At 48.1% G+C, this 216,883-nt stretch overlaps 2 protein-coding genes and 1 long non-coding RNA gene across 10 annotated transcripts; 2 read left to right on the top strand and 1 right to left on the bottom strand.

Moving 5' to 3' along the window:
* Nucleotides 1-7,782: 7,782 nt before the first annotated feature.
* On the top strand, nucleotides 7,783-65,090 carry Gxylt2 (glucoside xylosyltransferase 2). Of its 4 annotated transcripts, none has more exons than XM_078033586.1 (8): nucleotides 7,783-8,363; nucleotides 25,399-25,591; nucleotides 31,056-31,187; nucleotides 47,981-48,232; nucleotides 49,398-49,521; nucleotides 57,512-57,684; nucleotides 61,151-63,622; nucleotides 64,755-65,090. In XM_078033586.1, exons 1-7 carry the CDS (start codon nucleotides 7,798-7,800, stop codon nucleotides 61,331-61,333), a joined length of 1,623 nt encoding a protein of 540 aa, XP_077889712.1. In that variant the 5' UTR covers nucleotides 7,783-7,797; the 3' UTR covers nucleotides 61,334-63,622; nucleotides 64,755-65,090. The 4 variants fall into 4 exon arrangements, with proteins under 4 accessions (XP_077889712.1, XP_077889711.1, XP_077889709.1 ...); XM_078033585.1 differs by having other exon boundaries at nucleotides 64,556-65,090; XM_078033583.1 differs by having other exon boundaries at nucleotides 63,700-65,090.
* Nucleotides 65,091-77,816: 12,726 nt separating this feature from the next.
* On the top strand, nucleotides 77,817-126,681 carry Ppp4r2 (protein phosphatase 4 regulatory subunit 2). 2 transcript variants are annotated; one of them, XM_078033582.1, is made up of 9 exons: nucleotides 77,817-77,942; nucleotides 79,207-79,288; nucleotides 109,096-109,266; nucleotides 118,230-118,323; nucleotides 120,020-120,057; nucleotides 120,744-120,818; nucleotides 121,033-121,176; nucleotides 122,226-122,515; nucleotides 122,734-126,681. In XM_078033582.1, coding segments are annotated over exons 2-9 (1,134 nt in total). In that variant the 5' UTR covers nucleotides 77,817-77,942; nucleotides 79,207-79,286; the 3' UTR covers nucleotides 123,054-126,681. The 2 variants fall into 2 exon arrangements, with proteins under 2 accessions (XP_077889708.1, XP_077889707.1); XM_078033581.1 differs by lacking the exon at nucleotides 77,817-77,942 and adding an exon at nucleotides 78,413-78,682.
* Nucleotides 126,682-189,020: 62,339 nt separating this feature from the next.
* LOC144371186 (uncharacterized) lies at nucleotides 189,021-201,498 on the bottom strand. Of its 4 annotated transcripts, none has more exons than XR_013431347.1 (4): nucleotides 200,971-201,478; nucleotides 193,589-193,673; nucleotides 191,013-191,552; nucleotides 189,021-190,444 (listed from the first exon to the last, which is right to left on the bottom strand). It is a non-coding gene; the product is annotated as an uncharacterized LOC144371186 (long non-coding RNA). The 4 variants fall into 4 exon arrangements; XR_013431349.1 differs by having other exon boundaries at nucleotides 189,021-191,234; nucleotides 191,335-191,552; nucleotides 200,971-201,464; XR_013431346.1 differs by having other exon boundaries at nucleotides 189,021-191,552; nucleotides 200,971-201,467.
* Between the last annotated feature and the right edge of the window lie 15,385 nt (nucleotides 201,499-216,883).

Below are 216,883 nucleotides of genomic sequence, written 5' to 3'. Positions count from 1 at the left end.
GGTCTTGTGCATGTGAGGCAAGCACTCTACCCACTGAGCCACGTCCCCAGCCTGCATTTCTATCACTTTTTGCATCAGGTATTCTTACGTTGTTTTCTTGGACATGTACACATACAGATGGTTATGCCGTCTCATACTGTAGACCTCTTTATCGTTATTTAATGCCTCTTGATGTCTCTGAATTTTCTTCCTCTGAAATCTTCTGTTTGAAATTAACGTAACTACTCTTTCTTTTTGTTAGTAATAGCATGGCTTATCTTTATCCATCTCTATTCCTTACTTTAAATCTACATATATATCTTTGCATTTAACATGGGTTTCTTATTGAAAACGTATAGTTGGGTTTTGTTTTTAGATCCATGGTGACAATCTCTGTCTTGTAATTGATATGTTTAGATCATTGATGTATAAAGTGATTATTGGTATAGTTGGATTAATATCCACTTGATTGGTTACTGTTTTCAATTTGTTTCCCTTGTCTTTTGTATGCATTTTTATTTTCTGCTATTTTCTTGTTCTTTGAGGTTAAATATTTTAAATGATTTTCTGTCTTTTCTTATCATGTCAATTATATTGCCTAGAATTGACAATATACATTTACAACGAATTCAAGTACTTTTTCAAATAACACAATACCACTTCACAGGTATGTGTGTATGTGTTTTGTGTGGGAGGTAGTGGTGATCAAACCCAGGATCCTACTCATGTGCAAGTCCTTTTTTTTTTTTTTTTTTTTGGTACTGGGGATTGAACCCAGGGGGACTTGACTACTGAGCCACACCCCCAGCCCTATTTTGTATTTTATGTAGAGACAGGGTCTCACTGAGCTGCTTAGTGCCTGGCCATTGCTGAGGCTGGCTTTGAAGTCCTGGTCCTCTTGTCTCAGGTTCCTGAGCTGCTGGGATTTCAGGAGTACACCACTGTGCCTGGCTATGTGCAAGTATCTTTTTTTTTTTTTTCAAAATCTTTGTTTGAATATGGATTTTAAAAGTTTTGAGAATAATTGGTTTAGCCAGGCAGAGCGGCACATGCCTGTCATTCCAGCAGTTCAGGAGGCTGAGGCAGGAGGATCGCAGGTTGGAGGCCGGCCTCAGCCACTTAGCAAGACCCTGTCTCAACATAAAAAGTAAAAAGGCCTGGGGATGTGGCTGGCCTATGTGGGCAAGTCCCCGCATTTATTTATTTTTTTAATATATATACCAGGGACTGAACCTAGGGTTGCTTAACCCTTGAGCCCTATACCCAGTTCTTTTTATATTTTATTTAGAGACAGGGTCTCACTGAGTTGCTTAGGGCCTCCCTAAGTTGTAGAGGCTGGCCTCCAACTTGCGATCCTCTTGCCTCAGCCTCCCGAGCTCCAGTTATTCAAAGTGGGCGACTCGAGAACAGAGAGCCACGTGGAAAATGACCAGCCCCCTCCCCCTGAATTGAGCGCTTCCCATCGCCCCCAACCCCCTAAATCACACCACCATCTGGTTCTTACTCAGAGCCTCATTTTTCAACAACAAGCTGAGCTATATTTAGCCCAGAAGAAAAGACAATGAGGACAGGGATTCGGGTCCCTGGAATATTGTCCCTGTTGAAAAACTGGCTTCACAAAGAAGGCGGCAGCAGGAAAATTTCAGAAGCAAAAGCTTAAAAGCAAGTCCTGGGCAGTGTGGGTTATTTTCTGTCTCTGTGGAGATCATCTGGTGTCCGAGGCCTGGGGACAGAGGTGAATTCCCCGGCTGTCCATCCAGGAGACGTCACTCACAGTCCTGACCTGTGCTCGCCCAGGACGTCGGTGGGTAACAAGCAGCAGGTCACAGGGGCCCCCGACCCTCCCTGGGCAGAACCCAGGGCTGAGAGTCAGCGGCCAAGGAGAATCATGTCAACCACTGTCCCTGCCTGTGGTCTCTGAGGTCCTGGGGCAGCCAGTGTCGCAAGATGTCCCCGTCCCCAGCCCGGCCTGGCTGCCTGGATAAGTGAGGACAAGGACGGTGTCCCTCCTCGGGGCCTGGCCCCTGCACTTGGTCTCACTTCTTCCACGGCACCGCCTGGAAGGGGAGGAAGTGACACTCAGGGGAAGGCCGGGAAGTGAGGCCACCTTCATGTTCAAGTTCAGGGTGTGACAGCTCAGTTGGCCCCCAACAGGACCCATGCTCAGTCCGCCTCCAAGGGCCACGTCCCCTCTGAGGGTCACGCCCTGCCCTTCATAGGCATCAGGACCCTGGATTTACCGGGGCACGTCCATGTTTAGGCCCCCAGGTTCAGGAAGTTCCTCAGGCGCACATCCATGTTTAGGCCCAGAATCAGGAAGTTCTTCAAGCTCACGTCCATGTTTAGGCCCCGGATCTGGAAGTGCCTCAAGCTCACGTCCATGTTTAGGCCCCAGGATCCGGAAGTGCCTCAGGCTCACATCCACGTTTAGGCCCCCGGATCCGGAAGTGCCTCGGGTGCACGTCCATGTTTAGGCCCAGGATCTGGAAGTTCCTCAGGTGCACGTCCATGTTTAGGCCCAGTATCAGGAAGTTCCTCAGGCTCACGTCCATGTTTAGGCCCAGAATTAGGAAGTTCTTCAAGCTCACGTCCATGTTTAGGCCCCGGATCCGGAAGTTCCTCAGGCTCACATCCACGTTTAGGCCCCCAGAACCGGAAGTGCCTCAAGCTCACGTCCATGTTTAGGCCCCGGATCCGGAAGTGCCTCGGGTGCACGTCCATGTTTAGGCCCCGGATCCGGAAGTGCCTCAAGCTCACGTCCATGTTTAGGCCCCGGATCCGGAAGTGCCTCAGGTGCACGTCCATGTTTAGGCCCAGGATCTGGAAGTTCCTCAGGTGCACGTCCATGTTTAGGCCCCCGGATCCGGAAGTTCCTCAGGCGCACATCCATGTTTAGGCCCAGTATCAGGAAGTTCCTCAGGCTCACGTCCATGTTTAGGCCCCCGGATCCGGAAGTTCCTCAGGTGCACGTCCATGTTTAGGCCCACTATCAGGAAGTTCCTCAGGCACCTGTCCATGTTTAGGCCCAGGATCTGGAAGTTCCTCAGGTGCACGTCCATGTTTAGGCCCAGTATCAGGAAGTTCCTCAGGCTCACGTCCATGTTTAGGCCCCCGGATCCGGAAGTTCCTCAGGTGCACGTCCATGTTTAGGCCCCCGGATCCAGAAGTTCCTCAGGCTCACGTCCATGTTTAGGCCCTGGATCCGGAAGTTCCTCAGGTGCACATCCATGTTTAGGCCCCGGATCTGGAAGTTCCTCGGGTGCACGTCCATGTTTAGGCCCTGGATCCGGAAGTTCCTCGGGTGCACGTCCATGTTTAGGCCGCCGGGTCGCAAGTATCTTTTGATAGCAAAATATTCTTGCTAACTTTCCTCCTTCCCTTTGTACTATTGCTGTTATTTCACTTGAGCTTTAATCACCAAATACATTGTTACCATCAATACCATTTTGAATTATTTCTGTCAGATCAAGAATAAGAAGAACAAAAATGTTTATCTCACCTTCATTTATCCACTTCCCTTCTTTAAGGTTCTGAATTATATCACTTTCCTTCTCCCTGAAGCATTTTAAAAATTTTTCTTGTGAGGCGAATCTAGAAGCAACAAATAACCTCACTTTTTATTTAAGAAAGTCTTTATTCCTCCACTAGTAGAGGACCAGTTAGTGGGATACAGAGTTCTAGGCAGGTGTTTTGTCCTCTCTCCTCACACTGCCACCTGGAGAGGAACCAGGCTGCAGTATGAGCAGAGGAAACATTTATTTGAGAACAGAAATCGTACTTTGGGCACCCGGCCAAGGGTGGACCCAAGGCACGTTCCCCTGGGGATCCAGGGAGAGGATCTGCAAGGATCCAGTGGACAGGAGCCTGACCTTCCTCTGCTTGCTCTGAACCCTTTGGATTGGCTGATGGGGCTGAGGGAGGGGGTGCAGGGCAGTTTGGGTGCGGTGGCAGACGGCCTCACGGGCTGCCGACTGCACAGTCACCGTCACTCGCTGGTTCACCGTTCAAAAGGACAGAGACAAGGCAGAGCCTGCTGTTGGCTTTAGGCAAGCTCCGCATTTTCAATGTTCCCCGTCCTCTTCTCGCCGGCATCATTTCTGAGGAGCCAGATCCAGTGCTCATCTCTGCTCTTCCTCATAGCTGAGGTGTCCTTTCCCTCTGTCTTCCTGCAAGACTTCTTCCTGCCCTTGACTTCCACTCACAGGTGACATGCCTAGTGTGACTTTGTTGCTTCTGCTTTCACATTTACCTGCGGGGTGTCCTCTGAGCTCCTGGGTTCTGTGGTTTAGTGTCTGACATTAACTTGGGGAAAACTCTTAGTCATTGCCTCAACTATTTCTTGTATGTATTTCTCTTTTTCTGATATCGCCGTTATACATGTTAGACTTTGCAGTTGTCCCTTGGGTATTCTGTTCTTGGATCTTCTGTTCCACCTGTTTTTCTCTCTTCAACTTTTTGTTTTAGAAGATTCTATTCGTCTATCCTCCAGCTCACAGTCTTTCGAGGGGGACGTTCGTCTGTTAACAAGCACATTAAAGAGGTATTTTTGACCTCTAGCGTCTCTTTCTAATCCTGGCTCTAGTTTCCGCCTCTTGGCTTACCTGAGCATCTCTGCTTGCTGGTTTTTTCTTTAGAGCCTAGTAATCACAGCTGTTTTCAATTCCCCATGTCAGTGGCATGTCAGTCTGGATCTAGTGCACACGCTGACTTTTCAAACTCTGTTTTCTGCTTCTAGTACACCTTGTAACTTGTCCTTGAATACCCAACATGCCGTCCCAGGAAGGGGATTTAAGAAAACCCAACATGCCATCCCAGGAGGGATAAGCTGTGGGGAGAGGAAGCCTTCCCCAGTCCTGTGATAGGTCTCAGTGTTCCAGTGGTCTGTGCCCATAAGACGACTAGAAAGGCCTGAAATCGGGCATTTTTCTTCCCCGGGTGGTTGGGCTATGATAAACCCCAATAAATTAGTTTCTTGTTTTTTTTTTTTTTTTTTTTTTTTAAGATCTAATAAAAGCTTCTTGTGAAGGGGCCTTGTTAGGAAGGCCTGATGTGTTCCCAAATGGTTCCTTTGAGCACCCGGCCAAAGGTAGACTCCAACAGTGTGTGAACCTGGGAGAGCCCCTGGAGGCAACCTCACAAAGTGTGGCACCCCTTAAGACCAGGGCCCCTGGGCATTCTAATTCTCAAAGACACCCACATGGAGCCTCCAGCGATTTGTCAGTTCAGTTTAGGTTTTCCTACCTTGCTACCGATTTCTGTGAACGTCTCTGCACAGGTGGCAGCTACGTTTTAGAGGTAGATGTGACAGAACTTGGACTTTTGCTGGATATGGGAGGTGAGCAGTACCTTCTAGAATGGCTTCCAGTGACCCGACATCTGGTCCTTGAGCCCCGTGGGATTCCCTCCCTGAGCATGGTCTGGTTCTAACCAGCGGCAAAGCCATGGTCTGCCACTCGTGAGGTGAAGCTGAGAAAGACCACTACTTCCATCTCTCCAGCTCTGTCGCTCTGGCTCTTCCTGTGTGCTTGTCTTGCAAGGGAGGGCCCCTGGCAAGGAACGGAAGGTGGCCTCTGGCCAGCAGCCAGCAAAGCACTGAGGCCCTCATGCCAATGGCCTGAGAGAACCTGGGTCTTCCAGCAGCCATAGGAATGAGTCTGGAAACCAGTGGTTCCACACTGAGCTTTCAGAGGAGACCACAGACCTGGCCCATACCTTGAGGGCAGCTTGTGGGGGCTGGGGGAGCAGAGGACCCAGCCAAGGTGGAATCCTGATCCCAGGAACCATGCGCTTATATGTGTGTTATCTTTAGCCACTAGGCTTTGGAGTAGTATGTTGATTTTGTGTCCCTAACACCTGGCTGAGACACTGGGTGGGCCATGGCTCTGGGAGTCTGGACTGCTTTTCCATGACACTAGAGATTGAGGTTTTCTCCCAGAGTAGTGATTCCAAAACATGGGTTGGCCTTGGGGGCTGGAGGTAAATCAGGCCTTTCTTTTTACTTTCAGTGGGATTTAAGAAAACCCAGTCCTCTGTTTGGTTCAGTCTGACTGTCTTGGATCCTACTCAGGTTTGAAGCCCTGGCTACCATCAAGTGTTAGATTTACTTGCTGGGCTTTCATATGGCCTTGAAGAAGGAAGAGGTGGCAAGGCACATTTACGGGATTCCTGTTCACTGGGCCGTATATCAAAACAATGTGGCATTTGTAAATTGAAAGGTCTGAACAGCAGGTCTTGTCCTGGCCCAGCCTCTCTCAACAGGGTCTCCATATTGGCCCTTGACCCATGGCAAATTTTTGTTTGTGCTGCTGTGTGCTGGAAACCGCAGTAGGGTTAGCAATGTGCTACAGAACCTGCGGCTATCATGTCCATCCAAGACATCCTCCCTCTTATTCCATATGCTCTGCGGTGGGTGCCACCTCCCCTCTCCCGGCTCCATTGAGAACCAGTGCATCATTTATGTTTGCTCACCAGCAACATCTGCCACCCATATTTTGAGCTTGCTCCTGCCATTTCCTAGATGCCTGCTTGAGGGTTCAGTTTATTAAATGTTCTTACTCCTAGGCATGTGAATGCAATGGGTTCCCAAAGAATTAAGATAAGAAGCTATTATGAGAAAAATTCAGAATATAATTGAATTTGAGATGATTAACAAGGCAACTTAGAACCTTGTGGACACTTAGGAACATTGTTATAACGAGTGTTCTTTCTTCTGTGACTGTGCTGCAAGGAGAGTCAATAGACAGCTGCTGTCAGTTCTTGCAGAATAATGGGAGGATGTGTGCAGATGTTTCCAATCTGTAACTCAGGAGGCCCTGGAAGAATAGGTAGGAAATCCTGACCTTGACCTGGTGATTGTGGCTGTTAAAGTCTCCAAAGAATGAATATATTCTATAGATAGGTAGATAAGGGAGGGAAATGGGGATGGATTTAACCAGGGATGCTTTACCTCTTAGCATCTGTGGAATCCTTTGTTATGCAACAGAACATCACTACTCTGGGAGGTAATGGAAGAGAAGGGTTCCCACCTAATTTCTGGCCTGAGTAACTGGATAGCTACAGGTGTCCAGATTGCAGAGGGAGAAATATTCCCATCCCTTTTTGCTTTTATTATTCTGAGACAGAGTCTCACTAAGTTGCTAGGGCCTAAGTTCCTGAGGCTGGCTTTGAACTTGCCATCCTCCTTCCTCAGCCTCTGGAGTGGCTGGGATTACAGGGTGCGCTACTATGCCTGGCACACTGAGTCGTGGAGTTGTTCATCTCAAAGCTATGAAAGAATATAAAATTCGCCCTTACGTCTATAAGATAAACTATGTTTTCTTGTACTAATGATCACGGGGAACTGTTAGTGGGCACTTACTGTGAGCCAGACACTGTGCTAGTTCCTTTGAATGTATTATTTGGTTTGGTATCTATCCACAGAATGCCTCTGTAGTGAGCAGCATATCATTCTCATTCTGCATTCAAGGAAATTAAGGCTTAAGAGAGTTCTGCAGATGGCTCAGGATCACCAAGCCAGTAGTGACAGTGTCCGATTTTAAATCTAGACATTGAAATTCATTCTATCCTTTCTGTATGCGGATCTAGAGTGCTTTTGCCCAACATACGTATTGGGCAGCACCGTGTGCAGAGCCGTGTGCCGGGCAGACCGGACAGGGTTGTTCCCCCCCCCCCCCCAGCAGATGCGCGGCTGGGTGGGAAATGCATGGGATAAATGAATCAACGGGGGAATCATCGTGGCGACAGCGAATCAGATGGAAGAGTGGCGGGAACGGGAGGTAAGTGAATAAGCGAGTGGATGGCAGATGACCAAGTGGGTGGATGAATGGGGTGATGTGTAGCCGGCACTACCTGAAGTTCCAGCGCCCGGCGGCTGGGGTGGGCGGACCGCGGGCGGCTACTCCACACAGTACGGTAGGCGAGGGCCGCTCCTCCTGGAGCCCTCGCGCCTCCTCCTCGCCGCTCTCCTCCTCCGGCGCCCCCGGCACCCGCCGCCCTACTAGACCCCAGTCCCTGGCCGGCGGGCACTGGAGGCGGCCGCGGCGGCGCAGCGCTCGTCCCCCGCCGCTGCCGCGGGGCACGCCGCGATGCGCAGAGGGGCCGCACCGCACCATGAAGCTCCGCAGCAAGGCGGCGGCGCTGCTCCTGCTCGCGCTGGCCGCGCTGCTGCTGGCGCTGCTGTCCCTGCGCGCCGGCCGCTCCGAGCCCCCCGCACCGCCCCGGCACCCCGCGTCCGCCCCGCAGCGCCACCCTGCGCCGCTTCCCGCGCGCCCGCCGGGGTCCCGCGCCCTCCCGGGGGCCCGCCCGCGCGCTCCGAGGCGCAGGCCCCCGCGTCCGCGTCCCGGAGCCGGCCGCCGGGGCGCCGGCAGCCTGGACAAGTTGGCGAGGTGAGTCGTGGCAGCCCCAGAATCCCATCTGGGGACCGGTGTCTCGCCGCCTCCACCCGCGCCAAGTCTAAGGGAGGCTCTGGTCTAGAGGATCAGACTCCAAGTTCCCCCGCGCGCTGCCTGTCCCTCTCGGTCCCTCTCTGCCAATGAAGGAGCAGCTCCGGGCTGGCAGTGACGTACCTTTTACAAGAAGTGTTAGGGAAAGTGGTTTGTGTATTGCATTTTTAAACGGTCAGGGCAAAGCGGGGGTTTGTCTTCTTTTTCTTTCTTTCTTTTTTTTCATTCTTGCAAATATACGCCCTTTGTTTAATTTTCAAAAAGTCATCTAGAGGCAAAAACGCCTGATCTCGTTCTCACGTTTCGCTGGAGCATTTATCCCGAACTCAGGTCTGCTGGTGTGGAGAAGCGAGCTGTTCTCCAGCGCCGGCCCCTTCCTCGGGCCGCGAGAGCCGGTGCTCAGAACCGAGAGGCGCTCCGAGCGCCGGGGGGTGCGAAGTCTGCTCCCGCGGGCAGGAGTGCGTGGCGCCGGGAGCCAGGCGGGGCTCCAGAACGTCCAGGGGCCCGGCCAGGAAAGCATCTTAACCAGGGGCTTTATCGATGTCCTCTTTCCAGACATCGATTCCAAGTCAAAAACGCCGGCTTTTCGTGGAGCCTTTTCGTGGAGCCTTGGTCTCTGCGTTAGGGCTGCCGGAAGCCCGCAGGTCGGGGGTTGGGTCGTTCCCTTTGTTGTGGGGAGCTGTGGAACGATCCCGCCTGTGCGGCTGTGTCCTCTGCTGTTCCAGCTGCCCTTGCAACGTCCGCATTTGCTGGGCTCCTTAATTACTTGAAACGAGTTGAAGAATTCTTCTTGACCATAATGACTAAGTCTGTTTGGCGCTTTTACTGTAACTCCGAAGATACGAAACCTCAAAAAGTAGCTGTGTCAGCTTTTGTTTCGCTTCTGCCTCCCAAGTGTACAGATGGGCGCCCGACTGGGAAGCCCTTGATCCTGGAATCACTTTTAAAGTATCTACACTTCGCAAGTTCGGAACCTCCCAGTTCTTTAAAATAAGGGTATTTCTATTAGGAACTGGATAGGATTTTCTCGATTGCATTTGGGTCTGAGTTTGAGACACCTTGTAAGACAATAAAAACTGACACCACTTCGAACAGCTATGTGCAGTATCAAAATGACATGTGTAACTGTGTAGTCTGTGCATAGCCCACTGAGAGTGGATCAAGCCTTTTGGGGAGGTGCTGGGAATTCAACCCAGGGCCCCCGAGTACTAGGCCAGCGGTCTACCTCCACACCCCAACCTCTCTCAAACTTGGAGACCAAGGACATCAGTGTCATCTGAAGACATGTTAAAACGCAGATTCTCAGGCTCCAGCCCAGCCCTTACAGAGTCAGAAGCAAAGGGAGTGGAGCCAATAGTGTGTGCTTTCACATGCTTTCTTTTTGAAACACATCAAAGTGGAAGAACCTGCTCTATGATGTGAGCATTAGTTTTATCCCCATTTTAAAGGTAGGGAAGTGTCACATCACACTTTGTCCAGGGCTCCTGGGTAACAGGAGGTAGGTGGGATAAGGATCCAGGCAACCTGGGTGCAAGGCGAGCTCTTGCCTGCTGTAGTGATGTCATACAACAGTCTGCCCTGCGACTCATGGTTTTATTGAGATTTTTCTGAAGAAACGCCATAGCTTTTTGAACTGTCTCATTCTTCAAGGTGTTGGGAACATTGGGGCAGCATCTTCTTGTCTCTCTCTGAACAAATTGGCTCTGACTAGGAGGAGATCATGAACGGAATCCAAATGGATGCTGTGGGGAAGGAGCATTTCCCTGAGCAGCTGCACCCTTGAAGCCATTTTTCTTGTGAACATATCTCTTAGATGATCATGGAAATCAGGCCCAACACCACAGGAATAAAGAACGGAATTTACGAACTTGGGAAAGACTAAAAAACAAAAAGCCACAGGAAGTCTCAGGCTCAAAGGCATAAACAGCTGCCATTTTCCAGGACTTATTTATTGTTCTTTTTGTTTCTGTTTTTTTGCTACCTCAACAGAAACTATCACAGAAGATTCTGAAGCAGGAGGAGCAGGAGGACAAACATCTGTATGGACTCCTTTATTGCTTTCCTAATTTTGCCTGGGTTAAATTTTTGTGGTTTAGGAGGAATTTCATTTAGGGAGGGAAGAGAAAGCCTCATGGTTTCAGAAAACGAGTGCTTTAATCTCCTTCTGTGGCCAGAATCCAGAAGAGAGGGAGGCTACGTGATCTCATTTCTCTGGCCCGGGAGGTCAGGCTTGTGGCTGCAGAAGCAGAAGGCCTGGAGCTGGGAGCGACCCAGCCCACCACCTGCCGACCATGCGTGCCGGGACTGCCTGGCCTCTCCAGGTCCCTCGCTGGTGAAGTTCTGCCACGTCAGCACAGGAAACAGCCCTCTCCTACCACATCTTGTTTTCATTTCGAAGTTTCCAAGGACTTGCCTAGTTAGCAAGCCGACCCTACAATTTTATAACCGTTCATTTGTGTGCATCTATCCTGCGGTGGCCTCCTTCTCTATAAATACGAAAGTGGGAGGCAGGGTCAGGGTCAAGGGCGGTATCTGAAAATGGACACCACACTGAATGTAGCAGTCCTGGTGCCCAAGAGAAACAGAACCTTCCTTCTGTTTTGGTTATTGGTGATTTATACCTGGCTGACTTCCAAAAAAGGATTTGAGACAATATATAGTAAAAGACACACAGACAATAAGACTATTGGAAAAAAATTTAAAGAAAAAAATCATTAAAAAGAGGGTAAGTGCTGTTTGTAAAAACTGAGATCACTATAATTAGGAGGATTAAGTGTTAAATTTAGCTTTAAGCTTCCTGGCAGCCATGTCAAAAAAGGAACCATTGTAGGGGCCTCATTTTCAATGAAGGAGAAGAGGAAATGTTTATTAAGAGGTTTTTTTTTTCTTTCTTTCTTTTTGATGGAACTGAATTCTAAAATGAGAATTTTACTTAGGAATAGATTTTAGACTTTCGAAGACTAATCTTTGCACCTGACTTCTGAAAACTCCTCTCTGAGCCTGTATATGAAAAAAGAAGTTTAATTTAACTGGTAATCAGCATAGTATAAAAAAGAATATGACCAGGCACCGTGGTGCGTGCCTGTCATCCAAGTGGCTTGGCAGGCTAAGGCAGGAGGATCTTGAGTTCAAAGGCAGCCTCAGCAAAAGCAAGGCGCTAAGCAACTCAGTGAGAACCTGTCCCTAAATAAAATACAAAATAGGGCTGGGGAGGTGGCTCAGTGGTCGAGTGCCCCTGAGTTCAACCCCCGGTACAAGAAAAAGAAAGAATATGACAAATGGAACCCAGCAAATTGGGTCCTGGTCGGAAGCCATCACACCTTATTTCCTTCCTCTGTCAAATGAGCAAATGCTTCCAAAAGTTTCCTCAGATCCCTTCCAGCTCTCACATTTGTGGTCCTGGGATGAGGTCATCAAGCTGAGCAGCAAAATCCCACCTCTGCCAGTTGCGTGGCCCTTTGTGCTAGCTCTTGCAAAATCAGTTTCTTATTTATTGGCTCCCGCCCAGAGCTCTCACTGATTGCTCAACTCCAACCCGCTCCTGAAATTTATTCTTGTTCCTCTGCATTGGTTTGGACATTGCTGCTCTCACTTGAAGAATAGATTCCCAGGGAAGCTCCCGCCACCTCTAGGCCCCGCGGTGTCCCCTCTGTCCATGTGTTCCATAGTGGCTCAGCAAATATGTCCATTTGCCAGGCATCACTGTACAATGGTGAGTGGTATTGCTATCCCTCCAGGGTTTGGGGCAAGAGCAGACAACCCAGAAACACGTTAGGTACCAGTTGGCGGCTGCGCCAGCTGGCCCATGGGAGGAAGTGGGCACCCTTGCTCATCAAGAGGCACAGTTTCCTGCAGTGCCCTTTGGTCTCTGAGCTAAATCTTCTCAGGGAGTTCAAGCCTGAAAAAAGGTCTCAGCAGATACGGGCGATGTTTCCGTGAAGAGCCCCCGTTTTTGTCGACTGGTCCATGATTGGTCCTCTCGTCCCCTCGCCCCCCCAGTCAGGAAGTCTTCCTTAGGTGCATGCTCCAGCCCAGCACTTCTGCCCCTTCAGGGTGGCTAGCCAGTGTCCTCTCCTACTTGGCCACTGTTGCCACCTACTCTGGTTTGCGTGGCTCTGTTCTCATGCCCCCAGTGCGACATTTCCATACAGCTGCAGAGGTGATCTTAAATGAGTGGCCAGAGCAAGGCCCTTCACTGGCTGAAGCCCTGCGATGACCAGCTTCTATCATGCGGGGAATGTGATTGAGTTTTTCAGTGCTGTTTGAGCCCTGCCTGACCTCAGCCCTGCTGAGCTCTCTGGCCTCATCCCCACCACTCCCCACTCGCCCACTCTCCGTGACCCCCACATCCTGGCGTGGTCAGGTCCACGTGCAAATGATTCCTCCTCAATGCGTCCTCCCAGGTGCCCAAGGAATCTCAGCCCTTTCCTGCGTTCTCTGCTCCCTCACCCTGGCCGGGGTTTTGTCGTTGACCACACTCTGCGTTATCTGGATATTGTATGGTATTTTCTCCTCCCGCTCCACGTGCACTTCCTGTCTCACTCATCGCTGCTTCACTGGCACCCAGGAAGACATGACCTCAGAGGAGGTGCTCAGCAAATGCTTGTGCAGTGAACTAATGGACCCGCGCAGCACCCAGCTGCCCTGCGCCCACCTGCCCAGAGCTGTGCTCAGACTATTTAATTTCACACAATTTAAAATTCAAAATAGTCTTTTAGAAGAGCAGTGAGGATCTTCATGACAACATTAAGAGAAGGGTTTTTGGGCTGGGGATGTGGCTCAAGCGGTAGCGCGCTCGCCTGGCATGCGTGCGGCCCGGGTTCGATCCTCAGCACCACATACCAACAAAGATGTTGTGTCCGCCGAGAACTAAAAAATAAATATTAAAAAAATTCTCTCTCTCTCTCTCCTCTCTCACTCTCTCTTTAAAAAAAAAAAGAGAAGGGTTTTGTTCTTTTTAACAGATTTTTTGGATGATTTTACATTTATAGCACAGTTGATAAAATGCAGAGAATGTCCATCTCCTTTGCACTCAGTTTCCTCCGTTGTTGACGTCTAGTTCCTGCAGGATACACTGGCCACGGCCAATGAACTCATGTCAACATGTTGTCCACGTTCATTCAGATGTCCTTAGTTCTACCTGATGTCCTTCCGGCTGCGGGATTCTATTCAGGAGACCATATTATACTTAGCTGTCACTATCTCATAGCCTGAGTTGGCTATGACAGTTTCCAGATTTATCTGTTTCTAACGACCTTGATATCTTTTGTTCTGGCTTGGTTTTGGTTTTTTATTGTGTACATTAAGAATCTTGCTCTGGTACTTTTCCCTCTTATTCTTCTCAGTATGGGGTTGAACCCCGGGAGCTCTACCACTGAGCTACATCCCAATCCTTTTTTATTTGGAGACAGGGCTGGTAAGTTGCTGCAGCTGGCCTAAACTTGTGATCCTCCTGCCTCGGCCTCTCCGTCACTGGAATGACTGGGGGTACCACCATAGCCAGAGGCCCTGGCACTTTAAGAGCACTCTTCAGTCACTCCAGGGGATGTCTCACCACGGGAAGGTGCCTGATGCTTCACCTGTGACAATCCTGGGTTCTGGACCCTTAGGAGGGAACCCGGAGGGGTAGGGTGTCCAGGACTCAGCCATCGATCCTTTCATTTCTCCACAGAAGTTCTTGGTGCACAGGTGTCACATGACCTGGGCTGGCCGTCGGCCTAAGGGAAAGGACTTAGTCCACTGACAAGAGGCTCCCTCTCATGTGCTAGATAGGACCTAGGAAACAGCCCCAGCCAGTACCAGGATCGGAGAGAACCATTCTGGGATGACGACTTGACTCTGGGCAGTGGAGGGAGAAAGAGATGGTGGGTCCTTGCAGACACCACAGAGGCCCAGGGTCAGCAGGTCTGAGGTCTGCCCTGTCTGGGATCCTCTGTTACTGGGTTGGAGTTGAGGTTTCAGTTACTAGTATTCAGAGTCATCTTGCTGAACCAGAGGTTTCGTTTACATGAAGATCTGGGGGCTGTTGACAGAGACCCTAGAAGGAAGTGGTTTCAGGGCTGTGCAGGAAATGAGCACCACCACGCCCTGGGTGGCCACTGGCACCCTAGCCTCTATGCTACTGGGCCCAAGTAGAGCCCGTGGCGAGCTTTCAGACCTCAGGGAAAGCAACAGCCGACAGTTTGTAAAGACTGAAGTGAGACGGTGGGAAGCCCAGGAACTGCAGCTGCGTTTCTGCCTGCGGAGAAAGCTGGTCAGCACTGAGAGGACGTGGAGGAGTCACGCAGGGCCCCTCTGACCACCCGGGCGGCTGGTGCCAACGCCTTTCCAGATTCCAGGATCGAGTGACTTCCCATGTTTTCTTAATCCAGCGTGACATGGATTCTGTCAGATGGCACCCAAGAATCCTGGCTAACTTTGATTTGCACCATCTGCTTTAGTACCTCTTCTAAGTTCAGCGAAGAGTGGCCGTGGTGGCTTTCACCAGCCACACTCACTGGTGAGATTCCTTGGAAGAAAATTGACCTCACACTATAAGGCACTGCCAGAAAAGAAGAGGTAGAAGTTTATAGCGTATACACATTGTCACGCCCTCAGAAGTCACAGCAGCAACCACCAGCACCACGCATGAGGACTGTCTTGAAGGTCAGCGTCAGTTTGTGTCCCTCCTGAACACTCTCCAGCATGTGATTCAGTGCAGACTGTGAGGCTCTGGAAACTGCTCCTACAAACAGAAGTTTCTGGTCTTGACACCTTTATTGGGACCCTTGATTCTGTGCCAGCAGAAAGTGAGTTTGATGTGTTTAAAGGTGGCCGTCTCTTTTAGCAACATAAGGGACTGTAAACTACTAGTGGAAATTCACGTTGCACAGTTCAGAATCCATGCACTACCTGAGTAAAAGCCCCCGGAGGACACTAATCCAAAATATGACCCTTTTTTGAGTTGCAAAATTGAGGTCCAAAGAGGAAAAATAAAAATGTACACTAAAAGGGCCGGCGTTGTGGCTCAGAGGTAGAACATGCGCCTAGCATGTTTGAGGTGCTGGGTTCAATCCTTAGCACCACATAAAGTAAAATAAAGATTGGGTCCACCTCTAACTAAAAAAAAATAAATAAATAAGTATTAAAAAAAAAAGACTTACTTAAAAATGTACACTAAGCAGCAGGGGTGGCTTGGGAGCGTCACCCAGAGGCTTCTCTGCTCTGAGTGCTGTCCCTGTCGTCCACTGGACTACAGCTGGACCCGTGACCTATATGAGATGTGGAAGCTCGGCTCTCTCCTGAGCTCCTGATGCAACCCCATGATGCAGGTGGAAGGCTGGTGCAGGATGAGTGTGTACCAGGCGGGGTGCAGATCCAGACAGCTCTCCCAGAGGGATGGCTGGGCCTTCAGGAGCTGGCTTGGCTTCCCGAGTGGAGGGGGAGAGCCAGTCCATCGCCTGCTACTTGTTAGAAGCGGACAGAGTGCAGAGTGGGGCTCTCACTTGGCTGGTTGCAGACCCACGGTCCTGGACAACTGGACAAACCTAGAGAAACGTGAAAGCTTCTGGTGGATTTCAGCTCGAGGTGTACCAACTGATAACGATGACAACTATTACCAGGTATAATGGCAACGGTGACCCATGCTTCACGGTGGTGAGAGTGTGGGGCTTGTGTTAAGCTGGCACCACACGACTCCATCTGCTCTCCAGAGCCACCGGCCAGGGAGGCACTGCCACAGAGAGATGGGATTTTTCAGTTGTGAGTATGGAATCCCTGGTGATCAGTTTGTGTCACCTCCTCATGAGGGGATTCACCAGCCCTAAAACTGGAGTGAGGAGGGAGACAGAGGTGCAGTCCGGTGTGTCCAGTATGTCTGAGCAGCTGGGCTCCATCTTGGGCCTCCTCTGGGTGGGCGGGGCTGTCAGGTAGGTAGGTCCTGGCCACAGAGAAGTAGCCACAGGCCTGAGCCTGGTTCTCCTCCCCCAGTTGCCCTCAGGGGGAATCTCACCGGCAGGGACCCAGGGCTGCCTCTGACGGCCTGTGTTGTGTCACATGCATGTGCCCTCACTGATGGTCACAGCTGGGAGTGATGGACAGATGACTGTGCATCTCTGAACCTCATGACTGAGAATAGAACCACAGCTTCCCCAAAAGAAAATTGAGATGCTCTTGTCAGAAAGTTCTGGATGCCCGTGAGACCCACTGAGACCAGAAGCAGACAGCCATACAATCAATGTGCGGTCTCACAGATGGGAAAGTCGAGGGCTAGAGATGGTTAAAGCCTTGCCCAAGATGGACAGCAAATGGTCGACGAAGACGTTGAAACCAAGTCCGGGTGCTTGGAAGAACAACAGTGCTGATGGCCATGCTGTTCTCGGCTACAGATCCAAAGTCTGGACCATCTGAACCATACTCCTAGAAACCTTTGGAGAAGAGCTCTGATAAAAAATATTTTTTTTTGTTTGTAATTGAACATTATTTATACTTGTAAGGGACATAAACAGGTTATAAAAATCATCCCATTTCACCTTTTTTAAACTTGCGTATGTTTACACACACACACACACACACACACACATTTATCTGGGATTTCTGGAAGGTGGTATGCCAAAATGTCAACAGAGGTTATACAATTGGAATCATGGGTGTCTGCTCCTCTGCTTATCTATATTTTAGATTTTTTCTATGATAAAAATATATTACTTGTCTAATGTACAAAATAACCAGAAGCACATAGATTATCATAAAGTCAGAAAGTCTTTTTGGATAGAGGACGGAGATGAGTTGGGGAGAGCCTTTTTCCTCTTTCTTCCCTCTAAGTTGGTCTCTCCTTCAAGCCCATCTTTAGGAAATGAGAAACTCCCATGTGCAGAACTGAAATCCTCACCTAATTCTTCTCCCTCACATGTCAACAACTGGCCCTGCTGGTTCATGCTTGGAAATCTCAATAATATCTTCATTTAAAAGGAAGAGGGAGATAGGGAAGCAGCATCTCCCCTGTGTAGGCGCAATCATAAAGAACCATGAAGTGGCAATCATTCCAGGCACACCACAGAGTGTCAGAGGGGGACAAGTAAACCCGGGTGAGAATGAGCTCAGCTGACGGTGAAGGGTTGGGGGAGGTATCTCCTGGGAAGGGCCCTGGAGAGGGGGACGCAGGGAGGCCAGGAGCGGGGGTGGGGGTGGGGGGTGGGGCTTCGACTCCCCAGTGAGGCCTCTCTCTGCTCACTTGCGTGTGACTCCACAAACAGCATAACGTGAAATCAGGGCTTCGGCCCCAGGGCAGCCTCAGAGTGTGATCTGGTCTAGAAAAGACTCAGCAGAGGCAGTTAGTTAGGGGTCTCTGGGTGAAAGCCCCCTAGAGGTAGGGTGACCCTGAATGTAATGACCAGTGTCCTCATGAGAAGAGGAGAGGACGGAGAGACACATGGAGGAGAAGGCCCTGTGGAGGAGGAGATGGGGCGTTGCAGCAGGGAGCCAGGGGGCCGTAGCAGTGGCTAGGGACGCAGGTGAGGGGGAGGAGAGGAGGGATTCTTCTCCAGAGCCTGCAGGGGCAGCGTGGCCGCTGATGCCTGGCCTCCAGAACTGCGAGAGAGGAATTTCTGTTGTGTTATTTAAAAAACAAAACAAAACCTCTGAAGTCCAATGTCCAACGCCCTAGATTTGAATCCTTACTGCGACACTTACTAGTCTTAAGCCATACGTATGTGTCATATCTAAAAGCGCGTGCGTGCACACACACACACACACACACAGACACACACAGTTACCAACTTCAGACACCAGCACCTACTGTGAATTAGACCTAGACTTTGTTTAGGAGCACAGCCACGTTTCAGACATCATGAAACAAGTTAAATATGTTCTATTAATAATTAAAAGCATTTATCAAATACTTTTATTAAGTGCCCCATGGCAGGTTTTTGGCACGCTGCTGACATTCATATTATACCGTGACTTCAAGCAAACGTTAGCTTTTGTGTCTGTCTGAAAAGATTAATGACACTTGATTTAACTCCAAACCCCAGGTCATTAAAAGTGATTTAACTGCGAGCGGAGTCCTTGGTGTCATGTCTGGGTTCCCAGTGAGGGGTCAAATCGCAGCTTCGGAGGGGAAACTTTCTGTCAGTTGACTCATGCCTTCCAAAAGCCGCGGTGTGCAGGGAACTTTACTCCTGCTGCCAACCCTTGAGGTGGCTTTAGCCGCTGTCCCCTGGCTCTCCTTCCAGAGCTGTCTTGAGGTGCTCCCTCTCCACAGCAGCCGCTCTGGCCTCATGTGCCGACCTCCACGTGAAAATCGCTAGCTGGTCTCATCTTGCAAAAGACTCCAGGAAACAGGAAGGCTCTGCTCATTCATTCTGCCCTGAGCAAGCACATTCCACTCCTTTCGTTTCTCTTCTACCATTTCCCTGATGCTTATGCATTTCCTAGGAAGAAGCGGCCAACAGTCCAGTTGGGGCTGTGCTTTAAAGAAGTGTGGCTTTCCACCAGCGTCCTCTGCTAGCCCGGATCCCCCAGCAGCAGGCTCACTGACCCGGGGAGCTTGTCAGTTCCCTGGAAGCACCGGGAAGAGATTGCGGGAGGCGCCAGAGAAGAGGGTCTGAGAAGAACCAATTACTCGCTTTAATAATTCAGTGTGTTTTGCGTTAATAGGCTACAAAGTAAATAGCACTACACATAAATGCCGTATTTCATTATTTATACACTCCAGAAATTGAAGTTCAATTAAGTCACATGCCGGAGATTGTTGAGCGCTTAAAGAGCGGCTCATCTCAGGGGAAGCCTGGAAGCCGCTTCTCTCTGAGCCACCTCTGGGATGGTGAGGATGGTGGTCATCGAAGCATGGGCAGGGCGTGTCCTGCAGTCCCTGTCATCCCCCAAGGCTCCGCCATCCTTACAACGCTGCGCACTGCCATTGCCTACTTCAATTTTTTTTTTTTTTTAAATCTATATATGTCATGAACCTGAGGGCATTTCTTTACTTATTTAATGATAACAATGTTACAATTTAATCCCAACACTCTTTAAAAGCATATAGTTCCATGATTTCTTCAATCTCATCACCACTGGCTATTTTTACATGTTTATCACCCTGCCAAGGAACCCTGTCACCATTAGGCAGTCACTTCCCGTGTGCCCCCAATCCTGATAACGACTAATGTGCTCTTGTACATGGGGCTTTTTCCTCTTCTGGACTTTTTACGTATGTGGATAAGTGTCCGTCTTCCAGGTTTGTACACAAGTCAGTATTTCATTCCTTTTCATCGTTAAGTGATATTGCACTGCGGGACACACACCGCATGATGTATCTCCATTAACTGATGGACATTTAGTTGGGCTTCTTGATGACTAAATTATGCTGATATGAGTAGTTGTGGGCAAAATTTTGTGTGGATGTAGGTTTTCAATCCTCGTGTGTACCGGTCTTAAAGTTGCTTTCTCCATTTAAGGCTTTCAGGAGCTGCTAAAGTGTTTTCCCCGAGTGGATGTGCCCGTTCACAATTGTGACAGCTGTGTTCAAGGATCCTAGTCTCTCCACATCCTGAGCACATTTACATTTTTTTTTTTTTTTAGGAAATTTGATGTCAGTGCCAGAAATTGCCAGTAATGATATAAATAGAAGGTAACTGTTGGGCCAAACTCTGAGACAAAGAAGCAGTGTTGTTCGTTTCTAGCTTGGAGCTCTCACCTGCTGAGGTTCTGCGCTGGAGCTCCCTGTCCACTAAAGGGAGATGGGGCCATATCAGAAAGGTGTTCTCTCCTAGTGGCACTCCACTGAGACTTTCTCATGGACGTGGCCGAAAGATAACTGAACCTGGCACAACCCTCTCACTGTGACTCTGGATCGTCTGGTGCAGCAGGTGACTGCCGGCACCCCTGTGGAATAGCGGGACTCCGGGCGTGACTTGCGGAAGCCATTTCCTCTCCTCTTGGGTCAGGTCTGTGAGCACGCTGTCAAGTAGCTCAGGCACCTGGGTGGTCTTCTTTGCCTTTTATTTGTTCCCCGTGGCCCAGTAAACTCCTAGAAAGCTTTGGAGAAAATGTCAGAAGCCGTTGAAGTTGCTTAATCAGATAATAGATATTACCCCAGCAATTCTACTTCTAGGAATGCAATCTAAGAAAATAATGCCAAAAGAGGAAAAATCCATTAGCCCACAGTTTAGGAAAAGACTTTTAAAATAATAGAATAATTGGAAACAATGAACAAAAAAGGAAATGATAAGTCATGCTGATCTGGTTGAATGGAATTGTGGTAGTGAACAGAATGCTAGCTTTCAGGCCTTGGGGCTGCAGCTGGGCTCAGTGGCAGAGCGCTTGCCTTCCACCATGAGGCCCTCCACACCACATAAAAACTAATAAACAAAATAAAAGTCCATCCACAACTTTAAAAAAAAGTAACAAAAGAATCAAGTCAACAAAGTAGGATGCAAATTTTCCACCTAGTGCCTCTATAAAAACAGGAATCCAATTGAACAAAGACCAGAAGGCAGCTTGCTGAAAAACAGTTTAGGGAGCAAGAATTTTTCTTCGTTTACCAACTTTGATACTTAAGTATATCATGTTTTGTGTTTTTATTTGAAATGTTCATTGTACATGCTATTCTGATCTTTTTTCTAAAGATGAAAAGTTTTGTTTATATTGTTTCCTGCATTGAACACAATGTGTGTTTGACACGAGCTACAATGAAACAATACGCTCTCAGCTGATGTGGAAGGAAATCCACAAGAACCATGGTGGAAAAGAAAATCAAGTCCGCTTTTGTGAAAAGTGAATAATACATCAGGAAAGTGGTCAAGGAAGCCCCGTGTCTTCCTGAAGATCTTCCACGGACAAGGACAGGGAGTCATGCAAAGACCGCAAAGAACATTCCAGGCTTTGCTGTCTGGGCCCTGCTTTCCACTTACACTAGTCATCACCGAGGCCAATGCGGTTATCATCAGCTCCATTCTCAGCAGGGTCTTGAAAAGCCCTGGCCAGCAAGCGTCCACTCCAGTCCCCTTCACAGAGTGTAAGTGAGAGGGTTGTCACGCCAAGCTCAGGGAGTCGAGGGTTAAGAAGGCCCAGGGTCCCAGATGAACTCCAGCCGGCCCCAGGCAGCTCAGGTGACACCCGAGTGTGCCAGCGTGCCTTGGTGGAGCTGTGAAAGGCGCCCGCGGGCCCCTGAACCTCATCACTCAGGACCCCTGGCCCCAGCGCGCACCGCCTGGAGCCTGAGATTGTTGATGTAATGTGAGAGGGAGGAGTGGGGCCAGCAAGGTCCCTTAAATCCCAGTCACTGACACTTGAACTGGCCCCAGGAGGGGCCTTTCTTTTTTCTCTTTTAATACCTGTCACCAGACACCAAGAGGGACACATTGCCTGGAGCCTGAAAAAAGAACAGACGGGTGGCTTGCTTGGCAGCAGGGGAGTGCAGGCTTTGGTGTGTGTGAGTGTGTGAGTGTGTGTGTGAGTGTGTGTGCGAGTGTGTGAGTGTGTGTGTGAGTGTGAGTGTGTGCGTGTGTGTGTGTGAGTGTGTGTGAATGTGTGAGTGTGTGTGTGAGTGTGTGTGCGTGTGTGTGAGTGTGTGTGCGTGTGTGTGCTGTGTGAGTGTGTGCGTGTGTGCGTGTGAGTGCGTGTGTGAGTGCGTGTGTGTGTGCATGCGTGTGTGTGTGTGCATGTGTGTGTGTGCATGCGTGCACGCTCATACGCTGGGGTAGAAGAGCTGGGGCCTCCCTCAAGCTAGGCAAGCCTTCTGCCCCTGAGCTGCACCCAGCCTGCAGGCTTTTTTGAGTGGGGAGAACAGTATTCTTCCAGAAGTTTGGGTGACACAAAATATGGAGATGATAACAAATAGAATTTCTTTGTGTCCAGAACTCAGCTTAAGTAAAATATCAAGTCCCCAGAAATAACTTAGCACTCTCCATTTGATGGTTTTCATTCTCGTGCTTATCTTACTTTGTGTATCATCTGCCAAGAAAATGCTGTGCTCTTTGGCTAGTTTTTTTTTTTAACATTTTTTTTTAAGTTGAAGACAATACCTTTACTTATTTATTTTTATGTGGTGCTGAGGTTCGAACCCAGGGCCTTGCACATGCCTGGTGAGCGCTCTACCGCTGAGTCTTTGCCTAGTTTTTAAGCTTCATGGCAATACTGTCCCCCTCACACCACTCTTTTCCTCTCTGCTGTATGTTGTACGTGTCCTTCAGGCGTGTTCCTTTTGCTGCTGTAGAGTACTCCACCTTTCAGACATGTCAGGCGGACTCGGGATTCTCCTCTCAGTGGATGGCAAGTCTGTTCCAATTTTCCACTTTCCTAAGCAGGGCTGCCGTGAATGTTCTTGCATGAGACTCGTGTCCATGTGCACACTTCCTCAGTTCCTGTGGGTAGGTGTGAATCTGGAGGGGTGGAAGGCGGGTGCCCATCTTCGTGCCTGCAGACAGTTGCCAATGGCTCTCCAGGTGTCGGCCAACTTCCCTCGCCCACCCCACATCCAACTGCGTCTCGATGCAGTCAGACTTTTCTGTGTCATTTTTGCCAGTCTGGAAGTCAAACTCGTTGTTGGAGTTAGTGTTTCCGTCACTGCCAGGTGAAGGCGAGTCATTCCGCAGCATCTCAGACTGTAGGGTAAGCAGACACCCGGGGGTGGGGAAGTTGTTCATATCTAAGACGCCGAGGTGATGGGATTTGTTGGTAGCACCTTAGCTTCTGTTTTTGGGGTGCTGGGGTTGGAGCCCAGACACGATCGGCAGGTGCTCTCCCACTGAACCACACTCCCAGCCCCCAAGTCTGTGCCTCTGAGTCAGCCTTGGGTTGCTAGGCAGTGGGCGAGACTCAGAGCCGATGTCCACGTCGCAGATGTCTCTCTGGCATGTTTCGGCTCATGTCTCGATGGCACTTTCTCTAAACTGACTGTCGTGTGAGTTTAACACAGCCTGCCCTCTCCTTCATGTCAGTAAGTGGGGAGCTGGCTTTGATAGCGGTCATAAAAGCCCCCATGCAGCCTCCTGAGAAGGACAGGCAGGTGAGGCTGCAGGGGGGCCCTTGGGTTTGCGGCTCTGCTCTGGCTGTCCCTCCGCCTGGGCTCCTCTCCCAGCCATGAGGCTCGGGGCTCACGTCCTGGCCGCCCCCGTACCCCTGGCAGACCTGCCTTGTCGGGAGGCCCCTGCTGACTCTGAGCTGTCTCAGGTTGCACCAGCACGCCCAGGCCTCCCTGGCCCCCACCGCGCTCCCGCCCTCTGGATAAGTTACTAGTTACCACCCCTTGGACTGTCACTTAGCTCTGTCTTTCCCTAATCCTCTGCAGAAAGTAACTTTGTTTTGTTCCTTGTCTTTCTACAAGGATGCCTGGCCCGTAGTTGGTTGTTAGTAAAGATGGGTGGATTAATAAGTGGGTTGCAGCTCATAAGACAGAGGGAGAAGATGGGACTGCCTGTGTGAGTCTGGCACCACAGCGTAGGCTGGGAAGGAAAGAGTCCAGGACACAAGTGCGACTGTGCCCTCGACCGTCCAGATGGGTGGGGGCGGTTGGGGCAGAGGCAAGAGATGTGCGCAGAAGCCATCATCAGCCGTTGGGTTTGACCTTGAAGCCGGTGAGCGCTTGCATGACTTTAATCAAAGAAGAAATATACTCTGTGTTTTAGAAGCCCACCACTCTGCCCCAGTTAGGAGAACTTATGGGGGGTGAGGGTAAAGGTAAGACTGGAGGCTGGTGGGCCACCAAAAGGACTATCAGAGTGACCGAGGTGACAGAAGACATTACTGTATCAGGTAATGGCAGGAGGATGACAAGAAGTGGATAACTTCCAGAGACGCCAGCTTTCCCCGCGATCCCCAAAGTGAATAGGGTCCAAGAACTCGCCACATCTGGCCTTGGCAGGGCTCAAGGCCGGGCTCAAGGCCGGCCTTCGACTAAGCATGCTCTGAAGTAATCCGATCGGAGCGCTTTCCAAAGTGCTCCACCCACATCTCCACTCCCCTCCTGGTGAAAGAAATCTGGAGCACGGCTGCCATTATTCTACAGAGCGGCGAATAATGGAGCAGTGTGTGGATTGAACTCGAAGTTTTTGGAAGGAAGGCAGCATTTGACATCCAAGTTCCCCTGGTCTCCAAATCTTTTGTGCAAGTAAATTAGTTTCATTTGTCTCAGGGCACCTATTCCGGGCCAACTTCTTCCAACTTGCCTGCAAATGTTTCTCCGTGGTGTGTTTGAGGCTTGGCTTCGTCCCCTTGTCTGGAACAAATCTTTTATTACTAGGAAATAGCTGGATGATGATTGTGGACTCTTGGACCCTGTCCCCCCTCCCAGCTGTTGACTCAGTATCTGATACCTTGCTCATTTGCAGGGATAACGTGCCCCTCTTGTGCCTGTTTCTCATTACTGTGGATTCCGTACTGTAAGCCGCAGGCCGTACTCACCACCTCCCGTCTCTGGCGAGACAGTTAGGGTTAACACCTGTTTCTTCAAGACTCTCCTGAGATGTGACAGGGAGGGGTGCCCCGCGCTGCCTCTTTGCTTACCTCCCTGCCGCGCACATGTCCCGTGGTGCAGTGGTCATGCATTCCAGCTCCACCTAAAAACATCCAGATGATGGGAAGATCGCGTTGCTTCTTTCACATGGGAAAGCCACAACTCACTCTCCTCTTGTTCAAGTTGCATTCAAATCTGATTTCCATGGCCCGTGCAAGTGGGGGCCCCCCAGCCCCGTGTCAGCTGTTGAAGTTTAGCAATACTATTTCCAAACATGGGCCAGTCAGCAGCCAGCAGGCACCAGACAGCTGAGTGCTGGCAGAAAGCGTCCCCGACACCTAGAGCTGTCCAAACTGTGACTCATCCTGCTATTGCCAGGATAAATATGGGGATAAATGGCATTTTTTTCTAAGCAGGAAGAATTGTCAAAATGCTTATCACTTTATAAAATATAACAGATTGTGCCTGTTCTGTTTGAAGTGTTCCAACCATTCACTGCATTTTTTTTAAAGTTTGGTTCCAGCTTTCACTTGTTTTTCTTCCCTCTAGGAGGCCCGGACAGCTGAGGAGCGTCCATGCTGTCCTGCCGCCTGAGCTCTGGATCCACCTGGCCGTGGTGGCCTGCGGCAATCGGCTGGAGGAGACGCTGGTCATGCTCAAATCGGCCGTGCTTTTCAGCTACAGGAAGATCCAGTTTCACATCTTCACTGAAGACTCTCTGAAGCCTGAGTTTGATAAGCAGGTGAATTTGCGCAAATAGTGGCGTACTGTTTCCCAAGGGCACAGACTGCACGGCAGGGACTGCTTATACTGCTCTTTTTAAAATCAATTTTCTTATTCTAATTAGTTATACGTGACAGCAGAAGGCACTTCCATGTAGTCGTACATGTACCTAGGGTGATGATGTCCGTCTCATTCTACCGTCTTTCTCACCCCATTGTCCGGTTCTTCAATGTTGAGTGTGGATGTTGTTGAACATGGGTGCCCTGTGTTGCTTCATGCTCCCTTGCGTGACCTTGAACGCTTGACCCTGACCTACTGTCCTCCGGTATAACATGGGGATAATTACCCCCACCTCCGACAGACACGGTGAGGACTGAATGAGATGAGGCACGTAAAGCGCTTGGCACAAGCTCAATCCTTCTTGTAGTGTGATCATCCTCATTCTCAACTGGAGGTCAGAGAGCCTGTGTTCATGTATCTATGTGTATATTTTAAACAGCGAGCAACACGTGTTCATTGACATCAAACCAAGTAATAGAGATGATAAAGTAAAAGACAGAAGTCCTCACTGCCTTCTTTCTCATGCAGGAAACAGAGAGAGTTAGCAGTCGTGTTTTTATCATCTGTAGGTGTGTGTGTGTGTGTGTGTGCGTGTGTGCGTGTTTCCATAGGTAGACACGCGTGTCTGATTATACTCACATTTACACACACATATCTATATCTCCAATTTACACGTGTTTCTTTTATGCAATCATGATCATACTCTGGGTATCATAGAAATAATTTGTTTGTGTGTGTATTTTGGGGTTTTTTTTTTTGCACTGGGGATTAAACCCAGGTGCACTGAGCCATTGAGCCACATCCCCAGCCCTTTTTATTTTTTCCTCTGACACAGAATCTCACTGAGTTGCTTAGGACCTCACTAAGTTGCTGAGGCTGGCCTTGGACTTGCCATTCTCCTGCCTCAGCCTCCCGAGTCACTGGGATGACAGGCGTGCGCCACTGCGCCTGTCTGCAAAGCGCTTCTCTTTTCCACACTTAAGTCCTCGCGGGCAGTGTGGTCCCCAGTGAGCACTCAGCACCCTGGCCTCGGCCCTCTGGTGGTGACATAGCATTTTGAGGTGTCACTGGGTCACCGTGCTTGGGCTCTTCTCATTCTGAGTTTTTAGCAGTGCATAAGAAGAGCTCTGGAGAAGCCTCCTCCCAGCGGAGGTGTGTGTGTGGCCTTGGAAGCCAAGCCTTGCTGTCCTTGAGGATTTCCACGGGGTGAGCTCTTGAGTGCTGGCAGAGAGAGCCTGCTGTGTTTTGTTTCTATGGACTTGAATCAACAGTGCTGTGTCCTGTCACCAGGCTGGCCTCGCTAACAAGAAACATCCAAAACTGCATGCTTGGCAGAGAAGAGCTGACAACAGAGAGAAAGAGCTAGAAAACATGTTACATTTTCTAAAGAAAAAGATCGCCATGAGTCTTGTCCAGGAGAAGTCAGGGAAGCAGCAGTCCTCGGACTTTGGGCGTGGTGGGAGGATTGACTTGGAAAAGCCCAAGTCAGAGAAGGGGAGTGAGGATGGCGCCAGCGCTCCCAGTTAACGGCTGTAGAGCTTCAACATGAGGGAAACAATAGTGAAGACAGAGAACAAATGCCAAGAGCTTCTGCCTTAGGACATCATCTCATATAACCGTCCCCACGCCCTCCAGAAGGTACCCATCATGTCCCCTATCTAAGTAAGTTTTTCATCACTGTAGCGAAATACCTGAGGCTGGGTAATTTTAAAGATAAAAGAAGTGTATTTAGCTCTCACAGTTCTGGAGGTGCAAGAGTTGGTACCAACACCGATCTAGCTCTGGTGAGGACTTTGTGGCAGATGCCACCATCATGATAGGCATGTGAGGAAGGAAGAGGTCACATCACCAGACAGGAAGCCACAGAGAAGCTGGGTGTGGTCAGGCTTGCTCTTTAATAACAAATCTATTATAAGAGCTAACTTAGGAGTCCCAAGAGAATCCTTGATCCCTTCCATAGGCATGTCCCCAGTGACCTAAGGACCTCACACAAGGGGCCACATTAAACATCACCACACCCAGGACCAAGCTCCTAACACATGAACTCTTTGGGCAAGGACTCGAGCCATGTCCAAGTGATAACATCCCCATTTTACGGGCTAAGGAGCCCGAGGCGCAGTTTCAATGATCTGCAGCACAGAAGTCAGGTCCAGTTCACTGGCTCGAAGCTCCATGGGATTCGGCACTGTGTCCTACTTCCTCTGAACCAGCAGACAGAAGTCGCAAATCCAGGGCTCAGCCCCACTGTCCACTTGCCGTGTGGTCATGGCAGGTCTCTGGGCCTCCCCGAGGCTCGGTCTCCCCATCTCCCACTAGGGGTCAGTTGGGTTGGCGAAAGGTAATTGCCCTGTGGTCAGGAGAGGTCGGGTCAGGTTGTAGTGACAACCACAAAGTTCAGGACTGTCTGTGTGCCTGCCGTTTGTCTCCCACAGGGTCAGGCCCTGCCACTTAGGTCTGGGATGGACGTGGACAGTGGCTGTGCCTGCATACAGCTGGGCCTGCCAGAGCATGTGGCGTCCAGGGTTCCTCGGATGCCCTTGCAGGAGAGAGCCTTTCACTCCCTAGTGTGACAGTGACAGGTGTCTTCCACACACTGTGTGTGTGGGGGGGGGGTACCAGGGACTGAACCCAGGGGTGCTCTACCCCTGAGCCACACCCCCAGCCCTTTTTATTTTTTATTTGGAGACAGGATCTCAATAAGTTACTGAGGATGGCCTCAAACTTATGATCCTCCTGCCTCAGCCTCCCAAGTCCCAGGGATGAGAGGCATGGCCACGATACCTGGCCCTTCCACATACTTCTAACTGGCCAGACACAGCCGTAGGCTCATCCAACCGTGGGGACTGAGGATCACTTCTGTGTGTGACTGACCATGGACAAGCACAGGCTCGTCCTGCACAATACCCACCCAGTAACGACTTGTCGGTACCTGCTGAGGCTCGGAGCTGGGGTGTGGGGTGGAGTGGAAGGAAACGCAGACTTGGACTTGAATAGGATGAGGGAACGAAAACGGGGATGGCCTCACCTGAGTGGCCTTTCCGAGGAAGCCCCCGGACTCCAGGCTCATGACCCATACCTTGTGTCCTTCCCTGCTATCCTACACTTGGCCTGTGTGCAGTTGCATAGGGCAGAAGTGACGGTGTGTCACCTCTGAAGTGACAAAAGGCACTTCACGTTTTCACTTGCGCTGGGTAAGCCAGCATGGGGGCCCCTGGAGGAGCGAGGGCCTCTGGCCAGCACTCGTGAGGGCACCGTCAAGGCGACCGATGGCCGCAGCCCCTGACTTCATGAGAGGCCGTGAGCTACGACTACACTCCCACAGATTCCTGGACCTAAGAAACCACTGGAGATGATGCATGTGTGTGGTTGGAAGCCTTAGCTTGGGGCAATTTGTTGTAAGGCCACAGCAATCCTTCTACACACGTGTGCACACAAACATACACACACATGCACAGTCAGACCCATGTTAGATACGACAGAGCATGCCAGACGATGCTTGTGACAGCCGAGGCTCCTTCAGGAGAGGACACAGCTTCTGCCTGGCTCCTTGATGGGAGGTCTGTCCTGGAACCCAGCCTCCATGCTGGAGGAACCCGAAGAGCCCCTAGGGAGAGACCGTCTGGGAAGGCCACGAGGAGCGGAGCTGAGCCCTGGCCCATAGCCAGCCTCCCCACCAGACGTGTGAGTGGGAACCTAGACACTTCCAGCCCTGCCCCAGATGTGCGTGGAGTCCCGGTCTCAATCCCAGTATCAACAGGGAAAGTGTGAGAAGATGCACAGGTGACACATGAGCACATGGAGGACACTCAACAGGTTATGAAGCAGTCCAGCCCAAGGCCACAGTGAGATCAGCACACACTAGTGGAGTGGCTAAAAACTGGAGCAGACACTGCGAGTGCTGGTGAGGGTGTGGACACAGGCACTCCCGTCCCGCAGAGCCCCACGGGAAGACAGTTAGGCAGTTTCTAGAAAGTCAGAAGGAGGTTTACCACGGAGGCAACAAATGCAATCCAAATACTGACCAAGGAGTTGGGAACTTGTGTTCCCAGAAACCTGCACACAGATGCTCACGAGCCTCAGTCACGATTCTCCCCACCTGGAAGCAACCAAAATGTCCTCCAGTCGATGACTGCAGGAATAAGCTGTGGCACGTGCATACAGTGGAGTATAAGTAGTGAAGACCAAGCGAGCTGTCAGGCTACAGAAAGCCCCCTAGAACCTCAGTGCACATTTCTAAGTAAGAGAAGGTAGGAGGAGAAAGCGCCACCCTGTGCCACCCTACTCACGTGACGTTCTGGAAAGGTGAATCTGGGAGCTAACAAAAGGTCAGTGACTGCTGAGAGTTCAGGGGGAGGGAGGGAAGGAAGGTCGGGTAGGGAGGACAGGAGGTTTAGGGCAGCCACGCTGTTCTGGGTGCTACTGTCATGGGGGCTGTGACATGATGCTTTGCCCAAGCCGTGGAGTCACCACACAAAACAGGGACCGTCCATAAAGTGCCAGTGTACATTACGACTTAGCAGTGAGTACAACTGATGATGATGACGTGATTAGCTAAGAGTGATTATAGCAGCAGTGACAGTCACAGCACACCAGAGCAAGATGGCAGCAGTACTAGAGACCACGGACAGGGGCCGCGAGCAGCTGACGGGAACTCTGTGCTTCCTGCTCTGCCTCTCAGGAAGCATAAAACTGCTATGAAAACAAAATTTGTGTTGTAAAATCAATATACTTAAGGAAAGCATTACATTTCATCTACACGGAACATTTGAAAGAACCCAGGACTATGAACGTAGAGACTGAGACTCCACCACTACCTCTAGAGGTGTGAATGTTGGGGTGTGCCTCTGTCCTCTGTCCAGATTGACCTCCACATGAGAAACACACGTGCGCGTGTCTCTCTGACAGGTAGAGCCATGGCGCAAGCACTTCTGCACTTGGCGTCCCCAGATGGTGTTTCCGCGTCAGCACACACGGGACCTCCTAGTTCTAGTTTCGAGTTATCCTATCATATGACTGTGTCATACTCCGTCTCCCAGTTCCTTGCAACTGGACAGTTAGACTGTCCCTACACTGCAACTACCGCTCAGGTCGTGGTGAAAGCCGCTGCCCCTGCGTGCATCGGGACTGTTGTCACCGTGTCCAGATTGCCCTTTGACAGCTTGTGCAGGTGTGCCCTCCGCTTGGCAGGGTCCTGGTGCCAGTTTCCCAGCCCCCCCCCCCACGACTGTGACTGCCATGTCAAATCCTCGCGGTGCCCATGGGACAACCTGCTCTCTCCTTTGGTGAGCGCCAGCCATGGCGCCGAGCCTAGCCTCTCTAGGTAAATCCTGGGCAGTTTCCGCTCGGCCTTCCAGAAACCTCCCAGGTATTTTCCGTATTTCGTGGCGTCTAACCGTCCTCCCTGTGCCTTCCGTGTCTTCCAGTTACGACAGTGGCCTGACTCATACACAAAGAAGTTTGAGCACAGGATCTACCCCATCACCTTTTCTGTTGGAAACCCTCAGGAATGGAAGAAGTTGTTCAAACCCTGCGCTGCCCAGAGACTCTTTCTTCCGGTAGGAACACCTGTTTTTAATAAGTCGCAGCTTGGGCAAACTTGCTCTTGGAAAGTTGGAGAAATCAGCTGTGATGTGTTCAGAAACGTTGAACTTCCAGCTAAAAGTGTGTCTCCCTTGGATTCTGTCCTTGATGCTCTGTAGGCTGCTGAGTGTGGAGGGAGGGTCCCTGTGTTCCAGGGGTGTCTTGCCCTGAGTCTGAGGGTCTGAGAGCACCCAAAGCACGTCCAGGGTCTTCGTGACTAAGGCTCCTCTGTGGACGAGCGTGTCAACCTGAGGCAAGGCCTGGGTTTTCTGAGCCTCGCTGTCCTCCATGGGCTCGGCACACAGTCAACACTCAGCATCACCTTCTGTCATTGTTCTCTCTACGACTGTCACTGGCGTGAGACGTAGCCACACAGTTGTAGCTCACAATGGCCCTAGAGCTCTGGTGCAGGCTTTCCCTTCTGAAGTTTTAAATGGTTTGTTTTCTAAAAATCCTAAATAGAGAAGCCAGTTAAGTTTCATCCAAACAGGGCAGCTTTGAATTGTGCGTGGCAGCCTTCATATCTACGGAGCCCCTGCCTTCCTTAAACCTGTGATCATCACCCGTTAGTGCCAGGCCAGGTGACCACAGTGACAAGTGTCAGGGACACCAGGAGACAGCCAGGGCCCTACTGCCTCAGCGTGCTTCTGGCAGGGCACTGAACAGGCTATCGGGGGAGTGACTGGCTGAGGTGGGTGTCGGTAACATGGGGGTGGGGAAGAGGTCACAGAGCAGCGGTGCATATACTGAGACCTGAGCCAGGTTCCTGGTGTCGGGGACTAGAGAAACAAGAGAGAGGAAGGTCTAGGAAGCAGAAGAGCGTGCAGAGGCCCTGAGCTGGGAAGAGTTCTGGGAAGTAGCCTGTGAGATGGGACTGCAGAGGTCCCGAGGCCCGTCAGCCCTGCGAGTGGGTTCGCTCTTTGTCCTCAGGGTAGGAAGCTCTGGGGTGACTTCTAGCGTGGAGGTGGGACGGCCTGCCTGGGCTTTAAGAGGGCGCGCTGGGCACTGCAGTGTGCACAGCTGGGCTGGGCTGTGGAGGGTGCTAGGGGCATCCAGGACCTGCCCGAGAAACAGGACTGATCAGGCCTCGCGATGGGCTCCTCTAGAGCTGAAGGAGAATGAAAGGGACAAGATGTCACCCTGGATTCCCCCTGGGCAGCTACTTAATATTGGAATTGCCAATATCGAACCATTTATGACACGCAAAAAGGCGATTTTTAATATTGTCCAGCCTAAGAAATGCGTGCCGACCTCATTTAGAGGTGGCAAAGACTGCAGGCGAGCACCTTAGGTAAGGGGGAGGTGGGTTTGGTGGGTCCCCTTTGGTTTGGAGGCTGGGGACAGCCATGCAGGGGAGTCTTCCACGTGCTGGTCTGGAAACCCTGGGTGGCGAGTGGCCCTGTTCATGGTTCTGACTCAGGGACCAGTGAGCGGGAAGGACAAAGCCTGGCGAGTGTGCGGTCGGTGCTGCCTGCAGCCCATGCTCACCCACGCCCACCCACGCCCCACGGCCTGGCTCACGTGCTGCAGACCCTTCTCCACGCTGTGCGGAGGGGTTAATGGCACAAAATGGGGGTGAGAAGTGGCCACCTCAAAATGGGACTGCGAGCTCTAGGTGGATGATGGATAGACTAATTGCCATTGGAGAAGACAGAGGACATGTTAGGTTTCTGCTTCTTATGTCTATTTTAGGCAAGAAGAAACATTAGAATGTCAAAACTGATGTTGGGAAATTGTTTCCCTGCGGGATCCAAAGATTAGCACCCCAAAGGGACCTCATTTCAATCTTCTGTGACCTTGAGTCGTGATTTTGTTACCACTATTCTAAAAACTCACCAGGAGACGGTTTTCATTCATTCCCAGTTAAGTGAGTGTTCCCTTTTGAATGACAAATGGGTGCTGGCTTTCCTTATCTGCTTATGATAGTGGGAACTAGCCCTGCTTAGAAATAATAAAGAGAGATTGCACTTGACAGGACGTTCACCTTCCCGCGGTCCTACCCACAGCCAGACCTGAACGTGGCATCTCAGAGCATTACCCAGCTGCATGGATCCTCATGATAACTTGAAATAAACTCTAGCTCATGTTTCCCCTGAAATTTGCCACCATAAAACCGAACAGGGAGTGCCTCTCAGGTGGCACAGGGGACGTGGAGATCCTAAGATGCAGACACGTGAGCAGTGGCCAGTGGGCCGGGGGCCGTGGTTGAGCCCATTTTCTCAGGTGCTGCTGTCTGCCCTAAGCCTGCAGGAGACACCCGTCTGTCTCAACCAAGATTTTGCCATCAGAATAACATCAGAGCACAAGTCTTCTGGTCCCAAGCTTGTCACATTCTCAAGTGTCAATGGGCTTTGGATTCCACCACTGCAAGACCATGGAGTCGGGAAACGCCTACTCTGAGCCCGAAAGTAGGACCATCCTTAGTGAAAGTCCACTGCAGGTGGCTTGAGCTCTCCAAGACGCACAATCCTTTCAGGAAGTTCAAGGCTTGAAGTATTTAAAACAACATGCCAATTACAAATAAGCCACACTTGTTCCTGAACATGGGTCCTGGAAGCCCTCACCCTCAGGAAGGCCAGGAGCCCTTTATTTCTATCAGGATAGTTGAGTTTCTCAAATCCAATCACCTTTCCCTCGTTTAATGAGAAATGGTGAGATTTTACAATAGGTCTACACATTTTACTACACGTTGTGGCCATTGGATCACACAGGTTTCTCTCCTGAATAACTGAGGTCCTCTGGGGTCCTGGAGATTTTCACTGTGTAATAGAGATGGCTGGGTGGCAGGATCTTCAGAGACTTTATTGGCACATGGCACCCCACGTGGTCATGTCGTGGGGTGAACTGCTACTCACGCTTGACCAGGGACAAAGATTTTTCCAAGCCAGGTTTAATAAGCTCTGAGATTATACTAATGGGTGACATCATTCCTGCTGCTATTGCTGGACACGAGTGTCCACATTCAAGGAAAGAGTTAGGGAGGAATATTACCCAGAGACACAAGATAAAATTGCTCCTAGCCTTACTGGAAAATTTATTGTGAGAGTTCTGACCCAGTATTTCCAAGAAACTCGTCTCATTCTTTAATATTTTAAAGTAAACACAAATCTCATGTTACCTGTATTTCGTGTATCACATTCAAGGCCACAACACGGAATCTCCCCTTTTTTGTTAAAAGGGCCTGTGCCTGGTTTCAGTGTTGGGAAAGCTGTGCACTTGCCAGGGGGGCTCTCATAGGTCAGCTGTGGGCTGATGGAAAAGGGAGGCTTGTGGAGTTGTCAGACCTCTGTATCATTACCATGTCTTACCTCCCATTAGCAATTAACGTTGTAGCATCTCTGGAACCAACACTTTAGATAGCAACAAAAATCGACAGATGTATAAAAATATATTAAAAATCATTTGTAAGAGGAATACTATGTAGTTTTTTTTGTTTTGTTTTGGTACCAGGGGTTGAACTCGGGTACTCAACCACTGAGCACTTCCCCAGCCCTATTTTATAATTTATTTAGAGACAGGATCTCACTGAGTTGTTTAGCATCTCACTATTGCTGAGGCTGGCTTTGAACTTGCAATCCTCCTGCCTCAGCCTCCCGAGCCACCGGGATTACAGGCATGCGCCACTGTGCCCGGCAGCTAGAGGAATACCATGCAGAGTCATCCTGAATGATGTATATGTTTTCATCAAGCACCAAGAGGCCATAAATTATTGGGATGAGATTAACTACCAAAATGATCATGTGAAATGAGCCTAGATACCAATTTTGTTGAACAAGCTTTCTACAATGTAATCATTTACTTACACACTATTGTTTTAGTCAGCTTTTTTGTTGCTGTGACTAAAGGATCTGACCTGATAAATTGTGGAGGAGGAATAGTTTATTTGGGGGCTCACGGTTTCATAGTTCTCAATTCATGGACAGCTGGCTCCATTCCCCGGGGGGATTGAGGTGAGGCAGAACATCATGGCGGAAGAGTGTGGCAGAGGGAAGCAGCTCACATGGTGATCAGGGAGCAGAGAGACTCCACTCTCCAGAAACAAATATATCCCCCAAAGACAGGCCTCCAATGACCAGCCTCCTGCAGCCGCACCCCACCTGCCTCAGTTCCCACCCAGTTACTCTCATCAGGGGATTAAATCACTGATTGGGTTAAAACTCTCACAACCCAATACTTTCTCTCTGAACCTTCTTGCATTGTCTCACAGGTGAGGTTTTGGGGGACACTAAATCATAACACTAGTAAAGGAAGGACATTCAGAGTATTAATTAACTCTTGATTACACATAAGAAAAACTCAAGGCCAGCTAACTAAGCAAAGAAGGAAACTCATTTTTTGGCTTACCTCAGCGCACGCAGGACTCAAGGTCCTCATGTACCCAAACGCAGTGGGGCCACCTCTTGTGAGTGTGAAGCACAAGATAAAAGCCTGGGGAAAGATTGCCCCTGGAGCCCCCTGCAGAGCAGTGCTCCACCAGAAGAGGGCAGCAGGGGGGTCATGTGGCACCACTCACCTCCACCTTAGGGACAGGCACACTCCTGAGCACGCCCAGCTCAGGGTCAGTGTCAGTTCTCAGCTGGAGGTCACAGAGCACACCAGCAGGCCAAAGTGGTGAGCACACACACTCTGGGGAGCTCAATCCCATGTTATACAACTGTAAGGAGCCAATGGACACCCAGAGGAATCGTTGGGGTGGCTCCGTGATCTTGGACGTGACAGCTGGATCTTTGTGTGTTTCTCCGAAGAGCTCCAGCTGCCGCAAAGCAAGGGACACATGAAAGGTGCCTGAAGGTAGCACTTTCCAGGAAAGGTGACTGCCCACCCAGCGGCTGACAGCCAGGGCGCTATCTCTCAGTCCCTTGCAGGGCTTATTCCAGGAACATAATAATTGTGCGAGGCAGCCTGAAGCCCACACTCCAGAAGCTTAGCAACGGCAGCAGGAAACAGCGTGGCAGGAGCATGTCCTCCAAAATGGTGGCGCGAGGCACTCTGTGAAACACGCATACTGGTGGAAGTTATTTTTTAACCAGCTGTCTAATAAATTCTTTGGAAATTTCCCTAAAGACCTAAGCAAATAAATGCACATTTATTCAAAAAAGCCTACTAAAGCTTGGCGAGAAGAGTAACTGTATGTGACATTGGAAGCATGATCCACTTTCCCCTCCACTCCCAGCTCACAGGGATGGAAGCTCAATTCCAGGCAGTTTACCCAAGCACACGGGGACCCCTCGCTCCATGCCCCCGACGGAGGGACACAGTACTCCTCAGGAGGGCCGGCCATCAGCCCTTCTCCCTTCTACCAGCATTGTGTCGCAGTGTGGCCAGCTCGTCAAGGACTTTCTTAAGGAAGGCCCGTGTGTTCATCAGAACAACAGCAAAACCAAGGCCAGTTGCTCCACAAGGAGAACCGGGGAGAAAGAAAGGTAGCAGTGACTTCCCGGATTGGACCTCAAAACTGCCACTGACTTTGCCTGGATCAGACCCTGGAGCAGTTTGTATTCCACAGAAGAAATAATTCGAAAAAAATAATGAAAATCATTGTATTAAAATACTATATTACAAAATGTTCACTTAATACAAAAGAAAGCAGTAAGCAAGGAAAGAAGGGGGAAAATACTTGAAACATATTGAAAATTAAGTGGAGGTAGAAATCACACTATATAAATGATAACATTAAAGGTGAATTTTAAAAATGTACAAGCAAAAAGCAGAGAATGTCAGAGGTCACTGATAAAGCATATGGTCCAACTGTGTGCTGTCTGTAAGAAGCACACTTCAGGTCAAGGAACCAAGGAGTGAGCAGGAAAAGGGTAGAGAGGCTAGACCATGGAACACAGCCACAGGAAAGCACTCGTATCAAACTCCGCAGGACTTTAAAAAAGAAAAGAAGCATTACCAGAGATAAGCAGGGACATGCTATAATGACAGAATGATCAATTTATTAATAAAGTATGACACTTAGGGGCTGGGATGTAGCTCAGTGGTAGAGCACTTGCCTAGCATGCATGAGATTCTAGTTTTGATCCCCAGAACTGCCCCCCCACACACAAAAGTATGACAGAGCTACAAAATATATGAAGCAAACAATGACAAAAATAGGAACAATAGATAACCCATTAGTAGTTGAGACCTCCGTACCTCACTTTCAATAAGGGACTGAACAGCTAGGCAGAGCGTTGGCCAGAAAACAGATGTGAACAACACTCTCACCCAATGACCATCCACCTAAGAGACGCTCCCTGACACCAGCACTTCTTTTATTCCCATATTTTTATTGGTGCGTTACAATTATACATAACGGTGGGGTTCATTCTTAGATATTTATATATCTGTGCAATATAACAATATAATTTGGCCAATACCATTCCCCAATATTTCTCCCTTTCTTCCTTCTCTGCCCTCCTCCGGTCCTTTACCTCTATTCCACTGAGCTCCTCTACTTTTTCCTTTTTCCTCTCTAACTTCCACATATAAGAGAAAACACATGATGTTGTCTTTCTGAGTCAGGCTTATTTTGCTTAACCTACATGTTCTCAAGTTCCACCCATTTTCCTGAAAAGGAAATAATAAAAAGGACATCTTCTTTATGGTAGAATAAAACTCCACTGTGCATATTTACCACGTTTTCTTTATCCATTCATAGGATTCCACAGTTTTGCTGTTGTGAACTGTGCTGCTATAAACATGGGTATGCATGTGTCACTGTAGCAGGGTGACTTTAATTCTTTAGGATAAACACTGAGGAGTGCTCGAGCTGGGTCATGTGGGGTCATATGGTGGCTGCATTCCTAGTCCTTTGAGGAGCCTCCAAACTGACTTCCATAGTGACTGCACTAATTTTCAGTCCTACCCAAAGTGTGACTGTGCTCCTTTTTCTCCACTTTCTCTCCAGCATTTTTTATTGTGTATTCTTGATGGCCGCCATTCTAACTGGAGTGAGGTAAAATCTCAGTGTAGTTTTGATTTGCATTTCCCTAATTACTAATGGTATTGAATTTTTTTTTCATGTATCTATTGACCATGTATGTTTCTTCCCTTAGAAGTGTCTATTTAGTTCATTTGCCCATTATTAATTGGGTTATGGATGGGGGTGTTGGTGGGTTTTTGTTTGTTTGTTTGTTTGTTTATTACTTTTTAATATATTCTGGATATCATCCTCTGTCAAGAGCGTAGCTAGCAGAGATTTTCTCCCATTCTGCTGCGTTTCCTCTTCGTAGTCCCAATTGTCTGCTGGGCAGAAGCTTTTCAGTTTGATGCCATCCCATTTGTACTTTCTGGCAATGTCTTCTGAGCGCTAGGGGTCCCATGAGAGAGTTGTTGCCCGTGCCTCTGTGTTGGAGGGGTGACTGTACATTGTCTTCTAGGAGATGCATAGTTTCTGGAGTAGTTTTGAGGTCTTTGATTCTGAGTTGACTTTCGTGCGGGGTGAGATAACAATCCAGCCTGAGTCTCTGTGTGTGGACAGCCAGTCTTCCCAGAATACTCTGTCAAAACGCTCTCTTTTCTCCAGTGTGTGTTTTTGGCACTGTTGTCAAGGATCAGTTGACTGTAGATGTGGCTTTGTCTCTGTGTCTTCTATTCTGTGCCATTTATTTTTATGTCGGGACCATGCAGTTTTTGTGACTGAGGCTCTGTAGTATAATATGAAACCAGTATTGTGATGTTTCCAGCAGTGCGTTTTCATTTGAGAATTCCTTTGGCGATTCTGGTCTTTCATTCTTCCAAACAAATTTTAGGACTATTTTTTCTAGTTCTGTGAAGAATGTTAGTGGTGTTTTTATTGAGATTGCATTAAACCTGTATTCATTGCTTTTGGTAATATGGCCATCTTAACAATATTAATTCTGCCTGTCCCCAAGCATGGGTGGTCTTTCCATCTTCTTTGTCTTCTTCAGGTTTTTTTCTTCAGTGTTCTGTAGTTTTCATTGTAGAGGTCTTTCATCTCCTTGGTTAGATTTATTCCCAGGTACTTTTTTTAAGGTCATTTCAAATGCGATTGTTTTTCTGATTTCCTTCTCAGAGATCATTATTGATGTGTAGGAAAGCTATTGGGTTGTTGTATGTTGATTTTGTAACCTGCTCCTTTGCTGGCTTTGTTAGCTACCACAGTGGAGCTTTTTAGATCTCCTAAGTGTGGGATCATATCATCTGCAAAGTTACAATTTGTCTTCTTTTCTTATTTTTACTCTTTTTTCCTTTTATATTTCCTAATTTCTCTAGCTAGAATTTCTCCTACTATGTTGAATAGGAGTGTGAGAGTGGAAATCCTTGTCTTTTCCCAGATTTTAAAGGACATGCTTTACACGGGGATCCACAACAATGTTAGCTAGGGTTTCTCCTATTTAGTCATTATGAGTGTTGGGTAGGTTCCTTCTACCTCTAGTTTCTTCAGTGTTTTATTATGAATGGGTGCTCAATTTTGTCCAAGTCTTTCTCTTCATCTACTGAGATGTCTAGGTGATGTTTGTCCTTAATTCTATCTATGTAGTGAATTCCATGTTATTGATTTGCATATGTTAAACCATCCTTGCATTCCTGGGATAAAACCAATTTGATCATGATGTACATACAATCTTCTTAATATATTGTTGAATACAATTTGCTAATATTTCATTAAATATGTTTGCATCTAAGTTCATCAGGGATATTGGGTATCTTTCCTTGATGTGTCCTTATCTAATTTCGGTATGACTTTTTTACTGGCTTTGTGGAATGAGTTTGGAATTGTTCCATCCCTTTCTGTTTCATGGAATAATTTGAGGAGCATTGGCATTAGTTCTTCTTGAAAGGTCTGGTAGAAATCAGCTGAGAGTCCATCTGCTCCTGGCCTTTTTTGTTATAGGTTCTGTTGGAAAGCATTTTATTAATGCTTCTATTTCATTGCCAATTATTGGTCTGTTTAGGTTTTCTGTGTCCTCTTGGTTCAATTTTGGCAAATCATACTGTCTATAAATGGATTATTTCATCTAGGTTTTCTAACTTATTGTAGTATGAGTTTTCAAAATAGTCCTTAATGATCCTCTGGATTTCTGTGATGTCTGTGGTGATCACTCCTTTTTCATCTCTAATTTTATTAAACTGAGTTTTTCTCTTTTTCTTTTGATTAGTTTGGCTAAAAGTTTATCAATGTTGTTTATCTTTTCAACAAACTAACTCTTCATTGATTCCTTGCATTTTTTTATTCTTTATTTGTTGATTTTGGCTCTGATCTTAATTATTTTATTCCTTCTACTGGTTTTGGAATTGGTTTGTTCTTGTTTTTCAAAGACTTGAGATATATCATTAGGTTGTTTATTTGGTATCTTTCTGATTTTAGCACTCATAACTATAAACTTTATTCTTAAAACTGCCTTTACAGTCACCCATAGGTGCTGATATGTTGTATCACTATTCTCATTTGATCTAAGAATTTTAAATTTCTCCTCTGATTTTCCTTTCTTCTATTTATCATTCAAAAATGTATTTTTCTGGGGGAGGGGAGGTTGAGTTGTAATTTTACTCCATAACCATCAGATAAGGTGCAATGAATTGTATCCGCTTTTTATATTTGTTTACGGTTGCTTTGTGGCCTAAAATATGGTCTCTTTTGGAGAAGGTTCCATGAGCCAATGATAAAAAAGTGAATCTGGGTGTTGGATGAAACATTATATAGGTATCTGTTAACTCCATTTAACTTATAATATTTTTTAGGTCTGAAGAGTCTTTACTGAACTTATGTCTGGATGACCTATCTATTGGTGAGAGACCCTGTCTGACGTAGAAAGGGCTGGGGGTGTAGCTCAGGGACAGAGAACTTGCCCAGCGTGTGTGAGGCCCTGGGCTTAAAATGCAAATTTAAGAAATTGTAAACAAGGGAATATATTTAATATGATTTAAGTATTACACAACATATATGTCTTGAAATATTACATTACTCCATTGATATAAAATTGATAAAAATAAATTTAATTTAAAAATTGGAAGGGTGGTTTCTGTGAGAATGGGCAGTACGGTGGGGTTCACAGAGGAGGAGTTCTTGCTCCGTTTCTGTGTGTCTCTCTGTCTCTCTGTGTGTTTCCTTTACCACTTGTTATTGGCTGTTTGTCTTTACAGAATTAGTTTCTCAAATCATGAGAAAGAGCCATCAGTGACTCTTCAAAATAGTTTTGTGGATTATTATCAGCTTTTAAACAATGAAATGAAATGGAATAGAACGTGATGGACACAGAATCCATGTGGCGAGGACAGAGATTTTTGGCATTTGGTTTGTCTTAGGCAGTCCTGTGGCAGGTACTAGAGTCGTGACAGACATGCTGTCTTGCCGTCAGGCGCAGGTAGAATCGGAAGACGCTGCTGTAAGGGCAGCTTGGCGGTAGAGCACTGAAAGAGGAGAGGGTCGAGGGCCGGGCACGGTGGCAGCGGGCTGGGGTCCTTGGGCTGGGGTCCTTGGGCCTGCGACTTTCTTCACTTGTCTTGGGAAGGCACTCACTGGTGTCCCCTACAGATGAGGACACTGAGGTTTAGGGACACTGTGTCATTCGTTTTCCTGGAGTGACCCTCGCCGCCTTGGCTGGGGCCCAGGTCCTTCCACGGTCTGGCCATTCCATTCTGTGGGCAGCATTTCCTGGACCTGAGGAACCTCCCTGAGGTGCTCAGAGTTCCTCCTGGGGAGACCCCTCCTCCCCACTTCACCTGTGGGTGTGTATGAAGACAAGACACCTCCGCCAGGCTCACGGGGTGAGCGACGCGGTGTGCTTCCAGTTCCTTCCTCACGGCTTGATTCCCATCCTGCTGTCACTGAAGTCAGAATCAACGTGGCTTACTTATGTTTTATCTTTTGGCTTCTCTCATAAGTAGGCCCTATAGCTCTTTGCTGTCCAGCTGCTAGAGTAACCCTGAAATGTGTAAACAACAGGCGCTCCCTAAGATCAGATGGAGGGTGGGTGGAGGGGTAGACAGCCAGACAGGTGGACAGATGCTTTATAACAAGGGCACCAACAACACCTTCGGATTGTAGTACCAAGGATTTAAAAATATAGCATTTAAAGAAATGGTCAGCCCTGAACCCAGGGTCCATTCAGTCAGTGTCACTTGGATTTGATTCTCAAATGTAGGGAAAGGAAAACCTTCTTTGAAAAGTAGTCCCAATTCAGGTGAGAACTGGGGACCCGGTGAATTTGTTTACATGTCTCTGTAGCAGAGAGGACTCTGGGGAGGCACAGAGACACCACGCTGTGCTCTCTGGGCCCTGCACACTCTGCCACACAGACTGCTTTCAATGGCAGCCACCATGGCCGATGGGGCATCTGCAGCCAGCAAGGAAAGAGTAGGCGCTGGCTGGCTGGGATGGCGACACCTGATAGGGGGGAGGCGAGCCAGAAGCGAGCCATGGAAGCAGATGGAAGAGCTGAGAAAGCCATCATCTCAGAACACGCCAGAGAAACCAGACTCCTCACTACACAGGCCTGGGGAACACGTCCTGCCTGCAGTCCAACAGTTGGCCACGCAGGCGGGATGATGGAATCAAAGGCCAAACACATGTTTAATGAGCCAGAATGTTAAGGGAACCATCTTGAGTGAAGCCTTCATAGATTTGCCCAACTCGGAGGCAATCCGAGTCTTGTTTGCAAAGATCAACTTGTAAGAAGAGTGTGCGTCAGTGACGGGAGCATGCACTGACAGCCCTGACATTGGTACACCCTGCTCTTTGTTAAAATGTCACCAAAATGAATATGCAAATCACACTTGATTCCACAAGGGGGCACAATAGAAGCAAAAATAAAAGCTGATATGTTTTATTTTTCTCCTGGGCCACCCTATTTTAAGCTATGGGTTTAATGAAATGAATAACCTTAAAATCTAAAAACATTAAAATTGTGGTATACTATTTAATTAATAATGCATATCCATTCTTGTGCAGATTTCCAATATGTGTCTTTAAAAAGAAAACAGAGGAATAATACTTACCAAAGTTCCATTATTCCCTCTGCTTACATTATTTTCACAATATTAAAAAGGATTTTTGAGCATGTATTGCACTGAACAGAACACCCTTTGTTCTTTGCACATACAGAATGAGGAGGACCTACCCCGAGGTAGACAATGGGAAGGAATGGACAGTATGATTCCATTGGTATTTTAAAATATCCATAAGTGTCTGTGTTCTGTGATTGTATTGTACACATAAGTGCATATACACACACACACACAGTTACATGCACACACTGTTGCTGGAGCGATGTCACATGCCCATAATCCCAGTAACTCTGGAGGCTGAGCAAGAAGATAGTGAGCTTGAGGCCAGGCTGGACAACTTAGGGAGGCCCTGTCTCAACATAAAGGGCTTGGGAGGTAGCTGGGTGATACAGTGCCCTTGGATTCAATCTCAGTACAAAACAAGCAAAACATCCATACAACTGTCCTTTCAGCAATATTTACTGAACTTCGACTATGTCTGTGGCCCTAGAAATAGGACCGAACAATGCATCTCAATTTCCTCCTGTCATTCACATCAGGAGAGAGTGACCCAACGATGTAAGTAAATCGTAAGTTAATTTTGAGTAGAGATGAGAACTATGAAAACAACGGAGGAGTCCGGAGTGGGCTGCAAGTGAATGTCCCCAGAGGGTCGCGTCTGGGTTGAGCCTCGGCTTCCTGGCCATGCAGCTTATCGCCAAGTGCTTGGAAACAGCAGGGTCCCGTGCACTCCACAGTTGGTTGGTTAGTGTGAGGTAGGAGGGGGTGGCGAGGGCTTGGATGGTGCTGTGCAGGGCCAGGGGCTGGTAAAGATCCATGGCGCGACTTGCTCTGTCAACCGGAATTTGCGCATCACGGAATTCAGGTGGTTTTTCTTTCCGTAATGTATCAAGCTCTGTTCACAGTTGCAAGGACATCCAGATGCCCCAGAATTACTGAGCCTTGAAGGTACGGGCCTTTTCCGGACCTGATGTTCTGGGTCTGGATATACTTCGACTAACAGAAAAGTAAACGTGGCGGTGATAACAGAGAAAAGGTTACGGTACTGACCTGTTTGCTCATCTCCCTGACACCTGGGTCCCTTTTCTCCAGAGGGCTACTCCTGGAGTTTGGGCTTTGTTTTGTTTCTGAACTGGAGATTGAATCTAGGAGTACTTCACAACTGAGCTACATTCTAACCCACCCCCTTTGTTTTTTGTTTGAGACAGGGTCCTCTAAGTTCTTAGGGCCTCACTGAGCTGCTGAGGCTGGCCTCAAACTTGCAATCCTCCTGCCTAAGCCTCCCAAATCGCTGGGATTACAGGCGTGCATTACTGAGCCCAGAGAGTTTTGAGTTTTGAATGCCATGTTCAGCAGGTGGATTCAGGCTGAGTCTCCCTAGAGCCCCTGTTCCCTGGTAGAATCCAGTCCCAACCTCTCAGCTTGGTGTCCAGGGCCCTTTGCATCTGACCAGGCTCACCTGGGAATGTACAGCATTCTTCCAAATCACGCATTCCCTGTGCCTGCTGGACCGTGTGGCCACTGTCTCCCTGTGAGGTGTGCATTACCCTCCTCTGTGATGTCCCTGGAGATGACACCGGGCCACTGCACCTCACTTGGTAAAATCACACCTCTTTCTTCAAAATGCAGGCCAGCTGGTAACCTAAGCTCCAGATTGTCTCCAACAATGACTTCTCAAACGTACAGAGGTTTCTGACATCAGTACCAATGTGAACTTGTGTTTTTAAGAATACGTGTGCAGAAAGAGAAATAGAACTGATCCACAGTGTCCCTGTGCACACGTGTCTGTCCCAGCCACTCCCCAGAGAGGCTGGAAGTGTGACACCCCAGCAGCTGGAAGCACACAGCCGGTCCTGAGTTTGGTCTCTGACCTCCACCCTCCACCCTCCCAGCAAAGGAGCAGGACCCTTGGAGAAGCGGGTGATTGCAGGTCCCTGTCACTGGGCTGGAGGATGGGGCACTTCAGGCCTTCACGGACCTCCTCAGCCCCTGTCCTCTCCTGGGTGCCAGCCTGGAAGCATGCTGGGCGCTGGGAGGTCCTGAGCCAGTCACCAGCTCAATCTGTAGTGCGTGCTCCTGCTTATTGGATGTCAGGTCCAGGGACCTAAGAAGCTGACCTGACAGAGCAGGTCCCCGTCCCTTAGAGCTTCCCTTGTAATAGAGGGAGACAACAGTAAGAGGCCCCTGGCTGCAAGGGGTGGCAGAGGGAGGAAGTGACGTGGTGTGATGAAGGGTGTGTGGCCGGCAAGAGCCCCTCGCAGTGCCTTCTGGGAAGGGGTGAGTCAGACCCCACCCACACTGAGGAGCCCTGGCCACTGCAGCGCCCTCACCACCCACTGGGACAGCTGCAGAGAAGCACGGAGCTCTCCAGCCTTCCCTCCAGACCAAGGAGAAGGAGAAGAGTGGAAGCCACAGTGACCCCCACGTCCTGTCTGGTGTCACCAGAGGACTCGCAGTTGCTGTAGGTGCTCCCTTTTCCTTGTGCCCAGAGACAGAGCCCCCTGGAGCGCAGGTGGTTAGAATAGTCAACAGACAGAATCCAGGGAGAGGGGAGAAGGTCCTGATCAGGCCTCACCCAGTGACCAAGGGACAGCCAGAGAAGTCCCTGGACACTCCCAACAGTAGCTGCAGGATAAACATTTGCCTGAAAGGTACAGGCAGCACGCCCAGGTAGACCATGTGCTGGCCATAAGATAAGTCTCAGGACACTTGAGGCCATCGGAATCCACAGGGTACCTCCCCGACTGCCAGGGTCGGGTGGAAGTAAGAGACACCTGGGAAAGCCCAGGACTTGGAAATGCCCGAGAGTGGAAGAAATCCCAGAGACTAAGAAGCCCTCGGGCTCCATGCACCGAGCACACCCAGCAGAACCAGCACCGAGGCCTCTGGGAGAGGAAGTGGGAGGGGAGACAGGAGGGCCCGGGGGCTTGCAGCAGACCGTGTGGGTGGATGGTGCAGGGACAGCCTTGCCGTTTCCAGCCCCAGTGGCTGGACTTGCCGCTGTAGCCGTCAAGATCAAGTCCAGACTTGTCGGCAGGCTCTAGACCTGTGCGCCTTGACCACGACTCTCTCCCTCGTGCCCCGCACCCCCTTTCTTGCCCGATGACCTTCCTCCCTTACTTGGACCTTGCTGTGCCCAAGCCGCCCTGTCTCCCTGCACCTCCCTTTGCTGGGCCCCTGCTCTTCTTCCCCAAGCCCTGAGAATAAGCAAAGTGTCTTGTTCTTTGCCTACTACTACTCCAGCCAGGTACCGACTCCCCGGGCTGGAGTCAAGGAGCCTAGTCCTCAGGAGAGTGGGATGGTGAAAATGACTGTAGCATTTATTGACTCCCTGCTGTGTGCACCAGCTCTTCACCATGGCGGTGCCATGCAGCCATCTCAGCAGCATGTGGCACGGGTTATCAATCGCATTCACCAGATGCTGAGCCTGAGGCTTCAAAGCCTTAAGCAGCTTGTCCAAGGTCACCCAGGCAGTGGTGGAAATGGCATTTTACCACAGGTAGTCAGACTTCAAACCCAAAACTTTCAACCACCAAAGTACCCAGCGTTGCTGAGGGGGCTCCCTGGAGGTGCTTGCCCACGATGTGGCAGCAGAGGAAGAGACGCAGGAAGAGCCCGTGGGTACAGACAGCCATTGTGCACGCCCCCACGTCCACGGAAGACACAAGGGCCTCCTTTCTAGGACGGACTGATTTCCATAAGGCATTAGAACGGCTACATTTATGTCCTTTTGGTAATATTCCTCTTCCCACTATAGTGCAGCCCACAATGGTCCTCTTCAAGTTAATACAGCAGTAACTGCTGCAGAATCGGCCCCCAGAGGTGCAGTGCTGTAGACAGAGTAGAAGAGCAGCCAGGCCTGTGCATGGTTCCAGTGAAGGTGGTGAGTGAGCCTGGTGTGAGAAGGCGAAGAAGCTTGTCTCCCCTCTGCTCCACCCGGCTGCTGGACAGGCTCTCGTGGTGACGCGTGTTGGAATGCCGTGGGCGCCGAAGGGAATGGCAGCGGATTGCACGTGACATTTTCAGAGGGAAAACAGAGACGTTTTACTTGCAACCCTGCTACTCACTGAGTATTCACTTACGCAGCCACTGCTGAGTGCCTTGTGTGTGCGTGTCCTTGTGACACTGTTACCGCTGTTGACCGGTGACGAGTCCTTGCTTCCCCGATGTTGAAGAATAACACCAGAGAAGCACGCCGAGGCAAGGTCAGAGTGGAAAATAGAAGTTTATTAAAGGACAGCAGAAAAGACTTCTCCCTTCCCGAGGAAGAAGGGGACCCAAGAGGTGGAATCCGTGGAAGTGCGGTGGTCTCTCCATTTTATAGTTTTCAGTGATGGAATGTAGGTGGGAAGGCCCAGGGGTGGGACACAGGTGGGCCCAAGAAGTAGTCTGGGCAGGAAGGACTTCTCAGGCAGCATCTTCAAGTTTGCTGTTCATGAACACTTCTTTGGGATGCGCTCTCTTCAAATCTGCTGGGGGCTGTTTCCTGGACTTCATTAACAAGAAGTTTTTCGGGAATTCATTCTCATGGCCTCCATTTTAGATTTCACTCGATATTAGACCCCATTTACCTAATGGCCAAATGTCGCAGATATGATCTGAGGTCCTAGAATTGGGCCAATCTAGATCAAGAATCACCTTAAGCCTCCTCCTTGATTGACACCTATCCCTCTTGTCAAAAGAGAAGGGAGGACAGGAGCTGAGCTTGGTGCCTTTTCTCAAATTCAGCACTTTGCAGTGAACATTGGTGACACTCTTCTTATCAGGCCACTTCCTTTATGATGGTTTTGTTTTGTCCCCCTTCCACCCAAAGGTGATTTTAAAGGACGTGGACTCGCTTCTCTACGTGGACACTGACGTCCTCTTCCTGAGACCTGTCGATGACATCTGGAAGCTTCTGCGGCAGTTCAACTCCACCCAGCTCGCAGCCATGGCCCCAGAGCACGAAATCCCCAAGATCGGCTGGTATAGCCGCTTTGCTCGCCACCCTTTCTACGGCTCTGCAGGAGTTAATTCAGGGGTCATGCTGATGAATTTAACTCGGATAAGAAGTACCCAGTTCAAGGTAAGAGTGAGTGCTCTGGAATTTCTTTTACAGATGGGAAGTTGTCCATCGTGACATCCTGGGTCATCCATTCGCTGATTCAGGGAATGTGGCAGGTGGCCTGCAGGTACGGATGGACGTCCCTAGAGGAAAGGGTTTAATCTGGAAAGTTATAGGGTATTTGTTTATTTGGGGAAAGCCCACATGGCTATGGAATGTGTCGCTTTTACAGTTCTCGCCCAGGGATATCCTGTGGCATTTCTGAACTCTGTGCATAACCAAGGCTTCCAAAGCCATGCAAAAAAACTTGGGGATCACTCTAGCCACATGTTGATATGAGTATGCAGAGACAGTGATACAGGGGTGTTTGTGGTTTCATATTTTATCCTAGGAAAGAGCTGGAAAGCACCTAAATAACATCAGAAAAAAGAACCAGTAAAAACAATTATCCTCATATTAAAAAGAAAGTTAATTATGGCTGGCGTAGAGCTCAGCGGTGGTGGTGGGGCCCTGGCCTAGACTGCACAAGGCTCTGTGACTGGTCCCCGGCCCTGAAAAACATTTAAAAAGGATAGGTTAGGGGTATAAGTGAGACTAATAAGATCTCTAAAAAGAACCAAGTGAGAAAAACCTACATGTAGCAAGCATATCATGGCACTGTAGTGTGCTCATGTTGATGGCTTAGAAGTTTCCAGAACACCTAGACAGTTAACTGTTCATTGTGGATGCTTCTGGGGAAACTGGGAATGAGCTTTGGAGGAGGATAGTGAAAGAAATATTCTCACTTTTTGAATTTTTACCTCTATGTACTAATTGAATATTTAATGTGTTACATTTAAGAGTCAATAATTGTTTAAGTTAAGATACCACAATTTTGCTATCTGTGCTTTGCTTCTGTACTTCAGAGGCAAGAAATAAGCTTAAGAAATAGGTTCAGTGTCAGGCATGGGTTTCAGAATAGAAGCGGCAGGTCCGCCGTCCAGCTCCAGGTCAGTCGACATCCGTGTGTCCACCAGGAAGCCTACACCCTGCGGCCCTGATTTTGCTTTGTCCCGGGCCCGAGGCTAGCAGCAGCCCTCTTTGCTTTGTCCTGGGAGGGAAAGAAAAGCAGTCCCCTCCCCTGCTTCTCAGTGGACACGGTCCCCTGGCTCCGCCTCAGCTGCTCTGATGGTGTCCTCTCTTCCAGAACAGCATGACTCCGACGGGCCTGGCTTGGGAGGACATGCTGTACCCGCTGTACCAGGCGTACAGGAACGCCATCACGTGGGGGGACCAGGACTTGTTAAATATCATCTTTTACTTCAACCCAGGTAGGTCCTCGTTCACAAAGGTCGTGTGGGGGGAGGATGCCCACCTGGCTCCACAGAGACACCCCGGGTCTGGCTGCTGTTGACTGGGCCCGAGTGGGGCAGAGGGGCTGTGTCCCCTGCTCCTGCCCTTCCATCTGCCCCCTGGGTGTCCGGTGGAAGGGGAACCTCAGCTCTAGCACAACATCATCATGGGCACAGATGTTGAGGTCTCCAGCATGGGCCTCCGTTTTGAGGGACTGTCTTTGCGACTGCGTCACCACTCTTCCAAGAAGTCAGTCAGATACGATGCACAGGTTGAAATGGCAATGGGGTGAATGCCCATGTGTGGCTACAAGTACGTGACATAAACTCACTGCCCGTCTTCCTCTACTGAGGCATCCAAAGGTCCTCGCGGTTGCCTTCCCAGAAACCCTCATAGCCTATTGCAGACTATTTGAGGACGAGATTGGTGAGTAAATGCTCTTCAAAGGCCATCGTAAGGAACTTCGCAATTAGACAGGAGTCCCCTGTCTTTAATGGTCGCGGAACCAGCTGAGTTTAATGGCTTCCCTACTCGTACCTAGATCCCCTGCGTAAAAATATCATAAAGTGATTTTGAAGCTGGTTCCGAATCCTGGTTCCAGGCAGGTGAAGTAAGTCACCAAGTTTTAGATCCCCACTGCCTGTTCCTCATTGGCCGACTTTGATCTTGTTTCACACTCCACCCCGGAGCCTCTAACCGGAATCCAGCAATGTCCCTCCCACTGTCCGTTTCCCTCCAATTACATGGTCTGTGAGCACCGAGTATGACCCACACCAACGACATTTGAAAACAAGACGTGTCACCTTTACCCCTAGGCAGGAGAGAGGGAGGCAGCTGGGCTGTGACTCTGGAAATGCACATTCATGTGATGGCCGCTTGGGTTGCTGTGGATGAAGCAGCCGCATAAACCCATGGTCCACCTGGAGTGCCTTTGTTACTAGCGTCTCCTCTAGCCAGTAACACTGCATTTTAAAATGTGTTTGAAACTCATGAGGTAAAAGTGTTTTAGAACTCTTGCTATAATTAGATAGTAAAAGGCTGTGGGGATGTAATTGCAATGATGGGTCATAAACTGGCTCAAGAGGAATCGGCCGAAGCCCTTGGGGCCCTGCAGGTGGCTCCTCCCACAGGACCCCTGGGGCGGGCAGCTCCTTCCAGGGAGGAAGTCTGAGCTCACATCCTGACAGGGGTGTTTGAGTCAGACCAGAGTTCCGTGGAGTCTGAAAATCAGACATGAGCCCAAAGAGAACGCTCTAGAAAGAGATACGGAGCCGAGTGCACGGAGGCAGGCCAAGCGAGGGGGAGACTCAGTAAGTCCGGGGGCTCTCACGACAGGTGGGTCAGGCCACACGGGCTCCATGGGGATGGCTGCAGGAAGGCCTGGTGGGCTCTGCGTCTTGGCCTCTCCCCCTGCCTGTCTGGCTGCTTGCTGTCTCCCGACACCTTGGTTTGCCCAAGGCCCATTTTGGTGGCCAGGTCAGCATGATCATAGGAGTCCACTGGCTAAAATGATGGCTTTCTTATGTTTCCAACTCAAGACAGACAGACAGACACTGACCTCGCCTGGCTATGAAGACCAGCCATGCAGCCATGTGACATTTCCCTCTCCACGTGACCACTTAGATCTGCTTCTTCTTCCGGGGCCATTTCTAGAAAAGTGGGCTGTGGGCAGGGAAGAAAATGACCCCAACCAGGTACAGATGAACCAGGCGGAGCACCCAGCCAGAGGGGCAGCAGGAGAGCTCTGCCAAAGGGGGCAGAAGGGCGGGCACCCTGTGACCGTCACAGGCTGACGTGAGCTGAGTGCACGGCCCGAGGGAGGCAGGAGGGGCCATTGTCACGGGCACAGCTCTCCCCAGTGGCCTGATTTAGGCCTGGCTCTCCTCCTGCCAGGATCGATGTGCAGTCCCCAGAAGCAGCCAGCATCGGGTGGCAGTGAGGGCCGCACTCTGGGGCTGACACAGCCGAGGGCTTCACAGCAGGACCCTTCAGGGAAACCCAGCGTGGGGCGTCTGGGAAGTTCCCGAGCCCTGAGACAGAGCGCGAGAGAAGAGTGGGAGGTGTAGGTGTGTGACAAGGGGTGGTGTCCACTTTGTGTTCTTCCTGGTGAGAGGCTCAGCACCTTCAGGGAAGTTGGTCTTCAGAGTTGGGGTTGAATCAATGGAAGTGAGAGAAAGGAGGGGAGAGGCAGGGCCAATGGAGGGAAAGAGGCCGCAGTCAGGAACAGGAGAGAAGCAGGAGGAAGGACAGCCATCGTGTGGCGCAAGAGGCACAAGCTCCACCTCATTCATTCATCCAGGGTTATTTTTTGAGAACCTACTGGGTGCCCGCACAGGGTAGGTGCTGGGATGTAGCATCAGAGAGCAGAAGCGCAGGTCCTGCTGTCATGGAACTTGCCTGTTACTGGGAGAAGAAGACTCCCAAAGAGTCCCCTGTCCTTTGGAACCACTGACGTCTGATGGTGACATGAGGGAACAAATGAGGCCCTAAGGACAGGCCGCTGGGCTGGAAGGGGGAGGGCCCCCTGGATTGCATAATAAGAAACGTCTTCTTGGAAGAATGAGCGGCCCTTTTCTGGAACAAGGTGTGTTCTAGAAGAAAAGAGGAGACTGGGAGAGCCGAGTTCCAGGAAAGGGCTTCACAAAAATGAATGCCGGGACAGGGCAACCAGCAGCCTGGCCTGTTGGCATGGTGGCTCTCAGTGACCACGTTGCCATGAGGTAGAGGGAGGGGGTCCGCTGTGAACAGAAAGGAACCAAATGTGAGGAGCAGCCCACCCACAAGGCTTTGCCCTGGCTGACCCTGGAGCCAGTGTGGGCCTGGGAGCCCCAGGGTCTCACGCGCACAGAAGTTCACGAGCTTCTTCACATAAAACTGAGAGAGAGATACAAGACCAAGGGCTCAAGATAGGTTGGCTTTGAAAGGACTCTGGTATGTGACAGAGGTTGGAGCTTTTGGGGATCTGGGATTTTAAAGTCATGTGTGGTCTTATTCCTTCGGCAGTGAGTAAGTCCACCTGAGCTGTCTGTTTTAAACATCAGACTGTGACAGCCCTGAGAACCAGGCCTGCAACACACCCATTTCAGAGCAGGTTATTGATCATGTGCTCAGTAACTACCCTAGTGCGCTCCGGGGTTGGCTAGTGGATCTGCAGGGGGTTCCTGCCCTCAGCCCTCTCCATGACACTGCCTTAGCCCCCTCTGTCTTTCCATCCCCGACAAAATGGGGATCTCACAGTGTAACCCCTGCAAGGTGGAGCTGTGAATAAGGGACACATCTGTCCCCCTTAACTGCCACAGTGGATTTCCTTCTGCTTCTAGTGACTAGAGGGGAATTTCTCTTCCGCCACTACATGCAGTCCTCGTGCCCTGCCCTCTCTGGGGCTCCTGCTAAACCAGTCGGGCCGACTCCTGTGAGCTTAACTCTGGAGCCCAAGAGCAAAACAGCAGCCAAGGCTGGTTCACCTGCACTGCTCAGTCCCAGCCCAGATGGCCGGAGCTGCCCTCCTTCCTGCCGGCATCAACACCACCTCCACTGGATGAGCTTCCTCATCTCCTCTCGAAAGAACAAACTCATTCTCTTCTGCTTCACAAACTAGAATGGAAGTTAATTACTTGCATCCTTACATAGGTTTCTATGTTTTGAATATTATAGGCCAGAGCAAAGTTACTTTTTTCAAAGTAATTTTTATTGGTACATTATAATCATACATCTTAGGGGGTGCATGATGTCCTAGTTGTACCTTCAGGTAACATGATTTCATCAATGTCATGCCCTGCTTGCTCTAGTCTACTGATCCTATTTTTAATTGGTATTTAATTAGCATTATAATTTTATATATATATATATATTTATATATATATATTTATAAATGAATTATAATTATATATAAAGGCTGCATTCATTGTGGTTCATTTGTACATAGATATAGCAAAATTTGGTAGATTTTACCCCGACTATGTAACAGGAAGGGTTTTATGCAAAGCACGAAGTGGCCCCTGTTGCAAGTCCTTCCCAGGCCTTCCCCTCTCCCTCCTCTCTGTCCCTTCTTGGGCTCTATCTGTCTCCCTTCTGTTCCCCTACACGTCTTTCTTTATCCTTTCTCTCTGCCCACCTCTATAGCTTCCATGTCTGTGGCAAAACGTTCGCCAACCCTTGACTTCCTGGGTCTGGCTTGTTTCCTTTAGCATGATGTTGTCCAGTTCCATTCATCTGCTGGAAAATGTCATAGCTTCATTCTTCTTTATGGCTGGGTAAAACTCCGTTGGGTATCTATCCCACATTTTCCTCATCCGTTCTTCTGTTGACGGACATCTGGGCTGGTTCCACGTGGCTGCTGGGAATGGCACAGGGCAATGTATTCATGAGACAACTTTTTTCCTTTTGCCTGCTCCATTTGAAGAGCTCACCTTTGCCCCAGGAAAACTAAGATCATTTGTCTTTTCTAAAACACAGTCTGAGCTGGGTGTGGTGGCGTACACCTGTAGTCCCAGCTACCTGGGAGGCTAAGGGAAGAGGATTGCAAGTTTGAGGTGAGACTCAGCAACTTAGCAAAACCCTGCCTCAAAAGACCTGGAGATGCAGCTCAGTGGTAGCACACTTGCCAAGCATCTGTGAGTCCCTGGGTTCAATGGCCAGTACTGCAAATATACACACACTCACTGATTTCCAAGCATTTTTCCTCCATCTTGTCCTCCTTGACTGTTCTTCCAAGTCTCTGTTGTTGGCTGTGAGAATTCCATCCTCACCTCACCTCCTGGGGATGAGCTCTCCCTCCAGGACTACTGAATGCACCGTTCATCTCGCTCCTACTGTGCACCATCTCCAAGACCATAAAGCCCTAGGGGCAGAAGCAGCCCCTTATCACGCACCGACACGGGTTCCCCTCAGCAGAGCACGTAGCGAAGCTGGCGTGGACTGTGCGTTCAGTATATTTTGCGTTGTTCAATATTTTGCGTTGTTCTGGGAGATTCTGCAGGGTGTGAAGATGTGAATCAAATTCTGTCTGGAATCCTGTTTCCTATTTGAGATCCGACAGCTGAGGTTCTTAGCTGGTCTTTATGAGATTTATAAATCCCTGAACTTGTAAGCAAATGTTCTTTATGAGCCTATATATGTTCCCAGTTGTATTTTTCCAAAGTCAGGGTCTACAGCTTTCATTAGACTCTCAGACAGATCTGTGACCTATAAAATGTTAAGAAAGACTGGCCCCCTGCATGTCCAGGAGCAATTGGAATAAGTATTTATCACAGGTAGACTCTGTTCAGAAGTAGTCCACTCTCGTTCAGTTGAAGTTCTCTGGTTTCCCCTTCTAGTAACCTAACGCCCACCACCTCACGATGATGCCGACGGTGGTGACAGGTAGTGTCGCCACTTGTGTTCTGCTTCTTCGTGCCAGCCCCTATTCCCAGCATGCGTTTAACACCCTCCACCTCCCGTCAGGTGGTGTCTGTGCTTCTCCCCACTTTACAGATGATGAAACTGAAGCATGGAAAGGCCATGTGGCATGTTTGGATTGACTCCACCAGTGGTGGAGTCCTGTGTTCCAACCCTGCAGAGGTTGAGCTCAGAGCCGGTTCCCAGCTGCTCTGCTGCCAGGTCACAGCCGACTGGGGGGGGGGCGAGATTCAGGCCTCAACTGAGGCCAAGTGTCTCATAACACCAAGGTTAGAGAGCCAGCAGCAGGTAGAAGCCAATTTGAACCAACATCTGTCTGATTCCCAAGCCGTGGCCATTTCTACTTCCTGCCACGCAGTGCCCCTTACTGGGTCCAGGCCTCTACAGAGGCCACTGTGGGAGAAAGGTGTCCTTGTGCAAGAGGTCCTAGGCGCTTGCCAGAAGCGAAAGCCTCACCAGTGCTAAGCCCCCAGAAGGCAGGGCTGGACTTGCCCAGGATCTGTTTTGTTCCCAGCTTGCACAGCGGGCACTCAGCAGATGTTGATTCAGTCAATGGATTGGTAAAAGCAGAGATGGGTTCTAGACCAACCTGTGAAGCTGGGAACCTTAGCAGGTTCGATTCAAATGCCCACGCAGGTGTCCTGTGTGGCTGATGTGAACCACTGGGTCACGGAGGAAGTCACTGGGCACCGCTGGGCTTCTCGTCTCTCCGGTCCTCACATCCACCCTTGAGGTAAACGCAGAAAGGCCCCACAGGGGACAGAACTGTGGGTTCAGAGCTAGGGATTGTGACTTGAAGGTGGCCACCCCACTCATGGACTGTGAACCTGCAGTGTGGGGTAAGGGGGAACAAGCGAGGGGGAATGGGGTGCTCCAGGAAGAGGAGAGCGGGTGCTGTGTGCCATGAGGTGTTTGGGAGGGTCCTGATGCCTCTGGCCCGTCAAACACCAAGCTGCAAAAGTACACATGGTCTGCGAGGCGGGGGGGGCGGGGGGTGGTGGTGGTGCTGGTCCTTGGTTCTCTGGTGTCCATACTGGAGCCTTCTGTAAGTAATCTGTTTTGGGGGGGTGGGTCCTGGGGATTGAACTCAGGGGCACTCCACCACGGAGCCACCTCCTAGCCCTATTTTGTATTTTATTTAGAGACAGGGTCTCACTGAGTTGTTTAGGGCCTTGCTAAGTTGCTAAGGCTGACTTTGACCCTCCTGCTGCAGCCTCCCAAGCCACTGGGATGACAAGCGTGCACCACCATGCCTCTTAAAGGTGGTCCTCTCCGTGAGGGGGGAGGCCATCGGCCCAGGAAGAAGCACGTCCACCAGGGTTGATTGGCTGTAGCCCTTCCTTGGGCTCACAGGGCCCTCCTCACCCTCAGTGATGCCTTTCAGAGAGCTGTGATCTGATCCTACTGCTCAGGCCTCAGCCTGAAAGGCCTCAGGCCTAGGAGCTGGCAGCTCAGGCTCAGGAACTTACTGCCATTCGCATAATAACTGCAGTCGGCAAGGGGGAGTCTTCCGCGTCCAGTAGGATTAGAGTGGCAGTCTCAGTGTGGGGGCTCTCGTGTTCACTGTAGGACGTGACGGCATCCCTGTCCCCTATAGGATGCTTAGAGCACCCCAGCAGATGCCAGTAGCAGCCTCCCTGTACCTAATGGTGGCAAGACTGGGTTGGGGAAGAGTCTTCCAAAGGTGAACAACATGCTTCAGAGATGCACACACAGAGCACTGTGCACATGCTCGTCCTGGGGGAGGCTTTGGAGATGCACACTCGCACATATGTACACACACAGAGATGGTGCACATGCTCGTCCTGGGGGAGGGCTTCGTCTAAAGAGGAATCCCGGCTTCCATTGCGAGTGGGTCTGTCCATTTCACAAAATCTTTCCTAGGAGTTGGTTCTAGGCCTGGGAATGGAGCTCAGGGGAAAAGTACCTGCTGAGTAAGCATGCGGCCCTGGGTTCGAACCCCAGCACCACCCCCAGAAATGAGTTGATCAAGCTGCCAACAGTACTGAGTACTGCTGTGTGCTTGACCCTCTGCTACACATTTTCCATGTATTTAAAAAATTCAGTTGTCAAAATCAGAGGGATAAACTGCTGGGCACAGTGACTCATGCCTGTAATCCCAGCGGCTCCGGAGGCTGAGGCAGGAGGAGCCTCAGCAAAATCAAGGCACTAAGCAACTCAGTGAGACCCTGACTCTAAATAAAATACAGAATAGGGCGGGGGAGGTGGCTCAGTGGTCGAGAGCCCCTGAGTTCAATCCCTGGTACAAAGAAAAACAAAAATCAGAGGGAGACCCTGCTATTTCCACTCTGCAGATGCGGAGTTCAAGGACATGGGTGACTGGGACTTGGGCCAGGCTGTCTGGTGCCCTGATTTGACTTCCATTGTTTTGGATGAAACTCTCATGGTCCTTAGTGGATGTAACTTCAGTTCATGATCTCAGGATGTTGTCAGGTTTGCTGAAACTTGGTCTGAGTCGCAGTGGCCCTCGTTCCTGTTGGAATGGCGCAGCCATTGGGGACGCCCGCTGGCGGGCGGGCCTGAGCGGGTGGCTTGCCCCTGTCTCCGCAGAGCGCCTCTACCTGTTCCCCTGCCAGTGGAACTACCGGCCGGATCACTGCATGTACGGGAGCAACTGCCGAGAGGCTGAGCGCGAGGGCGTGTCGGTCCTGCACGGCAACCGGGGCGTCTACCACGACGACAAGCAGCCCACCTTCAAGGCCCTCTACGAGGCCATGCGGGACGTAAGTGGCACTGCTGAGCCCGCGTGCACTGCCACGTGGGGCGCAGTGGTCGCCAGGCCCTTCGCAGTGCAGATATTCCCAGAGCCTGGGGTTTCACCAGTTCCCCACCCCCAAGCCACCACATCACTAGATCCCCTTGTCCCCAGGACCATAACTGTGTCTGCTCCTGAGCTGATATTTCCACATAAGTCTCTCATCGTTTCTGACTTAAATTCACTTTGGGAGGAAATCTCATATCCAAAGAGAACTCCTGTGCCGTTTGCCCTGGGAGGGGTCCCAGGATAGGGTAAAGACGACCCAGGAGAAATAAGATGGCAATACTTGGTTCCAGTCAATGTTTCCTGTCTGCCAGCTCTAAGCCCTGGAGCAGTCGGGAGTCCAGGGGACAGTTAGGACAAAGAGCTGAAGGGAGGCAGCAGCAGGCCGGTGTTCACCCATCTGCAACAGCGCGAGAGGGCTTGTCGTTTCCCACCAAAGGGCCCAGGGCCAGGGTCAGGGGGTGCCACTGAGGTGGCTGGAGCCTTCCCACTGCCAGGGAGCCCCAGACAGAGGCTTTTACATCTCGTGGACCCACGAGCCAGGGATGGAGGGAGGAAAGGAGAAGCAGGTCAGAGTGGAAAGGCACGGAGCCAACGTGGAGAGAAGTGGCAGAGCCACCGCCCCTGGTAAGGTGGCCTCCGTGGTTTGAGTGTTTGCAGGGATGGCCCAGGGCGGAGGCCTGACCGCTGCAGAGCCAAAGCTCACGCCTGTGATCCCTGCTACTCAGGAGGCTGAGGAAGGAGGATCACAAGTTGGAGGCCAGCCTAGGCAACTTAGCAAGATCATTAGCAAGACCCTGTTTCAAAGTAAAAGTGGTACAATCCTCAGTACCTTAAAAAAAAAAAAAAGTCACCTGTGCTGCTGTGGCACCAAAGCAGCCAGAGAGTGAACAGGTGAATGGCTGTCCCCACATTCTGATGAGATCATTCAGTAGTGCTGAAATTTGAAGCTCATACGGTTTCCTCCTGAATCACCAGGCTCAGGCCTGAGCCACCTGGCTGGCACAGAGATGACCACTAGTGAGAGAGACTGCGAGTCCACAAAGTCTATCGTCTCTCTAGTCCCCCTTCCCGAAGCCTGCCCACCCTAACAGGCCTCATAGAGACTTCTTCTTAAGGGCCCAGGATTTCACAAACAGGCTTGGCAGGGGTGCGGCAGGACGTGGCGACACACCGTGTGCATGTGAGAAGGCATTTTACCCAACACCACCGGAGAACTCCAAGGGGAGCCCCAGGCCTGGCCTCTCGGGCAGCCGGAGCTTGGCGCACACGTGGGCCGATGCCACCGCTCTCCTGCATTCCCCGGGCCTGGCTTCCAAGGGCCAGGAGACTCAGCTACACCAAACCTCTGTTCTAACTCAGGGGTGTTTTCACGTGTAGTTATTCAAACGCTGAGTCCAGGGCCGGGCGCAGCTCGCAGCCAGGGCCTCTCGGCTTTCTCTTGCCCATCAGCCCTGGCCTGGGCCAGGAAGTTGTGCTCCTTGGGTTACAGCTCATCTTGTCTGTTTTCTCAGGGGTCAGAGAGAGGCCAGAGAATCTAGTTTCATAAATAATTCCACCAACTCACTCCGTGACACTCCTCAGTTGGGCCTAAAAAGACAATTTTCACTGAGGTGTGAGTGCACCCGGCCAGACTCTATCCTAACAGAGTCCTCCCTCCCCACCGGCCATGGTGCTGTGCCTGTGGTCGGGGTCAGAGCCTGGCCACGGGCCTGGACACATAGGCTCCAGTTCCTATTCTGTCACTTTCCAGTGGCTAATCCTTAACTGTGCTTTCAGCCTGCGGGCCTCAGAGTCCTTGTCTGTGCAGTGGAGATCATTATGCTGATTAGCCACCTCAGGAGAAGGTCGTGGAACCCAGCAAGATGACTGCTTTCAGCTTTTAGGACACCACCTGACAACTGTCAGCAATAGGGCAGACTCTTCCACCTCGGTGATGGGAACCCAGAGGAGGTCCTGCTGAGCAGAAGGACCAGGGCTGAGTCCCTAGGCAGGAAGGAATTCCACGTGCCCAAAGGACTGGGAGGAGGCCACATGTCCAGAATGGGAGGGGTGGGGGATAAGACAGAGGGTCCCAGGTCACCCTCTAAGACCAGGGAGGAGTTGGACTTCTTATTGCAGTGGGAAGCCCTGCCAGAGGGCGGGGGGCTCTGATTTAGGGCTTGGAAGCACCCCTGAGGCAGCCTGGTGGAAGGGTGCGGGAGCGGAAGACAAAGGCCCCCTGTACCTGGGCTGTACCACTCAGGGAGGGTCCGCAGCAAGGGCTCGCGGGAGGGAGGGACGCAGAGGGAGGGCCTGGCTCTGGCTGACTGTCAAGCTGGTGCTTCAGGACTTGCTGAGGGGTGGGCCGAGGGGCGCGGGGAAGAGGAGTCCAGGAGGACTCCAGGTCCACCTGCTGTTCCGCTGGTTGGGGACACGGGGATGGACAGGGGTAGAGTCATGCCCACCTCAAGGGTGCAGCAGTGGCATAGGCCACGCCACTGAAGAACAGAGTGTCCCAGCCCTGACCTGGACCCATGCACTCCTGTTCTGTGTCAGTCGTCACCTCCCTCCGGGAAGGAACTGCATTCTGATAAACATGCCGGAGCAGCATTTCTGATGAACTTGAAGGGCACCGAGACTTGTTCTGGGAAACCGAAGCCCACACACGAGGCTGTCGGGCAAGAGTATCCTGCCCTTTAACCGTTCTTTTCTTCCATCTCTCCTCTTTTCACATGAAATGTTCTTGCTAAGAATGAAGCTTTGTCTGAGTCTGCTAGCGGCCTTTTCCCTTTCAACAAGAGTGGGGTGAATTTTGACATATGCCTGCGACTAAGTAGTCTGTACGATTTCTTTTGGAAAATACTGCTCATGGACACATCCCGTAGGAAAACAGGAGCGTTCAAATCCAGGACAAAAAAACAAACCCTCAGACGTGAAATACGAATTATTACAGTAAAGTGGATGGCCATGAATTACACCAGTCCTTGCTGGACCCTGGACTTTCTGAGGTCATCATACACATACCTTGAAGCTGGTTAAGATTGCTTCAAAGGCAAAAAATAAGAATTCAGTAGATAAGGCACAGTGGATTTCGAGCACCTACTTGAGTTCTGCCCCTCCTCAGCGTGAACACAGTGTGTGTAAAGGGTTCTGTCCTAAGACAAAGGTGTTGTCTTCAGATTCTAGGAGCTTTAAGGACCCAGTAAATCATATACGTATATTTTTAAGAGATGGAGACTTGCAGTCCACAAGGTTCAATGATTGCTGGGGTTGCACAGTAGACCAGATTTGAATCTAGGTCCTGCAGTTCCTTTCACTAAGCCTTTGAATACACAAACCTGGACCCTGGCGCTGACAGTCAGTCCCTGGGTCGGTTTTAGTCAGCATGATTTGTATTTTAAATGGCATTTTAGTGACTAAAATAGTCTTCTTTGTTCATCTTTCAGTTTCCCTTTCAAGACAACCTCTTTCAGTCCATGTACTACCCTCTCCAGCTCAAGTTCCTGGAGACGGTGCACACTCTCTGTGGACGGATCCCACAAGTTTTCCTGAAGCAAATCGAGAAAACCATGAGGAGAGCTTATGAGAAGCACGTCATCATCCACGTGGGCCCTGACCACAGGCACTGACCGTCTCCTCGAGTTCCGGGCCCTCAGGCTTCTGTGGCCAAGGAAGTGCCCAGATCTTTTCTGTGTGAATATTTTTAATGGTGCTTCATGACTGTTGAGTATTAGAAGGCTTATTACATTTTGCTAAATTAGTTGCCCCAAAAAGGGAACATGCCTTTAATTTTTCTAAAATCCTATTTATCTCTTTAAAAACAAAAACAAAAAGCCTACTACTGTGCAGGTAACAGTGTTCCAGCAGGTCCGGCTGGCTGTGGAAAGGAACTTTCCAGAGCCTTCCAATTCTCGGCTAGTGTGAGAGGCCATTTCAGTGGCATCTAACGATCCCGAGCCTCCTTCTATGCAATTGGCACCCTCACCCCTTGTTACAAAAGTCATCCGTCGTTATGAGGCAAACAAACAGACTTTAGAGTACAGGTCAAGGGTCCAAAATCAAGATTAGGTTAGTCGTCCCACCAACCAGTGGAAAAGATGGTCACCATTTTAATGTACCTCCTTCCAGACCTCCCACCACCCTACCTTTTTTAAACCTTTTTTTTCTTATTTTCTACGTCTGATTTTCCATTATAACTCATATTTACAACAGGTAATCTCAGTAACAGTGGCCCCTATGCTGAGATTTTTATGTAGGAGACTAAAAAGTCAGACAAGATGATTATGTTTACAGCATTTTACTCGAATGTATCTGGAAGAAGCATTCGGATCTCAACTGACTGGGCATGTTCAAGGATGAAGCATATATCTGAGGGTGTTTCTCAAGAAAATTGCTTACATTTGTGGAGGACTAAATCATGAGAAATGTCTATGCAACAGTAATTTCTGGAAGGAAATTCAGTAATTACATGGACCCAGGAAACTCTTTAGCAAAGTGTGACTTTGTGTTCACTCAGAGACAAACAAGTTGGGTGTCTTCAGCCATCAGTAGGCGTGGGCACCTCTCTCCTGCTCTTGGGAAGTGGTGGAAATCAATACCAACTTCAGATTTAATGGGATCAAAGCCAACAGTTCTAATTCCATTGGCAAGAAAATTTACCTCACTACCAGCCTCAGAAAGTCTGATTTTTTTTTTTTCTCTTTTCCTCTGGGGTTACCCAGCTGTTCACCAAGAAACCCGGCAGGTCTTAGGACAAAGCTACAATACTGGAAATTCTATATTCTCTTCCCTACAGGAAACTGACTTTTCCCCTGTTGCTCCTATGTTGGCATTGACAGTGGGACATTTCGAATATTTCTTTATCACAAATGGCTTTTGCATAAATGACATCTTTAAAGTTTCCCACAGCCTAATGAACTTGGTGGGGACCTACATCATCTCCATTAGGTAAATAAGGAAATTATGAGACAAAGAAATGAATGTACCAAATAAAATTGCTTTTCTATAAGTCACACAGGTCTGCGTAAGATGCATCCAATTTTACAGAAACATTTTTTGGAAATAAAAATATGGAGCCCCTTGCTTCATAGACCGCAATCCACAAGAGAAAAATGGAAAGCATGATTTTTATTAATGTCAATATGGCATCCTGTGTATCAGAATCCTAGGACATCACGTCAGCAGAGTGTCTTCCCCTGAAAGAGATGAAAACCTCAGCATTCAAAGACATGAGCAGATTCCAGTCACTACTGGTGTATGTGCCACAACTGTGGTTGTCACAAGCTCAAGTCTGCAAGAGCAGGCAGTAACTAACCCCTGCTCTCCTGGTGTCCAGTTGGATGGCCTGGTTTGTTAAGGAAACTGCCACTGTGATGTGGAACTCTTATTTTGCTCTTTTGTCCCCTCATGCACCACCAGAAGTGACATCTTCCACTCTTTCATATCTCAGTGTTGGGCCTTCCATCTGTGTCCTGGGCACCTCTCATACGTGGCCATCTTGGACTTGTCTTTGGATGAAGGAAAATGTATCTTACATCCCCAGATCTGCAGTGAAAGAGGCAGGATGTGAACATGAATCCGCGTGTTCAGATTGGCCAGTAAACCCACAGGTGCCGCTCTGGATTTGTTGGTGGCTCCCAGACCTAAAGAAGTTCTTTCCCTCCTTTGGTGGTTCCAGAGACTTGGAGTCTGCGGTAGGACTTTGAGCAGAGCGACACCCCTTCTTTTATGAGAGCCAGGTGCGCTCACAACTCTCTGCTGTTGCTGCCCACTGAATACACAAGTAAGTACAGTGGCCAGCAGAGGTCAACGATAGAGCTCTAGAACATTCCAGAGTGATGAGTGATGAACCTGCGACACCTTAGAACCTGGTGCATTTGTCTGCTGTGAGATTCCCGCGCTATCTCCTGAAATTTTAGGTGAGTTTGGTGGAAATTTGGGGGGGAATTTGCTCTTCCAGGTCCTTTTGCCTAAAAGTGCTAACTGTTTTCTACAGCTAGGATATTACCATGAGGCGGTGTTTTCTCTGGCTTTGGTAACTCCCAGGAAGTACCTTGGAAAGAAAATCTTTCAATATGACAGCCACAAATCTAAAGTCAGTGGACGTCTAAAACTTGCAATCTGTGGTCTGAAGTTTGCCAGAAGTTCTGTTACAGCCCTGAAAACCTCGCGAATCCACAGGCGGTTCTCTCCTCTCTTCCTGCCTGTCCTTTCCCCTCCTGGCCCCTCCTCTCCTGCCCTCCCTCTTTTCTCACTTCTTTTATCTCTGAGGTGTTGGGAATGGAACCCAGGCACTCTGTCACTGAGCCACACTCCCAGCCCTTTTTTTTTTTTTTTAATTTTATTTTGAGAAAGGATCTCAGTAAATTTCTGAGGGCCTCAGTAAATTGCCGAGGCTGGCTTTGAACTTGAGGTCTCCCTGCCTCTGCTTCTCAACCTCCTGGGATTATAACCCTGTGCCACCAAGCCCCAGAAAAAATCTAGATTCATATCTAAATATTGCCTGATGTTTATATATAAAAGATAAATGCCGTGTGTTTGATAAACCAAAGTGAAAATGATTTTAAGAAATCAGAAATGTGTTGCATTAAGAAATACACAGGGCGTCATGGGAGTCCACACTCTCAGATTTTCATTTAATAAAAGGGTAGGTAGTCTTTTGTAGGGTGTCCTGTTCCCCTCCTGTTTCTTTCTCATTCCTCTCTCAATCTTTGCTTTTCCCTCTCTGTTTATCGTGGAAGCATCTGAGTAGCACAAGAAGCTGGCCTTCAGCAGCTGAGCCACAGACTGGGGGTCCCTATGCAGGCAGAACTAAGTCACTCCTTAGACCCCACCTTTCATGACTGTTTCAGAAACAGGAGAAATCAGCGCAGCTCACACCCACCCTGCAGCTTTGCAAGGAGGAGCCGCCATCTGTGTGGTATGAACTGAAGAATCACCACCAGTCTGTTCTTGGGTCCAGTCATCTCACAGTTGCGTGGCTGGCACGGAAAGCTGACGGGGTCTCCCTGGCTCGGAGACAAGCTTTGTCCTGGCTCTTGTTTTTCACAGGTCAGAACTGGAAACCTTCTCTTGAGTGTTCAAGAGGATGCACACACAGGCAGTCACGGGTGGCACTTTCTGCTCCATTGGGTTCACAGGTTGTGTTGTCTGTGACGAACTGTCCCGAGGCTCAGAGCTCCCAAGGAGACCCTGGATGCACTTCTTATGTCGGAAATTATTTTTTAAATAATTTTTGTTTGTGAAGAAATGAGCATACTCCAAAGAAAAGGAATTATTACAGCTAATAAAAAGGAATATGAATATTATGATTTTATTACTGTCTTATCATTTTAAACGCCATCTCCTGTTTTATCTCTGTTAAAAATTAAAAGCTTTAAATACGTGGCTTTTGGTATTATTTTGGAACTGTGTGTTTTTTCCTTTAAAATATTTCAAGCTGAAAATTTTATAAGTTAAATAGTAATGTTTAGGTCTATCCTGCTAGTAAAAAAATATTTAGCAATTTTTCTGTTTGATTGTGTAAAAAACTGAGTTTATCAACTGGGCATGGTGGTGTATACTTATAATCCCAGTGGCTCAGGAGGCTGAGGCAGGAGGACCATGAGTTCAAAGTCAGCCTCAGCAAAAGTGAGGTGCTAAGCACCTCAGTGAGACCCTGCCTCTAAATAAAACACAAAACAGGGCTGGGGATGTGGCTCAGTGGTCGAGTGCCCCTGAGTTCAATCCCCGGCACAAAAAACAACCACAACAAAAAAACAACTGAGTGTATCAATTGTCATTCCCAGTAGAGACCAGGGTTCCTGAATGGGACAGCTCTTACCGATCTTGTTCTCAGCTCTATGCTTCACACATTTCTTATGACCCCACCCCCCCCCCCCCGAAATATTGAATGGACAAATAAATGAAATGATTCAGCTTCATCCTGAACTGGGACCAATTCCTCTCAGATAAGCTTCCCAGCACATCATATTGATTTTGAACCTCAAAAACTACTGTTCCTCTAATGGTATGTTGCTGTGATGGCGATAGTAACCCATCCTACAAAATCTCATTCATTGAAATTATATTGAAGCCCAGCACAATGTCATATGCCTGTAATCCCAGTTCCTCAGAAGGCTGAGGCAGAAGGATCTCTAGTCGGAACTCAGCTTGGGCAATATAGCAAAATTATATAATATATACATAAAAGAAATTAAGCAATTGTGTGTGTGTGTATGTGTGTGTGTGTGTGTGTGTGTGTATATATATATATATATATATATATATATATATAGAGAGAGAGAGAGAGAGAGAGAGAGAGAGAGAGAGAGAAAGAGAGAGAGAGAGAGAGAGAGATGCTTAATTTCTTGGAGACTCATTTACTTACCCATTAAATGGTATGGTTGGGTCAGATCATGTTAAAGTCCCTTTCTTCATAAATATCTCCTATTTCCACAGTGTTCTCTTTGTGGCTCTGTGGTAGACATTTGTGGGATTTGGGCTGCTGGAAACCACCCTACTCCTGGTTCCAATTTATGTAATAGTTAAAACTCTTTAAATTGTAAGTGGCAGCAAACACAACTCAATCAGTACAGATGAAGAGAGAGAGAGAGAGGAAGAACGTGTTGGCTCTCGTAAATGAAAAGTCCCCAAATAGCTCTGGACCTAGAGACTCCAATGATGCCAAGGAATATGTATCATTTTAACAATGCTTTTTTCATGAATATTTTATTGAAAACCACACATCCTTCTAGGATTCCAGCCATGAAATTTTCATGTCATTTGAATAGAATCATTCCATCTTTGGAGAAATACATTGTCTCCAGGTCCAGATGAAAAATGGTACTGCCATCCTGGGTCTCCAGGATAACTGTCCTCCTGGTGTTGTTTTGAAACAACTGTCACATATCTTTTCCCTCTCATCGAGAACCACCACTAACCAAATAGAGCCTCACCCGAAATGATTCTGCAATCTAATATAAATGGATGATGGGAGGCATTGCCATAACCCTGATGTGCTGGACAAAAGCGCTTTAGCAGTTCTTCAAATCCAGAGTCAAATCGTGAGGGTAAATGTGTATTCCAGCCCCGTAAAGGGTGTCAGTCTCATGTGTGACCCGTGGGCTCAGACTATAAAGAAACTCTAGGAATGCTTGAGCCTGTGTCCTTGCTGAACACTTAGGGTTTATGAAAACAATAGTGTTTCTTATTTTGCAGGATTGCTATTTTGAGTCAAGTGGCAAAGCAAGTATAAATGTCATATTAGAAAACTGGATTCTTCTTCATCTAAATTACTGTTATTAGAAGTGATTGCAAGTGCCCAGAGTTAAAGGGAAAATAAAAAGACTGATGCTAGGTATATTAAATGTTTAAAACTGACAGCTATTTATGAGAGTTTCCCTGATGTGATTTTACGTTTGCATGTTTATGGGAACATGGGATATAGTTAATAAGACTAAGAAGACATGTTCCAATGAGAGAAAATGGAGACAAACCCAAGAATTAATTAAGAAAATGGTTGGTGTGTAGTATGTTTGAATTTAAGCTTCTTAAGTTTAAGCTTCTTGTCATCTGTCTCTTTAGACCCCCATGGTTTCTGGCGGGTAGTGGGTGACCAGCGTAGCATGTCCTGCCTTAATCCCCCAACACACATTATTGTCCTGTGTGCCAGCTCAAATCCTGATTCCAGCCCCTGACTGCCCAAAGGCTCTCCTCTGACCCTGCAGCGCCTGACTTGCCTACAGGCAGGCTGAAAATGTTGGAAAATTAACCCTCCTGAGATGGCCCCAAACCACTGACCAGCAGGAGCAGGTGGACAAACACCCCAGCTTCCTCTCCTTAGCTGTCAATCCCAGAATCTCCCAGTGGGAGAAGCTCAAAATACCCACACTGGTAACTTCCTTAATGATATATTCTTTTTTTTTTTTTTTTTTTGGTATCATGGATTGAACTAAGGGGCACTCGATCACTGACCACTTCCCAACCCTGTTTTGCATTTTACTTAGAGACAGGGTCTCACTGAGTGGCTTAGGGCTTCGCCATTGCTGAGGCTGGTCTGAACTCTCAGCCTCCCCAGCCACTGGGATCACAGGCATGTGCCACTGTGCCTGGCGATAATATATTCTTTATTGGTTCCCTCACCTGCCCTCTCACCTCCATACTCTTCCACCATTTCCTCAGATTTGGCTCTGAAGATTTGAGCTGGTGATCAAACCTTTGTCTCATCATCTGTGGCTGGTAAAATCTTTATGTGAGTAAAAAATTGAATTTAAGAAATCTCTCTCTTATCTAATACTCATAAGAGTAATTCCCTTCCCGCCTCCTCCTCTACCTCCGGTTTTCCTCCTCCTGCTCCAACTTCTCGTTCCCCTGGGTGTCTCCTTTTTATTCTTGTAAATCTCTGTTTTCATTTAGAGAGTTTGAATTAACTCCCTGCAAACATTGTTTGGAATTTAGCATTCTATATATTCTCTTATGTGTCTTTCTCTCACCAGTGGATTTTCTTAGCTATTTTTACTTTACATATTCAGAGTTGATTACATGGTCCCTCCACTTTATAGCATGGAGATTATTTCAATTGTATTTTGAATAATAACATAGTTGCGTGATTTATTTTTAACTCCAAAGAGCCTCAAATGTGTTCAGTTCTATTATTCCTTCTTCATTTTTCCCCCCTCAGTCCTGGGGATTGAACCCAGGGTCACTCTACCACGGAGCCACATCTCATCCCTTTTTCACTTTGAGACAGGGCTCTCACTAAATTTCGGAGGCTGCCCTTAAACCTGGGATCCTCTGCCCCAGCCTCCCGGGTGGGTGGAATTATAGTCATGTGCCACTCCCATGCCTGATCCTTATTCCCCTTTTATGGTATGGAGTTTAAATGCTTTGTATTCTAGGTAAATGGTTTTGTTTATTTTGTACTCTTACTGAAATTATTATTTATCTACATTTCTGGCACCGGCTTAGTCATTCTTATTTTTGTACAACATTGTTAAAATATAATTGAAATACAATAAACTATATTTATGTATCAGGATTATGGTTCGATCCATTTGACTTATCTGTGCTCCTTTGAAACGTCTCCACTCTGGGACCAGCAAGCATTTCCTTCATCCACAGAGGCTCCTCTTCCCTCCTCAACTCATCCCTTCTTCCACCCTGTCCTCTGTTCCAACTCACCGTCTGCTCTGTTTCTACGGTAGCCTGTATGCCCTAGAATTTCATAGACATGCAATCATACAGTGGGTATTATTTTTGCCCAGCTTCTTTCATTCTGCGCACTTATTTTGAGATTCACTTGGGTTGTTCTTTGAATCAACAGTTCATTTCTTTTGTTATTATTTTTTTCCTGCAGCGCTGGGGATGGAACCCAGGGCCTCAAGCATGCTAGGCAAGCACTCTAATACTGAGCTGCGTCCAGCCCCTTTAAAAATTTTAAATTTCAAACAGGGTCTCCCTACATTGTCCAGGCTAGCCTGGAACTTGTGATCCTCCTGCCTCAGCCGCCGGAGCAGCTGGGATTGGAAGTGTGTACTACCGCACCTGGACTCATTTGGTTTTATTATTGGTTAATATTGACTATAATTTGTTGCTCATTCTCTTGGTAGTGGACATTTGCTTGTCTCCAGTTTTTGGCATTTACAAATCAAGCTATTGTGAACATTTGTGCACAAGTCTATCTGAATGTGTATTGCCATTTCTTTCTAGTAAAATGAGTGGTGGAGTGGGTGAGCAGTATGGTAGGCATGTGCTTGACTTTTCAAGAAACTGCCACACTGTTTTCCAAATTGGTGGTACCATTACACCTCCACAGCATCTCCAGTAATTCCACAGCCTCACGAATTTTTTTAACTTTAGCGAATCTAATGAGAATAAGGTGGTGTTTCCTTGTGGTTTGTGGTGTTGGGCATTTGTTTACTTGACATTCACATGTTTTCAATGGTGAAGTGTCTCTTTGGATCTTTGCTCCTTTGAAAAAACTGGGCTATTCCTTCCTAGAGACAAGTCCTCTGATACATGTATTATAAATTTTTTTTATTACTTTGTAACTTGTCTGTTCATTCTTACTGGTGTCTAAGAACAAAAGTTTTTATGTTGAGCTGGGCATGTGACACACGCCTGTCATCCCAGCAGCTCAGGAGGCTGAAGCAGGGGGATCACAAGTTCAAGGACAGCCTCAGCAATTTAGCAAGGCCCTTAGCAACTCAGTGAGACCCTGCCTCAAAATAAAAAATAAAAAAGGGCTGGATGTGGCTCAGTGATTGAGGGCCTCTGGGTTCAATCCCAGGTACCACCCTGCAAAATGTTTTTATGTTTATAAATCTGATTTATCAATGTTTTCCTTTTTGTTTTATGTTTTGTGTTCCAAGAAATGGTTGTCTATGCCAAGTTGCAAAGATTTTCTCCTAGATCTTTTTTTAGGTTTTATATTGTCATGGACTGAATGTTTGCTTCTCCCACCCCCCAATTCATACATTAAAATCCTAGCTCTCAATGTAATGGTGCTGCACATGCACTCTTTGGAAGGAAATTAAGTCATGAGGATTATGGGATTAGTGTTCTTATAAAAAGAAACACAAGAAAGATGATATTTCTCTTGGGCATGTGAGCAAATAATGAAAAGAAGGAGGTCTGTCTGCACACTGGGAAGAGTGACCCTCACCCAACCAACTCTTGTGCCTTGATCTTTCGTTCTCTAGGCCCAGGAAGCCTCCATCCTGGGGTTTCTGTTACAGCAGTTCAAACTGACTAGAAGATGCACATTGTCCCGGGAACGGCCCCCAGAGTCCCTTGTGCTGACAGCTTGGTCAGTTGCTTGGTGCTATCTGGACGTGGTGGAAGCTTTAAGCCGCTGGGCCTCGTGGGAGGTCTAGAGGTCACTGGGTGTGCCCTGAAAGGGGGTTGTGGGGCCTCAGTCCTCCCTGCCCTTCCTGTCCCTGGACAGGAGCTGAGCAATGCTCCACCAGGCACTCTTGCCATGCTGTCCACCTCGCCACAGTCCCAAAGCAGCAGGGGCCAGTGACCGTGGACTGACTCCTGTGAGCGCAGACCAGCTGTCCATTAGCTGACCATCTCGGGCATTTGTTAGAAAGCTAATAGGCAATTAATCCATTTTGAATTGTTTTACGTAAGGTAAGAAATAAGGACTAATGTTCTTTTATTGTTGTTCTTACTTGTGTAAAGCTGGGGATGGAGCCCAGGGCCCTATACCACTCGCACTACAAATCAGCTTAAGTCTCTGTGCCTGTGTTTCTGCAAGGTGATCCCAGGAGCCGCCTCTACTAGAACCACCTAGCAGGGTTCTTACAGGGTGGCTCCTGGGTCAGCAGCAGCACTGTCTGGACATTTGTTAGCAATGAAAATCCTTCGTCCCAAGCACAGAATTTCTGGATCTGGAACTTTAGGAGTGAAGCCCCATCACATGTATGTTTTGTTTTTTGCAGATTTGATTTTATTTTAGGTATTTTTGTGATGCTGGCATCAACCCACAGCCTCGCAGAGGCTAAGCACATGCCGACCACTGGGCTGCCTCCTTAGCCCTACCATCTGTGCTGACAAGCCTCCAGGTGTTCTGACGCCTCTTGACCTGGAGCCCCCAGGCCAAGTGCTTGTTAAAGCAGATTCTGGGCTCCCATCGGAGTCTAGCAACTCAGACTCTGGGGTAAGGAAAGGTCTTTTCTTTGCCCTGCGGGGAAGGGAACCCATGGCTCCACATGTGACAGGCAAGCACTCTGCCTTGGAGCTTCCTCCACTGCCAGGGCATCTGTTTGTTACCAAGCTTCCCTGAGTCATTCTAATCCACTCTGAATTTCGGAGCTGACAGTTCTTGGTGGTGTGTCACCTGTTGCAGATTTTAGGATGTTAGAGGAAATGTTAGGCCATCCTTAAAAGAGGACGGTCCCCTTGGGGGTTCCTGGAGAGGAAGGCTGGGTAGGAAACCATGGTGATTTTGACAAACATCAATCAGAGCCTGTCATTTTAATGCCTAAAATATTCCACTGTCTGTCACCTTTAAGAAATGAGAGTCAGGGCTGGGGTGTGGCTCAGTGCAGAGTGCTCGCCTGTCCCACAGGAGGCCCTGAGTGAGTTCCCCAGCACTGCAAGGAGACAGAGAGAGACAGAGAGCCAGAGACAGAGACAGAGAGCGAGAGAGGGCACAGCTGAAAGGCCCTGGCTGCTCTCTCCTACCCTTCTGCACAGCATTTACATTGATATGATGTACGGTTTAGAGAATAACGATAAGAAAAAAGTCTGTGCATGTTTAGTACAGAAGCAACCCCCCCACCAAATATTTTGGATCCATGTTGATTGACTCCACGGATAAGCCCCCAGGAACTGTTCAGCCTGAGAATCTCCCTTGTGAGTTCCGTGTCCCCCAAGCCTATGGATTTGCTGGAAGGGGCTGTCCCTCTCCCACCCTACCTGCTCCACCCTTCTGGGGTGGGGACACAAACAGCATCAACATGTAATTAGGCAATGGCAGATGTGTCATGCTTCCTAACAGCCCCAAAGACAGTCACATTCAACCAGCATGTCTTTGGGTTGTCTCGGCTTGTACCTTCCTTCCAGAAGAATTCAGTTTACCTCTAGTCAGGCCTAAAACAGGAATCCAAAAGGAGATGGGGGACAGTTGGGTGGAGTGGGGTGTCAGAGCCCAGGAGAGGTGAGGAGGGCAACTGCTGGGGGGACTGGAAGTGGTGGCAGGGGATGGATCACATACCTGGGACACTGATCCAGCCGGAGGAGATGTCAGGGTGATGGTGGCCAGGTTCTTCATCATTGGAGAGCAGTTGTGCATCTTCTAGTGTGGGCTTGGAATTGCAACCTGTGAACTCAGAGTTTTCAGCAATATTTTTATATATGTAGATAGAGAAATAAATTGTGTGTGTGTGTGTGTTGTATGAACACATGCATTTATTTTCTAGCTCTGTTTGAAGATAAGACTCCATGATAATAAACATTCTACAACCTTCATTTTGGTTTACAAAAAGCATTCTCCACTGAAAAGAATCAGAACTTTTTGGAAAGGATGACTGATTCCAGGACTGGGCATGAAAGATGGAAGATGATCTGAGAATAGCTTTTTTTTAAATTATTTTTTTAAGTGACATAAAATTGTAAATATTTATGGTGAACAACAGGTTGTTTTGAAACGTGTCTACATTGTGAAGTGGCTAAATCAAGCTGATTGGCATATGCACTACCTCACATATTTATTTGTGGTGACAGAACTTAAATTAGATTTTCAAGTATACAATACATTGTTATCAACTATAGTTATGGGTTGTACAGCCGGATCAGCTCTTTGTATCTGAAAATTAGGAAGTGCTCCAAAAATAATGGAGACAGATCAGAAGGACTGAGAGACCAACTTGAAGAAGCTCCCACTAGCCAGGCTGAGAACAATTTAGGTGTCAAAAATAATAGTGGAAATGGATCATATCCACTGAATAAACTAGGAGTGACCGTGTCCAAGCTGGTATGACCTCTAAAGGGGAGTAAGGTAGATGAGACTCACCTTAGGCTAGAGTGCCAGTTCGTCAGCATAAAAGAAAGGTAGCATTGGGCAATCACCACTTGGCAAACATCACAGTAATAACTCGTTCAGCCAAGAACATCAATGAAGGCTAAAACCAGGGAGTGGAAGTTTGATTAGAAATGGGATATTTGCACAGTCTCAAATACCGCTGCCCCCAACACACCAAACACTTTAGAACAATACAGTGGCCAGCATGGTGGACCCCAAAATGCTAAGCCCCATTCCCTGGAGTCTAGGAAGTTTCCCTTATTTGAAAAAAGGGCCTTTGCAGATGTCATTTAAATTAAGGGTCCTCAATGAGGACTTCATTCTGCATGACGTGGGTGGGCCCCAAGTCCAATAATGGATTTCTTTTTAGAGAGTGAAGCAAAGGTGGGCATGGAGGGGTCTGCACACCTGTGGCCCCAGCACCCAGGAGGCTGAGTTAGGACCATTGCTAGAGCCAGGCAACAAAGCGAGACCCTGTCTCAAGCAAAAATGAAACAGAGTGAAACATATGACTCTGGCCTGGATTCTTGTAAAGGACACCACGGAGTGGATGGGTGCGCGGTAAGAGAGGCCTGGTGGTCAGATGGAGGCGATGTACCCATGCTCAGCTCTTGGGTTCTTGCTAGTGTCATGGGCATAGAGCAGCACAGCTTTGTAGGAACTGCATTTGTCATTTCTTTATGGTGAACACACTAAAATTCCTCTCTTCTAGCTTTTTGAAATAGCCTGTACATTATTATCATCCATAGTCCTCCTATGTGTGACGGTATCTCAGAGCTCCTGGACCCAACGGCAGCTTCAGCACCCATGGATCACCCTCTCCCCCTGTCCCCCCATCAGCCTCTGCTAATCACCATTCTACTCTCAACATCTCCAAGACCCACCTTTTGAAATTGTACCTATGAGTGGCATCACTTGGTCCTTGTCTTTCTGTGCCTGGCTTATTCTGCCTAAGATGAAGAGCTTCATTTCCACCTATGTTATTACCAATGGCAGGATTTCCTTCCCTTTTATGGCTGAATCGTATTCTATTGTGTATAGGTACCTCATGTCCCTTGTCCACCCATCATTGATGGACACTTCAGCTGTTTCCATGTCTTGGCTGCTGTCAATAGTGACGCAGTAAACACGGGGGAGCAGATGTCTCCTCAACATACCCATGTCACTTCCTATGGATACAGATCCAGGAGGGGGATTGCTGGATCATATGGGAGTTCTATTTTTTCAATTTTTGAGGAATTACCACACTTTTTTTTTCCATAATGGCTGAGCAATTTATCCTGCCCCCAACAGTGTGCAAGGGCTCCCCTCTCCCCACACACTCGCAAGCCCTTGTTATTTTGAACCTTTGATATTAGCCATTCTTACTGCACAGAGGTCTCATCTCATGGTGGTTCTGATTAACGTTTCACTTATGGTTAATGATGATGAACCTTTAACAGGTCCTCCTATTCTGTAAGTTTTCTCTTCACTTTGTTATTTCTTGTGCTGAGCAGAAAGAGAGTGGTATTTTTTTTACATTGTTTATACCTTATTTTATTTATTCTTTTTTATGTGGGGCCAAGGATCAAACCCAGTGCCTCGCACATGCTAGGCAAGCGCTCTACCACTGAGCCACAAACCCAGCCCAGAGAGAGGTATTTTGACCAAGACTGTTCCCCTTCTCCAACTGGATGTTAGTTTTTCTAGATTTGTTCTCAGTCTCCCCTTGTTCCTTCCCACAGACTCCTCTCAGAAGGACAACCAAATCCATAAGTTCTTGCTAGGGTTATAAAAGGATCCTCCCACACATTCTCTGACCTAGTTCTGGCCCTTCTCTCCTCCTCTTCTGTTTCCATCTTCCACTACCAATACTGCATCGTCTCCAGGTTCAGGCCTTTCCCTCTGGCCAGTCTTTCTGCATGTTTGCAATCCTTAAGGTTGACCTCTTCCGTTCGACCATGAGCTCCATGGGGAAAGAGAGATTCTCCACTGTCTCCTCCCTTCTTTTATCTCCTTCACTTTATTCCTGTTTTATGCAGGGCTCTTCTCTGTAGGTACCCATCTTTCCAGTCTTCAAGTGAGGCCCTCTTGAAAAGCCACTTCTAGCCAGGAGAGTGCTACACACCTGTGATCCCAGCTGCCTGGGCAGCTGAGGCCAAGGACTAAGAGTTGCCCATTCTCGCTGGGCAACACAGTGAGACTCTGTCTCAAACAAATAAATAAATACAGAAGTAAGAAATAAAAATGAATACAAATAAAAGACACCTTCCCTACCTGCCTGGGAGAGTTTTGGCAGGCCTCTGAAGGCCTGGTTCACATACTCGTCTGCTGGCCTGCATCAGGGTCTGTACTTATGGCTCATCTCTCCTGGCATTTTGTAAACTTCTTGAGGATGAGACAGTATTTGGGGACTCAGAAGCCAGCCTGGGGTTGACTCACAGGTGAGTCCCTGGCCTGAGTAGTTATGTGACCTTCCACAAGTTATTTTACCACTTTATACCTGTTTCCCTTTCTGTGAAGTGGGGATAATAATGTCACTATCTCAAAGGACTTATGTAAAGTTCTTAGAATAGTGCCAGGCACCAAGAAAAAAACTTAATAAATATTGTTACTATTTAATTTCTTATTTGTTACATTAGTTTTCTATTGCCACATAACAAATCATACTGAAACTTAGAAGCTAAGAACACTTATAAACATTTCTTGTCTTTCATTGTTTCTTTGCATAAGGAATTAGGAAGTGACTTAACTAGGCTGTTCAAGCACAGGATCTTTCCTAAAGTTGTGATCCTGATGTGACTTGGGTGTGAAGTCATCTGAAGGGACTCCTGAGGTGGAGGATCCACTCCCAAGGCCTTGGTGCTTCTCTCTGTGAGCCTCTCCAAGGGACTGACTAAAACTCTCCAGTCAGAGCAGCTGGGTTCTCCATCAAGACCCACTGAGCGATCTAACAGTTCAAGGCCGAGCTCCAGTACCTTTCAAGATCTAGCTTCCAAATCACATGTCATCCCCTCCGCCATACTCATTGGAAGTACTCTGATTCATCTTGGGTGAAGCTTATTTAAAGGCAGAAATCCCAGGAGGCATGGTCATTGACAAGGGTAGGTGCTGGCAGCCATGTTTTAATTCTGTTTTTCTCCAAGGGAATTAGCAAGAGTTGGTCCAAGGCTCCAGCAATGCAGACATGGGGACACTTGGAGCTGGAGAATTCCAAGGAAGAAATGAACCAAGGCAAGTAATTCCTTAGCCTCATCTCTTACCTCTTCTTCCTTTGCCATCTCAACTTCCAAACACTGCATCAGGTATGTGCACACAACAATGGCAGCCCAAGGGAACCAGGGAAGTATCCCCAGAGGAAGTGGTGTTTAAATTGAAACCAGAATTCTTTTAAGGAGAAACTTTGAGGCAGAAAAATCATAGGCCTTGAAATGAGAGCCAAGAGGGATGGGTGTAAGTCAGGGATACGGAGCTTGGCTAGCACACACAAGGCCCTGGGTTTCATCCTCAGCACTATCAAAAAACGAAGCAAAACAAGAGCTAGGCACAGTGGTGCGCATCTGTAATGCCAGTGGCTTGGGAGGCTGGGACAGGAGGATCAAGAGTTCAAAGCCAGCCTCAGCAATTTAGTGAGGCCCTAAGCAACTCGGTGAGACCCTACCCCCTACCCCTCAAAAATGAAGAAGAGCCAAGTGGGCTCTGAAGAGTCAAAAGAAATTCAGTCTGACTAAAACTGAGTGTGATGGAAAGGACAAAGTAAAGAGGGAGAAATTAACTTGTTTGTTTGCTAATATAAAGTTCTAACAGAATTTTTTGGACTAATGAATTCTCTTTGTGCTGTACAATTCAGAAGCCACTAGCCACGTGTGCCTAGAGAGCACTTGAAATGTGGCTATTGTGACTGAGGAATTGAATTTCATTTAAAAACTCAGGAACTGAATTTAAAATTTTATTTTAATTATGTTAAACTTAAGTATCCACACATGGCTAGTGGCAACTGTGTTGTGCAGCTTAGCTCTTAGGTAGGAGACCTGCTGGAAGAGTAGACCAGATGGCAGAGAGAAGGGGAGGCTGAGCTGTACTCTGGACGCAGGAAATCCCTTCAGACCTCGAGGGACCACGATAAACTAAACCCCAGGGATGGTAAGCACCGGCTGAGCGTTTGACGATACCACTCTACTCCTCTCCCTTTGCATGTTTTGCTTTGTGGTGCTGGGGATTAAACCAAGGGCCCCCATATGCTAGGGGAGAGCTGTGCCACTGAGCTGCACCCTGAGCCCAGGGACATTTCAAATGGAACTGGATGCTTTGAGGAGGTTAAACAGAGGACTTGTTCTCAGGTGGGGAAATTTGAGAGATGTTCTGGATATGAGGGGCTTTTTCCTACAAGTACTGCTTAGGGTGAGGGTCCGGGTCAAAGCCATTATTTTTTAAGACTGTCAACAGTGTCCAGAGGAGCACCTTCTGAGATAAGTCCAGCCTTGGGCCTCTTCCCTGCTTCCCTCCCGCCCTTCCACGACTCTGCCACAGGTCCTGGGGAAAAGCAGGGACTGGGTGACTTTGTGAACTCAGACCAAAGTCTAAAGATGCGTGCACGCGGGAGCCTCGCCGCGCTCTCTGCTCGCGGACTGTCACGGTCGCGCACCGTGACCCGCCGGGGCTGGGGTCCCTGCGATGCGGGGGTCGCCGGCAGCTTCGCGGGCCTCGGCGGGCGCGTTACCACTTCCCCCATCCTCAGGTCCCAGGCGCAGGTGAGGAACCGAGCTCGGGTAACCCGGCCACGGTCACGCGGGCAGAGCGGGCTGCAGCGGGACGTGGACCCCCGGACCCAGCGCCTGAGCCTCCAGCCCTGCGCCGAGCGCGCGGCTCCCTGGTGGGCGGCAGCGGCGGCCGAGCGGTGCGGCGGGGGGTGCACGCTCAGGGCCTCGGAGGTCGGCCCCGGGCAGAGTGGGGCACCGCGCCTTCACTGTGCGACCGGGGAAGGCCAGGCTCGGACAGACCAGGCGAACGTCGCCCGGCCCCCGCAGCAGGCAAAGTCGGGCTCACCAAGTCCGGGAGCGCGGCTTCAGCCTCCGCGGGACCGGGCCACGACTGGCGGCGCCGCGCACGCGCCCTGGGGCCCGGCGCGCGCCACTGCCGCGCACGCGCTCTCGGCCCGGGCGGCGCGCCGCGGCCGCGCACGCGCTCTGGGGCGGGCGCGAGGACGGCGGTGGGGAGCGTGCGCGCGGTGACGTGCGGGCGCCATGTTGGAGGGCTGGTGGTAGCGGCTCGGGGAGGTGCTCGCTCTATCGGTCTCGCTCTCGCTCGCTTCCCCCGGCTCCCTTCGGTGCCCCCCCCGGTCGCCTGCGTGCCGGAGTGTGTGAGGGAGGGGGCGGGCGTCGGGGGGGTGGGGGGAGGCGCTCCGGTGCCCCGGAGCCCGCGGAGGGAGGCGGAGCCGGCGAGGGACTCCGGGACGCCATGGACGTCGAGAGGCTGCAGGAGGCGCTGAAAGGTGGGGGTCGCCGCGCGCCCTCCGCGGCGCGCCGCTCGGCGGCCGGGCGGCGCGGCCGGGATCCCTCACCCCACGGCGGCGGCGGGCGGGGCGGGGGCCGCGCGCTTTGTGTCGCGGCGGCGGGGGAGGGGCGCGGCGGCGGCGCCCACCGGGACGGCGGCCTGGCGGCGGGCGGGGAGCTGCCTTCCGCGCGCCCGAGCGCTCCGGCCGCCCCCGAGCAACAGGCTGCAGCGCCGCGCCTCCGGGTCGGGCGGCGCGCGCCCGCGCGGTCGGCCTGCGACGCCCGGGTCGTCGGGGGCACGCGGCCGGGGCCTCCCAGTGGCCCGGGGCGCACTCGGGGGCCTGCGCGACAGGCCCTGGCGGCGGGCGCTGCCTGGGGCGCGCGGTCCGCGGGCCGAGGCCGACCTGTTGGCCGAGCCTGGGTGCAGGCCGCTTTGTGCCGGCTGGGCTCGGGGGCAGGGCTGGGCGGATCGGGGAGCGGGGACCTGCGGGAGGCATCGATAACACGGCTCTCCCTTATCTAGATTTTGAGAAGAGGGGGAAGAAGGAAGTTTGTCCCGTCCTGGATCAGTTTCTTTGTCATGTCGCCAAGACTGGAGAAACAATGTGAGTTGAAAACGCGCTCGTCGTCCTAGGCCCGCTTGCCACTCGGAATTGCTTAGCGAAGGGGGAAAAGGTGTGTTTGGGAAGAATCAAATAATGTAGGTGTGTAAATCGGAGAAGCCCTGGTCACCTAAAGAACGTAGCAAGCAAGTATAGTTCCACTCTGTGCGTGCTCGGCCCCGGGCTTCAGAAGATCCTTGACGTGCAGCTTTGCAGTGGGTCTGCCTTGGCATTCGTGGAGAACCGACTGGCCCGAAAGGACCAGAGAGAAAGACCGCCATGACCCCCTTCTGGCCGAAACAGGCGTGTTCTCCTTATTTTGTGACTTTGACTCTGTTTCAGTCTTTATTGGAGTTTTCTCGTACTGTCCTGTATCCAGTCTTTTGCTATTTGAAGTGTAACTTCTATTTATCGTCCTCAGGACTCAGGGTGATTATCTGACAAATTCCAGATGCTTAAGTTTTGACTGTCCTGTAAACTTTCTAAGATAGCTAACTTGTTACATATACTCAGCATTTTATTAGGCTTGTTTCCAAATGTTCTGAATCTGAAACCTACAAAGTTAGGGCTATTGTCAAAAGGAAAACTTTAGTTCATTTGTTTTGCAGTTTGTGTGGTAGGAGTTTTGACACTGGCTAAGTTAATTTGTTGAGGACAGGACATTTTTGGCATCTTTCCTATTCTTAGGGGAACATCAGAAAGGGGAAAAGTTTCTTTGGGTTCAGTATTAAGTGGGCTCTCTGCTTAGTTTGAGTGTATCCTTCAGAAGGGGTGCTGTATACTTTCTTTTTATTAGGTATTGTTCACGTCTCTCCAGATTTGCTTATGGTTGTAGCCCAGTTCTCCTAAGAACTAGCCTAATTTTAGAAAGGAAAAAGAATCTCTGAGGCAGTAATGTGTGAAAAAATACACGATGTAACCTAACATGACTGTAATGTGTTCAGACTTGTATTTCTACTTATCTTTAAATTATGGAACTCCCTAGTGAAAAAAAAAGCTGTATTTTAACCTCAGTTACAATCTTTTATAGAACATTATATTTTAAAAAATTAACACAGAAAGCTAATTACTATTATACAGATAAGCCTAAAAATGACTAAGTGCCATCTTTTGAAAATAAATTAATTCCTAGAATATAAATACTTACATTCCCTTGTTCCTTTTGAATCACTTATTGGTCCAAACTTATTTTTCTCTGTAATGTAAAGGAGAAACATTTTACTTTCAGGATTTTTTAAAATTTTATTTACTTTATCAGGTCTGTACAAACTGCCTTCTCTTTTTGATAAAATAACTTTTATCAATATATACATGTGTACAAATAGTTGAAACTTTCTGAAAGATAGTGATTTACTAGATCACTAAGTTGCTGGGGAAATTATCTGATTGGGGGCAGTTATGACAGAGGACTCATATACTCCTATTTCCGCCCTACATTAGGTATTGTATATTTACCAAGAGTGTTTATATTGAAATGACTGATGTTCTTATATTTGTATTCAAGTAGCCAGCATTTATACATTTAGCTTTAGTTCTTTTTTTTTTCCCTCCCCCCCCACCACACATGCCAGGCAAGTGCTCTATCACTGAACTATCCCTGTAGTCCCAAACAGTGCTTTTTAATTTAGTTTTATTTTTGTGGGATGCTGGAGCTCCATAATGGGGCTTTGGGTGTGCTAGGTCAATACTCCACCACTGAGCTACATCCCAGCCTGATTTCCTTTTTTCATAAATATGGGTGTACCTTAAATTTTGATGCTGCAATTTGCAGTTTCTCTTTCATTTGTTTATTTTATTTCACCTTTTTAATTAGTTTTTTAAAATTTGTTCTGGGGATCAAACCCAGGACCTCATGCATGCCAGGCAAATGCTCTACTACTGAGCCACATTCCCAGTCCCTCTTTCATTTGTTTATGATGACAACAAGCTTTGTCTAGTTTGTAAATATTGCAGCAGAAGAGTGGAAATCTGAAGAAAACTATGAAGATCTCTTGGATGTTTTAAGATGGATAGGTTGCTGAAGAATCCCAAGAAAACATTAACGAGAAAAGTTTGTGAAACGGTTTTTACATGAAAACCTTTGACAGAGCTGGGGTTGTGGCTCAGCAGTAGAGCGCTTGCCTAGCACCTTGGAGCCCCTGGGTTCCATCCTCAGCACCACATAAAAATAAACAAAATAAAACTGTTGTGTCCAACTAAAAAACACATATTAAAAAAAAAAATCTGACAGCAAAGATGGTTTTCCTTTTAAAAAAATAATTGATCACACACTTAACTTTTTAGCTTTACACAGTTTTTAGAATTATGGGTATAGACTTTGTACTAAGGAAGGCATTGGAGGGAAATTAAGGAACATTGAACACTCTGTCTCCTTAGTCTATTAAAATTACTTGAAAACATCTAATGTAGGAAGTTAGGGAAGATTGCCAGGACCACTTCTTCAGACTTTTTGCATTGGAAAGATCACTTTTGAAAATGGACGTTTTCTTGGGGATGGGGATGTGGCTCAAGCGGTAGCGCGCTCACCTGGCATGCGTGCGCCCGGGTTCGATCCTCAGCACCACATACAAACACAGATGTTGTGTCCGCCGAGAACTAAAAAAAATAAATTAAAAAAAAAGAAAATGGACATTTCTTGAGTGAAGCTTATTTTTCTGGAGTTAACAGTTTTCAACAACACTCAGTATATATGCTGTGTAAATAAATACAAATGTGGGTTTCACTCATGCAGTTAAAGGTATTTGATGCATTTGAGTCTCATTGTTATCCAATTTGATGGTCCCAGATTGTCTTCCACGTGACCAGTGGCAGCCTCTTCCAGTATGCTCCAGTGTCCTTTTCACATGACTCTAGTAGTCTTAGTTGGCACCTTGTTGTCTGGCTTGGAAATCTTTTCTAACCTCACTTCTTGCCCCAGACCTGGCATCAGCCATTTTTCAAGAAGCCCTGCTTTCTTTAGTGGGAAGTGGTGTTGAAAACTATAATCTTGGGGTTGGAGATGCTTATTACTCAGTTGGTTGTTGTTTCTAGCCTCTTCGTTGAACAGAGCTAGATAAAAATACTTTACTGAGACTTGTAGTTCAAAATCTGTACTGCAGAATTTTTCTTCCACACCAGAGATCCTGTTTTTCAAGGATATCCTATAATTATTTTTATCTAGCATTGCACAGCAGAAAATATAAGAATGCTACATTGCTGCTAGCACAATAACATTATTTTTTTTAACCTAAACTCACCTAATTTCTATTCTCCATTTTAAAAAAGGTAGTTGTATCTGCATTGTCTGAGCACATTGCTGTAATGTAACTCGGCTGTTTTTTTTAGTCAGTTTTATAATAGTTATATTTGATGTTTAATGGTGAGTACTTACACCAGTGTCTGTAGTCAGTTTGGTTATCTGAAGCTTACTCTGTACTAGATTTGTTTTTAGGGTGTGGGGGCGATGTTGGGTATTGAACCCAGGACCTGCACTTCATGCTTTGGTAGCACTGATCATCACTTCAGCCTCCTCTGGCACATTCTTGCCACAGGGCTCGTGGGGATAGTGTTTCCTGAGTTCTTGTATATATGTTTGGGCCTTTACTCTTGAAGGTTATATTTTGGCTGGAAATCAAGTCGGCTCACATTTTCTGTCCTTGAATATCTTAAAACATGTTATTTCCATTGTTCTCCCCTATTAACTTAGTATTACTGTTAAAATCTGATTGCATTTTAATATTTTTTACCTTATAAACCATCTGTTCTTTTTACTTTGCTTCCTAAAGGATTTTTTAAATTTAAAGTGCAGTGGTTTTTTCCTAGCATATTTTAACATTTTATTGTTTTAAAGATTAAAAAAAAAAAAGTGTCGCAGGGGCTGGGATTGTGGCTCAGAGGTAGAGCGCTCATCTAGCACATCTGAGGCCCTGGGTTCAATCCTCAGCACCACATAAAAATACACAAACAAAATAAACATTTTGGTTTAGTATAATCAAAGAATGTGGTGTGCTCTTTCAATATGTATTTTTAAATTGTTCAAAAAAAATTTTAAAGCATTTCAGGAAAGTGATTCTTGAATTATTTTCTTTGGTTTTCTTTTTAAGGGATTACTTTTCCTATATTGAATTTTCAGTGCATTTCTTCAGTATTTGTCATTTTTTCTTGAAGTCTTTATTTTTTTTTAAAACAGCATTATTGAGGTCTGATTGACATATCTGTTGCATCTATACATTCACCATTTGATAGCATTTGGATTATTTCCAATTTTCTTATTATAAATGTCTTTGTGTGAACTTAATACTTTTTTCTACTGAATAAACACTGAGGTGTGGAAGGCAGGATCATACTCTAGGTGTGTGTTTAACTTTCTTCATAAAGTGCCAAACTTTTCCACGGTAGTTACAGCTGTTTACATTTCCACCAGCATTAAGGGAGTTGAGCGTCTTTATATCTTTTCAATACTATAGTCGCAGTGGTGGTGGTGGTTGCAGGAGTCTCAAGCATGCTGGTGTGGTCAGTGTTTTTCACTTTGGCCATGCTGCTGAATGCATATTACATAATGGTTTTAATTTGCATTTCCCCAATGCCTGATGATAGTTGAGCATCTTTTCACATGTTTATTGTTAAAAATCTTTGACCATTTTGAAATTGAGTTGTTTTATATTGAGTTTTTAGAGTTCTTTATCCCAGAAGAAAGTCTTTTTTATCCATGCTTTGCAAATGTTCTACTGTTTCATGGTTGTCTTTTCATTCTCTTGTTTGTCAAAGAGAAGATTTTCACTTAATTCTACTTCAGATTTTAAGAATTTCCTTCTTTGAAAGACTACATTATAAGTGTGTTGTTCATTTGTGCTTATATACTTCCTAGTTTAGTTTTTATTTTAGAAGTAATTTTTTTTTCTTTCCTGAATTCTTTCACTTTTTCTGAGTTTCTTTAACTGACTTTTGTTGTCTTGTGTCGTTCTTGGTGCCTTAGTTCACTTTGAAGTGATATGATGCAATTTTGATTCATTTTGAACAAGGCTTTCTAGCGTGGCTTTTGTTCTCTCTGGGGGTGGAACTCTGCTCCTTATTCTTGGTCTTAAAATAACTTCATATTGAATTTGACCTTGATATTTTGTTCTTAACTTGATTTTATGTGAAATTAGTTTTCCTGAATCTTAAGGAGGAGGCGTGATTTTGGGGAGCTTTTCTAATTACATAGATTGTTTTACTGTTCAAAGATGTGGCACCTGTTCTGAGATTCCAGACTCTGTTCTTTACTCCTGTCTTGATTTGGACCAGGTCTTTGCTTATTTTCCACTGTCTCTTGCTCCTTTGTGCGGAGCTGCCCACAGCTCTTTGGTCACTTGTTGGAGCGTTGTGTGGGCAGGACAGCATCCCTCCCACTCCCAGAGGTATCCCTGCAGGTCCCTTCCTTTCACTCACTGCTGGTGCCAGTGGTCACTTCATTCTCAGCTGCTGCTCTCGGGCTGCTCTACTGTGACTCCAGTGAGAACCTGTGGGCTATTTTCAGATTATGGTCTTTTAGGCCCTTGAGGTACTGCGCAACTTCTGTTCTTTTGCAGATCCTCATAGTGTTACAGGTCCTGTGAGTATCTTTCCCTCACCCACTTACTGGGAATCCTTAGACTAACTTGTCAGCTAGTTTCTTAATGTTGTCCATTAGTCCCCCTTCCCTGCACTGAGGATTGAGCTCAGGGTGCACTGAGTCATACCTCCAGCCTTTTTTTATTTTGACCCAGGTTTGCTGGGTTGCTGAGGCCTGGAACTTGCTCAGCCTCCCAAGTTGCTGGGGTTATAGGCATGTGCGGCCCTGTCCCCGCTGACATGGCACTTTGAAAGATGGAAAACTGTAGTGTTGCCCTCCACAGAAATCCCTTTTAAGTCAGTTTTTTTTTTCCATTTATAAAATGGTGATAACCTCCTCAAGTAGTAAGCAAATAGCAGTAGTAGTTGTGGTTATGTCATTGGTAATGTGTGGTGGTTTTGTTTCTGTTTTATTTCGTTAGTGCTGGGGATTCTCCCAGGGCCTTACATATGCCAGGCAGGTACTATTCCCGGAGCTACAGCCCCAGTCCAGTAATGCATATTTTTGAGTCTGCTGTTTTCCTCTGTGCAGTCACTGTTAACGTATCTGTATTTAGATATTTTAAAAGTAGTTACTGAAATATCTAGCTGCATTATTGTAAAGAAAATCTTTTTAAGCCCATGAGGCTGTTAATCTTTCGGTGCTTTTTTGAGGGAATTTTGTTTGTTTTGATCCTGGGGATTGAACCCAGAGTTGTTCTACCACTGAGCTATATCCCCAGCCCATTTTATTTTTTATTTTGTGACAGGGTCTTACTAAATTCCGGAGGCTGGCCTTGAACTTGTAGTTTTTCATCAGCCTCCCAAGTAGTTTAACATAGTATTCTTAAATACTTAAAATGTTTCTAAAATGCCAGCATTTCCTTTCTCCATTTGCCATCCTTGTAGCATCTGTACAATTATTTAATGCTTTCCTTTAGGACAGCTTACTTTTTCCTTCAGGATATTTTAAAATGGAACAAATATAGCAGATAAAGGTAAAGCCCTTGTTTTGTCACTCTCCAGGGATATAACTGCTGTTAGTTTTCCCCCTTAATCTTGAGGGAAATAAGTTATGAAATAATTGGTTTGTTATATTGTACTTACTTACCCCTCCTTCCCTCCCTCCCTCCCTCCTTCCCTCCCTCCTTCCCTCCCTCCTTCCCTCCCTCCCTCCTTCCTTCCTTCCTTCCTTCCTTCCTTCCTTCCTTCCTTCCTTCTTTCTTTCTTTCTTTCTTTACCTCCCTCCCTCTCCTCACTCCTCCCTTGGCACTATACCACTGAGGTACATCCCCTTTTGAGACAGGGTCTTGCCAAGTTGCCCAGGCTGGCCTCCTGTCTTGGCCTCCTGCATCACTGGGATCCCAACATGTGCCACTGGCAAATCAACTCACTGCCTCTAAACACTGCAGTGTATAATTAGTATAACTTATCCATGTTATCTGAAGTCCTTTCATGTACTGTCATCAGTGGCACCCAAAAGCAGAATACATTTTCAATAACTATTAGTTGAGAAAATGTTTGTTTGCTTCTAAATATTCAGTTAGTGCAGTGACAACAAGGTATGAATATGAAGAATAGTGATAGTTTTCGTTTTTTTCTCACACTGTGTTGTAAACCCATATAGTTCCTGTATGCTACCCAAAGTCTAGCAAGTGGTGCACTAGGAGCTAGGTATGGCAACTTTGTTTTAGAGTTAATTTTTCTAATCATCCTTGAGTGCTCCAATGAGCTCAGGTTTTCCATGTTTAGTTGAGATCCTTAGTTGGCCAGCTCCCTTAGTTCAAGTGAGCCAGCATGTGGTGGGAGGTAATGCCGTATCTTGGAAGGAGGAGTATGGCTTGAGTTCTGAACTTAGCTTGACCACTTTCATGTGTGGCTAGGATAAATTACTTGTGAGCTTGTTTTCTTACTCGAAGAACAGGTTTTGTGTCTTACAGTTGCCTCAGCTGTAACCACACCTCACTTGGGGTCTGTTGTCCCAACCATGCATGGTGTTTTTTTCCATCTCCCTGTGATTTGTCTGGGTTCCCAACAGGGGCTGTGGTCTTTCAAGTATGTTTGACTTTTTGGTTAGTTTATTATGATGTTATTCTTGTTTTATGTGATGCTTCAACATTCTAACCTCAGCTGGGGCTTTTGATTGGTTTTTAAAATAAATGGTGAACCTGAAATTGTGTTTTTGTCTTGTATTCAGTGAACTAGGATTTTTCACAGGAATCATGCGTTGGGTGGTGGTTGGTGTTTTTTTTTCCCCCCCCTCCAAAGGACCAACGTTGCATGAACATGAATTTTGTGCCAGACATCATCAGTTGATTTACATGAATATCTTCCTTAGCTCTGCAACTCTCCTCTATAGCTGTATCCCTTGTACCCCATGAGACACCTGTCGGTGTTATAGAGCCCAGACAGTGTGTCCAGGACGGGCAGCTGGGGAGTGACGGAGCCCAGAGCGGGTTCTGGTCCTGATCTCAGGTCCTCTCCAGCTCCCACTGGGTGCACTTCCTTCTTCAGTCTCCTCACGAGGTCTCCTCCCCTTCAGAGCCACCACTAGAACCTGAAGCTGTGCTGTAGGTGTAGGACAGGTCTTCTAGTCACTTCCTCAGCCTGCCCTCATGTTCCTACTCTGTGTTCCTTGTGGCTCAGCTGGGCAGTTTTGAGATTTTCTCAATTCATAGGGTTGTCACAAGGCAAGTTATCTGTCCCTTCCTCAGGTTCAGGTTTCATTGTCGTCTTTGCCCCAGTTGTTCATATTAGAGGGTTTGTGGGTATCTGCTTCGTTCCTGTCATGTGTGTTTCTTATAAAAGCTGTCTGTGTCTCCATTTTGTTTGAGGAGGAGTTTGCTGAGAATAATTTCTTACTAAGTGTAAAGTATATGAATTAAGAAATTAGTATTGTGCCCATGATGTGAAAAAAGCTCATGTCAAAGAGTACTGACATCTATCCTGCTTTCGACTATTCTCATTTTATGAGCTTTTTGTTATAAGTGGGGTGCAGAGGCACACATCTGTAATCCTGCTGCTCAGAAGGCCTCCCTGGGCAACTTCGTGAGATGCTGTTTGGGGATGTAACCCAGCCATCTCCACCCCACTGCAAACAACAGAAAGTTTCCTAGTATAAAAATCGAATAAGGAGAAAAGAAAATTCAAACTGTACTGTTAACTTGCTCCTTGTTTATTCTTCACAGATTTTTTTTTCCGTTCTTAAATAAGTTAAATCCTTTTGAAAATAACACAGCACCAGTCTTCAATAATTCACCTTTTCCTACTGCTGTATTTAGGTATTACTTTAAAACACAAAAGTTTACCTTGTTTCTATGGCTGCATAGTATTCCATTGTTTGGGGTCTTCTGTAATGTACTTTCTGTCCCTTTTAATGGTCCTTTAGGTTTTTTGCAGTCTTAGACCATTCAAACAATGCTTAAGAGAGCCAAGATTCAGATTTATGGGTTTAGGGTTATGTATATTATTTGAAAGTTATTGCCTTCCATAAACATCCTCAGTGTGTGCTTCTATGCAGTGTATGAAAGTTACCTCTACTCTCATCACTGAATATTATTAGGCTTTTAAATGTGGAAGTCTGGTACATGAGAAAGGCTTTATTTAGTTCGCTTTATTTTGTATTGGTATCTTTCCAATTATTACAACCATTTGTAATCTTTGTCTTCCTTGTTTATTGAGATATGATTTATTTTTTGCTGGATTTTTAAATTGCCTGTGTCCTTTGTTTCATTGGAGATTTCAAAGTGATATTATTCTATATCTATTTTTTATCATTTATTAGTAGGAAGTCATAAAAGAATGTTCATCAGTGATATTTACCATGAAGTTCAGTTTGACTAGTGTTGTTGTACTTCCACAAAATCCTGCTTAGGTTTTCTTTTTCTAAGGTTTTTAAATTGACAGGTAAAAATTGGATGTGGAGGGGGGCTGGGGTTATGGCTCAGCAGTAGAGCCTTGCCTGGTGCCTGCGGGGTGCCGGGATCCATCTTCAGCACCACATAAATAAATGAAATACAGGTATTGTGTAACTACGTATGTATATATGTGTATCTGTCTATATTTGTTGTATGTAAGTATCATGTACAAGGCGTTTGAAATATGTGTGTGTTGTGGAGTGGCTGAATCAAGCTGTTACACATATATATTGCCTCCCATACTTTGTACATGTGAGGGGCTGGGGGGAGGCCTGAAAGCACTCAGTTTGCTTTAACCAATTTTCAAGAAGACCTTACACAATTATTAACTATAGTCATGAGTTTTATAATAGATCTCTTTAATTGATTCCTTCCAATGACAAATATCTTTTAAATTTTTTCTGATAGAAATAATAATAAAATAGTCTGATGGAAATAAGAACAAAAGAGCCTGGTAAAGTTATTTCTAAGTAAATTATACTTTTTGTTAGGAGTAATTTGAGTTTAAGATGGTCATAAACATCAGGGTTTTTAAAAAGGATGTTCTTTGTAATGGTAAGTGGATTGAAATATTTTTGGCAAAACCCCTCCTTTTTTTTTTAAATTTTATTTTTTTTTATTGTTGGTCTTTCAAAATATTACATCTATCTTGATATATCATATTTCACAGTTTGATTCAAAAGGGTTATGAACTCCCATTTTTACCCCTAACCCATATACAGATTACTGAATCACATCAGTTACATTTCCATTGATTTACATATTGCCATTCTAGTGTCTGATGAATTCTGCTTTCTATCCTATCCTCTACTATCCCCCCTCCCCTCCCCTCTTCTCTCTCGACCCCCTCTACTGTAAAACACTTCTTCCACTTGTATCATTCTTTCCTGACCCCTCACTTCCTCTTGTATGTAATTTTGTATAACCCTGAGGATCACCTTCCCTTTCCATGCAATTTCCCTTCTCTCTCCCTTTTCCTCCCTCTTCTCATCCCTATTTAGTGTTAATCTTCTTCTCCTGCTCCTCGTCCCTACTCTGTCCTTAGTTACTCCCCTTATATCAAAGAAGTCATTTGGCATTTGTTTTTTAAGGATTGGCTAGCTTCACTTAGCATAATATGCTCTAATGCCATCCATTTCCCTCCAAATTCTATGATTTTGTTATTTCTTAATGCAGAGTAATACTCCATTGTGTATAAATGCCACATTTTTTTTTATCCATTCATCTATTGAAGGGCATCTAGGTTGGTTCCACAATCTTGCTATCGTGAATTGTGCTGCTATAACATTGATGTAGCAGTGTCCCTGTAGTATGCTCTTATTAGGTCTTTAGGGAATAGACCGAGAAGGGGAATAGCTGGGTCAAATGGTGGTTTCATTCCCAGCTTTCCAAGAAATCTCCATACTGCTTTCCAAATTGGCTGCACCAATTTGCAGTCCCACCAGCAATGTACAAGAGTACCCTTTTCCCCACATCCTCTCCAGCACTTGTTGTTGTTTGACTTCATAATAGCTGCCAATCTTACTGGAGTGAGATGGTATCTTAGGGTGGTTTTGATTTGCATTTCTCTGACTGCTAGCGATGTTGAGCATTTTTTCATGTACTTATTGATTGATTGATTGTCCTCCTCTGAGAAGTGTCTGTTCAGGTCCTTGGCCCATTTGTTGATTGGGTTATTTGTTGTCTTTTTGTCTAATTTTTTGAGTTCTTTGTATACTCTGGATATTAGGGCTCTATCTGAAGTGTGAGGAGTAAAAATTTGTTCCCAGGATGTAGGCTCCCTGTTTACCTCTCTTATTGTTTCTTTTGCTGAGAAAAAACTTTTTAGTTTGAGTAAGTCCCATTTGTTAATTCTAGTTGTTAACTCTTGCGCTATGGGTGTCCTATTGAGGAATTTGGAGCCCGACCCCACAGTATGTAGATCATAGCCAACTTTTTCTTCTATCAGACGCTGTGTCTCTGATTTGATATCAAGCTCCTTGATCCATTTTGAGTTAAGTTTTGTGCATGGCTAGAGAAAGGGATTCAGTTTCATTTTGATGCAGATGGATTTCCAGTTTTCCCAGCACCATTTGTTGAAGATGCTATCCTTCCTCCATTGCATGCTTTTAGCCCCTTTATCAAATATAAGATAGTTGTAGTTTTGTGGATTGGTTTCTGTGTCCTCTATTCTGTACCATTGGTCCACCCGCCTGTTTTGGTACCAGTACCATGCTGTTTTTGTTACTATTGCTCTGTAGTATAGTTTGAAGTCTGGTATCGCTATACCGCCTGATTCACACTTCCTGCTTAGCATTGTTTTTGCTATTCTGGGTCTTTTATTTTTCCATATGAATTTCATGATTGCTTTATCTATTTCTACAAGAAATGCCGTTGGGATTTTGATTGGCATTGCATTGAACTTATAGAGAACTTTTGGTAATATCGCCATTTTGATGATGTTAGTTCGGCCTATCCATGAACAGGGTTTATTTTTCCATCTTCTAAGATCTTCTTCTATATCTGTCTTTAGGGTTCTGTAGTTTTCATTGTATAAGTCTTTCACCTCTTTTGTTAGGTTGATTCCCAAGTATTTTATTTTTTTTGAGGATATTGTGAATGGAGTAGTTGTCCTCATTTCCATTTCAGAGGATTTGTCGCTGATATACAGGAATGCCTTTGATTTATGCGTGTTGATTTTATATCCTCCCACTTTGCTGAATTCATTTATTAGCTCTAATAGTTTCTTTGTAGACCCTTTTGAGTCTGCTAGGTATAGAATCATGTCATCTGCAAATAGTGATTAATTTAAGTTCTTCTTTTCCTATTTTTATGCCTTTAATTTCTTTCGTCTGTCTAATTGCTCTGGCCAGTGTTTCGAGGACTATGTTGAACAGAAGTGGTGAGAGAGGGCATCCCTGTCTTGTACTAGATCTTAGAGGGAATGCCTTCAATTTTTCTCCATTCAGAATGATGCTGGCCTGTGGCTTATCATAGATTGCTTTTACTATGTTGAAGTATGATCCTGTTATCCCTAATTTTTCTAGAGTTTTGAACATAAAGGGATGCTGTACTTTGTCGAATGCTTTTTCTGCATCTATCCAGATGATCATATGGTTCTTATTTTTAAGTCTATTGATGTGGTGAATAACATTTATTGATTTCCGTATATTGAACCAGCCTTGCATCCCAGGGATGAATCCTACTTGATCATGGTGTACAATTTTTTTGATATGGTTTTGAATCCGATTCGCCAGAATTTTATTGAGGATTTTTGCATCTAGGTTCATTAGAGATATTGGTCTGTAGTTTTCTTTCTTTGAAGTGTCTTTGTCTGGTTTAGGCATCAGGGTGATGTTGGCCTCATAGAATGAATTTGGAAGTTCACCCTCTTTTTCTGTTTCCTGAAATAGCTTGAAAAGTATTGGTGTTATTTCCTCTTTAAAGGTTTTGTAAAACTCTGCTGTATACCCATCCGGTCCTGGGCTTTTCTTAGTTGGTAGTCTTTTGATGGTTTCTTCTATTTCCTCAATTGTTATTGGTCTGTTTAGGTTGTCTATATCCTCCTGACTCAATCTGGGCAGATCATAAAACCCCTCCTTTTTAAAATCACATTCCAAGACAAGTAGTTTCCTTGACCAGTAGAATAACCTTTAGATACAAAGTATTAACAAGGTATTTAATTTTGTTTATTTTTATGACTGTATTTGAAATGTTGTCCTTGTAAATTTGTTTCTCAAAGTGCAGCCTTAATACGTAAATATAACATGATATATAATATTAATATTTATAAACAAATAGGCCAGCGTAAGCTAGTCAAGATATAGGGAGAAATCTGCATTCTGCTTTTAGGTTGACTAATGAGTGGAACCACTCTGAGATCATAGAAAGCTTCTAAAGTCCTGCACTCACAGAGAAGGAATAAAGATGCTACTCAAAAAAATTGACACAAGATTGTTCTCGTCTGTCTAAAAAGCAATTTGAGTAAACACATACTTGTGTCTACTTAAACCAGTAAAAACCTGACAGTAAATTGGAAGTTAAATTAATTGGAGATACACAAAATTTTTGAAATGTGGGATTTTTATTTCAGTTTTCATTTAACCTTATTTATAGCAGTGGTTTTCAACCATCAGTGACAGGATGTGGCAACAGTTTCAGTGACATGGTCCTGACATCCTGGTATAGGCCAAGGATGCTGGTGTTAGTTAGGTTTTTGTTGGTGTGACCAAGATACCTGACCAGAGCAACTTAAGAGGGGGACAATTTTATTTTGGCTCATGATTTTAGAGGTGTGGTTCATGGCCTACAAGTCCATTGCTCTGGACCTCAGATGAGGTGGATCATCATGGCAGAGTGTGTGGCAGAGGAAAGTGGCTCTGCTCATGTGGCCAGGAAGCAGAGACGGGGAAAGGGCCACAGGGACAGTGAACCCTTCCTGGACACACCCCCATGGACCTGCTTCCTCCAGCCACGCCCCAAGTACCTACAGTCTGCAGCCAGTTAGTCCATTCAGATGAGGATGGCCCGCTGAGGTCACAGAAGTGACAGTCCAGTGCTGCTTGACATCTTCCATTTCTTAGAACAGCCCCAACATCAACGGATTATCAAGCCCCAAATGTTTGTAGTGCCAAGGTTGAGAGACCCTGCTTTATAGTAAAAAAAAAACTTTAAAAGGTGACCTATTGTTTTGTTCTTCACTGTGACCTGTGAAATAAAAATAGTAGTGTGATAAGGTTCATTAATAAAATGCACTTAAATCTGAAAGGTGACAAAAATAACGAAACTTTTTCCTTTGCCTTTCCAGATTTTAGTCTCTAAGAGCCTTTCTTTCCTTTTAAGGACAACATAAGTGTCCAGGACTAGGGCAGCTCTTGCCTCTCTTTTCTGAGTAGGGGCAAGTCAGCACTGCTGTCTGTAACCATCATGGGTGTATCAGCAGTTATGTGACTTGTAACTTGGTCTGTAAAGGTGCACATGGGTGCCAGGCTACCAGTGAGCACAGTCCATGGTAAGTTTTAGGATAGAGATATGTGACTACTGAAAACAAAGCTGCTAATGACATGAAGGGATGGGGAAGGAAAGACTGCCTCCTGCACGTATATGAGAGTGGTCCTGTGAAGCTCGCTAACAGCTACCTCATGTAATTAGTTAAAAGACAAAGCAGATGGCACTTTTATCCTCACTGAAAATTAAGAAAGAGAACACTTAGGATTATAGATTACAAGCCTTTTACAAGTAATTTTTATTTCTCAAAGTAGATATGTTTTAGTTTCTTTCATAAATTGTTTTTAGTTATAGAAAGGATGGACACAATACCTTGATTTTATTTTTATATGATGCTGAGGATCGAACCCAGTGCCTAACATGTGCTGGGCGAGCAAGCGCTCTGCCACTGAGCCACCACCCCAGCCCTTAAGTAGAATTTTGAAAGGTAAAGAAAACTTTGGTTCACGTGTGAGAACTCTGTTCAGTATACGTGTATTGTATAAATAACAAGATCATGGTAGAATTTAGTGGAGAGGTCTGTCACATCCACACCAGCATATTTTAATGCCCGTGTCACAGCATTCTGTTATATGTCATGCAGATGGTACACTGGGTGGAGCACTGTGTACAAACCTAGCCAAGGACTGATCTGGGCTGATAGGGTGCATTACTCTTCCTCGTGTCCTTTGGTCTCTCTTTGTTCAGCATTTCTGGTTAATATACTTCTTTATATACTTCAATGCAATTACCCACTTAGTTTTTAAAATTCTTTTTTGATTTGGGCTCATTTTGTAATTCTAATCTCGTGCCTTGTCATTCATAACTTCCCTGTTGCTTGGAATTCACTGATTACCTCCCGAAGGCCCCACCTCCAGATATAACTGCTATCACATTGGGGCTTGGGGCTTCAAAGTTCTGAGTGACCGACTTTCTTCCCTTTCAATTTCCACATATCCAGATTGTGTCTGTCCTTTAGTTTAGCACTAGTGTTGAATTCTGGTAGCACCTTGTTCTTGCCTCAGATATTTTTCCTCCTAGGATGACTTCACGTTGTCTTTTAAGACTGAACCAATGGCTTCATGCATACAATCATGTATCACTTGATGGGGGGACTATGTCTGAGAAACATGTTAATAGTTGATAGGGTCATTGTGTGAAATCCTCATGTGCACTTAACATCCTAGGTGGGAGCGGCTTAATCTCTCCGTGTGGCCTCTTTTTTCCCTTGATGTACTGGGGACTGAACCCTGGGTCTTTCATGTGGGGCAAGCACCCCATTACTGAGCTACATCTCTGGCTGTTTTAAGATTTTTGCCAAGTTGCTGAGTTTGGTTTCCAGGTTGAAATTCTTCTGCTGCAGCCTCCAAAGTTCATGAGATTAAAGATGTGTGCACTACCATGCCTGGACCTGGAAATAACTCTGAATTTCTAACTTTAGAAAATAATCAAGAATGTTGGTACCTGAATGTTGAGTGCTGTTGTTTTATGTTTGTGAATATTCTGAGTAACCGACTTTCTTCCCTTTTAATTTCCACATATCCACATTGTGTCTGTTCTTTCATTTTAGCATTAATATGATCCCTGATCCTTTCCAGATTTTCAAAGAAGATAGTAACCTTCCCATTCTAATTTCTCTTGCTTTGCCTTTTTCTGTTTTGTATTGTGGATCTTCTCTTATAAGCACATTTTTTTTCCTGCCAAGCCAGGTTTCTTAGAGGTCATAATATGATTCATCATTATATCTTCCTGTATCATGTGTTGCTATTCCTTCAAAAGAGCAGATTTGCTATCTTACTTTGAGCTTGCTCTAAGAAAATGTCAGACTGGGTGCCTGAAACAAGAATTTTTTTTTTTCCCTCTCACAGTTCTATAGGCTTTGAGACAAGATAAGGATATCGGACATGATCCAGTTGTGGGAAACCTGTCTTTTGGTCTGGTCTGTGCACACACACACACACACACACACACACACACACACACACACACACACACACACGTGAGCTCTCTTGATTCCTGTGATCTTACTAGGAAGGCCCCCTGCTCATGATCATCTGACCATGATTACCTCCTGAAGGCCCCACCTCCAGATACAACTACTATCACATTGGGGCTTAGGGCTTCAAAATATGAATGTGGCCAGATAATAGACCTTTTTAGTTTGTAACACTTGCAAAAGATTTGTGCAGTTAGTATATCTTTTTTTATTTTTTATTTTTTGGTACCAGGGAGTGAACTCAGGGGCACTCAACCACTGAGCCACATCCCCAGCCCTATTTTATACTTTATTTAGAGACAGGATCTCACTGAGTTACTTAGCGCTTTCCTGTTGCTGAGGCTGGCTCTGAACTCATGATTCTCCTGTGTCAGCTTCTTGAGTCACTGCACCCAGCAGTATCTCTCTGGTATACTGATTAGACTCAGATATAGATTGCTTTATAAAGATAGGCTTTTGAAAATCTCTGAGTTTTGTAAAGTAAACATAAGTGTAGTCACAGCTGTGTAGAGTGGGTAGGAGAGGAGCTAGGCTTTATTACTATGTGACAAGTTAGGTGCTGATGAAATCATTAAACACCTACTCTATGACAGGTTCAATTTTTATGGAAAAAACACTGGTGTCAGTTTTCTGAAAAGGGGAAATTCCTTTCTGTGTGCTGTTCATCATGTAGAATTTGTGTAACTTCTGATTTTACCTTATTTACTTAAATTCTTTCATGTCTAATTAAGGTATCACTTAAGTTAACAAATATTTATTGAGCAATACTGTATTCTAGGTACTGTGTAGGTGCTGGGGATATAATGGTGAGCATGCCAACTCAGTCCTTGCTAATATTCTTTAAAATTCTACTTTTATTCATGCATTATAACAGGTGGGATGCATTACACCTATTTGTATATGACACAATATGACTATAGTTTGGTCAGTTTAGTTCCCCACTGTCTCCCATTCACTGCCCCCCCTCACCCCCGTAGTGTTATTTTAACACTAAAGATTTATATTTCATTTAATACTTTGCTCATTACTTTTATCAGCACTAGACTGTACCACATGTGTTCACTTTGTTTTAAAAAGGAGGCCCAGGGAAAACTTTTATAAATTTAGCTCTGTAATAGTAATTTTTTTCAGTTAAACCAGGACGCCCACAAATAATTGCTATTTTTGTTATGTGTTTCTGTGTTTCTAGTTTGAGTAGGTAAATGAAAACTTTAGTGTCAGATGTGAGGTGGAACACACAGAACTTGGTTAGATGAAGATGGGGATAAAATTGAGATGGCTTTACATTTTGCGTTTGTAATTCTGCTGTGTTAATTATGTGTATAAAATTCCAGATATCCTTAAGATTTTTTAAATTTGCTCCTTTTAGATACACATGACAGTAGAGTGTGTTATGACAGATTATACCTGGAGTATGGTTTATTCTAATTAGGATCCCATTCTAATGGGTATACATGATGAGAAATTTCCCTGGTGGAATATTCATTTATGCATGTGGGAAAGTTCTGTCTTATCCATTCTACTGTCCTTCCTATTCCCATCTCTCCTCCCTTCCCCTTTGTTAATCATATGAACTTCTACCCCCCCCCCCATTATGTGTCAGTGCCCACATACCAGAACATTTGGCATTTGGATTTTCGGGATTCACTCATTTCACTTAGCATAATCTCGTGTTCGATCCATTTACCAGCAAATGCCATATATTCTTAAGATTTTGACAGAATTTCAAACTTGATTAAAATAAAAGTTTAGGTTCTTTTTTCTACTTAGACATTTTAAAGCCTCAGTAAATATTCCTAACCAAGTGTGCGTTTTTGTCCATATTTTAATGTGTAACTCAAATCTTTCAAACATCAACAGTGTTGAGGAAATATAGGTGAGTACATTTTTTAAACACAGTGCAAAGTTACATAATGGATGCTGACTTGGATATAATGAAGACAGTATATGGACAGATCTTTGAAGGTTTAGGGGAAGCACATATTTAAATTTAATGAACAGTTAGTAACTTCAAAGAGATTTATTTGATCTTATAGACTTGCAAGTAGGTCTGTTTTAAATGATGGCATGTTTCAAGTAAGGAAAAAATTTATGAAACATTTTAACATGTTCAAATTATAATTTGACTTTTTTCCCCTATCCACAGTGGTATAATGGTTCAGATTTTAGTTTTTTGGAGTTTGGAAATTTGGGATATTTGCATAGACTTCACCAGTTGAGCATCTTTAATTTGAAAATCCAAAATCTGAAATGCTCTTAAATCCAAAATTTTGGGGGCACTGACATGGTACTCAAAAAATTTGATTTGTGTGTTCTCTGAAAAGACTTGAGGATTTATGGATAAAATCATATCCCTATTTTATGACTGTTAGATTTTTCTTTTAAAAAACTTGGAATGGAATAGTACAGAAACTTTAAATTATGGATTCAAATGTACAGAAAGCAGTTTTTCTACATCCCCTATTCCCCAGCCCCTATACTGAACTTTGGTATGATGAAGCACAGAGTATTGAAAAAAAAATAGGATATTTTAAATAAGGTACTTAATGTAAAGTAATTTGAATAATACAGTATTTCATAAAGGAAGATATGACAGTTCCTATATTTATGTTCAATGAGTGAAAGAAAAATGGAAGTAGGCATTTGGTAAGTTGCTTTCTGAAAAACCCTTTTAGGAAAAAACTAGAGAATACTCGAGATCTTTGTATTTAAAGAATTTGGATTTTTCAGATATGATTTATTTGAAAAAGAAATGCCAATAGCCTCTTAAAAGTGTGGTTTAGATCCCTTTGCTTTTTTTAGTCTTAAGTCTGAATAGTTTTAATATTGAGTTTTAAAGTTTCACTATTAGTAACTTTTCTTCATTTTGTAATTTCATGGACCTTAAGCAATTGTTTTTTATTCTTTTAAATGAATAAAGGTAGAAAGCTTTCATTAGGAACAAAAAAGCTTTTAGACAAGATTAGCTGAAATGAATAGCCTTCATAGTAGAAACTTAAATTCATAAGTCTATACATTTATAAATTTGGATCTAATTTCTCATGTAGGAAAGTTGAGTTTGGGTTCGATGCAGGAGCATTTGTGTATTTTGAAGACCTAGGATACTTATGTTGGATAAAGCTAAAATTCCTTAAAGTGCAATTAAGGGAAACATTTTAATAAAGAAAATAGTATTAAAGTTTATTTTATTGTGTGTGTAACAACATAGAGTACTTTTTACATTTTGGCAGATTATACTAACTGAACCAAACTTTTAAAAGTCAAATTCTCTAAGTACCCTGGTGGACCTTTTCCTGTTCTGCTTGGCTAGTGCTTAAATGGTTCTTGGGGAACATCCATTCTCACTTAAATTGCTAGTCTCACAGCATTTTAATTATTAAAATACAACAAATAAACTTTTAAAAATTGTAATTTGGAAATCTGAAAGATTTTTCCCCCTGCTTCTTAGATTTCTGGTTAAGCTGAAGCATTCAAGATTGAATCCCCAAAGATTATTTAGCTTTTTGAAGACATCACATTAATTTTAAACTTTTGCTTCCAAGCAACACAACTGATCTTGTTTCACTTAAGCCCAAAAGAATATGAGAAAAGAAGTGGTATTTATTGGAAAGCTATCAAAATAGTGCTTTCCAGGCTTGAGCTTTCCCACCTGGCCAGGACAGGAGAAGGAGGAGGCCTAGCTGTAGTGGTCAGACTTGTTCTTCAGGTTGCTGCCAAGGCCCAGTGTGCTTCATTGCGTTTCAGTCCCAGCTTCTCTCCATATTTCACATTTCTGATGTTGAGTGCCTGGTTGGCTTATCCTGGGATTATCCCAGTTTTTCCAGGGGGCAGGTGAGATGGACAGAGCAATAACAGGCTCCTAGGCCCATTCCCGTGTTGTAGGTTCTTTTTAGGAAAGTGGGAATAATGGAGCAGGAAAACAGCTCATTAGTATGGATCAGTGTTTTTGTTACAGAGGCAGTACCCTCCCCCCAAAGTTTACTTTGCCTGCATAATATTTAGCCTCATGAAGTTTGATCTTATAAGGGGGAAAACAACAACAACAACAACAAAAAAAAAAAACAGTGATTGTGGTCTGGAGCAGAATATAATAGTTGCTGTAAGGAAGTTGTAAACTGTTTTGGGAGCAGTAAAGTGAGAAGTAGATTTCTGGCAAGGAAGGTTGGTAGCTTCATGATCCTGGGAGGCATTTTAGCCCAGTCTGGGCAGAGGAAACATGGAGGAAAGGAGTAGTCAGGAAAAAGTGTACAGCTGTAGAGGTAGATTTAGGGGAGATCAGAAAGTACCTTGCTAATAAATAGAATTCTGGATTTAGGAAGACCTTGGGAGTTATTGAAGGATTTTATCTGAAGAGAGAAACCAGAGCTTTGCCCTTGAGGAAGTATAATTGAGGGAGTTGGGGAAATCTCAGGAGGCTGTTAGGTTATTTAAAGTTAGAAGAAATGAGAACTTGCAGTAGGGCATTGTGAGTGGTAATGGGTGTGCAAATTCAGACAGCAATGGATGTGGTCCTGTAGATATTATCTGTTCACTGCTCTGGTGCCCTGAGGTTTTGTAAAAGTTTTGTAAATGGATTCCAGTCTTGCAGTTTTACTTGCCCTTTCTAGTCTGAATCTATGCTGTTAACAGTGGCCTTGCAACAATGTAAATATTATGTTATTCCCATGATTAAACTTTTTCTGCACCCGCTTCCTTTACATAGGTTATATAGTTCAAGATCCTTGTGAAATTTAAGGGGTAGAGTTATGTCTCTACTAAAGTTGCTCTTCTCCCCCTTGCTCCCTGTGTTTTTCTGCTCACCTAAACACAATTCTGTTCCTCATAATGACTTCTGCAAGGACTGTTTCCCTCTTTTTGGAACCAAAGACCTTTGTGTTTATCATCATCTTTTCTCTTTCTCTCTCCTCCCCCCCCTGCCCCCCTCTCTCTACTGGGTATTGAACCCAGGGTGCTCAACCACTGAGTCATATCCCTATCCCCTTTTAAAATTTTTTTATTTTGAGATAGGGTCTTGCTGTTGGCTTTGAACCTGTGATCCTCCTGCCTCAGCCTCTGAGCTGCTGAGATCACAAGTTTGCATCACCACACCTGGCTTTTGTGCTCATCTTTTAAGATATATGCTAAAGACCATTTGTTTTAGGAGATTTTCCTTTATTCTGAGTTAGATGTGACTTAATGCATCATAGAAGTTAGTAATTACTTCTGTTATACACATATTTTGCTGTGGTGTTATTTTTGTTTAGATTGTGAGCTCCATGAAGGCATCTAGACTTCTTCATATGTTTTCACATCACTGACAGCTTGCAGATGCATATTTTGCATTGACCTTTGTTTGGCTTATGCTTTTAAGATGTCATATATTGGGCTGGGGATATAGCTCAGTTGGTTGAGTGCTTGCCTTGCATGCATAAAGCCCTGAGTTCAAACCCCAGGACCACCCCAAAAAAAAAAAAAAGAAAGAAAGAAAGAAAGAAAGAAAAAAGATGTCATGTAGTAAGAAGGCAGATTCTGATACCAAAGTGCCTTGATGTTGATTGAAATCCTGGTTCTGCCACTCACAAGTTGTGCAGTTATGGGCCGGTTATTTAAGACAGTTTCCAAGATGGGATTAATGCTACCAGCTAACTCATAGATGGGTGAGAATTGAATTAATATGTTTAAAGTGGTTAGAAAATTGACAGACATTTGTGATAAGTGTTTGCTATTATATTATGCATTGCAACTAAAGAACAAGTGTATACCCTAGGTTATTAATTAAAATAGTTTTACTTATAATACTTTCCAACTCTGCTTGGAAAGTGTCATTTTTTTTTCCTATGTGATTTTCCCCCCTTGTTATATGTGGGTTGTGAACATTATTCACACAAAGTAGTCTTTTGTATAATCATTTACCCATAATTAATTGAGCACTAAGTAATTATTGGGCACTTATTTTTAGCCAGACTTTTTTCGTGGAACTTGTTATACATATATTGGTGAACAAATGTGCAGGCAATAGAAAGTATAATAAATACATTACCTATTATATTAGTAGGTTGTTCAGATGGTATAAAAACAAGAAAACGGGTAAGGAGAATGAGAGTCGAGCGTAGAAAGGTAGTTGCAGTTATAAACAAGGTGGTCAGGGCAAGCCTTATTGAGAAGGTTCCATTTGAATGAATAAGATTCAGGAAATATGGGAATTGGCCATGTGTATATAAAAAGAACATACTAAGAGGAATCTTCCAGCACAAATAAGAGTGTGCTCAGCCTTTTCACAGCCTTAAGAAGAGGGCCACTGTGGCTGGAGTAGACTGACAGAGGAGGCGATAAAGGGTGACAAATTGTGTAGAGAACATGTGGACCATTGTAAGGACTTTGACCTTTGCTCTGAGTGAAATCCAGAGCTATTTCGAATTTTTGAGCAACAACCTTACCAAAATGAAGTTTTGAAATAATTGTTCTTTGATGGTACTGAAAATGTTTTAGGTAAAGAGCCAGACATGGGTCATTTTATTTTTTCTTCTGATTTTCTTTTTTTCATATTGGGTATTAGACCCAGGGCCTTGTGCATGCTAAGCATGTGCTCTACCACTAAACTGCACCCAGTGCTATGTAGGTGTTATTTGAATTCAGATTAAGGGATGAGAGATGTTTGCATTAAGTAGTAGCAGGAGGTAGTAAGAATTAGTCACATTCTTCATATATTTTGAAGGCACACCCGATAGGATTTCCTGACAGGGTGTGATATGTGAGAGAAAGAAAGGAGTAGTGACTCAGGAGTTTGTCTAAGCAACCAGAAGAGTGGCATTTCATCACACCTGAAAGGGGGATACCTGTGAGAGGAGCAATATATGGGAATAGTCAGGAATTGTTTTGGACACGTTGAGTATTAGTTGGCCAAGTGGAGACATGGAGTGGGTGGTTGAAGATATGAGTCTGGGGATATGGATAGTATTAAAAACCTCCATACTCACCGAGATCACCAAGTATAGATAGATAGAGCTTTTAAATGCTGCAGCATTAAACATTTGGGGAAACCAAAAAGAAAAGCAAGCAGAAAAGATGCAGGAGATTAAAGGAAACCCAGGAGAGTAATGAGCAGCAATCCTTCCACTGTATATAATTAACTAGAGCCACTTGCCGTACAAGAACTGACCATCAGTTGTAGAGCAATATAGAGATCGTTGGTGACCTGGATCGAACAGATTAGGGTTAGTGATGGGGCTGAAAGCTTGGTTGGAGTGGATTTGAGAGGTACTCGGAGGGGGAGCTCTTTACAGACATTTTATTACAGAGGAAATTTTATTTTTATGAAAACTAGGAGGGAAGAAGGAGTAAAGAAAAATTTCAAGATGGGAAAAATAGCAATATTATACGATGGGAATGATCTGTAGAAAGTCGACATAGATGTTTACAAGAGAAGGTGCAGGACAGCTTAAGTGACAGCTCTTGAACAGGGGAACAAATGGAGAACCTGGTGTGTAGATAGATGGAAGCCTTGGGTAGGTTCTTGTGTGATAACAGGTGAATCCAGATGTGTGCATGTGCGTGCTGCAGTTTTTCCCCTGAATTCTTTTGATTTGTAGTTTGTTGAATCCACAGGTGTGAAGCCTTTGGATATTTTCTCTTGTCATTATTATTATTATTTTTTCTGTTAACCACCTACAGTTTAATCACTATCTTTTCCAGAGAACAATCTATTCTTCTCTACTTTCTGATTTAGAACATACTGTTAAAACCCTCTCACTTCGTTACTCTGCCATGGAATACTATTCAGCCAGAAAAAGAAGGAACTAGCTTAGGTAATGATGAATAAATTCATGGTATATTGTTAAATACAGATAAGCATCAGATACTATCTTGTCATTATTTTCTAAAGAGTGCAGTATAACAGTGATTTACATATCCTTTGCATTGTATCAGTTAGTTTACGTAATCTAGAGGTGATTGAAACCATACAGGAGATGTTTGTAGGTTACATGCAAATATATAAGAGCATTGGACGATTTTTTGCGGGTGGGGAGTAGTACCAGGGATTGAACTTGGGGGGGCACTTGACCACTGAGCCACATCCCCAGACCTGTTTTGTATTTTAGAGACAGGGTCTCACTGAGTTCCCCAGGCTGGCTTTGATCTTGCGATCCTCATAACAGGTGTGTGCCATTGTGCCTGGCCTTACATTGAAGGATTTTGATATCATGGGGGTAGAACCTAGTCCCCTTTAAGTTCAGCAAATAAAATATTATGTGATACAATATGATAATATAGGAGTAAACTTCTCGTTTGGGTCCCTCCTTGTAAATGTTTTTTTGAGCTCATTTGTGTTTTCAAATTATTATTTTAAAACAATGTCAGAATTTTGTGCAGGCAATTCTCTTTTATTTTTGCTTTTTTGCCAATCTTATTTAATCCAGTGTTCAGATTAAATTTTTGAAATTTGCTCGCCTCAGCCATAATTTTTAGTCTGAATTCTCTGATGTTGTATGTCTCCTAATTCAAATCTCTTCCTTTTAGAGATTATTTTGTAAGTCTTGTCCCCTTTCATGAGTGATCAGCTCCTGCAGATTTCTCTTTTTTCACTCATTCTCCTATTCCCCTTCCTTGTTTACAGATGGTGCAGTATTCACTATACTTTGGAGTATTAACTGGTAGTAGGACTTTTCCTGGTCTCCTGCTTGCTCTCACTTTAGCCTCCCTTCAGTTCTGTGTGGAATGCAGTTGGGCTGATTGCAGAGATTTACTTGTCTTGGCTGTTTAATTTTGAGGTGGTGGTAGGGCTTGAACCCAGGTGCTTCTTCAGGTTAGGTAGGTGCTATGCCACTGCACTACATTCCCAGCCCAGAAAATAATCTTAATAGATTGAAACAGTCTAGAGACAGTAAGTTAATGTTGTGGCCACTGGCCACTACAGTGTAGAATCAGCTGGGGGAAGAAAAGATAGATCCGTCTGTCCTGGAGCCTTTGAAATATATCTTAATCTCTAGAGAATTGTTAGGGAAACATGTTTAATATAGACTTATGAGTTCTTGTGGAGAAGAAAAGAAGAGCTCGGTATGGTGTTCAGCCGGAAGATATATTTATTAGTGTTAGGAGTTTTGCTTTCCTAGAAGAGAAAAAACAAAAAAGGAGGCAAAGGGAGGGATTTCTTGAAAAATTAATGGGTAATGAGTTTCAGTAAATTCTTGAGGTATTTCAGCAAAGTAGATTTAAGTTGTGAATGTGTTTTGTTTAGGAAGAATATTTTATATAGAGAAATTGATTTGAAGTTGAAAATTTATCTCATAAGTATCTGTTTAGAATAATTTCATTTTAATATTGAAAACTAAGATTTGTTTTCTCTTTTCCTCTACTGAGAACATTATTAAGAAAATCATTTTTATTAGCAAATTTTTAGTTGATTGCCTAGTGACCTGTTTTCCTAAATTCTATATACTTTTTAGGGAAGCATTTTCTGGTTTTGTTTTCATCAGATAGTTGTACTCCAACAAAAAAAATGGGTCCTCGAGTTCTAGAGGCTTTTAAAAATTGGCATATAGCATAGTATCACATTAATTGTGTCTTTTGATCTAACTTTAATACTTATGAAAGTTTAAATACAATGTGTACATAATTTGTCAGTTTATGGGACTTAATTCCTGTCTCATGACTTAGAATCATAGTCTTTGAAGCCCCTCATAATTTTCCTTATCTGGCTGTCCTATTAATGTGTGCTTTCTTGGATACCATGATTATTAAACCAAATGAATAGGGGAGGAAAGGAATCCTTGTGTATAAGGTAATCTGAATTCATAAAATTATAAATTTTGTGACTATAAATTTTATAATTATAAATTAGTGGGTAGTTATTAACCTATTTTGTCCCGTGGTCCCAGGTGTGAAGCACTTATAAAAACAAATATTGTATATAATTTGTTAGTATAATAATTATGATATAATAATATAAATAAAATGTGTAAAATCTAGATTATGGTCTCCAGCCTGTTTTTATACACTGGTGTTGATTTCATTGAAATATTCACATAATTTGACAACTTGGGATTTCGTGTGTTAAACTATAAAGAAAAGCTGAGCCTTGTTCGCACACACTTGTAATACCAGTACCTTGGAAGGCTGAGGCAAGGATCTTGCAATTTAGTGAGGCCCTGTCTCAATAAAATGGGCTAGGTGTTTAAGTACCCTTGAGTCCAATCCCTGTTGTCCACCTGCCCCCCCCCAAAAAAAAAAACCTTCAAAGAAAGAGAAAAAATTTTAACTTGAAATGTAAAGTATAAGGCTTATTTCAGTTTTATATTTCTTGGTATGCTTTGGTATTAGTTAAATTAATATGGGAAATCTTATACAATTTTTAGATAAATTTTAGAAAGCATTTGGATATATGTGTGTGTGTGTGTGTGTGTGTGTGTGTGTATGTTTATTTTGGGTGGTAGTGGTGGAGATGGAACCCAAGGCTTCACATGTGTTAGGCAAGCACTATTTTGGCAAGCTACATCTCCCCCAGACCCATCTTTTAAATTTTATTTTGAAGCAGTCTTGCTAAGTTGCCCACGCTGCCCTTGAACTTGGTATGCTCCTGCCTGAGCTTCTGAGTAGCTGGGGTTATAGGCCTGCACCACTGTACTTGGCCATTTCTCCTTGTTTAACCTCAAATTTCCCTTCCCTTTTTAAACTTCATTCCCCGTTTGAAAACAAAATAGAGAAAGGAGGAAAAAAGGTTTTATACAGGTAGCTTCTAATGATCTTCTTCACCAGGCTCTTTTTAATTGTGGTAACATTTACATACCATATAATTTGTTCACTTACTAGAGTGAGCTTGTTAGATCACATGTCAACTCACCCATTAATCTTTTGAGGAACTGCCCAGGTATGTTCCAAAGCAGTGCCACATCCCCAACAACAATGTATGACATTCCAGTTTCTTCACGTTGTCACGAAAACATAGTGTTCATCTCTTGTTATAGCCCCTCTGGGGGTTGTAATTGGTATCTCATTGTATAGTGTTATGATTTGCATTGCATCCTAATAGATAACAATGCTGAATATCTTTTCATATGCTTCATACATAACTACTTTAGAGAAATACCTAATCAATATTTTGCCTGTTTGAAGACTTTTATTGTAAAACATACATACCATAAATTTTATTGTTGTAACCACAGTGTTGTTTTGCCATCCATACCAGCCATTTCCAGGATGTTTTCATCCACCCAAACAGAAACTGGTCCATTGTTCTCATGCTTTTGGTGCTACTTTTACGTCAACACTGATTGCTTTTAGAAGATTTGGGGAATGTATCAGGAACTTTCCGAGCTCATGGTGAAGAATAAAAATTTCCCAGACTGAGTTTCTGGCTTAGAAATTTAAGTTTTATTGTTCACAATGAATCTTGTCAGTTTCTCTTGAAATGGCAAGCTCACTTCAGTCGGTGCTTTTTGAGAAACCCATACACAACATCCTGATTTGAAGAAGCACTGGCTTCGTGGTAATTCTTCCACGTAGAAATGGCCTTCTGTGAAAAAGAGCAGGTAGCTTAGATGGTCCTCTTGTACAAGATTGTTTCCCAAGACCTCCATGCAACTTTGGTAGGTAGTGTGCACGTATGCACTGTATGTGCATTTATGATTTTGATTCATAGAATACTAAAAAGATGTGTATTCAATAAAATTAGTTTTTCTTTGTTACATTTTTAAGTGAAACCCCCTTTTTCCCCCCTTAATTAACACTATGAGGACTGGGGATTCGGCTCAGTTGATAGAGTGCTTTCGTTGCATGCACAAGGCCCTGGGTTCAATCCCCAGCACCACACACACAAAAATAATAATAATTAACACAATGAATTTGTGGTAAAGAGTACAATGAGTACTACCACTAGTTTAGTCTTGTTCCCTGTCTTGGTTGATGCTAAATTGCCATCACTTACCCCCACCCTTTCTTGGCAACATCAGCACAGATGTCAGCCTACTCCTCCGTCTATACCCAAAGGTCACAGCCACATCAGTGTTTATAGCAGCCCAATTTACAATAGCTAAACCTAGATTGCCCATCAATAGATGAATGGGTAGAGAAACTGTAGTATATATAAACAATGGAATATTACTCAGCATTAAAAGAATAAAAATATGACATTTTCAGGGAGATGGATGGGGTTAAGAATATTATGCTAAGGGAATAAGCCAATCCCTAAAAACCAAAGGCCAGTGTTCTCTCTGATATGTGGATGCTGATGTGTAATGGTGGGGGTGGATGGGAAGAATGGGGGAACTTTGGGTTGGGCAAAGGGGAGAGGAGGGGAAATGGGACTAGGAAAGATGGTGGAATGAGAGGGACATCATTATCCTAGGTACATGTATGCCTGTACATCACTGTGTAACTGTACATCATGTTCAGCCAGAGAAATGAGAAGCTGTGCTCCGTTCGTGTACAGTGATTTACAGTGCATTCTGCTGTCATGGGTAACCAGTTGGAACAGTAAAAAGAACTGGGGAAAATACATAGTGGGAAAGCAACTCTTTTTCTTAACAGCTGAGGCGTTGATTTCTTGGACCACATTTTGGAAACTGCTGTCCTAGTGTTTGTCGGGATGCTGGATGGGACAGAAGTGTCATAGGTTAGCAGCGTAGCCGTTACTTCTGTGTAATCAGTGTAAGAAATGGATCTGATGGTGGTGCTGTCTGCTTGGGGAAATAGGGACACCTCTGACTTGGCATCCCCTGGGATTTAGGTATTCATACAGGAGTCACCATAAAACTCCCTCTTAGTATTGAAGTTTGAGGGGGAAAAGAATTAAAAAGTGCTTATGTTAATTCTGTATATTAACAATAAAAAATCAATATAAGTAATATTGTATTTTTACTAAGTCACACTGAGTGAGTGGATATCAATGATGTAAAAATATATCATGACAAATGAGCCTGAAAATATTCACTACAAAGAAATGAAAAAATAAAACTTGTTATTTAACAGTTTAAAGACTAGAAACCTTAATAGTCCATGGGAGCATTATTGTTGGATGCTGTGAGATTATGGTATAAATTACTTTCTGACCTGTCTTAAGTGGAGTAGTTGTACCTCCCTGCTTGCTTTTGTTTTGGGAGAGTCAAAATCAAACTGTTCAAATACTCAAAAAACCTAGCACCCTGTTGGCTTTCTTCCAGAGTTAGTGCATTTCAAAATTCTTACACAGATTTTGGTTTTGTTTGGTCAGAGGAGTTGGGGAATTGTATAGAATAGGATTTGAGCTTGTGAGCATGTTGATCATGCTTGGTGCATGCTTTTGAGCAAAGTCATTCCCAGTAATACTTACATTTGAATTTCATTCAGTTAGTGTATTCTGGGTTTATGCTTTGCACTCCAAGAATTTTGAAGTTACATGGTGTTATATATTTTGTTTCCTGTTTTGCTTATAGGATTCAATGGTCTCAATTTAAAGGCTATTTTATTTTCAAACTGGAGAAAGTGATGGATGATTTCAGAACTTCAGCTCCTGAACCAAGAGGTCCTCCTAATCCTAATGTCGAATATATTCCCTTTGATGAAATGAAGGAAAGAATTCTGAAAATTGTCACTGGATTTAATGGGTATGCACTTAATATTATTTTAAAGGTTTCATTTTTAGCAGGACTTAATTTTTTTCTTCTAGTTTTGATATGTCATAATTTTATAATTGATTATATATTAGAATTCTATGTCTCTAGCAACTGATAGTAAGTAGTTGGGGATTTTTAGCTTATAGGTACTGAAAATGCTTACAGCCTTAAACTATTTTTTAACCAATTTTTTAATGAATATTAGTTAATTAGGTATAACACAATGGAAATATTTATTTATCAGGAAATGGTTTCATGTTTTTTTCTTTACCATAGAATATTTGGAATTAAAAGTCTGTATACATAGTACAGAACTTGTGTATCATTAAGAGAAGCCACATTTTTAAAAAATGAAAAATACCAATTTATAAAATTATTCTACTTATCAGTTTTTATTTGGTAATTTTTGAGTCCTTTCTGTTTCCTAGCAAGTAACCAGTTTTAGTCTTTTGTAAAACATTAAAAACACGGCACTAAAATAAAGGTGATCTTTTTAAAAATAATGCTGAGTCTCATATTCTGTCATTTTAAATTCTTTCCTTTTAGAACTTCATATTTTCAGGTTTTCCTTTATTGAGGGGAGGAAGTGTATGTTAATTTGAATTGTGCTGTATTTTGTCTGATGTGAACAAGGTGGAATGTGGAATGACAATACTAAGTGTAATAAATTGTATTTCTGCTAACCATTAAATGATTTAGAGGTAGGTTTTATTTGAATGGTTTTGATTGTAATTTTAGATAACATAAATAGCTTGAATTACATGGAATTTCAAGTAAGAGAGTGTAATTTTTTTGACTAAATGTCATGTAACTTAATTTTTTAAGTTGTAGGAATCTTGCTTTAAATGTCTGATGCTTATGCATTGACTTTGGGACTAGCAGGTGTCATGGCTTTGTCTTTGAGGTTCATGGTCTAGCCTTTGCCTCAGGGCTGAGGCTGAGCACCCTTATGTCCTGTTGAAATTGTGTAATCATGTGTTTCCTTACCAGTTTGAATTAAAACTGTTTTTTCTTAAAAGTACATATCTAGAAGAAGCCATATCCTATGTATTAGATACGTTGCATGAGATGTATTATTGAACTGTAATGTGTTCAAGATAAGAATATTTTTGAGATATTTGTAAATACAAATAAAAAGTATTTAGACATTATAGTGACTTTTCTTTTGAGTAAATTGTGGCTACTATGAATAAGATGTAAAGTGAAACAAGTCAAATTATACCACAGCTTCGTGAATACTAAGTTCATTTACTTGTGATTCTGAATTGGTAATAGCAGATATCATTTTTAATACTTTAAAATGAAGTTGGATGAGATGCCGTATGTAGATTATTCAGTAATCTAAATATTTATAGTTTCTTAGTTGTAAAACAAGCAGTTCATCTTCTTCAGAAAATGATTTGAACAGTCATTAAATGCCTAAGCATACTTAAACATAATTGCTTTTAAAACTTTTTTCATCTGAGTATTTTGAACCTAAATTTTTTAAATTCTTTTTTTCAGGAAGACAGTTTACCCTAATCAAGTAGAAATTAAGTCTTAATCAGTAATAGGCTAGGAACTGTCACTTTATATTTACTTTTTGTTATGTTAAAACATGTCTATAATCTTTTCAATTTAATTTAACTTATAAATTAATTTTTTAAAAAATACTTAAGAAACATTTGGTTCTTTTTAAACCACTTTGAGGGTGTCCTTTGTATTTGTAATAGGTTAAGTTTGAAATCACAGAAGTGGTATATGTTCATACTTTTCAATAGATCCCCAATGTCGTAGAAGTAGATACCCAAAGAAAAGAATCTAATGAAATCATGTTACATGCTAGTTGTAGTTTCCTTTTGAAAGAGTTTTGCTGTCTTCTTTATAATCAGTACAACTTCTGTGTACTTAATTGAAGGGACTGCATTGTTTTCCCTCATAGCAACAAGGCCACAGTTTACTCACCCCGTCCCTGTTGGTGGTGGGCATTTATATTTTGACCTTAATGAGCAGTGCTTACAGTGAACATTCTTATTCATGTCTTTTGTTGGTGAATGTCATGTACTGAATATATCTACATGATTATTGGTATTTGTGACTTATATTATAATTGTTAGATAAGATCATATACTCAATTAAAATTTAATTTATCAGGAAAATCATGGCATTTGCAGGTGAGTAGATGGAGCTGGAGAATATAGTGCTAAGTAAAATTAGCCAATCCCCCAAAACAAATGCTGAGTGATTTTTCTGATTAAAGGATGCTAATTCATAATATGCTGCAGGGAGGGGGGATGGGAGGATTAAATGAACTCTAGGGGGGAAAGGGGAGGAAAGATTGGAATGCCGTGGTCATCATTACCCTAAGTACATGTTTGAAGACACGAAGGATGTGACTCTACTTTGTGTACAACCAGAGGCATGAAGACTTATGCGCTATATGTGTAATATGAATTGTAATGCATCCTGTTGTCATATATAATAAATTAAAATTTTAGAAGTTTTTCTTAGTACTCTAAGAAACTCTTGAGTACTCTAAGTACTCTACCTCACAATGTGTTCATTGATGCTTCCATGAGTATTAAATGCAGATATTGGAATTCTGGGTATGTTTTTGTACTTGTTTCTTTGGTTGTAGGTGTAACTACCTTTTTATGTGCTGGTTGCTCTTTTATAATCCCTTTTTTCTTTTGCTGATTCTTATTTTTAAGTTTGTTTTATTGTTTTGTTTTTGCCTTTAGTTTGTAAAGGCACTATATTAAATTCTTCATAGTATTTGGCCACAAAAAGCTTATCCATTATCCAAAATTACTTTAGTACAGTGTCAGATAAAAATTTTTTCATCTTAGCCGGTAGGTTTTCCAATTTCCTGTTTGCTGGTGTGGTAGGTTCCTGGAGGAAGGGGGCAGCACCTTCCAGGGGAGGCCTGGGAGAGTGAGTACCCAAGCCTAGTCCTGACTCAACAGATAGGTATAGGAAGGAAGGGTTTCTGTTTGTATTTGGTTTTGTAGGACATTGAATAATTATACAAACAAATGCTTAAGTTCTTTTAATTTTAAAGTCATTGTTTTGTCCTTTTAAAATACTTTTGAAACTGGGTGTGGTGATGCAAGTGTATAATCCTAGGAGCTTGGGAAGCAGGAGGATCAAAGCCAGTTTCAGCAAAGGCGAGGCGCTAAGCTACTCAGTGAGGCTAAATAAAATACAAAATAGGGCTGGGGATGTGGGTCAGTCAGTGGTCGAGTGCCCCTGGGTTCAATCCCCAGTCGCCCCTCCTCCAATTACTTTTCAACTTTGAAATTTTATAGGAAAAGATGGATTATAGCTACTCCCCAGAACTGAAGTTACTTCTTTTTAGGCAAGAAACACCAAAAATTAAAATAAACAAAATGAACATTTTTACTAGAATGGTCAGTTACAAGATCTTTATTGCCTCTTTATGCCCTCTGCTTGGAGAATGAGGAGGAAGAGAGGGCATCCATTGACTCAGACCAAGGCCACGCCCCCTGAAAATCTTCCCCTCAGACATCATGAGTGTAATTTAGGAACTAACTGCTGGTAGCTAATGGTTCAGAAAGGGTTTTTGAAGGGTAGAGAAAGTAACTCACAGTCCTGGTAGTTAAACCATTTTACGATCTTCAAGTTATTTGGAAGGGAGAATGATGAATGTGAGTTAACCTGTTAAATCCTGCTCTCAGTTGACACTATTCTTTCAGCTGTTCTTTCTAAAATGTTTCAACTGAGTGGCAAACAAAAATGGTGTCGCTGTGTGTTTAGGAGAGTGTGGGAAAGTTGCCTAGCATGTTTGTCCAGTCGACTTCCAGATTTCTTTTCTAGTTATTCTAATGTTCATGATCAGTCAGAGTTGACTTGGCGCTGAACATCATTTCCATGATTGGTTTACGTGTGTGCTCATACCTGTGAGTGTCTTGGGAGTTTCTGTGCCCAAGAGGTGCCACTTTGAACTTTTAAAAGAACAGGGCTGAGGCTAGAGCTCAGTTGGTAGAGTGCTTGCCTCACTTTCACAAGGCCCTGCATTCAGTCCCCAGCATGTGTCTGTCTGTCTGTCTCTCTCTCTCTCTCTCTCATACACACACACACACACACACACACACACACACACACACACTCACTCGATTTCCAACTTTATGAATTACAGATTTAAAACATAGTTTTTCTGAGTTTTTTATGTTTGTCTTGGAGTCAGCTGTGGATTTCTCAGGGACTGAGAGAATGGTCTTTAGCCTTTCATTCCTTTGTTTTCTGACTGCTTTGACTCGTTTCTTTCTTGTGTAATTGGTTAAGAATTGGCATTATCTAGCATCCATTCCTCCTTTCTTGATGTGTGGTACTCTCTCTAGTAGTTACTTTCTTGAAGGGCTGGGACTGGACTTAGGCTCTGGTGCCTGCTGACAAGCGCACTACCACTGAATTACACAGCCCTAGCCCATCTAATAAAATTCTCAAAATTGAAAAGCAGGAATTAGCAGAAAACTAATTAACTTTCATTTATATTTAATCCAAATGAAATAATAATTTAGAATATTGCAGGCATTTTTGAGAGATGGTGTACGTGATTAAAAACTTGGACAGTACCATAGATTAGTTTTGGGGCATGGAATGATGCAGTTGATTTGCAACATTGGGATTGCTTCCAATTATTGACAAAATCCCAGCCTTCATTTTCTTAGATCTTTTATACTTGTCCTTACATGATGACATTTAAGTGAGTCTCAGAATTCTTGATATTTGGTTTGAATTGTAAAATACTTGTGTATGAGTGTGTGTGTGTGTGTTCATGTTCTGTACCTTGGTACACAAAGAGCATATTGTTCAAGTAGAGATAGCATTAAAGGGTTCCAAGCTTTTTGACTTCTGTGACTTAAGAATAAACACAACTGTAAACCTATGAAGCTATTTTTAAAAAATATTTTAGTAATTGTTGATGGACTTTTATTTATTTATATGTGGTGCTGAGAATCGAACCCAGTGCCTCACACATGCTGAGCAAGTGTTCTACCACTGAGCCATAACCCCAGCCCCCTAATAGGGGGCTTCGTAAGCTTTTGATAACAGGGATATTTGAGTTAGTTTCTACTTGAATAGTTAAGTTCCAATGTTAGACTAGTCAGAATATGTTTGTAAATTTTTACTCTGTGTTATATTTTATGTTCCTTTATTTTTATTTTCTGTGTGAGTAAAGTTGCACCAAAAGTTTGCCTGATTTATCTTAGACCCTGAATAAGATGTGCATTTTCTTTTTTCTTCTTTCCAGTTGAATTCCTTGATATATAATCAGATAATTTACATATTTTTATAGTAAGTAATAAAAACATCAAACAGCTTAAGATAAATTTAGTCAAATTATATTCTCAGGTTAAAATTTAACAAGGAATGATATGTTTAAGGGGTGTTTAGCCTCATTGTTTAAAATTTATCTTTTCCTGGTCTTTATTACATGTTTTGTTTTATAGTACTAAGGCATCAAACCCAAGAGCTTTGCCCTTGCTAGACAAGCTCTCTACCCCTGAGGTACATCCCAACCCCTAGAATTTCTCTTTTTGAAAAACAGCACTGAGTTGCTACTTCATGCTTAGGTATGGTTCTCTGATGTTTAACAGCTTTGTGGAGTGAGCATTTCCAAAGCTTTTAGATATATGAGGCTTGGGTCTGTGTATTAAATAAATGGGGACAATGAATTCAAATGAAAATATATAACTAACATAAAAAGCATGGTCTGGTTTCGTAATGGTAGTTGCTTTTCTTGAAATTATAAAACAGTTCTGCTTTGGGCTTTATTCTTTCCCAGTTGGTCTTTGGACAATTTGTGCCTTCCTCCAGTCTTCATTAGATGTGAATGGGATCAGGGTTATGATAGCACCAAGATTTATTTACTGAGCACTTTCTAAGATATTTTAGGCATTGTTAAATGACTTGCATATGTCATGTAATACTTGGGCCTCATGATCATTACATAAGAGCATTTAGTAGTCCCTGTTTCCCAGAAGAACACGAACACTTAGAGGAAAATTCACCTTGGACTGGCAGGTTATTGTTTGTTTTTAAACCTACTTTATACTTTGTACGTTGAAAGTAAACTGCTCAACGGTTTTCCTATAGCAGTTCTGAGTAACGCCATTTGAGAACTCATTTCTTTTTGGATCCTTTACTTACTGACTTTTAAAAAAAATGTTTTATTGACTTATGTGGGTATGTATGTATGTATATATATATATATATATATATATATATATATATACACACTCACACACACATATAAAATAAGAATATAAGTTGAAATGTTAGCTAGTCATGCAAATTTTTCAGATTTATACGCACCCAGTTTTTCATCTTCCTATTAGCAGATAAGTCAACATATCATTGCAGAAGAAATTGACTAGATTTCATTTTAAATAACCCTAAGTATTTTCTTTGAAGTAAGTTACTTTACACCTTTGCTAGTGAACGTCCTTTCCCTGTCCACTCCCATTCTAGGCTTCTGCTTCATACTTTATTGAGAAGGAGTGGCATGCATGTTTTCAGACAGCACCCAACCCAATTTTTGCTCTTTATTTTTCTGAGCTCATGTGTCTTTTTAACTAGTGGTTTTTATTAGGAGAAGACTTAGCGTTTCCATATGCTTTTTACTGCAAGTCAGAGAAAATGCACCTTTCATACTGCCATGGTGTGTGTGCATTTTTACATCTTTTAATGGCCTTCCTTGGATTAACTGTTCCCAGGTTTGTGCAAGTTCTCCTGGCATGCAGTTTATTCCATAGCAGTGTGTACGAACTTGATTAGCAATTATCATCATCAGTCTGATTACTTACATGTTCTACTGTAGAGCCATGTGGTGTTTCTGGTTTGTAGTGGCCTTTATATTTATAGGATACATTAAAAAGTACAAACTGTATGTAACATGAGACTTCAGTGCATTTTGTTTTAATATTCCTAGGGCTGAAATATTTATAAGAAATGTGAGTTTGTGTCCAACCAGTCTGGGTGAGGAAGAGTACTGCTTGGTGTGCCAGTGCCATCTGTTGGAAACTGGGTAAAGCAGTACCAGCCCACTTGATCCCAGGCTGCTGCTGCCACCATGGCATATTCACACAGACTTATTTAAGAGAAAATACCTCAGGAAAGAATGGGAATATGGTATAGGAAAGAATTTTAATTGGATAATATTAAATTATGTGTTGGTTAAGTACCAACCAAAGCTCCATTTGGTGCTATTCTTCATATTTCAAATAATATATAAACCCTCTTCATTATAATATTACTGTAAATAGTGAGAATAGCTTAGGTGTGGTGTTACATGTATTTAAAGTTTTAAAAGCAGTGATACAGAAGAGGGGCTAACGAACAGGTATATACCTCTAATACTTGGAAATTCTGATAGTGCCTTTCATCTACAGATAAATTTCTTATTGATGATAGTAATGTTTAGTACGAGGGCCGTCCTTAGGCTTTTAGCCGAATGAGTACAAGAAGAGACAGACAATTGAGGAACTGATGTTTGTTTTTATATGTAGCTTGGGAAAAATGTTTAAAAATTTTTTATTGGTGTTGTTGCTTTTTTTGTATTAACTATAGATTTGTAATTGTAGTTTGTGTTGATAGGAATGGACAAAAAAAGATGTGAAAAGTTACTGATTGGTTCTTAGTAAGGCTATTGATGTGCTTTGTACTTCTCCATTTTAAAAGATTCTTTAGTGTACTTAACCCTGAGTAGATTTGCAAAAGAGATTTCAGAATATTGTCAGAAACTCTGAGAAATTTCTTCTACCAGTGACAAATGAATTTAATGTTAATAATACCAATTATTAATAGTAATAAATTAATGCTAATTATTAGTGTTACATTTCTGTATTTCTAGTTGCTTCTAGATATTTTTGATATCAGGAAAATAGTTAATCTTTTACTTTGTACCCTTTCCTCTGGGTCAGGTTTGAATGCTAATTGAGTGAAAAGACTGATTCTTGGACTTAACCAGATAACTGATACATTGTTTTCCTATGAATAACATTTATTTTTCAAAATTTATTATAAATTAAATATACAGAAAACATAAAAAATGATGCTAAGAATATGAGAACCGAGTATAGTTTATGCAGTTAGAAAATAAACACTTTTATTTTTTAAATATATGTGGTACGGTGAAAAAGATGTAGGACTGGACATGAGGGCAGCAAGATTTGAGTCCTACCGTTACTTCTCACTAGCTGCATTACCTTGACGGGAATCCTTGGTCAAACTGCCTGGGAGAAGTAAATGACATCGTGAATGTTGATTATTCATTTGAGGCTTTTGTGGGTTTTTTCCTCCAAAGAGAATGAATAGATGTGTATGGCAAATACTGAAGTCCAGAGATGTGTGTTTGTACTTTATAGCCCTATCTGTCATTTCTAGTCCTCGCCATTCTGCTGTTCAGTTGTAATTCTGATGAATACTAGAAGTAAATGTGAGCTCAAACTTGATGTTTATAAAATGATTCTGGCTCCATGTTATGACAGTTTTATATTTGCTGTGATCAAGTGAAAAATGTATTGTGAAAGCATTTAGTGGTTAACTGTGGTTCTTAACAAAATACTGAGTATGTTTGTGTATACTTTAAGCGATTAAACATGTAGGTTTATGTAAGCTTGTAACATTGAGCAGAATCATATTTAAAATACTTTTTCATTGGAATGATGTGTTTTATTAGTCTATCTAGTATTAAATCATTGATAATTTTTTCAAACTTCGTAGCAGGGGAATGAGGAAAAGTTTCTGTATGTAAATAAATTGTAACTTGATTTTGTATTAAAGTATAGAAAGTATAGAACAGGTGTGCTTATTGTTTACTTATAAATGACTCATCATTTCCCTTTGTAGCTTAACATGAGTGACTCAAAGCTTTAGCTACCAAAATAAGTATTGTTCCTTGTTTTTTGGTAATTGATGACCTCAATCTATAAAATTATATTCTTTTGCAGTATCCCTTTTACTATTCAGCGACTATGTGAATTGCTAACAGATCCAAGGAGAAACTATACAGGAACAGACAAATTTCTCAGAGGAGTAGAAAAGGTATTTATTTTAATTATGGGAATTATGTTAAACTGAAGCCTAATAGATTTCAGAAAAGAACATTGGGTAAGATCTTTTTCAGGCACCTTTTCTTCAGAGTTTTCTAGTCTATCTTGAGTTTTTTCCAATTTTTTTTTTTTTCCAAATGATATTCTGTGTTTGGGAAAAGATCTATGGGAAGGGGCAGAGGAGGACCTGAAATGCTGATTTTTAGGAATGGAAAGAGCAGCTTATTATCTTAGATATTCATTGTATGTATTAACATATTAATGTTCTGAAAAGCTCCACAGATGATATGTAACTTTTTGGAGGCGGGTAGGTATCAAGGATTGAACTAGGGGTCACTTGATCACTGAGCCACATCCCCAGCCCTGTTTTATATTTTATTAGAGACAGGGTCTCACTGAGTTGCTTAGCACCTCACTAAGTTGCTGAGGCTGGCTTTGAACTCAAAATCCTCCTAAATCAACCTCCCAAACTGCTGGGATTACAGGTGTGCACCACTGCTTCCAGCTGGAGATTAGGTATTTAGCTTTTCTCCTTTTGCTATGCTGTTGGCTTTTGGTTTGTCACAAATGACCTTTAAGATGTTGAGGTGGCTTTGAACTCAAGATCCCCTTGTCTTAGCCCCCCAAGCCAGTGGGATTACAGATGTACGCCACCGCGTCCCACTCTAATATATAACTTTAATGTTAGAGTACTCTGTTTCACAACTTGTAGAATTGTAAGTTGGTGTAGAAATCTTTGAAATTAAGTATTGAGTAGAGAGAGGGGCAGAATCAATGTATTTGACCCTGGAAATCGTAATCCAGAACCAGTATAGTGGCTTGTAATAGTTCTTAGGACCCTTATTGAGCTAATGTTTTGTGGAACCTTTACGCCCTCAATTGAGTAAGATTCCCAAACAGCAGGAAACCACAGTGGTTCATAAGTACTTATTTTCCAACTCAAGGGCCTTGATGTCACAGTAACCTTACGGGGTCGGGGGGTGCCCTGCCTTCACATTAAGGCTGCAGTAGTTCATAATTGTGTGACCTTGGGCGAGGTACTTCACTTTCTTGGTTTTCTCCTTTGTGGTATTTGAATTATAGGGCTGAGAAGCACTTACTCTTTTAAGCATATTGCCCAAAAAAGAGAGGTTCAGGTTTCTTTCCTTGGGATATATTGGTGGCTGGGTGTGGTGGCTCATGTGTATGATTCCAGCAAATTGGCAGTTGCGGCAGAAGGATCTCAATTTTCCAGGCCAGCCTTCTTAGCAACTTAGTGACACTCTGGCTCGAAGTTTAAAAAAATATATACATATATATATATATATATATATATATATATATATATATGGACTGGGGGTGTAGTTCAGTGGTTAGTTGACCTTGGGTTCCATCCTTAGGACCATAAAAGTAAGTACAAAAAAAATAAAAACAGCAATGAAAAAAAGTGACTCTGGATTGGGTATTGCTTTATGAGGAAAGTCATTACACGTGCCCTAAGTAGGTGGCTCTTGAGTGTCTTCAGAAAAGGGCAAGACTAGTTTCTTGTTATCAGTTTTCATTTTTAACCATTTATTGTCTTTTATTAGCACACTGGAATTATTGGAAACAGCCCACTAAGAGTGATTTTGAGAAGTTAGAAACAAATTATTAAACCTTTATATTGTATTTCTTTTCTCTCATTAAATCAACAATTTTTGTTATTGCAGAATGTGATGGTTGTTAGCTGTGTTTATCCTTCTTCAGAGTAAGTATAGTTTTTTTTCTAATTTTAATGTTGTTATGTTTTAGTACATTATTAAAATACTGACTTTTTTTTATTATGAACCTCTTACCTAGTCCCCAGAGTAGACTGTGACCAATAATATTACAAGTAAAGAGATGGGTGGTCTTCTGTGATTCTCATATTGCTGATGTTATGTGGCACCAGAGCCCCTTGATGCCTTTGTAAGGCATGACTCCTAGGTTTGAAGCAGACACTGGATGGCATTCCTCTTCAGGCGAAGAAGAATTTGTTATTGTTGCCATTCATACCCTGAAGCAAAGACTTGGTTTAGGGTACATTTCCTCAATCTTGGCATTACTGAGCTTGGGACCAGATAGTTTTAGTTATACATAGGTGTCCTGAGAACTGCAGGTTTAAGTATCTCTGGTCTCTGTCCACTGAGGCCAGAAGTGTCCATGCTTCCCACACCAACACCTGTGGTAGTTGGGGAGGGTGGCCCCCTCTGAGGACCGTTGGTTCGACCTCAGCTGCTTCTGCTTTCTTGGGTGGCAACTGTGTAAAGTCTCCTTCACTGTTAGCAGGATCCCTACATTCATCAGTGTGTGTTTATATTGGTTCCCACAGAAGTCTGGGTGTGTGGCAGTTAAAAACCTACAAGACCTTTCAGACCCAGAGTTCTTATAAAAAAAAATTTTTTTTTCTTGTAGGAAAAACAATTCAAACAGTTTAAATAGAATGAATGGTGTTATGTTCCCTGGAAATTCACCAAGCTACACTGATAGGTGAGACTAACAATTTTTATATACTTGAGCTTGCATTTTCCTGAATTTGAATAGCAGACTCTGTGTACTTTTTAAAATTGGATGTTTTATGGAGGATATAGGATGTGCTTCACTGAATTTGTAAAAACGAATTTGTGATGTGTTCTTATGAATGTCCTTTGGGAGGGGGATGGCTTTTTACAAAAGGGGGAAATGATGGTGGTGTGTCTTACAGGTCTAATATAAATGGGCCTGGAACACCCCGGCCACTGAATCGACCAAAGGTGTCTTTATCCGCCCCCTTGACAACCAATGGTTTGCCTGAGAGCAGTGACAGCAAAGAGTCAAACTCACCACATAATGAAGAAAAAAACCACAGGTTTGTGTGTGCTCTATGTTTAAAAACAGAAGGCTGTTTTCACCAGACATTAACGTTTATTGATGGTTTTCAGGACCCAGTTACCATTCACAGTGTACAGTCGGCTTTTCCCACCTGTGGGCTCCACATTTGTGGATCCAGCCAACCAAGGATCAAGACTATTTGGGAGGGCTGGGGTGTGGCTCAGAGGAAGAGTGCTTGCCTAGCATGTGTGGGGCACTGGGTTCGATCCTCAGCACCACATAAAAATAAAGGTATTGTGGCCACCTTCAACTAAAAAATAAAAATATTTTTTAAAAGAATATTTGGGAAAATAAATAGTATGTCAGTAGTAAGCATGTGTAGACTCTCTCCCCTTCCTGTAGAGCAGAACAGGTGTTACCTGGACTCGCACTGTGTCAGAGTTGCGAGTGACTGGAGCTGTCGAGCCCTGGGGAGGACATGTGTGGTGCTGTGCAGACAGGTGTGCCATGTTGAGCCAGGGCTCCGCACACACCGAGGGCAGGCAGGGTTGCAGTTTTGTGGTAGGATCTTTGGCTCTCTTTAACACAGAGTAAGGTAGACAAAAGACTTATTAAAACAGCTGATTTGGGGGAGATTATCGCACATAGGTTCTGTCCCAAGAGAGTAAAGTAGTCATGATTCAGTTTTTGTCTTTTTTTCAAAAGTTACTTGAGAAAAGAAATTGAAATTCTGAGTAGTTTCTTAGTATGGGTTATGAAAGGGAACTTTTCTACTTCAGAGTTTCTCTGTCACATTAAGGGGAAAGAAGACTAAGTGAGAGGTCTTGAGTGTGTAAATCTGGGGGACCTCTAGTTTCAGGGTAACGGTATTTAACTTACTGGGAAATGCCCAGAAAAGTGGCACTAACTTGGTGACTCGGCACTAATGAGAAACATTCATGGAACAGTTACGTTGCCTTGAAATTATTCTCTAATGTTTTTCTTCAAACAGATATGACAGTGTAACTTTGGCACTAAAATACAATTTAAAAGAATGTAGAAGTTGAGGAAAATAGTATTAACGACACTTTAAAACAACATTTTCAGTGACTCTCCAGCATCTGAATCAGAAGGGTCTTCAGTGAGTCCTATAAAAAACAAACATTCAGATGACGACGCCGTGGAGGCTGAAGGGCATGAGGCCAAAAGACTCAGGTTTGACAGAGACGGGGAAGTCAGAGAGACAGCCAGTCAGACCACGTCCAGTGAGGGGGCCTCGGTCCTGGCGGAGGACGCGGAGGCACCATCATCATCTCAGGACAAGGACAAAGGAAGTAGTTGTACCCAGCAGCACTGCACAGAAGAGGAGGAGGAGGAGGAGGAGGAGGAAGAAGAAGGTATTTAGAGACATCTGTAGAAGGGTGTGCTTTCTTGTTTTTCGTGAAAGAATTTAACATAATGGAACTCCTTACAGTGCTGATGTTGGCCCCTGTGTGTGCTTGCTGCTGAGTTTGAGGGGAAATTATTTGACTGTAGAATATCAGAATTCATGACACGAGACTGTGGACGTATTTTGAAAATACATTTAACTACAACAACATTTGCTTATTTTTAGAGTCTTTTATGACATCAAGAGAAATGATGCCAGAAAGAAAAAATCAAGAGAAAGAACCTGATGATGCCTTAACTGTGAACGAGGAGACCTCTGAGGAGAAGAGTCAGGTGGAGGAATCGGCTGTGTCTCGAGCTGAGAAGGATTTACATTCTGAAGGGAGTGACACCCCGGGCCCTGTAAGTAGTGGTTCTGACTGCCACCAGACAGAAGAATCAGTAGGATCCAGTTCCAGTAAAACTGGAGAGGTTCTCTCAGAATCCTCCATGGAAAATGACGAGGACGCCACCGAAGTCCCTGAGGAACCAATGGAGCAAGACTGACTACTTCACCACATTTAGATGCCGTATTTTACATACAGTTCTGGTTTTACACTGTATAAAACTTTTATGTAATAAAGTGGACCTTTAGTTTTACAAGAGAAAGAGAAGCAGGTTGTTAAAGTACTTTAAAAAGTACTTTAAGTGTGAATCCTGAAAGAGTTGTACATGTAAGAACTGTGAATAGCAGCTCCTCTGGGTCCTGCTTACCGCTATCTATTTTTTGTTTTTGTTTTGGGGGATTTTTCTGTTGTTGTTTTTGACTTTTTTTTTCTCTCTTTGCTTTTTTTTTTTTTTTTTTGGTGTCTGGTCAAATCAGTGGTTTGTGTATAGATTTTTTTTTTTTTTAATTTAGAAGTTTTTAAACTGGAACATTATAATTACAATTTTGAAAACCTTTCAAGATTATCACATTTAGTTTATACATGTGCAAGAAAGCTTTACATCTTGTCTCTTTCTGACAGCTGTAGCAGATTTCATATTTTGGTCATAGTTTCAACATTTTAACATGTGAATTATAGGGTTTCATGCTGGTTTCCAGGTTTTATTGGTTGACTATGTACAATGGAACTTTAAGTCATATATACATACATATATATATATATATATACATATATATATAATTCTAAGGGGGGAAATGTTATATTTTTCTGTTTCTATAAGAGATGAATACAGTGGATAATTTTCTATTGGTGATGATTGAGTTCACCTCTTTCACGAGACATTTTCTTTCTCTTCTGAGTAATTCACATAAAATCTGGCCCTGTGAAACCCTGGAAATCTAAGTCTGTTGTAATACCAGGTTAAACACATTCCAAGAGATCTGTTCAAACTAGAATTCTTTTGTATACTTCAGAGGTGCCTGATAAAAGACTTCATTATTTATGAGAAAATGTGCTTTATCTTGGGAATTGTGTTCACACATCAGCTGACTGTTCTCCTGAGTAAATGCTTATGAAGCTGACACGAGCCCATCTCAGAAGAACCAGGCAGGTTCCTTAAACTTTTGCTTGCTTTTCTGAACATTGTGAATATTACACATTTCTTTCTAAATTATTCTAGAGTATGCAAATGTCAATGGTATGAAACACCACTGTACTGGAAGAATTAATATATTACTTTAGTAATGTACCTGAGCTAAAATGACTGAAGCTTTAGGGGGTGCATAGAAACCACCATAATTTGTATGACATTTTGAAGTGAATTAATATTTTTGAACATGCTTCTTCGACAGCCAGTGTTATATTTTTCAGATCAACACAAAGCACAATGATTACTCTAAACTCAATATTTTCAAATTCACATATTTAAAGTCATGCAAGCTGCAACTTCCCTGTCAAAATTACTGGCTGCCAAATTTATACCTGTTTCTTCAGCTGTACCTTTTGATATTTAGAATTTTTAAATTTCTGTAAAGTAGATTTTGTAGAGTGTAATGTGTTCACTGCCTTTGTGAAGCGGTATATAATTGTATAATTTCTGTGTGTAAACCGAATGCTTGGGCTTTCAATACAGTATTCATATGAAGCAATAAATATTCATGTTATGAAATACTCGAGTACATTTTTATCAAAATACAAAAGAATCCCTTTTTTTAGTTTCAGATACCTGAAGTACACAGATGAACTTATAAAAAACATGCAAACAATTTCTCACACTGTATCTCATGCTTTGGGTGATTTGGAGGGAAACCACAAGTTTTGCATTTTGACTACTTAAATTGCTATGACTAAAAAATACCCAAATGATTGGACGCCACATATGTTTGTAGGGCATATACTACTGACTGACTTGACAGGTTCACAAGCAGCTCGATGATATATTTATGAATATGTCTGATAGTTAAAAACTGAATATTGATTTACTGTAATAAGAGGGGGGAATCAAACGTTGTAAATTTTTAAAATTTTTTGCGATGATGTTAAAATGAAGCAATTTTAAATGTGACTTTCATTCATAGTGACCTGTTACTTTATTTTGTTGAGGGATATTTTGCCAATGAGAACAGATTTTAAACATTTTAAGTTTAGAAATTTAGGAATTTTCTTTAGAATATTTATGAAATTATTGTCAATAAACCTATTCTTTAATCTCCTGTGACCTTTTGATATGTTTTATTTTAATTATAGTGCCATGGACCACTTGTAAACAAATCTTTACTTTTGTCCGTTATAAGTTGAAGATTTAGCATCATGACTTTGAGGTCTGTGGTTTTATTTGTAAACTTGCAATTGCTATTTTTGCAAGGGCAAATGTATTTCTTTATTAAATAAAGTACAATAATGGTGAATGTACCAAAATGACATCACTTAACTCTATGAGGGATCTGCATTTTAATCTATAGTTTTAATTGTTTTAATATTTATTAGATGTTCACATGTCGATCATAGATCAAAATTGTTGCTGTTTATACAGATAACTGTGGAATGCTGATGGAGTATCTTCTTTAGGATAGGTGGAATACTTCTGTCATTGAATTGGGAACCTAGTTGAGCTGGCTTTAGATATTGGTGGCCATTGGGAAGTAAATCTCCACAGATGTGCACTTTGACAACTGCACCAGAGAACGTCAGGCCTGAGGGCAGCGGGCTGACTGGTGCACGGCTGTTTTTTTTTTTTCAGCTCATTTCCTTAACACATGGAACAAAGTGCTATCAGGAAGTTGAAATGGAGAAGCAAGGCTTGAGTAATGATTAAAGGTATTTTATTTTTTGACCTTGAACAGATCCTTTACCTGTTGCTCTAGTCTTTGAACCCAATGTGTAAAAATAATTTGGAGATGCTAAGGAGGAAAGACAATATAAATATAATGTGTTTTTATCACTCTTCCATTTTAAAAAGTGAAAACAAAAATTCTCTTACATTTTTTGGAAAATATATCTTTTCAGTTCCAGAAACAGAAATTAGTGAAGATGTTATATTTTAAATGTTGATTATTAGATAGATTTAATCCACTTAGTACTTATCTGCATCTACACCTTTCAGGAGTGTAGCCTGAGTGATGGAGTTGCGCATCAGGGAGTAAGAAGCATTTGGTGTGCAAAGGCCTCCCAAAGGACAGGGCTGGATGGCGTGGCCTGTTAAGCATTGAGGTTCAGAGTATTTTATTTTGCTGGTGTAGATAGGCATGTATTTATGCATTTGTAAAATCAGCAACTTCTCAAATAATGTAAATGTAATATACTAGTTCACTTATAAAGGTACTTGGGCGGAATCTAAAGCTGCTGCAATGTTTGATTTGTGAAAAAAATGTAACATGGTAAGGATGAAAATGTAACTTGCAGAACCAAAGGAAATAAACATTTGGGTAGTGCTTCAGATTGTCTTCTGAGCAGGAGTTTTTTAAATGGATTGATTTTGATAAAACGAAGGTCAGTTCTCCGGAGATTTGTGCTACTCATAAAATGGATGAATGGAAAAACACCTTGTAATTTCATATGGAATTATTAAAATTAGGTTTACTGGGTTATTGGCCTCGTAAGGATGCTAGTATGTATTGGTTAGAATACATCTTTCACATTTAAGAAATAATCAGTACACTTCAGAATTTTATTTCAACTTGGAGCCTAGATTACTTTGCCAAATAAATGTATTATTTTCGTAATGCAATAAAATATAAATTAGAAGACTACCTTCCTGTGTGGAATGACTTTTTTTACTGATTCACCCTGCCTGCCCCTGGCCCACCTTAGATAGTCGAGGATCAAGAGCATTTTCTGATCTCTGAAGAGAAGCTTAATGTGTAACTGTTACAGTCCTGCTTCTTAAGTGATCTTGGCGTGTTCAGTAGGGAGATGGAGTAGAGTTGATTGGAAAGTTGTGGGCTTTTTCCTGACATTTTAAGCCTGATTATCTGACCAAATCCAGATTTATCCATGTAAAATTTCTGCTGGCTGATTGGTCACAAGTGCATGCCCAGCTCTCCTGAGTCCCACTTTGAGTCCCTGTGTGGGAAGAAGTGTGGTACTTGGAGAGGTGGGTTGTTTGACTTGCAGTTCCATTCTTTGTACCTATCACTGGGTGGCAAGCAGGGAACTTCTTTCAGCTTCTTCATATTTGATCTCTGTAACATCCCCCACTGAATTTTATTTGCTAAAGATGAGTTTGTGGGAAGACTGATTTTTTTTTCCACTGACCAATAATTAGATTTCTGACTACTTTGCTGTCTAATGAGCATATTTCTGTTCCTTCTAGCAGTTATAGTCTGCAAACTCACAGGTTAGCTCATTTTGCAACATTACAGCTCAGTTTGGTGCTTGGCCAATGGGTGAGTCAAAAGCAACTGGGCTAGGAGGACCCTGACTGATTCCTTAGTTTTACTAGTCATTTTTCTATGTTGAAGGTACTGAGTTCATCCCTAAACCTTTCTGAGATGCTAGGTTCGTCGAGTTGAGAGCAGTGTACACTACTAGACTTGCTTAGAGATCATTATGCAGTGGACTGTGTTACCAAGTATGAGCACCCCATCAAAGATGTGAGGGCTGGGAATGTGGCTCAGGTGGTAGCGCGCTTGTCTGGCATGTGTGCGGCCCGGGTTCGATCCCCAGCACCACATACCAACAAAGATGTTGCGTCTGTCGAGAACTAATAAATATTAAAAAATTCTCTCTCTCTCTCTCTCTCTCTCTCTCTCTCTCTCTCTCTCTCTCTCTCTCTCTCTCTCTCTCGTCCCCTCCCCCCCCTCCCCTTCTCTCTCTTTAAAAAAAAAGATGTCTGTGAATATCAGACCAGCTACCCCTGACCTATGAAAAGCACAGCATGGCTCTCTCTGCTGGAGGGTAGGTGCTTCTGCAAGTGGGAAGTGGTGTTATTAGGCCACCCAAGTCCTGCCTTAGAGGTTGCTATGGGACTTGGTCTTGGATCAATAATATTTGTATCAAGAAATTGTGGCTCAGTGGTAGAGCACTTGCCTAGCATGTATGAGGCACTGGGTTCAGTCCTCAGCACCACATAAGAAATAAATGAATAAAATAAAGGTATTGTGTCCATCTACAACTAAAAATGTTTAAAAAACAAATTGTGGGCGAGGCATAGTGGTGCATCCCTGTAATCCCTGATACTTGGTAGGCTGAGGCAAGAGGATCAAAGTCAATTTCAACAACTTAGCAAGACTCGGTCTCAAAGGGGGGGGGGGGAGAGTATGTCTCAGTGGTTAAGCACCCTGGCTTCAATCCCTAGTACCAAAAGAAAAACTTGCCACAGATGGTGATGTGAGATTTGTAAAGCTGTTTATATTTGCTAAGAATTTTAGGGGTGAATGTGGCTAGTATTCATTTTGAATCCTACTCTTCTTTGCATTGCATAAAGTTCTGCAGCTTAGAAGGGTGAGTCTCGTTAATGGTGACTGACAGTTCCTCTGTGCAGTAGGGAGTGTGTGAGGTCCCACTTTCAGCCTGAGTTGGTATGTAAAGTTAATTTACTTGGTTGGAATCCAGGATACAGTTGTTCAAAAATGATTAACACTGCGGCTAAGGCCATTATACCCGAAGCTGTTTAGTCCTTAAGGTGAGTGTGTTATAGCAATTAAGTAGCAATAATACCATTTCTGTTGGAAAAATGAGTGAGGTGCTCCAGAGTTGTGCAGAAACCACTTCTCCCTGCAGTGCGAGCAAGGATTCCAGGTGGAGCTGTCAGGGTCCAGCGGTGGCTCACGTTTCGCTAGAACAAGGGATTTGATACACTGTGCCAACTATATCTCTATATTTGTTGTCTTTTGGTCATAATACTTGATATTTCAAGACTGAACATTTGAAGTATATTCCAGGTACAAGAGCTAGAGAACAGTTCCCAATGTTTTTCTTAAGTGTTCTTAAAAAAAAAATGGTAAGGCACAGAAAGAAGTCCAGGTGTCTTTTCAGCTTGGATTCCGTGTATCACCGTGATTCCACTTTTTGCAGCAGAGGAAGGATACAAAAAAGCATTGGTGTCCTTAGGCGGCAACTTGCATAGTTACTGTGTGTTTCAGGGCTGAAGGAATAAATGAATGAATAAAATAAAGGTATCGTGTCGTTTAGACTCAGCCCAGTTTTGACCTTTGGGGAATTTCATTACCTGTTGAAGAACGGGCAAAAAATGTGAGTTGTTTGGATTTTGCAGTTTTGCAGTGCGTGGGACGAACCCAAAGCCTAGCATGTGCTAGGCAGGCGCTCTGCCACTGAGCCACACCCCTGACCGGCAGTGCAGGTGTTTGACTCAAGGTGGACTATGAGTTGAGGTGCAAGGAGAGCTGGGCTCCTCCCTTAGCTTCACAGTAAGGCGGGGTGACCTCACCGCCCCCAGCTGGGGAATCTTGGTGAGTTTCCTTATTCATTAAATGAGCTAGGAACATCTACCTGGTAGGGTTACTAGAAGCTCTGATTATAATTAAGGTCTCGGATCTGATTTTTTTTTTTTTTTTTTTGAGGGAGACATGGGAGGAAGAGAGGAAAAGGCACATGGTCCCTGAAGAGGACAGTCGTTTTATTGAAATCCGAGTGCAGGTTTCAGTCTTGGTCAAGACCAGGATAATAATAGCACTAGTTATGCACTTACTGTTTGCTCCACATTGCCTCAGTAAATGTCACCCATTATGTGATATCTGCCTTCCCATGACGTTAATATTTTGTGGGTAGGATGTTTGAGGTAAAGACAGACACTTCCCCTGAGACCCTTCAGAAGTAGATCAAAACCAGGGTGAGGGACTCTGTGTTGCTAGCCCGTTGGTTTTGCCCATTAGGCGTAGGCACTGTCTGGTCTTGGGAGACTTTCCAGGTCTGGGTGAGAGTGGCACCCAGGAGGTAGACAGAGAGAGAAGGCCACTCCAGACCTCCAGGTTTCTCGGAGCTGGTAGGTGAGTCCTCCTTGTGCACAAAACCCCAAGCTGCTTCTGGTTGGTCACTCTGCAAGCTTTTCTGCTGCACCTGACCATTCTAAGTGGATCATTCATGTTTTTCCAGCTACACATCTTAACACTTGATCTATTGCTTTATTTATTGTGGGGGAGGGTACCAGGGATTGAACTGAGGAGAACTCGACCACTGAGCCACATCCCAGCCCTATTTTGTATTTTATTTAGAGACAGGGTCTCACTGAGTTGCTTAGCACCTCGCTATTGCTGAGGCTGGCTTTGAACTTGGAATCCTCCTGCCTCAGCCTCCCGAGCTGCTGGGATCATAGGCGTGTGCTACCGTGCCCGGCTATTGTTAAACTTATTTTTAAAATTAGATAATTCATGTCCAATAAAAATTCAAGGAGAACAAGATGGTGTAGATCAGACCGTGGCCCATACCCTTGCTTCTAACGTCCTGAGCTGGACCCCTCTTCCCCACCCCAGAGGCAGGTGCTCTGACCATAGGACTCAGGACTCCAGAGCCAGGATCCTGTAGTTGGGTTCCTTGGGCTCGAACCCCAGCTCTGCCACTTGGCTGCGATCTCGTGCCTCTGTAAGATAAGGAGAATGCCGTGCCTGCCCGTGCCGGCCTGTGCCGGTCAGCTTTGCATCACTGTGGCCAAAATACCCAACAAGAGCAACTTGGAGGAGGAGTTTATTTATTTCTGCCTGAGATGAGGCAGATCATGGAGGAGGAAAACCTGCTTGGTTCGTGGTTCAGGAAACATGGGAAGGGAAGGAGTAGTGCAGAAGAGGCCCCCTTGCGGCCATGTGCCACCTGCCGGCTATTACCACTCAGTACACCAGTCCTTTCGAATTATTAATTCGTCAACTAGGTCCCCACTGCTGAGGATGCAGCTCTCACAATCCAGTCATTTAATCTGTCTCTGCATTAGCAGAGGAGATTCTGGGGGGCGCCTCCTATCGACACTCCAGCAGGCTGCAGTGAAGGTTTTCCACTGAGAGAGCCTGGCAGGGGTTGAGCCCTGCAGGCACATAATTTCAAGGCCACATCCTCCAGCGGCCGTGTTCTGCGTTGTCCCCGAGATCCTGATTCACCTTTCAAACTGGGCGGTCACCACTGCTTCTCCTTCCTCCTGGACTCTCCTTCCATGGTGAACGCACACCACGGGCCTTGAGAGGGTCTCTTGTCCTGAGAGGGTCTGTTGCACTGCTTTGGCTTATGATCCGTGACCCTACCCGAGGCTCTTCCTTAGGGCTCTGCAAAACTCTGGGTGGTGACTTGGTAAGAAAACACAACGCTGCAGTCATTCCTACGGTGACCAACACCTGCTTTACAAAGGCAACCTCCTTTGTAAAATCGTTTCCACGACTTTGCTGTTTGTACTGATGGGACCATAGTGTGGTTTCGCTGGGACGATTTCTCTGGGCCGTGAACTCCAGTACCCAGCAGCGCCTACCTCCCCGGAGCAGCCTCACACCCGTTCTCCCCCGTCCCCCGAGGGATCCAGAGCGGCTTCTGGGTTTCCCAGGTGTTAAAAGCAGTGCCTTAGAGTCAGAGCCAGACACCCGGGAGAGCACCGCCCGTCCGTGCAGGCTGTGGTCTGCCTATCTGTTCGTCCTTAGAGAGTTACTAAGGCGCTACCCAGGAGGCTGGTCCCGGGATGCCACAGGAAAGGAGACAGACAAGAAGCGTGGAAATCGATGTGAGAGGGGGGTACCTGCTGTGAATCTGAACAAGCCCCGGGGAAGACTGAGGGTCGCCAAGTTTGCTTTTCGGTGCCTTGTGTCCCCAATGGCAGATGGAGTGTGGTGGCGACTGTCCCCTCCTGGAGGGGCTTGTCATCCTCAGAGGCAGCCACTGCCAGGCTCTGAGAAAGCCCTTGCATCCCGAAGGGGGTCTCTCTGGGTCCTCCATCTCCGTCGTCCTCGTGAACTCTCCATGAACGACCAGGTCTGACTCTCGTGATCGTGCAGCAATTTAATGACACCAAAGCAGATGTCCAGAGATAAGTATTTTTAATACTAAAAATCTGTGGGATGTGTGGATCTTCGGGAATGCAGGCGCATTGTTTTTTAGAAAAACCAAATCCTAGGGTATGAGAACCAGCTGCTGCGAGGAGGAGGCAGGCAGACCCAGGAGGGCAGGGTGCGATGTATTGCTTACTTACTGACCGACGTTGTGGTCATGGGGTGACCGTAAGACAAGGGGGTCCCCCAGTGTGGGTAAGAAGGAGGGGGCTTCTGTAGTGGTCAGGACGAGAGTGACTTCCTCCAAGTCGGATCGTGGTGGAAGGGTTTCAAGGGAATATCAAAGGGACAGAATCCTGGTTGTGATGTTTGTAGAACGTGGGGAAACCACTTGGGTATCAGACCAGGGCTCATGGGGACAAGTCACTGTAAGGGCCTTGCTTAGCATCTGGATGGCCATCTTTTTTTTTTTTTTTTAAATATATATTTTTTATTTTTTAGCTTTAGGTGGACACAATACCTTTATTTTATTTTTATGTGGTGCTGAGGATCGAACCCAGTGCCACACGCATGCCTGGGTGAGCACGCTACTACTTGAGCCATATCCCCAGTCCCCATGTTTTTATTTTTTAATTTTTTGGGGGAGTGGAAGGTACCAGGGATTGAACTCAGGGACACTCGACCCCTGAGCCCCATCCCCAGCCCTGTTTTGTATTTTATTTAGAGTCAGGGTCTCACTGAGTTGTTTGGGATCTTGCTTTTTGCCGAGGCTGGCTTTGAACTTGTGATCCTCCTGCCTCAGCCTCCCGAGCCGCCGGGAATACAGGCGCGCACCATCGCGCCTGTCAAAGTCATTGTTTTTCATAAACAGTGAAATAAGTCAGTCTCCCACTGACCCCCCAGTTTGGTCTTTTTCCTTTGCTATTTATCGCACGATAAAAAAAAAAAAAAACTCACAAGAAAAAAAAAAAAAGGTTTGCATTTATTTGACTTTGTGAACAAAAAGTTCCGAATTTTAAGTTAGTTTTTAAAGGCTTGCCCCCCTTTTAAGTTAAATGGATCACTGCTTAACGTTTAACACTTGGCCTGGTTGGGCTTGGCGTGTTCCATCATCCTGATGACTGTGTGGGTGGACGGGCCAGCACGGGTTGGACCCCTCATCACCTGGACGCAGACTTGTTCCCGCTTCGTCCCCACGACCCTCCGTCCCCTGCTCTGTCTCTCAGGTGCCGATCCCACTCCTGCTTCCGGAGTTTATGGAGCTGACCTTCGAGGGTAGCCGGCGACTCTTTACGGCTCTGAGTTTTTCAGAGGTAATCTTTCTTCTTCTTTGTTTTCAAGGGAACTGGTGCTATTCCAGAAAAAAAAAAAAATGATTTTTGAAGCTTTAGTTCAGATCCTCATATCTATCTCTTTATTTTACATTTTATCCTTTTTCTTTCTGTGGTAGTGGGGGCTGAACCCAGGGCCTCCCGCGTCGTCCTGGGCAAGTGCTTTACCACTGAGCTCCATCCTCGGCCCCTTAGCTTTTATTTTTTGCTGTAGGGGATTGCACCAGGGCCTCCCATGAGCCACACCCCAGCCCCTGGGTGGTAAGACATTTTTAGATTCACAGTGGAACAGTCCACATCTTGATGATGTTGGATCTTCCTCAAGGAGAACTTGGTGGCTCTCTGTTCAGCTGCTTTTGTGACTTCAAAAAACATTGAAGTTTTAGCCAGGGGGCGGTGGTGGCGCACGCCTGTCATCCCAGTGGCTCGGGAGGCTGAGGCAGGAGGATGGCGAGCCTAAAGCCAGCCTCAGCAAAAGTGAGGCCCTAAGCAACTCCGTGAGACCCTGTCTCTAAATAAAATACAAAATAGGGCTGGGGAGGTGGCTCAGTGGTTGAGTGCCCCTGAGTTCAATCCCTGGTACCTCCCAACCCCCGCAAAAAATTAAAAAATAAAAACATTTAAATGTCCCCTCCGAGTTTTGCATGTGCCCTGTTAAGTTTGTCTCTGAGCCCTTTACCTATTGTGTTTTCTGGCTCAGAGACTCATCAGCCCCCGGCAGCCCACTGACTGTTTCCATACAGCTCATGAGACAAGAATGGCTTGTACATTTTGATGGGACTGGAAAAGAATCGAAAGAAAAGCAGCAACACTTCCAGATGTGAAAAATGATCTCAGATGTCGGGATCCACATTACGGTTTTCTCGGAAGCCGGCCTCACCCCGAGCCAGGACCGGTTGTTTTCACCTGCAGGTCCGCCCTCCAAATTCAGAGTCACTTGTGACTAGCCTGGTCCTGCTTCTGACAATTCAGAGCCCAGCTGAAGATGGGGGGAAATGAGCAGGAAGTCTTGAAGGGCCTATGGATAATTAAAATGCCCGGAATTTCTGCAGTGGAGAAATAAACTCAAGTACCACTGACAATTTTTCTTTTCTTTTTTTTTTTTTTTGGTACCAGGAATTGAACCCAGGGGCGCTTAACCACTGAGCCACATCCACAGCCCCCTTTTTAAAAGTTTTTATTGAGAGACAGGGTCTCACTGAGTTGCTTAGGGCCTCGATAAGTTGCTGAGGCTGGCTTTGAACTCACCATCCTCCTGCCTCAGCCTCCCGAGCTGCTGGGATGACAGGCGAGCACCACTGCGCCCGGCACCGTTGACCAGAGATTGAGAGTCCCTGTTCTCTTCCAGGCGAGCTTTGCAGTCTTCTTTCACGTGTACGTTTTTCTCGTGAGACCTGCAGAATCTGCTCTGGGGAAGGAAGGAGAGCTTCAAACTACCTGCCATGTAACCTGTTCGCCAAAGAGAAATGGCAAGGTGACCTTGGAGCTACCGTGTCCAGTTTCTCATGTTTTTATGGTCAGTTGTGACCCAGCAGAAAGAGAGCCAGGAGTGCAGGTGCTGGAAGCCAGGGGAGGGTCCTGGCCTCCGGTTCAGAGTGGCCACCGCAGCTGCTCTCCTCCTAGGCGTCTGGGTGATTGACAGGTGGCCCCTCTCCTCCGTGGTACCTCCCCTTCCTCATTGAGGAGGTGGGTTCTCAGACTCCAAAGTGGTCTCTGCTGTAATGGTGATCTGGTAAAAACTAGGCTACTAGAGGTCTGGCCTAAAGATGTACATTCCACCCTCATCTGTAATATAAGGTCACGAAAACTTATTCCAGAGTCATTTATCTGAAAAAAGCTGAAAAACGTTATTTTACCGTGTTCTTCACCAAGAGTCCCTGGCTGGGGAGCGTGAAGGGGTCTCTCTTGGGCAACCCGTGCTCCAGTTTTCACGGAAAACTCTGCAGAAATCAAGGACGAGGGGCAGATTTTTTCGTAGAACTAAATGGAGCAGTGGGTGATGCTGAGCCCACCTCTCCCCTGCCTCGCTGAAACCCCCTTTCTTTTAGGCAACGGTGGGCTAGAGGGCGAGTCTGAAAGGATCCCCCCACTGGGTGCCCAGCCACCAGCTTCCCATCCCCTCCCTTCCCTGGGAAGCTGCGGAGGTGCCAGCCTGTGCACCCCAGCCCAGCCCCTTCAGGGAATCCATGCAATTCAGCTGCCCAGGCTGGGGTGTCCCCGCAAGGGAAAGTTCTGAGTCCCCTCCGCTGGCCTCTTCTGCATGCACCTCTAGCCACCCCAGGCTTTAAAGTGACCAGCCACTCTCTGCCCCCAGGAATCCGGCATGTGTAGAACAACCAGACCTGACCCCAGAGAGGGCAGAGATGCACTGGTCACCAAGACCCAGGCGTTGGGAGTCAACCCCGTGCCCAGTGGATCTGCCCCAATCCCAGATCGTGTGGTCAGTGGAAACCTGAAACCGGGATGGGCTGATGAGACCCTCCAGCGAAGGCATCTCTCTGCGAGTTGTCACTGAGTTTTGAACTCCCGTGTTTGTGAAGATTCCTTTACAGAAGGAAGAGTCCCTCTTCCAGCCTCCTCCCCCACCCCCAGCAAGCGCTTGGCAAAGTACTCTGCAGACGCCTTATTTCAGCCGATGATGTGAAGCTGATGTCGTGGACACCATCTACAAGTTGGTTCCTGGATCCACCGGAGCCTGGCTGGGGACCGTGGTGTCTGAATGGTCCCAGGATCAGTTATGATCATTGTCGTGAACCCAGTCAAACATCATCAAAAGCTTTCCTGGGAAAGCTCGAAGCATGTCGCAGGGGACCCAATTTCGAATCCACAGCCACGGAGAGACATTCTTTTCAAAACTAACACCGAAGAGTGGCGTTTCTCAAGCTGCACAGCCCGATGCAAAGGTCATTAGTGAACCTGCTTCAGCATCTGTGCACCAGGTGACACATCTGATCTGCTATTCTTCATCCCCTACAGAAGTAGAGCCAAGCCCAGGGAGGTGGATTGCTTTCTGTAATGACACACAGGTAAATGCTGGACAGAATTCTCTGATGTGAAGGTCTCAGTTTCTCCTTCAGCATCGACCATAATAAGCAAGGGTGACTTATAACATTTACTTGCTCATTTAAAACCTTTTCCTATTCCCCTCTCCAAACGGATGAAACCACATCACGAAGGCCAAAAGTCCTCTTTGAAATTATTGCCATCTATGAAACGTTTGCAGTACTTAGGGACCCTCTATTACAAGAGGGTTGTAATTTTTAATCAAGCTATTTGCTTTTTTTGGAGCTTCTGTTATAGAGAGAATCTTTTCTGCATTTCGTAATTGACAGGAGCTTCAGATTTCTTCACATTCATGCTTACAGCTGTTGCTCTATTTGCTTTCACCCGAGTTTGCATCAAAGTCTATTGGAATATGTAGGGTTACTTTTGAAAAGTTCCTACCAGCTGGAAGTTCTGCGGTTTGTTATTATTAATTCCTTTTCCTTGGCCTGCTCCCCTAGGGACGTACTGTCACTGAGGGATGCCGGTCTGGATCTCAATGAAAGGACATGCATGAACCCAGTGTCCCCGAGGTTTGCACCGCCCCTCCGGGTCCCATCTGCTCTGAGCGCCACCGGTGGAGCCCAAGCGCGGCCTTCTGCTGCCCTCTTGCGGCCGTGCGTTTCATTGCAGAGGGTGGTGGCGGTTACCAAAAAAAAAAAAAAAAAAAAAAAAAAAACCCAGGAAGAAAGAAAAATGGAAAAAAAGGTCCTGCATATGTTTCTAGTCAGCAGCACGTTTTGTGATGTGACAGTCCCGTCAAAACAATACGATTCAACAAACTTCAAAGTAACCACAAGTCGAAAACATGCCGACGCCTTGGGGAGCGATCTCGCAGGGCCTCCTGGTGCAAGATGCCAGGGACACTCTGGGGACCAGGACGCGGGGGCGGGAAGCGGCGGGTCCCCTCGAGGTGTGCGCGGAGGTCCAGGCCCTTGGAGACCAGCGGGAGCGTGGCCAGGCGCTGGGGGGCTGCGGTGGCCTCTCGGGACGCCTCCGTGGATGTGCGCAGACAGAACCGTGTCCCTGTCCCCACCGGGCGAAGGCTGCAGAGGGGGAGGCGGGTGGCAGACTTCAGGAACTGCGAAGTTATTTCCCCAAAGGTTTCTACCAGGCCGTGTCCCCCCCACTCTTCAAAACAAAGTTGACAAGTCACTTCTGAGACCCAGCAGCTCCCCCAGTGAAGTGGACACTCCTAGGACAGGGCCAGTAGGAGCCGGCGGGAGGGCATGTCCAGTGTCCCCCAGAGCAGGGGACACTGTGCTCAACTTCTCCTTGTTTCTCTGGCTGCTTCTGAATTTCTACTCTCTATAAAAAGACCGCGCTTAAAAATTCAAGGAAATTAAACTGCTCCGAAGCCTGGAGTCTGATAATCGCATAAGAATTCCCGGAATTCAGAGCATAATGAGGCTTGGTCAGGATTTCCCAGGCCTCCTGGTGAAGGGAATCCATCTGCCGCCCAAGGAGGTCCATTCAGATCTGCTCTGTGGCTGCTCCAAGGACCAGGGATTTGGGGGTGCCGTGATGTTGGTCTTTGAGGGTGACGGAGCTGGCGGGGCCACCCCTACTGCTCGGCTGTCTGGTGGGCAGCCGCCTGCAACTCTGGGTGATTCTGCAGAGGACGTAGGTCCATCATCTTCTGTCCCCTGGTGAGATGCTCCACCACTGAATTACGCCCACCCCCTCCAAGTTGCCCAGGCTGGACTTGAACTCACGATCCTCCTGCCTCAGGCTTCCAAGTCACGGGGATTATACGCACGCGCCATGGTGCGGGGCCGTGTGTGTTTTCTTGTACACCTGCAGTAATTTACCTGTAGGGCTGGGGTCCAGCCCACCTGAAGCCAATTACCTTCCCACTCAGCAGGCAGAGGAGAAGCCAGCTCCCTTCTTGGCTGAGGGAGCCCGGACCAAATCTCACCTGCTTGTGGCCCCCCTGACATCCATGCTCATTGGGACGGTATCAGAAACCCAAACCAGCATGTGCGCAGAGACCACAGGATGTTCAGATAGGTGTCCCCACCAAAATGCCCACTGAGGTCCAGTTGACGGCCAGCGGCGCCAGCAGACCCTCGAGTGAAGACCCCTCCGGGTGAGTGTGGTCCCAGCCCTGTCATTGTAGCCTCTGAGTCTCCTAGGTGAGGCCTCTGCTCCCAGGTAGCAGGGACAAGCTGTCCCCACTCTGTGGGACAAGAAATGGACGTCTCAGAATCCGTGAACACAAGAGAATTCAGTGGGGTGGCTTATTGAAACCGTGGGGGGTAGCGGATGGGTTACTATGGGAATTGGTAAGATGGTGAATGTGATTTGTGCATATGAACACCATCCGTGTGGGGTTCGCTGACGTCACCCGTACCCCTGATCACAGAGGCCTCTAGGTGGTGACATGTGACCAGACATGGAAAGAACAGCAGGGGGCAAGTTTTGCGCAGGAACAGGGCATAGAAAGATCCAGAGGTGGCAGCATGCTGAGTGAAAGATTAAGATGGAGTGCAGTGACCCACAGGGGAGGGGTACACAGTGTTCTCTCCCCACCGCATAATGAGGTTGGACGTTAATGATGCAAAAGCTAGAATATACATGTTCGCAAATGTGAAATTATTTCTAAGCAACTCGGAGTCCAACGAACAAGCATCTTGTCCTTTGAGCGCTGGGTATAATGGGGCACATGGAGGGATATGGCATATGGGGGTGCTGGAGGGCCCCCAGTCAGGCACACAGAAGCTCTTCCTAGGCATTTAGGCCTGGGGGGCAGGGGGAGGGCAGGTAAAGGGGGCTGCTGAATAAAATACTAGATGCCTGGTTGGACAGGAATGTCAGCTTTTGGTTCAGCGGGTGGCCCCTGCACTACCTCGGACATGCTAAAAGATTCCTCTTGCCGTGCGGTTGGAATTCAAGGCCGCCCTCCGTGTGTGCGCGTGCGCCCGCGGGTTGAGCTGGCCTTCACGCACGTGGCCGCGGGGCGCGAGGCGGGGTCCAGGTGGGCCTGCGCCTCGTGAGCTCGGGGTCTTCCCGGGATCTTGCTCTCGCGGGCGGGCGCTCGGCCCCGGCCGGCGCACCTGGGCAGCCCGGCCTCTTCTAGGGGTCAGGACAGGCTGCACTGCGCGCTCTGAGTCGGGCGACCCCCGGCCACCTGCTTGCCCTGCTCCAGGCCAGCTTGGACCTTGCAGGCTTGACCTGCAGTCGGGCTACTCCCAGGTAGCTCCTGGGGCACAAGAGCCCCGTTTATCTGCAGAAGGAACAAGAAGTGCGTGGGGGGGGGGCGGTGGGCGGACCCCTCCTCCCGCAGAGTCCAGGTGGGGCGCTCCCGGAGTCTCCACTTCATTCCGGTGGAGGGGGGATAACGGCGCCTGCGCGGTGCATTCCGACCACGAACCCGTGAGCACGTGCCTGCACGAGAGCACGCGCTGGGACCCAGTAAATGGCACCTCTCGCGTTGGTTTCCTTGTTTGCGACCCCCACGGGCCTTGGAGCGCGGTGCTCGCAGGAGCCGCCGTGCTCAAGCTAAGTTTGCATGTTTTTTTTTTAGTATATATTTTTAGTTGTAGGTGGACGCAGAACCTTCACTTGACTTTCATGCGGTGCTGAGGATCGAACCCAGGGCCTCACGGCTGCTAGGCCAGCGCTCTGCCACGGAGCCCCAGCCCCAGCCCCATTTATTATTTTATTTAGTTTATGGGGGGAGGGGGACGGTGGAGAATTCTCCTCCTCCTTCTCGGAGGTGGACTTGAGGACCTTGTGTGGACAAGGAGCAGTGGAATTATTTTATTATAGACGTGACTTGCAGAGTGCCGGAAGGGACCGTGGGCTATTGTTTTAGTGGTAGAAACTCGAGCGGAGTGTCTCGTAGACATTTGCAGTTCAGATAGTGGAGCTGCCCAGGTTGCTACTCTAGTCCATGCATATGTCTGTCCCCCCAATGCTTGTATTTTAGTGACACACACACACACACACACACACACACTCTGACGCTGTGTGTGTACTGGACACTGAACCCTGGGCCCTTCATACAGGCAAATGCTGTACCATTGAGCTACACCCCTATCCCTCATGCTGTAAAATTTTAAATTATGAGTCAATGAACCTGGAAGTTCCCCAACCTGACCTGGTAATTCCCACACCTGGCTGTGCCTTAGACTCGCCTCTGGGGGATTTGTTTAAAATCGCAGACTCTTGTATTTGTCACCCAACTTCAGACGCCATCCTGGCTGGGAATCTGCATTTCACCAGGACATGCCTGGGAAGCACAGGCTCCCGTCTTTTTGGGTTTGCGGTTTCTCAGTCTGCTTTAAGATGGAGTCAGTTCATAGCAGCACGCACAACAGATACAACTGTGGAGCCGACCCAGATGCCCTTCGGGAGATGAATGGATAGGGAAACTGTGGTGTATATGCACAATGGAGCATTACTCAGCATTAATAGAGAATAAAATCATGGCATTTGCAGATAAATGGATGGAGTTGGAGAAGATCATGCTAAGTCAAGCAAGCCAATCCCAAAAAACCAAAGGCCCAATGTTTTCTTTGATATGAGGATGCTGACTCATGATGATGAGGGAGAGGGGGGGAGCATGGGAGGAATGGAGGAACTCCAGATAGGGCAAAGGGGAGGGAGGGGGAGGGAGGGGCCAGGGGGTAGGAATGAGGATGGAATGAGTCAGACATCACTACCCTAGGTACAGGTATGAAGGCACGAATGGTGTGCAAATACTTTGTGTACAATCAGTGACTTGAAAAATTGTGCTCCACATGTATAATATGAAATGAATTGCATTCTGCCATCATGTATAATAAATGAGAGTAAATAAATAGTTTAAGAAAAAGAGTAAATACAACAACATCAGAGAACTTGGCTTCTTGGTGTGTGCTCCTGGGGCAGCAGCTTGGGGGGGGGTGTCCCCTGAAACCCTGCTGACAGGCAGGCTCTGGGGTCGGCTGCTGTGGGCTGGGCCCATGCCTGTTTTCACCAGCTCTGCAGGGCGGGTGCCCACTCAGGTTTGCAGCACGCACACGTCTTGGCTCTATTTAGTTCTTTAATTCTGCTAGCGTCCCAGTTGGGGTGTGGTTTGAATCGTGTTCATTTCTCCTTGTTGGACATTCATCTCCTGGTCATTTGCTAGGTGATCCTTCCGCTCCTGAGCATTGGAGAGCATCCGCTGAGCACCCTGTGGCCTAGGCGTGGTACCTACAAACACCTGTCTCCCCCACCTCACCACGTCTAGGGGCAGAGGAGGGCTATCATGAGCGGTGCCTGGCCTCCTTCCTATGGGGGTTGGAAACCCAGCTGTTTTAGTCAGGTTTTTAAATTTTTAATGTCCCTGGGAACAAAAGACGTGACAAGAACAATTTTAGAGGAGAAAAAGTTTATTTGGGGCTCTGGTGTCAGAGGTTCAGTGCATGGTGGGCCGACTCCATTTCTCTGGGCCTGAGGAGAGACAGAGAGCATGGGGCAGCAGAGCCTGCAGAAGGAGAGCGGCTCAGCACAGGGAACAGAGAGAGCTCTGCTCACCAGGGACGAAGTAAGGACCCCAAAGGCACATCCCTGGGACGCGACTCCTGCATCTGCACCTACCTGCCTACAGCGAGTCCATGACCACCCGGTTAATCCATTTCAGTGGATTGAAGCATTGGTTAGCTAAAGGCTCTCCTAACCCAATCACCGCACCTCTAAACTCTCTCTTGCACAGTCTCACGATTGAGACGGTGGGGGGACACCTCGGTGGGGGGACACCTCGTATCTACACTATAATGCAAGCTCCTTGGGGGTGGGGGATAAAGATGGGATGAGAGATTCCGGAAGGCGTCCTTGGAATCCACCTCACTTGGGGCACGTGCACACAGTGGGTCTTTCTTTATGTCTTGGGATGCTGGGGAGGGAGCCAGGACCCCATCTAGGTGGGTGCTGTACCACTGAGCACACCAGGCACGGTTGCCCTTCTAAGCCAGACTCCTGATGCAGGCTCTTACCGTCACCACAAGCTCCTGCTTGTGCAAGTACGTCACAGACCGAGATGCCCACTTGCGGGGTGTCCCGGGCAGAGCTCTGCCATGTCTGTTCTCTGGGATAGCAAGCGTGGGTGGCTCTCTAACTGCGTAGGGTACTGTGTGGTGAGCTCTCATATGTCACCGACGGACTTCCGCCTTGGGCTCAGCTTTGGGTCATTTACCATAAAGAGGGAGTAATTCTGACGATGGGTAGGGAGGGCGTGGGGTTAGCCGGAGCCCAGCTGCTATTCAGAGGAAGCTGGAGGGTTTTCAACCTTAGCAATGGGAAATTTATCAAGAAAATGGGAAACTCACTGGCTTCTGGTGGGAAATGGCTTCAGCTAAACAAAGAAAATTGTGGGTGAGATGAGGGAACCCCAAGGAGTCTCCCCAGAGAGCTGATTTGGGGCTGTGCTGGGCGCCTCGGGCCCCATATTCAGATGGTCTGGGGGCTGCCTTTGGGCCCTGCCCTGCGTCTCTCTGCCGCTGTCTGCTGGGTTGTGGCAGCCCCTGCTGCTGGCCCAGCCTTGACTTCCCTCCACCCTTAGCCCCTCTCTGTGCTTCAGTTAATTTGCACCAATCATCAAAGGAGATTGCCTAAGCACCTCGGGATCCGGTTTAGCAACAGGAAGCCCCTTCTTGCTCAGCACAAACAAATCCCAGCATTTCCCCCACCTCCCCGTCCCCTCCAGGTACGACCTGGCTTTGAAATCCACTGGCAACGGATTCAAGGTGCAACCTTATTTTGGCAAAAAACCCTTCATCTCTGTTGTTTTTAAGAGGTAATGCCCACTACCCTTCCCCTCCCGCATATAACTTAATGAAAGTCATGTGGGAGAGGGGACTGTCCTACATTCAGCTGGAGTAAAAGTTCCTCTGGGTGTCCCCAGGGACAATTCCCATTGTTCAGGAGCCTGGCTCCGGTAGAGGGTGCCTGGGACACGGGTGTTGCAGTTCAGATACTGGCCACTAGAGGGGGCACAGTGCCTTGGAAACCTCCGGGCTCCTGCTCAGCCCAGTGGCTCAGGGGGGCAGGCCTGTTCTCCCCTGTGTCCTGCCCCACGGGGGCCTGACTCCACGCTCCGGACAGCTGATGAGAGGGGGTTTCTTGCTGGGAGCTTGAGTTCCAGGAGAGCCATGTCCAGGATGCCACCATTAAGCTCTGCAATGATTGCTACCACTGGTCAGCTTCGGATGAGGCCTTGCACGCAGGCTCTCACCATGGACATGCAAGGCTTCAGAGGACGAGGATGGGGTCCTGCCTTAAGGAGGACCTCAGAACCTGCCCCGGAGGCACCGTTGATTGGTCACAACAGATCTTTGAGCAGGATGGTAGAGAAGTGACAGTTAATGACATTCTGGCCCCCTAGTATCTGTGTGACGGTTTTCTCCACCCATCTGCAGGGGCCGTAAAGAGTCCTGTGCGGGACGGTTCTGGGGAGAATTATGGATTATCTGGAAACCCCAGGGAAGTGCTGCAGGTGGCAGCAAAGCCTGCTGTGGTGGGGTCCTCGTGGAGGACTCTGGCTCCCCAGATTGCTGTGCAGAAGGCTGGCCGAGGCTGGCCCTGGGCTGCGGCTCCACGGGCATCTGTTTGCTTTATCCCCACGATGGCCTGGCAGACGGAGCTGTGGCCAAGCCCTCTAACACTGGGAGCCGGCTCTGGACAGCTGGATGCTTACCCGGGACACACAGCGCAGAGCCGGGATTTGAACCTGGGTCTGTCCGAGTGGCTCTGTTGCTTATTCCTCAGCCTCGGATCCAGTTCCAGATGTGACACTAGGGGCCAGGGAAGCCGGGAGAGTAAGGGAGACGGACGGATCCCCGTCCTGTCTGGCAGTGTTCCAGGAGGGTAGACCCTACATAGGAAAGTAGAATGAGGACCAAGTTAGTTTTAAAATTCAGAGATATTTTTATTACACGGATCATCTAAGTTAATGGGTCTCGCCATGGCATTGCATACACAAATCACGCTTGGATCACATCTGTCCTCTCTAATGCCCTTCTTCCCCTTTCCCCAATCTCTTTCCCAGTCCCTAACAGTTCCTGTTTTATTTTCAGGTCAAATTTCTTTTTCCTTTGTTTGGTTTCCACACGTGACGGAAAAACACATGCCGCTTGGCTCTCTTGTGTCTGGCTTCTCTTTCTTCATAAAAAGTTCTCCTGATCCATCTCTTCTGATGCGCACGGTAGGATATCCTTCTTCTTCCTGGCTGAATCATACTCCGTCGGTCTCTGTGCCATGTTTTCTTTATCCGTTCATCCGTCGACAGGCACCCAGGCCGGTTCTGTGTCTTAGCTACTGTCAGGTGACAGGAGTGCACGGTCACCTCTTTTGTTTGCTGCCTTCATTTCCTTTGGATGTGCACCCAGGAGTGGGATAGCTGGATCCCCTGCTGGTTCTGTTTTTAGATTTCCAGGGACCTCCGTACTGTTCTCCAATTTTGCATTTTTTGCATTTTGAATTCCTTCCTTTGAGAAGTTCCTGTTCTGCTCACTTGCCCGTCCGTTGATTGGATGGCCCGTCCTTTGGTCACGTCTTGGAGTTCTTTATATGTTCCGTATATTAATCCCCTGTCTCAGGAAGAGCTGGTAAAGATTTCCCCTGGGCTGCAGGTCTTCCCCCCCCCCCACCCTGGTTTCCTGCTCTCTCCTTTCCTTGGCCGGGCCGAAGATTTTTGATTTGACATCATCAAATGCCGAGAGGACAGAGTCCTGTTAAGGAAACAGTTGCCTGGGCCCGTACCTTGGAATGTGGGTCTTATGTTTTCTCCTGGTTTCAGATTTTCTTCCAACAAATGTGTTCGACCCATCTCGAGTTGGTGTTTGGGTGGGGTGAGACTCAGGGGTCTGGTTTCGGTCTCCTACATCTGGACATGCGGACGTAGAAGCACCGTCTGTTGAAGAGGCTGTGTTTTCTCATGTTTTTGGCATCTTAATTGCTTCGCCGTAGATGGGTGGATTTATTTCAGGGTCCTCCATTCTGTTCCATGGGTCTCCTTGCCTGTTTTTATGCCGATACCGTGCTGTTTTTTGCGATATGGCTCTGCGGTGTGTTTTGAAATCGGGAATCGTGACGCCTCCGGTGTGGCTCTTTTTTGCTCAGGATTGCTTGGTCTATTTGAGATCTCTTCAATGTCCATTTGAACTTCAGGGCTGTTTTCTTCTCCTTCCATGAGGAAAGTCGTGGGCGTTTTAGGGAGGGGTATTGCACTGGATCTGGAGATGGCTTTGGGTAGGAGCCCATTTTAACAATAATAATCCCCCCCCCCATAAGCACCGGTCTTCCTGTGCCATCTTTAGTTGCTTTCTTCAGGGTTTGGTAATTTTCACTGCAGTGGTTTTTCACCTTATATTAGGTAGCATTTTATTTTAGTTTCGTTTTCGAGGCATTGTGAGTGGGATCGCTCTCCTGATTTCTTTCCCCGAGAGTCATGATGGTCGTATAGAAGAGCTACTGTTTTTAACATGTTGACTCTGGATCCTGCTCCTTTACTGAGTCGCTAATCAGTTCTGAGAGTATTTTGGTGGAATCTTTAAAGTTTCTTCTAAGTAGAGATTCATAGCACTCACCCAACCGTGATAATTCGGCTTCCTCTTTTCCTGTTTCTTTCTTTTTCTTGTCTGATTGCTCTGGTTAGGATTTCTAGTACTGCACTGGATACGAGTGGCGACAGAGGACAACTTTGTCTTGTTCTGGATCTTCGGGGAATGGCTTTACTTTTTCCATATTCAAAGTAGGATGCGGGCTGTGGGCTTGTTGTCCAAAGCCTTTATTGACCATGTTGAGGTCTAGTAACATTGGGCAGTGAACTCATCCAGTTCTGGACTTCTCTTTAATACTGCTTTATTCTCATTACTTATTATGGATCTATTTATTTAGTTTTTTTTTTTTTTTTTTTTGGTACCAGGGATTGAACCCAGGGGCGCTGAACCACTGAGCCACTTCCCCAGCCCTATTTAGGTTTCTTATATGCTCTTGGTCCAATTTCAGTCGGTTGCATGTGTTTAGAAGTTTCTCCATTTTTTATCTAGGTTTTCCAATTTATTGGTCCACGCTTTAAAAAAAAAAGACCTTCCCCCGGAACCTTTGGATTCCGGTGGTATCTGTTGTAATGTCTGCTTTCTCTGATTTTATCCACTGGGGTCTTCTCTCTCATTGGGTGAGTTTTTTCTGTCTGTAATATTTTCTCCTTGATCCTCTGTGGCTCCAACTGAGGGTTTTTTTTTTTTTTAAACTTGTTGAACTTTTCCTTTCCAAGATGTCCACGTGGTTCCTTTTGTGATTCTCCGACCACATCGAGATGCCCGCGCCTCTCCCCGATTCTTGTCCTGAGCTCATTTGAGTGTTCGCTTGTGCTTTTTTGGATCTCACGGAGGTTTTTGAAATCCGTTCCTCTGAACTCTCTTTCTGGTGTTTCCTCACCCTGACCCTTTTGGACTCAGTCACTGTGGAGCTGGGGACTGCAGGAGGTGCCGTGGGACGTGGCTTTTTGGGTCCCTCGGTGGAGACTTGCAGCCTGCTGGGATGGTCACTCTTCTCCTCGACGCGAGGCCACCTTGGAACGTGGGGGCTGCCCGACGCTGTGTCCTGGGGTCAGTTTGCTGTGCAGGGTTGACTTGGGGTCCACTGGCCTTGGCCTCCGGGTGGCGTCTTTGGCTGGGATCGTGGGATTTGACACAAAGGGAGCCGTGCTGAGGGCTGAGGGCTGGCTTCCTCCTCCGTCTTGCCCTGTGGTATGGACGGTCCAGCACGCGGGCTGCGTCTGTCCTGCGTGGTTGTCTGTCAGGGCTGGGCCTCCTCAGCCTGTGTTTGCACTGTCCTGTCCTTGAAGGCACCTCTGGCCCTGGCCGTTCCCCTTGTGGTGAAGGGCCTGGAGCTTTGGCCCTCTGCTGGGCACTGGTGCAGACCCTGGTGCCTTGTGCAGAGAGGCAGGGGCCGGGGCTTTGGCTCCCCGCTGTGGACTCTCCTCCAGTCCTGTCCCATGCGGGATCTGTCAGGGTGTGGGGCCACCCGCGCTGAGGACCTGCCATGGCTGTAGGAGTGAGTGACCAGAGTGGACGGTCCCCCCAACTGTCCCTGCTTGGGGGCGGTTGTCAGCTGGGAGATTTTGTCCCCTGTTCTTTAAGTAGAGGTCTCCACCAGGGTGTGAGCGGGCTGGACGGGGCTGGGACGAGGTGCCAATCCTCTCGGCCTGGGCAAATTCCCAGGCAGGAGGATCCCAAGTTCAAGGCCAGCTTTAGCAATTTAGCGCGACCCTGTCTCCAACAACTGAGCAGACAGCTCCGCTCCTGATGTTTGGATCCTGAGCTGCAGAAGCAGGTGAGGCTGGTGCCTCTGATCCTCCGTCTTCTAAAATCTCCCAAGATGCTTTTGGGGGTTTGCACAGGGGCTTGGGGGGGCAGGGTGGGGTCTGAGGGACAGGAGGCTGGTGAGTGCTACCTGATGAGAACTCACCATCTCTCAGAGCTGTGGGGAGGGCCTTCTGGGAGGAGCCCCAGGCTGTGCAAAGGCCCTGAGGTGGACAGGCAGGGCAAGGGCCGACAGACGGCAGCCGGGGAGGCTGGGGGCTGTGAGCAAGATGGGCTGGGTCTCCCAGACCCTCGTCACCCCCTCATGGTCTCCGCCTGAGTGTCAGCGTGGGACCCGGCTTCCCTGGCATATGGGCCTCTGTCACATGCCAGACGAGCCCGTGGCTGCATTCCAGCTCATCTCTCCTGTTTTAAAACATCCCGTCCATCCCGGCCGGCCTCCCTGCCTCCCCAGGGAGGACCCAGCTGCCGAGTCCCTCTTTATTCCAATCTTTCCCGGGGTCCCTCCATCTGCTGTGGACGTGGGGAGGGGCTGGCAGTGTCAGCCGGGCCGTCAAGCCCTACGTCTTGTTTACCCTCACCGACCGCGACACCAGACCTTCCCATCCAGGGCTCGCCCGGCCTTGGGGACCTTGGGGGCCTTGGGGACCTTGGGGACCTTGGGGACGGCCGCGTCCTGGAGGGAAAGAGTCCAGTGCCTGGAGACAGGGAGGCTCTGTGAGGAGGCTGGAAGGTGTGTCCGCTCAGCCGTCCGTCCATCCGCGTCCGTCCACAGGAGCCCTCAGCTCAGCTTTGGTCCCTTAACAAGCAAACAACAGACACCGGTTAAAACAAAGGCCCTGCGTGCGCTTGGCCTGCGGAGTGGGGTTGCCTTGGGGTCCTCCTTGGATGCCTGTCTTCTTTTCCTTTCTCTAAAATATCCCCGGTGGTGGCCAGAAGGAGGGTCTGCAAGATGCTGTATGGAGCCAGTTAAGCAATCTAAACAACCGTACCCGACGCCCAACCTTGATGGACGTCTGTGCGTGGGGCTGTTGTACTTGCTTTATCCGATTAACCCAGCGGGTCCCTGTCGCGACTCTGCGATCGGCCAGCTTCCCTCTTAATTCATCCAGGAAGAGGCTGAAGCACAGAGAGAGCAGCCAGCTCCTCTGCGGTCACACAGCCCGTGGCTGAGTCGGGACCCGAGCTCGGCGGCTGACTCGGGAGCTGGCCTGGGGGTGGTCCGCTGTGCTCTGTGCCTTTCCCGTGGGTTGTGGGGAACCTGGGTGTCCCCCCCTCGGCAGGGTTTTGTGGGGAGGACTTGTCGAAGCCTTGGATGTGCCAGTGCGGGCTGGGGCTCTCCTACAGGCTGGCCAGGGAAAGGCCGCTTTTCAAGGTCACAGGCCACAGTGGCCTCTTCTCGGACCGTAGCTGGGAGGGGACTCACGGGGTCAGCCCGTTTTGGCTGTTTCCATGAAATTGGTTTTAAAAACTAAACTGTCAGAGCCTCCGTGAGAACGAGCAGGATTTGGTTCTGTGCCATTGCTGCCGTTGGTGACCCGCTGGCCTTGCTCTCCCGGGCGGAGACAAGGACGTGCCTGGAGCGCGACGGACGGGGCGCGGCTTCTTTTGGCAGGGCCCTCAGATGCCCTCCTGCTGCTGCATCCTGGGGACAGAGGCTTGTGGGCTCAGCTGGTCTGGGGAGCGGGCGCCCCCCGCCTGTGCCCCCTGATGCCCACATGAACAGGGACGTGTGGGGCTGCCAACAATGCTCCCTGCCAGGGCGGCTGTGCCCGGCCCTGCCCTGGGCTCTGGGGACCCTCCCTGCGCACCTGACCGCAGCCTGGCTGGTAGACGTCCTCCAGACCCACGTGGATGAGCCCCGGAGCCCGTCCTTCCAGGGCCCACAGATAACCGCTTTCCCGGCACACACACGGGTGGAGCCTGGCTGCCCCTCACTGTCCACCCGGTGGACAGCAGTGGTCCTGACTCCTGAGCCCCTCCGGAGGGCTCGGTGAACGCAGATGGCCCCACCAGGGTCTGGTTGGGGGGGCCCAGAGGCCCTGAGGATGCCCCTTCGGGTCCAGTGGCTGCTGCTGGGGGTCCAGGGGCTGCATGTGGACAGCAGTGAGGCTGACCTTTCCTGATTTGCTCGGCCTGGCTTAAATCCAGCTCTGCCACTGAGCGAGATCGGTTGCCAGGCACGGTGGCCACACCTGTAAACCCAGCGGCTCGGGAGGCCGAGGCAGGAGGATCGCGAGTTCAAAGCCAGCCTCAGCAACTTAGCGAAGCCCTGAGAAACTCAGCGAGACCCTGTCTCTAAATAAAAAAAATAAACAGGGCTGGGGATGGGGCTCAGTGGTTAAGCGCCCCTGGTTTAATCCCCGGTATCAAAAAAATAAAATTGAAAAAAAAAAAATAAAAAGATCAGGTGTGGCCGATGGGGAGTGGGGGGACCTCGGCCCTCAGCTGGAACTTTTCTGTCACTCTGAAGCCATTGTAAAACAAAACGTCCACCTAATAGACCCCGGGCATGCTTTTCAGGCCCCTGGTGAGCTCCCCAAGTCCCGGCGGTCGGCCCACGTCCTGGGCGCTCCCACGGCTTCCCGCTTGGCTTTGCCTCGCAGAGAACAAGTGTCAACGCCGTCCCCCCCTCGCCAGCCCACACCTCATGGCCACCCTGCCCCCAGAGCGCTGAAGGCTGACCCAAGGCCCAGCAGGACAGAGACCACGTGGGGAAACTCGGGGGCAGGTCACTGGTGCAGCGCACACTGAGCCCCTGCTGTATACCTGCAGTGCCGGAGGCCAAGCCAGCCCCTTGTCACTGAGGGCCAAGAAGGAGGTCACCAGCTGACCCGCGTAGTTTAGAAACGGGTAGAGAGGTGCCGTGCCCGCGGTGGCAGCACCGTGCCCAGAGGCCGCTTGTCACAAAGGATTCATGACATATCGGAAACCTTTTCCAAGGAGTAGGGTCGCTCCAGTGGCCTCTCTCACACGGGCAGCCGCTGCTTCAAGATCAAAGCCAGTGGCCTCCAAGTGGCCTTTGTTTAAGAATGATGACTATTTTAAAAAAACATATTTTTAGCTGCAGGTGGACACAGTAATTTCACTTTGTTTATTTATGGGGTGCTGAGGATCGGATCCAGGGCCTCGCACACGCTAGGCACGCGCTAGCCCCTGCCTCAGCCCTAAAAATGGTTCTTTTTATTGTGCATCATTTTGTGAAGTAAAAAAAAGTCGGTGCTGGGAATGACGGTCTCTCTGGCTGCTACCTCTAGAAGTGGCCTCAAACAAACAGAGAAAAACCACGTAGGTTTCCTCTGCCCTTCCTTCTTTACGAGACAAAAATCCCTTGGGAAGCCCGATCCCGCCGTTTCAGAAGTGCCGACGTCGTGCAGAATCTCTGGCCGAAACCGTTGACCTGGTTTGTTTTGCTCATTCGCCGCTGACCCTCCCCGCGTGGCGCGTCTCAGGCCGCCGCCCTCTGGTGACAGAGGCATAAATCGCCCCCCACCAAGGTGGGTCAGGGGAACCCTGAAGGCCCCCTCCCCTGGAAGGATGCCCCCTCCCGCAGCAGATTCCACCCAGCGGGGCCGGGGGAGAGGAGCGAGAGGCAGTAACGACTTCCTGGCAGCCGGGAGGAGACTGCCACCCGAGATGGCCCGGCCTCGCAAGGTGAGGCCAGCTGTCACTCAGGGGCTAATGGGACCCCGTCACACAAGGGGCCATTAACGGAGAAGTCATTGGCAGGGAAAGACGGTGTCGAGGACCACATTTCCGTGATGTCCATGGGGCAGCGTCGGCCCAGCAGCCCGCGAGCCTCACTCAAGGATGGGCAGGGGCGTGGGGGGTTAGTGGCCGTCACCCTGGGAAGTGGGGTGCAGAAGCTTCTGGGGCTGGAGGTGGGAGGGATGGGTCTCTCGTCCTCTTTCTCGCCCTCTTTCTTCTCTACCTTCTTTCTGGTTAAGACCTCAGTGGAATCTAAGTGACAACTAAAATTTTATGAAATAGGCTTTTAGAAATCCTAACAGATTCCCGTTAAAAACTGAATCCCTACACGCACGCCCGTGATCCTGGACACTCTGGAGGCTGAGGCAGGAGGATGGCACGTCGAGGCTGGCCTTAGCAACTTAGTGAGACGCTCGGTGGCAATGTAGCAAAACCCTCGCTCCAAATAAAAAGATGGAAAGGGCCAGGGAGGTGGCTCAGTGGTACAGCACCCTGGATTCGGGTTCGATCCCCAGCCCCCACCTTCCAAATTGTTATAGATATAGGTAACCTCAAAAGTCAAACACCCTCCGTGAACCCGTTTCTGATGGGTCATGCCTTTCTACAGTCTGGTGTATTTTCTTCCAAGTTCATTGTGTCGGGTACAGACTCACCCGATTTTATTTTAATAAAACAAAACTTTACTATGTCCCCTGCCGCTGGACATTTCTGCTTGCAGCCTCCGCCATCTCTGAACACCCCGTGGAGTCTTGACGGTTTTCCACGCGCTGACGGCTTTGCTCACTTGGTAAATCTGACGGGGGAGGCTTTTCCACCTTGTGACCCGTACAGCTGCTGCTGGCTGCGCTTAGTGACGGTGACCCCATGGTGGCCCGCCCTGTGGACTCTTTCTGAAGTCTAACTGAACAACTAACATTTTATGAGATAGGCTTTTTTGAAATCCTAACAGATTTTTCTCTCTTTCCCACCCAGGCCTCACCCGCAGACTGGAGTAGAGCGTGTCTGCTTGGAAGCTCTTCCTCCCTTGCCACACACGCGTGTGCACACGCACACACACACACGTGTGCACACACACACCCTGAGAAGGTTTAAGCTGAGCTCCTCCTGCAGGTAGGGAGAAGGCGGGTCCTGAGTGCACAAAGGCAGCCAGCTTCTGAGTCCCTGGCTGAGCTCGGTGGTGGCAGCTGCTCTTTCCGCGTGGATGACGTGTGTGGATTGTGCTGCTGGAGGGGACAGAGGCCCACTCTTCCTGGGAAGCCTGGTGCAGCAGCTCCGTGCTCTGCGTGGGTCAGAGGAATGGTGCTCGGGACGTCTGGCCCTGAAGGCCCCAGGAGAGCAGCAGGGTGCTCCTGAGTGACGTTCCCACCAAGGCACCGTCCCAGGACTTGGGGACCTGGGAGGACGGAGGCTGGGGCTGGGCGTGGTGGTGCCCACCTGTGATCCCAGCGATTTGGGAGGCTGAGGTGGGAGGATTGCGAGTTCAAAGGCAGCCTCAGGAAGCTGGTGAGGCCCCGAGCCACTCAGACTCTGACTTACACTAGAAAGTCAAGGGCAGGGAGTGTGGCTCAGTGGTTATGCACCCCTTCAAACACACGGGACAACAACAAGACAAGCCACTTTTAAAATGAACCCAGGATTCAAATACAGGTGTCTTCAAAGACAGCGACCCAGCAGCACAAAAAAAGATGCCCAAGAAATAGCAGTCACGATGAGCTACGGCTTCCCACCGGCTGGGTGGTACATAAGGCAGACAGGAGCGGGGGTGACCATGTGGAGAGGCTGGGACGTTCCAGCTCAGCCTCTGGGACTGAGAACGTGGCAGGGACCTTGGAAGCTGTGGGATCCTCAGTGCGTTAGACACAGGGGACACGTGACCCAGTCGTCCCCCTCCTCGTTCCACCCAGGAGAACGCACACACCAAACCTCGCACACGAGTTTCCACAGCAGCGCAATCTTCAGAATGCAGAAACGAAGCGAATGCCCATCCCCCAACGAGTAGGTAAAATGCGCTACAGCTACACACGGAGGAGTATTATTTAGCCATAAAAAGGAACACAGCCCTGCCACACGCTCAGCGTGGCTGTGTCTCAGAACAGGACAGTAGGTGAACGTTCTCGTGAGAACAAAGCCCCTGTGCGGGTCACCTACGAGACGTGCACCCTGCAGGTGGTGGGTCGGAGAGCCTGTGGCTTTTTCCCCCATCTTGTTCATACGATATTTATTTTTCTTCCACGTGTTTTCTGGTCTCAGAGAAGGGTTCCTGGTACCACCAATCATAAAGCTTCCCCAAAACTGTCCCAATCCCAGCCCCGGAGCCAGCCACCCCCGCTGTGGCCACCCAGCCCCAGTGAACTTGACCGCTGTGTTGATGTCCCCTGAAACGGTGCTGGTTTGGAAGGTGTGGTCAGGGATAAGTGAGGTGGGGGCCGTGGGACAGCCACGTGAGGACTCCACTTTAGTGCTAGGTGGCCTTGGGGGAGCACCTGCCCCTGCTCTTGGTGACCGACGGTGGGTGGGCTGAGGCCCCCAGGCCTGCTGTCTCCCGTGGCTTCTGAGAGGTGTGACCCCGGGTCTCCAGAGATGAGAAAGGGCCTCCCTAACCCCGCGCAGACCCCTGCTGTCATCTCATTCCTGCGAGGCCCCGTGTGACATGGGCCCACGGGCATTACGGCCACCCTGAATGGGGCGCCACCCTGAGCATGCCATGGAGACCCGGCCGGTCAGCGGTGGGGCCAGAGAGCCCCGAGGGCCGCGAGCGAGTGGACGTCGACCGCAGCGGCATGGCGGCTGGGTCTCAAGGGCTCCGTGGCCGTCGCCGTCGGGATCCAGATTTAGGGGTCCGCGGTGGCTCCTGAGTTATCTCCCCCAGATGCCCAGGAAGGACACGGGTCGTACGTCTCTCCTGTCCAAGCACAGGTCGGGGGTTGTAAATCCTGTCACCGTCCCTCAGGGGGCAAGGGAGAGCCAAGAATTAGAGTTGACAGCCAAGGCAGCGTCCTGGGGACATCGTTACCCTTTGGGCCCTCTTCCACGGGGACAGAGTTCCTGTCCCCATCTTGCTGTGTGCCTGTGAGTCTCGTCTCTGATTTAGTCCCTTCAGTGTTTAAATACGTGGCCGCACGTGGCCGGTCGTCCTGTGGGACTGGAGTCTTCCCCAGTGTCACCCTCTGGGTGCTCCTCCGAGTGCTGAGTCTGCCCCAGAGTGGATTCCTTTTCATTGCCGCGTCGTAGTCCCTGGGTGAACCCCAATGTGCATAACCGTTCAGCGACTGAAAAGTTTCCAGGCTATTTCTGGTTTTCAGCTCTTCTAAGGAAAGCGTCTGGGCACAGCTACTTGCCCAGCACAGTAAGAAATTATTTCTATGTGATATGTGGGGTCCATCGAGGCCTGCTTTGGCTGGGGTCAGTGGCCCCCTGTTCAGGTCACCTTCCTCCACTCAATGGCGCTTGCATTTTTGTGGACGTCAGCGTGGTCCCATTTCTGGGTTGCCCGCTCGGCTCTACTGACCTGCACATTCCTCCCTCTGCCGGGACCCTGGGGGGTCTTGATTGCTGTGGCTACCTGGTGGACACCAGGAGCAGGTGCTCTGAGCCTGCCCACTTGTCTCTATAACTTCACATTGCTTGAGTCCTTCTCTAGATCTCGCCTCTCTCTACGTATTTGCTTGTCTCGTCTAAATCTGTTTGAAGAAAGCTTTGTCGCGCCTTCGAGAACTTCTTGACCAAAGCGAGTCACGCGGCCGGCCGGGCGTCAGGGGAGCGGGTGGCCAGCCCGGCTCTGGTGGACTCTGCAGGCTCACGTGGCAGAGGGCCTGGAGGCCGGAGGGCCGGGATTGGGGGGGGTTCAGTCCTCCTGCCTGCAGCTAGGGTCCAGCTCTCTGTTAGTGACTGAGACCCTGGACAGTGCGGCTGGCTATCTCATGCTGAGGTGAAAGATCACCAGTGGGGGGGCACTGCAAGTCTCCTGGGACCAGGGACCTGGCCATGTCCCCGAGGTAGTCACTATGTCCCTCGTGTCAACGGCAGGCCGGTCACCAAGGTGTGTCGGATGGCGAACGGCCCAGCATGGAGGCACCCCTCTGGGTGCAGAGTCACCATGACATGGCTTTGGTTTTATCCTCTGCAAGTTTCTTAAACAGAGTCCCCAAGCCCTGACCTGACTCGGAGCCAGATAGGCCGTGCAGCTTCGTAATGACCCGGCCGTGACAGTGACCCAGATTTCCAGTTGGCTTTGGACTTTGTAACATGCCTGAGTGAGCTGCTGGTAGCCCTGGACTTCCGGTTGAGATGGCCACCACCGGCAGGACCCCAGCGCTGACAGTTTGGTAAGCCGGGCTGCTCCCCTCCTCTGAGGTTGTCTGGACTCAGACCAAACCATGCCCTCGTCTCAGACGAGCTCTGGCTCTATTTCCAGGTCCCCAACCTTGAATCTTAAGGTCTCTGGTCAGGTGCATGGACGAGGCGGGAAGAAAGAACAGAGTCACGGCCTCCCTGCCCAGTGACCCCCTGGGAGGGAGCACAGGGAGGGGCCCGGACGTACTCATGCTAATATTTAGTCTCTGTGTGTGTGTGTGTTTTAAATTTGTTTTAATTAGTCACACGTGACAGTAGAATGCACTATGCGCTGTGACGTGTCACACATAAATGGGGTAACGACGACTTCTCGTTTTTCCGATGGTGCATGTTGTAGAATCACGTCATCGACTTTCACGGCAGTGGAGGTGACATGAGGTCAGAGTGGTGACAACAGCGGCTGACATTTATTTATTGGTGCACGCGACAGATACCCAGCATTAGCCCGCTGGGCCCTGACCGCCAGCCCGAGAAGTCACTGCTACGCCCAGCCCCACTTTTCCGAGGAGCAAACTGAATCAAAAGAGAATGTATGTCACTTGAAAGTGGCCTCCAAGCCGGGGAGGAATGGCCCGAGGATGTGCCCCTGTCCCCTGCTCCCCCGCGTCACACCGTCTCTGGAGAGCAGGACGGGGCAGGCCGCTGACTCCGCGGGGACAGCAGCTCTCGGGTCTCTCGGGGCACGTGCTGGTCCGTCACTGGTGTCCGTCTTCTGTGGCCGGGTCAGCGTGGCTGCTGGTTGGGCGGCTGCGTCTGAGAGTCACCTTAGAGCCATGAGTCCATTTCCTCGTCCCCTTCCTCCGTGAATCACCGTCAACCACCCGTCCCTTCCACCAGATCCGTGCCCGGTCCCTGTGCTCGGTCCTCACGGGGACGTGACAGCAGCTGCCCCACCACGGCTGGGGAAGTTAATGGAGAATCAAGTATTTGCCTCGTCCAGAGTGGTGGATCACAATTAAAAGGAATAATTATTTGTCCTCTGGGTCATGTCAGAGATGTCACGGGCTTCACAGCGGGAACGTGTTAATAAATCGAGCCAGAGAAGGGTCTTCCTGGCTCTCGGGATGGGGCCGGGCGCCCAGAGGAGTTGGTTGTGAAGACGGTGGTCAGGGGCACCCGGGGGGCATGCTGTGCCACCCCCGGATGTCGCTTGGGAAGGGTCTGCATCTGTGAACCCAGCGATCCCGGCTCAGGTGACGTCTCTGCCAGACTGTGGTTCCCTCAGTGCCAGATGTGGCTCAGAGATGGCGCTCCCAGTGACCACGGGGACAGCTGAGTCACACGTCCCGCTCCTGTTCTTTGCAGGACGGTGGCTTGCCTTCTTTCCCTCCCCTGCACCCTCTGATTTTTTTTTCTCTTTCGGATGATGCCTGTCTCTGAATTTGCAGAAGGCAGATGAGCTCTGATGCAGCCATTCCTTAGCGAGATGCCACCTTGGTGGCCGTTCTGGAAAGCGCCGTTTCGTCAGCCTGGGGGTCAGCAGGAACGGATGACCTTTCCCTCATGATTGGCTTCAAGCTCAGGGTGGGGACCGTGGTCCCAGTAGACCTGGGAGTCAAGCTGCAGCTCTGTGTAGGCGGCCTAGACGCTCGGCTCCGGCCAGGCTGTTACCCGCCAACCCTTAGGGACACTAGATTTCAGCTGGGACACGGGCTCAAGCTAGTCCAGCAGAAGGGCGTTGGCTGAGGCCCGCCTGCTGGGCATGAAGCGGTTCCCGGAGGTGGCCCCATTCAGAGAATCAGGTTTGCAGCTCCGGGATGTCAGAGGCGTTGGGATAGTGGAGATTTATTTCATCCCGAGGAAAGCGGTTGGTATATACGGCCTGCTGCCTGGCCGACCGCAGGTGGCCCAAGGCTGGACGATTCTCCCAGCGAACGCCACCGGAACAGGCTGCACCGAGGGAGAAACAGTAGACGCTTTGCATTCGGATCCGAGAAGAGGCGGTGGGGAAGAGACACCCCAGCCCACCGGGGGGGGCCACGCACGGCCCTCTCCTTCCCCGTCCCCTTCTGCTCGCGGCTTGACATGGCCACCGCCACCTTTTGGGTCTGGTGATTTCTTAATGCCGCCCGCCTGCGGTGGAGACTCAACTAGTAAAATATACATAAGTGGCTGCTTTGCCGAGTCGTCCTTTATGAATATGGCTCCATTAATTTGTTGAGTCAGACGTGGAGGGGTCATAAAAAGTGATTGACTAAAAACAATTAAAACAGTAAAAGTAAATTGTTTGTGTCCATTAAAACCTGCTGAGGCCGTCAGCGGAAAACCGTGGGCCTCCACGTGAAAATTAAAACTATTGATTTCCGCCCCCGAACGTCTGTGAATATCAGAGTTCTAATTTGTTTTGTTTTTTGCTGGTGATAAGCCCCCGAGGTCAGAAGGAAGGGAGGCCTTCAATGAGCTCTTTTGGTGGAGTTAATAAAGATTCGGAAAGACGAATACGAGGAGACACCGGCTCGATGTGCGAGGGAGAAATTATGGATCTGATCCTTCCCCAGGTCGCCCCGCTGCATCCTAATACTCGGTAATTTATTGCGTTTTTTGGGGGGCGAAAATGGAAAATCAACTGCAGAATGTATGATATTCCTAGGGTTGAATTTTTTTTTTTAGGGCTGCGCCTTAATTTATGTGAGCGAGATAGATTTTTTTTTATTATTGTCATTTTATATTTTTATGCGCTGCACTAAATCTTGCATTCCGTGAACTATTATTTTTTAAGTGTTCAATTAAAATACCAACATAAAAGGGAATTTTTACATGGGCCGATCTCGACTCCTAATAAGAAAACTTTGGGGTGAAAAAAAAAACCCCTCCGGATCAGAGAGGACGGAGGTTTTCCAATCAAGAGACAGGGTGGAACTCAACCCCAGAAGGCGGTGAAAATGGCCCAGCATTTTTTGCGAAGCTATCTATCATTGCATCAGGCTGGAAGTGGATGAAAAATCAGACTTAACGTCATTCATGAATCATATCGAGAATGCAAACGGTCGTGTTTGGTAATTAAGTGAATGATCAATAAACAAGCCAGACTTTCTTTTAATCTCTAAATAGAAGTCAGGCATATATATTCTGTTTCTTTTTCTTGCGGTGCTCTGGGAATTGAACTCGCTCTACCACTGAGCTGCATCTTTAGCCCTTTTTATTCTACTTTATTTTTATTCTACTTTATTTTTAGACAGGGTCTCATGCAGTTGCCCAGGCTGGGAGTGGACCTGCCATCCTCCTGCCTCAGCCTAACAAGTCTCTGGGTGGACAGGCGTGCCCCCACCACGCCTGGCCAAGCACGAATTTTAGAAAAAGGGTTTAAAAGTTGCACACGCGCAGCTCTTTGAATTCAGCATTTAACCGGCGATGGCAATTGTGGCTTTATCGGAACGTGACTCTCATGCATGGATTTTTTTTTTTTTTAAGGAAAAGGAGGTTCTGAGGGAAATGGCGCATTCTCTTCCTTTGGGAAGTTGGGGTTCCTTCTCCCCCATTGCCGTCCACTCCATGAGTCTTCCAAAGGGAGTGGTGTGGTTCCTGTAGAGTTGTTGAGTTGGCCACTCTCAAGGGTCCGACAGAAGGCGTCTTGTTTCCAGCCAGACTCCCAGGTTGCAGAGAAGTGACAAGTGGCTGGTGGTTCTGGACAGCAGGGCCACCAGGGATTGTCCCAGAGGGAGCACAGGACCACAAGGAGAGACTCCCTTCAGGTGCTGAAGCCGTCCTGGGCTGGGCAGCCTGGTGGGAATCTGCTCCGAACAGTGTACACACCTTTGTCCTCCTGAAAACATCTGGGTTTTATGGTTAAGAACTCTTCCACATTTATTCATTTATTTACTTATTTATTGTTGTTGGGAGTCGCCAGGCTCCAAAGACTAACCTCCCCAGCGGCAGGAAGAGCCGTCCAATGGTGAGCCCTGCTGACTCACGTGATCCTTACCCACCAATCAGACTACTAACTTCCCTATTCCCCGCCCCCAGAAGAGCTGTCCAATGGTGAGCCCTGCTGACTCACGTGATCCTTACCCACCAATCAGGCTACTAACTTCCCCATTCCCCGCCCCCAGAAGGGCCGTCCAATGGTGAGCCCTGCTGACTGACGTGATCCTTACCCACCAATCAGACTACTAACTTCTCTATTCCCCGCCCCCAGAAGAGCCATCCAATGGTGAGCCCTGCTTACTCACGTGATCCTTACCCACCAATCAGAAAGCCGCTCGTGCCAACTGTCAAACCGTGAAACCGTTAAACTGTCATAACTGTCAACCCGCCCCAGCTCTATAAATACGCAGAGTTGTTCCTCAGTAAACTGGCACTTCTCTGACGAGGAGCCTTGTTCAGGCGGGTGGGTCAGCAGTCTCACGTGAGGAAGGGAGGAAGTCCTCTCCTCACTGGCAGGTGATTTGTTTGGAAGCAAGTTAGGGACACCTAGTGCATCAAAGCTGCTTGGGGCTGTGTGGGCAGGCGTGGCTGGATAGAGGTGCCCATCCTGCACCCACGGGGACCCCGCCACAAGAGCCGTCCCAGCAGAGGGGACAACCGGCGTGGAGTTGGAGGGGCTCACTGGCTGAGGACAGGCAGGGAGGGTCAAGGTCAGCTCGGCTGTCAATCAGCAGGAAGCTTGGCGATGCCTGAGGTCATCCTTCCCCGGTGTCTGAAAAGTGAGAATTTTGTGGTTCTCAAACCCAAGGTCACCAGAGCCACGTGGGGGCTTCTGAACGGCACAAGTTCCAGGGTCCTGCTGGGTGTGGTGGGGGGTCCTGCAGCACTCCTGCCTTGGGCTCAAGGAAGGCGCAGCACTATTTTGGATAGTTTGGATGCAGGGGACCATGCCAAGAGGCTGACCTGTCCTCCAGGCTCTCCAAAACTCTTGCCCAGCCCCGGAGTGAAGTCGTTTGAGCAATTCCTAGAGGAACACTGCTCACCTGGGCCACCGGGAGTTAAGGTGCCATTGACGACTCCCCTCCGGGCGGAATCGACATCAGAGAGAGTGTTGTCATCGGCTCAGACTAAACAACTGCAGCCCAGGCACCACGGGCCCCAAACTTCCCCACCAATTAACTGCAGCGGCTGTGGGTCAGACGCCCCGGGTCCTCTTTAGGAGCAGGCCTGTCCCAACCCTCTCACCCCATCACCTGCTGCTGTGCAGCTCGACTCGGGCACAATTTTTTGGAGGGTGGGCAGGGTGTACTGGGGATTGAACCAGGGGCACTCGACTGCTGAGCCACACCCCCAGCCCTATTTTGTACTTTTTTTTAGAGTCAGGGTCTCTCTGAGTTGCTTAGGGCCTCGATGTTGCTGAGGCTGGCTTTGAACTTGGGATCCTCCTGCCTCAGCCTCCCGAGATGCTGGGATTACAGCATCCTGATGGAGGGTGTGCGCCACCGCACCTGGGGATTCAGGCACGTGTGTGTGTGTGTGTGTGTGTGTGTGTGTGGTGGGGGGTGGGTACTAGGGGCAGCTGAGTGCTACTTCCTGCCCGACTTCGTGCCCAGGGTCCTGTTGTCTCCTGCCGCTGACTGGGCACAGAGCTCCTGATGTCAACACGGTTTTGCTGGGATTCCCTGGTGTCATCGTGAAGCTGCGGTGTCAGTGTCACCTGGGGAGCTGGCTAGAACATGAGGGCAATGGGAGTCTCATGCAGCCCGTGGAGTCAGGGTGACCCCTAAGGTGATGACCCCACCTGGACCAGCGGTCCCCGGTGGTCGCGGGCCTCCTCTGGTTGCTCTGTCTCCCCTGTGCGCGGAGCCTGGCGGGAGTGTGGCTTTCCCATCCCCTTAATCCAGGGCTCTGGAGCTGCTCCTGCTCCGGCTCCTGCTGCTGCTCCTCTGGCCGCTCTTTGAGCTCAGCACTCCTCAGCCCCATGTCCCCAGGGGCACGGCTCCTCGGGGACCTGTCACAGTGTGACCCTAACTCCTGGACGCAAAGCTTCTCACGTGCCCCCCCCCCCGCCCCCGGAATCCGCGTGTGGGAAACTTAGTCTCTAAATCCACATGGGGATGGAGTTTGGAGGTGGGGCCAATTTGGAATTTGGAATTTGGGAAATAATAAGGGCCAGCTAAGGTCATCACCATTGGGCCCCATGGTGGCCTTGGTGGCTTCGAAGTAAGCAGAAGAGAGGCCTGAGCTGGCACGCACTTGCTATCTCCCTGTGATGCCTCTGCCCTGTCGTGGTAGGGCAGGAAGGCCTCCCTATGTCCTTGGACCTCCAGCCTTCAGAACTGTGAGCTCAATGAACCTCTATTCTTTATGCATTATCTGGTCTCAGAGATTTTGTTATAGCAATGGAAACTGGACTAAGATGGTAGGTCTGGACGCTGACACTGCCAGTCTTTGGCCACACTTGGAGTACTCTGTCCAGCAGGCAGATTTTGGTCCCTGTCTAGGGTCCCCTTCCTAGGGCCTGTCTCATGTGACTACCTGCCCATGGCTGAGTATCCTGGTACTGACTCTGAATCCCACTGATTTTGTGCTTCTTACAGGTAATAGGAAGCCTGCCACCTCTGGGAGGGAGATCCAGCTCTGTCCCTACCCAGGACCTGCAGGGGAGGAAGGAGGACAGTTACATCACAGGTAAAGGGCGTGTCCATCTGGCGCAGTGGGAGGGATTAGTGCTGACCTGGGAACGGGAAGTCCTCAGGAGGACAGAGACCTTTGATTTGGTTTATTTTATAGTTATTTTATAGTGAAGCTAGAACACGGGGCTGGGGTTTGAGCTTATGTCGCCCTCTGTGAGGCTGCCGCTTCTCCTGTCCTGTCTCTTTCTTGGTGGCTTCCTTCGAATGTCTCTTCTCCTGGTGGTAAGCTTAGTGGATGGCCGTGTCCCTGGCGGACTGCACATGCGTGGCCCCCTCAGCCTGCACCGTGGGGGTGGTGAGGGGCTTCTGAGGCCTGTGTGTGTCGGGGGTGGACTTGGAAGTTCTGAGTCTGAAGCTGCTGGTGGCAACTGTGTGAGCCAGGGACTTCCCAGAGGCCCTCGACTGGGGACCTGGCCCAGAGGAGCTGCCATGTCATCTGGGCTCAGAGTGTGGGGCCTCCCTGGTGAGCCCCTCAGGTGGCCCCGGGAGTGGTACTGGGCTCTCTGTGCCCTTCACCCCGCGTGTTCCTTTGTAGCGTGGATTGTGGGTTTGATAGAAGCTCGGCGCTGGCGGGCCTGGGTCTGCTGTGTCTCCCGGGCCTGGCAGGCACCTGGCTCGCTGGGGGCAGCCGGTCCACACTTGGGCTGGCCTGCGTACCTGGGATTTTGCTGAGTCTTGGGCACAAAAAAACATGTAGTCCAGACACCGTCATGCCACCGCAGAATTCACAGACATGTACACAGGCCTTCTGTTTACAAAGCAGCTCTGCGATGCGCAGATGTGTTCTGCAGGGTGGAACCTGGGCGGCTCAGACTCCTCTACCCGAGTCTACAGGTGGGCGGGTCTTGTAAGCTGGGGGCGTTGGCTGGCCATCCAGACACTGGCTGCCCGCTCCCTGGAGATCTAAGCTCAACTGGACCCATCCGTCCTCCTTCTCAGAGTCCAGAGACCTATTCCTTCTTCTCTACCTTTTGAAAGCTTCCGGAACCTTCTTTGCTCATTGCTGGTCTGCGTACCCGTTTTCCCACGTGCTGCTTTGGTTTATATTTGAGTTTATTTAAGTCTTTTCAGCTAAATTGTGAGGAATTTGAGGGCAGGGGTTATGTCTACTTTTCAGGTTTGCTCACAATTCTCAGGAAAGTGGTATTTAAATTTTTTTTTTTTTTTTTTTTGGGCACAAAATAATTGTACAACTCTCTGGGCACAGCATGAAGTTTTGATTCACGTATACCTGTGTGACGATCAAATCAGGGTAACCAGTGTCCCTATCACATTAACTTTGATCATTTCTTTCTTTCTTTCTTTCTTTATTTATTTTTAAAAAAATTTTTATTTATTTATTTTTTTATTGATTGTTCACAACAACTTTCTTTTTTTAAAATAACTTTATTTTGTTTATTTATTTATATGTGGTGCTGAGGATCGAACCCAGTGCCTTGCACATATGAGGCAGAAGTGCTCTACCACTGAGCCATAAACGCAGCTCTAACATGGATCATGTCTTTATGATAAATATGTTCACAACCCTCTCTTCTTGTTTTCTTGAATCATGCAGTATAAGGCTATCTACAGCTGCCCTACTGTGCGACAGCACTCCAGAGCATGTCGGCCCTGTGACTTGGTACCTGTTCATGACCGTCCTCTCCCGCTCCCTGCAACCTGCCAGGCCCCAGTAGCCTCCCTTCTGCTTGGCCACTGAGCTACACCCCTAGCCCTTTTTAAATTTCATTTTGAGGCAGGTTCTTCCTAAATTGTCCAGGCTGACTCCGGAGTCCCTGGGACTACAGGCAGGCTCCCCGGCCCGATGACGATGGGCCTGGCTGATGGCACTTCACCTGTTGTTACCCTGGTCCCTTTGCCCTGCTGAAAATAGGATTTCGTCCTTCCTGACGTGGGACTCGTCTTCCGCTGTGTAAACAGGCTGTGTTTCCTTGGTCCAGCCGTCCCTTGGCAGGTGGGTTCCGTTGTCTTCTCTCTGCACAGGGCGCTGCAGTGAGCCGGAGGTGTGGACGTCTCTCCAGGGCCCTGATTCCCTTTCCCTTGCTTATACTAGTTCGAGGGTGCGATGGCTGCCTCTTCTAATACTTCGGGTTCTAATTTTTAGGATTGTTGTTGCCTTGCTGTGTTTTGTCTCCTGGCTGTGGGTTGTGGGGGTTCCTTAGACCTTCTGGATAGGAGCCATCCAGACATTTTTGCAAAAAGTGCGTGGTTTTGTTTGCGTGGTTTGCAAACGTTTTCCCCCACCCCGTCCAGGCCAGCATTTTATGTGTAATTCCTTGGACGCTTGACTGGCCGGGGTGGACGGCTAGGATGTCAGAGCGTGTGGTTTCCGTGCTGTGGAGGTAGGAGTCTGGACCCAGCTGCCGGAAGTCAGCCAGCCACCAGGGGGGCCGCGTAGGCGGCTCAGGGACCCAGGAGGGGAGCCCTGGGAGTTCCAGGAGGGGCCTGGCCCTGTCTTTGAAGGTCAGACCTGATTTGCTGGGCCTCCCTCTGCCTCCTCTGTTTATCGTGTCTAATAAAATGGAGTGGTTATTTTATTATTTAATAATTTCTAAGATCAAAGGAAATTAAGTAGTCATTTCTGCTCTTATTAATTAGTCTTTTCTTCTTCAAATTAGTTTTCCATTGATGTTCTCAACAGATAAATGTAATAACATTTATTTCTCTCCAGGAAGGCCATATTAAATAGTCTTAGCGGATTTAGCTTTTGATTTATGCTTGAATTTTAAATAGAAAAAAAAATGAGATGGAAGTTAGAACAGATAGGTTTGAAAAAAGACATTTAAGCTACTTTCTCCCGACTCTCATCTCTTTTAAGCACATAAAAACCACCCATTATCCCTCTTACCTGTGTGAGCTCTGGTCTGTGTTTGGGGTAGGAGAAGGGAGTAGCCTGAGTATGTAGTCAAGTAATAAAATCTAATGATTCTCTGATCTTTGCGGCACATATCCTAGCAGTATTTTCATTTTCATGAATAGCACTTTATTGCGGGTTTCTTTCCTCCTTGGCAGTCTCGAGGTTCGGCAGCTAGGTATCTCTGCTCAGAAGGAGACACCTGTTCCCTTCGGAGCGCTCCCTGAGTGTCCTGCTCCGGAGTGGGGCCGAGGGGTCAGCGACTTTGATGCTGTGGGGACCCAGGGAACAGCACTGTCCCGACAAAGAACTCGAGCCGTCACGTTCCTAAGTGTGATTCTGGGCACGGTCACCAGAGCAGGGGCAGATGTGACGTGTGGATTTGGCAAGAAGCCTCCATTTTGCTCTCCCAAAGGCTGGACTGTGGGCAGGCCCATCTGTCCAGGGGAGGGAGTTTGTATGGTCCTTTAATCTTGTTAGGTCACCTGCCGATGAGAAATAAAGAAGAACCGGGATTCCCTTGGAAAAGCGGACACACGCACGGCACATTCCACCCACAGCCTCCTGGGTTGTTTGGGGCGGGGTGTTTCCGTAGCATAAACAGCCCTGGAAAAAGTGGAGAACGTTCAAGGATCCCAGCATCCAAATATTTGTAGGAAAACAGCGATGAGCGACGACTTGAAAGGGTGCTTGGCTGGGTTACCTTCCCAGGAGCTGCGGGCTCAGAGCCAGTCTGGAATGCACCTCCCAGATGGAGACGTCGACTCCTTTTGGAAACCACTTATATCAACAAATAGGTCCAGATCCTTATTTTCTCTTTGATTTTTTTTTTTTTTTTTAACTCTCGTTCTGACTAATGACAAACATATTGGTGTTTGGTTAGGAGGTGCAGCACCCCGTGGCTCTCTCTTGGTAAATAACAGTGCAAGCCAGCAAACAAGATCTCATTAGTCCTTTTGAAGTCCTCTCTCGGCTCCCCAAGCCCCTCCCTTGGATCGTCTGGCCTTAAGTGGGTGGTCTTCGGGTGTGCAAAAGTTTCCTTTTTAATTCATTTAAAAGCAGGTTGCATGCTGTTCATCTCCGGGCCATATACTGAGGGAGAAGCATAACTTCTATCTGCAACATTCTTTGAAATCTATTAAATAATGATGGGTCAGTGGGTGAAGAGAGGCCTGGGTAGGGAGAGGTAGGAAAAGGCAGGACTGGTAAAATATTAATTGTGGACGCTAGCAGTGCACATATAGATGTTCATGGTAAAATCCAGGTTTCTGCATGTATGAAATGATTTATAAAGAGACCTTGGGAGAGAAAAAAACGGCAGGTTCCCCGGTAGATGAAACCCAGGCTGCATGAGTGGGCGGCTCAGTCCCACAAGAGTCCTGCTTCCAGGCGAGCTCATGCCGTGCTCATGAACTCCAGAGAGTGGGGAATTCCCAGTTCGCAGGAATTTGTTGTGTTTTTTTAATGTAAATGTTTATAAATTAAGTATAACTAGCCCCTGCTTTGTCTTCAGACGTCACCCATGAGGTCGGCGGGGAGCTGCCTCCTGGATCTCTTCCTTCCCATTACGCCTTCTTCCCCCTTGCAAACCCTTCTGCGTCTGGAAGGTCTGCAGGGGCGCGTGGCACAGTTCTTTCAGGGGGACCTGCTGTGCACTGAGGACAGCCTGCTCCTCTCGTGAGCTAGCTGGGGTGTCTTTCCCTGGCAGGGCTTGGGAATCCACGCCCATTTCTTCTCCAGCTGTTTGAGGGTGCTCTACCTTGTGTCCCCAATCTTTGATGATAGCCAGGTCTAAAAACCCCTGAGGGCGACTATTACAAAACCCCAAAGACTGGGCGGCTGAAGCAGTGACCTTGTTTTCTAGAGTCTAGATTTCCTTGGCACCATGAGCGTCACCTTCTGTTGGCTGCTCTCTAGATTTGTAGATGAGCCACCTCCTGGTTCATCACATGGCCCTTCCTCCACTTGCAGGTAGAGAGACCTCTGTATCTCTTCCTCTTCTTATAAGAACCTCAGCTATATAGAACTAGGGCCTGACTCTTCATTATTAAGTCATTAAGGGAATGACTGGGGATGTGGCCTTCTCACCTTGAATTGGCATATGCAAATTCAGTTCACATCCTATTGGCCAGAAAAATCACATGGCCATAGGAAGCTGCAAGGGAAGCTGGGAAATGTAGTTTTGCAGCTATCAGGAACATGCTGACCTAAAACTGGCAAAGGCAGGAAGGGCAGAGCAGATATTGGACAGTGAGCCACTCTTTAAAACTCAAAATAAATGACTGCAAAAGTAACTTTCCTCGTATTTTTAATATTTGAGGTTAGGAGCATTCTACTATGCACCAGGAATGTTCTTAAAAAGATTAAGACTGTATTTTATTCTAATGTGTAGATTTCTTTTGATGCCTAAAGGTGAGGAAAGAAGAGCTACAGATGGAAGGAAAATTAGCAAATTGCACTCACCGGACTTGGAAATGAGGTGGTTTGAGATCGTTGCCTCTGGGGTTGGCATAAAGTGGACTTTTTGGTATGCCCTTCTGCACTGTGCTGTTGGAAAATAAAAAAATCATGTCTCTTAACTTTTTAATAAAAATTAAAGTGCTTGAAGAATGGGCTTCTATGAAGATAAAGGCTGAGATGGCCAATGAAAATGAAGCCACGAGCACTTGGAATTAATGAAACGCAGTTCTAAGCTGTGTTTCCCACTTCGTTTTTTACGATTTGACCTGGTTATGGGAAGTGAGAGCACACCAGCAGCCCGATAGCCGGGGACCTTAGTGACAGACTGCCGTGGGCGCAATGTGGAGTTAGCGATTCATTTCTGCAGGCGCTAAGGGTCCTACGGGCGTTGAGACTGACTCCTGTTCATGGCGATTTTCAGAAGGCTTCCTGTTCACCCAGTTCCTCCTTTTTAACAAGTGGGAAAACACATTTTTTATTTTCCTTTTGACATCTTCTCCTGTGGACCGCAGCGAGCTTCTTGTGACTCTGAATCCGTGGTCCTCCTATTTACTGGGCTCAGGGAGGAGGTGACTGTCCCCGTGCTCACGTACTGAAGGCCCCAGCCTGGGGTTACCTGGCAGTGTTGGGGGAAAGCCCTGCATTTGTAAGGAAACCAGGAGCTGTGCTTTTACACCTGCCCAGCCAACACAGGAGACCTAGGAACCTTTTGAGCCCGTGTCCACACCTGTCCAGGGAGCACCCTCCTGGGGCGACTGGGCAGCTCAAGGGAGAAAATGCCTAGAGTCTGGGCACGTGGGTGGCTCATGGGCTGCAATGCAAAGGTACAGGAGTGGTCCTCACCTGGCTACTTAGCAGCTGGGGACTTGTGAGGGGAAAATACCTGCCTGAGGCTGGGCCAACGGAGTGAGAATCTTCAAGGTGGGGAGAATTGAGGGAAATGGTATTTAATAAATAAAAACACCCCCCAACCCCGCAAAAAAAAAAAAAAAGAAAGAAAGAAACTGTTCCCTGGTGATTTCTATTGAGAAACACGGCAATAGAAAAGGTTCCACAGGAAATGGACAGGCAGAGGGACAAACTGACCTCAGTTCGAAAGTAGTCATCAACTTTGAGCTGGCCCATGGGGACGGAGCTCCGGTACAGAGATCCTGGGGACAGGGACAGGAATCATGCCCGAGCCACGGCACGGACGCATACTCCGATTCCGCTTTGGGCTCTCCTGTCCTTTCAAATGTGCTTTTTCTCACGCCAGCGGATCGTTTGTGAGCTGCTGCCTCTGTCTGGAGGGTGTGCTTCCTGGCTGGTTAGTAAACTCTCCTTTCTTCGTATTTCTTCTCTGTGAAGTGGCCGCTGACCCTCCCTACTTGGGGGCACATTAGCTGCTTTTCTCTCCGTGTTCCCATAGCACCCAGAGCACATCCGGTCATTGCTGGGGATGCTCACCAACCACCTCTTCCCCCTCTTTGGGAACATGGTAAGATTGTGTACCCCCTGCCCTTCCTCATAGCTCAGCCCTATCAGATGACTTGCTTTGGCTAATGAAATATGAGGTGGAAGGTCCAAAAAGTAGTCATATTTAGCATTTTCTCTTTATTTCTGCTTTGGCAACCATAAAGAAATGAAGTGGGGGCTGCCATGGGACCCCAGGAGAAAACAGAGCCCCCTGCCAGCCCACCATAAAGATATTGTATAACCCCAAACTGTAAAAGAGCTGTGTCACTTTCCACCACCAAGATTTTTAGGTTGCTTGTTACAACGGCATCCGCATGCTCATCCTGACTGATAACCCCTTGTTCAGCACATGGTTTTGTTATTGGTTTTACCAGAATGTCTCTCCAGAGCAGACAGGGGATTCTTTATGGTAGGTCATGTCATGCTTAAAAGGGGGGCAATAAAACACCATGACCCCGAATGTCCCCTTTCTGTTCCCCAAACCCCAGCCAAGTTACGGGAACAACAAGAGCAGGCCTGGGCTGGAATGTCCAGATCTGTACCATCTTGAAGGTCACGGGCTCTCTCCATGCACACTGGAACCAGGGCCAGGCAGAGTATCTGTGGAAAACTGCCTTCTCATAGACACCGCAGGTCAGCTGCTCCTGGGGATGCTGGCCATACGAGCAAGCTCATGCTGACGATGTCACTGCTTCTGCAGCCTCAGTGGTGACGGGTATGGAGCTGAGGGCACGTGGAGAGCACATGTGTCTCTTGTCCCGCTGACTACCACTGGACAAAACTCTGAGAAGGAGGAGGCGCTGCTTGGCAAAGCACAGTGAGGGAGGGACATGCTGTCGTCCAGCCCCCGTCTACTGGACCTTCTCTGCAAGAATGTCTCAGTGTAGCTTTTTGCTCTGTAGTCATCTCTGGGTACTTTCTTTGGTCTCTCGGCAACCGATCCCACGGCCCTGGCACAACCAGGCTGTCGATGGACAGAGGGCTCAGTTGTTTTTGCACCTGTGTTGCCAAAACTTGGCCCGTGTCAAGCTGTGTCACCCATCTCTCATCGTCTTCCAAATTAGCTGGGAACTTAGTGGCTTACCACAGCCAACGTGATTCCCAGGCAGATTGGGGATTTGAAAACAGCTGTCAGGACCGTCCTGGCTCAGTGTCCCTTGGGCAGTCACGTCAAAGTGTTGGTCAGGGCCGTGGTCATCCGAAGGTCTGGCTGGGGCTGGAGGACCACCTGGGACACCCGGCTGGTGAGGTGGTGCCGTTGGTGGTGAGGGGCTTTGTTCCTCCCCCTGGGCCTCTCTGCAGGCTGTCTGTGTGTCCTCCCAGCATGGCTTCTGCCTCCCCAGAGCAGGGGACAAGGACAAAAGTGGCAGTGTCTTTTGAGAGCCTCAGAGGATGCACAAGGCCACTTAGGCCACACTCTGCTTGTCGGGAGTCCAGCCTGCATTGCAGAGAAGGGGACCAGGTGCTGCCTCACCAAGGGAACAGTGTCAGAAACTCCTGCAGCCACCCCTGAGGGGAAGCCCCCCGCAGGCGCATAGTGGGTCCTCAGAACACACTCCTGCAGGCAGCACCGGCTCTCTCTGTTCAGCTTGCTGGGGAAGTGTCTCAGTCGCTTTCCTGTTTTATTACTTTTCTCCTTCAGCAAGGCAAAGGGTCCTCCCTGTTTCGATGAGCCTTTATTTCAGACTCCATTTCTTTGTTTCTTGAGCTCATCTGCCTTCGTGAGAACGAATCATGTATAACAGTCCCGGGACTTTTCGAGAGTCTGCACCCAGGGAGCTTAAAGCAGTAGAGAGCCAAGTCTCACCAATCCTGTAAATTAGGCCCAAAGGGTTTTTGTCCGAGGAAGTGAATGGGATTTAAAACAGTTCCTGCTCCTCAGGTGGACAGCATCATCTCTGGCTTGTCATTAGAGGTGCCTTTCTCTTTCCAGCTGGCGATGACCCTCAGGTCCCATCATTACCGCTTGTCCCTGGAGAGGAGGGTGTTTTACTGTCCCTGGGTTTTGAAGAAAGCCCTGCTGGTGTCCCTGGCTGTGCCGGGTCTGGTGCTGGTCTAGGATCTGCATCTCAGCCTGGCGACCACCTGGCTGGTTAAAGCAGTTGCTCTAAACACGTTCACTCTCTGAATTCACTCTCTGAATTGTCTGAGTATTATGCGCCTCTGGTTTCCCTGGGGAGACTGCAGCTGCTTCTCTGCGGGGGGGGGGGGGGGGGGCTGTCCTGCCTGCTGCCTTGCCACCAGGAAGCCACAGCATGGCTTCCCCCCAGGCTCCTGGCTGGCTCTCGGCTGCCAGAGTGGAAATGGGGCTCCGAGGGCACCCGGGTGTCCACAAAGGAGGCGAGGACACCACGCTGGAAAGGAGAGGTGACAGCCAGCGCCTCGGCCTGTCATGCTCTGCAGGCAGGGTGCAGGATGACTGTGGCCTGCTGCCGAGGCCCGTGCTGGTCCCTGCTTGCCCTGGTCCCTGCCCACCATGCACTTGGCCTCGGTTCCCTCCTTTGCGGACTTGGTTGCTTCTGTGGCTCCACAATCTGCAGGAACCCTTCATGCCACCGTCTTCTAGCAAAGCACCCTCTCTTTTGCTCGGCCTCTTTGTGAGGTTGACAGGCTCTGCGCTCATTTCTCCACATCAGCGTCCCTCCCCGTCCCCCTGTGCCTGGCGGTCCTCCTGAGTCTGCAGCGCTGTCCCCTGCTGCTCAGAAAGACTGACCTCGTCTCCCAAAGCCCGAGGGTCTGGGCTCCCTGCTTCTCCGGGCTTCTTCCCTCCTCCTGGAAGCTTCTGTTTCTCACACCTGAGCGATGCTGGCCCTCTTGGCTCCCCTCTCGGCACTCCCTTTGCATGACTATTCCACCACCTTGCCTTTCTCTGCTCGCTGACTGCAGACAGCATCTGTCCTCTGCCCCCTTGATGGCAGCCTCTACCCAGTGACTCTGGGAGTGCGTTTCTTCCCTCCTCCCTCCCCGTCTTGGCAGGTTCACCTTAGTGCAGGCTCCTCCTGGATCCCGGGGAACATCATGCACCATGGGTGGCTCCCCCAGGTCCTCCGTCCTGGCTGGAGGTCACCCCGTCTTTCCCGGAGCAGAGCCTCCGTTTGGTGTATGTGAACCGGGAGAGGCTTTCTGCTGCAGACTTGGCTACTGCTCCCCACGACAAAAGTTCTTGAGACAGCGGGGTGAGCCCAGACCTGGGAGGCATCCTGGACTCAAAGGGGGACCTAGCTTAGCAGCTGAAGTCGCACTGTCCTTGTGCCCAGGTGGGCAGTCTCTGTACCCTTCACTTGTGGCCGATGACGGGGAACTTCTGGAGCCTGGAGAGACTCCCCTCCTGGCTGCTGCTCAGGCCTGTGGAGGGCCAGCAGCTCAGTCTGTGGTGATCACACGGCGGCAGCAACCCCTAGTGGACAGCATCATGGTCCCAGTCGGCTTCCAGAGCAATTAGACCTTGACCTCTGGTGTTGGACCCAGGATCTGGGGGGCGAGGGAACCCCTTCTTTCCGGACAAGAAAGGGGGTACTGTTTCCTCCTTAGCACCAGCCACTTCTGGGGACCCCCCAGACCAGGTCACCCGAGCAAGTCTTCAGGAGGAAACCTTACAGCGCCCCCTAGGGGGTGTTTGGAGAATGGCGGGGCCTTGCGGTGATGGGCGGGGTCTCACAGTGGGTGGAGCCAGGGTGCCACTTGGATTTGGATCCACAGTGCCACATGTCTAGACTCCTCTTTTGTTATGGTCACGCGTGTTGCTGTAAGCACTCTCCAGCATCCTTAAGTCTTTTAGTGTTGCCACATCGAATGTCCCCATATTTAATACCAGAACAGATGTTATTTTATCTTCAATTCCTGCCCCTCTTTTTATTCTGTGTATGACAGTCAGGGTGTTATGTGAATGTTTTTGAAAGCACACATGCAGGTAGAGATTCCCTGTGAGTTTCATTTGACATGGTGCAGAGGTCAAGGTCGTACAAGGAGAGCCAGGAGTCCGCAGGGCTCATGCTTGCTTGGGGAATGCGGGATTTGCTTCTATGGCTGAAAGCACCGCTGCAGAAATACTATAATCCATCAATTCTAGGGAGACCATTCCATCATATTTTAATAATGTTACAGTCATGTTTTCCAAATGACGTGCTTGTTTGGTCGCCGTGGCAATTACTAAGAAAATCAATGCACCACTTTGAACAGCTGGGTTGGCACTGGGGATGTCTTGGGGGTCTGGAGTTTGTTTCTAAAATACCTGATAATTTACCTTTGTTCATTGTCTTTCAATTGCAAGACTTGTTTATCCTTTTCCTGCAAATGGGTCCCTTTCAGGGGATTCCATGGGTTTATGCCAAATTAAGCAGCATGGGACTGAGGTTGCTCGAGGCGTCTCTGAGGACAGCCAGGTTGGCATGGCCGAGAGAAGGGACACTGCAGCCACACTTCCCCGGGGCACATCCTGGCTCTGCTTCCTGGTAGCTGTTGACCGGGGTGGGGAGGGAGCCCGGTGTCCTCATCTGTGAATGGCAGCACCCACTGAGGACGATGGGGGGCACAGAGGGTCTGCGGTGTCGCCACAATGTCTCTTCTAGGACATTCTGCGTGACATAAGGTCCTCAGATAAAATTCCCTTGCACTTTCAGACATTTGCTAACCAAACTGTCACGGGTAAACGGCACAGGGTGCGTTGGTACCCGCTCTCTGGCAGGTGTGAGACGCCCTCCGCGCTCTGTCATTTCTCACGGTGCTGGCTAGCACCCTTCACGAACGCTTGGCTTGAGGTTCTGCTGTGTTGGCACCAGGCAGCCGGAAACGGTGGACGGGGACAGGACCAGCTAGGAGTGGGGCTGGGCTGGGCCATTGCTAGGGGTGCAGATCCCAGGCCTCCCGGGTTCTTGTCTCCTGGCGAAGAGGGAAAGACGCCCTCCAAGTATTTCAGCCAGGACACTCCGTGTGACTGCCAGGAGCCCTCAAGTGTTCACCATGCCATTTGGTGAGCCGTTAATTGCACCAGTCAGTCTGTTTCTGGCGTTCATTATGCTAAACAGCCCAACCTTGAGCTTTGACAGATACATAAAGAGAAGCCGCTGTAGCCACTCTGGAGGGCGCCCTCCTGATGTGCCATTAGGTAGCCTCAGCTGAGCGAGCGTGTCTTATGAGAACCACAGATTGGCCTTGGAGTCGGAGCCCGGGGCTAGTCCTCACACGCTCATCTTCGGGTCGTCTAAGTGGAAGTGTTTGCAAGTGAGCTGTGGACCTTGTACCAGTTCTCCCCCAGGTTCTGTGGCTTCCCCAGAGCTTCTTCCCTTCGTTCTTAGAAAAGTGACACTGTGCCGGGTGGACATGGTAGCTCATGCCTGGAATCCCAGCTACGCGGGAGGCTGAAGCAGGAGGATGGCGAGTTCAAAGCCAGCCTCAGCAACTTAGCAAGGCTTTAAGCCACTTAGCAAGATCCTGTCTCTACTAAAGTATATATTAAAAGCGGGCTAGGGGTGTGGCTCAGGGGTTAAGCATCCCTGAGTTCAATCCCCAATAGTGACATTGCAAGTGCTACATGTAGGTAGCACCGGGGGCTTTTCTCTAGAGTAACCAGCATCATTCCTGACTTTACTGCTGTGGCACGTGCTTTGACCTTCTTGCCACCTTGGGCCCCTAACATGGTCACGTCTCTTTATTTTTCCCACCAAGTATCTGAGCTCCCGTTTAGCACACCCACAGAAGGTGTGGCACAACCTCCATTGTCTGTGGAATGCAGATCCGTGAATTCGCCCACGCGCTGAAATTTATCCATAGCCCCCAAACCAACTCTCAAGGGTCCCTCAGTGTCACCTGTAGACGGACACGTGGCAAAAATGTGAGTGGCCAATGGGAACGTTCCCGCTGAGGTGGACCCGCCTTCTTGCTCCCGCTCTTGTGCTGAAGGCATGTTGCTCTCATCTCTGTGTCTGATGTTGAGGCCTTGGCCATGGAAAGTGGGTCCCAAGCCACTGTAGGGTCGAGGCTCCCGCACGCAAGAGGGCGGTGGTGTGTCTCCTGCAGAAATGTCGTGAGTCGGGTGAGCTTCGTTGAGGCCCGAGCGTCGGGGCTGTTGGCGAGTTCAGCGTCGGTGGACCCTCAGGGGGTAATAATTAGGGTGTCCTTACACAGAAGCACAGGGAAGTGAGGTCCTGAGCAGTTAATGGCCATGCTGTGACCAGGGCTCGCAGGAACCTGCCTCCACTTGCCCCCCAGGAACGTGGCTCAGCCAGCGTTCACCAGTTCAGTGTCTCTGGCTCACCGATAGAGCATCACTAATAGTGAGCCTCGACTGCGCCTGCTTCCAAAGGCCTCCCTGACCACCCTGTCTGTGCCTCTGCCGTTGGTCAAGAACCTGAAAAGCAGCTCCCTACACAGTTTATGGGGCTCGGTGCGAAGTGAAATGCAGGACCCCTGCCCCCAGATGGCACGTTTCAAGGTGAGCTGCCGACCCAGCCGGGGCCCCCTGGCGGCACACATCCTGTGCCCCCCAAGACAGCCCTGTTCACGCTCACTCGGTCTGAAAGACTCCCCTGAGCAGCAGGCTGGGAGGGACGGAGGAGCTCCCCACGGCACACGCCACGGTGCCCAGCCAGCTCTGGCCTGGACGTCTCCCCTTCTTCACACCTCCCCTGGTGGCCCAAAGTGCTCCTCCCTGATGGCCCGTCCACCTTTGATTGTGGGGGGAGAGGAAGCGGGACTTGTGATATTCTCACCCAGGGAGTTGCTAGGTCTGGAGGCCCATTTGACTTTCCATTCCAGAGGTGGACCTAGCGAGCGTGAGGGGCGCTCTGTCAACTCACAGAGCCTGAGACGTCCCCCTCGAAGGGTGAGTGCCTAGCAGCCCGGCCTGCGTCGTAGAACTGAGTGGCTGCTCAGAGGAACGTCCCGGGCGTGAATGTCACAGACGCCCTTGTCTTGACTCTGCCTGACCCGGGCCTTGCTCCCCATTCTAGTCGCTGTAACACAGTCAGGAAGGACAGAGAACTCGCTTCTCTTGGGCCAGGAGGCTGATGTCTGAGATCAGGGTGCCCCAGGTGACTCTGCTGAGGGCCGACGGCTGGGGTAGAAACTCCTGACTTCTTGACTATTCTCACTTAGGGGAAGGGCCAAACGTCTCTCTCTTTTTTATTTCTTTCCACATATTTACTTTTTCTTGAATTTGTTACTTTTTTTAAAAAAATTTTTAAAAATACATGTATATATGTTTTTAGTTGTAGATGGACACAATATCTCTATTTATTTATGTGGTGCTGAGGATGGAACCCAGGAGGTGAGCGCTCAACCACTGAGCGACAGCCCCAGCCCCAAATTTGTTTCTGTAACTGTGTTCTTTCCTGCTTCTCTGTGAGGAGCAGGGTGTGCGATGCAGTGCAGGGCAGTTCAGGAAGTGTGGCCGCGTCCAGGCAGAGGGCTGGGTCCCTCCTGGGGCACAGTTCATCCGGAGCAACTGGAGAGCCAGGTACCAGAGCTCCGTCCTGCTAGGAAAGCCAGGTCGGCAGAGATGGGGTGGCGTCTGTGTGGCATGCTCATGGGTCTCCGTGGCACCCCTCTTTGGATCAACCCATACAAGGGCAGCAGGGCTCCTCGGCACACCCTTGGATCTCTTGGTGAGAGCCCCGCGGATTCCTCAGTGCTCTGTGTGGGTCCCTGCGGTGGGGCGGGGGTCTTAGGTAATCCTCCTCCTACTTTCCCGCATCCCCAACCTGTTGTGAACAGACACCGAACCAAATGGACTCAAGTTCAGGACCAGAGCGCGTGGCAGGGCGTTTAGGTTGGCTGGGACGGGCGTACCGTCTTTTGGTGGCTCCAGGTGCGTGGTGGGAAGCTCAAGTTCTTGAATACCCCGGGAGCTGCTGCACTTCAGGTCTTCTCAGTCTGTGAGCACCACCCAGCGCCCTAACCTTCAGTGGCCTAGATCCCGCGTCTGAGCATCTCGTGGTTCTGGGAGGGCACAGGGCCAGCTGGGCATTCACTTCGGCAGCCAGGGCTGGAGGCATCTGGAGCCTCCTGGGGGCTGGACACCCAGAATGGGATCCGTCCTTGTGTGTCTGGCACTTTGGAGGGACTGGCTGGCCATCTCTTTCTCCATGTGTCCTCCCCATGTGGCTAGCGGGGGCTTCTCCCAGCCTGGCCATCTCAGGCAGCTGGACTTCCGAGAGCACATTCCAGGAGTCCAGTGCCTGGGCTGCAAGGCCTCCTGTCACCTGACCTTGCAAATCCAGTAGCGCACCTCTCCTTTTGCCAGCGCCAGGTGTGATGGTTCATTTTGTGTCCACCTGGCTAGGCCACAGTGCCCAGATACTCTAGACGGTCCTGTGAAGGCATTTTAGATGAGATGAACATTTAAATCAGACCTGAGTAAAGCAAGTGGCCTCCCTGATGTGGTGGACTTCATCAGTAGTTGAGGGCCTCGGGAGGAGGAGGGAACTGGCCAGCCAGTGGCCTTTGAGTTACATCTACAGCCTCACGTCTGCGCATCTGCCCTGCGGGTTCGGGGCTTGTCAGTTTCTATAGTGGCAGGAGCCACGTCCTTAAAGTCAATCTGTCTCTCTCGCCTGTGGGTCCGTTTCTCTGGAGAGCCCTGACTGGCCCATGGGTCCAGTTTCAGAGGGAAGGCACTTAGACTCTTAATTTGAGCAACATCAAAAATAAATCCTCAGCCTCTAGTTCAGCATGGCTCTTAGCTGCCTCCCTCTGTCCACTCCGGGGATGGTGAGTTGGATTTGAAAGAGCCTCGTGGGGGTTGTCCTCCCTCACGTCATGGTGGGAGGGTTTGGGGTTGGCACGGGGATGAGCAGAAGGATGACTTTCCGCTGGCGGAGGGAGTCGTGCTGGAGGCTCCAGCTGGCTGCAGGGGCTGTGGTGCCCCCGCCCCGAGTCCTGAGATCCGGGGAGCTGCCCTGACTCACGACAGCACACACTCTGGCCGGGACTCTCTGCTTTATGTCTCGCACTCTTCAGAGGCACGTGGCCTGGCCCAGCCAGCAGGGGCTGAGTGGACGCTCGAGACCTTCTCTGGGAAGTTTCTTGTTGGAGATCTCAAGGTCGGGACGTCCCTGAGCTTTCATGATGATTTGGAGCCCACCTGCTCTAGGAAGTGAACCACACGGTACACAGGCAGGTGTCACGGGCTCCTGCCCCCCTCTGACTGCTGGTTGTGGCCAGTGTTGTCTCCCTGTCCCTCGCTGGACAAAGTGGAGTGGCCACAGGGGCTCCTGGACTGCAGGAGCTTTTCTCTCTCTCTCCAAACACAGGCCTTGGGACCCCCGTGACTTTGTGTATTTAGTTGCACACTGAGGAACTGAGACGGAGGAGCTGGAACCCGGTCACAGCAGCCTCTGTGTCCTCTGCTCACTGGAAAGAGCAAGTGGCCAAAGCCACCATCATTCTTGGCAAGAGTGGGCAGTTTCTGCTGTCCTTGTTCAGTGCAGTGGCCTTGCCTGGGGCCAAGGTGGCACAGGGGACATGGGATGCTCCCAACTCATGGGGCACACTCAGGACTCCTGCTTCCTAGGGGAGCAGATATGGGGGCTGAAGGAGGCCACTCCACGTCGCCCCCTTCTGGTGAAGGTGGAAGAAGCCTCTTGTGCACAGGGGTTTCCAACCAGCGGACGCTGGGGCCACGCCATAGTCCTGCACGGGCAGAGCGGATGTGCACTCTGATGTTAGGGTCATTGTTGTCCTTGATCTGGAGGTGGCTGCAGGGTGCCGGCTTTATCCATGTGCCTTAGTTGTCTCCCTACAGAGACAAGAGGCTCGTGTCTGGAGTTTCTTATGAACAGCCCTTTCCTCAGCCACCCGACACCACACAGAGCCACCACACAGCACTCTGGCCACCCTAGGAGCATTTGTGAGTCCACCAGTCCCACAACTAGTGGCCGGGGCTAAGGCTGAGTGGGTCCAGCAGGGGCAGGGGCAAGGTTCCGGAACACATGTCAGTGAACTTGAACGATGCACAGAGAAGCAAGCGCCTCCTAAATGAAAGCAGATTTGTGAACTGCGAGGGCTGATTGGACATTTTTACCTCGCTGCTTAAATTCCAAGAATTAGAGTGCGAGGCGTGGCGGGTCTTCTCCGTGGACCTCTGACCTATGGGACGTTGGTTCTTTATGCTCTACTCTGCGCCCTGGGAGGCCGGCCTATCGGACCGTCCACTCTCCCCCTCCCCTCCCTCTCCCCCTCCCATCTCTCTCCCTCTCCCCCTCCCCTCCCCCTCACTCCCCTCCTCTCTCTCCCCCGACTTGCCTTTTGCTCCCTTGGCAATAGTCTTCCCCCACCCCTTCCCCATGCTTTTGTAAACAGTCTGCATATTAAACTCTCCTTGAATTTCCCAGTCTGAGTACGTCACCCATTTCCCCCCCCCGACTCATGCTCTAGGTCAGTGGTTTTAAATTGGGGACCATTTAGGCTCCCAGTTCTGCAGACCCTGTGATTGTCACAGCTGGGGGCAGGTTGGGAATGTGTGCTGCTGGCCTCTAGTGGGCCGAGGCTGGGGACACTGCCGAACGCACTGGGATGCACAGAAGCCCCTGCGCCAGACTCCCCCCACCTCCACGACAGCAGGACGAGCTTGAGGCTCTGCGTGTGATGTGCCCTCGTGAGTGGGCTGTGCAAACAGAAGACCAGCAAGACGGACCAACTGGATGCAAGGGAGACAGTAAACCACGGAGATTCAAGCTCATCCTGTCAGTTAGAAGTTCCACGTGCAGTTACTTTGCTGCAGTGAAGTTCCTGCTCACAGGGCTAGTGTGGTGCCGACGGCTTGGGGGCTGGTCGTTTTCCCCTTTGTGTGTCTGGGCTCTGTGAGCTGGGGATGACGTTCCTCTTACAACTCTACACAAGCTACTAGGAAGCCTTTGATGGGGACACAGAGGAGGGTTTGTTGGTGGCTTTTATGTGGCGTCCAGGTTAATTTTCATCTAAACACTGCGGTGATTATTGTTCTCACTGACCTGCGTCACTGAAGCTATGTCGATTGTTGCCGATATGTTTATTAGGACAGTTGTGAAAGAGGGCCTGTGGCAGGGCCAGCCCTTCAGATATCGTTAAGGCCCCGAGAGGGCAAGACAGGATGTTAAGATAGAGGATTGTGGGGAGCCCTTGGAGGTTCACTTCTGGCCTGCCGTGCTGGACGGAGAATGGAGATGGACCTCAGTTCCTTGTAGTGGTTGCCTCTGGGATGGCAGAGAGCTCCCACCGTGGGCTGACGGTTTTCTGAGGAACCAGGGATACAGTCTGAGAAACGCATCACAGATAGAGAAAGGCCTCCCATAGGATCTTTGTCCCCAGGGGGTACCAGTGGGAAATTCTCATGCATTCTAGGTTCTGCTTTCCTGGCTCTGGCCATGGAGACACACTTCCCCGTGGTAGGAGGAAAGGTAGCAACTGAGATCCTTCTCTTCATAAACACTATTTGCAGGGCTTCTCGCCTTTCCCTGGCTGAAGGCTGCTGAGTTTTCCCCGTACACACTGCTCTGCAGACGGCTGTATTTGAAGTCCCCGCAGGACAACGCAGATCTTATTTCCTGTCTCTAATAACACATCCCTCTGATCGTATCAATCACCAAGTCTTGCGCTGCTCTTGATTTGATTCACGTCCGAGCACCTTTTGCAAATCTAAAACAATTATGAAACCATTTTAAAACAATAATGCTTCAATGCAAATACTTCAATGTTATTAAACTGTTAGCATCCCGCTGAATTATTTCCTTATGGTTAATTACTTCATTTCTTTATAGTCAGCCAGGATGGATTACCAGTTAGGGTTGTTCCCCACTCTAAGAAGACATGGCGGCCTGCTCAGGAGCCACTCAGGAGGCGCCCCACAGCTCCCCACAGGGTCTCAAGGTGTTTTTGTGTTTGGAGGTAGGAGTGAAGGGCTCTTTGTTTTAATTCGGGTTTTTATTTTTAAATAAATATTTAGCCACCGTGGTTTTGATGAAAAGCTCTTTACTGGCTTAATGAAGGATTTTTATGGATCTATATAACATCAGTGTCTTAATTACTACAAATGGATAATAAACCCTTTCTCATATGTGAGAATGGGAAGCACACACAGTGAACACCATTAGGGGCAATTGGATTTTCACTTGATAATTCAGGGGGAAAAAAAAGAGTAAATACTGCAAATAACAGCCCAAGGGGAAGTCTCTGCGGCTCTGCGAGAAGGCAGCGAGCATAACTAATTCTCACCGAGATTTTGCTCCGCGTCTTCCGGACTGTGACAAAAGCAAAATATAAATTCATGCAGAGAATGAAATAGTTGTTCATTTGGTGGGTGCTAATTAATTTCTCTCTGGATGCTGGCGACATTCCATCCCTCATCCGAAAGGGCCTCGGATTGAGGAAGGTGCCAGAGAGGAGCACAGGACCCGAGGCAGATGGCTGCAGAGGAGGGGCTGCCCTCCCGGGCACATGGCCACCAGTAATTCACTGGGCTTTCGAAACTGTCACTTGTGGTTAATGCACAGCGGACTCTGCCAGGCTAGCAAAGGGCCAGTCAAAAACCGTCAGAGACAGAGAGAGAGAGAGAGAAGGGAAGAGAAAAGAAGGAGGAGCAGGAGGAGGAGGAGGATGAGGAGTAGGAGGGAGGAGGAGGGGGGAGGAGGAGGAGGGAGGGAGGGAGGAGGAGGGAAGGAGGGAGGGAGGGATAGATAGAGTTTTAGCACCTCACCCAAGAAAAGAAGAGTTCTCTAGTGGTTCTTGGATGCATCAGGGAAATGTAGCCATGGCCGTGGGCCACATCATGGGGCTCAGGCAGCAAAGGACCCGTGACAGCGGGCTCTTTTTTTTTTGGTACCCAGGACTGAACTCAGGGGCACTCGACCACTGAACCCCATTCCCAGCCCTAGTTTGTACTTTATTTAGAGACAGGGTCTCACTGAGTTGCTTAGCGCCTCGCCATAGCTGAGGCTGGCTTTGAACTCCTGATCCTCCTGCCTCAGCCTCCTAAGGCACCGGGATTACCGACGCACCACCATGCCCGGTTAAAAGCGGGCTCTTCAGGTTGCGCTGGAACCTGGAACTCCTGTGGCCCAGGATGTTGTAGGGTCAGGAGGCCATGCCCAGTGCCTCCTCAGGTGTTTGTGTGGATGCTGTCGAACACAAACCCACTCTTCCCCAGGTATAGGGACCTGGCAGAAAACAGCAGTTGATGCTCACCAACTTCCATGCTGGTCTCTATGTTTCTGTATCATGCTGTTATCTTAGTGTATTCCTTTTAACCTAGAAAAAAATAATTTACTTTAAAACTGCAAACCAAGTGACAATAGCAGTGGCCTTGCATATGTTGTGCTTCTGCATCTTTTGGTGGCATCAAGGGGGATGTGGAGCCGGGCACGGTGGAACACACCTGTCATCCCAGCGACTCAGGAGGATGAGGCAGGAGGATCACAAATTAGAGGCCAGCCTCAGAAACTTGGTAAAACCCTGTCTCAAACTAAAGTGATTTTATTTCATAATTATAATTATTCTGAATAATTTCCCAGTCAGAGGTTTTGGAGCTGGAGTGTCCCTAGCAATCTCTTGGAAAATAGGGCAAATTGCTGACTTTGGGGACTTGACTCCAAGATATTGCTCCAGTAGATTTGGACAGAGTTGGGATCTTTCGTTGATGATTACAACAGGTATCGACCACATTTGGAAAACACTGGTTTCTCTTGGCAGGTTTAATGTTCCTTTTGAAAATTTCCTCTTTTTTTTTCTTCTTTATTTGTTGTTGTTTTTGTTTTTTCATTGCATGGAAGTACCTCACTGTGGGCTGGGACGAAACAGTGGTAGAGTGCTTGTCTAGCATGTGCAAGGCCCCGGGGTCCATCCCTGCACCCCCACCCCAGTTTATAACTTGACTCAACTCCTAATCAATCAAAGCAGCCCAGGTTTCACAGAGCTGCTCACCCACATCTGCAGGAGTCGCCCTTGGGCTGTCAGGGTGCAGGGTCTCCACAGGGCAGCAGCATCCCAGAGGCACGCTGAGAATCGGAATGGCAGCTATGTGCAAGCTGCGACTCACCTTGAGCACAGATCTGTCTGCTCACCTTTTCCACAGCCCTGGTGTGAATTAAGGCAAGAGCCTAGAGTCTCTGGAGTTGGGTCAGATGAAAAGATGGGCCCCCAGCAGCCAGAACACGACTCACAGCCTTCTTGTAATCAGATTTTGGAGCTTATTTGCAATGGTCTTTGGGTAAACATCTATCACCCTAACTGGGATTTAGCTTTCAGTTCCAATAGCATGAAGCGATGGGTCCACCCTATCTATTTTCCTGAGGTCCCACATAACTCCTGTTTTACTTATTGGGTTAAAAACCAAGGTTTGTACTTTGATGGAAAAAGGAACACATTTGCAGTTCTTCAGTTTTTTTTTTTTTTTTTTAAAGTACAAAAGCGAGCTGGGCGCAGTGGTCCACGCCTATAATCCCAGTGGCTCAGGAGGCTGAGACAGGAGGATCGCAAGTTCAAAGTCAGCTTTAGCAACGGTGAGGCGCTGAGCAACTCAGTGAGACCCTGACTCTAAATAAAATAGAAAATAGGGCTGGGGATGGGGCTCAGTGGTCGAGCACTGGCCTAGCATGTGTGAGGCACTGGGTTCGATCCTCAGCACCACATAAAGATAAACAAATAAAGGCATTCTGTTCATCTACAAATACAAAATAAAATAAAATAAAAATTAAAAAATACAAACAGGGCTGGGGATGTGGCACAGTGGTGGAATGCCCTGAGTTCAGTCCTTGATACCTGCCCCCCCCCATAAAGAAAAGTACAAAGGACAAAATGAAGATCACCTCACTCTGCTCCCCTGAGATAACTCTGTTCTACTACCGGACGGACCGTGTTGGCACAGGTGACCCATCTGCCAAATGCAGAGTTGGTTAAAAGGGTTTGAACGTCTCCGTCCTGCCTCTTAGAAAGTCATTGGCCACGTCTGACCTGTCTGGTCACATCTGGTCCTGTCTCCTGGAGTCCCTCCTAAGAGAAGAGAAAGCTGTGTGTTCTTAGGGACGTCCCCAAGCCCCAGAGCACCTCTGTTGGTGACTTTTCACGCCGGTTCTCTCTCCTCATCCTCTGGGAAGTTTTGAGACCCAGTTTGGGGCCATGAGAAAGTTCTCTCTCTCTCCTCCTCCCTCTCTTCCTTCTCTTCTCCTCCCCTTCCTTGCCTCCTCTTCCTCCCTCCCCCCACCCGCCTCCTCCCTCGCTGACCTGTCCAGATGAAAACACAGCCCCGTCCCCTGGGGTCTTCCAATCAATGCCCACACGACACACTCGGGACAGGACGCACGTTTTCCTCTCTGTTGTTGCGGCTGCTGTAATTTGATATCTGCCATGCCAATAGCCACCACATGTTTTCTTTTAGTTAAGTGACATTTATTTGACATCCTTTGTCACATGAAGAATCTTCATCCCGTGCGGCCATTTATCTTCTTCTGGAGACCGTTGGCGTCTAAGTGATAACACTGGCGTGTGTCTACGGGATGCAGAGAGCCAGGTGCTGGGGCGAGAGCTTAAAAGACATCGACCGACCCGGTCCTCGTCCCCTCCTCGGGGCCCATGGTGGCGTCGGGATTTGACAGGTGAGACTCCCAGGCTCAGGGGAAAGGAATCTGCCCGACCACGCCAGAGCTGGGACTCCCACCTGGTCTCCTGGGTGCTGAGATCCGACAGCGGACGGAGTGTCCTCCTGATGGTTGGAGGACTTGGGGACTGTGCTGCTGAGACCCCTGCCAGGTGGCCCCCTGTGAACAGACAGGTCCCTCTGCCAGGAGAGTCGGGCCACAGGAAGAGCCCGGGGGCCTCGTAAGATCCAGTGGGGCCTTCCCAGGTCCGTCCCATCCCGTCTGTCCTGGCCACAAGGCTCCAGCCTCTGGGCCAGGTGTCCTGTCTGTGCCCAGTGCTGCCTAAGACTCTAGCCTGGCCTCTTCTCAGAGCCTGTGGAGGGCTCCGATGGCCGAGGGAGCCTGAGCAGGGGCTGCTGTCTGTCTGTCTGTCGGTCACCAGGCAGCGGAGGCCATACTATACCCACGGGGTGTATCGGTTATGCTAATCAGGGTCCCAGCCTGCCGTGGAACACAGCGTGGGGGTTCACTAAGGCCTTGTGTGTCCATTGACTTTTGATCCTGGCTGATCCAAGGATACTTTTTATTAATTTTAATTTTAAAACGTTTCTTTTACATGAAGAAAGAGGTACACAAATGGCTGGGAAACGTCTCCAACAAAAAAAATTGAATTTGAAAGTGATCCACAAAAAAAAAAAAAAACCAAAAAACTGATTATATCACCAATTCCAGAAATCGCAGCCCTGCCCATGTGTCTGTGTATTTAGGAAGGGTTCTGGGGCCTGTCGAGTGTCTTCTCAGTTGGAAAAATTCAAACAGGAACACGCCACGTGGTCATGCCGAATGGCCGGATCGGCTTAACTGGGATTCTGTACCCTGGTCTTTCTGTCCACGGGGTGGTCTTTATTTATTTGGAAGCTCCTATTTAAACAGAAATAGTTTGTAGCTCAGGGTTAGGAAATAGGAACGGTGGCCAGGGCAATGGGGGCTGTGACGAATTCTCAGAATTGACTTCCATGTAGACGTGATGCTCATTAAGGGACCAGTAAGGCTGGGGGTGTGGCTCGGGGAAGAGCCCTTGCCTGGCAGCATGAGGCAGCGGGTTCCATCCCTGGCACTGAGTGCGTGCACACACACACACGTGCACACACACACATGTGCACACATGCACACACACACACAATGCTAAATAGGGAAACCATCCTGTTTTATTGGCTTTATGTAGCTGTGAACAACATGGAGGAGGAGACGTTTTCTTTGGCTCATGGTTTCAGAGGTTCAGTCCATGGTTGGCCAACTCCATAGGGGACGGTGGAGGAAAGCTGCTCAGGACATGGTCACGAGGAAGCAGAGAGAACTCTGCTCACCAGGGACAAAATATAAACCCCAAAGGCACGCCCCAGTGGCCGACCTCCTCCCTACACCCCGGCTACCTACAATTACTGCCCAGTGAATTCACATCAGTGGATTAATCCACTGGTTAGATTAAGGCTCTCACAACCTGAACACCTCTAAATTTTCTTGCATCGTCTCACACGTGAGCCTTTGGGGACACCTCCTATCTAAACCATGACACACGCTAAGTAAACAGGTGCATGTCTATAGTGATAAGTATCCATTTGTATCTATATCATACATTTATATGTTTGTAACTCTGTTTAGAGCTCTTTCCGGCACGTTTGTAACTATGTTTATGATATATGATGGATGGATGTAGGATTGAAAGGAACCAGAGTGACCACAGCAGTCACTCAGCACTGAGACCGAGGAAAGTTTCTACTTTCTTGAGGGAGGGGTATTTTTCACTGGGAACCTGTAAGGCCCCCAGGACACAGTGATGGGAAAGTGGTGTGACCATCGTGAGCCTCAGCCCCTGGGGGTGTGTGTGCCTACTGTCCAGGGAGGTGGGGTCCCTTGTGTACAATGGCGCATCATCTGCTGGTGACCCTGGCACCCGTCTCGTGGCCTTTGACTCATCTCTGGGTTACCTGCCATCCCTACACAGTGTACCAGCTGCCATTATCCCGCGTCAGTCGGGGAATAGCGAGGCCCATGGCAGACCTGACCGTGCCGTGCGCACACCACGCACCAGGCGGGGGATGCGCAGACCATGAGAGCCCAGGGGCCTGAGGAACGTAAAGTGCCCGAGGTTCCGTTTGGGCGTGTGTGTGTGTGTGTGTGTGTGTGTGTGTGTGTGTACACGTCACTTCATTTGCTCAGGTCCAGCGAGGTGCTCAGGTGCACGGTAAAGCCAAGTGTTGCTTTTTGGAACTTAGTGAAATTAGGGAAAAAAATGTTTGATCCACCCTGGGTCAGTCCTCAGCTGCACAGCCCACAGATCCAGGGGACCCCGTGTGAGTGGGGTTCCCTGTGGCCTTTTGTGTCCTGCCTTTGGGGAGGGAGGGCCACACCTGGCCTGGCCCTCGCTGGGCCTTGTTGAAAGCAGGGCTCCGGCTGGCTTCAGGGCCGAGCTGTGTCTGATCCATGGTTCCACCCTTTCCGTATTGCTGTCTTCCCACGAAGGGTCCTAGCAGTGTCTGGGCTGGAGTCAGGATTCTTTGGAAATGCAGCCCACTGGGGATCACCACCCCTGTCTCCCCTGGATCCTGCTGTCCCAGTACCTCCAGAATGGGAGCCTGTCCCAATCTCTGGCACGCTTACTCCCATGCCCAGGGGGAACGCCTGTGGCCACAGTACAGAGCCGAGGTGAGCCGCTCACATCAGGACTGGTGGTTCTCTCCGGCAGGCTCACAGGACAGCCACCCCAGGCTGCCAGGGCTGTCCAGGCCCGAGTGAGTGCCCACGCCTCTGCCTGGGTGGTGCCAGCCAGTCAGATTGATGGATGGATGGATGGACGGGTGGATGGATGGATGGATTTTACCATCTGTGTTTATCCTCCTACGGTGTTTTCTTCTAAACTGGCTGCTTCTCAGCACCGTGTACCAGGGGACAATCTGGGTCCCTAATCCCATTAAGAGATGGGCCCTTTGTAGGACAATCTCATCAGAAATTCCCCTTGAGGAAAAATCAGTATTGAATTTGGCAGAGGAAGTCCTAATTGCCTACAAATCCAGTCTCCGTGGGGCTCTCCCTCCGTGATGAGGCTGGGGGCGAACGCTCGCTCCTGTTTTTGCCTAGAAACGACAAATACAGCAAGTACGTCCCGTTTGGTTTGCGGTGTGAGGTAGAATCAGGAGCACTGGGAGCCCAGGACCAAGAGGCCCACAGAACATCTGGAGGAGACGCAGAGACAACATTTTTGCAGATAGTTTGTGGGGAGGGGAGCGGAACGAGTGGGACTCAGGGAGGAGAAGGTAGGAACCGCTCTGGCTAGGATCTTCAGTGCCCCCCAAGGCCCGAGTGTTAAAGACTGGGTCCTCAGGTGTTGTGATCGGTAGGTGGCAGGACCTCTAAGAGGTAGTTCTAGGGGGAGGTCGTTTGGTTACTGGAGTGTGCCCTGCAAGGGGGCTGGGGACCCTTTGCGTCCTGGTAGTGAGGCGAGTGGTTTGGTTCTGACATGCATGCTCCCACCACAGGGTACCACATGTCACAGGCCCCAAGCTACAGGGCCAGCTGACCCTGGACTGTCCAACCAAACCTTTTCTCTCTAAAAAGTTCCTTATCTCAGGTGTTTATTTTAGTAACAGAAAACTGACAAATACAGGACTGATGGAAAATGTTGTGTCTCATATGAAAGATGAAAAGTGACCAGCCCAGGAGGTTCCCGGGGAGCCCTGAGCAGGCAGTGACATCTCTGCTCCTCGACTCTGCTCTGCCTCCCTGTCCTGTGGTTTTCTCCTCTCTCTCCTCCAGTGGGCAGCCAGCGCCTTGCTGTACATGCTTCCTGCTCCCTGAGACTTCATCTCACTCCCGTCAGAATGGCGGCCATCGAGAGCCAACAGTGCTGGAGAGGGTGGGAGAAAAGGGGCTCTGATGCTGAGGGTGGGGTTGTAGATCAGAACCACCACCATGAAAACCCGTGGGGAGGCCTCTCAGAGGACCAGGCATGGAACCGCCCACCACAGGACCCCCCTCTGCCTGCCCTCGGAATTGAAGTCCTCCTTCTAGTACGGCCCGTGCACACCCGTGTCCGCAGCTGCCCCATTCCCCACAGGCAAACTGTGGAACCAGCCTAGGTACCCATCAGTGGGGGAATGGAGAAAGAAAATGTGGTGTAGGTCCACAGTGGGGCTTTCTTCAGCCACAAAACGAAGTTATGTCATTGGCGGGAAAAGGGATGGAACTGGAGAGCATTACGTTAAATGAGCTAAGCCAAACTCAGAAGGTCAAGGGTTTGGGCTCATCTGTGGAAGCCAGAGAGGAAAAAGGGAAAGAAAGGGGTGTGTGTGTGTGTGTGTGTGTGTGTGTGTGTGTGTTCTCATAAAAACGAAAGGGAGATCTGTGGACTACAGGAAAGGGACCAGAAGGTGGGAGCGGGAGAGAGGGGGAAGTGCTGGGGGAGTCAAATGGGGCCAAACCATCTTGTCACATCGTTTGCTCGCACTGACGGGTCACCACGAATCCCACCATCGTGCACCACTAGAACGCGTCAGTAAAAAACGTGGAAAAAATTCAAAGGCTTAAACATTTTCTTTCTTCCACTTCAAATACAAAGTCTGTATCCTTGGGTGGGATCTGGGGGACACGGCCCCGTGAGCACCACATGCTGGAAAATGTCCAGTTTGTTCTTCTCTTGTGTTCCTGTCCTCGTCCCCTTCTCTGTTTTCTATCAAGGACCAGAACCAGGGTGTTCCAGATTCATCTCTGAGCTCACCCTGTGCACCTTTGGAAACGGATTGGGTTCCTGTTGAGAGGGTGAATTGATGGGTGATGGGTTGAGAGAGGGTAGGAAGCTTGGCAGCTCTTGGAGACACCACTGTGGCTGACCTCTGGCTTCGGGTGACCACCGAGGATCCCAGCAGAGAGAATCCTACTGGCTAAGCCAAGTTGCTCTGCCCCTGGGTTCCAGTGGGTACAGGTGTGGGAGGAAGGAACGGTGTCCCTCAGCTTGCATAGTTGGTGCAAGTCTCTGCCCAGCCATCCCACTAAGCACGGGTGATCCCCAGGGGGAGCCAAGCCACTGTTGGAAAGGGCGTGGGGGACGAAGCCTCAGCCAGACACACTGGCTGTGTGAGCATCACAGGAGAAGTCCTCTCTGCAGGGCTGACTGAAAGCAACCGCTGGGTATCGACACTCACATTTCTCTTAATAAGTCAGTTTGCTGAGGAGCTGACTGTGGCCCAAGGAGTCTGAGAGAGGAACTGGGGAGTACAGGGGGACATGCTGAGTATCAAGGGAAGAGCCATAAGCCAGAGCGATGCAGAGAGCACCCAGGAACTGTCAAACTCCCGAGCCCTGGCCCTTGGCCTGAGCTTTGGATCCAGGCCCTTGTCGCATGAGGGCAAGGCCCAAGGGCAGGCAATGATGTACCTGCCCCCTGGCTCGACCCCCAGTCCAGCCCCTCCCATGTCCCTCTGCAAACCTAACACCCCACAGCAAGGCTTCCCGCTGTCCCTCTGGAGATGGCCACCATTCTCCCTGGAATGTGCATCTGCTTCCTCAATAAACCGCTGACTATGACTTTGCCTGGTGCACACTGAAACCCTTTCCCATCGTGTATGCCCAAAACCCGGGTGCTGAGTCAAGTTCCCCCTTCTCTCGGGAACGCCTCAGACCCTTCTTGGGACACAGGTCTTTTAGTGTGACAGAGCCAAAGTGGATGACAAAGTTCACACGGCTGGAAAAGTAGCCCCGCTGGGTTTTGATGCTGGCAGGTCTGACTCCAAGGCCTCCCAGGGCAACCTCTGCTCCACCCAGCCTCCCTCCTGTAGAGCAGCGGGCGTGCACTCTCCCTGATGCACTCCCTTTTATACCAGGGCTCAGGGGGCAGGAAGTGGGCTGGGGGGTTGAGCCCCAGGTCGAGGTGGGCACCGTCTCCTCTGCGCTCTCACTTGCTGGCATGTTTTCCCAAGAACTCAGAGATTCACAGAGCATCCTGCAAAGAAGAGTCCAATACAAAACCCTTCCCTGGTTCCATCCACCCAGAGAAAGCTTCGTGGGACTAATGTCCTTCAGGGACCCAGGGCAGATAGTGTACTGGAGCTCTGAAAAGCCCTAGAAATAAATAAACCCCGTCAAGATTTGTTTTAACCTAACTCCACCTGGGGCGACATAACGTTTACTAACAGGTCTTGTGAAGGGCGGAGTGTAGGAAAACTCTTGTCCAGATAAACAGGTGAGGAGGCTTGTGGCTGGCGATGACCAGCCTGGGGACAGGGATGGTGCGGGGCTCGAGAAGTGCAGCTTTGATACCCGTCCAAGAGTTCCTGGGCCCTCCCCAGTCCCGCCTGCTCTGCAGACACAGCTTATTTGTATGAGCCTCTTTCCCCTTGCCTCTCCTCCCCAGTCACACCGGTGTGCCACCTTCTGTGCCACCTCATAAGAACGTTCAAGAGCATTTAAATCTATTTTGTGACCATGGTTAAGGCAACTAGAGGTGTCCTGAGTATTTCAAAACTACATTTGCAGGGCTGGGGATGTGGCTCAAGTGGTAGCACACTCACCTGGCATGTGTGTGGCCCGAATTTGATCCTCAGCACCACATACAGACAAAGATGTTGTGTCCGCCGATAACTAAACATTAAAAAAAAAAAATTCTCTCTCTCTCTCTCTCTCTCTCTAAAGAAAAAAAAAACACTACATTTGCAGTCAGTGCTAATTTCTTAGTTCTTGGACTGTCGTATCCTGGAGTTAGAACCACACAGGTGACACCATCTAGTCTTTCCCTGCATAGAGATACAGAAAAAAAGCAGGGGGGACTCTATAATTTGATTGAAGCCTCCCCAATTAAAAAAGCCATCTCACCTCCCATCTTTTATACCTGACCTCATTTTCGATACAACACGGTCTTTCTAAATGGAATGTTCGGGCTCCTGTATGAGGAAGGGTGTGTGAATGGTGGTGGCAGTGGTGGTCATTTAGTGAGATCCTCATTAGAGAAGGAGGTCTTGGTGAAAGTGCAGGGAGGCTGGAGCGGCTGGCCATCTTCCCACGATGCATTGCAGCGGGCCTCTCCCAGCCGTAAGGTGGCAAGGGCCATAAATCTGGAGGGAGACAGTCAAATTACAAATTAGCCATATTGTGCTATTAGCCGCAGATTTCATGATAAATTCTGCACATAAAAAAAAAAAATCTCCCTGCAAACTGGTTCTGTCTCTGAGAATGCGAACAAACTCCATATATATCTTTCAAAATGAAGACTGGTGAATAATGGTTGGGCCAAGCAATAAATACATAATGAAGCATCACCTTTGATCTTTCTTGCTTTCTATGAGGTCAAAGTTGGGATGGGTTATAAATCATGATTTATGCCCTTAAGTCTCTGGTAATTTTTATGTAGCCTTTTACCCCATTGGTTTGATTTCGAGTTCTTTAATTATTCATTAGTCTCTGTCACTGTCCCTTCTTCAGTATCAGGTGTATTTGTTTGATTTGAGGCACAATTTGATTTTTAAGATTTGGCTTTGTTTTTCAACCTCAACGAATCATCTCTGTTTTTAGTTGATTGCACTGTTGTAGCATGAGTGGGAAGACTTAGTTGCAGTCAATGAAAATCTAAAAGGCATATATACACACACATATAAAAAATATATCTATGACCAACTGCAAACCATGTTTTTTTTTTTTTTGTACAGAGTTTTCTGTCATTTTCTTTACCCAATGCCTCTTTTTCTATTTTCCTTCAAAAATCAAATTTCCCAATGCTCCCAGGAGCTATGGTGACTCAAAATCATGAGGTTTCCCACGTACATTTGCAAATGGATTTAAAACAACTGCTTGACCGGGTGTCACAGGCTTTGGACAGGAAGAGATTGTCAAGGATGGTGCTGTCTTCCCAAGATCATCAGCTAACCGTAAGTGACAGTCTGAACTGGCTTAGCCGTCCTGAGAACCAGCTGCCCCTCCCCATCGAGACAGAGGCGTGCCCCATTCTTTCTGATCTTCCTGGTTGGTCTGGCATTTCACAGTTGATGGATGGCGGAGACTCTGAAGCCCACTTAGCCTCTCCACTCCGCACTCTTCGGTGTTCAAATACATCCATCAACTGTTTAGCATAACTCGATGCTATTGTTGATGCTGGGAAGAGCTCATTTCATACGTTACTTCTGTTAATTTATACGTTACTTCTGTTAATTTGTTTTTATGCCCCAGTTAAAGTTCCATGCCACTTAGCGCCTCATGGGGAAGAAATCCTTGGCATCGAACTTAGGAGGAAACCCCCCCCCCACAGTGCCTCCCCCAGAAGGGAAGGACCTCTTTCCTGCCCGGGCATTGTCCTCCCTGTCTTGGGAGTCCGTTCCCCTGACTCTGAAATCGTTGAAACAGCACAGAATATTTCAGCTACACCAGCGCCACATCATTAAGCATCCTTAGCAAGGGTCGAGAGTGGCCGTGTGGCTACTCTAGTGAACATAGTCCCGGCACTTAAAAACATTTATTGCCACTATTAAAAAAAGAACTTTTCAAATGAGTTTGAAAGAAAGCCATTACCTCCTTAACTACCAAATAAACTCAGTGGTCTATGTAGATTATGATGAAATGTCTCTGCGGCTCGTCTTGCTGTCTTTGTTCCCTGAGCTGTAACTCACGCTGGGTCTTCGCTGACAGTGTGTGGGGGGTCTGTGCTCCCGGTCCTTGTCCCACCCCCTCCCACCCCGGTCCCCTCAGCCCGGCTTCTCTCACTTAACAACGCTCTTTGCCCTGTTGGCTTTTGGCCCTTGTTTTCATCTTGGAATTAACTTGTTTGCTCCTTATTTCCTTTCTAAGGGTGCGTGGGGGCGGAGTCGAAGGCATAAGGAAATTGAAAATAAAACTGGGTTGCTTTTGGGGGCCTGAGAAGTGGCCATTACGGCACGTGTTACTTACAGCATGGCAAACACTGTATACGTTCCCCAACGTATACAGACGGTAGGTAGCAGACTTGCTGTTATGGTTGGATATGAGGTGTTCCCCAAAAAGCTCACGTGTGAGACCGTGAGAGAAAGTTTAGAGGTGAAATGATGGGGTGATCAGAGGCTTAACCTCATGAGTGCATTAGTCCCCGGTTAAATCTAAGCAAAAGTGTATTACACATACTTACATGGAAAGTGCCAGTAGGTTCCTGACTTGCATAGACGAAAATCAGATTTCACCTACAAGAACGTCTCCTGGGTCACTTGAATGTCCTAAGGGTCATCACAGGGAGACAGAGGAAAATCCTCTGATGTGGGAAGTCTAGCACCCCTGAGTCCTACCGCCTGGGGCAGCTGCACAGCTTCTCCAGCGATGGATCATAACAACCACAGATTTCCAAAAGTAGATGCTACCAGCAGAGGTGAGTCCAAGGTAGCATCAAGAGCCCTATGGGTTTTGCAGAAATGTAACTTTTAAATTTCTGCAGTTTCTGGCAAACCTCAAGAGTGACCTGCAAGGGTGACCCTGCGGCCTTTGTGTCATGGGCTTCCCTGTCCAGCTGCTCTGCCTTGCAGACATGGCTTCCCGTGTGAGAAGCTTGTTGTGGGCAGCTTCTGAGTCACTCTGGCCCAAAGAGAATGACTTAGAGGAGGAAAGTTTATCTGGGGCTCAGAGGTTCAGTCCATAGGTGGCCGACTCTAGGCAGGTGGGGAGTAGCTGGGGGGGGGGTCATTGGGGTGGGGTGGGCCGGGCCTTTGAGGTCTATGTGTTGTCCCTGGTGAGCAGAGCTCTCTGCTTCCCGGTGGCCTGTTCTGAGCTGCTCTCCTCCACCATGTCCTTCCTCCACGATGCTCTGCCTCACCTCAGGCCTAGAGCAATGGAGCCGGCCGTCTGTGGGCCGAGACCTCTGACACCAGGAACCCCAAATAAATGTTCCCTCCTCTGTGTGGCTCTAGTCAGGATTTCTGGTCACCGTGATGAAAAGACTGATAGACACTTAGGAAAGCTCAAGCATCTTAGGTCATCAGAAACAGAGGAGCGCCGGGCCCTCACCATCAAACTGGCCAGCCTCGGAGCGAGTCAGCCCCGGTGGCTCCCCCCAGGACTCAGCAGCAGCGTCCCACTGTGGAGGGCAGGTGGTGAAGGCCTTCCCACCTGCTGCTCTCTCCTGTCCGCTTGGCAGCACACTGACCGTGGTCTGGCTCTGTCTTTAAACCCAAAGATGGGAGCAGGGCTTGGCCTGTAGGGCTCTCGGCTCTCCCCGCTCTGCTGGGCTGAGCCAGTCTTGGCCTCTCCCTGACGTTTCTCCAGCAATATCTCAAGTACTTCTGGCAGGAATCAGCCAAGTCTCCCTTCTCTGGCTGGTCTAGTTTTCTAACTAGTGGTAAATCACCATTTGACAAAGACAGGTTTCTCGGGATGAAACCCAGGCCTGCCCATTGTCGGGGCTGAGGAAGCCGGTGCTCTCTCTGGAGCCCGGAATCCTCTGCCCCAGGGTGAACCCCACTTCTTGCTGCTGGGGCTGGCAAGGTGACCAGGGACGAGAGCCTTCAGAGCCGCAGAGCAGCTGGCGAGGATCATGGAGAGCCGGAAGACCTGCTTCTAGCCCTGTTCTCCTTCCTAGAGGTGACCCCTGCCCTTCTCCCAGCTTGGAGGTAGGGGCCAGACCAGGGTTATAAAACCAAACAAGGGCTGAGTGCACTTCCCAGTAGCATCGCCCAAAGGGCCAGCTTCTCGGGTGCCACCTAGGAGTCACTTGGGGCCGGTATCAGGAAAGCACCCCCCCACCCCCCCCCCGCCCCCCGCCCTGTCTTGGAATTATGAATAATTTTCAAATAAGAGGATGCACATTTTCATCTTGCATCGGAGCCCCCGAATTATGTAACTGATCCCGAGAGTGGGCCCGTGGCTGGTGGGTACACGTGTGTTCTTCCTCATGTTAGGTGTTGCTGGGCCGTGGCTCTAGGCAGATGATCGCAGTCCTGCTCGATTCTAGTCTAGGGTAGAGGTTTGTGAGGGTGTGGACAAGGTCCTGTGTTCATGCAGGAATATTCAGAGGTGAAGTGACTGGATTGTGACATCCTGTGTTCATGCAGGAATATTCAGAGGTGAAGTGACTGGATTGTGACATGCGAGTTTAAGTGGACTGACTGGGTGGTGACAGAGGCAGGTGGGGGGGTGGAGGAGGTGGGTCCCTGGGGGTGTGCTGTGGAAGGGTGCCTCTTCCCTGAAACCCCTTCCCATCTCTCTGCCCCCTGGCCACTATGAGCTTTCCCCAGTCGGGCCCTCCCACCAGGATGTGGTGCCTCAGCTTAGGCACCTAGCTGTGGAGTCAGCCATCCTGCCCCTTGACTACAACTCACCTTCAAATTCTGGATCCCCTCCCCCACGCCCCGCACACCCCGCGTGAAGTGTTGTGGAAAAGGAGATATTAGGCATGACATTTCAGCACCATGTTTGACTTTGTTTCTACAAAAAGCAAAACCTTGAAACCTTTTAGAAACTCACACATGAGCATCAAGGACAAAGTGGCCAGAAGGATTAAGATCTCCGTGTCTGAGAAACCATGGTCAGCAGCGCTGGGGAAGCCCAGGGTCAGGGCTGCAGGGTGGCTGGGCTGAACCGGGTCAGAGGCAGCACTCTGGGGAGGGCCGGGCCGGTGGGGCTCACTGTGAGGTCTCCCCTTAAAAACCACCGCCAACCCCCCAACTGTATTTTTACCCAGGCAGTTGTCCCTAGCCACAGCTGTGAGACCCACGAGAGTGTCGGGCCGTGAGGCCTGGCAGCCTCCCAGTGGCTTAGCTCAGCGCATCACTGGCTGACTTTGGGGGTCTTACAGTGGCTTTCTGACCACAGAGGTGGTCTTCCTTGGGTGTGGGTTGTCTCCCGAAGGCTTATCTGCTGCGTGGAGGGTGGAAGCCTGGTGGATGGTGATCAGGCCTCTGGATGCTGCCTCCTGAAGGCATCAATGCTGGCCACCCCCACACTCGGCCTCCCCTGCCCGAGCTGTCTGACTCCCTGCTTCTCCGCCATCTTGTGAGATGGCCAAGGGTGCCCTCACCAGAGGCCAAACGATGGAGCCACTGGACTTGGACTCTAGCTTCCAAAACTGAGTCACATAAAGCTCTTTCCCTTACAAGTCCTCGTGCTCTGTGTATAGCAGCGGCCACTCCTGTTAAAAACCAACCAAACCCACCGAAAGCTCTCTTCTCTGTGACCCTCAAGATTCCCTCATGTTCACCTTGGTGCCATGAGGAACGTCTCTTTTGCTTCATCTGCATTAGGACTAGGGATCGGAAGTGACAGAGACTCGAGATAAGCTTTCACAGAAGGGAACTTGGGGGCTCATGTAACTTGCATCGCGGGCAACTGGTGCTGCCCAGGGTCTCCCTCACTGACCCTCTGCTTCGAATGGGGAACTGCTTCCCTTCCCTTCCATGGAGTCGGGACCCTTTTGTTCCTCCTGTTCCCTCTCCACAAGGCAGAAGGGTACCATCTGAGGAATTTGGGGGGAGAGAACCAGGCTTGTGCGACTGACTCAGCTGCCTTCTCATTTTGGAACAGGCTTCCTGGTCTGGCTGGTGCTCTGGCCTGAGCGTCACACGAGGAGGAACACTTTGGTATGGTTGCCACAAGGCTGGGCAGGGAGAAAACCCCCAGAGTCTTTTCTGTCCACCTATCTTTCACCCCTTCTGCTCAGCGAATGCAAGTCCTGGATTTTTCACGAGGCTGTCCTCCATGGGTACGATCCACGGGGCTCTGCCCTTCATCAAGCTCTCTAACATCTACAGCGTGAAATGGACCAGATCCTGGCCTTGGAGAGTGCTCACGGCGAAGGAATCCTTGAGAAGCTGAAGAGAGGATCAGACACTATCTCCTGAGTGGGGAACTGTTATTTTAAGGTCCTGCTGTGGGACGTCCATTTCACAGGTGGATTAGTGGCTTGGTCAGGCTTCTGTGGCCTGCCCTCTCCCACCCCCAGAGGATTGGCCTTGAGGGAGAAGATGAGTTCTGCGTTCCAAACTGATCGTTTGTTGAAAAACAGTCAGTGGAAACAAGAACGGCCTGACTGGGGAGGTTCTCTCTGCTCCAGGATGAGCAAGACCACTTGTCCTCGGGACAGTAATATCTGCCCGTGTGGTAACCGTGGGCCATCTGCAGCTCATGGGAGGCTCTGGGCATTTCACGCTGTAGCACCAACCATCCCCCCAAACTCTGTGGCTTCAAATGACCATCTTTTATTTGAGTGTGTGTTCCGGGCAGGGTTTGGTGGGGACAGCTCATCTGTTTCTACATGGCATCAGTTGGGTGGATAGGAGGCTGGGCTCCATCTGAACCTGCCTCCTGCAGCTTGTGCCTGAGCTTGGGGGACTCAGGCAGCTGGAGCCTGCAACAGTGGGGCTCCCAGGCTTGCCTTCCCCTGCTCTGGGTCTGTCCTCTCCATCCACCCTCCTTCTCTGCTCCTCCTCTGCCCCTCCTTCTGTCCTCCTCCCCCTCCTCCTCCTCACATGGTCTCTCCAGCATGCAGACCCCTACATGTCAGTTCAGGGCTCCCTAGGAACATGTTTTAAGAGAGGCAGAGAAGAAGAAAAGAGGAAGAAGAGGAGGAGGAAGAGGAAAATGGAAGAGGAAAAAGGATGCAAAGAAGATGGGCAAGAGGAAGTGAAGAGGAAGAAGAAGGGGAGGAAGAGGTGAGGGAGAAGGAAGGAGGAGAAGAGAGAGGGAGAGAAAGAAAGGGAGGAAGAAGAAGAGGAGCTGGAGGAGGAGGAGGAAGAAGAGGAGCTGGAGGAGGAGGAGGAGGAGGAGCTGGAGGAGGAGGAGGAAGAAGAGGAGCTGGAGGAGGAGGAGGAGGAGGAGCTGGAGGAGGAGGAGGAAGAAGAGGAGCTGGAGGAGGAGGAGGAGGAGGAAGAGGAGCTGGAGGAGGAGGAGGAAGAAGAGGAGCTGGAGGAGGAGGAGGAGGAGGAAGAGGACCTGGAGGAGGAGGAGGAGGAGGAAGAGGAGCTGGAGGAGGAAGAAGAGCTGGAGGAGGAGGAGGAGGAAGAGGAGCTGGAGGAGGAGGAGGAGGAGGAAGAGAAGCTGGAGGAGGAGGAGGAGGAAGAGGAGCTGGAGGAGGAGGAGGAAGAGAAGCTGGAGGAGGAAGAGGAGCTGGAGGAGGAGGAGGAAGAAGAGGAGCTGGAGGAGGAAGAGGAGCTGGAGGAGGAGGAGGAAGAGGAGCTGGAGGAGGAGGAGGAAGAGGAGGAGGAGGAGGAGGAGGGGGAAGGACGTGCTGGCTTGGAACCTCATCACCTTTTATAACCTAAATTTGGAGAGTGCAAAGGTCACCTGCACAGAATTCTGGTTGGTCAATTCACTTACAAAGGCCCACAGAATGGTCACAAGGGGAGGGAACTTGGACTCTCAAAGTGTGGACGTCACATTGAAGAAGAGCCTGGGGATCGAGATGTGCAGGTGCGTGCGCAGGTGGCCATCTTTGAGGAAATACAAACTGCCCCAGATGGCATGGGGGGCACGTGGAGCTTTAAGACAATATGCCTTGCTTATTTTTTCAAAGTCAATAGAGAGTGAGTTTCCTTGCCTTCACCTCGTAGCCAGTGTGAACACTGACGATGAACAAATCAAATTCACCAAACAAAGCACAAGACATCCAGAACCCGACCAGCCAAATGACAAACCAATTAATTTCTTGATTTTATTTTACTTTTTGAGCTTCAGAGCAGCACCTGCTCAGGATTTTCCAAGTCAGAGAAGTAGAGAAAACCTCCCAGAATAATCGCCAGTGCTTTCTTTCTGCAGAACGGTGTGACTGTGGAGACCAGCACTGGGCAGGGGTGGCGCTGCCCAAGCCCCTGGGCACGGAGGCAGATGGAGTGTGGATCTAATAAGCCGGGGCCCCACGAAGAGCGCGACAATAACCCGCCATGGATGAGGACATCCATCAAAGCCTGACAGTCCTCTGACATAGATTTTCTTTATGTTACGAGAGGAGCTAGTTAAACGTGATGGAGCTGGTCATAAACATTCTTCGGTGGTCCTAATGAAACAGCCGCGCATCCCCTGTTCTCCCTCCTCGTTAGACGAGTGGGAGAGCCATTTGAGAATTTTCCGTGGCTAACACTGGTAGCAGTGCAACCATCAAGAAGGTGGCTTCAGTCACAGAGCAAATGTCCTGGGGTGAGCAGGAGATGAGAGAGGGAGAGAGAGAGAGAGAGAGAGAGAGAGAGAGAGAGAGAGAGAATCAGTTCTCCCTCAGTGAGTCTAATATGGTGCCATTTCCTCCATAAAACATGGTCCCTTAAGACAAGTGTGCTATTTTTTTTTTTTTCGTAGTAGGGATTGAACCCAAGGGTGCTTAGCCACTGAGCCACATGCCCTTTATTATTTTTCATTTAGACACAGGGTCTTGGTAAGTTGCTCAGGTCTCGCAAGTTGCTGAGGCTGGGTTTGAACTTGCGATCCTCCTGCCTCGGCCTCCCGAGCCACCGGGCCTGGCAAGGGTGCTATTTCTCTGGGGCTTGGGAGAAGACAAAGGAACGTGTTCTGTGCTGGAGGAAAAGCTGCCTGCAGAGGGCCTGATGTGTGCTGAGGTGTGATGTCAAGCCCTGGCATGCTGAAGTGGTGTCCCCTCCTGGCGGTGGCGCTGGTGACAGAGCACCCAGGGTGACAGGGTTCTGACTGCTCCCTGTTTTCCCATTGCAGGGAGCCCCTGGTCCTGGTGGCTCCCTTGCGATCCCGCCCTCTGGAGGAGATGCCGTTCTTTGAGCAAGGCAGCAGCCCTGAGGCCAGGAACCCTGGCCTTCCCATCCGCTTCTGGGTGTGCCCAGCTCCCAAAGCGGTGCCAGGGAGCAGGATCTGGGATACAGCTGCTCCCAGGATCCAGAGATCCTTCCCCTTCCTCCTTTTCTTCTCCCCTGGCTTCCCATCACCACCCTCCACCCCTCTCCTCCTTCTTCTGTGGCTCTTGAGACATGGTGCCTTTGTGACGTGAGCTCGCCCAGGGAAGGTAGCTTGCTTCTGCTTTCTCCGCTTAAATCCAGCCCAGCCTGCGGATCTCACAGGGGAGGAGTCCTGGGTAGAGGAAGGGGTCTGCGGGCAATCCCTCCTGCTGCTGCTCACGCCCAGCCTGCCCAGTCCCTGTCCTTCCGTCAGAAGCCACTCAACTCCTGCAGCAGGGCGCACTCCTGCATGTCCAGTTCCCACAGCTTCAGCTTCTCACGGCCCCTGGGTAGAGCATTGCCTTTCTTGCCCCCATGGCTGGCTGTGTGCTCCCCGCCAAGTCCGGTCGCCTCCCGTGATCTCAAATGATGACCTTGCAGAGCAGCCAGCACGCTGCGTGGCTAGGATGAGGGGAGAACCCTGGGAGCAGGTGTTCAGGCACACTCTCGGTTGGGATGACCCACCTGGACTTGCTTCAGCCTCCCAGCCCTCAGACTCTCGGCCTCCCCAGGGCCTAAGGCTCTCCAGGGCCCTGACCTCAGCTCGTGGGCACTGGAGGCTTTGGCTTGTGTGTGTTGGAGTCTCGGGATCTGGGATCATCCCTGTCCTCAGGGGGATTTGACGTCTCCTACTCACCAAGTCTGGGGTGTCATCGCGTTGACGGGGCTGGCTGCCTTTGTCCACGCTGGTCACAGGCCCATGCCTGCTCCGGTGTGGTCCTGGGCGTCTCAGTGAGTCATCGTTCCTCCCGGCTGTTGTGAAAGGGCTGGCTGTGCTGCGGGCCCTGCTGTCCTGCAGGAAGTTCCCCCTGCTGACAGTACAAAGCCCCTTCTCTTGCTCAAGGTCTGCGCCCCGGGAGCCAAGCCGGAGCAGAATGGTTCCTTTGTAGCTGTCTGGTTCCAGGCCATAATGGGAGGCTTTGTGGGTGTAGGCGGCCTGGTTTCTCACCAGCAGGGGCTGCCAGTGGTGGGGTGCTCGCTTGGCAGTAAGGTATCCCCCCACACCACCCCGCAAGGTGCTTTGCATATGGCGATTACCCAACAGGGTCTCCTCCACCGGGAAGAAGGGCTGCTATTCACCCAGCAGGTCTGTGTCACAGATAAACTGGTCGCTCAGTGTCAGAGGGTGAGTGCAGGGACTCCTCTTGCCTGGTGGCTGCTTGTCCCAGTGTGCTCAAGTGGGCCACGTGCTGTGGACAGATTCATATGTCTGATGACCCCAGCTGCCCAAGCGCTTTGGGATTCTTTTGGAAATTGCTTTGAAAATAAGTAGGTTGGGAGTTGAGGAGGTTCATGAAGTCACACATGTGTGATGGACGCGGGCTGGGCATTCAAAAACACAGATGGTCCTTAACTTACGGATGGCGCCGGTTACTGGTGACGAGTCCTGCTCCCCCACATGTTGAATTCTGAACATTAGAGAAGCACCTGAGGCACGCAGATAAAGCAGGGTTCATTAAAAAGGGGTAACATAGACTTCTCCCTGGAGGGGGAAGGGGGCCACATCTGGTGTCCTGGTATCCCCAGAAGCTAGGTGTTCTGCCTTTTTATGCGTCCTCGGCTTCCTTTGTTCTCCTGCCCTCTTGCCCTTATCTCTCTTCTTCCTGCAGATGTGACTAGGCCCAGGGACGCTCCCTGGGATGGCCAAGAGGGTGGGAACCAGGGGGGCTGAAGGGGAAAGGGCAGGATGGAGTAGCCCAGGACACATTAATTAACAAACTTAGAGCTTCCTGTAGGGAGGGGCAAGTCCTGGGACAGGTGATATTAGCAACAGGTTGGAGCAGGGGCAGGTTCTTGATCAGGGTGAAGGAATTGACATTTCAGTCCCTCAGGGGACAGTCTCCAACTTCCTGCACTCAAAATTGGCCTAACTTGATCCAACATGACTTGATTTACCTGTCTGTACTGCCCGCCTGTCTAATTCTGGCTTCATTACCATGGCTCACCTTACCATGTTTTGATGCATATTCTGTAGAATTTCAAATTTTGCATTTGGATCTTGTCCCAGCCTAGCAGGAGGAGCCTGGTGGGCCAGCTGGCCTGTCCCGGTGCTGGGCAGCAGCAGTGAGCCCCAGCCCTGCTGCTGTCCACCTGCTCGTGAGGGGAAACCACGGGTGCCCCACGGCATACTGGGCTCTAAGCGGTGTTGCTCAGTGGTTAACGTATATTAAATGCATTTTCAATTTAGATATTTTCAGCTGATGATGCGTTTATTGGGATGTAACACCCTGGTAACTCTAGAAGCTTCTACATTGGTTTCTAGGCCCTTCAGTGATGAGTGTGCAGCAGGTTTGAAGGGAGTCCCAGGAACCCGCCTGTTGAACACCAGGGGTTCAGGTGAAGCTGGGCCTCAGAACACAGTTGGAGAAACACCCATCCTTCCTCCTGACTCACTAAGAAAAGGAAAACTGACCCTTAGAATTGTTGGTGGCCTTGAGATTGCCAAGGAAGGTAAAAAAATTTGCACGACTTGAAATGTCAGATGAGGTTAAAAAAAAACCCTTGGAAGTCACCTTGGGCAAGATGTGTGTGTTTTCAGGTGAGGTCCAGACGGGGGAGACCATTCCGGTTGTCCCCTGCTGCAGAGCCCACGGTCCCTGCTCGTAGAGTTAAATGATGGCTTTACTTTGCTTTGGTGGATCGAGATTTCGGGAAGAACTTTGTAAGCCGGACCCACAGGCCATCAGCTGGGCCTCGGGGATCAGAGGGTCCGTTTGTAAAGTGGCCTTGGCCATCCTGTTTGGTGTCACAGAGCTCCTGACATCCGTCTGTCTGTCTATCATCTCTTGAATGCCTTCTAGACCTTCCCTCTGGCTCGGCTTCCCGGAGCAGGATGCTCACAGGGAGGTGGTGGTGCTCTTTATAGGAAGACTGGGGAAGCAGGGAGTACAAGCTACTGGGCCAGGTAGGGACCACGTGGGTAACTGGCACAGTGTCACTTTGGCTGTGTGGTGCTGGTCCAGGCAGCTGGCGGGGGGGGGGGGGCTGCACAGATTCAAGGGTCCAGAAGCAGATTCCATTCCCTGAGGGGCACTGTGAGGTCTCACTTCAAAACGAACGTGGGGTGTGCGGGCTGTGGGTGAAGCCAGCTTTGAAAATACAGTCTGCCACATGTCACCCCCCAAAGATCAGGCAGACAAGGTGTGTGTGCGCCTGGGTGGGAGGGTCCGATCACACACCCAGGAACGGGGGCAGGTGCTGGTGAGGGGACAGGGAGGCAGGCTGTTACAGCTGTTCACGGGTGACTTCCTCTGACTCTTTGCCTACCTTCCTGACACTCTGAGAAGAGCCAGCTCTTATCACAGACTCGCATTTTGTCCCTGCTCCCCCCGTTCCTGCCCCTCCTCTCCCACTGTGGCTTGGCCTCCCACGATGGGTTTCTCCAGGTTGATTTCAAACATACCTCTCTCTGACTTACACTGAGTTTTATAAAATCCATGCCCCTGTGTCTCCGCTCCTCCGTGGTATTTATTTCCTCGTTGGCAACAGTGCTTCAAAATCCAGTCTATCTTTGTCACCTGAGGTGGCGCTCACGTTCTCTTTCTTGGCTCCTTTGCGATTGGTGCAAAACCCTCGGCGCTCACTCGTGGCTTTATTACGCTCTGCAGGAAAAGAATTACATTTTTTTCTCTACATTTTTAAATGTCTCCTCTACGGCGAGAAGGCTGTGTTTGCGTTTCTCGGAAATGCCCGGAACTTGTGAGTCGATCCACGGATCCCTCCCATGCCTATCCTTGATGCTGAACAACAATTTCACACTCAGAACTGTCCCCGATGGTTTGTCTATTTTAAATGTCATCGGCTCATATTTATAAATGTGGAGTGGGCTGACTTAAATGGGAATTTCTGGGGTCTGAGACACTTCTGATTTTCCTAATGACCAAATAATCAAAAAAAAAAAGCAGAACCGATTTGGAAGAAGAAATAAATCTCAGGCACACACACACACAATTTTTTTTCGAGGCAGTCGGGGTTTGTTGAAAGCTGCTTTGTTTTGCAGGAATGGTTAATAAAAGAAACATTTCCCCAAAGAATGGTTGTGGTCTTTAATTACACTCCTTTCCCATAGGTTGGTAATATAGGGTTGAACAATATTTGGTCAGTTTCCCTGCCTGGCTCTCTGAGTCACAGGCTGGACTTTATTGGATCCCGGGTCCTGAGGGAACATTAGGAGCAGAGTGAGGCAGGCCGCATCAAATGAAAAGTTAATTGTGTTTAAGCTGCGCTAGAAACCAGCCTCCTGGGCGCCTTCGCCCAGAGCCAAGCTAAACACGCAGGTACTGCTGCCTGCCAGGCGGTGGGCTTGGCCTGACCCAGAGGAAGCTCAGCAGCTCAGAGACTGATGTCCTTGGAAGAGGCCCGCCCAGGGCCTCACCCTTCAGCCTCCTGGGCCCCAGGACTGTGGGAGGCGATTCTGTTCACCCATGGGGCTGGCATTGGGGGCTCCTCTGAGCACAGTGGGCTGCAGCAGCTCATTCAGACAGCCTGCCTTGTGCAGAGGCTGGGGGGAATTGCTGACAATGTCCGGAAGTGAGGCTCGGTCAGGGTGTCCCTGGAGTGTCCACCGGGCGCTCTTCCTGGCTCTGGGCTGAGAATCTCTGTATCAGGACTGACCTGGGAAGGGGATGGGCATATCTCACATCCGAGATGGGTCACTCTTCAAGGAAACACCCCCTGTTCTTTCCAGCTTCCCGGGGTCTCCCCTGCTCCCTGGGAGTGTCCCTGGACTCACATCATTGGGAGAGGGACTCAGAAGTCTTGTGGGACACTGTTACTTTCTCCTCCTTCTGCGGGGAGGGGCTGCCACACCTGTGCTTTCGATGGTTATTTATTTTGTCGTTCACATGTTTTATTGACATTGCAACACAAATCAGGCTAAAACGTGAAACTGCTAATAGCCGGCCATTCTCCAACCTATGAGAATGGCAGTTTTAGAATCCATGATAATGTACCTTGCACGAGGACATCGTAAAATGAAAGTATCATCAGATGTCCTGGAAGTCACGAGAGACGCAGGTGTGTGCGAAAGAGGCGGCTGTTTGGTCCAGGTGTTGTGATTTCCCGTTCCTCTGAACACTGGCCTTGGTTCTCTTTCATGTGGAGAGACATTGCATATGGCGGCCAGTGCTTGGCCTCTCGCTTGTGCCTGAATCCCCACTCTCCCATGGACCCGATGATTGGCCTTGGGGAAGGTTCTGGGGCCGAGATTCCCACCTGGAATCAAGGTTGGGAGTGGAAACTACTGTGGGGCTTGTGAGCAGGTTCCGTGAGGTCAGAGCTGCCTTGCTGGGGGCCATTCCCCCAAGGTCCCCTGCAGGGTGAAGCCAAGGGTGCTCTGGACTTCTGCGCCCTTCTTGGGTGTGCTGGGTCCCTCACGCCCCCTGAGCCCCATCCCTGCGTGGCTCCCCTCTCTCCTGAATGTCCTCCTCCACACCTTGGCTGGCCCGTTTGCTCCCTTAGCTGCCCTCGGTGTCTCTGAGGAGGTCACAGCTGTCGAATCTTCTGTGCTTCTGTAGGACCCTGCTCCCTTCCTCATACTGCTCATCGAAGTATTATTCCCTGTGACTTCAGGGAAGCTGAGCTATGGTTCCACCCACCTGCTGCCCCCATCTGACAGTGAATTCCCTATGGGCAAAAAAATATTGTGTTTGCCTGTCTCTGCCGCCTGGGGACCCAGTTGGTAGTTTCCACTACCAACCACCATTTCAGAACCTTCCCCAAGGCCAATCGGCAGGTCCGTGGGAGAGCAGGGGTTTAGGCCCAAGCAGAAGGCTGGGTGAAGCCCTTACTGAATGAGGAATCTCATATTCTAGAAGTTCTTGGGAGAATGGCCAGCTATTAGCCATTTCTTTAGTCCCTGAGTTCCTGATAAAATAATGAAATAGTGAACTGTGTAAGAAGTGTGTGTATATGTGTTTGAGAATAACCGATAAATCCACCCACTTGGTGCCACACGGTGGGTGGGCGTGTGGTGCAGGGCGAGGTGTAAGCCTAGAGGGCTTGTCGGATGTCTCAGTTTGAACCCACCACCTCCTCTCCCTTGGAAAAACCCCTTTTCCTGAAACCCAAGTCCTACTGGACATTCGCCATAGTCCTGGAACATGGGGGCTGAGTGACATCCCTGTAAAGTCCATCTATTGGCGGCGGGATTCTCAGGCCCTCAGGGTACGGACTTACTTGGAAACAGTCTTTACAGCAGCCCACTGGGTTCCAGTGAGGTCATCAGGCTGGACGCCCCTCCCACGTGCCGGCTGCCCTCATGAAAAGGGGGCCCCAGACCTGCAGACAGGGAGGCTGACTGCAGAGACGCAGGGAGAAGATGCCTCCGGCAAGCAGAAAGGCCTGGATCCTTCCTCTCCAGCCCTGGTGCGGACTGAGCTGGGAACACGGTGACTTAGGACCTCCAGCCTGAGGACTTGCAGCCTCCAGCGGCTCTTGTGGAAGGTTCCCAGTGTGTGTGGCTCTGGAAAACTACTGCCAGGAGCTGTGGCACAGTGGTACAGGGTGTTAACACCACCCGGAAGGCCCCATCGGCAACCCAAGATGGGTGTCCTCTGGCTCCCGGGGCTGTGGGCCGACTGCGGTTCCCCTCGACTCCAGGCCAGCTGGGTTCCCGCCTCCTCCTGGGGGGCGCAGCTCACACCCTGGGCCTGACACCTGGGAGGTCCCGCTTCAAGAAGGGCTGATGACTCAAGGCCACTGGACAGTGCAGGTGGCCTCTCCGCAGGCTTCCCACTGCCCAAGCGAAAGGCTTGGTCACTAAGAATAAGCAGAAGCTTACTTTGTCCACCAGTGGGCACCAGGAGGGAGTGAGGATAGCTCAGAGGGATCTGGCCCATGAAATCCAGGTGGGGGCTGGATACCTCATCAGTCCCTGTTCACTGGTGGTCACCGGTTCCAGTGCTCATTGTCTGTCGCCAGCCCCCACGAACCGCTTCCCTCCCAACTGGTGGAATTAGCTGAGTGAACCGCAGGAATATCTGGTTAAGTAAAAGTCTCCGTGGAACACGTTCTCACGGCTGTGATTAATTCTCTTAGATTCTTCTAAATCACAGGTCTGCTCCATTGGATTGGAACAGAGAGATGATTTCGAGCTTATGTTCCTCGTTGGGACATGGAGGCCACGATTAAATGTCTTTTTTTTTTCCTTCTCTTCTTTCTACTTTAAAAAAAAATCAAAGACTCTTAAAATGGATTATTGCGAAAGGACACATAAATACATTTTAATCGATAGCTGAATTCTCCAAAGCTCCATCAAGATCGAGTGTTAACCGTTCTGATTGAATTTGTGATGGGTTAAGCTAGAAATCCATACAGCAGCATGTCACGCAATATCTAATAAATGGCATGTAGAGTATCTTAATTGTGCCCATTTATCACCTCCCTCTGTTTCTGGATGCATAAAAGTTATCGCAATCTGGAAAACCCCAACATTTTCATTTCCACTTGCTTTCTTGGGCTTTGTTCTCTGGTGCTGTTGGCCGGGCTTTGAGTTAAATATTTCTGACACAACCTTCATGACTCATTTACATTTAAATAGTAACAGAAAAATCTCTTTGCCAAGAAGGCTAGTGAAATCAAATTTTACATCAGATCTCATTTTTTTTTTAAAAGAAGGCTTTATTACCTATTATTTTGTACATCAAAATGCTCTTGGCTTTCTTCTTTGCAGATCTAAGTGTTATAGGCAGCATATAAGTTTTTTTTTTTTAAGTTTTTCTTCTTGGGAACTCACTGCCTTTGATGCTCATGATTTATCACAGTTGCAACAATCTGAAAAATCAGCAATAGGCTTCTGAGACGTCCATTGCATTTGCTATGGAAACTTGGTTGAAGGAGTTGGAAGTGTAACGGATGCCCTTGAACATGTTACAGGTTGAATGAGACTTATGGGATAGGAGCGTATCATTTATAGGGAAAAGGGATAAAAATCCAATAAGTTCCTCATCCGCAAATCGAGGTGTGATCTGTAAACACCCAGATGGCGAGAAGGCTTACTGGGACCTGACGTGGTGTGGAAGATGATCTAGAGTCCGCCCCTCTTGCCGGGAAAACGTCTTCCACAGAGGATGGGAAGGCAGAGATTCCCAAGTGTCTGCCAGGCCTGCACCTCCGCACTACCTCATACCCCCAGGAATTCTCGTAAGAAGGCACTAGAATCACAGGAAGCCTTCCCAGCTTGTAAAAGCAACACCAGTGTCTTCAGCTTTGCGAGACCTTGTTATTCCAGACGTCTGTGGGAAGAAGAACAAGTTCATTGTGTGCTGAGGTTTGTCACGGTTCTCCCTGGACTGGATTAAAAAAAAAAAAAAAAAAAGGCTTAGTTAGCCCTTGTTGAATAACTTGCATTTTATTGAATGTTTAGTGCACAGCAGACATGGAGACATTGAGTGTCTCCTGCAGATAAGTTCATGCTTTTCTTTGCGAAAGTCTTTGGGGTAGGCGGTATAGCCTCATGTTTGGGAGACAGACTCAGGTGACGGAGCTGGGGGCAGAGGCTGGGTGCTCACCTGGGAGCAGGCACTCTTCATTACGTGCCCTCTTCCCGGCTGCTCTTCCCGGCTGTCCCTGCTGCCGCTCTCTGTCCCTCATTCCTGGGTGACTGTGTAGACACCCTTCCCACCGTGCTCTGCTCTGGGCCCTGGGAATGAAGTGTGTTTTTACCAGGAGGATGGGCATCTTCAGGAGGACGACGTTTTCCTGGAGGAAACAGGTGGTCGATAGGGGAGCAAATGAGGACAGGATGTGATTTCAGGTAGTGCCAGGTGTCAGGAAGGCAGAGACAAGCTGGAGATCTTGGAGGAGGAAGTTGAGATTTTCAGCAGAAGCTGGACATGGTGGTGCTTGCCTATAATCCCTGCGGCTTGGGAGGCTGAGGCAGGAGGTTCACAAGTTCAAAGTCAGCCTCAGCAGCCTAACGAGTCCCTAAGAAACTCAGTGAGACCCCTGTTGACAAGTTAAAAAATAAAAAGGGCTGGGGATGTGGCTCAGTGGTTAAGCACCTCTGGGTTCAATCACAGGTACCAAAAAACCTCCCCCAAAACAAAAAACAAAACAAAACAAAAACCACAAAAGCCCCAAAACCCCAAACAAAGGATTTTCAGTAGAGAACCCCAGGGTGTGAAGACTCACTGCTGGAAGGCCTGTAAGCATGGGCACCAGTATAGCGAATGCTCTGGAATGTCCCCCTTCCGAGTTTCTCAAGGTCCTGGAGCCCAGACGTGGACAGGGTCAGTTGTGAGTGGTGCTGGTCACGTGCTCAGGAAAGCTCTGAGACTTGCCTGTTCATCCCTCTCTTTCTTTATCCCCCTGTGAGGGTCCCGCTGCAAGGAGCAGCAGCAGAGCAAGTCTTTTGTCCTTAATTGGGAAAACACTGTACCCAAAGTTTTCCTTCTGGAAGGCAGACCTCATGAGAGAAGGCTGCGTCCAGGAAGCTAACGCAGGGATGGAAGGAGACTTGCAGGCTGGGGGTTGGAAACCACGCTGGACTCCCGACACCGAGAAGCAGGAGATGAAAACAGCCCTGGGCCATGTATTCATGGCCACCTCTCCTGGCCTCAGGAGCAGCCCGGGCACCCGGAGAAGGGCTGTCAGGATCCGTCCCCGGCCTCCTCTGAGCCCTCTGGAGGTTCTGAGCCACAGTTGGGCTCTGGGGCAAGAGTGCCACCTCCAGTTAGTGATCTGTGGGGGCCGGGCATGGGAGCAGCCCTGGATTTGTAGACCAGCCTTGGAAGCTGGTGGTGCAAGCCACAGGGTCCTCTGGCCTGACCAAGTCAGAGGACAAAGCGCGGGAGCACAGCTGCTGGACTGTTTGCCGTGACCCAGGGCAGGGGGCACATACACCCTCAGGCGTCAGCGGCTGTATCCACAGTGGGGGACAGCAGTGCCTCTCCCCTGGGCCCTGGTATTTGTTCCTGGTGATGGGTTCCGAGGACCGCTTCTCAGCACATGAACCAGTGTCCTTGGTGCTAACTGTCGGCCACTCGGGCGTTTTGCCGACAAGGTCAGAGTGCTGTGATCTGAGTCAGGTGCTGGTCTTCTTTTGTTTCTCTTTGAACACTTTTGTGAACTCGAGGATAAAGCCTCCTTCTGAGTTCTTTCCTCTAACACCTTCCGACGCTCGCTTATCTGCTTTATTAGTGGAGAGAACAGACCCCAGGCCGGGGGGGCTGTCTGTGGGGACCACCTCCAGGGCCAAATTAATAATGTCATTTGCATCGTATTTCATTTAGAATCACCTTCCTTGGTGGCAGCTGGTACTGGTCTCTTAATTGTCATGTAATGCAAAAGTGAGTCAATTAAAGGAAAGACACTAAATACACAGCAAAACAGAATACCGTGACCTGAGACATGCAGAGCGACTCCCCCTCTGAGGGCCTGTAGTTCTTGCCCCCATTTCTGTTCCCCTCCAACAAGTGTTTTATCCTCTAGATCTCATTTCGTTGACCACATCCCTGCCATGCCCGCCCCCCCCCATTTTCTCAGTATTGGTGCCCTTAGTGCTGCAGAGAAACTGAGGCAGCCCCAAGACCTCTCTTCAAACCCTGATTCTCATGACCAAGTCACGAAGATTTCAGACATGTCACTCAGAGTAATAGGCATGAGCTTATTGAAGGGAGAGGGAAGGGGAAAGGGGACACTCTCAAGGGACAGAGTGGGTCTCCTCAGAAAGGAGAGGGACAGCGTGCCTCTTCTGCCCAGAGAAGTCTCCAGAGAGTCCCGCCCGGGTCCACCTCTTTTGACTTTTGACTGACAGCAAGATGACATCCCCACTGTCCTGGCAACTCTAGGTCACCTAGGCCCATGCTGACTGGTTTTGATTGGATTCCTCACCATTGCTACAGGTTTCACGGTTAGGAGGGATCTGGTTCGTGAAGAGGATCGCCAACGGCTCTTCCTTTCCAGCAATCTGGGCTCCTTGTACCAAGGTCGCTTCCCGTCTGCATTTCCTCGTGGTGAACAGGTAGCTTGCCGAGGAGTGTGATAGATTCTGTCTACTTACATCAGGCAGGGCTGCAGGTAAATTGCTTTTTTTTGGGCAAAGAAAGCGTGTGGGGGTCAGCACAGCGTGCCCATTGGAGAGAATGAATTCTCTGCACCTCATGTTCTCCGCCCCCTCATCTCTCTGTCCCCTAACTCTAGAATGGTGTTTGGTTTCTTGGCTAATGACATATTGGTAGGGTCGTGTGAAGGTGGCTGCGTACCTTTTGGATAATAAGACAGTGGATAGGGTCCCCCTCTGTTACCGTTCAGCAATAATTTCCAGCACCAATCAGAATATACAAGATGTATTTTTTTTGCAGTTTACTAAGAATACATTAATATTTATAGACATCTCGATATGCCTCTCTGTGTAGGTGCAAATTCACTTAGTTACCATTTAGGAGTGGTAGACACCTGGTATGCTAGTCAGCTTTTTCGTTGCTGCAACCGAAAGACCTGACAAGAACAATTTTAGAGAAAGGAATCTTATCTGGGGGGCTCATGGCTTCAGGGGTGTCCGTCCATAGACGGCCAGCGGACTCCATTCCTTGGGGTCTGAGGTGAGACAGAACATGATGGCGGAAGAGGGTGGGAACACATCTGGGAACCTGGCATCCAGGGAGCAGAAAGAGCTTCACTCAAAAAGGACAAACTATAAACCACAAAGGCACACCCCCGAGAATCCAGCCACACCCCACCTGCCTACAGTCCCCACCCAGCTAATCCCTCTCAGGGGATGAATGCACTGATTAGGTTAAGGTTCTCACAACCCAATCATTTCACCCCGGAACCTTCTTGCATTGTCTTACGCATGAGCTTCTGGGGACACTGCACATGTAATCCCTAACACCTGGCTTCATCTAATCAGGGGCCCACACTGCAGGTTTGACAGCAGACGTCTCCATCTGAATCTGCAAACCTCTGGTCTCTTAATCAACATAAAGGATGCCAGAAGTGATTTTTATTGGTGAAATAAACTGTGTTCGAGACATCTGAATGATTAGAACATACCCCTGCGAATGGGGTTCAGAATAAGGCTCAGAGAGATCCAGAACTCTGAAGAACCCACGTGTCCCCTTCCAGGGTCACTTCTGTTGCCTGATTTAATGAAATGGGTGGAGACTTTCTCTCTGGGACCCGAAGATACCTGAGCAGGGTGGACCTTCATGCCTGGGAACAGACACTAGCTAGACTTAGGCCTGGGAGCTTCAAGGGGGAAACTGTGTTTGCAGGAGGGCTGATCCAGTCTGAGGCTTGTCACCTGGCTGGGCGGTGGCAGTCAAGGCGATCCCGTAGCTCTCAGTCACCGCCAAACCCTGGACGTTCCCCGTGGTCTCCAAGAGACTCTGGTGATTGTTAATGGCCATTTGCCTTTGGTCACTTACACCAGGAGAGGCGCCGGTCGGTCATTGTTCGGGAGTTGCCGCGAGGAAGACAGAGGAGGTGGGTTGGGGAATGCTGAGATGGCCTCACGGGCTCTTGATGACTGATTTATGTGCCTGTGGAGGTGGATGCCTGAGGCTCGGGCTCCCAGAGCAGGTATTGTTGAAGGGGTGATTGAAGGAGGCCTTTGATTCCATCTTGCCCATGAGCTGGTCCCGGGCTTCATTACCAAGCCCACGTGTGGGCCTTTGTAACCTCTCGTCCCTCTGTCCCGGGCCCACGGTCGACCGGCCTTCCACACTCCTGTCTTCAGGAAGCCCTACCTGTCTGCTGTACTCACGGTGCAACCTCCCCGGTCTTTCCAGAACAGGCCCTTTGTCTGAACACCCCCGCTTTACTGGGATGACAGTGACGGTGCAGCCCATGGGGGTGCCAACTCACACAGAGGAATCTGTGCACTTTAAAAAACTTAAGAAATGGAGCTCATTTTAGATTTACTATAAAGTCACTAAAAAAAAAATGCAAAAACTCTTTTGCATCTATCTCCCAGGCCACATTCCCTGTTGAGATTTCCTCCCGTCACCTTGGTAGGATGACCTTGAACAGGGAGGTACAGACTTTGCCTCTCTGCAGGGAAACCCCAAATGGCGGTAGTGCAGTGGGAACTGGAGGTGGTCCAGGGCCATATGGCACCTCTGGGACCCTGGGGAGGTTGCAGCCTAGGCAGAGAAGCTGGCACCCCCTGTAGGGCTCAGGGTGCAGCAGGAGAATTGGAGAAGGGCCACTGTGGGGCTCCTGCACCCAGGGGTGCCCGCCAAGGGGCGGGAGGCGAACGCAACAGAAGGACTCTCTGAGCACCGGAGCTTTGCGGGGGTGGGGGGTGGGGGGGTGGAGCCAGGAGCAGACAGGAATGATGTGTCAGGTGAACCCATGCCAGGAGGCTCAGGGCTGCTCAGGTGATGTTAACACCGGCCAACTCCTGTTTTCTTTCTTTTTAACCAGCATTAAGCCATCCACATCATTTGCTTATGGGGGATGCCCACTTTCTGGAGATCCGGACGTCGGTCTCAATGACGCCTTCTTAGGGTCTGCGGGAGAACAGGGGGCAGGCACAGGGCTTTGCAAACTGTCAACTCCCCTGGGAGCAGTGTAGGGTGCTTCCCAGGCCGACTGGCCGAGCACCTCACTCCTTACCCTACCTGTTATAGACAGGCAGCCCCGAGACACTTGGAGATTCTGCTCTGGGGGTCTGGGCAGGACAGATTGCCAATGGGACAAAGAAAAACAGTGGAAAGAGCAGAAGATTCTCCTGGGAAGGCTGGTTAGTGGAGGACCGTGAGGAGCGGTATCCGGAGGCCTCTGGTATTCTTTCTAAAGTCCTCTAATATTTTATTATTCATTGCCTCATTATGGCCCCTTGTATTCACACACACACACACCTCCAGAGGCAGGGGAGGGGGCAGGTCCTGGATTTAGTCTTAAAAAAAAAAATCCCATAAAACTCGTGCTGTATTTTAGAGTTATAGGCGCGAGCGTCTCCGTCAGCCCATCAAAAATGGCTTTTTCCATCTTAGGCACATAAACGGTCGTCCTGGTGACATTTGCTCCCAGCCCCCATGGCTTTGGTGTGGCGCCGAGAAGGCAGAGAGTACCCGGTGACCATAAATTCAGCTCCAACTGTCCCCGTCACTCTCTGAAACTAATCAGATATGAGACCTGTCAGGGAGCCGCTCCTGCTGGCCCCGAACGAGTGAGAGTCATGTTAAAATCAGGCTAGCCCGGACGCTTTGTCTCCGTTAGTCAGAGTGGCATTGTTCAAGTTCCTCAGCTCATTATTATCATATAACAATATTATGAGGATCATCATCATCATCGTTGTTATTTTGGCACGGTACTAGGGGTCGAATCCAGGTGTGCGCTACCACTGACCCACACCCCCAGCCCTTTTTATTTCTTGAGACATGGTCTTGCTAAGCTGTTGAGGCTGGCCTTGAACCCATGGTCCTCCTGTCTCAGCCTCCAGAGTCGCTGGGATGACAGGTGTGCGCCACTGTGCAGGCTGGATTCTGCGTCTTAAAGATCGTGTGGCTAGTGGAAGTCGGGGGTTCTGGGATCCAGCCACAGGCATCTAATTCCTTTTAAGAGTCTTTTTAGACCTCGAGTCTAGATGAGGCCTTTAAGAAATGTGCGCATGGTTCAGAAGTATCTTTGGACATTTCTTCAAGTTGACCTCATGCTCTCCTCCCGTCATGTTTTGCTGATGCTCTTTGGTAAAACTTCTGTGTATGTGAAGATCGAGAGCATCATTCCTAAATATATCTCCAGGATTTTTTTTTTTCCTTTGAATCAGACGTTTTAACTGCAATCCAGAGGCAGAGCCTTCGGGAGCACCTTAGCAGTCAGAGGTTCAGGGACTGACACTGTGAGATCTCAAGGTCAAATATTAATAGGAGAAGGGGTCAGTCCAAAAGGAACTTCCAGCTCCTAGTTCAGGCTGGGTGTGTCCAGGAAGGACGGGGCACTCTGCCCAGAGTCAGGCCGCTGTCCTCTGGGGCAGGAAATACGGAGAATCGATAAACGGGAGAGGGGCAAGGTGACCTGAGGCCATAAATCACTAATGACGCTTTTGGCTGTTGGCAAGGAAGTTGCCCCTGAAAGTGACTTAGAAGTCTGCATTTGCACCAGCCGCGGTGGAGCACACCTGTAATCCAGTGACCCGGGAGGGCTGGGGATGTGGCCCAGGGGTCAAGTACTCCTGGGTTCTGGTAAAAAAAAAAGTCTGCATTTACCTTTCTCCTCCTAACAAGAAGTCAGGGGCAGGAATTGCTGTTTGGTTTGGCGGGTCTCCATGGCTATGGCTCTGGGTCATTGTCCCTTCGGTGTGTTACCCTCTCTTCTTTGACCCAACACGGCTGCTGGTGCTCCAGGTTCACATTCTAAATTCACAACAATCAAAGTGGATGCAAGCAGGGAGGATGGGCATGTGCTGCCTGCTCATTTGTTCCCCACCTCTCTCTCTCTCTCCCACCCTGCGTGGGCCCACTGACGTGGTGGACTGTCCACCATGACCTTTCCTGGTCACAGGGAAAGCTGGGGAAGTAGGCACCTGGCGTCCTCATCTCTCAGGTGGGCGGGGGACGCTGTGTGGAGCAGGAGGGAGAAGTGAGCGTCCCTGGGTTGGATATGGACAGAGTCAGCTAGGGAGATTCTTGGAACTGAAGAGGGGACGTGGCCATTGCTTCAGCTCTGCAGTCTCCTGAGGACCCTGGCCCTGGAGGAGGACCCATGGGTGCCCACACAGCTCCGGGTCAGATGTCACGTCTGAGGTCCCATCTCCGGGCTCCAGAGTGGCAGCCCGGTCCTGTACCTACAGCTGGTCGTCACGGGCTGGGTCCAGCAGCATTAGCTGGTGCAGGGTTTCTGTCCAGCGCTGGGCGTCCTCCCGGTTTCCCCAGCGGAGGCTGCCCGTGCTGTGGCTTCCCCCTTCTCCTGCTTGGAGAGGGGCCCATCATTTCTTCCTAATTAAAGATCAAGCGTCATTTCAGAGGGTCCCCTTCCTCAGATGTCACGGGAGACGCTGCCTGTATCTGTCACCGGTGCCGATCCTGTTGTCAGTTTTGGCAACTCCTTCCCGGAATGAATAATAAAATTATCATAATCTGGCACCGGAGGGAGGGTGAGCAATTTGTAGAGTCCATTAAGGATCGAGCGAAGGATTGTCCTCTAATGAGATGGCCAGCGTGGGGAGACCATTCATCAGGCTGCTGTCAGGGACACACAAAGGGTCCTGGAGGGAGGGGCTCCTGGGGTGCGGAGACGGCTGTGGTCTTGGGTGTGCACTTACACAGGGCCCTGGATCGGCTGCCCCGGTAGGGGTGCCGAGCAGAGCACCGGGTTCTCGGGGGTGCACTTCTGCCACCCCGGACACATTCCCCACGGGCGAGGGGCATGGCTCAACTTCTCCTCCAGTGCCAGGAAGAGAAGTGGACTCAACGGGCGTGTCATCTCCTTGTTGGAAAGAGACAGCCGCTATGATGAATCCCCTTCATGGACACCAACGTTTCCTGGGATGAATGGGAAGTTTTTCCTAGAAATGACTTACGGTTCAGGAACCAATCTTTGAAACCAAGTATGGGTTGTTTTTCTTCCCCCTCCAAATGTCACGATGACAACCCAAGGAGCTG

Source organism: Ictidomys tridecemlineatus, chromosome 16, assembly GCF_052094955.1.
Source record: "Ictidomys tridecemlineatus isolate mIctTri1 chromosome 16, mIctTri1.hap1, whole genome shotgun sequence".
Taxonomy (NCBI): Eukaryota; Metazoa; Chordata; class Mammalia; order Rodentia; family Sciuridae; genus Ictidomys; species Ictidomys tridecemlineatus.
Note: the sequence above shows the minus strand (reverse complement) of the source record. Positions and strands in the feature narration are given on the sequence as shown.

Coding starts and splice junctions, on each gene's coding strand:
- Gxylt2 (XM_078033586.1), top strand. CDS start 7,798: ATGAATGGGGTGATGTGTAGCCGGCACTACCTGAAGTTCCAGCGCCCG. Junction 31,188..47,980: donor CCCAGAGACTCTTTCTTCCG/GTAGGAACACCT, acceptor TTCCACCCAAAG/GTGATTTTAAAGGACGTGGA. Junction 48,233..49,397: donor TAAGAAGTACCCAGTTCAAG/GTAAGAGTGAGT, acceptor CCTCTCTTCCAG/AACAGCATGACTCCGACGGG.
- Ppp4r2 (XM_078033581.1), top strand. CDS start 78,649: ATGGACGTCGAGAGGCTGCAGGAGGCGCTGAAAG. Junction 79,289..109,095: donor GCCAAGACTGGAGAAACAAT/GTGAGTTGAAAA, acceptor TTTTGCTTATAG/GATTCAATGGTCTCAATTTA. Junction 122,516..122,733: donor GGAGGAGGAGGAAGAAGAAG/GTATTTAGAGAC, acceptor GCTTATTTTTAG/AGTCTTTTATGACATCAAGA.